This window comes from Phyllostomus discolor, chromosome 1, assembly GCF_004126475.2.
Source record: "Phyllostomus discolor isolate MPI-MPIP mPhyDis1 chromosome 1, mPhyDis1.pri.v3, whole genome shotgun sequence".
Taxonomy (NCBI): domain Eukaryota; kingdom Metazoa; phylum Chordata; class Mammalia; order Chiroptera; family Phyllostomidae; genus Phyllostomus; species Phyllostomus discolor.
In genome coordinates this window covers 60,521,035-60,764,827 of record NC_040903.2, presented here as the reverse complement: position 1 = coordinate 60,764,827, position 243,793 = coordinate 60,521,035, and the positions used below count along the sequence as shown (strand labels likewise).

General features: G+C 36.0%; 1 protein-coding gene and 2 pseudogenes across 1 annotated transcript; 1 reads left to right on the top strand and 2 right to left on the bottom strand.

Moving 5' to 3' along the window:
- Window positions 1–626: 626 nt before the first annotated feature.
- DNAJC1 (DnaJ heat shock protein family (Hsp40) member C1) lies at window positions 627–221,890 on the bottom strand. The gene is made up of 12 exons (XM_028505599.2): window positions 221,349–221,890; window positions 137,021–137,122; window positions 136,493–136,539; window positions 129,804–129,969; window positions 128,825–128,922; window positions 127,767–127,860; window positions 108,359–108,449; window positions 80,202–80,365; window positions 31,205–31,324; window positions 5,288–5,336; window positions 3,386–3,849; window positions 627–845 (listed from the first exon to the last, which is right to left on the bottom strand). Exons 1-12 carry the CDS (start codon window positions 221,550–221,552, stop codon window positions 777–779), a joined length of 1,668 nt encoding a protein of 555 aa, XP_028361400.1. The 5' UTR covers window positions 221,553–221,890; the 3' UTR covers window positions 627–776.
- LOC114491557 lies at window positions 18,570–19,415 on the top strand (annotated as a pseudogene).
- LOC114491427 lies at window positions 23,518–24,742 on the bottom strand (annotated as a pseudogene).
- Window positions 221,891–243,793: the final 21,903 nt, after the last annotated feature.

The following is a 243,793-nucleotide window of genomic DNA, read 5'->3' as shown; positions in this document are numbered from 1 at the left end:
CATATGTTCCTTCAAGATCATATATTTGACTGACCGTTAGCACTATTCAGCCCAACTGGCATGGCTCAGTTGGTGGGAGCACTGTCCCACAGCTGAAAAGGCTGTGTGTGTGTTTGGTTCCTGATCAGGGCACATGTCCGAGTGTATAGGAGGCAACCAACTGATGCTCTCTCTCATGCTGATGTTTGTTTGTTCTGTTTTTTAAAATTTTATTTACTTTTTTCAGAGGGGGAAGGAGGGAGAAAGTGAGAGAAACATTAATGTGTGAGAGAAACATGAATCAGTTGCTTCTCGCTCGCCCCCAAGTAGGAGCCTGGCCCAGCCCAGGCACATGCCCTGACTGGGAACAGAACCCCTTCGGCCTGCAGGCCGGCGCCCAATCCACTGAGCTACACCAGCCAGGGCTCACACATCAGTGTTTCTCTTTCTCCCTTCCTCTCTTTCCAAACAGCAATGAAAAAAGTCCTTGGGTGAGAATTTAAAAAAATAACAAAACATAAAGAGAAAGAAAGCACTATTAAGTTTGTTCCCCATGAAAGTAAACCTAGAAACCTCGTAGTAATGAGAGAATAACCCATAAAATACCCAAGTCCTTTTTTCTCCTTTATCTCAGTATTTGTTTAACATTAGAGCACAACATTTATTTTTTATTTATTTTATTTTTTACTAAGGCACATGACGTATAGAAATACTGAGGTACAAAATGCAAATTTCTGCATAAGAGTTTTAAAATAATCATTTTGGAAAGTGAAGGTGAATGTCGTCTTCCAGAATATTCAACTTTGAGCTTGCTTTTTCTTTTGGACCAGTTCCACCAACAACTTGTATCTAGCGATACAGTCCTCCTACAGGAAGATAAAAAAAAAAGGTGAAAACAATTATTTCCACAAATCAGAATGACCTTCTTGGGGTAAGCCTACAGGGCCTGCTTGGTGGCTGTGCCCAGTGATAAAACTAGGCCATCCCAGGTGCATTCACTTTGTATAGAGCCTGCCTAGAGTTTCCTGCGTGAGCCCAGCTGCTCAGACAGACAAGGTTGACAGGTTCAAAGAGGCCAAGCTGAACTTTGAGCCCAAGGTGCGGTGTTAACTCCTGGGGTGAGGGGCTACTGGCAGCTGTCTATGAGGCCTTCTATCATTATGACTATGACATTCAATTTGCTAACTATAATGATCGATTTTAACATTTTACTATTTCATCATAACACATCACCTCAGAGAAACAAAGAAGTTGAGGCCAGGTACCTGCACTATTCTCCCTTGGGTTTGCCTCTTGCAAAGTGCTGCTGGGACCTTCCTGGGGCCATCCACCAGCCCACAGGACACTGACAGGGCGTATGCTGAACGTCCTCGGGCTCATCCCAGCCCCACCTCACTCTTCCTGCCTGTCAGGTACAGAGCTACAAGCTTCAGATCCTAGCTTCCTGCGGCTGTCACCCCCTGGGGTGGGGCCTCATGACTGAAGGGGGGATGGGGGATGCTGGGGAGAGGCCTCAGGACTCCCCTATTTATCATAAGTACTTTCCAGAATCCATTTCTGTTTCTGTTCAAAAAATACTCTCCCCAGTGGCACTGTCAGCCTTCACTAACCTACAGTCTGGTGCAAGCTGATTTCTGCTCCATGGAGAAGACTTTATCAGCTGCCTGGGACAGAATGGATATTCATTCTCTTCCTAGGATTTTAGCTGCTTAGAGTAATGAGAGTATCTTATTTGTCCCTTATCTGCATCCGAAAAGATGCTTTGCCTAGGGTCTTTAAAACTATTAATCTTTTCTTGATCCTTTGCCTCCTATGGTCCCACCCAGCACATGACATCCAGTGGCCAGCCCTAGCACCTCACCTGGAAGACAGCGTGGGCCCTGAGCCCCCTGAGCAGCAGGCCTGCCACTGAGCCCAGTTCACTTACACGTCAGGCAAAGCCTCCTCATTTTGGCCCAGAATTTCCAGTGGCTCTCAGGCCACTTGCAGGGAGTCACTCCACAGCAGGTGAGCCCCAGGCAACCTTTCCTGGACCTGGTTCTAATGCCAAGGCTTAAGGGAACTTTTGCAGGACAGTAAAAGAGGTGCTCATTTCTGGTTGAAACAGGAAGTTTTCCAAACCCCAAGGCAATCAGTTTCTGAGTGTTCTAAGGAATCCGGTTCCACTTCCTTTCAAACCTATGTCGATTCATCACATATGCAAATGGCTGTCCTGACAGATGCTAGAGAAATTCAGGGAAAATAATGACTTCTGGCAAACCAGTTGGAGAGGCAGGGGAATCTGTGTTTCTCAAATAGATCAACTGCTAATGGTTTTATTTTTCTCCCCGGGAATTCTTGACTTCCTCATTTTAAAGTGGGTAATAGATAACTAGACCTATACACTTGGGGACATTCATGGCCACAAGCTAGGCTGTCCAACATCGAATTTCAATTAAAAAAAATAAGAATGTAAATGAACATCAATGTGCCCAGAGGCTACTGAGTGATAGGCACAGAAGGCAGAAGAGATTGGTTCTTTTGATTTCTCAGTGTTCCCGGTGCCTTGGAGAAGGGCACAGCTACAGGGAAAGAGGCCCTGGAGACTGCGCGTCAGGAAAGGGACCAAATGGAAAGATTCCACTGTCAGTGCGGTAGCTCCACACTGGCCGGGCCAAAGGCAAAGGCCAGGGGAGGGGCTGTCTTGTCACAGGAACGCCTATCTTCCTGCCTGTCTGAATTTTTATTTGAGACCTATCTATAGATACATTTAAGCAGGTACTAAGAGCTGTAAACAGGGGGAAAAGTCTGTTATAAAAAGTCAAGGCTGTAGAGGGTAAGCTGAATGCTATTGTTACTCTGAAATGTTATTCTCACATAGACCCCACATACAAATATGCCTCCGGGTTTCTGGTCTACCCTGTGTTGGGGCTGACTCCAGAGTCCTGCTGCAGGGCCGGTGATCACATGCACCACCGGCCACACACATCCCTGTGCCCGAAGGGACTTGCGATTATGAGAAACCTTCTCCTTATTCAGGTAAGAGGGACTGCACAGTGACCAGGACGCTGCTGGGCCACCCGGGCTTCTCTCAAACTGCTGCCTGAGCAGAGTGAATGCTCTAGTGAATGGCAGAGTGGTTGAGGGTGAAGTTTATATTCTATGGATGGAATTTTTCTCTGAGAAAAACTACCTGGTCTGCATAATGACCCAACTTAGACTGCTGACCTCATTTATACACACCAATCAACTGAGCACACAGATTTCCCAAGCTTACAGGGGAAATACGCCAGATGATGACTGTAAACCAGAGCTCATGTGAAATAGTTGGAGAGAGGCTATGAATAAGGCAAAAGAGCTGGCTGCAGCCACTTCAGTGGAATCTACAACCAGTGCAGAGGCCTCGTCCTCTCCCCGCCTCACCCACCTTACTCTTAGACGGGACACACTTGGCTATTTTGTCCCAGCGGTCAGAGGATCCTTTTGGGTATTGCTGTAATGCTAATTCCAGAAGTTTCTGTTGGTTCTGAGTCCATGGCTCCTCTGTAGCACGACTTCTCTCTTTCTTCTGGCTCTCCTCATCACTTGACACATTTTGTTCCGATATATCAAAGTCCTTCTGCCTCTTCCCACGGAGCTTCTCTGCTGGTTCTGCTTTTGGCGCCACCTCGGGCAGCCGGGCTGGCCTCCGTCTCCTCGGCTGGCTTCCCAGGACTACGGCCTCCTGTTCCTCTTCCTCCTCTGGTTCGTCGCTGTCCTCCCGCTCCTTGTCCCCCATGGCCTGTGCACCAGCTTCCCGCTGGGTGATGATGTCATCGGGCAAGGCCATCGTGGTCTTGATGGGCCTGGAATTCTGAGCTGTTGACTTCAGTTCAGAGAGTCTAACCATTCCTATGAGAAAGGGCACATCATACAGATGAAAGGCCTGGGTCAAGTCAGGTGATAAGAGTGACAACAACTGCCTCCCACCTCGAAGACAGTGTCCTATGCATTTTGCATGTATGATTTTACTTAATTTTCACATTACTCTAGGATAGGTGTCATTATCCTAATTTTACTGATGAGGAAAATAAGTCTTGGAAAGCAGCAGAGGTGAGTGGGATCTGAACCCAGTTCTGCCTGATCCCAAGTCTTTGCTTTCCCACGTTCTGAGGAGCCGTAGATGTATACAGAACTGGCTGTGATGAAAAAATGCAAAGATCTCTCTGAGAAGAAATAACCTGTTACTTTTTAGGTAAGGAAGTTTGTTCTTCACAGTCCAGAGTTGTGAGTGATCCATTAGCATAACTAAAAAGAGTCCGTCAGACCTGACACCACTCACCATGTGCAGGTGACCACGACCGCCTGTGGGGTCTGCTCCCTGCCCAGAGCTGCTTCTGCTGCCACTGTGACTCCTGCCCATTTGCTTCCCTCTGGACAGGATATGGGCAAGCCAACGCTGACTCCCAGGCACGGCAGTCGTCTCAGAGACACCCTTAAATACTGAACTACACAGTTCCTGTTCTCGCCGCACCTTCACCCCCTCCACCAATGCTCTAGGAAGGGCCATGTGTATCTGCTTACTTTGCTCCTCCACGCTGCCTTTTCAGAATACATTTTTGGAGAGTGTCTGGGAGGTCAACTTCTTTCACACAACATCTCACTGCCTAGTTCTGCCTCCATGCCCAGACGAATAATTTTATTGGTAGAATATGGATCTGGCCCACTTCCCTAGAGCCTGCAGAACCCCTTCCTGGGGATGACCCCTGGAGATCTCTGGGTCTGGGGCCTGTATTTAGGTTAAGTTGGAAGGTTTAGGAGGCATTTTATTACCTCCTGGTTCCAGGCAAACAGTATGGGGACTCTAACAAAATTCCAGTTAGTCTTGGAGGAAACAGATTTGGAGAAACAGATTCTTGGGGAGGCTGCTTGTTGTCTCTTCTAAAGGACCGCGTGTGGTGACCCGGGGGCGGGGTGGGGGGGCGACGCGGGGGGCACAGCAGGAAGACTGCACACTGTTTGTCCACAGTTGCGTGGTGCACGGACTGGCTTTCTCCCGCACCCCCTGCCCTGCCAACACTAGAGAAGAATAACGTTATTTATAGTTCTTTAAACTTATTACATACATCTTAGCACCCACTAAATGTTTAGGGCTGGATTGGCTTGTTGGTGCCTTTGAGAGGTTTAACTGTACATTACAGGAGGTGTAATTTGACGCCTTTTAGAGGTTTAACTGTATAGTTCCTTCGGCAAAGCTATTACACCATCGTATTTAAAGAAGTTGTTACAAAAAGGGATTTATTTTGAAGAAACTGCTTTAGATTACTGAGGTTAGGGAGCGCTAACTCACCGGGGGAGTAGGTCACTGAATCTTTCAGTTGTTTGGCTTTAGTTGTCACCTGGTTCAAAATATAAAAGCAAAGAAAGAAAATCTTACTTTCCACATACCAACAACAGGTCTGGTAACCTATTCTATACACAGTCTTGGTTCCAGCTCTTCTGAGCGGGGGAACCTTGAGCAATTTCCAATCCTTCCTCTGTTTCATGCATTACCTTCTGTAGCATATAGATGTGATACTAATACCATTTGTCTGTTAGGGATGTTTTACGTTTGAAATAAGCTCTTAGCAAGATATCTGGCAGATATTAAAGGCTCAGTAAATATTACCTATTACAATTGACACGGATCATTTGTTTTCTACTTCACACAAAGGGCAGAATTAGAGAAAATACTTAAAGCCACTTAGAAGCACACTTCACTGTTATTCCCCACCTTCTTCTCTCCAGATGACCTTGCTTCCTATGTTAATGAAAAAAAAAATGAAATGATCCATCATGAGCTTCCCTGATTTCCAACCTTTCACACTCAAAATCTGACTGTATCAACATACAGCCTTCTCTTCTTTTATTTCAATTCAATGAAAGAAATTATCTTCCTTCCTCTAAAACCCTCACAGAACTACACTGCATTAATTTCCTTTGCTTTCATGTTGAACTTCTCCCTGTCAATCAGGTATGCCCCATAAACCTTCAGATTTAGTCAGGTGCCCTCTACTCTACAAGACTGTCTTCACTGAGCTGTCTTTCTGTTCCAGCTGGCTGTCAGGACAGTCCCTCCTAGTTCTCCCTCTCTTCTCCGAACGTTCCTTCACTGGCCCCTCCCATATCCTCCTGCCTCTTGTCCTCGAATATAATATCCGTCAACATTCTGTCCTTGCTATTCATACATTCCTTCCATTTTCTCCTTTGGTACCACATGCCATCTGTTCAATGAGACCTAGACAAGAAATGATTAGCCTGTATCTTGGGTCCTTACCTTTACCTTGGAGTGCCAGGCTGGCAGAAGTTGACTATGTAACAATAGATCATCGGATCTGAAAAGGACTTCATTTTTATAACAATAAGTTTACTGTGTACCAGACACTGTGCTAAGTAAGATCTATGTGTACATACATATTCCTCACAGCAACTGCATTAGGTAGGTATATAATTATTATCCTCATTTTACATAATATGAGGCAAGTCAGGCTCCAAAACCTTTGCCTTCAATCTCTATAAATGCTGCCTTTAGAATCCAAACCTCTAACTTTACAGATGACGAAACAGGCTGAGCGCTCTGTCTGCTATACTCCATGGCTCTCCTTTAACTGTCAATAATCTTATTTGGAGGTCTCCTAGCTCTGCAAACTACAGAAATCCCACACTACACTCAACTCCTGGCTTTTCCTTCCTTCCCTTTTTTTGGTTTTTGAATTTGTATAAAAGTTCATTTGAGCCAAACTGACAACACATGCTGAGGAGCAAAATCTAAATGCAGAATAACAGCTATGTGGTTTTTTAAAAAAAATTATAAGTTAAAAAAATTTTAATTACAGTTGACAAACACCCTAATGATTAGACACTACCTAAATAAGTGATCATCTTGATAAATCTTGCACCCATCTGACATACATATTATTAGAATATTATTGACTATATTCCCTATGCTGTACTCTACATCCCCATGACTGTTCTGTAAAAACCAATTTGTACTTCTCAATCCTGTCACCTTTCTTACCCATCCCCCTACCCCCTTCCCATCTGGCAACTGTCAAGACGTTCTCTGTATGAGTCTGTTTCTGGTCTGCTTGGTTCATTTATTTTGTGATTCAGATTCAATTGTTGATAGATATGTATTTACTGCCATTTTATTGTTCATATATTTTATCTTTTGTTTTTCTTCTTTTTAAAGAAACCCTTAACATTTCATATAATACTGGCTTGGTGGTGATGAACTCCTTTAGCTTTTTCTTGTCTGGGAAGCTCTTTATCTGTCTTTTCATTGTAAATGATAGCTTTGCTGTACAGTAATACCAGTAGTACACCCTTGTTTTTCATCACTTTAAATATTTTTTGCCAATCCATTCTGGCCTGCAAAGTTTCTGTTGAGAAGTGAGCTGACAATTATATGGGAGCTCCCTTGTAGATAACTAGATGCTTTTCTTTTATTGCTTTTAAGATTCTTTGCCTTTAGACTTTAACAATTTATTTTCTTTATTTTTAGAGAAGGGAAGGGAGGGCAAAAGAGGAAGAGAAACATCAATGTGTAGTTGCCTCTCATGCGCCCCCCCCACCCCCTACTGGGGACCTGGCCTGCAACCCAGGCCCATGCCCTGACTGGGAATTGAACCAGCAACGCTTTGGTTCACAGGGCAGCACTCAGTCCAGTGAGTCACACCAGCCAGGGCTAAACTTTTACAATTTAATTATGATGTGTCTTGGTGTGGGCTTCTCTGGGCTCATCTTCTTTGGGACTTTCTGCACTTCTTGGACTTGTATGGCTATTTCCTTCACCAGGTTAGGGAAGTTTTCTGGCATTATTTTCTCAATTAGTTTTTTAATTTCTTGTGCTCTCTCTTCTCCTTTCGACACCCCCATGATGTGAATGTTGGTATACTTGAAGTTGTCCCACAGGATCCCTTCCCTATCTTCATGTTTTTGGATTTTTACTTTTTGCTCTTTTGATTGGGTATTTTTTTGCTTCCTTATATTCCAAATTGCTGACTTCTCAGCATCATCTACTTTACTATTGATTCCCTATAAATTATTCCTCATTTTAGTTAGTGTATCCTTCATTTTGGACTAATCCTATTTTATGCTGTTAGAATTCTAAGTTCATTTAGCATCCTTATAAACAGTGTTTTGAACTTTGCATCTGGTAGATTGCTTGTCTACATTTTGTTTATTTTTTTTCTGGCATTTTGTTCTGTTCTTTCATTTGGGACATGTTTCTATGTCTCCTCATTTTGGCTGCCTCTATGTGTTTGTTTCTATGTATTAGGTACAGCTGCTATGTCTCTTAGCCTTGGTAGAATGGCCTAATGTAGTAGGTGTTCTGCAGGGCCCAGTGGCACAGCTTCCATGATCACCCACACTGGGCACTGGAAGTGCACACCCCCGTGCAGGCTGTGTACACCCTTCTCTTGTAGTTGAGCCTTGATTGCTGTTGGCACATCAATGGGAGGGATTTAACACCAGGCAGATCAGACTATATATAGTTGGATCATGATATTTTTATTGTGACAGTCTCTTTTGATTGAATTGTTTAATTCTTCCATATATGGTATATATCTGGAAAAAGTACAGCCATTGTTAATATTATGAGAATGGTTTGTGCAACACTGATGTAACCTGCCAGCTAAGGAGAATGGACTGGAATGTGCATGCATGAACAATAATGACTTCACTGTATTAGTCAGTGGAGGCGGTAAATACCATTGAGTGAACATTGTTCTGTATGGCTGTTGTATTCAAAATGACTGAGAGAGTAGAGCAATGAGTGTATATCAAATTTTGCATTAAATATTCATCCATGGAAACTATTTGGATGTAATGAGTACAATACAAAGAAAAGCGTGGCACAAATGTTTCAAAGATGGTCAAGAATCTGTTGAAAGTGATCCACATTCTGGAAGGCCTGCAACAAGCAGAACACCTGAGAATGGTGAATGTGTATGGGCTGCAATCAACAAACATCAGTGACTGACAGTGCGAGAACTAGAAGCTGATCTGGAGATTCCAAAAGCTACTGGGTCCGAGATGTTGATGTAGGATCTTGACATGAAATGTGTCGTGGCAAAATCTGTTCTGTTGCTTCTGCTACCAGAGCAGAAGGAACATCGTGCCGCAGTTGCTAATGACTTGATTCAAACCGTTACCAATGAACCAGATTTCCTCATGGAGATGAATTGTGGGTTTATGGCTATGATCTAGAAATGAAGGCCCTGTTGGCCCAATGGAAGTCATTTGGTTCTCCATGCCCAAAAATGGCACGGCAAAGTCTCAGCAAGATACAAGACCATGTTAACTGTTTTTTTTTTTAAATTGGGGAGATGGTGTCCATCACAAATGCATCCCTCCAAGCCAAACAATTAATGAGGAGTACTACTTCAATGTTCTTCATCAGTTGAGAGATATATGACAAAAACAGCCACAGCTATGGGCAACCAGTGATTGGCAGCTTCATCACAACACTGCACCTCATGCATCACATCTCGTGCAGTTTTTTTGCAAAACATTTTCATGTTTTGAGTCACCCAGGTGACTCAGCCCTTCTATGGTCCAGATTTGGCACTCTGAGATTTCTGGCTTTTCCCAAAACTAAAATCACCTTTGAAAGGAAAGAAATTTCAGACCATTGATGAGATTCTGGAAAATATGACAGGGCAGCTGACAGCAATTCCAACAAAGGATTTTGCAGGGTGTTTTGAACAGTGGAAGAGACACTGGGGGACTGTGTGATGTTCCAAGGTGCCTACTTTGAAGGGGACTGAGGCATCATTATCCTATGTACAATGTTCCTTATACCTTGTATCTTCTTCAATACATGTCTCTATTTTTCATAGTACAGGACAGGCTGGATACTTTCTGGACAGCAATGTTATTACTGATATAGTTGGAATTATGTCTTTCATTTTATTTTTTGTTTTCTTATTTCTCTATGTCTCCATTACTGCTTTCTTTGGCATAAGTGAATATTTCCTAATGTAGCCTTTAATTTAAAGATTTTTTTAGTATACTTTAAAAATTTATTTTTCAATAACAGTTTACAGTCAATATTTTATATTAGTTTCATTGAGAATACTTTTATGAGCTTATTTTAGGGGTTGCTTTGGGGTTTACCACATACATCTTAACTTACAAGAGTCGATTAGCTTCAGATTTATATTAGTTTTATTCCAGTGATACACAGAAACATTCTACCTATATAGTTCTATCCCCTTTGTATGATTATTATACATATTATCTTCTTATATATTATAGGCCCAACAATACATTATATATCTTATTATTTTATACTTACTTTTTAAATCAGTTAAGTGAAGAAAATGTGTTTATATTGTCTTTTTTAATTACCTAATTACATTTACGGGTATCCTTCATTTTTCATGTGGGTTCACATAATCATCTGGGGTCATTTGGTTTTAGACTGCAAAACTTTAGGTTTTGTTCACCTTTAGCAGCTTTTATTTTGCATTCGTTTTTGAAAAATGGCTTTAAATGTATTATTCCATTGATTTCTGGAGTCCATGGTTTCTGCTGAGAAGCCAGCTGTTAATTTTATTGTGGGGCCCTTGTAAGGGATAAGTTATTTTTCTCTTGTTGCTTTCAAGAGTTTCTCCTTGTTTTTTGACTCTTAGCATTTTTAAAATTATGATGTATCTTTTGTGTATATCATTGAATTTATCCTACTCTGAATTCACCAAGCTTCTTGGTTGTGTAAATTAGTGGTTTTCAAAAAATTTGGGAAGTTTTCACCCATGGTTTCTTTGTATATTTATTTTTCTCCTTTTTCACACTTCTCTACTATTAGAACTCCCATTATGTGTATGTTGGGTTGCTTAATAGTGTCTCATGTTTCTTTAGGGCTCTGTTTCTCTTTCTTCATTTGTTTTCCTCTCTGTATTCAGCTTATATAATCTCTATTGGCCTATCTTCAAGCGCACTAATTCTTTCCTTTGCCAGTTCAAACCTACTGTGGCTTTGTAGTACATTTTTAATTTCAGTTATTGTACTTTATAGTCCAGAATTTTTATTTGTTCTTGTCTTAAAATTTTTTATTTATTTTTTTTAGAGAGAGAGAGCAAGGGAGAAAGGAGAAACATCAATTTGTTGTTCAACTTATCCATGCACTCATTGTTTGATTCTTGTACGTGCCCTGCCTGGGGATCAAACCCACAACTCTGGCGTATTAGGACAATGCTCTAAACAACTGAGCTACTCTGCCAGGGCTATTTGGTTCTTTTTAATAATTCAACTTTTTTTGTTAATATTCTCTATATGATGCAACACTCTCATCATACCTTCCATTGTATACTGCAGCAATTCTGGTTACTCTCTTCATGCTCACTACCCCAAATTAGACTTGTTATTCTTAGTTTCATGTTTACTTGTTTAGTGGATGGCTGGATTATTTTAGCCAGCCATCCTATTCCCCTTCGTCTGCCACAGTTTTAAGCTTCTGATGCTGCTTCTCAGTGAACAGCAGCTATGAATATATATATCCAGTCATCTTGGAATAAGAGAGGTATTTGTAGGTCTCTCTTCCTTTCTTTACCTGACCACACTGAGCTGTTAAACATCACTAATTATAAGGGAAATGCAAATCAAAACCACAAGGAGATACCACCTCACACCTTTTAGGGTGGTTATTATCAATAAGACAAGAAATAACAAGTGTTGGGGAGGATGGAGAAAAGGGAGCCCTAGCACACTGAAGGTGGAAATGTAAATTGGTGCAGCCGCTATGGGAGACAGTACGGTGGTTCCTCAAAAAATTAAGAACAGGGCTACCACCATATGACCCAGCAACCCCTCTTCTGGTTATCTTCTCCCCAAATATGAATATACATATCTGTAAAGATATATGTACCCCCTTGTTCACTGCAGCCTTATTTACAATAGCCAAGACATGGAAACAACCTAAGGGTCCTTTGATGGATGATTGGATAAAGAAGAAGTGAGACAGATTATATTTATAAATACTATGCACCCATTAAAATTATTAAATATTATCATTTGCGAGAACATGGATAGATCTTTAGAGCATCATGTTATACGAAGTCAATCACTGGAAAAAGGACAGGAACTATATGAGGAACACAAAACACTCATATGTTGAATATAAAACAAAAAGAACAAACTCACTCGTAGACACAGACAACAGTATGGTAGTTACCAGAGAGGGGTGCTGGGGGGCGGGTAGAATGAAGAAGGTTAAGGGAGTCAAGTCTATGGTGACAGAGGGAGACCAGACTTTGGGTGGCGAGCATACAATGGAGTATATAGGTGTTGTATTATAAAATTGTACACCTTAAACTTATATAATGGTATTAACCAGTTACCCCAATAAATTTAATTTAAAATTACACTAATTACTAGCTGATATGCTATTATTTACCAAATACCCTGGGCTGCAAATTGCTCTACAAACTAATCCAATCAAATTGTGGCTCTTTTGAAGAAACAGTTTCTGAGGTCAGTGTCTGATATTTGTTCTGATCTGAAGGCTCCTCCAGAGAACTTACTACCCATGAGCTGGTTTGAGGACACCTGGTTGGTGACTATCTGTACTGATAAAACATTCTGAGTAGTATATGTCACATTCTGGCCTGTCTACCACATACAATAGAGAGCTGCTACAATGTGGGGTCTTCAGATCCTCCGTGTCAAACAGTGAAACCCAATGGCATGCCACTACACTTACCTTTTAGCCATATTTTCTTCCACTTAAAGGCAATTTAAAACTTATTAGAAAGAAACAAAGCAAAGCTGGTCAATTTTCTACTTCTATGTGGCCCAACAATTACTTTAATAATCTAGCATGTTTTCCAAGTCCACATCTCCTGGTACTATAATATGGTGGTATAACAATGATAATTGCAAGTGATCATTTTTTCTTGAATTTCTCTTTTTTCACTTGTTTTTTTTCCCTCAGGGGGAGGCATGTATATGGTGATAATGGCAAAATATTTCTCTCCTGGGGGCAAGTTTGGCATCTTTAGCAAATCATTTGTGATTCTGAGCAGATTAAGAAGTTTCCAAAAAAAAAAAAAAAAAGAAGTTTCCAAATAAGCAATGGTCTGTAAAAGCTCAATGGCCAGGGTGTCTCTGAGTGTAATATTTGGGAAAGGAAAATCAGCTTTCAGTGAGCATGGTCATCATCAAATCTATGTCTCTCCTATAGATCTAGATGACTTCGATTAGATAGGTGCCAATTCACTCTTGAAATGTTTAGTGTTATTTTTCTCATATATTCTATAATAAAAATTTTAGTGACTTGTTCTGTTTTTTTTTTTATATCACATGCAATTGCAGAAGATACAGTCTTTGACTTAATGTAACTTCATGACAAGCTAAATTTGGGACTTTTTTTCTAGTGCTCTCTTCAAAGGGCATGTGTTCCTACATATGTCTCATAGCTGAGGCTTTTCTTCTTCTTTAGAGTCTGAACAAATAACAGCATGGGCTAGTTCTTCACCTACCATCTCTCCTCCATCTGTGTAGTTGCCATGGAAATGGAGAGAGTGGGTGACCTGGGTTCTGGAAGCCCAAGAGCTAAAGCTTGGAAGCTACCTCAGGCATAGGATGCTGAGTCTGAGTACCCAGCCCTAGCACACTACAAGTGTCTGGCTCACCAGCATGTCCTCACGTACATAGAGGATGCGGTGTGCCAGCTGCTACAAAATAAGGAAGATATTAGCCAATATGGCACTGCCAGGTTCCTCAATGAACATTTGAACAGTGTATGCCAGGGAACTCCATTCTCTTTCAGAAACTCAGCTTCATCCAAGCCACTCCTCAAAACAGGGCGTTATTCTTACTGGCCTGCTAGAGATGCATCTGAACTGTGGGCAAAAATGGTGCTCTCAGAATGCTGGCTGCCAAATGCCAAATGGGTACTCCCTTGACACAAGTCTATAATATTTTCTGGAGAAACTGAAATAGCCCTAGAAGAAGTCCCTACAAATGTGTGACATTTAGGACCAGATCTCAACTTATTTGCTGTACCATGAAGCTCAATGTCAGTAAGCTCCATACGTTCAGATAACCAGCTCTCTTGGTCATCTCCCTCTAAACATGAATAGACACATTCACGGATCACCAAACTTTGGGGAAAGTCTCTAACATGATGACCAGGAGCCAAGACAAAACAAATAGGATAGAAAGGGGGAATCTCAAAAGAAGCAGTGACAATACAAGGAGCAGAAGAAACCCTTAAGAAAGCTCTCATATCATATTATATCTTTAGGAAAAAACAGAAGATATTGGATCAATTAAGTAAGACAAGTTTGCTATAAAAATAAAACCAAGAAAGAGTTCTTGGATATTAAAAATGTAATAGCAGAAATAAAAAACAGAAATTTAAAAGCATAGTTGAGAAATTGCCCAGAAGAGACAAAGAAATAGAAAAAATAAGAGAAAAAAATACAAGAGAAGTACAGGCCCAGTCTAGGAATATAACATCTAAAACAAAAATTGGGCTTCCAGAAAGAGAGAACAAAGGAACTACAATGCCATAAAGCTTCTCAACAGCAACACTAGAAGCTAAGAGCTAAAAACAATAAAGCAATATTTTCAGAATTCTAAGAGGAAGTTATTTTCAATCTAGAATTCTGTACCAAACCAGACTATCAATCAACTATAAGAGTAGAATATAGATTTTAAATGGGTAAGAGCTTACATTTTAACTTCCATATAGCTTTTCTCATGAAACTACTGGGATGATGTATTTCATGCAGAAATGAGAATGAGCCCTGGCTGGTGTAGCTCAGTGGATTGAGTGTGGGCTGTGAACCAAAGGCTGCTGGTTCGATTCCCAGTCAGGGTACATGCCTTGGTTGCAAGCCAGGTGTCCAGTTGCGGGCACACGAGAGGCAACCACACATTGGTATTTCTCTCCCTCTCTTTCTCCTTCCCTTCCTCTCTCTCTAAAAATAAATAAGATCTTCAAAAAAATCAGCTAAAAAAGAAATAGAATACATCTAAGAATATGAAATTATGGGATGCAGAAACAAGGGATCCAACACAGAAGAGGGGTAAGATAGAAGTCTTAGGATGATAGTGAAGGATAGACCCAGGACAGCCATTTGTGCAGGAGAACTGGAAAGCAACTTGTTCAGATTGGAGCAGCAGGACAGTAAGCTCCAGGAGGAGCATGTGCAAGAAAATTAAAAAATAGAACTGATCAAACTATTGTATAAAATTATATTTAGCTGGATAATTAAAGATTAATACTTCAGTTGAAGCAGTAGTAATTAATTCTTAGAAACTCTAAGCAAACCAAGAAGAGGTAATTATTCCATGAAAAACAAAAGGTTGTATAAGAAGGAAAATTTAATAATAATACTCCTTGTGGCTTAGCTGTGAGCAATATTTACACACTCATAAAAATGTAAGTACTAAACATTTTAAGTTAAAATTGGTAGTATATCTATATTGGAAAGAAGGGGGTGGGCTGTATGTGTGGTGGTAAAACAGATAATTTCTTATCCTCAACGAAGAATCTAAAGACAATGTCTAAAATTTTAAAAATCTAGAAATAGCAGCATAAGCATATTATGAAAAATGCAAAATGAAAAAAATATTATGGGCCAGGAGCTAGGGCGGGTTTGGGATAACACTGGACCCATGTGTGTACTGACACTCACATGGACTGCAGGACTGCGGGGTAATCTGTTTCATGTTCTGATTCAAAGCAGAAAACACTTCACAATTCTTCCTCTTAACACAATTAAGCCTTATTTTATCTTTAAAACTCATAGGGACCCTATGATTTTGTCTGGGACATATGAGTTAGGGTTGAGTGAATGAAAAAAATTTAAAATAAGTTTTGTTCCTCTAGTGAAAATAATGATGAAATTATCAGAATATTAAATTAGAAAAATGGAAATGATATTTCATAGGGTAGAGTTATGACAAGTAGATAGTTGCATGGTGGCACATTTCTACTCAATGTACAGAAGAATCTCCCAATTTTGTGAGTGATATGAAATGCATGCTCATGTACCTGGCATCCTCAGAGAACTCAGGAAATAAATATTTCAAATTCTGAACTGACTTGATGATATAAGTGTTACTCCTATAATACAAATTATGTAACTGTGAAGTACATTATTTCCATTCATTTATGTTCAATTTTGGCCAATTTTCTGTTTGAATTTAACGCTCGTATTACCAACAACTACAGCAGGTTTCAAAAACAAGGCACTCTGTTACCTGACCATTCAATAAACCACCTGGAAAATGTTTCCAACTGGTAGAAAGCATTGTTCATTTTTTAGTATTTCTTTAATGCCTTAAAAATTTTCTCTGGATTCTCTCTGTATAGAAAAATACAAGAATACTGTTTATCTTGACATTAAAAAAGATGGGCTTCCATTAATCTCCTGATTACCTCTCTCAGTGATTCAGACAGCCACTTACTAAATGAATGTACTTTTGCAGATAACAGTGTAGTTCTGCAGGTATTGTTAGTCCGCCAGGGAGACAGTTTAAAAACGTAACAGTATATTCACCTGTCTTCCTTTTTAAAAAGTAGCTTACCAAAATTTTTAGTACAAGAAAGCAATTTTAAATTACATTAACAATTATTAGCATCTACTCAAGAGTCACCAGTCTATTGGCTTGCTGCCACTCTAAGTGATACACAAAAAGGTGTCAAGGAAATCCTAACTATAAAGTATGATGCTACTAACAGACTACAGACTATAATGTGAGTTAAACCAGTTCATTCATTCATAAAGTTATCCCTAGTATTCAAAGTGCATATGACTGTAACTAGTAAAGTCGATCTAGCCTTTAAAGCAGGTACCATCTTCTTGTAGTAAGTTACAGGGTTCTGATGAATGTGTACATAATACAAACTCAGTATATTAGCAATGCATGACACTAAGTAGGGTCCAGAAAAAGATATATAACAATGTTTTTTTGTTTTGTTAAATGGGAGATAAATAGTAAAGATCTTTCATGTAGTCTGTAAATATGCTTTCCTCAAATGAGTCACTAAAAAGATGAACAAATGTTCAGTTAAGAGTTTAAGCAGACCTTGAATATTTGTGGTTCAAATATTCAAAGGGTATATGGGAAGGGAACTGCTTACAGAGGTACTCAGGAATACAGCCATATTAGCGGCCAGTTTCCTGGCACACTAAAGAAATACTTTGCTCTCCAACTCATCCCCCTTTTGCCCACCAGCACCTCAAGAAACCAAATATTTCACTTTGAAGATATTATTTGATCACGGTAGGCAAACAAATATGCTGCCTCAAAATATGCCTTTAATAAGAGTTGTAAGATCTGGGTCCTAGTCTCTGCCTGCCACTAATTAGCTTGTACCCTTGAATAAATCCTTGATGTCTTCTAGAACTCACATGTGCAATAAAAGTGATTATTAGAGTGATTTACAATTGTGTGATGATTCACATTAAGAAAGTGTTTGCATACGGCCATCACATTCCACCCCTTGACCACCCTGTGAAATTGCTAATACAGATGAAGAAACTGATGTTTGCTCCTTTTTAAAAAAAACTGGGACTTCTGGCCAAGATGGAGGCATAGGTGGACGCACCGTACCTCCATGCACAACCAAGATTAGAACAACAATTTAGAGGCAGAATAACACCCAGAACTGATAGGGAATTTATCTGAATGGAAGTCGGACAGCCAAGAAGTTGAAGTAGACCCGTTCATCCAGACCAGTAGGAGGGGTGGAGAGGAGCAGCCGGGCACGGGTCCCGGCATGCGAAGAACAGGGAGAACTGGGCGCATAAGGCAACCGGGAGTGCATAAGGCATCTGGGGCGCACAAGATCGCAGCAGGTGGACCCTGAGTTCACAAGCAGCAGCTGGCAGACCCAGTGAGACGGCAATTGTGGACCAGGGCAGAGCACGCAACCCAGGATCCCAGAGAAGGGACTGAGGTCCCAGGGGAAGGGAGCTACCGCCATTGTTCCCTCCTGCCCCCGCCCCCACATACAACATCACAATCTAGTGACTGGGGTGCCCAGCCCTGGTGAACACCTAAGGCTCCACCGCCCCCCCCCCCCCCCCCGTAACAGGAGAGACCAGACCAAAAAAAAAAAAAAAGAGAGAGAGAAGAGAGAGAAGAGAGAGACAGAGAGAGAGAGAGAGAGGGAGAGAGATACGTCTCAAACAGAAGAACAGATCAATGCCCCAGGACTCGACCGAGGCAATCTCCATCCAAAAAATCTTCTGTAGAAACTGATAAACTGATCCTAACATTTCTATGGACCTGCAAAGGATCCAGACAACAAAATTAATTTGTGAAAGAACAAAGTTGGAAGGATTTGTACTGTCCAGTTTCAAAATTTACCACAAGGCTACGGTAATCTGGACAGTACCATGTTTTCAGGATAGGCATACAGATCAAAAGAATTCTAGAATTGAAGGTACATAAATAAACCTTTATGTTATGGCCAATTGATTTTTGTTAAAAGTACCAGGATAATTCAATGGCAGAAAGAACAGTCTATTGACAAATGGTTTTAAGGCAACTGGATATACATGTGCGCCAAAAAAAAAAACACCCCAAAACCCACAAAAAACAGCTTGACCTTAACAAGAAAAAAAATCAAGTGTTAGTGAGGATACAGAGAAACTGGAACCCTCATGTATTATGTGAGAATATAAAATGGTACTGCTACTTTGAAAAACTTTTTGGGCTCTTCCGCTGGAAGCATGGAGGGTGCACAAGAGAAGAAGAAGGTTCCTGCAGTGCCAGAAATCCTTAAGAAAAGTGAAGGGATTTCATGGAGTTGAAGATCAAGCACCTAAGAAAGATGTTTGCCCAAAAGATGCTTTGAAAGACAAGAAGAAATCTTATCTATAAAAAAAAGGTAAGCACTAACAAGGAACTTAGGCAGATGTACAGAACTGAGATTTGAATGGCTAGAATTGCAAGAAAAGCTGACAACTCTTATGTACCTGCGGAACCCAAACTGGCATCTGTCATCAGGACCGGAGGTATCGATGGTGTGGGCTCACAAGTCTGAAAGGTGCTGCAGCTTCTTGGCCTTCTCCAGCTTTTCAGTGGTGCCTTTGTTAAGCTCAACAAGGCTTCAATTAACATGCTGAGAATTGTGGAACCACACATTGCATGGGAGTACCCAAACCTGAAGTCAGTAAATGAACTGATCTGTAAGTGTGGTTATGGTAAAAATCAATAAGAAGTGAATCACCCTGACAGACAACACATTGCTTGCTCGATCTCTTGGTAAATATGGTGTCATCTGCATGGTTCATGAGATCTATGCTATTGCAAAATGCTTTCCAGAAGCAAACAACTTCCCGTGACCCTTCAAATGATCTCCATGAGGCAGAATGAGGAAAAGACAGCCCATTTTGTAGAGGGTTGAGTTAGGTATTCATTCTGGTTATTTTGTTATATAGTCATTTAATAAAGAGTAACTGCTTTAAAATTAAAAAAAAAGTTTGGTGGTTTCTTAAGTTGAATATAAACTTATTGTATAATCTAGCAGTTCCACTTTTAGGAATCTAACTAAAAGAAAAACATACATTTATACAAAGAATTGTATGTTAATATTCATTGTAGCATTACTCAGGATAGCCAAAAAGTAGAAATAATCCCAATGACCAACTACTCTAGTACTTGGGTAAAGGAAATTTGGTATTATCCATACAACTGAACGATAAAAAGAAATGGCCCATTGATACATGCTACAATATGGATGAACTTCAAACCCATTTTGCTGACTGGAAAAAGCCAGATACAAATAATAAATACTATACAATTCCATTTATATGTAATTTCCAGAGAGGATAAATATATACATATACTAAGTAGTTGCCTGAGCTAGAGAATGGGAATGGGGAATGACTGCATATTGGATTGAGGAAAATTTGTGTGATGAAAATGTCTAAAACTGAATTGTGGTGATTGCATACTACAAATTTACTAAAAGTCATTTAATTGTACACTAACAATGGTAAGTTTTATGCCATGAAAAGTATATCTTAGTGGTTTTTTTTTAATAAAAGGAGATTAACATGAGATCTACTCAACAAATTTAAAGTGTACCACATGGTATTTTTTTTTAAAGATTTTTATTTATTTATTTATTTTTAGGGAGGGAGGGGGAGAGAGAGAGAGAGAGAGAGAGAGAGAGAGAGATCAATGTGCGGTTGCTGGGGGTTATGGCCTGCAATCCAAGAATGTACCCTGGCTGGGAATCGAACCTGGGACACTTTTGGTTCCCAGCCTGCATTCAATCCACTGAGCTATGCCAGCCAGGGCAGTATTTTTAACTATAAGTACAAAATTGCACAGCACATCTCTAGAACTTATTCATCTTGCATAACTGAAATTTTGTACTCTTTGAACAGCAGCTCTCCATCCTTACTCTCAGCCCGTGGCACCTGGCAACCACAATTCTACTTTCTGCTTCTATAATTTTGACTATTTTGGGCACCTCATGTAAGCGGAATCGTGGTATTATGTCCTCCTGTAATTGGCTTATTTATCTTACGATCTTAAGGTTCATCTATGGTGTTGTATATTGCATAATTCCCTTCCTTTTATGGCTGAATAACATTCCATTATACATACATGTATACATATTCACATGTACATGTCATATTTCCATTATCCACTCATCTGTCAATGTACAAGTGGGGTACATCCACATCTTGACTACTGTGAATAATGCTGTACTGAAAATGAGGATGCCCGTATCCTGTTTAGAGATCCTGATTTCACTTCTTTTGGTTATATACCCAGAAGTGGGATTACTGGGTTATATAGTAATTCTACTTCTAATTTTTTGAGGAATCTTCATATTATTTTCCATAATGACTGGATCATTTTACATTCCTGCCAACAGTGTGCAAGGGTTCCAATATGTCCACATCCTTGGCAACACCTGTCATCTTTTTTTTTTTTGATAATGGCCATCCTGACAGGTGTGAGATGATATCTCATTGTGGTTTTGATTTGCATTTCCCTGATGACTAATGATTTGAGCATCTTTTCATATACCTGTTGGCCATTTTCAATATTTTTTTGGGGGGGGCTGAGTTGTAGGAGGTCCTTATACAATATATTTTGGAGATGAATTCTTGGTCAGACATATGGTTTGCAAGTATTTTCTCCCATTCCTTATGGTTACCTTTTCATTTTGCTCACTCTTTCCTTTGCTGTGGCAGACGCTTTGTAGCTTGATATGTTCCCACTCGGTGGGTTTTTTTTTGTTGTTGTTGTTGCTTATGTTTCTGGTGTCATATCAAAGAAGTCACTGGCCCAGATCAGTGTCATGAAGCTTTCCGTTTATTTCTTTCTAGGAGTTTTACAGTCTCAGGTGTTATAAAATTTTGAGTTAATTTTTTGTATGATGCAAGATAAGGTCCAATTGCATTCTTTTGCACGTGGGTACCCAGTTTCCCAACGTCATTTGTTGAGGAGACTATCCTTTCCTCACTGTGTGTTTTTGGCACCCTTGTTAAGATCAGTTGACTGTATATGTGTGGATTTATTTCTGGGCTCTCTATTTTGTTCCATTGTCTATTTGTCTTCTTTATGGCAGTATGATACTGTTTTTATCACTGTAGCTTTGTAATAGATTTTGAAATCAGGAAATGGGATGGCTCTAGTCTTTTCTTTCTTAAATTGTTTTGGCTATTTGGCCTCCTTTATGGTTCCATACAAATTTTATATATTTTTTTAATTTCTGTAAATTAATGAAGATTTTATAATAAATTTTAAAAGAATGAAGTAGGCCTATGTACTGACATGGAAATATATTAAAAGTAAAAATGTTTTGTTTCTTTAACTTTTTAAACATAGTTTTAAAAATCAAGGTACTATATGTACATAGCTGAGAAAATAAAGAGGCAGTACACAACAAGGGCTTATGATGAAAAGCAATGTACCCACTCCCAGATGTACTCATTTCTGTTCATAGTTCTTCTGATGGTTACAAGTACTACATATGATAACATGCTTTTGATATATTATATCCTGAATACAACCTCATTTTCCCACTTCTACCAGTAATCCCCAGTCAAACTACCATTGTCTTTTGCATGGACAACTAAAAGAACCTCTTACTTGGCCTGTCTTTTTGTGTCGACATTTTGCCTGCCACAGCACCTTCTCCACAAAACAGTAAGAATGATTCTTTTAGATCTTGCATTGCTTTGCTCAAAATCTTCCAATACTTGCCCATCTCACTCAGAATAAAATCCAACATCTTCACCTGGGCCAACAAGGTTCTATATGGTCTGTCCCTTCACTACCTTTGGTCTCATCTGCAATGTCCTCCTATGCACTCCTTGTCAGTCATATTGACCTCTTTGCTGGACTTTGCACATCTCAAGCATGCTCCTAACCTCAACACCTTAGTAAGTGCTGTTTCCTCTACCTGTAATGCTCTTTCTCAAACTTGCTCCCTCACTTGCTTTGTGTCCCTGCTCAAATACTACCTCTTACAGAAGACTCTTTAGAATGCTTTTTAACACTGCAACTCCCTTCAGTTTCTAACCTCATAATCTGCTTTATTTTTCTTCATAGCATTTGTCACTACCTACAGTTTTTCCTTCACTCCATGCATTCAGGTTCTCTCCGTCGTGCTTCTCCACCATCCCTTAGGACAACTGTTTTTGCCTGCATGGTTGTAGCTTAGTTGCAGTTGGCATTCCAGCTTAGTGGAAGACAAAAGTAAGGAAGAGCTCCATGAACACACATTGCTTCAATTATGTTCTTTTGAAAAGAAATTAGTACCCTAGGCAGACCAGAGCTTGTGGGGTGGGCAGTGCTTGGAAAGTGCAGTGTTGTTGGGCAGATATGTGCTTGACTACAAATCTAGTATTGGACAAGGGAGGAACATATTGTGGTGAACAGTTTATCTTAGTTTTCCATAATTTGATTTTTAAAAATTGAAAAACAAGAAAGCAAGCAAAACAGAACCAGAGACATGGAAATAAAGAATAAGTGGACAGTGACCAGAGGGGTGGGGGGGGAGGGATAATGTGGAAAAGAAGGGAAGGGTAATCAAGGAACAGGTATAAAGACACATGGACAAAGGCAATGGGGTGGGGGTGGGTAGGGTGGAGGAGAGTAAGGGGGAAAATGGGACAACTGTAATTCCAGCAACAATTAAAAAAAAGAGAAAAATCTCCTGTAAAATATATAAAATGTATAAAATATGAAAAGTTGTTACGGCTTTGGCCAGCGTGGCTCAGCTGGTTGGAGTGTCATCCAGTAAACCAAATGGTTGTGGCTTTGATTCCCAGTCAGGGAACACACCTACATTGTTGGTTCAGTCCCCAGTTGTGGCGTGTGAGAGGCAACTGATGGATGTTTCTCTCTCCCTCCTTTATCCTCTCTCTAAAATCAATAAGCACGTCCTTGGGTGAGGATTAAAAAAAATCTTATTCTGTACAGTCTTATATAATTATGATTTGATCAATATTATTTACCGTGCAATAAGTACAATGCTATAACATTTATTTCCTTCCTTCCTTCCTTCCTTCCTCCCCTCCCCTCCTCCCTCTTTCGTTCTTTCTTAAATTAACCCATTTATTATAGGCTAGCAATGTTTCAAATTACGGAACTTCTACTGGTCTTTCAATTCCTTCAGTCTGCTGATGGCAGATTTTACGGTGAGGACAGAAGTGTGCTGTAGGTACAGGCACCACCGGCGACTGTTTTCCTGCAGGGGCCACAGTGCCAGAACCCCACAACTTGTCTCCCCATCTTGGTTTTGCCACAGAAGGATAAAGTGTACTTGGTGTGCTGATCTCAAATTTCTTCATCATTTTGCTAAGGGAGGCCCTATAATGGGTGCCATATTTACCAACAATTTCAAACTTCTTCGTGCATTTAGCTACGTGTCACATACTAGTTCAGAACCCAAGAGGCGTGATCACATTTCTGGTGCCATTCAAAGGAGAATGTTCTCACTATCAAATTCTTTTGTTTGCCCTGGCTGGTGTAGCTCAGTGGATTGAGCTGGGCTGGGAACCAAGGCATCTCAGGGTTCGATTCCAAGTCAGGGCACATGCCTGGGTTGCAGGCCACAGCCCCCAGCAACCTCACACTGATGTTTTTCTCTCTCTCTCTTTCTCCCTCCCTTCCCTCTCTAAAAATAAATAAATAAAATCTAAAAAAAAGTTGCTTAAAAAATATGTAGTTTAAAAAAATTCTTTTGCTCTATCACTCCATTTTTTAGTATACTTAAATTTGGACTAAGACTTTTTTGGTATGGTTTTCTGTTGTTTGTAGAGTTTCTGGTTGCCTTTTTTTCATATACATAACTTTCTACAAGTTCTTAACCATACCATCTAGTTTGGCTGTGTCCAGCCTTTTGGTCTGCTTGGGCCACACATTAAATACACAAACACTAATGAAAACTGATGAAGGAAAAAAAAAAGGTTTTAATTAAACTTATGATTTTGTGTTGGGCTGCATTCAAAACCATCCTGACCTGCATGCAGCCCATGGGTTGGACACCCCTGAATCTCCCTGTCTCCCAGGGTTGCTCTCTCATAGTCCTTCATTCTTGTATTCCAACATGGACTTGTGCCCTAGGTCAGCTATGTCACCGCGGGGTCTTGGGGTTTCTGTTCATTGGGCCAGATGCATTATTCCTTGGTATCTATTATCATCTCCTTTTTAAATTTATTCCTCTTTTCTGCTGGAGTACAATCTCAGGAAACTTTCTAAGAAATACTCTGAATTCTTGCCTCATGTATTTACCATCACACTTGGTCTGTTCAAAGTTCAGAACCATTTCCCCTCAGAACTGTAAAGGCATTGTTCCTTTGTCTCCTAGAATTGAGGGTCACTAAGCAATCTGATGTCACTGTAGTTTGCCTTTGTAGGCTTCTTCTCTCTAGAAGCTTTAAAGATCTAAGTAGTCTCAGTGTTCATACATTTCCCCAGCATCTTTTCCATGTATGCTACTTGGCTTTGGAAGGCTCTTACAAATTGTTCTCAGGTGTTCCCACCCAGAAAACTTCATTGCATTACTACTGATTAATGTTCTTGCATCTGTTTTCTCTCTCTCTCACTGGAACTCTTTTAAACAGATTTAGACCTCTTGGACTGATTCCCTATATTTCTTATCTTTTCTATAATATTTTAAAATTACTTGTCTTGTTTTTGGCTCTTCAGGAGATTTTCCTGATAACTTTCAATCATTGTACTTCATTTTAGTAGGAATGGTGTCCAACAGAGAAAACTACATAATTAATTGCTAGTCTGTTCATTGGCCTGGATAGAGTTTTACTATATGTTAATTGATTTCTGTGCCAGAGGTTTATAGATTTACATTCCATGTCACCATTTCTATCTTAGCATTGAACAAAACCACACAGGACATGATAAAATATCCAATTAATAAAACACCAAAAAACTGTAATATTTACTTGCAAAATCCTAATAAATTAACAAATCACATCTAACTACCTATTCAAAGAATAATATTATATGACCAAGCAAAGTTTATCCTGGAAGTATAAAGAAGGAACCTTGATAATGTACTTATCTTTACTAGGTCATAGGAGAAAAATCACACGAACATGTCAAGAGATGTTTAAAAAACCTTTGTTAAGCCCTGACTGGTATGGCTCAGTTAGATGGGCATCATTCCACAAAGCAAAAGGTCACCAGTTCAATTCCCAGTCAGGGCACATGCCTAGGTTGTGGGTTCGGTGCCTAGCTGGGGTGAGAGTGAGAGGTAGCCAATCAATGTTTCTCTCTCATGTTAATATTTCTCTCCCTCCCTTCCCCTCTCTTAAAATAAATAAATTTCCTAGTTTAATAATATAATGTATCAATGACTAATACTATTAAACCTAATGGCCAAACATTAGGTTTTCTTAAGATGTTGAACAAAAAAGTCCAAAGGTCTGCTCTACTATTACTATAATATAACAGTTCTCTGGAATTGCTAGCTAATGCAATACAATAAGATATACAGAAAATGGCAAAATAGTATTTGTAGATGATAAGACTGCTCTTAAATTCTAATGAATTAACATAAACTGTATTTAAAATAAGACTGGGCAGTAAGAAGGCAATTACAAAAATTGTCCCACAAATAAGTGAAAGGTAATTTTCACTTATTTGACAGGCAATGATGAAAAACAAATGATGTTTAGTGTTTATGAGACTGAGGAAGTGGCCTCTCTCACACACTCAGTGGCACTGCACTATGTTGTCACCACCCTTCTGGGGGCCAGTTTAGAGACATCAAAGGCTCTAAAAACATCCAATCCATATTCTCGAACCAAGCAGGTCTACTTCTAGGAATATAAGGTAAAAAAAGTTATAAATAGAAAGATGAAAAAAAAAACCCCGCAAAACACAGACATCCTAGCAAAAAAGGAAGCAGTTTAAAGGACAATCAGTAGGATGCTACTTAATTATGTCAAGACAACATGGAGAGTTATGTGAGGGTTTAGAAAAATGACGTGGATCTTACTTTCAGGGGAAGAAGCTGATGCTTCCTTGCAAAGTGAAAAGGGCAGGTTACAGATTAACACTGTTAAAATTAGGTATAGTCATATGCTTATACAGGAAGACTAAAGTCTAAAATGATATATAACAAAATGTTTCTAGAAGTAATTTTTTACTGTGGTTGATTAGAAAAAAATTTCCCTGAGTGCACTTTTTAAAATTTTCTCTACCAACATAGTTTTACCACAAAAGTTCTAATGATAAGTCTCTAGATACATTTAAAGTGTTTTTCAGACACACAGCAATAAAACAATATTAAATACTATGAGGAACATATTAGAGGAGAAATCAAAATATTGGGCGGTCCCAACTCAGCTAATAGTTGTGTTAATGTAATGTAAAATACATTACATTGTAAAATAATGTAAATTTAAATGTCTTTAAAAATGTAAAATACTATGAAAATGAATAATGGAATAATCAATATTATCACTTAAAGTAGTTAAGCATAAAAGTCTTGGCTTGACCTCTTCACTGAACTTTGTAGTGTTATTATTCTCATGTAGTAACTATACCTTTTATAATCCTATCCTATGTGATTTTGCTCAATGCTGAGACAAAACTAGTGCAGTGGAATGCAAATCTATAAACCTCTGGACCAGAAATCATGTAATAGCAAACTTTAAACAGGCCAATAGATGATTAAACAATTATGACGTTTCCCCCATGGACACCAAAAGTCTTACTTCCTCATAACAATGCTCTGCCTTCTCTTTCCTTCGACAGGGAATCAAGTTGCCTGAAATTCTTAAACCAATCATTCATATACTTGGGTTAAGAAACTGAAGGCTCCTATTAAAATACAAATGCGTGTGTGTAAGTATTTGGTAACACATTATCATTTTCTATTACTATCAGAAAATTGGTTATTAAATTAGCTAGTGACTTATCTGCCAATAAGAATGGAATAAAGGCCCCTGAGGTGAGAGGGTGAGGGAAGAATGGTCGGAGAGGAGCATGTGATCTGGCTGAGATTAGATCTGCTGGAGCAGGAAGCCTGGTTAAGAGGATGGCAAGGATGAAGACAGAAAACTAAAAGGACAATCCTTGTCATCCTTACAACTTGTGTAGGACTAGTCTGACTCTACAGAGTTACAGAAATAATATATTTGCCAAAATACTTACTCTGTATTTAGATCACTGATAAAAACATAAAGTTTATTTTGTATTGAATAATCCACTTATATATTTTTGAAACTGCCATAGCATATAAATCTTCCCCAAGAGGCATCTCCTTTAACTCCTTGTTATAGCTATAGAAAAAATTGAGAATTTTAGTTTTTTCCCCTCCTCCTTTTCACGCTAATATAGGGACACTTATCTACCTACGTACCTCCTACCTCTCACTATGGTACTGAGCTAAGTATAAAAGTCTGTTTAAATCTGTCCACCTGTCTTTTGTTTTGCTGCCTACCTGGGTCTTTTCCAAGCAGGCAGAAAATCTCCAATCAGTCTGTTACCACAACCAGAACGTAAGAGATTAGTGACCGAGGAGAGAGGCAGAATCAGTTTACACCCTTTCAGGCTAGAGAATGATACCACCTCACAAGCAAGAAATCTGAGGCTCCCTGACCTTAATTTAGAAAACCTGCAGTTAATAATCACATTAAAGTTGGTTTTACATGCCAGACAGCTTTTGTTTCCTCTGTTGTTTTTACAATTTGAGTGTTCTTTGTGGTTATCAAGTTATTTGCTGAAAGGCAAATACTAGTATTTAAAAAACAATCCATAATAAAATAGGTCTTACAGTTTAGGTATATCTGAGTTAAAATACACTTCGTATTAATTTTTTACAAAACTAACAACATTTCTTGTATTGGAGTAGAATTTAGCAATTTAACTCTTAAATTATGACAATTAATAGACTGAAAAATCCTTTCTTAACTGAGGAAGTAAATGCATTTTTCATTGTAACCTGTCAACCTAAATCAAGACTATAAAGATACCACAATGGCCACACTCCCACCCCTCCCAGAAAAAGGTCAATTGTTTCTCAAAGGAAAGAGAACTAACCCTGAAGCTACAAATTTAGTAAGGAAAACGGGTCAAAGAACAGATGTGCAGAGCCAGAGGGATTTGGTACAGGTGATCAGGTCAGTATGCAGTTTCTGATGACAGCAAAATGAACTTGCCTTCTCCTTTTTCATATGAAAAAAAAATCTAACACTGTAAGCCAAAAAGTGATCTTGTAATGTGTGATTAACTTTTACTTAACGTTCTAGAGAAGGAATTTGCATTAGCCAAACCCACTTCATCTGCTTCAATATAATTTACCGTGTTCACTAAAATGAGTTATCTGAGTCTCCACACACCTGTTCTCTTTTAGAGGGTAATTTACGGGGCGGGGGTGGGGGGGGTAGAGTTAGTGAAATGAAATGTATAGGCCAGCTATGGAGATGATGCTCACAGAATGAAAATACAGTGTGAGTCTATATATACACTGACATAGAAGAAAAGTTACAGTGGCATTTTTAGTGCCATAAAGTTCAGGTATACTAAATATTGATTTCCAAGGTACTGTCAGTATTATGAAAATAGAGCTAATATTTGGAGGAAAAAAATCTCAAAAAGTCATGTTTGCTATTTCCATGATAAGAGAAAAAAGTATCTATTACAGATATGAAATCAGTCTCTCTTTGGTTTTGGCAAAAAGAAAACTCTACGGCAGTTTTCTAGAGGAAAAAAATGGAACATATGGAATGAATTTGCAAAAGTTTGAAAAGGTGTCTTTGCATACACGGAGACTGCACTAAGATGACTCTTGTAAATTGTTGAGTATTTCTAGATGTATGATACTAACTGCCCATCTCAAGGCTCTGTTGGTTACATGATGTATATCCTTGGCATTTAAACTTCCACCTCTCTCCTCTTAAAAATATAGATTAAAAATTTCCCTGGCTGGTGTAGCTCAGTGGATTGAGCGCAGGCTGTGAACCAAAGTGTCACAGGTTCGATTCCCAGTCAGGGTACATGCCTGGGTTGCAGGTCATGACTCCCAGCAACCGCACATTGATGTTTCTCTCTCTCTCTCTCTCTCTCTCTCTCTCTCTCTCTCTCCTTCCCTTCTCTCTCTAAAAAAAAAAAATAAAATCTAAAAAAAAATTTAACTGGATTATAGTAACAAATTGATTTAAAATATTGCCCCACTCAATTTCCTATCTGCCTTTGGCATTATTCACTGTAAGTTTTCATAGAAATATTATTTAAAAAGGTAAAAGCAGTGCTGTCTTCAAAGGACACATTAAATTAGTGAACTATTATTTCTCATTAGGCAATTAAGTTAAAAAATTTTAGAGCCCTATTAAAGTGTTTGTTTTATAACTTAAAAATTATTTTAGTAATTTTTGTTAATCATTATATTAACAGTATATAATTGTATAATTGGAAGGTCATTGTACTTAAAACATAACCTTATGGTTCTTTCCTAGTCACCTAAGATAAGTGGTCTCCTCATGAAACATTGCAAAAAAAAAAAAGTTATAAGATACAAGAGCTCCCACCCCCCCACATGATCGGACTTTAACTCTGAAGCCAAAATAATACAAAACATCTGATAAAAATCCAAATAGTAATATTTTAAGTGTGATTTTAAAAAGACCTGTCATTAAAAGGCATTAAAAACATTCCTATATATAATTTAAAATTCTCAAAGAAGATCCTGTCCAAAAGAAAACAAAATGACAGTAATGTTTTACAAGTTTGTTTCTAAACTAAAAAGTGGTAGTTTACTACAAAAAAATAACATAGCATTTTATATAACAAACTTACTTTTTTTGGTAGTTGTGCTTATTATCCATTTTTGAGGGTTTTTAAATTGTTCATTATCAAAAAAGACCCAAAAGTATACTAACAGAATTGAGGACATTTGAATCTTTGCTTTCAGTTAAATATTTCCCTTAAATATTTTAGATCTATAGTATTTTTTAAAGTAAATGCTTAAGTAAATTCAGTAAACAATGAAAGAATATTTACTACCATTTGTGAGAATAAGGATCATACTGATGAAAATAAAAGTTTCTCTCAATTTCAAGTAAATGTTTACTGAGTATTTAGTATTTAGGTGCTGTGTTAGGTGCTTTTATAAGATCTTCTGCCTTAAATTTCCTAAATAAAAGCACCCAAAGTATTAAATCTAAAACTTTCCAGGCAAACACTTTGTTTTTTAAAAATGTTAGGTATGGCCAGTCATATTACATTTTTATATATATACTTGGGGGGGATATTAAACAACTTGTCAAAATAGGTGGTAGGCATCAACCTTGAAATAAAAACAAACATTATAGAAATATTACTCATTTAGTTAATGCAAACCACCTGTCTAAATACCTGTGGCAAGCAACCTGTATAACTCAACGTTAAAAAGATCCAGCTGAAATACAACTTCTCTCTCTTTTTTTTTAATCCGACTTTTGTAATTCTGATCAGCCTGGGAACTATTTTTTTCCACAGCTGAAGGGGTCACTCTAAACACAAAAAGTAGCATTGTTTTTCTGCGATTAGGTATTAGTAGCTTAAGTCTCTAAACACCAAATTCCTCAAACAGCTGTTAATTGTGGACCAGGGGACTGGATGACATCTGCTTCTTGCTTATTTCGTTAATGGTTCACTTCCAGGTCCTAAAAGGATTGTAGCCTTTCTCCAAAGATAATGTTGGAGGCATCTATGTCTGCCTTCTACATAGTTGGCTTGTTCTGGTTTACTCTCCATACAATGCAAATCTGAGTGAACTCACATCTGTCACCGATCGACCCAATTCGTGGGCAATCTTTTCCCATCGACCTGGGGTCCCTCCTGGGAACTTAACCATACTTCTTGTCAGCTGGCTGAGGTCCTCTTCTGTCCATTCAGGTGCCTGCAAAATGTTAAAGAAAAAGATAATTTAAAGAATGTTTGCTAATACATTTAATAAACCTGTGAAGCAAACTATTGGTAATATGCTTTCTGCAAAAACAATTAACATTATAATATATTTAATAGTTAAGATAGAGGTTTGAGTTGCATATTTAACATTAGAATGCAAAGCTCCAGCAGCCTTTTAAATTTTCCTAGAAGAAATAGAAAGCAGAAATATTGTGAAGCCAGGCTTTTGAAGATATTTTTTAAAAAAGACAAGTTTTGCATTAAAGAAACCACCCACAAGGCCTATGATGTGCATTGAGCAGCACTGCTGCTCACAAATGCCTCATACATGGTTACTATGAAAGGTCTTGAAGTTTTAAGGAAAATTATAAGGTTTTTTGCTTTCTTTAAAGTATAAGCATAAATGAAAATGTCAACAAGAACATGTAGACATCTAGAATCATAACTGTGATATATATCTATTTTTTGTTCATTGTAAGTACCAATATTCTAAAAATCATGTACTTTCAAAAAGTTTAACTTATCATATGCTAGCATTTTATCAAAGTTGGGAACAGAAATAAAATTAGAAACTCATGTGACCAAGACTTAAACCATTCAAAGCAACATTTCCACTCAAAGCAACATTTCATTTTTGAGAAGTAGCTTCTAAAAATTGATCAAATTATTAATTTGAATAATAAAATACCTGGAATAAAATTCTAAGACCAAGCTCATTCCCTGCATTTTACTCAGCACTACCACATGGTCAAAGGTGAGAAAGCAAAAGAAACGGTTAAGAAATAACAAATGAACATGTTACAATTATTTTACATTACATTTTAGCATAAAACTATTCCCAACCAGAGGCAGTAACTACTCTGGTATTAAACAGTACTCTAGGAGTCAGCAGAAAGATGGGAGGAAGCCCACCTTATTTTTCTTTAATTAAAAAGAAAGAAAGAAGGAAACCTTTGAGACAAATACCTTTTCTAATCAGCATTTCCGATAATGAACAGGCATACATCAGGCCGTTTGCATTACAGAACCATCAGCACAGAACAACAGTCAGAGGTGAGTGACCCCAGGGACTATCTCCACAGCTACAGCAAAGCTTCTCCCTGACACTAATCCTCCCTGTCATTCTCCCACTGTGCTCTAACCACACTGACATCCGCCTGCCTCACTGCAAGCTTAACGGGGCCCTTCCTGACTTTTTACTGTCTCCCCCAATCAATGGTTCAAGCGTGCTCTTTTCACCATGTCCAAATGGCAGCCTCACTCATAATCAAAGTGCACTGCCCCTGTTAAAGGGCTTTCCGAAAGGCTCTCCCATTTGCATTCATTTGCAAAGCAAACTACTTTTATTCACTTTGTTCTGCTATCAAGAATGTTCCCTGAAGCAGATAAATTGGCATAAATACAACCTGCCACTTAAGAGTCAGTAAATAATAGCCAATAGTAGGGAGGATTTTATCAATCATTCTATTTTGTATCCACTAAAAGCTGAAAGCCTCAAACATATTCATCAGTACAACCCTTAGTATCCATGCATAAATTCACATAAAAAGGTAGCCTGTACTAAGGTTGAAATTTCTTTGATATTTAAAGAATATCAGAAATCTAATTCCCCATATCAAGTAATTAAAAAATGTGAAGTTATTTTCTTTTTGCTTGTTTATACTTTGTTTAGGGGAAAGAAAAGTGTTATTCAGATATTATTTAGAGCGATGCAACTGGATTTTCAATGACAGTATATGCTTACTTTTATTGCTAAAAAAGCTGAAACTTCAATAACTATACCAGTTGGTTTCAGAACTGCTAAAAGTTAAGAATTTAAATATAAGCTTATAGTACAAAGTCACACCAAAATGTGAAAAGTTGACATTGTACCGAGATACAGCATTTAAACTAAATTGTGTATCAATGCAATTTCACACTAAGTCAAATCATCTTATTTCTGCATTAATTATAACAAACATTTCTGGAGCAAACAAAATTGTCTAACATGTCAATAATATAAAGGCACTGTTTCATACAGTAAACTCATTCATCAAAATAATTTCTATTTTTAATAGACTGGCTTTCCAAATAGGCTGCATATATGAGCAATGGACTTTAAAAATCAGTCTGATTTCATTACTTGTTAATAAAATGAGCATAAAAGCACAGTGCCACTTTTTCAAAGAAGGAAAAATTTTATTTATTTCTGGGAAGGAAAAATTTTAAATCAAATATTTGGACAGATATCCTGAAAAATTACTGACAGCTAGGACAACCTTTCTTTTTAGTTTCACAGTTATTTCATGACTGTGACTTTTATTATTAATATTAAAAGAAACTAGATCAATAATAATTAGGACCATGGCCTGAAATCTTTGAGAGGATCCTTTTAGCAAGTCATTATTCTCTCTCCTACAGCTGTAAGGCACTTTGGTGAGTGTGCAGTTCCTCAGCAATAGTTAGTTGTGTCTTTAGAGCAACAGAGCCTACTGTGATCCAGCTACTACAGCAGCCATGAGGGTGGCCATGGTGTGAATGTATTTTCCTTGTTCTAATCTGGAGCCAACTGTAGCTGTGAAAGTCAAATGAGTGCATAAGCATACTGCTTTGCCACGTAAAGCCATGTGTGTCCATTATTACCAAGACACTGGGCCAAAAATTCATCTCTATAGTAAAGTAATGGAAGATACCACATGGTGTGGGGACAGCTGTTGTGACTACACAAGCATTCCAATTTTGCATCAGAAAAGCCCCACTCTGGGAATAAATCTCCATACTGAATACAAAATAAAAAGTTTTCAAATTTCTCAATATTTTTATGTAATGACCCAAAAGTAAGAGCTGATATGAAATTTTAAATTATGTTCCTAAATAATATCCCTTTGGGATAGATTTTTGTCAGAAAACCAGCTATGTTAAAGATTTGGTGCCTTTGACAATTCTTACTATTCTTGGGAGGTAGGAGTTGGAGGCTATGGCAAAAAGTACATTACAGTTTTTAAGCACCCTCTATACATGTCCCCTCTCACAGCTTTAGCTCATGAAGTGTTAATTTAAAAAAAAAAAGGATTATGCAATTTACTTGGTACTGAAAATTTATGGCCAAATTAGAAGAAAAAAATTTAAATGTACTTATTATTTATTGAATTTCCTACTTGAATGACAAAAGGTTCATTTGTATTTAGTAAGTAGATACTAAAATTCCCTAATGAACAATACTTCTATTGAAATGACCTATTAATAATCACTATTCATATAATTAAAGATTTTATAATTTTGGACTCAGTAATTTTTAATAGGTTCAGCTCAACACCTAACTTCTCAGAAATGTTACCTAAGAAATAACCCAGTTAAAATATCAGATGCGTATCTAATAATGTGGTTGATATATCTAATAATTGAGTAATCTGCTATCTTCTAATTCTATGTTCTATACTGACTTTGTGTTTTAGAATGTGCATTTGACTTTCAGCTATACATTTTCCTTTCCAATTTCACTGTATATGGAAAAATGGTATAAAAAAAGCAAACAACACAATTAGAAACAAATCATTTTAAATGTCTTTTCATTATTAGGAAGAGAAACTCTTATTTGAAGAAAAGCTTGCCACTCATCCCGAACTATCATTCTAATGTTGCGATCCTCCAGCAGCAATCAGTATTTCGTGCTGTGTCCACAAAGGTCTCCTCATCTGTGGTTTAGTTGCCCTGCCAAAAAAGTGGTCCCATCTGGACCAGTGATCACAAAGTGTGTTCTCTGGGCTGGCAGCAGCCTGCACATTGTTACCCATCTGTGACAAAGTAAGTTTAGAAACATGGAGTAAAGGTTAGAAACAGCGCAATTTAATACTGCCACAACAACCAAGTGCACAATCAGCTCTTCTTTTGAACAGAATATACGCTGGTTGAGGTGTTGTTAAACTAGAATGGGGGGATCACCTGAAGTGTGAGCTGCACTTTTGTTATGCACAAAAGGACTACAGAGTGGCCAGCAACAATTGAAGATAAAAAATTTATAAACCTGGTCTTTCACTACAGATAGTTTGAGAAACACTGCTCAAGACAATGCAAACAGATCAAAATCTTTTTAACTCCTGTTTTGGGAGCAGGGGTAAATAAATCCCCCTTGAGAAGTGAATAAAAAAAGATGTTTAATTTATTCCTTTCAAAAATATTTTATGCCACCAAGGGTGATGGTGATTTTGACACACCGTAGAAGATAACTAATACAGAAAGATTAGTCTAGGGAGCATGTCCAGGATGTTTAAAGAACAGCAGGATGATCAGTGCAGCTGGAGCACCACAGGCAAAGAGGGCTGGGGGAGGAGATGAGGCCAGAGAGGGAAGGAAGTAAAATCAAAGGGCTGAGAGGCCACTGCAAGGCTCACTTACTTTGCATGATTCAGAAAACTATAGGAAGGATTTTAGTTTCATTAAGTTATCATTGACATGCAACATTATATTAGTTTCAGGTGTACAACATAATTTGATATTTGTACTGTATCATGAATGATCATCACAGTCTAGTTAACATCCATCACCATACATAGTTTTTTTCCTTGTGAAGAGAACTTTCAAGATTTACTCTCAGCAAGTTTCAAATATGAAACACAATATTACTTACTACAGTCACCATGCTGTGCTTTACATTTCCATGACTTATTTTATAACTGGAAGTTTGTACCTTTTGACTCCCTTCATCCATTTGACATACACCCCATGCCTTGCACGCCACTTCTGCAACTTATAGCAACTGTCAATCTGTGCTCTGTATATATGAGCTTGTTTTGTTAAAGATCCCACAGATAAGTGAGAACACAGGGCATTTTTCTTTCTCTTGATTTATTTCATGTAGCATAATGCCCTCAAGGTCCATCCATGTGTTGTGACAAGTGGCAGAATTTTCTTTTCTCAAGGGTGGGAGAAGGGATGGGTAGGGCAGTGGGGAGTGGTGGAGGGAAAATGGAGACAACTGTACTTGAACAACAATTAAAACAAAGAATTTGCATTTTTCATCAAATCTGAGTTTTCCTTTGTGTGTGCGCATGTGCATGTATTTACTACTGTTGAAATTGTTTTTCAACTAGTTGACAATATTATATTAGTTTCAGGAGTCAACATGGTGATTAGACATTTACATAACTTATGAAGTAACATGCCAACAAGTGTAACACACATCTGACAACACACGTACTTTTTATTGGGTTGGCCAAAATTTGTTTAGTTTTTTCCACACATGGCTCTAATAATGTTAGTTGTCTTTAACTTCATTCAAAACAATTTTGTTAGATTGTATTTCGAGAGAGGTAAAAAGGCAACTAAAACACAAAAAAGATTTATGCAGTGTATGGAGAAAGTGCTGTGACTGACTGAACTTTCAAAAGTGGTTTGTGAAGTTTCTTGGTACTATTAACATTTTGGCCAAATAATTCTTTGCTGCGGGTCTGACTTAGGCATCAGAAGATGTTTAGCAGCGCCCCCCCCCCCCCCGCCCCCGGCCTCCATGACTAGAAGCCAATAGCGGGAGATAGCTGGCATATTCAGAATATCCAAATCAATAAAGTTATTGGTGAAAATGAAAAATGTGTCCTTTATTTTATGGAAAAAACTAAACGGACTTTTTGGTCAACCCAGTATATACAATATTATTGACTGTATTCTCTATACTGAGCATCCCTGTGACTATTTTGTAACTACCAATTTGTACTTCTTAATCCTTTCACCTTTTTACCCAGTCCACAAACCCCTCTCCTTGGCAACCACCAGTCTGTTCTCTGTCTGTATGAGTCTGTTTCGGTTGTTCATATATTTTGCTTTTTAGATTCCACATATAAGTGAAATTACATGGTATTTACCTTCTGTCTTATTTCACTGAGCATAACAACCTCTAGGTCGATCCACGTTGTCTCAAATAATAAGATTTTATTATTTTTATGGCTGAATAATATTCCATTGTATATATGTACATTTGAGTTATCCATTCATCTATTGATGGATACTTGGGTTGTTTCCATGTCCTGGCTATTTTAAATAATGCTGCAATAAACATGGGAGTGCATATATCTTTTTGAGTTTCTGGGGTTTTGGGGGGGTGAGGGATAAACACCTAGGAGTGGAGTTGCTGGGTCATAAGGAAGGTCCATTTTTTATTTTTTTGAGGAAACTCCAATTGCTTTCCATAGTGGCTGCACCAAGGTGGATTCCCACCAGTAGTGCACAATCCACCTTTTTCTCCACATCCTTGCCAACACTTGTTCATTTATTGATGATAGTCATTCTGGCAGATGTGAGGTAGTACCTCATTTTGGGTTTAATTTGTGTTTATTTGATAATTAGTGACATTCAGCATCCTTCCATATGTCTGTTGACCACCAGTAATGTATGTCCTCTTTTGAGAAGAGTCTATTTAGTTCTTCCCATTTTTTTAAACTGAAGTATTTATTTTATTGGTGTTAAGTTCTATGAGTTCATTATAAATTTTAGATATTAACCCCTTATCAGATGTATCATTGCCAAATATCTTCTCCCATTCAGCAGGTTGTCTTTTTTTGTTGTTGATGGTGTCAACTGCTGCGCAAAAACTTTTTAGTTTGATGTAGTCCCATTTGTATATTTTTTCTCTTGTTTTCCTTGCCCAAGGAGATATGTCAAACAGTACTATTGCTAGGAGAAATGCCAGAGATTCTACTGCCTATGTATTCTTCTAGGAGTTTTACATTAAGTCTTTAATACATTTTAGGTTTATTCTTGTATGTGATGTAAGAAGGTGGTCTAGTTTCTTTTATTAGATGTATCTGTTCAATTTTCCCAATACCATTTATTGATTAGACTGTGTATTCCATTGTATGTACTTGCCTCCTTTGTCATATATTACCTGATCATATAAGCATGGATTTATTTTTGGGCTCCCTATTCTGTTTCATTGATCTATGTGTCTGTTTTCATTTCAGTACTATGCTGGTTTGATTACTATAGTCTTGTAGTATAGTTTGATCAGGTAATGTGATTATTTCTTTGTTCTTCCTTGTCAAGATTGCTCTAGCTATTAGGGGCCTTTTATGATCACATACATTTTTGGGATATTTGTTCTAGTTCTGTGAAAAACACAACTAGTATTTAAATAGGAACTGTGTTGAATGTATAGATTGCTTTGGGTAGTATGGATTTAATGATATGAATTCTTCCTATCCCCGAGCATGGTATTTGTTTCCATTTATTTTATCTTCTTCGATTGCTTTCTTCACTGTGTTATAATTTTCCAAATACAGGTCTTTTACTTCCTCAGATAAATTTATTCATAGGTATTTTATTTTATTTTGATGCATTTGTGACTGGCCTTTTTTAATTTCTCTTTCTGATAGTTCATTTTTTGTGTATAAAAAGGCAACCAATTTCTGAATATTAATTTTGTATCCTGCTACTTTACTGAATTCATTTATTAGTTTTAATAGGTTTTTGTGGATTCTTAAGGCTCTTAATATATAATATCATGTCAACTGCAAATAATGGAAGTTTTATTTCTTCCTTTTCAACTTGGATGCTTTCATTTACTTTTCTTGTCTAATTGCTGTGGCTAGAACTTCTAATACTACAATGACAAGTGGTGTGGAATCTTGTGTCATTCCTGATCTTAAAGAAAAAATCTTTCAGCTTGCCCTGGTTGGTGTAGATTGGTGGATTGAGTGTGGGCCTGCAAACCAAAGGGTTGCTGGTTCAATTCCGCGTCAGGGCACATGCCTGAATTATGGACCAGTCTCCAGTAGGGGGTGTGTGAGATGCAACCAAACATTGGTATTTCTCACCCTCTCTTTCTCCTTTGCTTCCCCACTCTCTAAAAATAAATAAATAAAATCTAAAGAAAAAAAAAAGCTTTCAGCTTTTCACCATTAGGACATCAGCTGTGGGTCTGTCATATATAGTCTTTTTTAAAAAAAATATATTTCACTGATTATGCTATTACAGTTGCCCCATTCCCCCCTTTATTCACCTCTGCCTTGCACACCCTCCCCCCAATCCCACCCTTTAGTTCATGTCCATGGGTCATATATATAAGTTCTTTGGCTTCTACATTTCCTATACTATTCTTAACCTCCCCTGTGTATCTTCTACCTACCATTGATGCTACTTATTCTCTGTACCCTTTCCCCCTCTATCCCCACCCACTCCCCCACTAATAACCCTCCATGTGATTTCCTTTTTCTGTGATTCTGTTCTTGTTCTAGTTGTGTGCTTAGTTTGTTTTTGTTTTAAGTTTGGTTGTTAATAGTTATGAGTTTGTTGTCATTTTACTGTTCACAGTTTTGATCATCTTTTTCTTAGATAAGTCCCTTTAACATTTCATATAATAAGGTCTGGGTGATGATGAACTCCTTTCACTTGACCTTATCTGGGAAGCACTTTATCTGCTCTTCCATTCTACATGATAGCTTTGCTGGGTAGAGTATTCTTGGATGTAGGTCATTGCCTTTCATGACTTCAAATACTTCTTTCCAGTCCCTTCTTGCCTGTAAGGTTTCTAAGCAGATAGTCTTATGGGCACTCCTTTGTAGGTAACTGTTTTCCTTTTCTCTTGCTGCTTTGAAGATTCTCTCCTTATCTTTCATCTTGGGTAATGTAATTATGATGTGCCTTGGTGTGTTCCTCCTTGGGTCCAACTTCTTTGGGACTCCCTGAGCTTCCTGGACTTCTTAGGAGTCTATTTCCTTTGCCAGATTGGGGAAGTTCTCATTATTTTTTCAAATAAGTTTTCAATTTCTTGCTCTTCCTCTTCTCCTTCTGGCACCCCTATGATTTGGACGTTGGAAGGGTTAAAGTTATCCTGGAGGTTCCTAAGCCTGTCCTCATTTTTTTGGACTCTGGTTTTGTTCATTCTGTCCTGGTTGAATGTTTCTTTCTTCCTTCTGCCCCAAACCATTGATTTAAGTCCTGGTTTCCTTCCCATCACTATTGGTTCCCTGTACATTCTCCTTTATTTCACTTTTCATAGCCTTCAGTTTTTCCTCTATTTTGTGACCATATTCAACCATTGCTGTGAGCATCCTGATAATCAGTGTTTGGAACTGTACATCTAATAGGTTGGCTATCTCTTCCATTACTTGGTTGTATTTTTTCTGGAGCTTTGATCTGTTGTTTCATTTAGGCCATTTTTTTTGTCTTAGCATGCCTGTTATGTAAGAAGTGGTAGAGCCTTAGGTTGCTTTCAGTTGCTTCCTCTGCTACCCACAAGCAAATTGGGCCTTTCTGGGGCTAATTCCTGGGTGGGTGGGTTTGTGTAGGTTCCAGGACCCTGTGGATTTCTCCAATGAACTCTCCTGTGAGGCTGGTAGTTTCTCTCACTGCCTCAACCCCCACAGGTTTTTTTTAAGATAGAGGCTTTTTGTCTCTATTTCCCTGCACTGGAACCCTGGGTTGCCTGGTCTGTCTCACTCCCTAGCTGTTTCTCCCCATTTATCTGCATGCAAGTGTGGGTCCACCAGCCGCCGCCTTGCCTGCCCTGGTCCTCTAGCCACTGCCTTTCCATGAGTCCTCTTCTGTCCCAGCTGCCTGTGTCTGCTCCTCCTACTGGTCTGGATGAATATTTCTTCTTTAACTCCTGGATTGTCAGACTTCCACACAGTTTGATTTTCTGTCAGTTCTTGTTGTTTCTCATTTTTAAATTTGTTGTTCTCCTTATTTTGGTTGTGTGAGGAGGCACAGTCTATCCACATACACCTCGATCTTGGCTGGAAGTCCTGATATTCAGCTGACAGTTTCATAGGAACTCCCTTGTTCAGAACTGCTTTTCTTTTTCTGCCTTTAAGATTCTCTCTGTATCTTTAAACTTTAGCATTTTAATTATAATGTGTCTTTGTGTGGACCTCTTTGGTTCATCTTATTTGGGACTCGGTGTGCTTCCTGGACTTGTATGTCTATATAATTATTTTGCCAGGTTAAGAAAGTTTTCCATCCCTATTTTTTCAAATAGGTTCCTTGTTCTCTCTTTTCTTTTGGTACCACTATGATGCAAGTGTTGTTACACTTGATGTTGTTCTATATGTGTCTTAAACTATCCTAATTTTTTTGCATTTTTTGATGTTTTAATTGGGTGTTTTCTGCTACCTTGTCTACCAGATTGCTGATTTGATCCTGTGCTTTCCTTTAATGTATTCTTTTTTAAAACCTTTTTATTTTAATTGTTGTTCAAGTACAGTTTTCTGTCTTTTACTCCCATCCCAGCCCACCCCTTCAGTCCTCCCCGCCCCCCGCTAGTTTTTGTTCCTGTAAACCCTTCCCCTTTGCCCCTGAAATTCCCTCCCCTCTCCCCTCTGGTCACTGTCTCCTTCATTTCAGTTATCATATTCTTCATTTCTGATTGGTCCTTTTTTTGTGTGCTTTCTACTTCCATTTTTGTTTCCTATCTCTTTGTTGAAGTTCTCAGAGTTTATTCTTTCCCTAAGTTCATTGAGCAACCTTATAACCAGCATTATAAACTCTTTATCAGTTCTCCCAAAGATGATTCATAAATCAGAAAGAAGTTAATTCATTACATACAATAGATTTTTAGGGCATTAGGATATAGTCCTTTTGTAAAACACTATGAAATGCTAGGTGAGAGAGTAGTTCCAAAAGGTTTGCATAATTGAAATCTTAGATTGATGTTATTCAGGATACTTACTTAATTACTGTGTAATGTGTAAGTTTTTAAAATATTATAATTGGCATTCAATATTATATTAGTTTCAGGTGTATAACACAGTGATTATACACACACATAACTTACAAAGTGATCACCTCAATAAGTCTAGCACCCAACTGACATACATAATTATCACAACTATTGACTATATTCCCTAACCTATACTGTACATCTCTGTAACTATTTTTATAACTGCCCATTTGTACTTCTTAACCCCTCTCACTTTTTTACCCTTTCCCCCAACCATTCTTCCATCTGGCTACCATCAATTTGTTCTCTGGATCTATGAGTGTTTGTTTTATTTATTCATTTATTTTGTTTTTTTGGATTCCACATGCAAGTGAAATCATATTCTATTTTTCTTAGTCTAATTTATTTCACTTAGCATAATACTCTCTAAGTCCATCCATGTCATTGCAAATGACAAAATTTCATCTTTTATGGCTTAGTAATATTCTATTATATACAGGGTGAAAAAAAAGTAGGTTTACAGTTGTGAGTACACGAAATAACTTATTCTTGTATTATTTATTATATTATTTTCCATACAAACAACTGTAAACCTACTTTTCCCTCTACTCTGTATATGGAATATATCCATTTATCTATTGATGGACCTTAGGCTGCCTCTGAATTTTGTCTATTATAAATAATGCTGCAATAATCATAGGGGCACATACATTTGTTTCAAAATAGTGTTTTGGGTTTCTTCAGATAAATACCCAGAAGTGGTATTGCTGAGTTGTATTGTAGTTCTCTTTTTATGGCTATACCAATATCCAATCCCACCAAGAGTACACAAGTGTCCCCTTTTCTCCACATTCTCACCAACAACTGTCCATCGATTTATTGACAATAGTTTTTCTGACAGGTGTGAGGTGATAGTTCATTGTGGTTTTAATTCATATTTCCCTTAAGATTACTGGTATTGAACTTACTTTTGATAAAACTTTATGTTCATTAAAAAAAATCCTTTACTTAAAACACTTAAATACAAATTCAGTTTGGAGTAAGTGATCTGGAGGGGGTATCTACCTATTCTTCGCACAGTCTTTTATCCAGCCCCCCTGGCCCATCCCACACCTTTAATTGCTGAGCTTTTCTGGGCTTCTGTGACATGAGTTGGCTCCTCCTTACTCCAATGATAGAGTAGAAAAAACTAAGACCTAAGTAGCTACTAAATATCCATTACATCCCATCTTCTAAAACTTCATTAACATTCCCTATCTAATATAATCATGTCTCTTCCATTCATGTTCATGTCTTTTGCTTCTATAGTAATTGGGTTATCTTTTTTATTATTCAGTTGTAACATCCTTATATTGTGTGAACACAAGATCTGTCAGATAAGTTTTATGAATACTTTCTTTCCACAACTTCTATTTTCACTTAAAATTCTTTAACTTTTATTTTGAAGTAATTTGACTTACAGAAAAGTTGTAAAAAGACTACAAAATTCATATATATATATATATACATATATACACATATATATCTTATCTAGCTACTATGATGTTAACATCTTTTTAAAAATTGTGGTACAGTTGACATATTAGTTTTAGTTGTACAAAATAATGACTCAATATTTATACATATTGCAACATAATCACAAGTCTAGTTAACATCCATTTTGATGCATAGGTAAAGAAATTTTTTTCTGGTGATGTGCAATTTTAAGATTTACTCTCTTAATAACTTTCAAATATATAATACAGTATTGTTAGCTACAGTCATTATTCTGTAAATTATATCCTCATAACTAATTTATTTTATAATTGGAAGTTTGTATCTTTTGATCCCCTTAACATATTTTGCCCAACTCCATTCAAGCCTCTTCAAACCACTAATCTCTTCTCTGTATCTGTTATATTGGTCTTAAATTTTTAAAAAAATTATTATAGATTCCTTATATAGGTGACATCATCTAATATTTGCATTTCTCTGGTATTTTTTACTTAGCATAATGCTCTCAAGGTCCATCCATGTTGTCACCAATGGCAATATTTCTTTATTGTTATAGTTTAATGATACTCCATTGTATATACATGCTAAATGTTCTTTATTCATTCATCCATTGATATGCACTTAGGTTGTTTCTATATCTTGGATAATGAAAATCATGCTGTAATGAGCATGGTGCATATATATCTTTCCCAGTTAGTGTTTTAATTCCTTGTATTTTGTAAAAATAAACACCCAGAAGTGTAATTGGTGGCTCATATGGTAGTGCCATTTTTAATTTTTTGAAAAACCTCTGTATTGATTTCCATACTGGCTAACTAATTTACATTTCCATCAATACTGCATAGTTTTCCTGATCTCTACATCCTTGGCAATACCATTCTGGCAGGTGTGAGGTAATATCTCATTGTGGCTTTGATTTGCATTTACCTGATGATTGGTGATGTTGAGCATCTTTTCATATATGTCATCTTTGGAAAAAAAATTTTTTTCCATATCTTTTGCCCATTCTTTTAACCTCTTCACATTCTTCACCTGGACACCAACCCCCTCCATATTAACAGCTATCAGTCGGTTTGCTGTATCTATGAGTCTGTTTCCACATATAAGTGAAATAATATGGTATTTGTCTTTCCCTAACTGGTTTATTTCACTTAGCATAATACTGTTTAGGTTCATTGATGCTATCTTGGAAGGTAAGATTTCCATCTTCTTTGTGATTCAATAGTTTTCCATTGTGTAAATATACCACAGCTTTTTATCCACTCTTCTACTGATAGGCTCTTGAGCTGCTTCCAAATCTTGGCTATTGTAAATAATGCTGCAATAAACACAGGTGTGCATATATTTGAATCTGTGTTTCTAGTTTTTTCCAGATATATACCTAGAAGTGAAATTGCTGGGTCATAAGATAGTTCCATTAATAATTTTTTTATGAAACTTCATACGGTTTTCCACAGTAGCTGCAACCAATCTGCATTCCCACAAACAGTCCTTGAAGGCTCCCTTTTCTCTATATCCTCACCAATACTTGCTGTTTGTTGATTTATTGATAATAGTGAATTCTGACAGGTGTGAGGTGAAATCTCATTGTGCTTTCAATTTGCATTTATCTGATGATTAGAGACATTAAACAACTTTTCATACAACAACTGGCCATCTGTATGTCCTCATGGGAGCAGTGACTATTCAGTTCCTTTTCTCATATTTTAATTGGATTGTCTTGTTTTTTGGTGTTGAGTTTGGAAGTTCTTTATACTTTTGGATATTAACACCTTATCTGGCATATCATTGGTGAATATGTTCAACATTGAGTTGTTCTGTTGATGTTTCCTTTGCTGCACAAAACCTTTTTGTTTTTGCACTCCCATTTATTTTTTTCTTTTGTTCCCTTGTCTGAGGAGATATATCAGAAAAAAAAAATATTGCTATGAGAAAATGTCCAAGATTTTACTGCTGAGTTTTCTCCTAGGATTTTTATTGTTTTGAGTCTACACTTAAGTCTTTATTCCATTTTGAGTTTATTTTTGTGTAGTGTAAGAAGCTGGTCTACTTTCATTTTTTTGCACATCTGTCCAATTTTCCCAACACCATTTATTGAGTAGACTATCTTGACTACATTGCATGTTCTTGCCTCCTTTGTTGAATGTAAATTCACCATAAAGGCTTGGGTTTATTTTGGGGTACTTTTTAAAATTATATTTCATTGATTATGTTATTACAGTTGTCCTAATTTTCCCTCCTTTGCCACTGTCCACCCAGCACCTCCCACTCCCTCAGGCAATCCCCACACCTTTGCTCTACCCAGCAAAGCTATCATTTAGAACAATCTTGGCTCTAGGTCCCTGCTTTTCATGACCTGGAATACATATTGCCAATCCCTCATAGCCTGAAAAATTTCTTTTGAGAAATCAGTTGAGAGTCTTATGTGAACTCCTTCGTAGGTAATTATCTGCTCTTCTCTTGCTGTTTTAAGATTCTTTCTTTAACCTTTGGCATTTTAATTATGTGTCTTGGGGTCATCAACTTTGTGTCCTTCTTGTTTGGGACTCTCTGTGCTTCCTGGACTTGCAAGTCTATTACCTTCACCAAATTATATAAGTGATCTTTTGTTGTTTTTTCCCCCAAATAAAATTCCAATTTCTTCCTCTTTCTCTTTTAATGGCATCCTTATGATGCAAATGTTGGAGCACTTGAAGTTGTTTCAGAGGCTGCTTACACTTTCCTTTTTTTTTTAATTTTCTTCTTCTTGTTCTGATTGGTTGTATTTTTTGTTCACTATGCTCCAAATAGCTGATTTGATTCTCGGCTTCATCCACTCTACTGCCGATTCATTGTAATTGGTTTTTATTTCTATTAGTGTATCTTTCATTTCTGACTTAATGTTTTTTTTTTTATACTGTTGAGGTCTTCACTAAGTTCTTTGAGCATTCTTACAGACAGTATCTGAACTCTGCATCAGATATATTGCTTATCTCAATTTTGTTTAGTTCTTTTTCTGGATTTTAGATTGCTTTGGTTACTATGGACATTTTAATGATGCTAATTCTACCTATCCATGAACACTATATGCTTATACTTATTCGTATTCTCTTGGATGTCTTTCTTTAGTTTTTTTTTTAAGTGTACTCATAATTTTCTGAGTACATGTCTTTTACCTCTTTAGTTGAAATTATTCCTAGGTATTTAATTAATTAATGTATTTTTGATGCAGTTCTAAATTGGGTAGTTTTCATAATTTCCCTTTATGATAGTTTATTATTGATGTAGAGAAATGCAACTGATTTCTGAATATGTTTGTATCCTGCTAATTTACTGAGTTCATTTATCAGTTCTAGTAGTTTTTGGCAGAATGTTTAGGGTTCTATATAAAGTATCATGTCTTTTGCAAATGTCAATTTTACTTCCTCCTGTCTAATTATTGTGGCTAACACATCCAGTACTATGTTGAATTAGAGTGATGGAAGCTGACATCATTGTCTTGCTCCTGATCTTAAGGGAAATGTTTTTTAATTTTAGCCCACTGGGTATGAGGTTAGCTTTGGGCTTGTCATACATGATATTTATTATGTTGGGGTGCATTCTTTTTATTCTGACTTTGCTGACAGTTATATGTATCATAAATGGGTGCTGGATTTTATAAAATTCTTTTCTGAATCTACTGATATAATGTGATTTTTATACTTCATTTTGTGGTGTTTAATGAAGTATAAGCATATACTTCATTATATGTTTATGTGTTGTTTCACACTTATTGATATACAGATAATGTAGCAACCTTGCATCTATGGAATAAATCCAACTTGATCATGGCTTGTGATCTTTTTAATATATTGCCAGATAGGGTTTGCTAATATTTTGTTGAGGACTCTAGCATCTATGTTCATCAGGGATATTGGCCTATAATTTTCTTTCTTTGTAGTTTCCTCATCTGGTTTTAAAATTACAATGATGCAGGCTTCATAAAATCAGCTTGGGAGTCTTCTCTTCACTTGAAAGTTTTAGAATAGTTTGGAAGGACAGGTGTTAGTCCTCCCGTGAATGTTCAGTAAAATTCACCTGTGAAACCATCCAGTATAGGACTTGTTGGGAGATTTTTTGATTACTGCTTCAATTTCATTAGTTGTCATGGATATATTTAGATTTTCTGATTCTTTTAGTTTCAGTACATATTCCTAGATTATATGTTTCTATGAATTTATCCATTTTGTCCAGATTGTCTAATAAGTTGGCATATAGTCATTCGTAATATTTTCTTATATTACTTTGCATTTCTGTGGAGTCAATTGTTACTTCTCCCTTTTAAGTCTAATTTTATTTATTTGGGTCATCTCTTATTTTTTTTTTTTTGCCTTGGTGAGGCTGGTTAAAATTTTGTCAATACTGTTTACCTTTTCAACAAATAAGCTCTTGGGTTCATTGATCTTTTGTATCGATTTTTTTAGATCTACTTCAATTATTTCTGCTCTAATCTTTATTATTTCCTTTCTTCTATTGACCTTGAGTTTTGTTATTCTTTTTCTGGTTCCCTTTAGTGTAATGTTAAAATTTTTATTTGAGATTTTCCATTTTCTTGAGGTAGGCCTATAATGCTATGAACTTCCCTAAAAGGACTGCTTTCTCTGTGTCCCCTAGTTTTGGGTTATTGTGTTTGCATTTTCATTTGTTTCAAGGTATCTTTTGATTTCTTCCTTGATCTCTTTGTTAAGCCATTCATTGTTCAGTAACATGATATTTAGTTTCTACATATTTGTGTACTTGTCAGATTATTTTTTGTGATTGATTTCTACTTTTCTACTGTTATGGTCAGAGATGCTTGATATGATTTCAAACTTCTTAAATTTATTAAGACTTGTTTGTGTCCTAACATGTGTTCTGCCCTAGAAAATGTTCCATATGTACTTGAAAAAAGTGATTATTTGGCTGCTTTGGAGTATAAATGCTTTGAATATATCAAATAAACCCAACTGATCTAGGGTGTCATTTAAGGTCAACATTTCCTTGCTGACTAACTTTCTGGAACATCTGTACATTGATGTCAATGGCGTGTTAAAACCCCTGACTGTGACTGTACTACTGTTGATATCTCCTTTTATATCTACAATGATTTGCTTTATATATTTAGGTACTACTATGTTGGGTACCTATTATATCCTTTTGTTGCAGTGCTCCCTTCATCATAATGTAGTGTTATCCTTTCTCTCTTATTATAGCATTTATTTTTTAATAGGAATTTAAATTTTATTTATTCTTTAGAGAGAGGGGAATGGAGGGGAAAGAGGGAGAGAACCATCAATGTGTGAGAGAAATATCGTTTGGTTGCCTCTTGTACATCCCCAATTGGGGACCTGGTCTGCAACCCAGGCATGTGCATGACTCAGAATTGAACCAGTGACATTTTGGTTCACAGGATGATGCCCAACCCACTGAGACAAACCAGCCAGCATAACCTTATGTGCCCATCACTCAGCTTCAATAATGAATATATGTTCAATCTTGTTTCATGGATATATCATTCACTTCCCCTCTCCTGTATTATTTGAATGCATATTTAAGGTTTTAGAAAATAACTTTTGACAACTCAGTATCATTTCTGAGATTTTAATATCTATATGCATATACATCATTAACCTCTACTTTCCCTTTTCCATTATACATATTTAATTATACAATTACAATTTACAGTAGCCTCACAAAAGAACTTTGAGATATTTTCCTCTCTACATGTATTAGAATAATCTACAGAAGAGTGAGGTTATCTATCTGATCCTTGAAGGCGTGGTAACTGTATATATATTTTGCCACCTGTAAATTTGGGTTATGTTGTTATATGCATAAATATTATGTATAGACAAGATTTCTTTTACATTCCTTTCCTTTTTTCCTCTGCTTTGAAGTTTTTTTTCTTTTAAACAAATTTTTTATATTTTTCCCCATTACCATTCAGTCCATTTACACCCCTTTCCTCCACAATGTTGTTCATGTCCATGAGTCCTTTTTCCTTTCTGCTCAATCCCTCTACCCTCTAATCTCCCCACTCCCTGCCTTAGATGTCATCCTATGAGTCTGTCTTGTTTTTTAGTTGTTTATTAGATTCCACATATGAATGCAATCATATGGTATTTGTCTTTCTCTGACTGGCTTATTTCACTTAGCATAATGTTCTCCAAGTCCATCCATACTGTTGCAAAGGGTAAATTTTATTTTTTATTGTTAAGTAGTGTTCCACTGTGTAAATGTCACATAGTTATTTTAGCCACTCATCTATTGATGGACACTTGGGCTGCTTCCATATCTTGGCAATTGTAAATAATGCTGCAATGAACACAGTATGCTTAAATTCTTTCAAATTAGTGTTTTGGGTTCCTTTGGATATATTCCCAGAAGTGGGATCACTGGATCAAAAGGCAGATCCAGTTTAAATTTTTTGAGGTATCTACATACTGCTTTCCACAGTGGCTGCACAAATTTGTTCTCCTTTCTCCATATTCTCGCCAGCACTTGTTTGTTGATTTATTGATGATGGTCATTCTGACAGGCGCGAAATGATATCTCATTGTGTTTTTTTTTAAAGATTTTATTTTATTTATTTTTAGAGAGGGAAGGGAGGGAGAAAGAGAGAGAAACATCAATGTGCGGTTGCTGGGGGCTGTGGCCCACAACCCAGGCATGTGCCCTTGTAACAGGGTGCAGCCAAGAGGGTAGCCTCAAATAGGGATCTGTAATAAGATCCAGAAGAGCCTGGAGATAATTGGCTCCACACCACAGGGCCACACCTGCCCGGAATCTGGCAGCTGTAGCCAATTGTGAGAGTGTAACAGGGTGCAGCCAAGAGGGGAGCCTCAAATAGGGATCTGTAATAAGATCCAGAAGAGCCTGGAGATAATTGGCTCCACAACACAGGGCCACACCTGCCCAGAATCTGGCAGCTGTAGCCAATTGTGAGAGGAGCGGGAAATGGGGCTTCGGAGGAAGATTGGCACCGGGATTTAAACCGAGACGCAGCAGCCATTGGAGGGGGGAGAGCCATGCGCAGCCCTGCAAGAGAGAACCCCACAGCTTTGGCAGAGTGAAGAATCCCTTGGCCCTGAGAGGAGAAGGAGAAGCACGCGGACTTGACGGAGTGTAGACTCCTGCAGCCCTGAGAAGAGAACCATGCAGCAGCCCTGAGGAGAGAACCACGCGGCCTGGCAGAGTGGGGCCCCCACAGCTTTAGAAGGGGGAACCACCACCTGGTTTTAGCAGAGATCCCGGTGACTCAGCCGAGGGTGCCGGGAACCCAGGGAGGTCTCCCAGTCGAGAGGGAGTACTAACTGAGAAGAACCAGAGGACTACCTAAGCCATGGACTTCTATTTCCTTCCCTGAGATACGGTACTCTGGACTGGGCAAAGGGGGAAGGAAGGAAGAACTGTGTGTTTGTGGGTGTTTTAAGGGACTTTGGGATTTTGGTGAAGACATTAGGTCACTACTTTAAGTTTGTATATAGCATTAAATAAACGTTTCCTTTCCTTTTCACAAATCTCTGGCATTGAGAGACGTCTTTCCTCTGGCGGCGGACATAACAGACCTGGGCCTTCTTTCAATAATAGTATATCATCCCAGGCCCCCCTTGTTGTGTTCTGTAACACCCTGACGTGGAATCGAACCTGCGATTCTTTGGTTCGCAGCCCACACTCAATCCACTGAGCTATGCCAACCAGGGCTTCTCATTGTGTTTTTAATTTGCATTTCTCTGATGATTAATGACTTGAGTACATTCATCTACAGCCTTAAAGAGTTCAGTAATTTTCTAAAGAAAGATCAGCTCCCAATAATAACAATAATGAAGAAAAAAATCACTAGGCACTTGAGACCTTGTAGGAAAAAACAGGAGAAAGAGACTCACAAAACATTAAATATTAGAATTATAATACAAAGATTATAAAAGACCATTTTTAGTATAAAGACCAGAGTGAAAAACAGGCATTATAAAACAATATATACCAAAAAAATTTTTTTAAAAGTACCAAGTAGAACTTTTAGTACTTAAAAAGTTTTGAACTGAAATATAAAATTCTGAATAGGTCAAATAGATTAGACAAAGCCATAAAGAAAATTAGTAAAATAGAAGATAGGCAATAAAAATCCATCTGGAATGAGGCCTAAGCAGAAAAGGTATAAAAAATTTGAGAGAGGTTATGAGATTTGTGATACAGAGAAAGTCTAACAAATACGTAATTCTGCCTGGGAATGAGGTAGCATTATGACATGGTAATATAAAGAGATGAAAACTGAGATTTTCCTATAACTGAAAAAGGTAGTTCTCTATTCAATAAGCCCAACAAATCCCAATAAGGATGAATAGACATTCAGCCTTAGAGAGTAGACATGTAATGGTGAAACTGGAAAACACTAAAGACAATGTTTTTAAAAAAAACTTAAAGAAGGTAAAAGAAACAATTAGACCCACAGTTGACAATAAAAGTGGAAGTTAAAAGACAATGACATGATATCAACATACTAGAATATAATTATCAACTCAGAGTTACCCAGCAAAAAAAAAATGTTTTAAGAATGATAGTAAAGACATATTCACACAAATGAAAACTAAGAGTTTTCCCATAGATAGTCCCTAATTAAAGCAAAGTCCACAGGATGAACTTTAGGGGGAAAAAATGGTTCCCAAAAGAAAATATGAGAAATAAGACAAAGCACAAATAAAGACATCATTATTATGTATATTTAACTTTTAAGTATTAAGAAAGACAATTAAAATACATTAATATAACAATCAAGATGGAGAAATAAAAAGTTTTATAGTATTTCAAGGTCTTCATATTGTTTAGGAAAACATTTAAGCTAACAAATATTGCAATCTCTATAGTAAGCACTAAAATAACAGAAAGAGAGTATGTCACTTAAAAACTATTAAAAGGAAAAAACTGGAATGAGAAATCAGTCAAAAAGCAAGATGGAAAGTAGAGAAAAAAGAGGCAAGTTAGGGGGACTTCCAGTCAAGATGGCAGCACAGGTAAACATGGATTGCCTCCTTGCACAAACACATCAAAATTACAACTAAATTATAGAACAACCATCACTCAGAACTGTCAGAAATTGAGTTGAATGGAAGTCTGATTTGAATGGAAGTCTGACAACTATGGAATTAAAGAAATCACATCCATGTGTGGTGGATAAAAATTTGGGAGGGATATCAATGGAACAAGGAGTCCCAGCCCCACACCAGACCCTACAGCCCAGGTATCCAGTGCCAGGAAGATTAAGTCCTCATAACTTCTGGCTGGAAGAGCTGGCTGCAAAAACTACTGGGGATTGAGTTGGTGGAAGATACTTCTGGAGTTCCAAGCAGTTCCTCTTGAAGAACCCACACAAATTTACTCAGATTCACTCCCTTTGAGCTCTAGAACCAGGGTAGTAGCTTGAAAGGCATACAGGGGGAAACTGAAGTGGTTGGCCTCAAGGCAAGAGCTGGAGACAGCGTTCTCCCAGAAAGAAAGTTAAGCAGAGCCACAGAGCTGGTCTACCTACCAGCTCTGTGGCTCTGCTTAACTTAGCAGATATCTAAGCTTGATATCTAAGACTTGATATCTAAGATAACTAAGCTTGATATCCAAGATAACTAAGCTTGATATCTAAGACTCCATCAACCTGGCTAACACTGTTTGCCCCACTCTGGAGGTCCCCTGAGGCTCCATCCCACCCAACTTATAGTTGTTAACAGTGTCACTTCCATATGAATGGGAGATCTTGGCTCATGCTTCACAACTTCCTAAATCCTTTGATAAAAGCAATAGCTGGCTTCAGTGAGCTCCCAAACCCTGTACCTCTTGCTAAGTGTTCACAAGGCACAGTACTAGCAGCAGCCAGTCTAGATTCACAGTGTAGCTTCTCCTGGAAACCTCCGAACTCAGCACAAGTAGCAACCATCTCAGATTGCTTTACAGCTCAGGCAGGGTGCCCCAGGCAAAACAAGGTGGGGGCTGACCTTGGTCTGCACCACCTGGGAAACCACAGAGCCTACGCACACAGTGGATAGTTACAAACCATGCTGCAGCACCATCATGCCTGTGCACAGTTGATCCTCTACAGTGGGTCGAGGCTGGTGGTCAGTGGTCATAGTCAATCCATGAAACTGCCTGGCCTGGGTAAATCTCTCCCATTGATCTGTCAATAGTCACCAAGGCTCAACTACATGAGTACAGTATACTAAGCCCACATGAAGGACACACCTCAAGTACTCAGCTTGGGTGATAGGGGCGGCTGTGCCACTGGACCCTACAGGATGCCTACTATATAAGGCCATGCTACCAAGACAGGGGAGTCATAGTAGCTCCACCTAATACACAGAAACAAACACAGGGAGGCTGCCAAAATGCGGAGACAAGGAAACATCTCAAATGAAAGAACAGATCAAAAATCCAGAAAAAGAACTAAAAAAAATGGAGACAAGCAATTTATCAGGTGCAGAGTTCAAAACACTGGTTGTAAGGCTGCTCAAGGAACTTAGTGAGGGCCTCAAACAGCATAAAAAAGATCCAGTCAGAAATGAAGGATACACTAATTGAAATAAAGAACAATTTACAGGGAAACAACAGTTGAGTGGGTGAAGCTGAGAATCAAATCAATGGTTTGGAACATAAGGAAGAGAAAAAACAGCCAATCAGAACAAGAAGAAGAAAAAAGAATCCAAAAAAATGAGGATGGTATCAGCAGTCTCTGGGACAGCATCAAGTGTTCCAACATTCACATAGGGGTGCCAGAAGAAAAAGAGAAAAAGCAAGACATTGGAAATCTATTTGAAAAAATAATGAAAGAAAACTTCCCTAATTTGGTAAAGGAAATAGACATGTAAGTCCAGGAAGCACAGATAGTCCCAAACAAGATGTATGCAAAGAGGCCCACTTCAAGGCACATTATAAATTAAAATGCCAAAGGTTAAAGATACAGAGAAAATCTTAAAAGCAGCAAGAGAGAAGCAGTTAGTTATCTACAGGGGAGTTTCCATAAGACTGTCAGCTGATTTCTCAAAAATAACTATGCAGGCTAGAACAGACTGGCAAGAAATATTCCAAGTCATGAAAAGCAGGAACCTACATCCAAGATTGCTCTACCCAGCAAAACTATCATCTAAAATCAAAGGGCAGATAAAGAGCTCTTCACAAACAACAACAAAAACAAAATACCCCCCCCCCAAACCTAACAGAGTTCATCATCGCCAAACCATTATTATATGAAATGTTAAAGGGACCTATTTAAGAAAAAGATGAGTAAAATTATGAAAAGTAACATCGCAATAAATATACATATCAACAACTGAATCTAAAAAACTAAGTAAAGAAGAAGAACAGAGACAGAATCATGGATACAGATAGTATTTTGATTGTTGCCAGATGGGAAGGGGGTGTAGGTGAATGGGTGAAGAGGTGAGGGGATTAAGAAGTACAAATAAGTAGTTACAGAATAGCCATGGGGATGTAAAGTATGGTATGGAGTAGCCAAAGAGCTTATATATGCACGACCCATGGACAACAATGGTGTGGGAATTGCCTGAAGGAATGGGGGATGCTGGGTGGAAGGGGGCAAATGGGGAAATATCAGAACAATTGTAATAGCATAATCAATAAAATGTCATTAAAAAAAGAAGCGAGTTAAATTGGAGATGCCTATTAAACAAAAGTAGAAATAAGCAAGCAGTTAAATACATAGGTTTGAAGTTCAGGGAAGATCCCATCTAGAGACATAAATTTCAGAGTCATCAGTATGAAGATGAGATATAAAGCCATGAGATTAATTGAGATCACTCTGGAAGTGAGTGCAGAAAGAAAAGCAGAGTCTAAAGATAAATTAAAGCTCTGGAACACTTCAACACTTGGAGATAAGAGAACAGTTAATAACTACGATTTTAAAAAATACATTTGAGCTATGAATTTGGTTATAATAAAAGTATTTAAAATGCAGTATAAAATATCAAAATCAAGTATTAGATCACAAATGAAAAATATTTTTTAAAAGATTTATTTATTTATTTATTTATTTATTTATTGAGAGGGAAAAGGAAGGAGAGAGGCAGAGAAACATCAATGTGTGGTTGCCTCTCACATGTCCCATACTGGGGACCTGGCCTACAGCCCAGGCATGTGCTCTAGACTGGGAATTGAACTAGCGACCCTTGGGTTCACAGGCTGGGCTCCATCCACTGAGCCACACGAGCCAGGGCACAAAAAGAAAATCTTGATATATTATTCTAAGGCCATCTGTATCACCCTGACTACACAGCAGTGATTTGCAACCTTTTTTTGGGTCTCACAGCATGTATAAACCAACTACTAAAATTCTGCAGCATACCAAAAATATATTTTTTGTCGATCTGAGAAAAAAAATAAGTATAATTTTGACTCAATCACATGGGATGGCTATTGTTGTGTTCACTGTTGTCATTTTTTAGTTTGACAATCTAAGGAAAAAGAGGTCAGTATGCTGGTTAAATAGTTAGGTATTACATGGTTTAAAAATTCTTGTGGCACACTGGTTGAAAATTGCTGTTATATAGCAATAAGAAAAAGTATTGACAACAAAAGAAGAGCCAAAAGCAATAGAATGAACAATTTTGAAATTTTATAAAACTCTCCAAAATAACAGAAAATAAAAATGTACAATTAAGGACTATGTAGAGAAAAAGATGAAGAAAACACTATAAAAATCTATAGATATAGCTAAAATAGTACTCAGAGGGTAATTTATGGTCTCAAATGTATAATTAGAATAATGAGATAAAAATACAACTGAAAACAAGCTGAAGATGGTCTAAAAAGGAATAAAGACAAAGGTAGAAGTTAATAAATATTTTAAAACAACAAATCATGGCTTGATAAATCAAATATTGAGCCAATTATTTGCCAAGCAAGAATCACAAAATGGTCAAACCCAGATCCACAGTAAATTATCATTAAGAATGATAAAGAGATGTAATCACAGATTCAGAGAATGTTAAGTAATATAAAATAAGAACCAATGTCGACATTTAATAATAATAAAATCACAAGCATTTGCCATTATTTCCTAAACTGAAACGAAGGACAAATCATTGTGGTTCTACAAATACTCTCCCTGATCTTCCTTAACAGGTGTTTCAAAATATCCAAACATAGGTGGAAATAATGAAAAAAAAAATCCTAATTCTCAAGCAAAAGGTTTGTTTAATGATGGTTTATGTCAAAGTTTTGTCATGGTCAAACTGAATTGCTTTGTCTACCATTCTGAAGCCTCCTAATCTCTGTGCAAAGGTTAGGATTAAATACTTACTACATGTCAAGTATCAAAGTGCATTAAAATATTAACTGATTTAATCCTCAAAATAACCCACAATTATTCCATTTTATAATAACAAAATAATAAAACTATTATTATGCCTCACTTTATTGATTGATTGATTGATTGATCCTCACCCAAGGACATTTTCCCATTGTTTTCAGAGAGAGAGGAAGGAAGAAAGAGAAAAACACTGACCAGTTGCCCCACGTAGCAGCCGGACCAGGGATTGAATATGTAAACTAGGTATGTGCCCTCATTGGGATCTAACCTGCAGCTTTTTGGTTATGGAATGATGCTCACGTCAACTGAGCCACACCAGCCAGGGATACCCCTTTTTACTTAAAAAAAAAATTAGTAGCTCTGACTGATGTGGCTCAGTGGGTTGGACATAGTCCCGCAAAGTGAAAGGTCATCAGCTGGATTCCTGGTCAGGGCACATGCTCGGGTCGCCGGCCAGGTCACTATTTGAGGGCGTGTGAGAGGCAACTGATGGATGTTTCTCTCCCTCCCTTGCCCTCTCTCTTAAAATAAATAAAATCTTAAAGATAATTTTCCATATTATAGACAATTGGATCATGATGGTTTTGCTCTGTCTTCAGCTCCAGTTTATCTAGCAGACTTGATACAAAGAAAGTGCTGCTTAGAGGTATCAAGTAAAAACAAGTAAGAGGCTCCTTTGACAAAGATAGCTTTTGCATAAAATAATTACCAGAAATAAATATGTACTATTTTTGTCTTTTCTAGATGTTTGGTTAACTCCTCATCCTTACTTATTGTTCAGCTCCTGTGTCATTCCTTTTATCTGAAAGTATCCCTTTGCACATGTGTATTATTTTGCTTTCCTACTGTGTTTTAAGTATTATCACTTCTAGTCTGTGGACTTCCATGCTACAACTAGCAAGGTAGTCAGAAAAATATCAAAGAGCTAGAAATCAGTAGTTGTTTACTAAATTAAACAGACAAACAACCCTGTGAATAAAGATTATGGCTCTTCTTTCCACCCATTCACCTAAAATTTCCTCTGACTCATTCTTTATCCTTTTCTTTTTTCTTTGGTTTTCCTCCAAAGCTAATGCCTCTTATCCCATGATTCTGACCCTATTTTCTATTGTTTCCTTTAAGGTCTTGGTCCTTTAATCATTCCTTTTTAGTAGCTTCAATTTATACTTATTCTTTTGTTTTTTCTTCTTGGAATTACAAAGTATTAATAAATTTCATTCAAGGGAGCGACGTGAGCCAAAATGATAGCACAGACAGGTCCTTCCAGACATTGAAACACTGAAAAAACCAGCAGAAACTGTCTGAACCAACTTTTTCAGAACTCTGGAAAAACTAAAGGCTTATAGAAATCAAGCAAATGCTGAATCAAGGAAAAGGTACCTAAAAAATGGCAGAAAAGCTTTGTAGTATTTTTACTGGCCTTTGTCCCACTTCTTGCCACTCTCAGTGGTAATCTTTAAGATAGCAGATTGTATTTTCAGTGTGGGACCCTGGGCCACTGGCTCCAGAGGGAGCAGAGCAGACTTTATTTGCAAATGGTTGTGCTTATCTATTCTACCCTGTCTGGGGCAACCTACAAAATTGAGGCAAAGAGCTTGTCTTCATCACAAGACACAAATAGCCTGAAAGTGAAAGGACAGAAAAAGATATTTCATGCAAATAGCCAGGAAAAAAGAGCTGAATGGCTATATTAATATTGGATAAAATAAACTTTAAGTCAAAAACTGTTTGAAGAGACAAAGAAGGCCATTATGTATTTATAAAAGAACAAATTCATCAGAGAGACATAACCCTTACAACATATATGCCCTCAAACAACAGAGCCTAAAATACATGGAACAAACAAAATGAATTGAAGGAAGAAACAGACAGTTCTATGATTAACAGTTGGAAACTTCACTATGGGTAGACCATATAGACATAAAAAATCAATAAGGAAATACAGAACCTGAACAACACTGTAAAATTACTAACCTAACAGACATCTATTGAACTTCACCTAACAAAACATACACATTCTTCTCAAGTGCACATGAAACATTCTCTAAGATAAACTACATGCTAGGCCACAAAACAAGTGTCAATACATTTTAAAATACTGAAAAATATAAAGTATCTTCTCCAATAACAAGGAATGAAACTAGAATCTATAATAGAAGGAAAAGTAGAAAACCCTCAAGTATGTGAAAATTAAACACAGTTTTATACAACCAATGTGTCAAAAATATAAGATTAGGAAATACTTGAAGATGAGTGAAAAATAGAACAAAACATACCAAAACTGCTGGGATGCAGTGAATGCTGTGCTCAGAAGAAAATTTATAGCAGTAAATGCCTAATTTAAGAAAGAAGAAATATCTGAAATCAATAATTTAAATTTTACATCTGACAGAATTATGAAAAGGCCAAACTGAACCCAAAGGCTAGTAAAAGAAAGGAAATCAATAAAAATGAAATAGAGAACAGAAAAATAATAAAATCAATGAAACAAAAGCTTTGTTCTTTAAAAGATCAACAAAACTGAAAAAACATTAGCTAGATTGACATAAGAGAGGAAATGCAAATAACTACAGTCAGAAATGAAAGTGGGGATGTTATATAACTTTTCAAAATTAAAATTTTTAGAGACTACTAAGATCAATTGTATGCCAAAATAATGGACAATTTCCTAGGCATAACCAGTTTCCAAAACTAACCCCCCCCCGCCAAAACAAAATTTAGACAGACATGTAACAAAGGTTGACTCAGTTAAAAGTAACAAAATGACTTCACTGGTGAATTCTACCATTTAAAGAAGAATTATCACCAGTCCTTCTCAAACTTTTCCAAAAAATTGAAGAAGAGAAAATACTTCCTAACATATTCTTTGAGGTCCGTATTACCCTGATTCCAAAGCCAGATGAAGACACCATAAGAAAACTAAAGACAAATACAAAGTTTGAATATTGATGGTAGAATCTCAATGAAATACTAGCAAACCAATTTCAGAAATATATTAAAACACTATACACTATGATGAAGTGGGATTTATGCCAAGAATGCAAGAGCTGTTCAACATAAGAAACTCACTCAACATAATACACCATACTAATAGAATTAAGGAGGAAAGAAACCACATGATCATCTCAATTGATGTAGAAAAAGCATTCCACAAATTCAATAGTCTTTCATGTTAAAACCATTTAAACTAGGCATAAAAAGAACACAATGAAGTTATATGTGGGAGAAACCACAGCTAGCAAGCATCACACACTATGATAAAAGTCCAAAAGCTTGCCTTCTGAGATAAAAAAAGAAGACAAGGATGCCCACTATAACCACTTATATTCAACCCAGTACTGGCAATTCTAGCCATTGCAATTAGATAAGAAAAAAAATCTAAATCATAAATGAAGAAGTACAACTATCTCTGTTTGCAGATGATATCATCTTACATGAAAAAACCACAAAGATCCCACAAAAAACCTCTTAGAATTAATAAATGAATTCAGCAATGTTGCAGTGTATAAAATCAACACACATACTTAGTTGCATTTCTCTACATAATTAACAATATGAAAAGGCAATTATGAAAACAATTCTTCCTACAATAATATAAGAATAAAATAACCAAAGAGGTGAAAGATTTCTACAATGAAAACTACAAAACGTTATTGAAAGAAATTAGAGAAGATATAAATAAAAAGACATCTCATGTTCATGGATTAGAAGACTTAATATTCTTACATGTGAATATTGCCAAAGGGATCTACAATTTAATGCCATCTCCATTAAATCGCAATGACATTTTATGCAAATAAAAAAATCCATCCTAAAATTCATAAGGAAATTCAAGGGAACCCAAATAGCCAAAACAATCTTGAAAAAGAAGCTGAAGAAGTCATGTTTCCTGATTTCAAAACTTACTACAGAGATATAGTAATCAAAACACTGTGGTACTGGCATAAACACAGATGCATATAGACTCTGGCCAAGATGGAGATGTAGGCAAACAACTTCACCTCCTCATACAACCAAAAGAAGGAATGCAACCAGTTTAAAAACATAGAACCAGAACTGCCAGAAAATCATTTGCATAGAAATCCAAAAACCAAGGAGTTAAAAACATTCACCCAGACTAGTAGGAGGGGCAGAGACAGGCAGCTGGGGCTGAGAGGACAGGGGGCAACACAAAGCAAGGCAGTGGACTGCACAGGCAATTCCAAATTCAAGGGCAGATAAGCCAGGAGGAAAGATGGTGGAGCAAGACACTGTGAAACCCACGGTCTCAGTGCAGGAAACTAAGGACTCAAAACCCCTGGCTGTAGAAAATCTGTGGGGGTTGTGGCTGCAGGAGGGACTCCCAGCCTCACAGGAGAGTTCTTTGGAGAGGACCACAGGGTCCTAAAACATAAACAAACCCACCGACCTGCAAATCAGCACCTGGAAAGGCACAATCTGCTAGTGGGAAGCAAAGGAAGTGACAGAAAGTGGGATGAGAGCGAAACAAGCAGCATTTGCTTCCTCTCTGACCCCTCTCCCACAGACAGCATCACAATGCAGCAACATGGGTTGCCTCCCCCTGGTGATCACCTAAGCCTCCACTCCTTACCATATAACAAGTGTACAGAGACAAATATGGCCCAAAGGAAAGAACAGATCAAAACTCCAGAAAAAGGACTTAAGTGACAAGGAGATAACCTATCTAATGCAGAGTTCAAAACAATGGTAATCAGGATACTCACAGAATTGAATGAGCTTGGTTGCAAAATGAAGGAAGAAATGTAGGCTACACAAAGTGAAATAAAGCAAAATATACAGGGAACAGTGAAGGGAAGGAAACTGGGACTCAACAATTTGGAACAAAAGGAAGAGATAAGCATACAACTGGAACAGAACCAAGAAACAAGAATGCAAAAAAAAAAAAAATGCGGACAGGCTTAGGAACCTCTGGAACAACCTTAAGTGTTCCAACATCAGAATCATGGGGGAGAGGGTGCAGGAAGGAGAACAGGAAGAGCAAGATATTGAAAACTTATTTGAACAAATAATGAAAGAAAACTTCCTCAATCTGGCAAAGGAAGTAAACTTCCAGCAAGTCCAGGAAGCCCAGAGTTCTAAAGAAATTGGACTCAAGGAGGAATACAACAAGACACATCATAATTAAGTTACCCATGATGAAAAATAAAGAGAATCTTCAAAGCAGCAAGAGAAAAAGAGACAGTTACCTACAAAGGAATTCCCATAAGACTAGCAGTTGATTTATTAACCATATAGGCAACAAGGGGCTGGAAAGAAATATTCCAAGTCATGACAGTCAAGGACTGACATCCAAGATTATTCTATCCAGCAAAACTATCATTTGAAATAGAAGGGCAGATAAAGTGCTTCCCAGATAATGTCAACTGAAAGGAGTTCATCATCACCAAGCCCTTATTTTATGATATGTTACAGGGATTATCTAAGAAAAAGAAGATCAAAACAGAACAGTAAAATGACAAACTTACAATTATCAACAACTGAACTTAAAAAAAACAAACAAACCAAACTAAGCCAACAACTAGAACAGGAACAGATTCACAGAAATGGAGATCACATGGAGGGTTATCAGCAGGGCAGTAGAGGGAGAGAATGGGGGAAAATGGAAGGAATAAGAAGCATAATTGGCAGGCACAAAATAGACAAGGGGAAGTTAAGAATAGTATAGGAAATGGAGAAGCTGAAGAACTTACATGTACAACTCATGGACATGAACTAAGGGGTGGGGGGAATGCTGGAGGGTGGGGGGCAATGCAAGGAGGAGGGGGATAAAGGGGAGAAAAAATTCAGACAACTGTAATAGCATAACCGATAAAATATATTTTTAAAAAGACACACATATGTGTATAGACTTGGAATTGGACAATGGATTCATAGCTATGGTATCTAAAGCCATAAATGCAAAACTAGAAAAATTGGACATTACCAAAACTAAAAAAATTATGTGCATAAAAGGACATTTTTAAAGAAAGTGAAAAAGAAAACCTATAGAATAGGAGAAAATATTTGTGAATCATTTATGTGATAAGAGTCCAGTATGCAGAATATATAATTAACTTAATAACAAAATGACAACCCATTTCAAAAAGGACATTTCCCCAAAGAAGATACATGAATGACCAACAAGCACATGAACATGAAAAAAAATGCACAATATTATTAGTCATGAGAGGAATGCATATCAAAACCACAATGAGATACCACTGCACACTCTAGGGGGGCTATAACAACAACAGTGGAAAATAACAAGTGTTGGTGAAGATGTGTGAAAATGGTTCAGCTGCTGAGAAAAACAGATTGGGCATTTGTCAAAAAATTAAACATAGAATTACCATATGTCCTAGCAATTCCACTTGAGTAAATACGCAAAAGAATTCAAAACAGGTTCTCAATAAATACTAGTAAATAAATGTTCATTATAGCACCATTCACATTATCCAAAATGTAGAATCAGCCCAAATGTCTATCAATTGAAGAACAGATAATTGTTTCATTTTATTCATATAATATGAATAAACATATTCAGACATAAAAAGTAGCAATACATGGCACAATGTGTGAGAAATATGATGCTTCATTGTGGATGAACATTGAAACATGCCAAGTGAAAGAAGCCAGAAACAAAAGGTTACATACTGCATGATTTCATTTAAAAGAAATATCCAGGCCCTGACTGGTGTGGCTCATTTGCTTGGGCACTGTCCAGAAAAGCAAAGGATCGCCAGTTTGATTCCTGCAGGGCACACACCTGGGTTGCGGGTCCCGTCGGGGAGTGTACAAGAGGCAACTAATTGATAATTTACTCTCACATCTTTGTTTTTCCTCCCCCTCTCTCTCCCTCCCTTCAACTCTCTCTAAAAATAAATAAATAAAATCTTTTTTAAAAAGAGAAACATCCAAAACAGGTAAATCCACAAAGATTGAGTGAAAATTGGTGGTTGCTATGGGCTGGTAGGGACAAAGGTAAGGAATGGGGAGCACCTGCTTAAAAGATACAGTTTCCTTTGGGGTGACGAAATGTTCTGGAGCTACACAGAAGTGGTGATTGTATAACATTGAATGTACTAAGTGCTACTGAATTATTCACTTTAAAAGGTTAACTTTATGTTGTGTGAATGTCACCTCGATTTTAAAAGACTGTTTCTAAAACAATGGGATAACAACAGAAGAGCTAAATGAAAAAAAAAAAAAAGGTCATATAATACCAAGTGTTGGCAGGTATATGGAGCAACAGGAACTTTCAAACTGGTGATAGATGTGTAAACTGATTATAATTACTTGGAAAAACTGGCAATATCTATTAGAGCTGAACCATATGCATATTCTAGCACAATGCCTAGTATGTGCTCGATAAATGTTTATTAATTGAACAAAGAAGTACCTACTATTTTTGTAGACACTGTGCTAAGACATTGGGATGTAAACATGAAAAGACATGGTTCTCTTTTCTAATACATAGACATATAAATAATTATAATACAATACATTTATGTTGTAGAGAATGGATATTATATTGGTTTTAGAGTCAGACCATTTGAGTACTGGCTCCACTATTTACTAGTTACTATAGAGGCAAATCTCAATTTAATTTCTGTATCATTTCTAAAATTTCTTTCTTTTCTACTCCACAGTTACAGTCTATCACTGCTACAGTCATCTATATAAAGTGCCATCAATACCCCGCTCCTATTGGTTCAAAATCCAAAGATTTCCCATGACATATAAAATTTAAATTTCTTAGTTTGACATTAAAATGCTTCTACATTTTGTTACCCACCTGGTTTCCACATTAAACTACCACTATGTTCTAGACACAGTGGCCTACCATCTCATCTTGAGCACGCTTTTGAAGTGTGTTAACTTTTTATTTTTATTCAACGTGTCTTTCTTTTAAGAAATCACTGAGTACCTTTGGGTTCACGGAAAAGTAACTTTTCAAAGTACATTGATAAAAGGTCTTCTACATGTAATTTAACTTTATATACAGATTAAGCATGTGGGAGAATGAACTGATCACATTTATGAAAATAGTCTGATCTACATGACAAGATAATAAATAGGCATTCAGGAACACATTTTGCCCTCATGGGCATTTTATTTAGCTAGAGGAAGTTATTGATTTTCTCAATAATAATCATATTATTGCATCAGAACATCTTTTAAAAGATTGACATTGGAAAACTACTTTTCTAGTCTAGTGAGTTGAATCTAATTCATTATCAAAATAAGTTAGGCCTGCCCTTGTGATTCCTAGTTGAGAGTATGGTAAGATATTCCCAGAAACTTTAAAATGATGGAAATAAAAAAATGGGCAAAAGACTTCAACAGACACTTGTCCAAGGAGGACATACAGAGGATCCAGAGACACATGAAAGGATGCTCATATCACTAGCTATCAGAGAGATGCAAATTAAAACCACAATGGGATACCACTTCACACCAGTCAGAATGGCCATCATAAACAAAGCAACAAACAAGTGCTGGAGAAGTTATGGAGAAAAGGGAACCCTAGTGCACTGTCAGTGGGATTGCAGACTGGTACAACCACTATGGAAAACAGTATGGAATTTTCTCAGAAAACTTAAATGGATCTGCCTTTTGATCCAGCAATTCCACTGCTAGGATTATATCCTAAGAACCCTGAAACACCAATCCAAAAGAACCTATGCACTCTAATGTTCATAGCAGCACAATTTATAATAGTCAAATGCTGGAAGCAACCTGGGTGCCCATCAGTAAATGAATGAATCCAAAAAACTATGGTACATTTACACAATGGAATGCTATGCAACAGTAACAAAGAAGGAGCTCCTACCCTTTGCAACAGCATGGATGGAGCTGGAAAGCATTATGCTAAGGGAAGTAAACCAGGCGGTGAAAGTCAAATACCATATGATCTCACTTTTAACAGAAACCTAATCAACAAAACAAAGAAACAAGCAAAATATAACCAAAGATACTGAACTTGAGAACAGGCTGAAAGTGACCAGAGGGGAGAGGGGAGGGAATTTCAGGGGAAAGGGGGAAGGGTTTGCAGGAACAAATATAAAGGACACATGGACAATAACTAGGGGGAGGGGGTGGAAACAGGAGGCATATGAGGAGGGCTGGGGGGGGTGGGCTGGGATGGGGGTAAAAGGCAGGAAACTGTACTTGAACAACAAAGTAAAATTTTAAAAAATGATGGAAATAAGATTTTCCTTTGAAAAAACAAACACATAAAGGATAAAATATGTAATGGGTATTGAGTAATGGAGTGAAGTAAATTAGTGGGATCAGTTTTATTCAACAACTGAGTTCAATTCAATTAACACCCTATAAATAGACACTGCAGTGTACATAAAGACAAAAGGGACATGAACGCAACCGTCAGGTGGTTTATAATGGAGGAGCAATACATATAAGTGACCAAGTAATCATCATACAAGAATTTTATATATCAGTTTTTTTTCTAAAAACAGTTATTTATATTAGTAAGACTGAATGCAAAAGATTTAATACAAAACACAAAAGTACGCTATAGAATACAGAAAAAACCTCTTACATTATAAAAGGAAGATCAAAAACAAATGCAGAGTTTTAAAAACTCTCTCTCCATAGGTAAACCTAGGTAGATTTTAAATATTATCAACATTTTACTTTTGGAAAGCATTTAGTACACTGTGATTCATATTTTCCATAATGACCTTCCCCTTGCAAAAAAGATCTAATTTATTTAAGTATCTGTTTTATATAACATCATAATCCTACTAAGGCATAAGTGGTTCATTTAGAGATACAGGAAAAAGAAACAGGAAATAGTATTCAGCTAATCAGAAATATGATGTAGCATATTGTCAGGAAGTGGAAAGCATTCTCAGATTTCAAAGCAACACTGATGTGATAAGATTCAAGGCAAAAGAGAGCAGGTGGTGTGGTAGCAATCTTAATTACACGATGCTCAGGCTTACCAAAAGACCTACTTTAAAGACTTAATTATTAACATTGTCTTGACATTCTTCAAATTTATTATAAACTGTTTCCATTGTAAAAAGTTTCTAAGAAGAAAATAAATTTCAAACTAAAAAGTTAAATAGCCATCATAAGAGATATGATTTTTAAGAACATTTCTCAATCTATTTATGAAATAGTCTTTGCAAGATATTATAAAACTAAAGATAGCATTAGAGTATGTCAATAAAATAAAACTTACCAATAAACACCCACCTTAATCACAAATCCAGCAAGAAAAATTTTTCAGAAAATTATCTAATTAAGAATATTTATTGAAGAGCTATGATGTGTCTACCCATTTTATATATTTATTTCATTTAATTCTCATGGTATTCTTTGTCTATTCATACACATCCTTTAATATATGCATAAATGTGATGTATACAAACATATACTAATCTCATGTACATATTTTAGTCCACACAAAGATTCAGCTTATTTTATTCTTTTGCTTTACTTTAGTCTATAATACTCTGAGTCAAGACTATGATTATAATCTTTCTTGCTCAGAGAAAACTTCTATAACACCATAGGTTACCAAATGTTTAATATGGCAGGATTTGAAAACCTGCTATATTGTGTATTTTTTACAGCTTAAAGAAGTTTCCTAGTTCAGAACAATCTAGTGCTTATTGAAGCCATTAGGTTCCATTTGTGTGTGAAAAGGGTGGAAAAAGAAAATTCCAGTGTAAATGGAAGAGACAAAATAAAAAACAAGACAATTTTGTGTGTGTGTCGGGGGTGAGAGTTCCTAAAATTGGGAAAGGTAGAAAGTTTTGTGGATTTTTTGGTTCTGCATGCAGCACAACAGGAAGTTCAACGGCTGTTCCTGGAGGCAAGCTTGAGAGTGGCAGCAAGAGAAAAGGCAGACGGCAGTGGATCAACTACAGACAGCACAATGGCCTGAGCAGAACAAGCAAGTGAGACCTGCTTCAAAGGAATTAAAGGGCGTTCTCAGATAACCAGCAATGCAACAACCCCAGAATGAGTGTCTCTTTGGAGAGATCATTGGGAAAGGGATCATGCCCTGAAGAATAGACTTCTCACAGAGCTGTAGGGAAAGGGCTTAAATTCAGAAAATTGGAAATATTGAGAGATTTGGTATTTTTTGTACACTAATGTTATCACACAAGTTGCGCCTCTAAAAGAATCTCACAAAATACAGCTTAATATTTGTAGAAAGTGATTTTGGCAGACTTCAAATAGGATTTTAATAAAGCAAGAATATCAAACACATAAATAGTGAACAAATATCTTAGTTTTTTGAGCTCCCAAATCACTGGCCCTTTCTGTCACATGACCAATAGATTCCTGCAATGTACTTTTAACAGCATCATATAAAAATCCATTAATCAGAGTGTCTTCTCTGTTATCCATTCTGTAATTATCAGAAACAGTATTTAGTAAGAGTTTTCCTTTTATCCTTGAAGCTTTGCTTATGTGATAAACATTTTTAATACAAAATGTTAGCTGAGCAAAATAAATGATTTTTTTAATAGGCAACATTCTAATTTTCCTTTTGGACAGCAGATATTCTAGACCTAAATGTATCATAGTCAAATTATTTTGAAAATATAAAAATGTTTCAGAAAAACATATGTAAAACAATTTTAAAAAGGGTAAACTACCATACTTGCTGTGTAGAATGCACTCCTGTGTAGAATGTGCACCCATGGTTTTTGGCCCAACCTTTCAGGCAATAAAAAAACTTTTATTTTAACTTTTTAATTCAATTTTTAACTTATTTATATTTAGAAACAAAACTGGTTATTGTATTCCAGAGTATTATGTTGCATACAGATATCATTATTGCTTTTCAGAGTTACACTTTTAATGCATAAGCATAAATAAAAGAATTAAAAACACTGATGTGGATATGGAATTAGTACTACCCATGTATAATGCACATCCTTATTTTTCCCTCAAATATTTGGGCAAAAAAGTGCACATTATACACAGCAAAAATACGGTAATGAATGATGAACTATTCAGTGAAAAGCTGATATTAATGATGTACAAATAGTTAATTGCTGGGTAATAGAGACAGTCACTGGAGTCTTCAGCTATTATCAATTAACTACATTAAAAAGCTTTAAAAAACAAAACCTGTTCTTAAAAATAAAACATGCATCTAGGCAGTTTTAGGGAATTAAAGATCAATCAACAAACAAGTTTTTAATACTAAATTAAATGCTAAAAAGGTAATACTCAAAACTCATCACTTCCTATTTTACTACATTGTATTATTATGCCTTTGGGGATATTCACATCTTTTGTAGCTAGAAGGTATACATATTATGTAATGGTAAGCTACTGAACTCTTTTCTGAACTCTTCTTTCACAGAATTCATGTTCATAATTTTAAATCATGACAGGAATAATTAGTGCTAAAATTGGCAAAGACTACAAATTGAGGACTTTTCCCTTCAAAAAGTCAATTTTTTAAAATTTACCAACCCATGGTGTATTCTAAAATTTTGATAAAGAGGGCTGGTTTAAGACGAGTAACACCAAAGTACTTGAAAAGCTACTCCCTGAAAAAAACATTGATGACATACAGGGAAGATTATCTTAAATGGCACTAAATTACATATTAGATCAATGCTGGAATACTCTATAATATAAATAAATGACCATTTTTATTTCATAAGGGAGGTTATACCATGCATCTTTAACTGATTGCTGTGACATTGGGGATTTAATTTTGGTTTGGGTCATCAGAAATGAAGTGGATTTGGAGTAAGAGCAGAATAAAAAACCAAGAGTCATTGCTGAACTTTTTGGATTCATGCGCATAGTTCAAAGTGCTATGATCAATATTTTTATACAGAAACAGCTTTATGGAAGTTGCTTTCCTGGTGGAAGATATATGTACTTCTTTCTCATTTAAATAATTCTCTCCCTTTTAGAGTTACATACTTACTATCTATATTCAAGTACTTGTTTTCTCAAAGTAACTGATTTTGTTTCTGTTCTGTTCATTGTTTACTCACTTTTCTTCAATCACCATTACTCTTTCAAAATTTTTATGTATATTGATGAATGTAAAACTGAGGAGGGTAAACAAGTTTTTGCCTCACAGGGTGAGAAAGAGTCCAAATAGATACGAATCCAGTCCCCCTGATTTTGAGCTTAATCAGAGAAACTCAGCTTTAAAAAAAATCTGTCTTGCATATAGTGAAGTTCTGTGTAAAATGTCATTAGTTATTTTTTTAAAAAGGTTCCTTAATAGGAAGGAAAAAGGACAAACCAGTCTGTTAAAGAACACAGGTGTGTGTGTGTGTGTGTGTGTGTGTGTGCAAGCATGCATATGTACCATCTGGTATTATGAAAGATGTGTTTGTGTTTGGGGAAGAGCAGATTTAGGTAGATTGGGTCTACTCATGGTTAAAATATCAGTGCATTTGGAACTCAATTATATACATTGTATATTATACGTATATATGCTAATTAAAACTGGTATTTGAGACTTTTAAATTAAAATTTAAAATTAGAATATATAGATAATTTAGGTTTTAAGGGTGACAAGAAAAGAATTCTAAGTTGTGAATCTTCACTCAATTATATTATATATATTTTAAAAGTAAGTTCAAGTGTTGTATAGCATTTGTAAAATGAGGGCAACACTATTCCTCAAACTGTAACAGGGAACACTCTGCAGGGGTAAATACAATGAGAAGTCCCTGAGAAAGTAAAATTTTAGACAATAAAGCATTGCTGGTTGGAATAGTCTCTTCAAGAATATAGCCAAATACCTTTCAAACTAAATAATCTTTCCAATTTGAAAAGGGAAAATAAATGCATTGATTTAAATTACTAGAAATGCATTTGCTTTTAAGAACTGTTTTTTTTTTTTCTTCCTACAGCAAAAAAATCAATCAAATAGTAAAGAGAAAAGTGCAACAGTGACTGTAGGAGAAGTGTTTAAAGAAGATGAAATACTGGCTGCACAGAAGATACATGTTACACATACTTTGTTTTCTTTGAGGTCTTCCAATCCCAATACTAACCAGGCCCATCTAGCTTATGAAATCTGACAAGGGAACAGCCTGTGGCAATAAGGATGCAGGATAGTGATTTTACTTCTTATTTTATTCATTGCAGCCCCAGGAGAGAAACAAGAACAGGAATAAAATCCAAGTCTCCAGTACACACTGTGGAATATTATCAGCAGTGGGGGTAGGGGAGAAGAGAAGGAACTATTTCATTTTAAAAGAGTTTCTTTGTTATAATATTTATGGTGGAAAATTACTTGTTTGAATTACCCAACAAGTCATTAAAACCCTACTTTCATCAATCACGTATTTGAATCACTATTTTTACAAACAATTTATTTGACCCAGCTTATTAGATTTAAAATATATAACTGTTGTTTCAGAAATCGAAAAAAAAAGAGACTATCACCACCTTATGTCAGGCAATTATAAAATAATCATAAATAACTTTTATTTTCACTTTTCATCTAATATTTCTACTATTTGTATATTTGTCATCCTCTATTTATTGCTAAAATGTGCTGTAAACACTGTCACTAATAAAAGTCCTGGAAAATTCTGGGAGAAATTATTTGGGTTTGACCATTCCAGCAATTTAAGGAGGTTAAGAAATCCCATTGGTGGATTAACGTCTAATTTACTTACACTGGTTGAACTATGTTAAATTTCTAACATTTGAATGTTTTTGCCCTAAAAAATGGCAGCTACATGTGATTTAACTAAATATATTACAAATGCTGATAATCAAACATCCTTTGTAAAATGAAGAAAATGTTATTAACTTAGGGTTCTTGTGAAGGTTAAGTAAGCTACCTGATGTATATAGCACATAAGACAATATCTGACACTCAGAAGAGGTTAAGAATGATGATGATAAAAATTTCTATTTCCCCTATTTGACATGGAAATATCAGTAAAATAAAAAACTAGCTTTCAACCATGATATTTTCCTTATGCAATTTATCCATATGAGCTATATACTCTATTTATGATCATTTACCACCATGTCATAAGCCTAGGGCACCATTTCCTAAAAGCTCATCTCTCCATTATATCATTTCACAGCAATATTTTATGAGAGGTTACACACATAGTACTTAAAATCTTTACAAATATATACAGGACAAACAAAAACTAGTTAGGGAGAATATTAGATAAGCTCTTGAAGAAAGAATCAACTTAATAGTAACAGCATCAAGGTTAACTGGGACATATACTTATCTTCATTTGGTGTCTACTTACAAAAGAACTAAAAAAGAATTTAAATGTAGACGAAAACTTTGAAAATGACAGGAAGTTCCCAAAGCAGGTTAGAATAAGACTAGAATTCTACTTTATTTTAGGATTTCTCAGTTTATGGAATGTTTTAACATACAGACTTTTATCTCTAAGGTACAAAAAGCATATAATTTCACTTTTTGTGTGAGTTAAATAATTAAAAAAATCCTGAAGCCTACATCATATATTTAATAGTGATGCTAAAACTAGAACTCAGGTCTCCTGACCTTAAGAGTTGAGTATTTGATCTCCATGACCCCTTCCATTAATAAGCTCTCTCAAGCAGGGAGAGAGCCAAGCAAGCGACATTGTTTCCTCACTGACCACTCACCAACATACAGAGCTGCAACACAAAGAAGTGGGTTCCCTGGCCTGGGGAATACCTAAGGTTCTACTCCTTACAACGTAATAGGTGAGCTGGTACAAAGAAATATGGCCCAAAGGGAAGAACAGATCATAAGTCCAAAAAAAGAACAAAGTGACAAGGAGATAGCCAATCTATCTGACACAGAGTTCAAAACACTGGTAAACAGGATGCTCATAGAATTGATTGAGTTCAGTCACAAAATGAAGGAATGAAAGCTATACAAAGTGAAATAAAGCAAAATATACAGGGACCAACAATAAAGGGAAGGAAATTGGGACTCAAATCAACAACTTGCAACAGAAGGAAGAAATAAACATTCAATCAGAACAGAATAAAGAATCAAGAATGCAAAAAAAAAATAAAAATAAAAATAAGGAGAGGCTTAGGAACCTCAGGAACAACTTTAAGTGATCCAACATCAGAATCATAGGGATGGCAGAAGGAGAAGAGCAAGAACAAGGTATTGAAAACTTATTTGGACAAATAATGAAGGAAAACTTCTCCGATTTGGCAAAGGAAATAGAATTCCAGGAAGTCCAGGAAGCTAAGAATCCCAAAGAAATTGGCCTCAAGGAGGAACACACCAAGATACATCATAATTAAGTCACCCAAGATTAAAGATAAGGAGAGAATATTAAAAGCAGCAAGAGAAAATGAGAGAGTTACCTACAAATTTGCTTTATTTCACTTTGTACAGCCTACCAAGGTAACTCTCTCCCCATAAGACTAGTAGCTGATCTCTCAAAAGAAACTTTGTAGGCAAGAAGGGGCTGGAAAGAAGTGTTTGAGGTAATAAAAGGTAAGGACCTACATCCAAGATTACTCTATCCAACAAAGCTACCTTTAGAATGGAAGGGCAGTTAAAAGTGCTTCCCATATAACGCCAGGTTAAAAGAATTAATCATTACCAAGCATTTATTATATGAAAAGTTAAAGAGACTTATCTAAGAAATAGAAAAAGATTGAAAACTCTGAACAGTGAAATGACAACAAACTCAAAACTATCAATACAACTGAACTTAAAAAACAGTAACAAAAACTAAGCAAAGAACTAGAACAGGAACATATTCACAGAAATGGAGATTACATGGAGGGTTATCAGAGGGGAGGGGGAGAATGGAAGAAAAGGTACAGGAAATAAAAAGCATAATTGTTAGGCATAAAATAGATGGTGGGGGGTTATGAATAGTCTAGGAAATAGAGAAGCCAAAGAACTTATATGTACAACCTATGGACATGAACTAAGTGGGGAGAGGGATGCTGGAGGGTGTGGTAGATCAGAGTGGAGGAGGGATAAATGGGAGAAAAAAAATGGGACAACTATAATAGCATAATCAATAAAATATACTAAAAAATAAAAATAAATAAAAGTTAATCAATTCAAAAAAAGTAAGAGTGGAAAGAGAAGAAAAAAGAACTATGAAGGACAAATAGAAAGCAAATGCTAAGTTCATAAATTTAAAACCAAAACTGTCAGTAATAATAAATAAAGTTAATTAAATGTTCTCCCAAATTCTCCAAAACTGTAAACTTAAGAAAACCCCACAAAACTATATATAAACAGAAGTCAATAACAGAAGATATGTAGAAAATTTAAATTTAAATATTTTTTTACATAATTAAGTTAAAATTTAATTTTCTTTGTGATTTTTAAAGAGAAATAAGGAAACAATCCCATTTGTGAATTGTATATAAAATACCTAGGGAAAAAATTAAGGAAGTAAAAGACCTCTACTCAGAAAGGTGTATGACATTGAAGAAAAACATTGAAGATACAAATAAACGAAGGGATATACTTTATTCACAGATAAGAAGAATTACATTGTTAAAATGTCCATAATACCCAAAACAATCTACAGATTCAATGCAATACCTATGAAAATACCAACAAACAAATAACCCTAAAATTTATGTAAAAACCCCACAAAAGACCTCTAACAGCCAAAGTAATTTTGAGAAAGAAAACAAAGTTGGAGGTATCATGCTACCTGATATCAAACTATACTGCAAGGCTACTGTAATCAAAACAGGATGGTGCTGGTGTCTAAACAAATACATAGATCAATGAAACAGACAGCCCAGAAATAAACCCACACCTATTTTTTTTTTTTTAGATATACCTTCCTGGGCAAGGGAAACAAATTAAAAATAAACCAATGGGACTACATTGAGCTAAAAAATTTTTGTACAGCAAAGAAAACCATCAACAAAACAAAAAGACAATCTGCTGCATGCGAGATGATATTCACCAATGATACATCAAATAAATAAGGGTTAATATTAAAAGTATATTACAAACTCACAACACTTAACACCAAAAACATAACCCAATTAAAAAATTGGGACAGGCCTCAAATAGACATTTACCAACAGATGAATAAAAGAATGCTCAATATGACTAATCATAAAGAAAATGCATATTGAAAACACAATGAGATATCACCTCACACCTGTCAAAATGGCTACCATCAACAAATCAACAAAGAAGTGTCAACAAGGATGTGGAGAAAGGGAATCCTCACATACTGTTGGTGGGATTGTAAACTGGTGCAGCCTTGTGGAAAACAGTATGGACGTCCCTCAAATAATAAAAAATAGAACTCTCATATGACCTTCAATCCCATTTCCAGTTATCTATTCAAAGAAAACAAAAACACAACTTGGAAAGGATATATGCACCTCCATGTTCACTGCAGCATTATTTATACTAGTTAAGGTATGGAAACAACCTAAATGTACATGGATGGATGAATGGATAAAGAAATTGTGCTATATCTAAACAATGGAATATTACTTAGGCATAAAAAAGCAAATCTTATCATTTGCCACTACATGGTTGGTCCTGATGGGTATTATATGAAGTAAAGTAAGTTAAACAGAGGAAGACAAATACTATATGATCTTATATAATACCTCACTTTTTTAGTGGAATCTAAAAATACAAAAACAAAAAAAGCCTAAGCTTAAAGATAAAGCAAACATATTGTGGCTAATCAGAGGTGGGGTATGAGGGTGCGTGAAATGACTGTTGGGGGTCAAAATGTACCAATTTCCAGTTACAAAATACACAACCCATAGGGATGTAATGTACACATTGGTGACTATAGTTAATAATACTGTATGGCATAGTTGAAAGTTCCTAGCAGAGTAAATCTTAAAGGGTCTTACAACATACAAATTTTTATAACTGTGGATGGTAACAGATGTCAATTAGACTTATTGTTGTGATCATTTCTCAACATATACAAATATTGAATTATTATGTTGTACATGAGACTAATACAATATAATCCTATATGTCTATTATACCTCAATTAAAAAATAAAAGATATAAAATAATTCAATCTCATGAGGTCACATAATGAATAATTCCATTCATATAACATTCTCAAAATGACAAAACTATAGAGACAGAATAACTTAGTAGTGGTCAGAGGTTAAAGGATTATGGGAAAGGGGTGTGTGTGAAGATAAATATGAGTGATATTCCTGTGTTCTGTATCTTGAATAGTTCTAATTGCAGTGGCTGTGACATAAATCTGCACGTGATAACATGGCATCCAACTACACACAGCCATTGTACTAATTTCAACCTCTTGGTTTTGAAATTGAATTGTAGGGACATAAGATATAACTATTTGGGAACTTGGGTGAGAAGTACATAAGACCTCTCTGTGTTGTCTTTGGAACTTCCCATGAAATCTAACATTATTTCAAAGTAAAAAGTTAAAAAAAAGAAGCAATCCATATTTTATAAGTCCAGCATGTGACTGATACCAATCCTGACAAATACATTACATGGAAAGAAAATCACAGGCCAATTTCTCTCATAAAGATAAAAGCAAATATCCTAATCAAAATATTAGCAAATAAAATAAAATGGATTTATTCCAGGAAAGCAAGGTAATTTATTATTCGAAAAAACAATAAATGTAATTCACCTCATTAAGGAAATAAAGGTGAAAGCATACAATCATCTTTTTTACAATCATCTTAATTGATATAGAAAAAAGTATTTGATAATATTTGACAATATTTTAAATAAATACAAATTATTAACAAGTCTGAGAAAAGAACTTAATTTGATTTAAAAAAAACTGGAGTAATGTCAATGAAAATGGGAGAGTAAGAAACTCCAAATTCCACCTTTGCATAAAAGAACCAAAAAACAAAATGAGCAAAATCAGAACTTTTTCAGAAGTCTGTAAATTAACCAGAGGTTTACCATACCATGGGGACATGTATTCAAGAAAAAGAACTGAATCTTCATAAGAACAGCAACCTTTGTGGTACTTGAACTTACCCCCATCCTATTCCTTGTTCCACAGATCACCACTACTTATAAAAATAACAGCTGTATTCTTAACACTGAAGAGAAAAGAATGAACTGATTTGCAAAGAATTTCAATTATATGCTCTAACCTGTCTGGCAGTTTCTTGGACTACCAGTTCAAAAGGTGTGTCTTTATTTTGCTTAACTCAACTAGTTTAATGCTAAAAGCTGCTTTCTTTGGAGGGATTCACTGGAAACTTTCACTGGCTAATATCTTAGCCACTGCTGCCAGGGGCAAACAACAGATTAAGTAAGCTTGGGGAAAAAGGCTGAGGAGTGAGATGCTCTGACATTCTTGAGAATCTAGGTCATGTTCAAGCTCAAGGCTGTGAGCATGCTTAGAAAAGACCTGAAAAGGACCTAAATTCTCATCTACTGATGACACTGAGGCTCTTTGGAAGTAGAAAGTAAATGCTAAGGCAGAGTTGTAAACTGCCTGCCTGAGTATGGGCCCATGGCAAAAGCTGGAAGAGTTATCGGCTCCACAGATTTCAGGAAATCTCTGTCCAATTGTTAGCTGATTGCTAAGCTAACAGAAGAGACTTCAATGGCCACACAGGACCCCCCTCCCCCAAAAAAAGGGAGTTTATACAGTTAGTTCAGAAAAGTCACTAAACACACAACTACAATAAGCCCAACATAACAACAAATCCTGGAAAGGGAAGAGAACCTGATTTCTAGAGTTATCAATTTATAATAGTCGCAAATCCAGTCTTCTACAATGATAAAGACTGAAACCAAACACTATACCAAAGCGTGTCTGAAAGTCCACCATTGTTAATACAGTGAGAACGGTTTGCATGACATCAATGTAACCTGGCAGCCAAGGAGAGTGGACTGGAATATGCATGTGTGAACAATGATGACTTCACTGTACTAGTCGGTGGAGACAGTACACATGATTGAGCATGTGTACTGTGTGGACATCACATTCAAAATGACTGACAGAGCAGAGTGACAAATCTGCATCAAATCTTGCATTAAGCTTAAACATTCCTCCATGGAAACTATTTGGATGACTCAGAAGGCTGCAGCAATGGGCAACTGGTGATCTGCAGCTTCATCATGACAATGTACCCACTCATGCATCATCTCTTCGGCAGAGTTTTTTTTGTGAAACATCAAATCACCCAGGTGACTCAGCCCCATTACAGCCCAGATTTGGTGCCCTGTGACTTCTGGCTTTTCCCAAAACTAAAGTTATCTTTGAAGGGGAAGAGATTTCAGACCATTGATGAGATTCGGGAATATACAACAAGGCAGTTTATGACAATTGGGAAAACTGTGTGAGGTCCCAAGGTGCCTCCTTTGAAGGGGACTGAGGTATCATTGTCTATACACAATGTTTCTTGTATCGTTCTCAAGAAATGTCTTCATTTTTTCTATCACATGGCTGGATACTTTCTGAGCAGATCTCATATTATGGATCAAAGAAAAGAATAAACAGAAACTGTGCCTGAGGAAAACCAGGCAATAGGCTTTCTAGACAAAAGCTTTAAATTAGCTATTTAAAATACATTCAACAAGATAAAGGAAATCATGTTTAAAGAACTGAAGGAAGTTATCAGAACAATGAAGTCACCTAAGTGATATCATTAAATGGATAAAAATTGTTAAAAGAGCAAAATAGAAATGATGAGGTTGAAAGTGCAGTAACAAATGAACAATTCACTATAGGGGTTCAACAGCATATTTGAAATGGCAAAAAAGAATCAGCAAACACAAAGGTAGCCCCAATAATTAAGATGGTCTGGTAGGAGAAACAAAAAATTGAAGAAAAATAAACAAAGCCTCAAAGGCCTGTGGGATACCAAGTGATAGAAAGGGGGAAAGGTACAGAATGCAAGATGGTGGTAGGAGAAAGAAACAGATGATATATATTTGGAGAATGGTAAAAAACTTTTAAAATGTGAAGGTTAATAACCTCCAAAAAGATAAACTCAAAGATATCAACACCTATATACATCACAATCAAATTGACAAGAGCTAAAGACGAAGAGAATTTTGATAAAAGCAGAAGGGAAATAACTCATCATTTACAGGGGATCCTAATAAGATTAACACCTTAATCTTTTTTAAAGAAGATTTTATTTCTTTATTTGTAGAGAGAGAAGAAGGGAGTGAAAAAGGGAGAGAAACATTGATGTGTGAGTATAACATCAATTGCCTGCCTCTCACATGTGCCCCTACTAGGGACTGGGTCTGCAACCCAGATACGTGCCCTGACCAAGAATCAAACCAGTGACCTTTCTTTTTGTGGGACTATGCTCAACCAAGTGAGCCACAGTGGTCAGGGATAACATCTTATTTCTAATATAAAACAATGGAGGCCAGAAGATCGTGGATGACATGTTCAAAGTACCAAAAGAAACAAACAAAAAACAAAACAAAACCCAAACTGTCAAATAAAAATTACTTGGCAAAATGATCCCTTAAAAATGAAGGAAAAACCAAAGTCTTTCCAGAAATACAAAAAGTGAATTTGTAACTAGCTATCTGTCCTACAAGTGCTAAAGGGAGTCTTTCAAAATGAAATAAAGGGACATTAGATGGCAACCCAACAGCACATGAAGAAATAAACACCGGGAAATGTAACTACATAGATAAATATAAAAGTTAGTTAGCATAAAGGTATATTTTGTTTGTAATTCCTTTTCTTTTTAATGTCATTAAAAGACAATTGCATGTTGCAATAATTATAAACCTAGGTTGATAGGCACAAAATAGATAAAGATTTAAGGCATGACAATAACAGATTATATGTGGAAAAGTTTTTGCATACTATTGAAAGTAAATTGGCATTAACCCTAATTAGAGTTATAAATTAAGATGTTAATTATAATTCCTAGAGAAATCACAAAACATATGTCTGCACAAAGCCTTGTATTTGAATGTTCCTATCATGATTTATCCCAGCTCCAAAGCAGAATCAAACCAAATTTCCATTGTTTGATGAATAAACAGTATGCTATATATCCATACAATGGAATATTATTCAGCCATAAGAAGAAATGAAGTACTGTTAAATATTACAAAATGAACCTTGAAAACATGTGTCTTGTTTATTTGTTGCTTTCAGTTTTATATCCCACATATTAGTGAAATCACACGGTACTTGACTTTTTGTAACTTATTTCACTTAACATGATGTTCTCAAGATCCATTCATGCTTTTGCAAATGGCAGTATTTCATCTTTTCTTATGGCTGAGTACTATTTCATTGCATACATATACCACGTCTTCTTCATTCAATCCTCTAGTGAAGGTCACTTTGGTTGTTTCCATGACTGGGCCACCATGAATAACAGCAATGTTCTATTTCTTGATCTGGGGAATGGTTAACCTGGTTTTCTTGTGATAGATCACTGAGCTCACTGAGCTACACAGCTATATATCTATATTTTATATTCTTTTATGTATTTTGCTCAATTAAAACAAATTTTCAGAAGTTTATTTACCTGTTTTTTCTGTGTTCGGTTCCTGTTTTCCAGCCAATCATCCATTTGTTCCTCAATTTCTTCTATAGAAGTTCCATGATCATATGATTGAATATATGCACTTTCTAAAGGCATATACACAGGAAATTCAGGTTTTGGTTTTTTTACTTTAACTTTCTTCTGTTCTAAAAAAAAGTAAAAAAAAAATAAAAGAATAAAAAGAATTTCTAACATTTTATTCAGAATGTATCTTGAAAGAATATATAAATGTAATTTTTATCAAAATGTTTAACTGCAAGTATTAGTGTGTACTGCATTGTTTTAAAATAAGACTCAGATGCTAATGATGAGATTATTATGCTATAACCACCATATTAATTTCTATACATCTTTAGTTTTCAAAGTACTTTCCATATGATTTCACTTCCATATTACATGTGGAATCTAAAGAATAAAATAGAAACAGACTCACAGACACAGAGAACAGACTGATGGATGCCAGACGGGAGTGGTATGGAGGGGCTAGGTGAAGCAAGTAAAGGGATTAAGAAGTACTAATTGGTAGTAACAATGGGGATGTAAAGTAAAGCATAGGGAATATGGTCAACAATACTGTAATAACTGTGTGTAGTGCCAGATGGAGACGTGGCAGATTGAGGGGACACTTTGTGAAGTATATGATTATCCAACTGCTATGCTGTACATCTGAAACTAATACAAAATAACATTAAATGCAAACCGTAATTGAAAAATAAATTTTTTTAAAATTGGGGAAAAAGTACTTCACATGGACATTTCATTTTGGCACAATTGAAAGAGCCTGGTCATTAGTGTTTTAATCCTACCTTTACCACCTAACAGCTACATAATATTGGGCAAGTAACTTCACCCTCTGAATAAGGGTCACTTTCTTATCTGTATAAGATAAATCAAACCAAATAAAGTTGATGTGAGAAAAATTATATATCCCCTAACATAATACCCGGCACAAAACTGACTCTTAAAAAATGGTATACATTCATCTTTTCAATAGTTTACAAGGCAAAACTAATCTGGTAGAATCAGAGGTAGTTACCAATAGATAGTTAGCAACTGGCCTCTTCATTAAATCCCATTTTGATTAGAGAGTCAACATTGAGAAGCAACTCCATTCTGAATTGCTACTGCCAAACTCACCCAGCTTTATAACTGTATCTTTACCATCCTGAGTGTGTATGTGTTTGCATGTACCATAATTTAATAAAATTAATATATTGACATAGGAATGGTCAAAATCCTGGAAGAGAACAGAGAATCTATAAATATTTAAATTTTGTGGGAAAAGGATTTAATAAATGATGGTAGCAAAACTGACTATTCATTTGAAAGAAAACTGGACACAGTTTTATACCATAGGCAAAAATAAATCCCAGGCGGACAAGAGAGTTGACTTAAAACCAAAACAATAGCCCTGGCTGGCGTAGCTCAGTGGATTGAGCACGGGCTGCGAACCAAAGTGTCGCAGGTTTGATTTCCAGTCAGGGTAAATGCTTGGGTTGCAGGCCATGACCCCCAGCAACCGCACATTGATGTTTCTCTCTCTCTCTCTCTCTCTCTTTCCCCCTCTCTTCCCTCTCTAAAAATAAATAAATAAAATCTTAAAAAAAACCAAAACAAAAAAAATCTTGCAATAAAAATATCTAAAACACTATCTGTACTATTTAAAGAAAGAGGAAATCTTAATTAGGACTGAAACTCCACATCTATCAGAAAGATAACAGGTAGAATAAAAAATCAACAAGAGAAATAATAGATTTGGAAAGAACTTTTATAAATCAAACTACAAACAGAAGACTGATAAAGAGACTATGTAAAGAAATCTTATAAACTGACAAGGGGATAAGCAGCCCCAAAGAATAAAATGACCAAAAATAATGTACATTAGGAGTACAGTGCAGTGGGAAACAGTTCTAGTTAAAAAAAGTTTACCTTAATTAGAAATTATGTTGAATCTATTACTGTATTTATTTTATGTTGGGTCAATACTTGCAGGCTTTTGAGTTGCTGATTAAAAAAAAAGAAAACAAACAGTCCCTGACACCATAACAGGAAATTAGTAATTTAAATAACATGTGAGTCTACTATAAAGGCATTAAAATTAGCATACAGTATCACCCAAGTACCATATAAGCCCCAAAAAAGAGCCAGGTTTTTGTTTTTAAAAATTTTTTTATAAACGAGGAAGAAGCCATAAAAGTTGACTCCTGACATATTACTCAGCTTCTCTCAATTTTTTTTTTATCTTGAACAAATTACTGCTAAAAGACATCACACATAAATAAACCATCTCAAGAGCACTAATTTTGGCTGCTTATAGAGAATCAATTACAAAAATGGAGTAAATAAATCTGGTTGTTTTTATTTATTTCCAGAGGGTTTCATCGCTATTACAGTGTCTGATGTCTTTTTAAATCAGTGTTTTAAAAATCACTTTAAACAAGTAATACAAAACTTCTGCTTCTGGAAAAGTAGAGAAGTATTTTTCCATAGTCATCCCACAAAGAAAAACTAAAACTCCTAAATTTTTATATGAAATAAATATATCATGATTCTGCATGTTGGACAGAAGACAGACCATCTAGGTATGACAGGACCCAATGAACACAAAAGTGGTGACTTTTCCCTTGGCCTCACATATCCTGGACTGCCATCCCCCCAAAAAACAAAACAAAACAAAACAAAACACAAAGAAGGTTTCTCTAGCCAGATGACCAGAAAAGCAACAGTATAGCAAAACAAAACTTTTAGATAGTAACCAATCTACTTTGGGCAAAGAGAGCAGAAAAAACTGACAAAACAGTTCTTCATGTCAGGAATCCTAATGGGAAGCCTAGACTTTTGCCATTCTGAGGCTGTAATGAGGCACCCCAGTCTCCCCACCAAGCTGACATGGGGGAAGGCTATGTAGGAAGCCAGACTTTCACCTCTGTTGAGAGGTAATCAGGATCCCCTTTCTCTGAAGAGTTGGTAGAGAGCAAGTGGGTAGCCTGGATTTCCACATCCATCCAGGTAATGATTGTCACTACTCTGCCCTACCAGGATGGTTTCAGATGAGGCAGAAAGAACACTCAAGGCTTTTGCAACTTCCCAGCAATATGAGGCATCCCCCTACAATGTCAGTAGAGGCCAGGTAGGGAGCAGAAAGTAAGCATTCTTGCCTATCCCAGCCAGGGTGTTATCAGTGGAGGTCTACTGGCAAGCAGGAACACCCACACCTGCCCAACCCTGAGATTACTCACAACAGCCCTCTCCCTCAGCTGTAATACAGGCCACGATGGAACCTGGATTTCCATCACTACCTGACCATAATAGGGCAGCAACCCTGCCCTTTCACTACTAGAGCTTTGTCAGAGTACATCAGGTAAAATAAAAGACTTAATAAGATCCAGAGTCTTATAATAACTTAAATGTATAAGTTTTAATAAAAAGTACTCACCATACTAAGAACCAAGAATATCTCAATTTGAATGAAAAGATAATCAACAGATGCCAACAACATGAAAGAGATACCCAAATGATTGACTAGGATTTTAAAGAAGCCACATAAAAATGTTTTGACATTCTGGCTGGTATAGCTCAGTTGGTTGGGTGTCGTCTTGCAAAACTAAAGGTTGCCAGTTTGATCCCTCGTCAGGACACACGCTTAGGTTACAGATTCAGCCTCAGTCAGAGCACATGCAAGAGACAACCAATCCTCTCTCACAGCAATGTTTCTCTCCCACTCTTTCTCCCTCCCTTCCCTCTCTCTAGAATCAATAAAAGAAAAAAAATTAATGTTTTAACAAGCAAAATAAACATCCTTAAAATAAATAAAACATCAATAGCAAAAACAACAGAAAAATAAAGACATATAGAAGAAACAAGTAGAAATATAAGAACAGAAAAATATTGGATTGGCCAAGAAGTTTATTTGTTTGTTTTTTTTGTAAGATAGTTCTAGTAGTGCTTAATTGTTTTTACTTCATTGGAAACAATTTTGTTAGACTGTATTGTGACAGCTGTCATTTTAGCATGAATTAAAAAAAAACTTAGCAAAATTGGTGACTTAGCAAAATTGGTGAATTTCTATGTAGCCATTTCAATATTGGAGATGGAAGAACATATATAACATTTTTGGTATATTATGCTTTATTATTTCAAGAAAGGTAAAAATGCAACTGAAAAGCAAAAAAAAAGATTTATCAGTGTGTGGAGAAGGTGCCAGGACTGATCAAAAGTGGTTTGTAAAGCGTTGCACTGGAGATTTTTCACTGGATGATGCTCCATGGTCGGGTATACCAGTTGAAGTTGATAGTGATCAAATTAAGACATTGAGAACAATCAATGTTATTCCACATGGGAGACAGCTGACATACTCAACATATTCAAATTAATAAAGTTACTGGTGAAAATGAAAAATCTGGCTTCTATTTTATGGAAATAACAAATTTTTGGCCAATCCAATATAGTAATTGGTGTTAAAAATAATGAATGGGCACTCAGCAGAAAAATGGAGCAGACAGAGAAAAGAATCAGTGAATTTCATGGTAGAATAATAGAAATTGTCCAATCTGAAGAGTAGAAAACAGATTTTAAATAATAGGTGATCAGAACCATGGGGACTTTTGGGAATATAACAAAAGATCTGATGTTCATGTTACAAAATTCCTGGAAGAGAAGGCAGGACTAAATGATTATTCAAAGAAATAATACCTGAAAGTTTGCCAAAGCTGGAAAAGACATAAACCTACAAATTCAAAAAGCCTGATGAACCTCAAACAAGAAAATGCAAAAAAATCTATACATAGATCACTATAATAAACTTTTGAGAAATACCTTACAAGTAGCAAGAGAGGAATGTGATCTTTCCTGTAGACAAAAAACAATTCAAATGACAATAGATTTTGCATTAAAAATCATGTAGCCCAGATGAAGTGGCACACTGAAACACTGAAAGTTAAAAACTGTCAATTCAAAATTCTATATCCAGACCTGTCTGGCAAGATGGAGGAATAGGTGGACGCACCGTACCTCCTCGCACAACCAAGATTAGAACAACAATAATTTATAGACAGAATAACGCCCAGATCTGGCAGAGGATTTATCTGAATGGAAGTCGGGCAGCCAAGATGATGAAGTAGATGTTCATCCGGACTGGTAGGAGAAGACGAGCCGGGGCTGGCGCAGGTTGGCAGCGCGGAGGTTGGGGAAAGTTTGGCACGAAATCAGTGTGACAGCCATCCGGGGCACAAGAAGGCAGCGGTGATCACTGAGTACGCAAGCTGCGGCTGGCAGACCCAGAGGGGTAGCGATTGTGGACCAGGGCAGAACTTGCAGCCCAGGATCCCACAGAAGGGTCTGAGCCCAGGAGAACGGAACTACCGCCATTGTTTTCTCCCGTCCCGCTCCTGCTCCTGCCCCCACCCCTACATATAACGTCACAATCTAGCGACTGGGGTGCCCAGCCCCCGTGAACACCTAAGGCTCCGCCCCCCACCGTAACAAGAGCTACCAGACCAGAAAAAAAAAGGAGAGACAGGAGAAAAATATGTTTTCAACAGAGCAGATCAGTCCCCCAGGACTCATCCTTTTGAGCGACCAAGAAATAGCCCATCTATCAGATGCACAGTTCAAAACACTGGTGATCAGAAAGCTCACGGAATTGGTTGACTTTGGGCACAATTTCGATGAAAGGATGCAGGCTACCATAAAAGAGATGCAGGAAGATACGCGGAGGAGAGCCAATAGGGAAAGGAAGGAATCTGAGTCTCAAACAATACAGTGGACCAGACGGAAGACAGAATCAACCAAGCAGGAAAGCATGATGAAGTAAGAATTCAAAAAATCGAGGAAAACCTTAAGAGCATCCAAGACACCTTTTAACGTTCCAATATCCGAATTATAGGGGTACTAGAATCTGAAGGGGAAAAGCAACAATTTGAGCATGTATTTGAACAAATAATAAAGGAGAACTTCCCCAATCTGGCAAAGGGAACAGTCTTCCAAGAAATCCAAGAAGCTCAGAGAGCCCCAAAGAAGTTGGACCCAAGAAGAAACACACCAAGGCACATCATAATTACATTAGCCAAGGTAAAAATGAAGGAGAGAATCCTAGAAGCAGCAAGAGATAAGGGGACAGTCACCTACAAAGGAGTTCCCATCAGACTGTCAGCTGATTTCTCCAAAGAGACCTTACAGGCAAGAAGGGGCTGGAAAGAAATATTCCAAGTCGTGAAAGACAAGGACCTACATCCCAGATTGCTCTATCCAGCAAAGCTCTCATTTAGAATGGAAGGGCAGATAAAGTGCTTCTCAGATAAGGTCAAGTTAAAGGAGTTCATCATCACCGAGCCCTTATTTTATGAGATGCTAAAGGCACTTATCTAAGAAAAGAAGATAAAGAAAAGACATGTATAGTAAAAGGACAGCAAACTCACAATTATTAACAACCACACCTAAAGCAAAACCAAAAGAAACTAAGTAAACAATTAGAACAGGAACAGAACCACAGAAATGGAGGGCACATGGAGGGTTAGCAGCAGGGGGATGGGAGGAGGAGAGAGGGGGAAAAGGTATAGAGAATAAGTAGCATAGAATGTAGGTTGAAAATAGATAGGGGGAGGGCAAGAATAGTACGGGAAATGTAGAAGCTAAAGAACTCATAAGTATGACACATGGACACGAACTAAAGGGGGGAAATGTGGGTGGGAGGGGGGTACAGGGTGGAGGGGAGAGAAGGGGGAAATGGGACAACTGTAATAGCATAATCAATAAAATAAAAATAAATAAAAAAAAGAAACCTTTGCCCTACCTCCTCCCCCCAAAATTCTATATCCAGTGAGAATAAAGAGAAAACCAAGATATGTAGATGAAGGAAAACAAAGAAAATCTGTTATCTTCAGACAGGTATAATAATAATAATAATGGCTGAAGAAATTTTCCAAACAGAAAGGAAATCAAGAAGAGAATTTTTTTTAAATAACAGGAAGGAAGAAAAAACTAAGAGAAAGAGTAAAAATATGGGTAAACACAAAAGATTTTCCTTCTTTTCAGTTTTCTAAGTTATAGCAGCTAGATTAAAATGACAACATTCAATGTATGTAAAGAAAATACTTAGGACAATTATAAGTGGGAAAGGTAAATAAATGTAAAGGGAGGAAATATATCTACACATCACCTGAGACAGTAAATTGTTGACATCAGTAGATTGTATAAATTATGTATAAATAACATAATACATAGAGCACCCAACTAAAAAAGCTACACAAAGTGAAATAATTAAAAAAAAACCCTATAAATAAATCCAAATGATATTATAAAAAGATATTCAAATAATCCACAGGAAATCAAAAAAGAAAACAGAAAACTGAAAAAGAGAACAAAGAGAAAACAAAAATTAAAATAGCAGACTTAAGCCATACCATATCAATAATTACATTAAATGCAAATAGTCTAAATATTCCAAATAAAACAGAGATTGGTACAGTGGATGAAAAATTGTGACCTATGTATATGCAATTTACAAGAAACTTTCCTCTTCCTTTTTCTTAAATTTATTCAGGTGACACTGGTTAACAAAATTATACATGTTTCAGGTGCACAGTTCTACAACACATCAGCTGTACACTGTACTGTGTGTTCATGCTCCCAAGTTAAGTCTCCGTCTATCACCATTTATCCCCTCTATACCCTCCTCTGCTTCCCCCCATACACTCCCACCAGCAGTCACCATACTGTTGTGTCCATGAGGTTTTTTTTCTTTCTTTTCTGCTCAATCCCTCTGCCCCTCCCCAATTAACCACGTCCCCCACAACCCCAGACAGCTGTCAGCTTATTCTGTATCTATGAGTTTGTCACAACTTTGCTTGTTAGTTCAGTTTGTTCATTAGATTCCATATGAGTAAAATAACATGGTACTTGTCTTTCTCTGAGTGGCTTAATTTCATTTGGCATCCATGCTGTCAAAAAAGGTAAACTTATTTCTTTCTTATGGCTGAGTTGTATTCTATAGTGTAATTGTACCATAGCTGTTTTATCCACTCATCTACTGATGGACACTTGGGGTGCTTCCAAATCTTGGTGATTATAAAGAATGCTGCAATGAAATAGGGATGCTTATGTTCTATCAAATTAGTAACTTAATTCAGGTATAACAGTATGGATGCTTGAAAATAAAAAGATTGAGAAAGATATACTATACAAACAATCAAAAGAAAGCAGAAGTGCCTATGTTAATATCAGGTAAGTAAACTACAACAAATAAAATAACAGGAACAGAGAGAAACATTATACAATGATTTTTTTAAAAAGTCAATCATCGAGAAGATATAGGAATCCTTAATATGTATGTATACACCAAACAACAGAGCAGCAAAATACATGACAATGCAAAATATGATGGAATTAAAAGAAATAAATTCACAATTATTGTCAAAGACTTCAACATTTCTCTCTCAACAATTGATAGTGTATCTAAACAGAAAATTAACAAGGATAGAATAACCAAAGTATACCATCAATCAAGTAGATCTAATTTATATTTATACTCCATTCAACAATAGCAGAATACACATTTCAAATGTCTATAAAATATGCTAAATAGACCATTATCTTAAAATAATAAAACACACCTCAACAAATTTAAAGGAACTAAAATTATACAGGGTGGGCTTTAAAAAAGATATTTTACTTATTTATTTATAGAGAGAAGGGAAGGGAGGGAGAAAGAGAAACACTGATTGGTTGCCTCTTGCACATGCCCCAACCAGGGACCAGCCTGCAACCCAAGGATGTGCCCTGACCAGGAACTGAACTGCTGACCTTTCACTTTTTGGGATGATGCTCAATGAACTGAGCCACAGTGGTCAGGGTGAGGGTGGGTTTTCTGGTAAAAATGGAATCAAAGTAGAATCAATTAACAGAAAAATAATAGGAAACTGCTCAAACATACAGAAATTAAACAACATATTTCCAAATAATTCATGTATCAATCAGGAAGTCTCAAGAAACAAAAAGATAGAGACTTCCGGCCAAGATGGAGGTATAGGTAGATACACAGTGCCCCCTCGCACAACCAAAACAAGAACAACAACAATTTAAAAACAAAAAACAACCAGAACTGACAGAAAATTGAACTGTATGGAAATCTGACAACCAAGGAGTTAAAGAAGGCACACTCATCCAGACCGGTAGGAGTGGTGGACCTAGTCTCAAAAGCGGCAGCTGGCAGAACCAACAAGGTGGCAGAATGTGGATGGGGTATGACTCACAAGGCAGCTGGCAGACCAGGTGGTCCCACATTCACACACAGATAAACCAGGCAAAAGTAGGTAGTGGAACAGACTGCTCAATTCAGGGCCCCAGAGTGGGGAAATAAAGCCTCAAACCACTGATTGAAAATACCTGTGGGGGTTGAGGTGATGGAAGAAACTCCCAGCCTCACAGGAGAGTTCATTGGAGAGACCCACAGGGTCCTAGAATGTACACAAGCCCACCCACCTGGGAATCAGCACCAGAACAACCCAATTTGCTTGTGAGAAGCGGGAGAAGTTACCGAAATCCAGCAGAGAGTGGAGCAAGCACCACTGTTCCCTCTCCGACCCCTCCCCCACATACAGCATCACAAACCAGCGATGTGGGTTATCCCACCTGGGTGAATACCTAAGGCTCCACCCCTCACTACATAGCAGGTGCATCAAGACAAAAAAAAAAGTGGCCCAAATGAAAGAACAGATCAAAGCTCCAGAAAAAATACAACTAAGCGACGAAGAGGTAGCCAACCTATTAGATGCACAGTTCAAAGCACTGGTAATCAGGATACTCACAGGATTGGTTGAGTGTGGTTGCAAAATAGAGGAAAAAGTGAAGGCTACGCTAAGTGAAATGAAGGAAAATGTACACAGAACCAATAATGATGGGAAGGAAACTGGGACTCAAATCAACAGTGTGGACCAGAAGGAAGAAAGAAATAACCACACAGGAAAGAATGAAGAAACAATTCAAACAAATGAGGAGAGGCTTAGGAACCTCCAGGACATCTTGGAGGTCCACACTAAACATTCCAACATCTGAATTATAGTGGTGCCAGAAGGAGAAGAGGAAGAAAAACAAGTGGAAAAGTTATTTGAACAAATAATGAAGGAGAACATCCCCAATCTGGCAAAGTAAATAGACTTCCAGGAAGTCCAGGAAGCTCAGAGAGTCCCAAAGAAGTTGGACCCAAGGAGGAACACACCAAGGCACATCATAATGACATTACCCAAGATGAAAGACAAAGAGAGAATCTTAAAAGCAGCAGGAGAAAAGGAGACAGTTACCTACAAAGGAGTTCCCATCAGACTGTCAGCTGATTTCTCAAAAGAGACCTTATAGGCAAGAAGGGGCTGGAAAGAAGTATTCCAAGTTATGAAAGGCAAGGACCTACATCCAAGATTGCTCTGTCCTGCAAATCTATCATTTAGGATGCAAGGGCAGATAAAGTACTTCCCAGATAAGGTCAAGTTAAAGGAGTTCATCATCACCCAGCCCTTATTATATGAAATATTAAAGGGAATTATTTAAGAAAAAGAAGATAAAAAACATGTACAGTAAAATGACAGCAAACTCACAATTATTAACAACCACACCTAAAACAAAAACAAAAACAAAAACAAAAACAAACTAAGCAATCAACTAGAACAGGAACAGAACCACAGAAATGGAGATCAAATGGAGGATTATCAACAGGGGAGTGGGAGGGGGAGAGAGGGCGAAAAGGTACAGAGAATAAGTAGCATAGATGGTAGGTACTGAATAGACAAGGGGAGGGCAAGAACAGTATAGGAAATGTAGAAGCCAAAGAACTTATAAGTATGATACATGGACATGAACTAAAGGGGGGGAATGTGTGTGGGAGGGGTTGCACAGGGCAGAGGGGAGTGAAGGGGGAAAATGGGACAACCGTGATACATAATCAATAAAATATATTTAAAAAAGAAATAAAAACAACAAAAAGAAACAAAAAAGACAGACTGAATCAAATAAAATACAGTATGTAAAAACATGTGGACACACGAACATGGCGCTAAGAGTGAAATTTATAGTGCTAAAAGCTTACATCAGTAAAGATAGCTTCAAATGAATAATCTAAGTTCCTACATCAAGAAACTAAAAAAATAAAACAAGATCAAAACTAGCAGAAGGAACAAAATAAAAATAAGAATAGAAATCAATGAAAAGAAAAACAAAAGTAATAGAGAAAAATCAATGAAACAAGGAAATAAATGGCTCTTTGAAAAGAGCAATAAAGGTAAGAAATATCTGGCAAAACTGACAGAAAAAACTGAGAAAACAAATGTTACCAATATTAGCATTGAAATGGGGATTGCTACAGGACACACAGATGCCAAAAAGATAATAATGGAACAATAGGAAAAACTCCACATACAAAAATTTGACAATTTAGATGAAATAGACCAATAGCTTGAAATAAAAAAGTACCCAAATCATCCATGAAATAGATACATGGAAGAGATATTTGAAAAGCCTTTTAACTATAAAGGATATTCAATATGTAATTTGCAAACTCCAAGGAAAGAAATATCCAGGCTTGGCTTATTTCACTAGGGAATTATACCAAATGTTTAAAATGTTAATACTAATTCCACAATTTCAGAAAAAAAGAGAATTTTCCCCCAATTCATTATATAATGCTAATACTATTACTTTAATACCAAAATCATATGAAGACAGTACAAAAAAGAGAAAATTGCAGACCAATATCTCCCATGAGTATAGAGGTAAAATCCCCCAAATGTTAACAGGTGAAATAGAGCAACATGGTTTTTCTAATGAAAAACTATACAACATGACCACATGGTATTTACTGCAGGAATGCATGTCTGATTCAATATTCAAAATTCAATCAATGTAATCCACCATATTAACAGGCCAAAGAAGAAATAGCAAATAAGCATATTAACTGATGCAAAAAATTAACAAAATTTAACACCAAGTCATTATTTTTAAAAAATTAGAAAACTAGGAATAAAGGGGATCTTTGTCAAGTTTATATAGAGCATCTATAAGAAACCTACAGCTAATATCATACTTAATGGTAAAACACTAAATTCTTTCCCCGTAAGATATGGAACAAAGGAAGGATGCCCTCTCTCCCAACTCTTGTTCAATACAGTTCTAGGAGTTCTAGCTAGTAAAATTAGGCACAAAAGGAAATAAAATGCAGACTGAGGTTACAGAGGACAGTGAAACTTGGACTCCAGACTGGGTTCACCAGCATGGAGTGTCAAGTTGGGATCAGCCATACACTTAGCATCCAGCAGTGAAAGGTAGCAGGGTTTCTATCTGTTAGGGAGAGACAGAGCCCACTGGAGACAAAGGCACTTTTATTTCCCCCAAGGGGCCAATGCATAGGTTTTATGTTCAAAGCCATTCATCTTGGGCTCCGGTGAAGGGAGGGAGGTTCAGACTGGAGTCATCTGAGGAGAGTCTGGAGTGGAAGGCATTGGGAAGAGATATAGAGTAATGGCTGCTGGGAGAAACCTGTGCCGGGTCATCCCCTGACATTACAGCAGCCATTTTTCTTAAGAAGAACAAGGCCTCCCAGGGAAATCAGCCTGGGGTAAAACAATTACCCCACCCTGTGGGATACTGCCTGCTTCCATCCTCTGGAATTCCACTAGCTCACCCTGCACTTTTCCTCCCCTCACCCCGCATCTTAACCTCTGCTGAGAAGACAGCAATATAAACAGACTAAGTAGGTGTCAAAGACTGGCTTTTGGGTGTGGCCATCCCCTACACTCTCCTGGGAATCAAAATGGCACTTCACTCCCATGGGAGAGCCAAAAGAAACACCCTCTTGCTTTTCCCACAGACCCAAACACTGGGCCCCAGAGGCCCCACCTGCTTGCCTATTAGGGGCTCTGCCCAGCTGAGTTCAGGGAAATAATCCAGGAGAGACTCAGATGTGTGGCTCTGGGGTAAGGGAACATACCTATCATGTACCCTGAAGTCTGAACAGCACCTCCCTCGCTACAGGAGATCCAGGGGCCCCATCCTGCCAATTCCACCAGAAGCCCTCTCAGAATCAGGGGGTTCGGTGACTAAGACTGACAGCAGGCCAGCAGACAGAGGCAGGTGACTTGGGACATTTGCTGACCCACATCATGGCCCTATGCTGGTAATGGCCTGCCTTGCAAGGCACCTTGACCTCTCTCATGTGCAGCCAAGCCCAGCAGAGGCAGACACAAATGGTGGTAGTTTCCAATAGGCTGCTGAAGGTCGGACATGGATAGCATCTGACATTGGCTTATACCAGCTTCAGACAATATTAGAGCAGTGTCCAAAGAAAGACCCACGCAGGCAGGCAATTAACTCTGCTGAGATGAATTCCATTTTGTTCTTTTTCATTATGTTTGTTACTTTTTCTTCTTCATAGCCTTTCTAGTGTTTTTTTTTTTTTTGGTTTTTGCTTCTATTTTTTCTTTCATATCTCTCATTTTACTCTTTCCTTCTTTTACTCTATATTTTCTTCCTTTTGTGCATTTTATTCTTTTTCTTTTTTAAAAAAGTATTTTATTTATTTATTTTTAGAGACAAGGAAGGGAAGGAGAAAGAGAGAGAGAGAGGAAGAGAAACATCAATATGTGGTTGCCTCTCGTGTGCTCCCTACTGGGGACCTGGACCAAAAACCAAGCATGTTCCGTAACTGGGAATTGAACTGGCGCCCCTTTGGTTCACAGCCCACACTCAATCCACTGAGCTACACCAGCCAGGGCTCTTTCTTTGTTCTTTTTTGCTGTTTTCCTCTTTCTATTCCATAATATTATTGTTTCTATTACTTTCCTTCTATCACAATCTTTTTCTTACCCCTGGTCTTCTCATATTCTTTTTTTTCCTTTTATTATTTTATTTCTCTTCTTCCATCTTTTGTTAATTTTGCTGTTGTAATTAGGGTATTTTTGCTTGTTTTATGTTTTGTTTTTTTGGTGTTGTTTTGTGTGTGTGTGTGTGTTTTCTGTCATCACCTGTACAACAGCTTGCAACATGTGGCTGGGGTTGAGCCTCTCAGTCAGCCAGCTGAAGGAGTGATCCCACCAACAAATAGGCCAACCACAATCAAGACCCAGTCACAACAGGAGAGTCCAATTAACCCATACAAGGGACATTCCTAGAGCATCCAGTTCAGGAGATCCCCGAGACTACACCACTGGGTCCCACAGGACTCTTACCAATTAAGGCCACCCCATGAAGACTGGAGTCAAAGCAGATCTATCTAGTATACACAAAAGAGACAGCTAAAATCAGGAGACAAAGAAATGACCAACAAATGAAAGAAAAGTAGGAATGCCCAGAAAAAGAGCTAAATAAAATTGAGACTAGCAATTTATCAGATATAGGGTTCAAAGTGAGGGTTATAAAGATGCTCAAGGAATTTAGTGAGAACTACAAGAAACTTTATGGGAACAACAAGGAACTTAGTGGGAACAACATCAGCATGAAAAAGGACATAAAAAAACTATGAAACTATGAATAAGAACTAGTTATAAATGAAGAATTCATTATCTGAAATTAAGAATACACTAGAAGGAATTAAAATCAGGCTAGATGAAGCAGATGATGAAATCCACCATTTGGAAGACAAAGCAGGAAAAAAACACACAATCAGTGCAACAAAAAGCAAAAAGACTTAAAAGGAACAAAGACAGTTTAAGGGAAGTTGGGACTATATCCTTATCATAGATGTACCAGAAGGAAAAGAGAGCAAGGGATAGAAAACATGTTTGAAGAAATAATGACTGAAAACTTCCTTAATCTGGTAAAGTAAAAAGTTACACAAGTTTAGGAAGCACAGAGAGTCCTAATTATGATGAACCCAAAGAGACACACACCAAATGGAAAATTTTAAAGACAAAGGGAGAATCTTAAAGGTAGCAATAGAAAAATAGTCAGTTACCTGCAAGCCCCCCCCCCCCCCCAAAGCTGTCAAGTGATTTACCAACAGAAACACTTCAGGCCAGAAGGGACTGGTATGAAGTATTCAAAGAAACAAAAAGCAAGGACCTGCAACTAAGACTACTCTATCAGCAATGCTATCATTTAAAACTGAACATAAAGAGCTTCCTAGACAAAAAAAAAAAAAAAGGCTTAAGGAGTTCATTACCAGCATTACAAGTAATGTTAAAGTGACTACTATAAGATGAGCTAGCGAGAGGAACATAGGAATAAAAGAAATGGGAATAAAGAAGTACCTATCAATAATAACCTTAAGTGTAAATGGATTAAACGCTCCAATCAAAAGTCATAGGGTATACTACATGATCCATATATATATATGCTGTCTATAGGAGACCAACTTCAGAACAAAAAATTTACACAGGTGGAAAGAGAAGAAATGGAAAAAATATTCAATGCAAATGAAGACAAAAAAAGAAAAACCTAGGGTGGCAATGCTTATATCTGACAAAATAGACTTCAAAATAAAGGCCATAACAAGAGACAAAGAAGGTCACTACATAATACTAAAGAAATGGATCCAACAAGAGGATGTAATCCTTGGGAACATATATGCACTCAAGAAAATCAGGGTGGACTTTGAGAAAGAGTTCAACAGCAATACAGTCATAGTAGGAGACAGTAACACCTCACTGCCACCACTGGATAGATCTTTTGGACAAAAAAAACATTAACAAAGAAACAGTGACCTTAAATGATACACTAGATCGAATGGATTTAATTAATATTTCAGAACATTTCATCCCAAAGCAGCAGTATATGCGTTCTTCTCAAGAGCACATAGATCACTGTCAAAGATAGAGCACAGGTTAAGACACAAAAAGTCTTAAAAAAATAAGATTTTATTTATTTATTTTTAGAGAGGGGAAGGGAGGAAGAAAGAGAGGGAGGGAAACATCTATCGTTTGTCTCTTGCACACCCCAAAACTGGGGGCATGGCCCACAACCCATGCACATGTCTTGATCAGAAAAAGAGCTGGCAACCTTTTGGTTTGAATGCTGGTGCTCAATCCACTGAGCCACAGCAGCCAGGGCTGGACAGTGTAAAGTATTCAAAGAAACAAAAAGTCCTAACAAATTCAAGAAAACTGAAATCATAGCAAACATTTTCTCATATCACCAGGGCATGAAACTAGAAATCAACCTCAGTTAAAAAACCTCAGTAACATTCAAACATATGAAGGCTAACAGCATGCTATTAAATAATGAATGGGTTATCAATTAGTTCAAGGACAAAATAAAAAATTACTTGGAAACAAATGAAAATGAACACACAACAACCCAAAACATATGGGACACAGTGAAAGCAGTCCTGAGAGGGAAGTTCATAGCATTACAAGCCTATCTCAAGAATCAAGAAAAATCTCAAATGAACAATCTAACCCTACACCTGAGAGAACTAGAAAAACAATAATAAAGAAAGCTCAGAGAGAGTGGATGGAGAGAAATAATCAAGATCAGAGCAGAAATAAATGACTTAAAATCTAAAAAAAAAATTCAAAAGATCAATGAACCCAGGAGCTGTTATTATAAAATGTTTTTAAAAAATCGAAGAACTTTTAACCAGACTGATCGAGAGTGGAATCAAGTAAATAAAATCAGAAATGAAAGAGACCTAACAACTGATATCACAGAAATACAAAGGATTGTAAGAAAATACTATGAATAACTATATGACAAGAAGTTGGACAACCTGGAAGAAATGGATAAATTTTGAGAAACATACAATCTTCCTGAATCAGGAAAAAGCAGGAAATCTGAATAGACCAATAACAACTAATGAATTGAAGTAGTAATCAAAAAATTCCCAGCAAACAAAAGTCCTAGACCAGGTGGCTTCACATGTGAAATTTACCAGACATTCAGAGAAGAACTAACACCTATCCTTCTCAAACTATTCCAATATATCCCAAGCTCTTTTATGAGGCCAATATTATCTTAATTTCAAAACCAGATAAAGACAGTACAAAGAAAGAAAAGTATAGGCCGGTATCCCTAATGAACAGAGATACTAAATCCTCAACAAAATATAAGCAAACCGGATACAGCAATACATTAAAAAGATCAGCGCTGGCTGGTGATAGTCAGTAGATTGAATGCTAGCCTGCAAACCAAAGGGTTGCTGGTTCAATTCCTGGTCATGGCACATGCCTCAGTTGTGGGCCAGGTCCCTGGTGAGGGGCCCACCTGAGGCAACCGCACATTGATGTTTCTCTCCCTTTCTTTCTCACTTCCTTCCCCTCTCTCTGAAAATAATTTTTTTTTTAAAAAAGATCATACACCATGATCAAGTAGGATTTATCCTGGGGGCGCAAGGTTGGTACAATATTTGTAAATCAATAAATGGGATACATCACAAACAAAATGAAGGATAAAAATCACATGATCATATCAATAAATGCAAAAAAAGCTGGATTCAATAAAATCCAGCACAAGTTTATGATAAAAACTCTCAGCAAAGTGGGAACAGGAAGAACATATTTAACTTAATAAAAGTCATATACGAAAAACCTAAGCCAACATTGTACTCAATAGGCAAAAACTAAAAGTGTTTCCCTCAAGATGAAGAATAAGATGGGCATGTCCACTTTCACCACTCTTATTCAACATAGTACTGGAAATCCTAGCCAAAAAACAATCTGATTAAAATTGGATCTGGGATGTGAATAAATATTTTCCCAAATAAACACTCATTCAGATGGCTACAATTTAAAAAACTCCAAAAATAGAAAATATGTATTGACGAGGATGTGGAGAAATTGGAAACTTTGTACAATATTATTGGGAATGTAAAATGGTACAGCACTGTGGAAAATGGTATGACAGATCCTCAATAAATTAAAGGTAGAATTACCATATGACCCAGCAATTCCACATTTGGAAACCCAAAAGAAATGAAACCAGGGTCCCCCACAGAGATATCTGTATACTCATGTACACAGCAGAATTACAATAAATTATTGACTACAAAGTGGAAGTAACCCAAGTGCCCACTGACAGATGAATAGATGAACAAAATGTAGTACACATATACAATGAAATATTATTCAGCATTAAAAAGGAAGGGAATTCTTACATATGCCACAGCATGAATGAACCTTCAGGACATTAGGCTAAGTGAGATAAAACAGTCAGAGAAAGACAGATATGTATGAGAGACTTATATGAGAAACACAATAGTCAAAATCATAGAGACAGAAAGTAAAATGGTGGTTACCATGGGGTGGGTAGAGTTGAGAATGGGGAGTTGTTGTTTACTGTATAAAGAGTTTCAGAGAAGTCCAAGATGGCAAAGGAGTAAGGGGAAGCTACACAAATCTCCTCCCAGGTCCAAACTGGAATTAAGACTAAATTGTAGAGAACTCATCCTGAATAACCAACTGAACACAGCTGGAGAGAAGCCTTATAATCAAGAACATACAGAGAAAAACACTTCACTACAACATGACTGGTAGGGAGCTCAGAGGAGGGAGAGGTCTGGCAGGGCTCCCATGAATGGCAGCTGAAGAGTCAGAGGGTTATTTCAGGAGCCAGGAGGTTCCTCCTGAGAAGTGTGGGGTCTAAACTCAAGCTGGGATCCCCAGCCTCCAGCATCAGAGCTGGGGAAGGAACCCAGATAACATCCAGCTGTGAAAAGATGCAGGCATTCTATCTGCTAGGGCAAGACCGCTGGAGACTCACAGAGCCCCTTAAAGGGCCAAAGCACAAAATTCCATTTGTAGCCACTTACTCTGGGCTCCAACAGAGTAGACTAGAGATGCATGAGGACAGTTTGGGGCTGGGAGACTAGAGAGAGAACTGAAGAAACTGCCACCAGGGAGTCCATGCTGAGTCATTCCCCATAATGCCAAGGCCATTTTTCTCAGGCAGGGCACTCCTCTCTGAAATGCATCCTCCTGAGGGGAAGCAATAACCATGCCCAAAAGAAACAATCTGCTCCACCCTGGAGCTTAAACCAGGATACTTAGGAGTTCAGCTGGAGATTATCTCAGTGATTAAGTTTAACAATGAAGGTGGATCCCCGGGAGCTCTGAGAGTACAGCTGACCCTCCACTGGGGCTGATGCTGATAAAAGCCAGCCTTGGAGTACACCTTGGTCCTCTCTGGATATACCCAGGCCAAGCAGAGTGAGCCACAAGCTGTGGATCACTGATAGCTCCAAACAGGTTGCTTAGGGCCAGTCACATGCAGTGTCTGACACAGGTCTGCAACAGAGTCTTTGCAGATCTACCTAATACATAGAAAGAAACACAAAGAGGCAGGCAAAAACAGGAAGACAAACAGGCCCTCATTAAAGGACATGAGAATCCTTCAGAAGAAGAACTAAATGAAAGAGAGGTATACAATTTATCAGATAGACAGTTTAGAATAATGACTATAAGGATATTCAACAATATGTAAAAAGACATAGAAACAATAAAAAAAGGACCAGTAAGAAATAAAGAATTCACTATCTAAAACAAATAATACTCTGGAAGGAATAAACAGTAGGTTAGGTAAAGCAGAAGATCAAATCAGTAATTTGGAACACAGGGTAGAAAAAAACACCCAAGCAGAACAGCAAAAAAGACAAAAAGAAAAACAGAGAGGGAGAGAATTCAAAAGAATGAGAAGAACTTAAACTTTTGGGACAACATGAAGTATAATAACATCCACAGCTTGGGAATATCAGAAGGAGAAGAGAGTAAGCAAGGGATTGAGAACCTATTTGAAGAAGTAATGACTGAAAATTTCCCCAGTTTGGTGAAAGAAAAAGACACACAAGTCCAGGAAGGCTAAGAGTGACAAGCAAGATGGACCCAAAGAGGCCTACACCAAGTACATCATAAATAAAATGGCAAAGGTTAAAGGGAAGGAGAGAATCCTAAAAGCTGCAAGAAAAAATCAGGTAGTCACCTACAAGGGAGCTCCAATCAGACTCTCATCTGATTTCTCAACAGAAACAATTTAGGCCAGCCCTGGTTGGTGGGGCTCAGTGGATTGAGTGATGGCTTGCAAACCAAGTGGAGGCTGGTTTGATTCCCAGTCAGGGCACATACCTGGGTTGCAGGCCAGGTCCCCAGTAGGGGGCACAGAAAACACATTAATGTTTCTTCCTCTTTCTCCCTCCTTTCCCCCTCTCTAAAAAAAAAAATAAAATCCTTAAATACAAGAAAACAAACATTTTAGGACAGACGGGAGTGACATGAAATATTCAAGGTGATGAAAAACAAGGACCTACAACCGAGGCTACTTTACCCGGCAAGGCTACCATGTAAAACTGAAGGAGAAAAAAAGAGCTTCCCAGAAAAAGAAAACACTAAAGGAGTTTGTTAATACCAAACAAGTACTGCAACAAATGTTAAAAGGCTTGCTTGAAGAATCAGAGAGTCCGAATAGACAGATTACACGTAGTGAAATTGAAGTAGTAACCAAAAAACTCCCAACAAAAATCCTGGAAAGGATGGCTTCACAGGTGAATTTTACCAAACATTGTGGGAAGAACAGACACCTCTCCTTCACAAACTATTTTTAAAAATTCAAGAGGAGGGAGAGCTCTCAAGCTCATTTTACAAAGCCAGCATTATCCTAATTCCAAAACCAGATAAAGACACTACAAAAAGAAAATTAAAGGCCAATATCCCTGATGAACATGGATGCTAAAATCCTCAACAAAATATTAACAAATCAAATACAGCAATACATCAAAAACATCATATACCATGATGAAGTGGGATTTATTCCAGAAATGCAATGTTGGTACAACATTAGGAAATGAATAAGTGTGACTCACCACATATATAATATGAAGGATAAAAACCACATGATCATATCAATAGATGCAGAGAAAGCATTTGAAAAATTCCAACACCAGTTTGTGATTAAAAACTCTCAGCAAAGTGAGAATAGAGGGAACACACCTAAACAGAATAAAGGCCATATATGACAAACCCACTGCCAGCATCATACTCAAGAGGCAAAAATAAGTGTTCCTTTTTGTATCAGGAACAAGACAGGGATGTTCACTCTTGGTACTCTTATTCATCATAGTATTGGAAGTCCTAGCCACAACAATCAGATAAGAAAAAGAAATAAAAGTCATCCAAATTGGAAAGGAAGTAGTAAAACTCTTTACTTGCAGGTGACATCATACTGTACATAGAGAACACCAAAGATTCTACCAAGAAACTACTACAACTGATAAATGAATTTAGCAAACTAGCAGGATCAAAATTAACCAGAAATCAGTTGTATTTTTATATGTTGATAATGAACTAAAAGAAAGGGAAATCAAGAAAACAATCCCATTCACAATTCCTCCAAAAAGAATAAAATACCTAGGAATAAATCTAGCCAAGGATGTAAAAGACCTGTACTCAGAAGATTGTAAGACAGTGAAGAAAGCAACTGAATAAGATACAAGTGGAAGCACATACTGTATTCATGGATAGGAAGAATTAACATCATTAAAATGTCCATACTACCCAAAGCAATCTATAGATACAATGTATTTCCTATCAAGATTCCAATGGTGTATTTCACAGAACTTGAATATTCAAAAATTTATAGGGAACCACAAAAGGCCCCACACAGCAACATCGATCCTGAGAAAGAAGAACAAAGTTGGAGGAATCACTCTACCTAATATCAAACTATACTACAATCTCACAGTAATCAAAACAGCATGGTACTGACCTAACAACAGACACATAGATCAATGGAACAGAACAGAGAGCCCAGAAATAAACCCACACCTTTATAGTCTATTAATATTCTACAGGGGAAGCAAGCACATACAATGGGCTAAAGATAGTTTACTCAATAAACGGTATTGGGGAAATTGGACAGATACATGCAGAAAAATAAAACTGGACCAACTTCTTATACCACACACAAGAATAAATACAAAATGGATCACTGACTTAAATGTTAGACCTAAAACCATAAGAACCCTAGAAGAAAATACAAGCAGCAAATCTTGGACATTGCTTATAGCAATGTTTTATTGGATGTATCTCCCCAGGCAAGGGAAACAAAAGAAAAAATAAACAAATGGGACTACATCAAACTAAAAAGCAAAGGAAATCATCAACAGCATAAAAAGACATCCCACAGAATAGGAGAACATATTCACCAATACATTAAAACTCAACACCAAAAAAAACAAACAACCTAACTAAAAAATGGGCAAAGGACCTGAATAGACACTTCTCCAAAGAGAGGATATACAGATGGCCAATAGACCTATGAAAAGATACTCAACGTCACTAAATTTTAGACAAATGCAAATTAAAACTACAGTGAGATACCATCTTACACCTGTCAGAATGGTTATCATCAATACATCAACAAACAACAAGTGCTGGTGAGGATGTGGAGAAAGGGAAATTTTTTTGAACTATTGGTGGAAATGAAGACTGGTGCAGTCACTGTGGAAAGCAGTATGGAGATGCCTCAAAAAATTAAAAATGGATCTGCCTTTTGACCCAATGATCCCAACCTGGGAATATATCAGAAGGAACCTGAAACATTAATTTGAAAGAACATAATCATCCCTATGTTCACTGCAGCATTATTTATAATCACTACGCTATGGAAGCAGCCCAAGTGTCCAACAGTAGATGAATGGATAAAACAATTATGAGACATTTACACGGTGGAACACTATTCAGCCATAAAAAAGAAAATTTTACCCTCTGCAACAGTACACATAAACCTGGAGAACATTATGCTAAGTGAAATAAGCTAGTCAGAGAAAGACAATACCATATGATTTCACTCATATGTGGAGTCTAATGAACAAATGAACTACCAAGTAAAATAGGCACAGACTCAGAGACAAAGAGCAAGCTGACAGCTAGTGGTGGTGAGTTTAGGGGGCGGAGGGATTGAGCAAAGAGGAAAAAGGACTCATGCCCATGAACAACAGTGTGGTGATATCTGGGGGCAGAGAGGTACAAAGGAACTACAAGGTAATGTAAAAAATATGCAATAAAGATTAAATTTTTAAAAATTAAGCAGAAAAGAGCAATACCGTGTTTCTAAATTCATTAATTCATTCAAGAAATATTTACTGAGTACATACCACATGTCTGAAGCATTCTATTCTTTGAGGTTACAGGTATAAACAAGTCAAACAAAAGCATCTGCCTGCATGGAACTTATAAACTGATATATTATTTTATATGAAGTATATTAAACAGGTACATTTCCAAATTGATAAGTAAAATTTTCGTTAAAATCTGACTAGCCATAAGTGTTTATATATTCTATTGATATAAACTTTTTTTAATTATTTCATTTGGAAAATTAAATGACTATTATATTTAGTGCACAGTGCACTATGATTTGAAATATTGAGGGAATTAATAAATTTATATTTTAGTTGATTTTAAAAATCCACACTCTGTTATTTTATAGCAAAGTACCTAGGATATAAACTATTTTTAGGATATTCTTTGCGCCTACATATAAACCCTTGTGACTAGGGTTCTTTTTAGGTTTTCTTATAAATATGGTCCACTAGGTATAGTGTTTCTATTTGGTCATGTTTCCAAATGTACTGGATGGAACTAGTGACTGGTTTATGCCTTTTCATAAGTTATCTCAGTACCTTCCCATCCAGGAGCATCCTATATTACCACAGGAAAAAAATATTCTCGCTTAAAATGGAGCTACCTCTGCCCTATGTCCTTTGTCCTTTCCCTCACCAACCCTTGCTTCAATCTAAATATCCACGCTTACATCTCACTTTTCTCAGGAACCTGAGTTTTCTAAGAAACCAGTCTTCCTTTGCCATAGAGAAGGTGAATGTTTCCCATCCCAAGACCCTAAAAAGGCATATTCTGTCCTCCACCTTTCTGTCGGTTTGGCGTCACTGGGCATGCAATGAGGACCACAAAACACATAAATATGTAATTCATTTTGAAAACTGTGATTTGTGCAGGTATAAAAGAAGTACTTGACAGTAGGATTTTGATTATTTGATTTTGTCTTTGTTCTTACATCATATAAGATACAGAGAAAAAAGTAAAGGGAATGTTAAGTTTTACTTCTATCCTTCCTCCGCCTTTTTATCTATTCAAATTTTTATCTATTTTAGTTTATACAATCAATTTCTTTATAAAATAATGGAAATGTATTTTTTCCATTAATGATATGGAATGTTTCATGATAGTACTTAGAATTAACAATTTTTGGCTTAGAATAAAACTCATTTAATTAGAAAGTATATAAAAGTATTATTAATACTGATAGTCTTATACTTATAAATATTCAACTTGTTTAAAGCAAAACAGAAAATATTAACTAAAATTTTGTAATAAAGGAATAAATGCTAAAAATTTTCCAAGTAGGTATCACTTTTTTCAAAAAGACTTCCCAAAAGAATATTTATTTTTAAGAAATTACCCTTTTCATATATCCCCCTCTAAAATACCATTTTAAATTGCCACACCCTACTCAATGACGTTCCAGGGGAGCTCTCAGAGGATATTGCACAATCTCAATAGTAACACAGACTTGAGGGCAGATTAGCAATTAAGTCTTGAAAAACAGGAAGCATAAAATAGCTATGGCTGATCTGCATGAGATACATTTACTCAATTAAGCAAATGGAAATGTTATTATGAAGTCAGTATTCCAATGATGCTCTTTAAAATGAAGAAAGATAGGGGCAAGTGAAATGCACACTGGGGGATTTGGGGCCTTTATGTATTAATTCTAAAGTATACAATTCAGCGCACTGATGAAGTTAAAATTGATTAAAAGATTCTTTGCATGTAATCATTAGAGACTATATTAAAAAATACATGACAGTTTGACATTATTAACAATAATGTGACTGTACTTTAACATTCTTAATGTTGACACCACTGTCTTTTCTAAATATACCACTAATACCAAAACATGAGTAACAGAAGTCTTATTACTCAGAGCCTAACATGAGTATTGTTTTTAACAGGCTTTCTAGTACTTAGTTTTTCTATTTTGAGTTTCAAGAAATGAAAAGTTAGTGGTGATTTTTCAAACTTTTTAGAAAACTATTACACATTTTTACTGGTACACAGACAGTGATCAGATTTTAAAATTTGTGTTTCTCTACATATTTTTTATTAAGCAATAATAAAAAATAAGAGAATCATTAAATCTGAGAATTGCTACCAAACTTATAGGCAAAACAAAAATATTTGAACAATTTGGAAAATGGTCACAAACTTCAAAAGGAAGTTTTTATATTATGATAAATACTTTAGCCCCTATTTTCAAAGTTGTTTTAGTGTGCATATTTAATCCATTATTATGAGAGAATTTATATATGCCAAAACAAGTGCTTACAAAAACTACATAAAAAAGCTGTGTGTGATAAAATAAATTAAGTTTTAGGGATATAATGTACAGATTGATCACTGTAGTTAATAATGTATTATATATTTGAAAGTTGCTAAGACAATAAATCTTAAAAGTTCTTATCACAAGAAATAACATTTGTAACTATGTGTTACAATATGATGGATGTTAACTAGACTTACTAACATAATGTTACATGTCAACTAAATCTCAGAGGGTTAATTTGATATTTTTCTCTTATAGTAAATGTGATTCCCCCCTTTCTTTTGAACCAGTTTTAAAAGGCTTAGAAAATTTTATGTAATGATTTTACTTAATAAAAATTATATAAAAATGACATTTAGTTTCATTTATTCATTAATTCAATTAATTTAAGTAAAATTATTTCAACAATTGCTATAACATCAGCTTCTATTTCAATCTTAGGTTTAATGTAACAATATTCATTGTTTGTCCACCCTTTCTCCCCAGCACACACATCAGTCAATCTTAATATTTAATCTTCTGTCATCCTAAGATTTCTCCTCTAAATGGAAGACTGCTTTAAATAATTATATGGTTGATCTGAACATTATTTGTATCTGTAGCTGTTACAACTTTTGAATTAAATTATATGCTCCTGAAACAGTGTTCTGTATAGGATAAGTGCACATGACACATTAATATTCACAGCATTACATTAATTCATATATTCATTCACTCATCCCTTTACTAAACATTCACTATGTGCCAGGACCCTGTTCAATTCTGCAGACACAAAGATTAAAAAGAAACATTCCTTGTTCTAAAGTTTCCCAGACATCTGAAGGATTCTAATAGGGAAAAAACAAAACAAAACAAAACAAAACAATACCTAAACATCACCATGTTCTAATCCTCAGAAGCTGGAAATACTTTACTTTACATGGGAAAAGGGACTTTGCAAATGTGATTAAGGCTGAACACCTTGAGATTATACCAAATTATCTGAGGTGGTCTGATCTAATCACCTGGGCCCTTACAAGCAGAGAACCTTTCCCAGTATGCTCAGACAGAGTTGTGACATCAGAAGAACAGTAAGAGAGATGAAACATTGTTGACTTCAAAGATGGAGCAAGGAGGCCGGGACCCAAGGAATGTGGGAGAACTCTAGAAGCTGGAAAAGGAATGCAGGCAGCTCTGCTTGATAAATCTTGACTTTAGCCCAGTGAGTTCCATGTTGGACTTCTGACCCACACAACTGTCAGATAATAAACTTATGTTTAAGCCAATTAATTTGTGGCCATTTGTTAGAGGAGCAACAGAAAACTAATACTGGGATTAACTAGTTGAACTTTTTATTTTTTAACAGGTCAGGAAACTAAAATTCTCAAAGGCACACATTAAGTAGTAGCAATGAACTTTTGGATTTGAATGGGACATAACTCATCTCTCTTTTTAAAATTAATTAATTAATTAATTAATTAATAGAGTAAGGAAGGAAGAAAGGGAGGGAAAGAAGCATTGATGCAAGAGAGAAACACTGACCAGTCTCCTGTTGCACATGGCCCAAGCAGGGACCAAACCTGCAACCCAGGCATGTACCCTGACTGGGGTCCAACCAATGACCTTTTGGTTTGAAGGACGATGCTGAACAATCTGAGCCACACTAGTCAGGGCTAATTCTTCTCTTTTCTTAAACCATGGTCTGGTGTCAGGGTGAAGGCAGAAAGCTAGGACTTTCAGTATATGAAGGGAAATAGCTACCACCATATTTCTATAAATTGAATGTGTGAATTGACTATGTGGTATACTAATACTACAGTTGCTCTACTGCAGTTTGATTGGGCCAAATTACCATTATATACTGCAGAATAGCTTTTACCATATACTCTCAAAAAGCACAAAAATTGTTTTGTAAAACTATGCATGCTGTCTTGTATATCCACTTACAGGTGTAAAGTGACCAAGTATTAATTATCTTTGCATTGTCTTGTGTGCCCGGATTGGTGCCATGTACACCATGCACTTCTCTAGGAATCTCAGTCTGTGGAGGGAATGAAGTCTGAACCAAAAACACTCATTTGGAATTTTTAAAAGATTAAAGATTTCATCTCTGTGAATTCAGTCGACAAGTACTTACTGAGTACCTACTATGTACCAGGGACTCTTTAAGGTACTTGGATAGAAACTATGTGCCTCATTAAACTTACATTCTATTGGGGGAACCAGATGGTAAACAAAATTAATAAATAAGTTAATGCTAAGTAGTATTAAATGCTCTGAACAAAAATAAAAGAATGTAAAGGGACAAAGTGTATATGTGTGAGAAAGATGGAGATATGGGAAATTAGATGAAAAGACCAGGGCTGGAAAAAATGCCTTTTATGTTCCACTTTTCCTAAAATCAGCAGTAACTGTCTTTAGCATTCAATGGAAGACTTTAACATACTGATAATTTAGTCAAGGTTTTTTATTTCTATAACAGTAATACAAATGAAACAAAGACTTTCAAAACAAAAAGTATTGATTTTCCAGGTTTGTCACTTACTACTGTAGACTTGGCACAAACTACCAATAACAATTACACCACTAGAGTATTTTAGGACTTTCTAGATTCTGGATGCTTCCTAGACTTAAGGAACATGTTGATTTTATCTTTCTGATATTAAACTGTGGGTGGCTCAGTAATTACTAATATAGTACTTTCCACATATAATACATTAAATACAAGTAACTCTATTTAGAGAGTGGCAAAGAAAGCACAGAAAATTTAATTACTACTGAATTTATGGGAAAATCCAAACTTAAAAATCAGTTTTATGATTTTGTTAACACATAAGATAATGTTTAAAACTCACTTTGAAGTGTTTCAAGTTCAGCGCTAGTCAATGCATCTTCCTTTTCCTTCATTCTTGTTTCTTTATATTTAGCATAAAACTGCCCAGCATCCTTAAAAAAGAAGTCACAAATAAATTAACATAAAAGTTAGTTTGCTTTGAGGAGTTTTCCACATAACTTCATTTTATAGCACTACATTATTTAAGAACTATTCTTCCTTTATGTTTATATTGTCAAATTTTATGATGAACAGAAGAAGCTACATAAATCCTTCTCTACAATTTTGCTCTCTTAGAGAGCTGATTAAAGCAAGACACTGCACGAGTGTAAATTTAAATATTTTCTCTCAGTCATGGAAGGGAAAGATCCTATTCCTGTTTTCTTCCATTGTGTACTTTCTCAATACTGTGTATTACATGGAAAGAGAGCAGAAAAAGACACTTGTTTAACTGAATTAAATTATTTGGTATAGTAAATTGTATTACTGTACTAACATTATTTTCATATTAGTCCTTTAGCTCTGAAAATTTTTCAAAATTATATGCAAATCTGATTATTGAACCTATATGATCATCTAGATAAAAGTGAAAGTTGTCATTCCTACTTCTACTACTCTTAGACACCAGTTCCTACCATGGAGGGTTGAGAACTGAGAACACAAGCTGTATACAGATGCTTAGGTATCAAGATATAGTGACTAAAGTCTCAAGAAGAGCAATATAGGAATGACTCAGCAGAGCAATGAAAAAAGGCGAGGCCTTCAGTAATCACAGACATGGACATAAACAAGGTGATAATCTAGGCATATGAAGCTCCTGACAATGAAGAAAACAAAAACATCATTTTCACCACCCCTTGACTCCAACTTCTTCTATTCTACAGCAATACTACCTGCAGCTGCCAGGCCACACTGTGCTGTGCTTCCACGTCTGTGTGTATGTTTTGCCCTCCAGCTATAATATTATGCTCCCCTGACATTATTCTGAAGAACTCGTATTCATCCTAAAAACCCTATTCAAGCATCACCTCTTTTGCAAAGCTTTCTGACCTTCCCTAACACATTAATCTCTCTTGTATATTGCTAATGATTAAAACTCACTTTTATGATTGCTTTAATCATACTATATTCTTTTCTAGAAAATGAGACATTTAAGAGAGGAGTACTTATATGCCCAGAGCAGAGTATCTGGCATAAAGCAGGCATTCAATAATGCTCATTGAACTAGATTTAATTAAAGAAAGAAATGAAGAGCTTGATCACTGACTGATGTGGAATAAGAAGAGATGTATCAAGGTTAACTCTAGAGTAAGGATTTTCAACCAGTGTGGTGCAAGACTTTTTAAAACATGCAATACCTGAGAATATATTGAGTCGGGGGGCTGACCTATTTTCCCTTAGACTATCAAATAAAAAAAGACAACAGCTGACACAATAGCTGCCCTGTGTGAATGAATCAAAATTATACCAGACTGGCAAAAAATACAGGTAATTTTACCAATTTATGTGTGCCATGAGATGAAAAAGGTTGAAAATTGTTCCTCTAGGGTAACTTCCTAGGTTTTAAGATTCCCCGAGTGGATAAATCATAGATCCACATGAGAGGGTTTTATTTCTGTAGAAAATAAAGGAACCTAATCAATCCTTAGCTCTACCTCCACCTGGATGTAAATGTATAAACACAAACTCTAGGATAAAATTATCTCTTTGCATCTAGACCATCCAACTTAAAGCTTTCTTCTGGGGTCTCTGTTACTAGGGGTTACAGCAGAACTCTTCACCTCATAATGAATTAGAGAAATAGGATATTTCTAATATCATTAAATCAATATATTAAGATGTATCTCTTATCTTTGCATTCCCACTCTTATGATCCTATCTCATTTCTACTAGGATTCCCACAAGGCTCACGCCAGCTGAATAATGGTGTTAATTTGAGGGCACAGAAAATCATGCACCCAATGAACTCGGTTTCCCATGCCCATATATACTTTAAATTTTAACACAGTTTTGGAGTAAGGTTTTATGGTTCCTTAACATTTCCTATGCCCCTAAAAAAATTCAACCCTAGAATGGTAGTATTTTATGTTAAACCATCAGTCATTTATTCCTTGGTGTAAATGAATCAATGAGCATATCAGCTTCTTTCCTGAGAGTAGTTTTTAATAGTAGGGAAAGAAAAGGTCAGAAGATATTGGCTCCATTAGGGGAGTAGGAAAGGTGACAACATGTAAGAAGAGAAGGGCACAGATAAGTAACTTATGAGATGTGAAAGACACTAGACTGAGTAAGAGGACAGATTTTGGAGCCAGACTATGTGGATTAGGATCACAGTTTTGGAGGATCTAAGATTGTGGCAGAATGAGTAGATGTTACACTCACCTCTTCCCAGGACCAAGCAGGAATTACAACAAATATATAGAATAATCACCCTGAGTAACCAACTGAAGACTAGCTGAAGAGAAGTCCTATAACCAAGGACTTTACAGAAGAAGCCATATCAAGACTGGTAGAAAGGGCAGAGAGGCAAGAAGGGCTGGCCACACTCTCACAAGCAGTAGCTGAGATTCTGGAGGGATTTTTCAGCTGCATAATTTTCACTGAGAAGTGAGGGGTCTCAACCCCAAGGTGGACTCCTCAGGCCAGAACACCAAGGCAAGGAACAGCCACCAATAAAACATCTGGCTGTGAAAATTACCTGGGATTCTGTCCACCAGGGAAAGAGAGAAGTCCACTAGAGTACCATCTTAACAGGCCAAAGCACAAAATCTCGATCACAGCCACTTACCCTCGGCTCTGGTGGAGAGAGGACAGAGTAGATCAGAGTCACATGAGAACAGACTGAACTTTGTGGCTCTGGAAAGTGAGGTGAAGAGACAGCTGCCAGGATCCCTGAACTGAGTTCTTCAACCATACCATAGACACCATCTTTCTTGGCTGGAGCACCTCCACCCATATGGCTTTGGCCTGGGAGAATGCAATAGCCCCACCCTATGGACTCCCTCTCACCCCACCCTGTGGAGTTGATGTCCTGCGGAGGAATCAGCTGCCTTGGCTGGGGTGTAGGGGTCTGAGCAGACTCAGGGGGTATCAGTGACCAGATTGTGCAGCAGTCATTCCACTTACTTTCCTGTCAACCTGATTGGTGTCTCCCCTTTTTGGGAGATCTGCTGGTCCCACCCTCCTGACTTCAGTGGCTCTGACCTGCCCCGGAGGTCTGGGCAGAAACCAGGACAGGCTGAGTTGCACTGTTCTGGAGCTGCAGCCACTCCCATGACTTGCCTCTGGGTCTGGCACCTTCCCATTTTGATATCCAATAATTCCACACTCCAAACTGCTGGTAGGCCACCCTGCTGAAATCAGGCTCCACGAAGAATCTAAGACAGACTGAGTTGTGTGCTGTAAAATGGGTGACATTTTCCCCTCACATGCCCAACCGGTGCACAGCCCTCCATTCACACAGCCAAATCTTGGTCCCTTTGAGCCTGATAAATTCTGCTGGGTTTGCCCTGACAACTCCCTGAGATCCCACCATACCACAAAGATGTGCAAGCACCCAGAAGGTGTCAGCTAGATATTCTACCCTGGGACATTTGCTGAGTGGCTCAGGCCAAGCATGGCACCAAGTTTGAATTTGTGTCAGTCTCATGAATACTACTCACGCATACCTGGTGACTCACTGAAAACATATTCCATGCAACTCAAGTACCATGAGAGGCTCCTTCTGTGACTGAGCCTAACAGGCAACTGGCAGGTGGAAGCAGATGGAAGCAGATCTCCCTTGGGACTTTTGCTGAACTGTTGCCAAGCCCATTACTATTAAAAGCCAGCTTTGGTGCAAAGCTTGGTCTTTTCTGGGTATACTCAGGAACAGCAGAGGTAGCCAGTAACTGTGGATCAGTCTGTGGCTCCAAAAAGATTGCCCAGGGTCAGTCATATGTAGTGTTGGATAGCAGTCTGCACCAGGAGACCCCAGAATCAGCACACTCAGAAGCCAGCTTCTGGAAATATCAGAGCAGAATCCCATTAGCTTCGCAAGCAGCATGTCCAAAGGAAGATCTTGGCAGGTACCAGACCCTGCTGAGGCAAATTCTGCTTCATGTGGTCAGCACCTGCACAGCACCTCATACATTGTGGTCACTGTTGATCCTCAAAGTCAGCCAACTTAAAGGTCAACATGATGAAAGAATGGACCAACAGCAATCAAGACTCATTTACAACAGGAGGGGCCATATAACCAACAAAATAGACATTCCTAGAGCACTCAGTTCAGTCAATCAAGGAGACTGAGCCACTGGGTCGCATAGTACACCTACTACATAAGGTTACCCTACCAAGAGTGGGAGTCATAGCAGATCTACCTAATACACACACACACACACACACACACACGACAGCCAAAATGAGACAAAGAAACATGACCGAAATGAAGAAACAGAACACTCCAGAAATATAGCAAAATGAAATGGAGGCAAGCAATTTAATAGCTATAGTGTTAAAAAAAAAAAGGTTATAAACATGGTCAAGGAATTTAGAACTACAAGGAACTTAGTGAGAACTATAACAGCATGAAAAAGGACACAGAAACCACACAAAAAAAGTCGCAAATGAAGAATACAATATCTGAAATAAAGAATACACTGTAAGGAATAAATGTAGGTTGGATGAACCACAGGACTGAATCAGAGATTTGGAAGACAAGGTAACAGAAAACAATCAGAGCAGCAAAAAGAAAAAGGAATTGAGAATAGTTTAAGGGAAATTTGGTTTTACAACATAGAGCATAATACCATCTACATCATAGGAGTATCAGAAGGAGGAGAGAGCGAGGAAGATATTGAGAACCTATTTGAAGAAACAATGACTAAAAACTTTCTTAACCTGGTGAAAGAAAAAGACATACATACAAGTCCAGGAAATGCTAAAATCCCAAACAAGATAAACTCAAAGAGGCTCTCACCAAGACACATCAAAATTAAAACCACAAAGCTTAAAGACGAGGAAAGAATCTTAAAAGTAGCAAGAGAAAAACAGTTACCTACCAAGTAGCTCCCATAAGACTGTCATCTGATTTCTCAACAGAAACATTTCAGGCCAGAAGGGACTGGCATTAAATATTCAAAGTGATGAAACACTAAAACCTAAAGCCAAGACTACATTGCTTGGCAAGACTATCATTTAGAACTGGAGGAGAAATAAAAAACTTCCCAGACAAGAAAAAGATAAATGAGTTCATTACAACCAAACCATTATTACAAGAAATGCTAAAAGGACTTTTTGAAAAAAAAAAAAAAAAAAAGGAAGATAGAAGGAGAAAGAGAAGGAGAAAAGAAGAGGAGGAGGGGGAAAATGTGAACAATAAAATGGTACCAAATATATTACATTTAAAAAATGAACAGAACATTTTGATGCTTGCCAGATGGGAGGGGACTTGGATAAAAAAGGTGAAGGGATTAAGAAGTATACATTTATAATAACAGAAAAATCATGTTGATGTAAAATACAGCATAAGGAATATAGTCAATAATATTCTAATAACTATTTACGGTAGCAGATGGGCATGAGGTTTATCAGGATGATCACTTAGTAAGTTATGCAATGTTTAATTACTGTGGTACACAACTAAAACTAATTTAATACTGTATATCAACTGTAATTGAAAAATAAAATAATTGAAAGAAGAAAATGGAGGAGGAGAAATATAGTTAAAAGAGTAAAATAGCAATAAATATGTATATATCAATAATCACTTTAAATGTCAATGGCTTAAATGTTCCAATCAAAAGACACAGGGCAGCTGAATAAATAAGAAAAGAAGACCCACATATATGCTATCTACAAGACCTACCTCAGAACAATACACACAAACTAAAAGTAAATGGATGGAAAAAATATTTCATGCAAATGGAAAGGAAAAACAAAAGGCTAAGGTAGCAATATTTATTTCTGACCAAATGACTTTAAAACAAAGACTATTATAAGAGACAAAGAAGGACACTACATCATGATAAAAAGAGTAATCCAACAAGAGGATATAATCCTTCTAAACATTTATACATACAATATAGGAGCACCTAAATATAAAGCAAATCTTGATGGACATAAAGGGAAAGATCGACAGTAAGGAGTCACTGCAGAAGGTTTTAGTACCCCTCTGACATCAATGGATAGATCTTTCAGACAGAAAATCAACAAATAAACAGGGGTCTTAAATTCCACACTAGATCAGGTAGATTTGATATCTTCAGAGCATTTCATCCTAAAGCCTACATTCTTTTCAAGTGCACATGGAACATTTTCTAGGGTAATCTACATGTTAGGATACAAAACAAGTCTCAATAAATTTAAAAAGATTGAAATCATTTCAAGTATGTTCTCTGAACATAATGTAAATGAAATTAGAAATCAATCACAAGAAACAAATAATGTGTAAAACAAACACATGGAAGCTCAATAACATGTTACTAAACAATGAAAGGGTTAACAATGACATCAAAGAAAAAATTAAAACATACCTTGAAGCAAGTGAATATGAGAATGCAATTATCCAAAATGCAGGGGACATAGTGAAAGCAGTCCTATGCAGGAAATTCATAGCATTACAGGCCTACCTCAAGAAACAAGAAAAATCTCAAAAAAAAAAAAATCTATGTTACACTTAAAGGAACTAGAAATATAAAAACAAAGTCCAAAGTGAGTTAAAGCAAGGAAATAATAAAGATCAGAGTAAAAATAAACAAAATAGAGTCTGAAATTAGTCTATACAAAAGATCAATGAAAGCAAGAGCTGGTTCATTGAAAAAATAAAGATTGACAAACCTTTAACCACACTAATCATAAACATAAGAGAGAGGATGCAAATAAATAAAATTAAAAATGAAACAGAAGTAACAACTGACACCAAAGAAATATATAAGGGATTATAAGAAAATATTACAAACTATGTGCCAACAAATTGAACAACCAGGATGAAATGCATATAAATTCCTAGACACATACAATCTTCTAAAACTGAACCAGGAGAAAGCAGAATATATGAATAGACAAACTACAACTAATGAAATTGAAGGAGTAGTCAAAAAACTGCTAAAAAACAAAAGCCCTAAACCAGATGGCTTCACAGGTAAATTTTATCAAACATTCAAAGCACACCTGTCCATTTCAAAATATTCCAAAAAATTCAAGAAGTGGGAAGACTCTCAAACTCACTGTACCGGGCCAATATCATCTTAATTTGAAATCAGATCAAGACACTTCAAAAAACGAAAATTACAGGCCAATATCCCTGATAAACATAAATGCTAAAATCCTAAACAATATATTAGCAAACTGGATTTAGCTATACATTAAAAAATTCATACACTGTGATCAAATGGGATTTATTCCAGGAGTGCAAGGTTGGTTCAATATCTACAAATCAATAAATGTGATACATCACACAAACAAAATGAAGGATAAAAAACACAGGATCATATTAATAGATGCAATAAAAGCATTTGATAAAATCTAGCACCTATTTAGGATAAAAAAATCTCAGCAAAGTGGGATAAGAAGGAAAATACCTTAATAGGATAAAGGCCATATACCACAAACCAAGTGCCAACATCGTACTATAGGCAAAAACTCAAAATGTTTTCCTTAAGATCAGGAACAATATAGGGATGTCTTCATTCACCACTCTTATTCAAGATAGTATTGGAAGTCCTATCCTCAGCAATCAGACAAGAAGAAATAAAAGGCATCCAAATTGAAAAGGAAGAAATAAAACTGTCATTATTTACAGATGACATTATACTGTATATAGAGAACCCCGAATATTTTACCACAAAACTACTAGAACTGATAAATGAATCCAGTAAAGTATTGGGATACAAAATAAATATCCAGAAATGAGTTGCATTTCCATACATCAATAATAAACTATCAGATAAGAAAACTAAAAAAACAATCCTGTTTACAATTGCATCAGAAAAAATACCACCTAGGAATAAATTTAACCAAGGATATGAAAGACCTCTACTCAGAAAATTATAAGACCAGAGAAATACATTGAAGAAGGTACAAGTAACTGGAAGAAGTATCATGATCATGGATGGGAAGAATTAACATTGTTGAAATGTCCACACTACCCAAAGGAATCTGTAGATTCGACACAATTCCTATCAAGATATCAAAGTCATATTTCACAGAACTAGAACAAATATTCCACACATCTATATGTAACAATAAATGATCCTGAATAGCCACAGCAATCCTGAGAAAAAAGAACAAAGTTGGAGGAATCACGCTACCTGATATCAAACTATACTATTAAGACCACTGTAATCAAAATAGCATGGTACTGGCATATAAACACTGAGGAGGCCTGAAATAAAGTTACACCTTTATGTAAATTTGACAAAGGAGGCAAGAACATACAATGGGGTAAAAACAGTCTATTCAATAAATGGTGTTGGGAAAGTTGGACAGCTTTGGTACAGAAAAATGAAACTAGACTACTTTCTTATACCACACACAAGAATAAACACAATATGGATTGAAGAGTTAAATATAAGATTCGAAATCATAAAAATTCTGGAAGAGAACACAGGCAGTAAAATCTTGGACACTTCTCATAACAATCTATTTTCTGCTGTGTCTCCTGAGGCAAGAGGAACAAAAGAAGAATAAACAAATGGGACTACATCAAACTAAAACATTTATGCACAGCAAAGGAAACCATCAACAAAATGTAAAGACAATCCACTCATAGTGGAACATACTCACCAATGAGATACACTGGATAAGGGGTTAACATCCAAAGTTTATAAAGAACTTTAAAACTCAATATCGAGAAAACATACAATCTAATTAAAAAATGGGCAAAGGACCTGAATAGATAATTCTCCAGAAAAAGGACATACGGATGGCCAATAGACATAGGAAAAGACGCTCAATGTCATTCATCATTAGAGAAGTGCAAAGAAAACCACAATGGGATATCACTTCACACTTATCAGAATGGCTATCATCAATATCAACAAATAACAAGCATTTGCCAGGATGTGAAGAAAAGGGAACCCTCGAGCACTGTTGGTGGGAATGCAGATGCTGCAGCCACTGTGGAATGCAATATGGAGATACCATAATAACTAAAAATGGAACTGCCTTTTGATCTAGGAATTCCACTTTTGAGGATAAATCTGAAGAAACCCAAAACACTAGGTCAAAAGAATATATGCTCCCTTATGTTCACTGCAGCATTATTTACAATAGCTAAGATCTGGAAGCAGCCCAAGTGTCCCTCAGTAGAGTGGATAAAAAAGCTGTAGTACATTTACACAACGGAATACTACTCAGCTGTAAAAAGAAGGAAATCCTGCCCAGGACAGTGTGGTTCAGTTGGAGAGTTGTCCTGTAAACCAAAAGATCGTGACTTTGATTCCTAGTCAGGGCACATGCCAGATTTGTGGATTCAGTACCCCTTCATGTGACATATGAGATGTTTCCTCACATCAATAATTTTCTCCCTCTCTCTCTCTCTCCCTCTGTCTAAAAATCAATAAGCATGTCACTTATTCATTTTGGGTGAGGATAAAAAAAAACTGAAGGAACTCTGACCCTTTGCAACAGCATGGATAGGCCTGGAGAGTATCATGCTAAGTGGAGTATGCCAGCCACAGAAAGACAAATACCACATGATTTCTCTTATATGTGGGATCTAATGAACAAAATAAACCAAGAAAACTGACTGCCAGCTGTCAGACAAGGGGTGGAGGATTCTAGGTGAAAATGTGAGGAGATTAAGCAAAAAGAGAAAAAAAAAAAACACCTCATAGAGGCAGACAACAGTACAGCTATCCTAGAGGGAAAGGAGGACAAGAGGTAAAGGGGGCTAAATGGCATTGGAAGGAAACTTGACTTTGGGAAGTAAACACACAATAGACAGATAATTTATTACAGAATTGTACACTTGAAACTTATATAATTTTATTAACCAATGTCACCACAACATATAAAAAATATCTGAGCTTTGTCATCTTATTAGCTGTGTGACACTCAGCAAATTAACTCACTTCTCTGTGGCTGAATTTTCTCATCCAATAAATTGGTATATTAAAAGTAATTAACTCGTAAAGTTTTTGTAATGGTTAAATGTGTTAACATATAGGAAATACCTTGAATAGATCTTGCATACAGTTAAGCCTTAAAGGTGTTAACTATTATTATTACTTCATCATTTTGCCCAGAATCTTACACTCCACCACAAAATACTACATCAAAATTCTGCTTCATACTACATCAAAATTCTTCCTGCCAAACCTTCTTGCTTTTATAACTTCCCTTCACCTGCACCCTCTTTACCTCAATGCAAAAAACCTTTTCCTGGGTAATAGAAATCTCTTTCTAGTGGTCCTACCAAATTTGAACATTTCTTTGCTAATGTTTCTTCTTCCTGCTATATCCAACACAAAATTCCACTAAAATTCCTCTTTGAGATATTCTTTAGGTCCAAAACAACACTTATCTGAAGATTGTAATATACCCAATCACCTACACCTATTCCATCTAATTCCAGGTGTTTTAATACATTCCCTAGTGTCACTCACTGTTGTAGACAAAGAATTCCATCTTCCTTTTATTCCATTTGTAAGCATTTACTTAAATGTTCCTCATGCTTTTTCTTTCCTTCATATCTTATTTGTTTTTCAAATTGTAATTATAATATGTCCATTCCAGGAAGCACTGCTCCTTTAATAAACCTATGATCTCAAATAACTCTACCGTACTCAACAAACTCTACATTGTCCCAACTATCTTTGTGTACAGTTTGCCATACCACACTTTAAGATACACTGACAAACTGGAAGACTTTAAAAAGAAAGTGATCAAATGGTGAGGCAGTTTGACACTCTATTTAATAGAGATGAGAAGATTAGAGGTAATCTGATTACTATCATAGCATATCTTTAGGGTCCTTACAGAAAAGAATAAATTACTACATATGGTTCCAGAGAGGAACACTTTGATTTTGGATAAATATAAAGAACTTTCTGATAATTAAAATTACCTGAAAGTGAAATAAATTGACTTAGGAAGTAATATTCAAGAGGAGACCAGGTAGCTATTCTTTAAGTAATATTCTAGGGGGGATTCATGGAATCAAAATGAGTTGAATAGGAGAAGTTGTTTTCAATTTTTTTCCCTCCCATTCTTCAGGAGGAGCTAATTCACATGAATACCATTGTTAAGTAGAGGTAACAAACACAAAGCACCATTCTGAGACCAGAATACAGCCCAGTACCTAGTTTACTTACACAGGGAATTGTACAGGGTGGAACAAAAGTAGGTTCACAGTTGTTCGTAAAAAATTTACAATAATTAATAAACAGTAACACGGGAATAAACTGTGTTTGTGTACTCACAACTATAGACCTACGTTTGACCCACCCTGTCGATTTCTTGCGAATGTAAACTTCTCATCCATCTTTGTAGACACTGCTTGACAAATAACAGAAGACTTAATAAATATTCAATGAATTAATGCTTATTTTAATATATCAGGGCTCTGGACTACCTAGTTTTATCTCCTTAATACTGTATTAAAACTATGAGTTTACATTGCTCCAAACAGAAGAGTTCCTGTCCTCAAGGAGCTATAATCATTATGGATGAAACATGAGCAAAATTTTTTATTAAATTTTAACACTTAACAAAATTTTTGAAGGGTTCAAAGCCTAGACAAGGAAACTGATTTTATAAGAACTATGGCTAACTTAAAGAACTTATTACGTTTTGGGTGTTCTTTGTATGTAATTATAGAGTATGGGTTCCTATACAAGAAGATATTAAACAGCTATATTTATTTTTTCTTATTTATTGAACCACTATTGTATGTATGGTACTTAGAATGTATGAGATTATATGATAAGACAAGCAGTTGTCCTTAAAGCATATGTAAAAGTAACTATGAATATTAACCAAAATATGGAATATACACTACATGAGAACAAGAATTTTTGGCTTTAAGATTAAAAAATTTCCTCCCCCCCAGGGCCTAGAAGAGTACCTGGCACATAGTAAGCACTCAATAAATATTTGTTGAATGCATTATTGGAAGAGAGAGTGGTGCTCACCAACATTCTATCTGTTTCCCCACATTTCTTGTCCTCTTGAGATTAGGTGGGGTCATGGGACTAGTTCTGGATGGGCTGTGGATGGAAATATCATGTGTCATTTCAAATTGAAGCATTGAAAAACTTGTGCAATCCTTCAGCTCTCTACTTGTGCCATAGTGAGCAAAGAGGCCACATGTTCCAGAGGGGTACAGCTAGAAGACGATGGAGACATCACTGTTTTGAGTCCCTGAATGGCTAGTGAGAACAGAATGTCATCTTTCCTACCAATTAGTGATAGATTAATGGCATAAACTAGACAAATATTTTAAGCCACTGGAATTTCAAGATGATCTCTCCCTTGCCATAGTCTTATCAGTCTATCCTGATTATAAAACAAATAGTTATGAAGTTAGTACAGAGAATATGCAGTGGAAGTTTTCAGTTGGCCAGGTCAGGGAAGGCTTCATAATGATGACAATTTAAGTCTTGAAGATGCAATATTTCCAAGGTTAGTGAGCTGTGAGATGAAGGATATCTATATCATAAACTTTTAACATTACTGACATAATTCATTTAAGTGATAAAATAATGTACCGAGCTGGCATTGTTTGTCATGTTTTGAACTGCTTTAACTTCTCCCTATAAACTTCAAAATATTAAACAATGCAAGGCAAATTTAGGAGGAAGGGGACTGATCTAGAATAGTAGGAGAAGGAAAATACTACTGCTTGCCCTAACGGCAATGAGAGGCATGAAAGAGCTCTAAGAAGTAGCTGCAAAAGCGATGGAGGATGCTCCATTTCTTTTCTTTTTTCTTTCTGACTGTTTGACAGCGCAAATCTCTTTTGTTTGGCTTTTACATATAACCTTCAACACAGGAAAATATCAAGTACATTTCTGAAAATTTGCCCATAAAAGTCATTTGCTCTGTATCAAATTGTGTTCTCCCACTGACTTATACAATAATCTCAAAATTACATCTACTGTATAATAAAATTATAGTGAGAACACAGGAAAACTTTAAAATTCTGTATTTTGACTAAGAATCCAATTTTTGTACAGAACTATAATAACACTAAATTTACAAGAAATAAACAAAAACAAAAAAAACAGAAAACCAGAAGTTACGCTTTCTTCTTCCTGGGACACTAAAATTTAAGAAAATGCAAGGCCTTAAACCTACTTTTTTCATTCTGTCAAGAGACAGAAAAGACTGTATTAGTTTTCTGTTCAGCCCAATCCAATGTAAGAATTCTTTTACAACTTCTGATAGGCAGTTTAAGATTGGACAGCTTATTCACTCACTATAAACCTAGTTACCCAACTAGTTATTTTGCTATTGGGAAATGTATTCTTACATGGCTTTTATTCTTTTAATACTTATTTTCATCTGCTTTATGTTTCTTTCTACCATTAACTAGTTATTTTACTTTGAGCAAATTGCCTCACCAATCTGAGTCCTAAGTACTCGCTACCTAACATTTTGTGTGTTTTTTACCTTTTTTATATTTAGCAATAATCTATAAAACTCTAGTTTATGTTCTGTTCTTGGGACTCTGAGTAATTGCTTCTTGTACCCTCACTGAAGAGGGTAGAAAGAATGAAATCTTTGCCTTAATGTTGCGAAGCCTTTTCAATTTTCCTGTATCCCTTTGTCTTTCTGCAGCAGTAGAGTTTCAGCCTTATAAAGCTTAAGGGCTTTTCCATCCTTTATCATTTGTTCACATATTTCCTACGTAGCATATGTTCAGCTGCAAAGTTAAAAAAATTTTTTTAGAGTACTAAAATTAAGCATCCTCATCCCATGGAAAATACGTGTTTAACTCTGAGTAGGGCAGGCAATTCAGCTTGCTACAAATGCCTACTAGCCTTTTAGAAGCCCTTTCCCCTGCTAATTAGCTGTGAATGTTTTGTTTATTTGGTTTCTGACAGGGTCTCAGGAAGCAGAAGCAAAGGAGCTGGAAAGGAAAGGCCCTGACTGTACAGAGGGTGACCCCCAGGCTTGTCCACATTTGTTTCTATGGAAGAAACTTCTGGGGAGGGAGGATGCTTCTTAAATATAGTATTCCCTTTGCTCTTAGGCAACTTTTACTTTATTTTTTAAGGTAAAAGCCATGGCACTACACAGAAGATTCCTCTACTTTCTCAGACACAGCTCCTTAGGCAACCTATAAATCCTGATGGGGGTGGGGCTACACATGCTGGAAATTTTCTGCAATAATTTTTATTTTAACTGTGTTCGTGTAAGATTAGCTTGGTAGTGAAAAAAGATGGGACTAGGATTCAACAATGGAAAAAATTTACAACTTTAGGTAAAGCACACCTAAAGGACATTTATATTTTATCGATTATGTTGCTGAGAAACAAAAAAGCACAGGTAGAGAGAAACATGAATGGTGAATTCCCAGAGAAACAAACTACAAAGTAAATAAATTCTGAATACTTACTTAAGACCTGTTTCATGTTAGAAAATGTAGAGAACTGAACAAACTATGATTTAGATTGGCAAATCACCTGGAACATTTGGCACTTACTGATTTTGTATGAGAAACTAATGGTATTAACAATCTAAATTATTATGGGCTCAAATATGTGAGACTCCAACTCAAATAGACAATGAAAAATAAACTAGGTTTTAAGAGTTAAATTGAAAATATGCACATAACATCGGTTACGGTTCCTAAATTGCTTGCTACTTTCATGGCTATGAATATGTTTCAGAACATATATGATCAATTTTAAAATATCCAAGGACAGTTTAGAAATTAGAAAAATTTCTTGGGGTTACAGGCTGAATACAGCCAACACAAAAGACTGATTTAATCAGATTCCAACAGAATGTGTACTCCCTTCAAAAACTACCATGAAAACAGAAACAGACTGGTAAGATAAGAAAGTGCCACTAGAGCTATATTTTTAATGTTGAAATTAAATTCTAGGTCCAAAGCACATAAGGCCTCTCTTTATATAGTCCAAGTTCCTTATTATATTCTAATTCATATTCTATGTCTTCTGTTAATCATTCCATTTGCTTTCTTAGCTATCTGAACACATTTCATTTCTTGAGGTTTCTCCACTCCTCTGCATAAAGTCACACATTTCAGTCCTCTGTAATGTCCTCACACCACCTCTGTGCACACACTAACCTTCCATCGATTCCTCAGTTTGTGAACACTCTCCACATTTTTTCTTTGGTTTCTAATTTGACTTTTACTTTTCTGCATATGAATGATATGGGGCATACATTTTTCTAAATATAATATCATCTATATATCTTTTCCTTGGAAGTTTTCCAATCTGGGAGGTGTTTGATATTAACATTATCAAATATTTAACATATATGAAGTATAATAACTTTCAGTTCTTTAGCCTCATTCTTCTAATCTACCATTTTTTATTATTCTTCCAATATCTTTTTCAGAGCAAAGGAACAAAACCCCTGTGTTGGAGGTAAAAAGAAACTTCTCAAAAAGCAGGCAACTATCAAAGATATACTTTTACCTCTACCCAGCCTGATCACGGAACCACTTTGAGTAAAATTCTGCCCACTATGTATTCTAACTCTTCTACTCCCTACAATATATACCCATCTTTGATGAATGTGTGTGGTGGAAACACTTTGCTGTCTTACCAATAAACTTCATGATGTCTAACTGTTCTGTATAGATTTGTCTTATCAGTTTTAGCTATTAGAACATAAATTCCTAAATGGCTATACACAGAGTCTGAAGACTGAGGATGTAGTCTTAGATGATAGTAACTGGCTGTGTGATATCTTTTGTGTGTGTGTTTTTTTAGAGGAATTGTACAATGTCTTCCTTAGGCTTCTTGCAGCCTTAACACAGTATGATTGTTATGGGAATTACTGTATCTATGAAATTATTTTTGTATACTACCTAATACACAAAGTGGGCAGGTTCATTGTCAGGGGTCTTACTTATCTTTCATGACTCAATTCATTTGGCGGCTCTTTTGTTTTCCTTTGCCATCCTAAATAGGGACAATCTTCTCTGAACATTTACAGAAGTCATTATTTATACTAAAGATGTGAAGCCTATATACCATACTGTATTACTATTTTAATTCATGTACTATAACCTCTATTTGACTCTAAAGTCCTAGAAGACAATCATCCCCATATATAGACCCTTACAGTGTCTTGTTCTGATGTTTAATACATTTTTATTGAATTGGCTAAACTGTTTTCCTAAACATATAACCAGAAGAAGCTTTACATATCAAATACTGACATAACAATTCTCATTTGTAATTTTATTGAGAAGTGCATAGAAAATACTTTAGGTAAACTACTCAGGCAATGAGTGTTCTTAGGAATCTTAGATGCTAAAATAGTGAATTTAGGAGCATAAGGTGAGCCAGAACTGTCACTTTTCCAAATCCTACTGGATAACCATATGTGTATGTGAAGTGTAACAAAGAATGAATAAAGAAAGAATAAGAGGAAAAAAGTTGAAGGTGAAGAGCTGTTGATATGACAAGGATAAAATTTGGGCAGAGATTCTGCTAGCATGAAGGCCATTTGCTGGAAGTCTCTAAATGTCTGCTTTTAGCTTGGACCCTTCTTATCCAAAGCTATATATGTACTTACACAATGCTCAGTTTTAATAAAATTAAATTCAAGGGGTGCACACAACCAGGAAAGTCAGTTGTGTTAGCTCTTAAACTTGTTTGGGTCAGTAGTACTTGTTATTGTAATTATATTAATTCAACTAAATATTACATAAAAAATGAAAAGTGAGTAAACAATGAGAATTGTTTCTATGAAAACCATGTAGATGCTTTGGAAAGCTCAATAAAAGAGTCGCTTAAAATGCTGCTAACTAGCTATAAGTCAATTATGAAAGACTAGGGGAACTAAAAAATCTCTAAGGATTATACAACTACATTGCTTCATTAAGTGTCTAGTTTAACTTTTCTTTAAAGAAGTCAAGTGAAAATTTGTCCCTAAAGCAACCAAGAAAGGAGTCTTTCTTACATAAAGAAAGTCTTACATAAAGAAAGACTCCTGCTTAAAAATAAAATAATGGCCCCATATCACAGGAGTGATGAACAAATATAAAGCACATGCTTGTAATGTTTAGGATTGTGTGTAACATTGTTTATATTTAGGCCTCTAGTAGGGCTCTTTTGTGGCCAGGTACCAATTAGCAATCCAGACTACTTCAGGTAAAGGGGCTTCTTTTAAATTTCGTAAGTATCTCTGAAGATCTCAGAGAAATGTCATATAAAAATTTCAATGTATAGGTGAGGCACATATATTCACATTATATAATTTTATATACGATAAATTAATGCAAAGGTCACAGCAGACTGAAAAAAGAGCAGACAAAAATCTAACCCTAGCAGCAACTATTCAATATTGCTTTGCCGGTATTTATGAAAACATAAGCAATGTTTCTCAATCTAAAATATTTTCATGATTATGACTACAACTTGTATCAGTCTTCTATATTACATTATGTTGTTAGCACCCATGAGAAAAATTGATCTTATGTCCTCAAAGTAGTTGCCTCAAGAAAAGAAAAACTGTCTCGTCTTTTCTGGAAATGCATTTTATCAGGAAATAATTAGACCAAAATTTAAAAATTAGTTCCAAAGGTTTTGAAAATCAATCATCTGCATTTCAAAACTGAAAGGCAACAGGTTCCACCAAATGAAAACTATAAAAGTCAAACTGCTATAACAGTTTAAGAAAGCAGAGTTTCTAAAGAGAGTAAAGCATTTTTTGTAAAATTTTTTATTTTTGTAAGTTTTCTACAAATTTACAACAAGGCAAAACAATCTGTTAGGTCTAGATACTATAGGCAAATAATTGAAAATAATAACTTGTAAATCTAAGCCATCTTAATATACATTGGTTCTATTTTAGCAAATCGCCCTTAATGCTAACAAGGAAATATGTTAATTTTACCAAATAAACTTTGTTTCAAATGAAATTAAAAGTGTTTCAGTTTAACATTTTATGTGATATTCTATTTATAGTGTCATTTGACTATATATTTAAATTCATCTACACTTTGGTTTTCCTTTACACAGACTGTAAAGCTGGCAAAAAATAAGCACTCAAAAAAAAATATATGTATGTCCTAAAATATTTTTGTTACATCTTCTCATAAAAAACTGTTAAGACAATTACACTTTCCCTCTCTTTTATTCACTATTACATATATACCATAAGAATTATGGATTTTTATTAAAATAAGCAATATCATATGCTAAACAACTTAAAAACAAAAGCTTTTAAATGGCCAAAACACTTCAATTTTCTCTAAACTGTAACGAAAATATATGATTCTATAAGCAATAAATATTAAGATAGACTATTTTGATGGAAGACTGGTAAATAATTTTTCAAAGGCTAGAAAAAAAACATTTTTGATCTTTAGTTCATTTTCAAATACAAAATTTTTGTTATGAAAGAATAAAAGAGAATAAAATGTGGAAGTTGGAGTCATTCCTTGTCTTAAACAATTAGGAAAAACAGCTCTGATATATGAAAAAATAATGTGGGTAGAGCTGGGTAAAAATTTTCTGCCTCTCTAGCTTTATCTAAACATTTATTTTCTGAAATGTAACATTTCATCCCAAAATTACAACTTCAAAGAACCTCAAAATGTATACATCAAAGTTATTATCTATACTTTCAAATATTATGTTTATGTATTGGGAATTTTCTAACCAGATGCAATAATTAAAATTAGCAACGCAATAATTTAATAAAATATGCTTTGGTATGCTAACTATAAAAAAATAATAGAAATTGCAATAGAAATATAACATGTACCTACATTCTATTGTTTGATCAAGACTAGTATAGAAACTTTGATTACCAATGTAAGACAGAACACCCTCACTTCACTTAAATTACAAATAAAATAGAAAACTATATTTTTGCATAATTAAATGCCCATATAAAGCTTTTTATACTATATATTTAAATACAATTAAAATAATGGGTGACAAGCTATTTGAGCCCATTCTTTTTTTACTTAATATGCCTTAAATGATAACAGCTGATTAAGTTTTTATTGCTTTTACATCTATTCTAAAGACAGTATTTTCCCCACTTCTTTTAGTGTCTTGGAATTCTAAGGTGTCCTAAAAGCAATGTAAGAATTATAGGACTAGATACGTAAATTATTTCAGGGCTATTCTAAATTAGGTTTACACTTACAAAAACACTATTCAGTTCAATCAGTAATATAAAGCTTCCACTGTATGTCAGCATTCAGAGAGCAGACATGGGCATGAATTATTTCATGAATAATGAAAGCGAAAGCATCTAAAATATATGAAAGAGGTACATTTTACCTGGATTAGATGAGGTAGTGCTTTTAGTGTAAGGCAAAACCAAATCCCCAGTTTGCATGGAAGCAAATCATGCCATTGTGGTTTCATCAGTAATCTAAAGGGAAAACAAAAGCAAAGAAGCAAAATTTCGAGAGACAGTTGGAAGACAAAATATTTTTATAAAGATCATGATTTCTGTTTTGAATGGCTCTTTCAACAACAAATTTTTTAATGATATATTTATGATGGTTATCATTTATTCTGACTTATTCTATCATGAAATACAAATACAATAGTTACAACAAATGCAATATGTATAGCAAGTAAGAGACGGCTAAGATTTTGGGAGACTCCTAATCAAGTTATAAAGAAACAAAAGATCTCTTTCCAACCTAAACTTTTCATCAGTTCTGCAAAATGAATTCTCAAATCTTATGATTACCTCAGCTATAAAAGACTAAACATTATCACAGCATTCCCAAGTGCTGACAAGCAAATATGAAGACCAGAGCATAAACAAACCAATACATTAAAATTAATGTCACTTGCAGTTCACTGAAGCATTACTCACTGATGTCATCAGAACAGAAGATAGGCAGAACAGTCTCTGATCTCCATCTCACATTGATCCAGTTCCTGTCCTGCTGTGTGAACTATTTAAACCCTTTATTTCTTTCTATGAATCAATAGAAGAAATTGTGGTATCTTTCTGAGTGTACTGCATATCACTGCCGCTGCACATATTGTCTGTCACTCCTGAGCTAAACACGAAATGATAGACTCATCTAGTAATACTTTGTTCCTAAAGTTCGGCATAAAAATTTTAAACTATAAGAATTGGGGGTATACTACAAAAATAATTACTTATATATATTAACACTACACAAGGGAAAAAACTTGTAGAACTTTTGCTTAATTTCAGGATTTGTCTCACAAACTAATAATGGCACATTATTAGTCTTTTATCTCTATTACTGCAGATGTAAATGTTAGCATACCTGAAATGAATATGAAATTGAATCACATTAAAGAAAGATTTTAAAAGTTTCAAATTATGAAATATTTATATATGCTCCCACCTTTCATTTTTTTCTGAAGCACCAAGTTTTGATAAATCCATACTCTTGCCGCCTGTCTTTTTCTTCTTTTCTCTCTTTTTTCTACTAAGCAGTTCATCCTTAATGTGGAAAGAATTATGGTTATAGGTTATCATTAACATGTAGTCTTCAAGTGTTTTTCAAGAATCTACTGTGAAGGGTAAACATTATAGAGGAACATTTATGCAAATGTATGTAGGGTCCAACATGATTAAGTAAAATCATCAATCTTTAACAATAACTGTTGCCATGGTATCCAGTACTTAAACACACATGAAGTTTAGCACTGTCAGTCATGTCTATCTCCATAGCAATCCAAGTTTTCTATGAAGAGAAAGCATTCCACTTACTTTCTCTCATTCATCCAACTTTAATAATGTCACTTCAAAAAGAATGAGTAAACAGATGCTAATTCATGAATACTGACAAATATGTTTGATTATCTTTAGCATACAAATAAATATCCATAGTAGAATAAACTATGTCATAGCTTATTAAAGAAAAATATAATAATTTTTTAACCAACTGATCTCTGATACCGTAAGATTATACTCATTTCAAGTCTTAGTTTAAAACTTTTAAAGTAAAAAAATTTATTTATATAAGAGCCTGTAACACAAAAATTTCTAAAATAATTTTTACATAAAATACTTCCATTTGGAAAGTGATAATGAATAAAACATGGCTCTAGGCTCTACCTTCTAATTTTCTGTTAGATATTGGAGTCTTCACAAAATTGTATAACATACTCAATGCCACGTTTTTAAAAGGGATATTTTCTTCTTATGTCTTAGGTTCTTCTTGACTTATAAACATATCAAACACTAAATACTGAGCACAAATCTATTATAATGAGCAGTATTTGTAGAAGCATTGAAATTTTCATCAGTTGAAAAATAAATGTTTGAAATTCCACTTAAATTAAGGAGGCTATATCATTTGATTTATTACCAACACTTACCAGTTGTTTTTCCAGGTAGATTGACCATACCACAGCATAATGACCCACCGTGAGAATAATGAACAACAGTAATGCCAGCTCAGCATTGCTCATTTTTCTCACCCGCCTGTAGTAGAATACCGGCTGTCGCCAATCTGGAAGTCCATTGATTAGAATATCATCATACCTACAGTAGCAAATACAACAGTTTTTCATGAAAAGTTTGAAATAAAAATAAAAAACTTACTTGTATCCGTATTTAAAAAGAGGAAAAAGAATTTCTCCAAATAGATAACACTTTTGTAAATTATTAGCATTACAATGGCCTATAAATTGAAAACACTGTAAGGATAGTCCAGTCACACACAGTCTTCAGAAAGAGTACACAGTACTTATCTTACTGCGGATACCAGCTTTTGTGCTTTATAGCACCCCAATGATGTGACTTCTGGAATGACACCTAAACTAAAGGAGCCATACAGTCTACCTCTATCACAGTCTGCTGCAAAGACCCCTCACAGAAGTCAGCAACAAAAGGCTCTCAATGGAAGGAAAATCAAGATAAGAGCTCTATTTACTACCGTGAGTTATACATTAATTGAATCAAATTCAGGATAAATTTTCTTGTCAATGTTTTTATTTCCACCTCTGTAGCATGGTTCAGAGTGGAAATGGTTACACATCTTATTTTATCAAAGCTTCTTAATGATGTAAAAGCCTATAAAATGAGTATCTTTTAATTTTGTATTGCTCACATTTCTTTAGAGAATTTAAAAAATTGCCAAATTAGAAACAGATGTGAAAGCAACCTACGCTTATATCAGATTTCTCAATAAAACTGTTTATTTGTAAACATTTAAACAATTTACTAATTTTTGGCATTGCTGGAAGGGAAGAACAAAAATAAAAGCTCTAGTAATGCATTTTAAATCAGCTTTCTTTAGAGTAAAACTTTAATTGAATTTAAATTTACCTGTCAGATAGTTATTGAGGCAAATATTGATTTTTAAGGTTAAAAATCAGGAGTAACATTTATGATTGTAAAACTCAAAATGGTCACAAACATACACTGTATGTTCAACATACACAACCTGTTAATCTTAGTTGAACACAACTCATTAAATATTCTAATCACACTATTCCAGAATTAAATCTTCACTGAAAGGTCTAATTTGGTGCAACACAGTGACCAAAATATTTTAATTAAAAATATTCTGAGTTAGTCGCAGGCCTAATTACAGGAATAGAAATAGGGCCTATATTGTCAGGCAGGTCAGCAGAACTCAGTAGTAGGTTTTTCTCAAGTAAATTGACCGATCTAAGAATAATAGCGCAGCTGCTAAACTGCCAGTCTTGACATGTAAATCAATTTAAATGCAACAACTGCAGTAGCTACTTTGATAGTTATTAAATTGATACCTTGGAGATATGCTAAAAAAAATAAAAGCAGAGGATTTATTACAGACAACTTACTTTTTCAGTAGGAAATACTGGTTTGAAATTCAAAAAAAATTTATTAGCAAATCTAAAAATCCTGACTTTTAGATCAGCTTATATTATTAACCATAGTGATATGTCAGAATAGCTAATGTTCAGAGCAAAGGACATTAATTAGTACGAAACTCTTAGAAGGCCAATAGTATAGTGTACAAGAGTCTGCAAATTAAAATATGGCTGTGTAGTGGTTGGATCATAAAAAATTCTATGTTTATTCTTTTTCAATATTGTAGCATTTCTTGAACATGAATATGAAAACATAATGATGATTTTTATCAAAAGATATTATTCCTTTCCTCAAAAATTTATATTTAAATCAATCTTTGTAAAAATGGACTTATTTTAAATTAGAAACACATTGGCAAAAAGGTTTCAAGGGGTATAACACAAGATTACAACATTTGAATGAAGTTCAATGAATGTTAAGTCTTGAATTTACTCAAAATCTACATTCTACTTCAGATTTGTTGAAAGGAACAAAAGATGACTATAAAAAATCATTTTCAGCTAACCTCTCTCATGAAATAACTTCATGTAAAAAGTGTGACTATTAATAAAGAACAAGTAAGAAAGCAGCAACTATTACCTAAGAGCATTTACTAAGTATTAACTTTGATCTGTATTGAAAGAAAACACAGTCGGACTCATAGATATGAATCTTACATAGACTATTTTATCACAATTGTTGAAATACTATGTGTCTGTTAACAGCTACTATTTTCTACCCACAATAAATTGTATTCAGTGTACAGCCCAATTCAAGACAGCAAAACTTCATGCACCGAACACACGAAACAGAACTAGATATTTATTAGGCTATGCCTGCCACTCTAAACAACAGTCTCCAGGGATTAAGCTTAGAATCAATGCTCTATTGATTTTACTATCAATGAACATTATGGCTCACACAACTGGCCATTTTAGGGGAAGATAGGGTCTATTATAGTTCACTTTTTAGACTATATGCTGTTAAAAGATAAATCACTGCTTTTCTGAAACACTGAAAAAATAAAGATATTGTAAAAATATACAGACACTATATTCGTAAGTTATTTCAGAAAAAATGCTGTGTTGACAACATATAACATTTAAAATATCACTATGGTATGTTTTTCTATATTTACCACATAACACTTAATATGGTCAGTAAGTGAACTCATACAAACTGCTGTTAACATTTTGTTAAGACCAGGTTAAGAATGTACATGTGTATTAATGTGTTCTAAGAAAACACAAAAGTAAATCTCTATGATGAAAATATCATTAACGCAAAAAATCACATGTAACATGTGATAAAGTCATTATCTTGAAAATTAAAACAATTGACCAATTCCACACATCCAACATATGGCCTAATATATGTTTACTTTGTCTGATTTTCTTAAAATATACATGATGGACCTAAAATAATGGTTACATAATCATTAGTGAGTTCCATTCTACAATCTGCAATTCATCATATTTTTTTAGCCTAATATAAACATTGGAAAGCAAATAAATCTAAAAATACTTAAATTACCAGTAGAAAAAAAATTACTGTAAATTTAAAACAGCATATTTTGAAATATAAAAGTCTATGACACTATAATAGAAAATAAATATATCATGAAAATAAATATGTAAATAATTCTAACATTGTCTAAAGGGTGAATTTTCTATCACACAAAGTTTAAACTATTAGCTTAAAACAATAGAGCAATATACAAAATTTGACTGAGGTCAAATTTTGAACTTTAGAGTAAAAATCAATTGCACAAAGATCATAAACATCAAACAATTCTAATTTAATTCATCTTACTCTCCTTTATAAAAAATATATATGCCAAAAACTGTGGTACATGGCTCTTTATATATTGTACATAGTAAATATCTTTTATCCCCTAATTGAGTAAAGTACTAAAATTTCTTATTCTCAGGTTAATGTTTATTTTTATTCAAATACTACTGTAATCAAATATACAATACTAGGTAATAGATTTGTAAAGGTTTGGCAGATTAAGTCTGAGATAACTATTATTTTCATCATTGGATTTGTAAATAAAACATAATTACATTTTGTACACTGAAAACATACATTTAACCTTTACAAATTTAGTACCATAAAGTAGACAAAAAAACTGAAATTGCACAACTACATTAGTAAAAGAAAACTGGTTAGAAGTATATAATGGACTGTAAACAAAAGTAAAGATGCTAATATACACATTCCAGTATATATGTGTAATAAATGATTGGGTCTACTTAGTACTTTCTTTATTTCAGCTAATGTTCAGGGCACTTGTATAGAAATTTATGTCAGAACATAGCTGAGCTGCTATTCCCCCAAATAAGCAAGTTAACTAAAGAATTTAAAGGGCTGCAATGTTAGGTTTCCTTACACTAATCAGGAAAATGTTATTTTCACACTGTAGTCTTTGCCTTTGGGAGGAAAAAAGGCTTCAAAGTTTACTCACAATTGCACTCCTAGGAATCTACTCAAGAGAACTGAAAACCATCTGTTCACACAAAGGCTTGTGTTTGAATGTTCATGGCAACATTGTTCATTATAGCCAAAAAGTGGAAACAAATGAAATGTCTACCAGTTGATGAATAAAGAAAAGTGGTGGGTGGAATACTATTCAGTAGTAAAAAAGAATGAACTATTGGTATATGCTACAATATAGATGTACTTCAAAACATTATGGTAACAGAAAGAAGCCAGCTGCAAAAGACCATATATTACATGATCTCATTAATGTGAAATGTCCAGAAAAAATAAATTTATAGATACAAAAAGATTAAGTGATTGCCTAGGGCTGGGGTCAGAGTGTGGACTGCTTGCAAATAAGCTTGAGGAAGTGTTTTGGGGTGATGAGGTGTTTTAAAACTGGATTGTGGTTGTTTGCACAACTCTGTAAAATTCACTAAAATTCACTGAATTATGCACTTAAGACATGTGACTTTCATAGTAAGCATATTCTATCTAAATAAGGCTATTTTAAAAATAAAATTTGTCTCTTTCTTAAAAAAGTAAAAATGTTATCCAGTTTGTTATTTATTTCATTGTTACCCCTTTTCTACCAAAATTTAAAGAATGCACCTGATTTTAGTGAAAACACAATTATTTGTAAGGGAAATAAAAAGGAAAACATGTCTATGACAATTTTCCAGATTGCAAATTCCTGGAAGGTCACAAATTTAAAAACATTTATTTAAAGAATATTTATAATAAATGTGATACCAAAGAGCATTTTTTTAAATACCAGTGTAAGACAATCTTGTAAAAGATAAAAACTGATTATGTTCATTTTTCTTCCCTCTAAAGGAATTATAAACATTAGGTAATTGTCTGTAGAGGTGATTTCTTCTATATGTTTAAATACTCATAGGTCACCTGCCCGGGGCACAAGCTTTAGAGGAGAGATTCTTAGCTTGATTAGTTAAGACTTTTGCCTCAGGGAAAACCAGCTACCAAAGAGTTACTTGTCCCTAAAGGGGTATAAATACTATAGCTGTTTGTGTAACTGTCAGATCCACTTTTTTCCTACTAACATACTCTAAAATAAATGCAAAGGGAACTAATCCTAAGAAGAAAATGTTAGATAGGTCTACATTAATTTATAAATAAGAAGTGATTTGTTCTGAAAATCGATAAATAATTTGAGTAACTGAAAGAAAGTTTACTAACTTTTAAGAAAACTGCAAGCAAGAAGACAAAATCTAATGCCAAAGATGTAGGAAGACTAAATAAAGCTATTTGTACAGACACATTCTTGATGTGTGAAACAAAACTTGGGGTTCAGTGAGAGAAACCAACTAGAAAATATGCACAGAGTGAGCAACACTTCTTTCAACATACTTCTAGGACTCTTTCAACACTATGGATTATCTCAAACCAGAGGAATGTTGGCTACGGTATCTGGACCAATGCCAGCCCTTGTTATACAGCAAAGAACACTTCAAGAGCATATCTTGAGTCCTTGCTTTGCAATCTGCCAAACTGAGGTATTCAAATTAAAGAGTTAGGATGAGAACCAAGAGTGGTAGCTAACATTTTAGGATATAGAATAATTCCACATAATATATTTGAAGATTCAAAATGTCACACAGAGTAATTTGGCGGGGGGAGTTGTCTTTAAGAATACTAGCTGGCCTTAGCCTAAAATCTCAAATATACTTTTTTCTTTAAAGGTACTATTTTACTGTAGAGCAATATTCAAACTGTGGATTGTGGCCCACTAGTGGCTCATGAAATCAATTTAATTGACCACACAAGCATTGTTTTACACAAAGAAAAATGACTTAGTCTAGCCTAGCCTAGAATAGAAAATATCAGTCTGTTTCACTCAAAAGTATTTTGTGAAATTTGTTTCATGTGTCTGTCTGTTTGTCCTTAGGCATGATATAAAATGTATTTCTTGCTGTAAGCCTGACTGAAAAAGCTTTGAAACCCATCACGATATTGTCTACATTCCACACAGTCTGAAGTAGAAAAAACGGGCCTCTCTGCTGTCTCCTCTTAAGTCACTGGTACTATAAACTGTTGTATAAATATATTACTACTCTTCTGAAGAGGGCACAGAGAAGTATCCAAGTGAAGGGCTGCCTCCACTAACTAACCCTAAAAGCAGAATCACTGGAGCAGAGGAAGGGAAGGGAAGGGAAAGGAAGGGAAGGGAAGGAGGCAAAACAAATAGGAGAAAGAGGCAAATATTTTTCTTTCACTCCTATCTTCTACACACTCATATAAGTCTCTTCTCTCACTCACAAATTGGGTTTATTATTTTGTGAGGAAACATCAAGAGATGGTAATAATTTGAATATCACCAACAGCCTAATTACAAAACATTTAAGGAACAGGAAAGAAGAAAAAGGACCACTACGCACAGATAGGAGCTATTACTGATATATCAAAAATGAACTGACATGTTTGAAATCAAGTGGTATTTGTCTTTCCCAAGGCTTAGACACTTGTTAAAAATCTTATTTAATGAAGTCATGACTTGCTAACATTCTGACTCATGATCCTAAAGTCTGTAAGTATTGAATCAACCTAGTAAACTTTCAATATAAATTAACTCTGCTCTAAACATACATTTTAAAAACATTGCATTTCTTGGAAGGAACAAAAATAAAAAACTTATAATAAACTGTTTAATATAATGATTTTTCCCTATACAAACTGAGACATCAAACTATAACATCTTAATTCAAAAGTAGAAATAAAGACTCACCTCCGCCTTCGTTCATCATCCTTTAAAACTTCATAAATGGCCACCAACTAAAATAGAAGCATTACTTTAAAATAAAAATACTCTGAACTATAAGAAATCACTTAGGAAGGTGAATAAGCTATAATGTACATGCAGAAAAAAGTGTTCATAAATACAACACATTGATAAAACCTTAATTATAAGTAATATTTTCTGTTTTTAGTAGCACCTTACAAGGTTAACAATGCTTATACCAAAGTAAATCTTTGTGAAAGATACAAAAATAATAATCTTAAAATGCGCTTTTAAAAAGCAAAAGTGCTAATTTGGACAAAAAATTATGACAATTGTGACTCTCCAAGAATTTAGAGATTCTAACATAAAAAATGTTGGTAAAAACATATTTTGTAAAAAACTGAATAACATATATACACTATATTTCTAAACTACAGCCTCATTTTCAAATGGAATTATTTTACATATAAGTTACTATTTCTACCATAAACCTTTATAAATTTGTCACAAAACACAACAGCATATTTCACTTACTTGTCTAAACTGAGTTTCTGCATTTTCATCTTTATTCTTGTCTGGATGCAAAGTTAATGAAAGCTTACGATATGCTTTTCTAATGTCTGCAGATGAAGCATCCTGGAGGTGGTGGGGGGGAGGTGAAAACACAAAGCAAACTTTGTCAGAAGAAGAAATTCCCAGAACCTTGTTAAGATCTGAGATGACAGCCAACCAAGTGCAGGACCCCAGGCAATGTAATTTGAGCAATCAGTCTAACAACCAGGCTATGCAACTGGTCTGCCCCACATGACTGAACAATTACTCAGTCTAATTTGGCTCTTCTCTTAACTTTTCATTACCATACAGTCATTTAGAGAAGACAGTATTTGGCAAAACTTTTCAAACACTTGCTTTCCTAAAATTAACCAATAAATCTTTTTCAGTAATTAGGAGATCAAAAAGAAACAAATTAAAAATTAATACATCTGTGTGCCTTAAATGTCTTTATTTGAGAATGTTAAGGCCAGTTTCTGAATTCCAGGCTTACCATATGTGGTTTCTTCATTGTTAATTACATTAAATTTACCACCAGACAACAACCTATGGAATGTCAACTTCACATGTCATAAGTATGTCTATATGAAGGTAGTTAAATTTGAACTTATCCAAAATAATAATAATTAAAAGTAGCTGTATATATTGTACTTAACACTTTTTTTTTCAGTACTTTAAAGATTGTCTTTAAAGGTGTCCAGTTTCCAAAGTCTGGTTTGCAGAAATAAATTTGCCCACTATGTATATATTACTATTATAGTTTAAATATATTTAAAAGGTCATTGATAGTTCAGTAAGAGTACTTTGGATTAAGTGGATATTGAAGTTAGATCTTATGTAATCCTATGTGTACCAGTAGATGCAGAGAACATCATTTTACATGGCCATTACAAAAGACAACAACAAATAATAATAAAATACAATAGTAAAGAACGCACTGTCAAGTTAGCTTTAAAACTATCTCCACTAAGTTTAAAATTTATTCCAATAACTAATATGTCCACAGTGGGACAAATGATAATAAAGTTGCGTATTAAATTTTTTATCATTTTATAGCTGAATATTTGTCCAATTAATTTCTAAAACTACCCAAAAGTTAAAATGACTAAAACACCAAAACAAACAAAATCTGTATACTTGGGACTAAATAAGTGTTAAAGAAATAAAGATGACAAGAGGCAAAATAAGACTATATATAATTAGTCTGTTAAGCTTTACTGTATAAACCATTATTTTCATTACTGTTCTGGAGCTTATTGCTACAGGCTATCAATCAACTTAACAGTTTTAACTTAGGTGTGAAAATTTTTGTGACTTGTGGAGAGGCGAGGAGCTATAAAATTAACAGAGTAAGTTCTGTGGGTAATATGGTTATATTTTCATTCTAATTTGTTAAATGGAATTGATGTATTTCCTATACCTAAATGATAGACAACAGGTAGTAGAAAATGATAATTATTTACTGAAAATCTGTGATGAAAATTTTGTTGAGCAAAGAGGTCATGTCAAATGAATTTGAGACTTCAACTTTATATTTTATTGAAAATTGTGACTGTATCATAGAGAAATTCCAAAAGTAGATTTCCTACAAAGTAGGAGCTTATGTATTTTCTTGAGTTACAAAATCAGTATATGCTCATTATGGAGCATCTATGACTTACTTAAAAATAAAAATGACTAATAGTCTTGTAAGGCATTTCCTTTATTTCAGTCTTGCTATGATGACCCCAATCCTCCAATTTTTTTTCCACAGTATGTACTCTATGTAACCAGATGGCTCTCCTATTTCAAATTCTGCAATAACTCCCAAGTGCCTTCATCATCTGTCTTTTCCAATCCTTTTAGCTTTATCTCCCACTATCTTGGCCCATCCTTTTAGTTGCCCAGATTATTACACATTAGAAGGCTGTTCCCATAAATGTGTAATGGTCTGTTTTGCACCCAGTTGTAGATATAGTTTTGTCCTAAGGAAATACAGACCAGTCTTGCCTGACTATTTTCCTCTTAAGAATTTGCTCAGTAAGGTGATTTCATCAATAAACTCCACCCTGCATGGATAGAACTGAAAACTTCAAAGATTTCCCTATAAAAACATGCTCTAGACAAGCTGCAACTCAAATTGCATTATGCATGTATTAATTTTAGTTAATTACTTAATGAATATTAACTTATTTTATTCTTTTAACAAAGCTATGCATAAGTATAGTTGTTATCAGGCCCATTTCACTGGTGAGGTAAGTGAGGCAAAAAGAGGTTAAGTAATTTGCTTAAGTTCATACTGCTGGTAAGTACATGAAAACAGAATTCAAACCCAGAAAATACTACATCATATTCAGAGCTCTCTATGTTGGCTCTTTAGACTCAATTAGTAGATTTGGGCTAGTCATTTCACAAGGGGCTACAGCTTTGGAAAGGCAATGAGAACAATGGCTACATTCTTATTGATCTGATAAACTATACGGAAAACCTCCACACAACTACAGTGTGAATATGGTCAATGGTATTTTTAAAAGTAAAGACCCCAACAACCAATCAGCTGCACCAAGACAAAGAAATATGGCCCAAATGAAAGAACAGAGAGCAAAACCTCAATAAGAGAACTAAGTGATGAGGATATTGCCAACCAATCTGATGGAGAATTTAAAGCCCTGGTAATCAAAATGCTCACAGAACTGACTGAGCTTGGTCAAAAAATAAAAGATACCCAAAATGAAATAAGGCAAAATATTCAGGGAATCAACAGTGACAAGAAGAAAACCAGGATTAAAAGCAATGATTTGTAACAAAAGGAAGAAATAAACATCCAACTGCATCAGAATGAAGAAACAAGAATCCAAAAAATATGAAGAGAGGCTGAGGATCTTCTGGGACAACCTGAAACGTTCCAATATCCAAATTATAGGGGTGCCAGAAGGAGAAGAACAGCAGCAAGAAATTGAAAACTTGTTTGAACAAATAACGAAGGAAAACTTCCCCAATCTGGTGAAGGAAATAGATTTCCAGGAAGCCCAGAGAGTCCCAAAGAAGTTGGATCCAAAGAGGAACACACTAAGGCACATCATCATGAAGTTACCCAAGATTAAAGACAAAGAGAAAATCCTAAAAGCAGCAAGAGATAAGGAGACAGTTACCTACAAAGGAGTTCCCATAAGGCTATCAGCTGATTTCTCAAAATAAACCTTACAGGCAAGAAGAGGCTGGAAAGAAGTATTTGAAGTCATGAAAGGCAAGGACCTACATCCAAGATTGCTCTATCCAGCAAAGCTTTCATTTAGAATGGAAGGGCAGATAAAGTGCTTCCCAGATAAGGTCAAGTTAAAGGAGTTCATCATCACAAAGCCATTACTATAGGAAATGTTAAAGGGACTTATCTAAGAAAAAGAGGTTCACAAATATGAACAATAAAATAACAACACACTCACAACTATCAACAAATGAACCTAAAAGAAGAGCAATGAAAACAAAAACTAAGCAAACAACCAGAACAGGACAGAATCAGAGAAATGGACATCACACAGAGGGAGTTCAGTGGAGGGGGGATGGGAGGAATAGGGGGGAAAAGGTACAGGGAGGAAGAAGCATAATTAGTAGGCATAAAATAGATGAGGAGAGATAAAAAATGGTACAGGAAACAAAGGACTCAACTTATATGTACATCCTATAGACATGAACTAAGGGGGGGAATGCTACAGGGTTGGGGGGCAGGGTTGAGGGGGGATAAAAGGGGGAAAAATGGGAAAACTGTAATAGCATAATCAATAAAAAATACTTTAAAAAGCCATAAAAAATAAACAAACAAACAAAAGTAAAGACCCCGATGTGTGTTAGGTTTTCTAACACATTTTACATCATATTTCTACTAGAAACCTGGCTGTTAGAACATATATCTCCTATACTCAATAGATTAGATCTTTTATCTCTCTGGCTTGCAGAGAAATAATTTTGAAAGGATTACAGGTGGACTAGCCATCTTTAATACTGTAGATATCAGGAGATCTACTGAGTTTAATTGCCAGAATTATTTTCCTTCTAAACTAGATAAGGTTCTTTGACAAGAAGACATGAATTGTCTTAATACTTGGATAACTTCTGTAAAGAAGAGACATATGGTCATTCATTCATTCTTTAAAAAAACATCTATGACAGCAGTGTGTTTGTCAAAATTGTAACAATGCAATGGGTCATTAGCAAAAATGGAAGAGTAGGGAACTCCAAGGAACTTGCCCTGAAAACAAACAAACAAATAATCTGGTAAAAACTGTCCAAAGTAACTTTATCTGAACCGCACAAACAAGTCCAAGTATTACAGCAATCAGGCAGGCACTCAATCAAGAAAAAGGTAGCTCGTTATCAGGTAGGGTCTTGAAGATGACAATCTGAATTCTTGGTGTGGGTTCCTAGTGCTGGAGGATCAAAGCAGACCTTGTCCTTAAAAAACAAAACTGTTTTTTTTTTTTGTTTGGTCTGTCATTGGCTCCCTGACAAATTGTGTAAGGGCCTACCCTTACTTTACCAAACACAGAACTCTTCCAGGGCAGAGGCAACTAACCAGGACATCTGTCAAAAACATTCAAAGGTAAATTTGTAAGCTGGTGCCAAACAGGCAAGAGATAGCTATTGGAGCATACAACAGACACAACAAAAAGCCTGGAAAAAAGATCGGAGTAAGATGCTTTGGAAATATGGGCTTTGAAAAGCTCCACATATTCCTTGGAAACCACTAGATTACATGCATACCCAAGGCGGCATATATATGCAGAAAGAGTATTTCGAACCTTCTGAGAAGACCCTAAATTCTCACTACTGGCTGTTCCTTAGGCTGTGCTCAAGCAGGGAATGAGAACCCTGAAAGGGGGATTCCTGAAGGGAATCTTTCCATGAGAGAATCCTGAAAGCAGTGAGAAACAACTCATAATGTGTAAGTGATCCTCAATAATACTATCAGCTAATTTCACATAAAAAACAAGGAAACTAGAAGGTACTAAAATGACATATATACAGTGCTAAAAAATATGTATTAATCAAGAATTCTATATCCAACAAAACTGTCTCTCAAAAATATAAAGAAATCAAGATATTTCAATTAAAAATTGAGAATACACTGCTAGTACACTTGTTCTACAAGAAATGCTCCAGGGAATCCCTTCAGGATAAAAGGAAAAAATACTAAAAAGTGACTCAAATCCATATGAAAAATAAAGAACACTGGTAAAGATCACCAAATAAATACTAAAGCAATAATTATAAATCTGTGTCATAAGTAAAATAATAACAAATCTTTTTCCACAGGCACAGATGTATAAAGATGTAATGTGTGACATTAGTTACATAAGGAAGTGAAACAGCTATGTAGAAAATGCAATATTTATGACTGAAACTAAACTGGTATTAATTTAAATTAGATTGCTGTAACTTAAGATGTTAATTGTTAACCCCATGGCAAACACTTTAAAAAATCTATTATAGTAAGAGAAACAAAAATAATAATAAAATGATACTCTAGAAAATGAGACCTGAGACAAAAGAAATAAGTAAAGAAGGAATTGAGGAACACAGAAGATATAAAACATATGGAAAAAAGCAAGTGCCAAAAGTAAGTCTATCCATATCCATGATTATTTTAAATGTCACTGGATTAAGCTCTCCAATTAAAAGTCAGAGAGTACTAGAATGGATTAGGTACAAACACAATTCAACAACATAGTTTCTACAAGAGATACATTTTAGAACAAAAAAATCGTTGAAAGTGAGTGGATAGAAAAAATATTAAATGCAAACAGTAACCAAAAGAGAGTGGAATGGCTATAGTAACAAAGCAAAAAGCTTAATGGACTTCAGATAATTGTTAAGAGACAAAGACATTGTATAATGACAAAAAGGTCAATCCATCAAAAAGATATAACTGCCCCAAACAGTGCAACTCGGTTGGGCATCATCCCATAAACCAAAATGATTCCAGTATGATTCCCTGTTAGGGTACATTCTTAGAGTGTGGGTTCCATCTCTGGTAGGGGCATGTGTGAGAGGCAACTGATCAATGTTTTTCTCTTACATCCATGTTTTTCTCCATTTCTCTGTCTCTCTCTTCCCCTCTCTCTAAAAGTAAATAAAATATTTTTTTAAATAAAGATGATATAATAGTTATAAAAATATGAGTTATATGTACCTAACAACCTACACCTAAATAAAGCAAAGACTTAAATGAATTAAAAGGGAGAAACAGAGTATTTGTACAGCAACAGTTGGAAATTTGAACATCCCACTTTCAAAAATGACTAAAGAAATTAGACAGAATATTAGACAGAAAACAGAAGACTCGACAACAATATAAACCAACTGAAGCTACCTAATAGATATCTAATAGATATCCAATAGACACTACCTAATAGATACACAGCAAATATCTATAACATTCCATCCAACAGCAGAATACACTTGAAACATTCTCTATGACAGACCAGATATAGACCACAATCTGAGTATAAATAAATTTTAAAAGATTTGAATCATACAAAGTAAGCTCTCCAACCACAATGGGATAAAATTAGAAATCAATGACAGAAAGAAATTGGAAAAATTCACAAATATGTGGAAATTAAACAGTACACTTGTAAGCAACCAATGAGTCAAAAAACAAATTTTAAAAATGTTAAAACATATTTTGGCAAGTATGAAAAGTGCCACTGTCCACTGTATTGTCTCCCTAAAAGATACCTGTGTACTTGTTAAAAGAACATATTCAACAACAAGCCAAAAACTGTACTCTTGAAGCATAAAACTTGAAAAGATCTACAGAACTTTTTTCCATTGACATTAAGACTGTTTGAGACTGAAACTGGAAATGTCATGAAATTTCAGGATTAAATCATTTCTTTTTTTATCACTTAAAATTTTATTTTAAATTTGTAGTAATACATTTTTATTGTAATTTTTCCATTACTACTGATCCTCCCTAAACCCTTTTGCACCTCTGCCCAACTCTCTTCCCTCTTATTCGTCACACTGTTGTCCATGTCCATGAATACTTTTTCTTTTTTGCTTAATCTTTCTACCACCAACGCCCACCCCTGAGCTGTCAGACTGCTCTCTCTATTTATGAGTCTGTCTGTCTTTTGCTTGTTAGTTCAGTTTGTTCATTAGATTCTGTATATGAGTGAAAGCATCAGTAGTTCTCTTTCTCTGACTGGCTAATTTCACTTAACATAATGTTCTCCAGGTCCATTCATGCTGTAGCAAAGGGTGAAACTGTCTTCCTTTTTACAGCTGAAAGTATTCCATTGGATAAATATATCATAGGTGCTTTATATGTTCAACCACTGATGGGCATGGCTATTGTTAAATAATGCTGCAATGAACACAGAGGTGCATATATTCTTTTGAATTACTGTTAAGGGATTCCTCAGATATATTCCCAGAATGGGATTGCTGGGTCATAAGGCAGTTACATTTAAATTTTTTTGAGTTAACTTGGTAGTGCTTTCCACAGTGGCTGCACCAATCGGCATTCCTACCAACAATGCAGAATGGTTCCCTTTTCTCCATATCCTCTCCATCACTTGTTTGTTGATTCACTGAAGACAGCTATTCTAACAGTGTGAGGTGATATCTCATCATGGTTCTACTTTTCATTTCTCTGATATGATTAGTGATGTTCAGCATCTTTTCATATATATATATATATATATATATATATATATATATATATATATACATTGGTCATCTGTATGTTCTCTTCAGAGAACTGTCTATTCAGTCCCTTATTAAATTTTTCAATTGGATTTTTTTTGGTGCTATGTTGTATGACTTTTTCATACATTTTGGATATTAATCCCTTAGCAAATGTATCAGTAACTATGTTCTCCCATTAAGTGGACTGTCTTTTTATTTTGTTGATGGTTTCCTTTGCTGTGCAAAAGCTTGTTAGTTTGCTGTAATCGTATTTGCTTATTTTTTCTTTTATTTCCCTTGCCTGGGAAGATATGTCAGAAAAAATATTGCTAGGAGCAACATCTGAGATTTCACTGCCTGTTTTCTTCTAGGATGTTTTGGTTTGGGGTCTTATATTTAAGTCTTTAATCCATGTTCAATTTATTCTTGTATGAGGCACTAAGAGGGTGGTGTAGTTTCTTTTTTCTGCATTTATCTGTCTGGTTTCATAACAGGACTTACTGAATAAACTATCCGTAGCCCATTGTATGTTTTTGCCTCCTCTATTAAATACTGACTATAAAGGTGTAGGTTTATTTCTGGGTCCTCTTTTCTGGTTCATTGATTTTTGTGCCTGTTTTTATGCCAATATGATGCTGTTTTGATTAGTGTGACCTTAGAGTATAGTTTAATACAGATAGCATGATTCCTTCAACTTTGTTGTTCTTTCTCAAGATCGCTGTCACTATTTGGGATCTTTTGGTTTTCATATAAATTTTTTCAAATATTAGTACTAGTGCTGTAAAATATGTTATTGGTATCTTGATAGGAATTGCATTAAATCTATATATTGCTTTGGTTAGTATGGACATTTTAATGATATAGCAGGGATACAAGATTAACATAAAAATATTAGTTGTATTTCTATACACTAGTGATTACAGAACATGAAAATAAAATTAAGACAAGTCCTTTACAATAGCATCAAAAAGAATAAAATACTCAAGAATAAGTTTAACAAAAGAAGTGCAATATTTGTACACTGTAAACTATACAGCATTGCTGAAATGAAAGAAAATCTAAATAAATGGAGATACATCCACATTCTTTGGCTGAAAGACTTAATATTAGCATGGCAATACTTCCCAGGTTCATCAACAGATTTAATGCAAATGCTGTCAAAATCCTACCTAGCATTTTGCAGAAATCTGAATAATTATCCTAACATTCATGTTGAAACACCAGAGACCCAGAATAGCTATAACACATTGAAAACACAGTTGGAGGATTTATACATCCTGATTTCAAAACCCACAATAAAGCTATAATAATTGAACAGTGTGGTCATGGCATACGGTTAAACATATAACTCAACAAAAGAATTCAAGGTCCAAAAATAAACCAATTCATCTATAGTCAACAAGGGTGCCAAGATCATTCAACAGAGGAATTATAGTCTTTTTAACAAATGATGTTATGACAACTAGATATCCACATACAAAAAATGAAGCTGGACCCTTAGCTCATTCAATATTAAAAAAATTAACTCAAAATTAACCAAAATCCTAAATGTAAGGGCCAAAACTATATGCCTTAGAGGAAAACATAGAGGTAAATCTACAGGACATTAGATTTTATAATGGATTCTTAGCTATGACATCAAAAGAATAGGCAAAGAAAACACAGACACTGTACTTTATCAAAACTTAAAACTTTACAGCCACTGTGCAAAACTTTAGTAATTCCTTTAAAAAATAAATGTAGAATTACCACATGATATAGTAATTACACTCTGTGGTATTTATTAAACAGAATGAAATCAGGTGTTTAAACAAAGACTTGTACACAAATTGTTCAAAGAAGTATTATTCGCAACACACAAAAAGTGGAAACAACCCAAATATCCACCAACTAATAAATGGACAAACGAAACGTGGTATAGGTATGTTATCCATACAATGAATATTATCAGACATGAAAACAAATGAGTACCGATACATGCTACTATAACCTGAATTATCTCTGATCTGATGCAGCTCAACACAGAGATGCTTAAAATGTGTGGGTTTAAACATAAATAAGCCACTTACTAGCCATGTGATTTTGGACAAATTAACTGGTCTAAGTCTCAATTTCTCATCTGTAAAATGGGGATGATACTGCTATAACACCTAAAAGATTGCTGTGGTGTTTAAATTATGAATAATGTGCTTATCATATAGTTAGTGCTATGTGAATAAAACTATTATTTTAAATATAGGCTTTTAGAAAGTCACAATTTCTCCTCCATTTTAACACTTGGCAAATCTGACTTGTTTATTTGGATTCATGCATTAGCCCATGAGAACTAGAGAACTGAGGAGAGTAAAATAGATTGAAGTTTTCTTAAATTTATTGATTTGGCAATGTATATTGAGTACCTACTACATGCAAGCATTGAGGATATAATAGTAAATAAATACAATCTCTAATCTCAAAGAGTTCTGCAAAGTAAGAGCACTGAAAACTTTGCCTTAAGTAACCCAAGAGAAATTTCTCATTTTACTTTATGTCAGAGAATGGCAAAGTTTTTCTGTAAAGGTCAGAGAGTGAATATTCAATATTTTAGGCTTTGCAGGCCAAAGTCTCTGTTGTAACTATTCAACTCTGCCATTGTAGTGAGAAAGCAGCCACAGGCAATATATAAACAAATGGGTGTGACAGTTTCCCAATAATATTTTATTTTGAAAAATAGGTAGTAGCTCATTTTAAGCCATGGACTGTAGTTTGTTGACCCCTGATTTATAACAATGGACTGCCAATCTAAAATTCATTATATTTACAGTGGATTGGTAAATATCAGTAAATGTGCGATTCACCTTTTTTTTTTCCTGTAAGGTTTTCCAGATGGTAGAAAATACATGACTAATTAACCAAAGCAAAAATCAGAAGACCTTATCCAGGATCTGACCAAAGAAAACTCTTAATTAATCTTCCTGTTGCCTTGAAAAAACTCAAGGATATTAAATCCAAGAGAACATGTTATTGGCTATCAGATTCAGTAAGGAAGGAAAACTATAGTTCTACAAACTATATATTTAGGTATATATTAGATATATAGTTGAAGGATTTCAAACTCTAACATCTCGAATCTTGAGTTACTACTCAAGACTAACTGCCTCAACGTAAGTAGTTCTACGTAATCTTTCTAACATGGCCCTTGAGTCATTTTCCTATCTGATATTACTAATTAAAAGCTCAAGATAAACTCTTAAGAATGACTATGTTCCTTTTATCCTGGCCTTTCCACTTAAATGTATCAGTCACCAGAGTCCACTCTCCTCTGCCCCTCCCAAAAAGCCAACAAAAAATAAACAATAAACCCTGTGCCTATGTACAAGTGCATTTACCAACAGAAAAACTAAATAGTATAGATATTTAAAGGAAGTTGTCTGTTGAGTGGACCAGGAGGATAAGGCAGGACACTTGTATTCATCATACCTTCAGGACTATGGGATTTTATACCAGGTAATATAAAATTCAACATAAATTGAAAAAGGACAATGTTTTTAAAAAATACTTATTTTCCATAGTAACAATAAATAGAATGAAGTAGTTTACTTCATGATAAATTTTAAGGCTTGGCTTCTATGGCTAATCTGCTGAAAAAGAAGCAAGGAAAGCTCTGAGTTCTTCCACACAGATCACTGCTAAAGTCAACTGCCTTTGGAGAAATCTTTTCAGATTTATGTAAGATTATCGCTTTCATTTATTCGTAGCCTTAAAAATACACACACACACACACACACACACACACACCCCAATGATAGGTTAGCATACATCAAAATTCTGGTTACTGATGCTCATATAAAATACTTATTCTTATTAGTCTTTGAAAGTCAAGGTCAGTAAGAATGATTTGGTGACAAATCAGATCATTTCCAGTGCAGTAAAAGAGGAATGGCCCTAGTAGATGTGGCTCAGCTGGTTGAAGTGTAATCCTGTAAACTGAAAGGTCACAAGTTTGTTTCCCAGTTAGGGCATGTGCCAGGGTTGCAGGTTTGGTCCCTGGTTGGGGCATAAATAAGAAACAATTGATCAATATTTCTCTCTCACACAGATGCTTCTCTCCTCTTTCTCCCTTCTTTCCTCTCTCTCTAAAATCAGTAGGCAAGTTCTTGGGTGAGGATAAAAAAAGAAAAGAGAGAAATGTATTCTACTTTCTTACTTTCAACTTGTATCTAAATAAATTTGGCTTAATAACATGTTAATTTAAGTTGGACACAACTCTGCCCTCCCCTTAAGATTAAAAAGGTAAACATTCTCCAAAATGTAGATAAACAGAGTTTGCAGTCTCAAGAGACAGCTGCTTCTGGTGTCTAATTACTGGGGTACAAAGTTGGCAGGAACCTCAGATCAACCATTCACAAGACATAATCATTATTTCTGGTAATCAGATTAGTTATCTTAGACTATATTTTGCAACTAATTTATCTTGAAATGAGGTCTCTTTATCAACTCAATGGCAGGGGGGAAAAGTGAGAGGGACAGTTCTATATCAAAGAGATTTGGAGAGACAGAACCACCAAATGTAATATATGAACCTAGGGTGGTCTCTGATTCAAACAAAACCAAGATAAAAAGACATTTTGAGACAACTGGGAATATCTGAATAAAGACTAGTAGATGCTATTAAGGAATTATTATTAATTTTATTGGGTGGGGTCATTTGTATTATGGTTAATTAGAAAATGTCTTTAAGAGATGCATAATGTCATATGTCTGATATTCATGTTGAAATATTCAGGAAAAAAGGATAATATGGCAAAATGCTGACATCTTAAATATGGGGAATTGTTAAACTACTCACTGTGTGTTTTTATACATTAATTAAAAAAAGCAAAAAATACAGTGGTACAATGGTGAATAATAAGTCACACAACATATAATCTAAATACATTTCAACTGGTTATTTGCTAAGTGTGTTTAGTTAGTGTTCTTGAAACATAAGAGATATGCCATAAGAAACAACCAAATAATAGCTTAGAATTTAAAAAAAGGACAGAGAATTCCAAGATGGCTGCAGAGTAGGTGGAAGTTGTACCCACCTGCTCCAGGCCCCAAACTGGATTTACAGCTAAATTACAGGGCAATCAACCTGGACAACCAAAGGAAGGCTAGCTGAACTAAAATGTCATAACCAAGGATTACAAAAGAAGCCACACAGAGACTTGTAAGAAGGGTGGAAATTTGGAAAGGGATAGCCTCTGCACTCAGGTGTTGAGCTCAAAGGAACACTGCAGCTGCAAAACTAGTTCCCCCTAGAAGTGAGAGGTCTAAGCTCCAATACAGGGATCCCCAACCCAGAGCAACAGATGTAGGAATAAGAGCCCATGTAGCATCTAGCAGTGAAATCAGTGGGGATTCAGTCCTCCTGGGAGACTCAGACTGCACTTCCCCTCCTCTGCCAAGAAGAGCACTCCTGCTGTTAGAGCACTGGCTTGAGGAGATCACAGTCCAGACTCCGGCTGCCTTACCCAGGTCCTACAAAGGGGTATGCTGGCTACACCCAGGAGGGACTTGAAAGGCCCCCCTCTTTTTTTCTGGGGAGCTTTTGGTGAAGACTCAGACAGTGACTAAACTGTGTGGCTTGGGAAAGAAATCCTGTCTCCCTTACCTCAAACGAGTTCCCCTCCCCCAACCTGTTGAGTCACTCAGCCTGCCCCATTGTGGAGAGCAGGACCAATAAAGTGGCATTGGTCTGATCAAGATAGCATAAAGTATATAAAACACAGTGGAACCACTCATGGCAACCAAAATGGCTGTCAGTCAGCCATGACACTTTGATTCAAGAGGGAAACTACCTAAGTCAGAGTAGACACATCTGGCCAAGGAGACACACCTAAGATATCTGCACAGGTAGTCAGAATAGCCACATCTACAGAGCAGGACCACCCATAGATAGGCTCCTGGGGAAATTCCCACTTGCCAGTAGGGGTGTCAAGCAAAACAGCCATGCACCACCCATCGGCTCCTGGACAAATTCCCCACTTGGCATCAAGGGTGCCAAGACATTTATTAAAAAGACTCAGAAGGGTGGAGTATACCACTTTCAAGGCATAAATGAGGCAGGCTTCAGACCACTGCTGAGACAGCTGAGCTCCACATACCAGAGAGCTGCTCCATGCCATGCTGATCACACTTGGCATTGGCCACCAGGGGCTCTGCCCAGCTGGACTGGAAACTTTGTCTGCCCTGCTGCCCAGTTGGCTCTGGAGATCATTCCCTGCAAGATGCCAATGACTACCTTGCCCACCATGCTATCTCCTGGGCCTGTGCCCCTCCTGGGACTCAGGTTTGTTATCCCCCATTGACTGGTGCACGTGTGCAATCCTCTTAGATTGTCAGAGTGTGAGTAGGATATTAATGTAGTTGATGTTCTTCTACTTTGAGTGAACCTGCATTCAATAAAAGCTGAGTGAATAGCATAGTTACTGTGTGTAACTCTTGTCTATTCTTTGGTGCCAGGCTGCTCAGCAGGCAGCTAGTTGAGCAGTTGCCTGGCTGACTTATAGGAAAGACTATATCACAAACTTACACTCAGGACATCCATCCTGCTGAGTTCCATGATGCAGAGGAGCCGCACAAGTTGGGACTTTTGGCCCATCTTGCTGGGTTTGGCAGTGCAGGGGAGCTGTGAAAAGCAGGGACTTTCTACCCTGTCCTACAGAGACCAGCCACGTGGAGAGATTGGAGTTCCATGCAGAACTGAGACCATCAGCCCCATCCTGCTTGGTTCAGCAGTGCAAGAGGGCCTGGGGAGCCATGCAGAGCTGGGATTTTCAAACTGTCTCCTGGGGAGGCGCTTGTCCGGGAATCAGATGAATGAGTTCTGGGCTATGTGGATACACTATGTAAGGAGGCAAATCCAATCTCCCCTGCAAGTTCAGTCTCAGCTACCCCAGGAAGAAGTGTCCATCCCCTTCCAAAAAATCTTTTGGGTACCACCTAGTATGGGAGACTGTTTGGATCAGTTCTGCCAAGTCCTGAAACCCCTGCTGGGTACAGTTCCATGGGGGGAAATGAGAGAGGCTCAGTGGTGGACATTCAAAGTCGGAGACCCTTAGATGCTACTGTTTGGGACCAGGACAAGCGCTTAGTCCCTCCTGTGGGCTGGGCTGGCATAATCCTCAAAGGGAGAATTTTTTGATCTATACTCCTGAGCAGCTGAGCTTGCTACTGCAGAAGTAATGGCTGGCTGCACCCTGGGTGAACCTGCAGCAAGCTCCCTTAGGGGGAATTACAGTTGCAGACTCCCGTAGAGACTGAGGGGTTTGCCTCTGAAGCGGGGTCCACTTTCTTCTCACTGAGTGCTTGACTGTGTGATGCTCAAGTAGTGGACCCACTAGCCCTGTCCTCTGACCCTGGTTGCCCCCCACTACCAAGCTCTCAACCTGTGGAAGGGGCTGTGGACCCAGGCTAGCCTGGGCTCATCCATTCTTTGGAATTGTCTGCAGAAGACCAGGCAACCTCAGGGGGAGGCAAAATAACTGACAGGTAGAAGCGAACCTCAGGGAGCCTCAGTACTTTTGAAGATCTGACTCCAGCCCTATAAAGCTGACACTTTTACACAGACTGGCCCCTCCCGTGCACACTCAGGTTCAGTAGAAGCAGACACAAACAGTGAACAGTGAGGTAGCTACAGACAGGTAGCCCAAAGCTGATTACATACAACGTCTGACCTTGACCTGTACCTGAATCCCACCCAAGTGGACCCAGACCCAATACAACCAGTGGTAGGCTCAGACCACACAAGACCTTGATCCAGCTAGTTACACAAGAGGCACACCCAAAGAGGGATTCCAACAGGCACCACACCCTGTTGGAAACAACTCTTCCTTGGGGGATAGCTCCTGTACAGTGTCTCATACATGGTAATTGAGGTTTACCCTTACAGTCACCCAGCCTGAAGATATAACTCTATCCATGAAAGGGCTAAGAGCATTCAAGATTCATCTACAACAAGGGGTACACATAACCCACAAGAAGCATTCCTGGAGCATGGAGCTCAGGTAATCTGGAAGATTGTACCACTGAGCCCAACAACACAAGTTCATCATAAAACCATCATTAAAAATTTGAGAGTCATAGCAGATCTACGTAATACACAGAGACAAAGAAAATGCCCAAATGAAAAATCCCCAGAAAAAGAATTAAATGAAACAGATAAAAAAAAAAGCAACCAAAAATACCAGATGCAGAGTTTTAAAAAATGGTTATAAGAATGCTCAAGGGCCTTAAAAGAAGGATGGGTGATCTCAGTGAGAACTTAAACAAAGAGACAGCAAGAAATAAAATGGATATAGAAAGCATTAAAAAAACCCCGAGTCAGATGAAGAATACAATATCTGAAATTTAGAATATACTAGAAGGAATCAACAGCAGGTTAGATGAATCAAAGGATCAACTCAACAAATTAGAGACAAGATAACAAAAAGCACCCAGAGTATTAAAACAAAAGAGAATTAAAGGAAACAAGGTCATAGAAACTAAAAAAATAACACAAAAGATTAATGCAACCAAAAACTGGTTCTTTGAAAAGATAAACAAGATTGATGAACCTTTAACTAGACTCATAAAAAGAGAAAGAGAAACAGAGAACCCAAATAAATAAAATCAGAAATGAAATGAAAAAGGAGAAGTAACAACAGACATTACAGAAAACCAAAGGATTGTAAGAAAATACTATGAACAACTATATTCCAACAAATTGGATAACTTGGTGAAATATGTAAGTTCCTAGAAACATACAATTGTCCAAAACTGAATCAGGAAGAAGCAGAAAACCTGAATAGACTGAATAGACCAATAGCAACTAATGAATTTGAAGCAGTAATCAAAAAACTCCCAACAAACACCAAGCATGGTCAACCCACTACCTGCAGGCCCTATGAGGCCCAGGATGGTTGTGAATGTGGCCCAACACAAAATTGTAAATTCACATAAAACTTTTTTTTTTGCTCATCAGTTTATGTTAGTGTTTGTGTATTTAATGTGTGGCCCAAGACAACTCTTCTTCCACTGTGGGCCCAGGGACGCCAAAAGTTTGGACATCCCAAATAAACATTTAAAAGCTAACAGCTACCCATCTCAAACTTTTAAGTTTTATCCCAAAAAATTCAAGAAAAGGGAAGATTTCCAAGCTCTTTTATGAGGCCAGCATTATCCTACTTCCAAAACCAGATAAAGACACTACAAAGAAAGAAAATTATAGGCCAATATCCCTGATGAACATAGATCCTAAATTCTTCAACAATATATTAGCAAACTGGACCCAGAAATACATTAGAAAGATAATAGACCATGATCAAGTGGGATTTATTCCACAGATACAATGCTTGTATAATACTCACAAATCTATAAATATGATACATCATATAAACAAAATGAAAGATAAAAATCACATGACCATATCAGAAAATGCAGAAAAAGAATTGGATAAATCTAGCACCCATTATGATAAAAAGTCTAGCAAAGTGGGAATGGAGGGATAATACCTCAACACAATAAAGGACATACATGAAAAACTTAGAGCAAACATCACACTCAATGGGCAAAAATGAAAACCATTTCAGAGTTCCAGCCAAGGTGGTGGGACAGAGAGATACACTTCACTTCCTCATACAAACAAAAGAAGGATAACAACCAATTTTAAAAACAAAAAAACAACCAGAACTCTCAGAAATCAAACTGTATTGAAGTCCAACAACTGAGGAGTTAAAGAAGAAACATTCATTCAGACTGGTAGGAGGGGTAGAGATGGGAAGCCAGGGTAGAGACAACAGGTGGCAAGGCAGCTGGTAGACTGAGGGAGTGGGGAAGGGAGGTGCCAGGTGGCGACAGGCAGACCAGTTGGTGCACACTCATGTGAATTTAAGCCAGGAGGAACAACTGTGGAGCAAGACAAAACAGGCTCCCAGTGCAAAGAACTAAAGCCTCAAAACCTCTGGCTATAAAAATCTGTGGGGTCTGCAGCAGCAGGAGAAACTCCCAGTCTCACAGGAGAGTCCATTGGAGAGGTCCATGGTGTCTGAGAATATACACAAGCCCACCTAACTGGGACTCAGCACCTGAGAGGGCACAATCCATTTGTGGGAAGCAAGGGAAGTGACAGAAAATGGGGTGAGAGCCAAGCAAGCTACCAAGTAGCATTGTTCCCTCTCTGACTCCTTCCCCGCATACAGCGCCACAACACAGTGAAGTGGGTTGCCCCGTCCTGATGAATACCTAAGGCTCCACCCCTTACAAAATAACAGGAGACAAAGAAATATGGCCCAAATAAGAGAACATATCAAAATTCCAGAAAAAGAACTAAGCAACGAGGAGATAAACAATCTATCAGATACAGAGTTCAAAACACTGGTAGTCTGGATGCTCACAGAAATGATTGAGCATCGTTGTAGAATAAAGGAAGAAATGAAGGCTATACAAAGTGAAATAAAGGAAAATATACAGGGAGTCAACAGTGAAGGGAAGGAAACTGGGACTCAAATCAACGATTTGGAACATGAGGAAGAAATAAACATCCAACCAGAACAGAATGAAGAAACAAGCATTCGAAAAGATGAGGAAAGGCTTGGGAACCTCTGGGGCAACTTTAAATGTTCCAATATCTGAATCATAGGGGTGCCAGAAGGAGAAAAATGAAAGCAAGAAATTGAACTTATTTGAACAAATAATTAAGGAGAACTTCCCCAGTCTGGTGAAGGATCTAGACATGCAAGTACAGGACACTCAAAGAATCCCAAAGAAGTTGGATCCAAGAGGAAACATACCGAGACACATCATAATTAAGTTACCCAAAATCAAAGAAGAGAATCTTAAAAGCAGCAAGAGAAAAGGAGAGAGTTACCTACATAGGAATGTCCATAAAGCTGTCAGCTGATTTCTCAAAAGAAACCTTGCAGGCAAGAAGGGGCTGGAAAGAAGTATTCTAAGTCATGAAAGGCAAAGACCTATATCCAAGATTACTCTATCCAGCAAAGCTTTCATTTAGAATGGAAGGGCAGAAAAAGTGTTTCCCAGACAAGGTAAAGCTAAAGGAGTTCATCATCACCAAGCCTTTATTATATGAAATGTTAAAGGGACTTATCTAAGAAGAAGAGGATCAATAACTCTGAACAGCAAAATGACAACGAACTCACAACTATGAACAACTAAACCTAAAAATCAAAAACAAAAAATTAAGCAAACAACTAGAACAGGAACAGAATCACAGAAATGGAGATCATATGGAGGGTTATCAGTGGGGAAGGGGAGGGGGAAACTAGGGGGAAAAGGTACAGGGAATAAGAAGCCTAACTGGTAGGCACAAAAATAGACAGGAGGAGGTTAAAAACAGTATGGGAAAATGAGAAGCCAAAGAACTTATATGTACAACCCATGGACATGAACTAAGGGTGGGGGAAGAATGATATAGGGAGGGGGTTGCAGGGCAGAAGGGGATAAAAGAGAGAAAAATTGGGACAACTGTAATAGCATAATCAACAAAATATACTTAAAAATTAATGCCATTTCCCTTAAGATCAGGAAAAAGACAGGGATGTTCACTTTCACCACTCTTATTCAACATAGTAGTGGAAGTCCTAGTCACAGCAATTGGACAAGAAAAGAAGAAATAAAAGGCATCCAAATCAAAAAAGAGGAAGTGAAAACTGTCATTATTTGCAGATGACATATTGTAAATAGAAAACCATAAAGACTCCACCAAAAAACTACTAGACCTAATGAATGTAACTGTGTCAACAAGAAAAAAAGTTAAAAAACTAAAAAATAAATTAAAAAATCAAGAAAGATGAAAATTTTTAAATGGAGAAGGAGGCAAAGAAGGATATGATGTGCAGCAATAGCCATTATTTGATTTTGATCCACTTATAGATAAATATATGTTGTATTATCATCTTTGAATATGAGAAGGTAGCCACTGTTTAACATAAAAGCACACCAAAATTTCCAAATTAACAACAAAAAAAGAAATTTTGTTAAGCTAACAGCAGCAAGTAAAAAAGAAGTATCATGAATATCATAGAAAAAATAAGAGAGAGTAAAATCAAACATTATTTTTCAATAAGTATAAAAATATATTGAATTTCCTTATCAAAATATAAATGATCATCAAATTGGATTAAAAATAAAACCCAAAAGACTGAAAACAAAGGGATGAGTAAAGATAAAAGTAAACAAACAAAAAAAGCAAGAGTGTTGACATTAACATCAGAAAAGGGGAAATTTAAAATCAAAAGCATGTAACAGGACAGTGGTAATAGGTAATAATAAAAGGTATAACTCTTGAAAAGTTAAAATAATCATAAACCTTTATGCCCCAAACAAACCAACATCCATACATATACCACAACAACTCCTAAATATGAGGACTTCATAAAAACAATCATGGTAGAGAATATTAATGTATCTTTTATAGAATTTAACATATCAAGTAAACTAAAAATAAGCACAGCTACAGAGAAATAAAAGTTGAAATTACATACTACCTAGAAATTAATGAAAAAATATTTAACACCAAAATGTCTGAGAGCTAAGGCTCTACTTACAGGGAAATACATGCAACTTTAAATGATATTAATAATGAGACAAACTAAAAATGAATACATGAAGTGCCCATACTAAGAAAGGAGAAAAAGAACAAAACACACAAAAGAGGAGGAAAGAATGTGTAAACAAACATGAAAGCTGAAAGTGATGAAACAGAAAAGAAAAAAGCCAGTTCTTTGGAAAGATGAAAAAAGAAACTCACAGACACAGAGAGACAACAGTATGGTGGTTACTGGAGGGGAGAGGGAGCAGTAAAAGGCAAAGGCGGGCAAAAGAATAGTGATAGAAGATGATGGGACTTTGGGTGGTGGGCATACAATGCAATACTCAGATCATGAATCATAGAAAAATGTGCACCTGAAACTTGTATGACTCTGTTAACCAATATCACCCCAGTGAATTTAATCAAATTGAAGAAGACCTAAGGGGGAAAAAAATGTACCAGACAGAGAGGGCTTCAGTAGTCACTTAAAACCTCAGTTTCATTTCTTGAAAATGGTCACATGTCAACTTTACCTTCTCTGCCTCTGCCTGCTTGCACTTTGCAATAGTAGAGCCAAATGATCTCATCTGAAAGCTCAGTCCAGACAAGTTCTAGATGTAACATAGAAAACATTTAAAATCTGTTGTTCATCTAATCCAGTTTCCTTTACAGGGCTTTCTTCTACTGTGGTTCCTGCCTTGGGCTTGTCAGTTTTTTAAAGACAGGTACCCTGCCCTTGAATGTCAGCTCAAAGGATAGTCCACAAAGCTCACAGCTGAACTTCGCAGATGAAGTTAACTGACTTACTGCTGAATGGTCCAGTTTCTCACTGGTATGTCTCTAGTAAGTGACAATGCAGTGAGAAAACACTATAGTAAGAAAAGTGTTAAAGGCGGCTACAGTCAATGAAAGTACTGGTTTCAAATCCATACCATAACAATGAAAAAAAATGGATAAGCACCCATGGCTACAAAGAGAAAAGGCAAAAGCAGAAAGTACAGCCTTCATTTGATTTCCATCTTCCAAAACTGCCAAAGCTATATTATATACAGAATACTTTCTGTAGTACAAGTGAGTATGTGAAATGTAGTTATTAGCTCTCCACACTATGTGCAGTAAAATACATTGGAAGGAATAAATGTTAAAACCAATCCACTACATTTACCAGATAGGTTTGTTTTCTCATATTATCCTCCAATTTTAATAAACAAATTCTTATAGCATTTTTAAAAATGGGCAATTTGCAAAATAAAAGTGCAAACCAGGAAGTACAATGGAATGATATTGGATGCTTTTCTTTAGTTCTCTGAAACTGATTTTTCAGGGCAAACTCTTTATCTTAATATAAAGAGACATGTAATAACTAGCAATGTTTTTCCTTTTTTTTCAAGGATTGTCAGGATGAGTTTCTAAATTATTCACAGTATGGAATTTAAATCCTTTGAAGACAGAAACCAATTCTTTCAATTTATGTTTTTTTTTTTTAAATTTCCCACTGAAAAGCTTAGTAACACCCTTCCCCAAATTTGATCCTTCTCACTCTTTCTTTCTAGAAAAATGGCACAATTATCTCCTGAGTAACCTAACCTAAAAATCGAAGAGTAAACATCAATTATTTTCTTTCCTTCACCATTCCTATATAATTTGCCAGCAATCCAAACACTCCCATGATCCCAGTACAAGCCACTTATTCTTTGCTGTCTATGGGACTCTGGTCAAAGTATGCCCCATCCATTTCATGACTCCTCCACGGACAAAGTAGATATTTAGTCCAACTTCTGTCTAGTCCAGCATCGTCCAAAAGAACTTTATGCAATGATGGAAATGTTCTGGATCTGCACTGTCCAATTTGGCAGCCAATACCTCTATGTGGCTACTGAGCACTTGAGAGGTGGACAGCATGATGAAATAACTAAATTTTTATTTAATTTTAGCTCATTTAAATTTAAATACCCACATGTGGCTAGTGGCTACTATATTCGACAATGCATTTCTAGAGCACATTCCCATATTATAGGAGCTACAAAGCAAGAACCTACAAGTGATTTGGATTTGGCCAGTAAGATGCACAATAATAGAGAATGCATAAATGAGGCAAAGGCCACATCTGTTGGCAAACAAGGTTTTTCTGTGGCAGTGTTAGAGGAAGTCCTAGTATTCAACCATTAGCTTCATGGCTGTTGGGCACTCCTTTCAATGGGGACGTGTAGTTCTGAAGCTGGCAGCAGTTGCAGTGACTAAATGATCATGATAGTTTCCTGATTATGGTGACTTCCTAATTGCCGCAATCAAAGCATGGTTCAAGTAAGAGATATTAGGTAAGTCTAGGATAACCACAGGGGAGAATTACAGTATTGCAGGAAAGTAGCAACAAGTTTATTTAAGAAATGTCATTAGGAGAATTTCTCTTGATACATTAGATTGCTGGGAAGGGTATAAATGATAGATGAAATATAGGTGTCAGACTAGCACAAGGATGGAGACTGGTACCATTAGTAGAAACAGGGAACACTGGAAGAGAATTAGAAGGGCAGAAAAGACCATGAGTTTGCCAAGCAGAAGGTACCTTTGAAATAATCAAGTGGATTGTCAGTTAAGCATCTGGATACATAGCTCTGAATCTCAAAATAATTTGTGCTAGATGTGTAAATTTAGAAGCTATTGGTACACGAAGAAAAAAAAATCAACCATAGGCACAAATAAGATGGCTTAAAAAAGAAGTATGGAGTGGTATGATATGAAAACCTAAATGAGTGTGAGGAATGTAAATAATTAATGGCAGAGAACCAGAGGTAGGTAGAAAATTAGAGAGTATAGTTTTATTCCAACAATAAAAGAATCATCAGCAGTATCAATACTGTCACTGTTAGGTAAAATAAGCACTGAAATGTATGGACTAGATTTGCTATTTATAGGTAAGAATATTATACAGAAACACGTAATACTTTAAAAAACATATAGTTAATATCTAAATGGCCAACAAACATGAAAAAATATTCAATTTCATTAATCATTGCGGAAAAACAAAGTCACAGTGAGATTCCATTTCATACATACCAGAATTGTCAAAATAAAAAAATACTGTTTTTAATCTATGTAAAGTGAAGATTTTTAAATGTTCTCTTTATAAAAAAGATAACACCAAGTGTTTACAAGGATATGGAGTAGCTATACCACCAATGCACTGCTAGGAGTATAAACCTAGCACAGCCATTTGAAAACCCAGCAGTATCTCCTTAAGCTGAATTTTATGTATATAAAATTTTATTTAAATGAAATTGCTGTATCATAGGATATACATACAGCAATTTCATTCCTAGGTACATACCCCACAGAAATGCACACATATGCCCAAGAATGTTTACAGAAGCACTGTTCATTATAGCTCCAAACTGGAAACAGCCTAAATATCCATCAACAGTAGGATGGATAAATAAATTGAGATACATTCGTACAAACATAGTGATGAATGCGAGTGAACTTTTACTCTATTCAATATGGATGAATTCCAGGAACATAATGCTGAGCAATAAGGAGTGAAGCAACAAGGGTATATACTCTATGATTCTGCATATATGATTTTTTTTTAAGAAAAAGTAATTCATGATATTAGAAGACAGAATAACAGTTGTCCTTGAGGCGAGATAATCAAGAGGAAGCACAACTGAGGTGGGATTATGGAATGCTGGTAACACAGTATTTCTTGACCTTGGCAATGATACAGACAGATTCAGTTGTGAAAATTCATCCAACTCTATACCTAAGATTTTTGCATTTTTCTTTTTTTCCCTTTTATTGAATTTTTCAGGGTGACACTGGTTAACAAAATTATAGAGGTTTCAGGTGCACAATTCCACAACACATCACCTGTACACTATATTGTGTGTTTACCACCGCAAGTCAAGTCTCCTTCCATCACCATTTATCCCCTCATACCCTCCTCCACTTCCCCCCACCCCTCCCACAAGCAGTCATCACACTGCTGTCCACGTCCATGAGTTTTTTCTTTTATTCTCAATACCTCCTCCCACCCCATACCTGCAAATAGCTGTCGGCCTACAGCTGTCAGCTTGCTCTCTAGCTCTGAGTCTGTCTCTATTTTGCCTGTTAGTTCAGTTTGTTCATTAGATTCCACATATGAGTGAAATCATATGGTACTTCTCTTTCTCTAACTGGCTTATTTCACTTAGCATAATGCTCTCAAGGTCCACCCACATGGTTGCAAAGGGTGGTAAAATTTCCTTTTTATGGTCAAGTAGTATTCCATTTGGTAAATGTGCCACACTTTTTTATTTATTCATCTGCTGATGGACACTTGGGCTGCTTTCAACTCTTGGCTATTGTAAATGATGCTGCAATGAACATGGGGGTGCATATGTTCTTTCAAATTAGTGTTTTGGGTTCCTTCAGATATATTCCCAGAAGTAGAAAACTGGGTCATAAAGCAATTCCATTTTTAATTTTTTGAGGAACCTCCATAGTGCTTTCCACAGAGGCTACACTAGTCTGCACTCCCACCTACAGTGCACAAGGGTTCCCTTCCCTCCACATCCTCGCCAACACTTGCTGTTCGTTGATTTATCGCTGATAGCCATTCTGACAGGTATGAGGTGATATCGTATTGTCGTTTAATCTGCATTTATCTGATCAGAGACATTGAACATCTCTTCATATGTCTATTGGCCATCTGTATGTCCTCTTTGGAGAAGTGTCTATTCAGGTCCTTCGCTCGTTTTTTAATTGGATTGTTTGGGGCTTTTTGGTGTTGAGTTTTATAAGTTCTTGATAAATTTTGGATATTAACCCCTTATCAGATGTACCATTGTGCATATGTTTTCCCATTCAGTGGGTTGTCTTTTCATTTTGTTGATGATTTGCTTTACTATGTAAAAACTTTTCAGTTTGATGTAGTCCTATCTATTTTTTCTTGTTTCCCTTGACAGAGGCAATATATCAGTAAAAAAAAAAAAATTTCTATGAGTGTTTTTCTGAATGTATGAATTTCTACATTTCAATAAAAATGTTACTTCAGAAAACTATCTCTTAAAATACACTAGTGGATTAGAAAATAAAATACATAACCTCAAAATTAAAGCAACTCTCTTCCAAAGAAGAAACTAAAATACAAAAAACATTACATGCAAATTGAACAAAAACTTCTTGTCAACCAGCTTCTGTCCACAGGATCATGTGGTCTTCCTCCCTTTGCTTATCCTGAATAAACAAAAAAGACATGAAACCTCATTTATAGCCTTCCAAGAGAGAAACTATGTGGCATGATAAAGGCCTGATTTATTCCTCCTCTTTGCTCTGTGGTTAGTTTTAGACCATAAGCAGAGAGAACATTTGCAGTAATTTCACTCCCCTGTTACAGGGTAGGTCTAATTTCTGTGATTTAAGAAGCAAATCAGCAATTAATAAAATAAGATCAATATCAGAATATACACTTTGACACTGCATATCTTTTCAATGCATTTTAGTATCTCGGGAAGACACGAATTTTAGAAGATTCTTATTTCCGCGGAGGAGTTTTATTATGCAATAGCTGCTTATGGATTATTTCATGATTATTATTGCTCTAGGAAGTATTTGATAGTGCTTATTTCTGAAAAATAATTTGAAGTATTTTCCTTTATATTTGTCACACTTGACCAAATTTTTCATCAATTTTAAGTCATAATTTATGAGTCCACCTTAGCAGAGATCACAAAAAAACAAGGCAAATATAGGTTTTTTAAATTCTAAATTCTGTATCATCTGTGTTTCAAAGAATTGGTACATAGCCAGAATAGGTTGGAGAAATTATGGCAATAGTCGAAGTACAATAGAAAATGATTGTCAAAGACAAGAAGGAAGTTCTTCAGTGTTATGTAGACAGAGGAGAGTTTAACTGGGAGTCTGATGTGACCTGGAAATCAAGGTAAAAACAACTGGATGCTAGAAGTCTCTACACGATTGAAGAATTTAGTAATGCTGGTTACCAAACAAATGTTCATTGCAATGAACAATTTAAAAGTCATTATATAATAAAGCCTTACAAAGATGGCATAACAGAATGGTACTGAACATTTTTGAGCATGCTTCACCAATAATATGTTTGTTTATTTATAAGTAATATAGTTGTACAGCAGTACAAATATAAGATTTGGAACACAGGTAGTTCCAGGAAAAATCTTAAAGAGGTTATGAAAGGAATATATGATCAGGTTATTATCCTATCTATGTGATTATAAATCAATATATGATAGTTAGCAAACAAGTTAAATAAGCATAATGTTACCACCATCCTACCTAATAAATACACAATCATCTAAATTCAGTGTTCTGGAGTAAAAATAACTTAGAACAAGGAGCACAAAATTACCAAGTCTGAAGTTCAGTTAAAAATTTTTCTTGTGGATCAATATGTACTTTTACCTTTGTAGACTACCATGGAAAAAACTGTATGACATGGAAAGTTGGACTAAAAACATTTGTAGCACAGACTACTTACTTAAGCAAAACCAAAGGCAAATTTGAATAAAATCAACCTAGTCTTTTAACACTGATCTTCAAGCAAACTAACACAAAAATATGCAACCAGGTTAAAAGTGTACTATGTATTATTCCATAAAACTCCATTTCTCCTTAACACTCCCAATTACCAAGGTAATCCTAAAGGTTTACAGGACTGATTAACCTAATTTTGTGTTAGAAAGCAATCACTTGTGGAAACAAGGATATTCAAAACAGAATAGGACATAATGCTTGTGAATCTGGAAATGATTTTAGTCACTTACCAAATCAGTTAAAAGTAGAGAAAGAAAAAAATCCATGCTCAAATATATATGGAGATTATTTCAACAATTTATTCCTGGTTCTAACACATCAGTATCAAAAGGGAAAATATTTGCACCTTCATTCTTAAACTGGTTAGGGTTATTTTACTTCCCTTTTTAGAATCTTACTTATTTCTGGGTTTTTTTTTTGTTAGTTTTGTTTTGAAGCAGTAGACAGAAAAGATAGGTAAGAAAAACCCAAATATATACCCAAATTTAAAAACATTTAAGGTGAGCAGAAGATTTACAGATGTAACTGGTAGAATCTGACCTCACACAGGGACAGAAACAATTTCTTTGAGCTATTCTTCTGAATTAGTTAAATGTGTTTTAGGGACATCACTCTCCTAGAATATCTCCAACTGGAAGGGAGTGGAGAATAAAGCTGAGATAAGTGGCAATTATTTTGAAAAAGAGGTGCTCTTAACTTGTCCTAAGCTTCTTTTGAACTTTAATTCCTAATGTATACTACACATCACCAAACACAATTTGCCTGGAGTTAGAATTTTCCATATTAATTCCATCAATACTGATTTAAAGATCATTGTGATATTATATCTAAGTGCTTCTTATATTCAACATTTTGCCATTTATGTTGTTTCTAAAACTATTTTCTGACATTTTTGAAATGTAGTAAATATGCAGAACTTCAAATGTTCATAGTTACAGGCTTGAACATTAAAGACTGTAAGTTGGTAAGGAAATAAGGACTGTTTAACACTATTATTTTTATTACATCCTATTTCTTTGAATCATAACATTAGAGATAACTGAGAAATCAAACTAGTTCTTCAAAAGTTAAACACACTTTTACCCCAACACAGATCTATTTTTAAATTCATACTTAAAACAACAAAGCAAACCTGTGGATATTATTGATTAAAATAACAATTAGATCACTAGGAACCAATTTAATTGATAAGCTAACAAAACTATAAATGATCATAATTAGTTACATTTACAGTTCCTTATTTGAATAATTTAGGCTCATTTTGCTAACTGTAACATACAGTTCTGTGAGGCTACACTGTTTTGTAAAAAACTGTATTAAAACAATCTAAAAATTTTTAGGTCAAATTAATTTTTAAAAGATAAACAAGAACTTACATTGATAACAAAATACTCTCCTTCAAAAACCGCAAGGTAATTTTAAGTACATATATAGTAATCACGTGCACATAAAAATCAGAAAGGTAAACTAGTATATGCAAAGAAAAGCACCCATGATCAAGAAGTTAGGAATTCAGATGAGAAAGCTTCCTTAATCCTCTACTCTGAAGTCTCTGAACTCATGACTATTTTAAATGCAAAAGAGCAAACCAAGCAAGCATTTTAAACAGTAAATATTAATTAAAGTAAGAAATGTGCTAGGAGGTCTACCTTAATGAAAGGATATCTAAGTTTAAATGTCCCACCCCACAACTCTTAAGTCCATTAACAAAAACTTAGGGTCAGAATTTACACACAAGGACTCAAAATTCTTAAATTTACTGGCCAGTTTAAGTTTCACCGTGTCTTTCAATTCTTATTATTCTGGAACTACATCATTAAATGTGTTACAAAGTATTTAAATACTTTGTATGTAAGTGATTATTTAAGTGTACTCTTAATTTATAGAATATATCTTAACATATCAAGATTTTTCTGTTATAAAAAAGTTAAGTTATGCCTTTTCATATCAAAACATCAGACCCATTAGTTTTAAATGCAGTGTTTGTGCTAGCCTGTAAGAAAATCAACTTTATGAAATAATCCTAAAAGTTATTTCATTAGGTTCTTTAAATATACAGAACACATGTTTATTTTGCGTAACTAACAAAGTCTAAGGGCAATACTTACATTAAATATTTCAATTTCAGTATTTTATTAAACCAACCTATGTATCAGGTCTAGGATGAAAGTTTAAATCATAAAATATAGGTTAAAATAACATTAAATTGTGGATTTAATTCATTTACATTTATTTCCATAATACAACAGTGTAATACATATATATCACAGTATCTATTAAAGTTTTCTGTTCACAAGTCATCCTCAGTTATGGGAATTTGCTTAGCTATTAGTTATACTTTTATGCTACATTTCCTAATGCTTACATTGCCACTATTTCTTACTGATAATCATCCTCAATGTGTCATAAAATATACATTACAGACATATGTAATATAATGATATTCAGATAATATATAATTCCCTTTACAGTTTTATGTACACTTTGCCTCACTAAATGGCTTTATTACTTAGTCAACCTTAATTAATAAGCTACTAATTCATATTGAAGTTTCTTTTTAAAATATCAATTATTTTTTAAGTATCAATGATTTTGAAGATGCATGTACAACTACAATTTTTGCAGACTCACACATATTTGGCTATAAATAAATTTGCTTCATAAATGAAAGCTACTTCACTTAAAAGTGTTCACACATTTTATATTTGAAAGTAAATCAAAATAAACCTTTACAGTAATGATTATATCTACGTTACTTACACTAATATGACCTTTCACTTAGTGTAATTTACCTTCATAAAAATTTAAAGGATATGGGAGACTAAATTCAGAGGGTTTGGTCATTGGTACATTTTGCTCTTTAGTTTAAAAAGTCATAGTGTTATCAGAGAAGTTATCATATTTCTTCCTGCTTAATAATGAAAATTTTAGGAAAAGGGGATGCATCTAGGGTCAGGGACAACCCCAAGAAATCATTTGTGTAGTACAGCTTCGTAAAAAGACTTCTTTTCAAAAAATTGTGAGCTTTGGTAAAGTATTAGTATTTCAATAGCTACTTAGGTGGTCTGATGATATAAGATAAAATGAAGCAAATTATTTTACTAAATATAATTTATTTTCAAGTAAAATAGGAATTCTTCAACACTACAATAAATTAAAATAATAAAGACTTTATTGAAACAAAATAACTAGAGAGCCAAATCATTTTTCTACCTACTGTATAATCAGATTTTAGATAGTATTGAACACTATTCAATGTTAATGTAAAATCAAATCATGAACACAAGTGAAAATACCATATTCAAACACATATTTAACTAATAGGATACAGAGCTGTCCAGCTCCATTGTAAAACTTGACAAATGTAATCTGTATTGTTCAGAATCTGTATTAACAGCAGTAGGAGTGTCAGTGCTTTTTCTGGTATATTCATAAAATATTTTGACAAATCCAAAGGTTTTTATTAAGTACTATAACAAATGCTACAGATTTCCTTGAGCTTATTTTATTTCCAACATACAGTTTAATAAAAATCTGTTAGCTAGGCTACATTTCAGGAAAATCTATCTTACAAAAAGAAAGAAGAGAAACTTAGCTGTCCTTTTCTACTTGATTGAATTATTTTTGTCTTATTGATAAATAATGACTTTTACTATTAATGATATTTATAGTATTAATGCCAAACTTGAGTAAAATAAATAAAACTGTGCTAAGCCAATAGAAATGCATTATTGCAAATTTCAGTGCTCATACCAATGAAGTAATCTAAATAAACTTTAAGTACTAGAGATGATATTACCCAATGCCAACTGAATAAAAAGAAGAAAATGCAAGTCAGCAACCTCAGGTAAAACAGAAGATTTTCCCCCCATCAAATTAAATATAGTTTTGGACTTCTTTGTAGTTAATAACAGCTGCATGCTTTATTCCCTTTCCCTACAAGAAAAGTTTAACATGTAAAATTAACTAGATATATAACCAATTTCTTCATAGGGCAAATGCGTCAGACAAATGGAGAATGTTTCAGTTTCCCTTTGTCAAGAGAGATTTCTCAAATTACAACTGAAGTTGAAACTTAATCATAATAATGATTGATTAATTATTTGAGAGGTTTTACTTATATATTTTTAGAGAGAGAGGAAAGGAGGAAGAGAGGGTGAGAAGCAGCGATCTGTTGCCTCTCACACACCCCCACCTAGGGATGTGGCCCGCAACACAGGCATGTACCCTGATGGGGGATCAAACAGGTGACCTTTCTGTTTGCCCAACCCACTGAGCCACCCCAGTCAGGGCATTACCATAATAATTTTAAATAAATTTATTTAATTAGTAAATATTACTACAAAGTTACTATTTATAGATATTCATAGAAGCATGATATTTTGATTTTCGGTATGCTTATCCCTGAGAAACAGAGTGTATCCAAGTCCATTTCATTATGAAATGAAAGCGAATTTAATGCAATTATATTGGTTTAGGAGGATTTAGTAATAAAAGGAGTCACTTGAAAAATTATGAGGTGCTACAAAAAGAGAAAATAAAATGTACACATGGAACGTAAAAACAGAAACAAAACAAAACAAAACAAAACCAAAGAGATGCTGCAATGTGTTTCCTTCTTACCGGAGTCCCAAAGCTTACTGAAGTAAAAAAAAAAAAAAAATAAAGCAAAACATAACTTTTTGGGAGATTGTGACTCCTGAGGTGGATTAACAATCAAATTATGCTGCAAAATAGCTGACTTCATATATACAACATGAAATGAATTTGCTTAGCCAAAAAGAACGTCAGCTGTGGCTAACACTATCATTAAATGTAATTATAAAAAGTTACCGGGAATTGCTCTGTTTCAGGGAGCTTTATGTCTCAATAGAGAATAAGTAAAAATTTTATTCAAGAAGCTAAAAAAAAGTAAAACCACTCACTGTAAACCATTTTTCATGCTTCTGATATTATTCTTCAGTTATACATTCTCTTTCAACATAACACAATTACCACCTCATGTCAATACAAAAGCAAATATAACTGATGGTTTCTAACATTTTGAGTGATAAAAAAATACCAATTATAAACTAATAGCACATACTTATTAAAATGCTTTATAAAACCCAAAATTAATCCAGGTAATGTTGTACAAGTAGAAAGGTAAAAAAAACTTCTTGTTTTGAGTTTTCTTATTATTCTAAAAGAGTAGAAACTAAAAGCAACAGTATACCGAAAACATTAACATCTGTTTTTTTTTCCCCCTAATAAAATGACAACCTCACTTTGATAGGGAGTAATAATGGACTCTAATTGACTATAAAAGAAGAGCATTTCTGATGAGAGTACAAGTGCTACTTAAAGAATGTCTGTGTTGTTTAAAAGAATGTTTGGTGTAAATTTTTCTAAATATTGGTTAATTTAAAAAAATATTGGGGAATTGAACTGGAAAAATATTTGTACTCTTAAGAACTCAAATGTTAAATGAAAAGAGGCATAACAATATTACCAATATAGAATGTCATGTTTAAAAAAGGCGCAATATTGATTTTATGTACTTGGTTTCTTATTAATAAAATGTCTTTTACTAGCTTGTTAGAGATGCAAGTTCATTGTAATTCTAATACTGGTTAGAAACGTTTGGCTAAAACTTTTAACATAGTTTCAACAAATGTTAAGAATGAAATACGAATTTAAGTTACTGAATAACCAGTTTTCAAATTATTGGTGGACTTGGTGAATTAATCTCCCTAACTACAACTGGCATAAATTAATCCTTAAATATCATTTTTAAAATACCCATTTTGGGTTCAATACATTATGTAAAACAATATAAAGCATATATTTGGGGAGATACAGCAAATGTTCTCCCTTAAAAAGTACTGAAGCTCCATCTAGAGGCTTTCCCCCCATTACTGTCACTTGCAATATAAGTAATGTCATCTAGAAATGTGAATAATATTAAAATGTCAGAGATTTCTTTTGTATCTACCTTTTTGTTATTCATAATGAGTTCTTCCCCTAACCTTCTTTGGGTAGCTCCAGCTCCATCACTGCCATCATGTGGTAAAAAACTAAAACTGAACTTAAAAAAAAAAAAAGGCAGGAAGAATGCAAAGACAGAAAAAGAAATTGATGTACTCTATACCACTTAGACACCGTTTTTGCTTTTTTTTTGTTAAAAGTAATGGGTTTTTTCTTGTGCCATTTATTATGTCAAATTATAGAGAAATAAATCTGCCCACTGTTTCTAGAAAACAGCAACACCACTGTAAATCTGTTTTTCTGAATATTTTTATATTTGCAAGGTATATAAAATACTTTGAATTAAATCATTATTTAGTTTAATTATACATTTAATATAAGGACAGTACATTAATTACTTCACTGCTAAGGACAGCAGTAAGAAACACAAATAATTACTTTAAGATCAATTTTATAGTACATTAAACAGTTATTAAAAGAAGAAACAAAACCATGATATGACTAAAATAAGTATCTTCTGTTACCTCTAAAAATAACCTTAATTTTAATAAACTGAACACTCATTATACACCCAGGTGTAGTCAAAGCAATGCTGCTCCAAAATGTCTTCATCAGCCTATGAATGAAGAAAGGTCAGAATAAGAATTTTTAATGCTGAGGAAAGCAAAAGAAAAATAACAATGAGGAAACAAATCTGGAATTCAATTCAAATCAAAATTACTTAATGTCTTTCCTTTTGTTAGCAACACATACTTCCTCAATTGTGTTCCAAGAGTTATAGCTTCCAAGGAAACAAAACTCCAACTACAGAACCTAGGGTAGAAGACAGATGAAAGAATGTCTCAGTTCAAGGGATGCTGCTCTGGGAGATGCATCATCATTCACAACTTATATTTTAAATAAGTAATTGATATATGAAATAGTATGTAGGAATATAGTTAACATAGTAAGTCTCATAATCTTAATTTAGTAAATCACATAATTTGGGGGAAATTCAAATTATGGGACTAATGAGAATTTTAGGATGCTCTGAATTTATTCTTTTGATCAGTTTTTAATTTAACTGAGATATCTGTTTATCTGAAAAATTTGTAACTTTGTGGTATGAAGTCCATGTTAAATTAACAACAACAAAATAGCCAGCACTTACTGAGTTTCTAACTTAGGTGCCAAGCACTATTCATTTTGAATGTTTAAATAAATAGTCTCTCAATAACTCTATAACAAAGGTACTATTAATATTATATAGATAAGGAAACTGAAGCACAAAGAGATTAAATAACCACCCACAGTCACACATTAAGTGATAGGGCTGAAATGTCAACATAAGCAATCGCCTGGGTAGTCCTCCCTCTGAACCACTCTCGTATCAGGCAGATTTTCTCAACCTTGGAGCATTTTGGACCAGATAATCTTTTACTGGGGATAGGGTGTGGGGGGAGTGCTACTCCATTCATGGTAGGATGTTTAGCATTACCCCTGACCTCTGCACAGATACCCTTAGCATCACCCCACCCTGCCCCAAGCAGTAATAACCAAAAAATATCTCCAGACATTCCTGAATTTGTTATAATATTTCAGAAACAAATGATGATTAACTTATCTGAAATTATTTTCCCAATTTTAAGTATTTACCACAATTCAGAAACTTAATGAGTATTATAAAATATTCAGGGGATGGCAGTTATAGAATTAAAAAACATAATATGAAGGGCAAACTTCATAATGCAAGGTTGTGTAGGCAAGGATGAAAACAGTAGGCAATCATGAAAATATAAAAGAGATATGTAAATTTCAACCAAATTTATAAAATTAGTTACCTCTGGCAAATGTGGCTTAGGGAAAAAGGATGAGAATATCACCTTTTACTTTTTTATTTTTGTATTGTATTATTTTTTTTTCAAACAACATATTGGTTTTTTAGAATCCAAATTTGAGGGAAAATTTTTTCTTTCTGACATTAGTATTTCAGTTATGCTTATTCAGTAAGCTGTTCTCACTGGTTTCCCCACATTTTCCTGATATATGCTATTATAGGAGATATATCAAGTTCATGATAAAAATAATTGCCCAATTAGACAAAAATATTAATTAGCTAGTTAATCATGAGTTTGAAAGCTAGCAAACTGAATAATAATTAAGTGGATGCTAGAGGTACATATATTTTCAAGAGCGGCTTAAAGAAGTATATAAAGCGGGTGTAAAATTTTTTTTCAAACAATTCTTATTACTTCAATTCTCTGCAATAACTTTAACCACATACATCCTGCCAATGCCCAATTATAGAAGATTTCTTTTCAATTACACTGAGTATTCAGAAATCCTTTAAAGCAGAGTGAAAAGAGCTCCTCTATTAACTTTAAATACTCTCATTGTCATCTTTATTTCTTTCCCTCCATTTTCCTACTTGTTTTTACATTGTAAATTAAATTGTATATATTACATTGTATCCTCTTTTTTCAGTCAGTATATGTAACAATTTTCAACTTTGTTTCATACATTTAATGGACTGATGTGTATGTTTGTCCAGTGTTCATGTTAATAGTTTCATTTAGTTAATTTAGTGCAATCTACTTATTCTCTGTTGATTCTTGCAGTGATTTTATGCTGTATCAACTTGGAGGTTAAGTAATTTTTTACATTTTTACCTTCTCTATTCTCACTGCCTTAATTTACAATCTGATTTTTTTTTAGTTGTTTAGTCTCTTAATACTTTTACTTTCTATTAGCTATATAAGTAACATATAAATAAATATACACATCTCCTCATAAAAATTTAAAAACAGGGGTAAAACATTCCCTCTCAAGCCCGCTCCCCCAATAGAAATAACTCTAGTTATCAGTTTGGTGTATACACTTCTAGACCTCCTTTTTCTTAATCCATCTACCTTCATATATGCATATATAAAAATGTTCCACTTTATGTTATAGCATCATTAAATAAAGTACATTCCTTGTATCATCAAATAATGACTGCAGAATTAGTGCCTGCTTCTGTACATTCACATATTTCTTTACCAGGCTTTATTGTAATATTTTCATATAAGATATGCTACTTAACACTAGTTTTACCAAGAATTTGGCTTATTATGGGAAGCAATTAGTTGCCACTAACATTGTGTAAAACACTATTTTAACATATAAATTATAAAAGTAGGGACCTAAAACTAAAACTATAATTGGATTTAAAAGTTTAACCAAAATATTCTACATTTAATATTAAAACATTAATCAGATTGATAAACAAGGGTTTTATTTTCTCTTTGCTGTATTCTTTATAATACCTTTACTGAAGTATAATTTACAAACCATAAAAATCAGCTATTTCAAGTGTAAATGGTTTTTTAATACATTTATAAGGTAGTATACAATATTATCAAAATCCAATTTTAGACTAGTTCCAACACTCCAGAAAGGTCTCTCAAGCCCCTCTCTGTAGGTGTGCTTTTTCTAGACACTTCGTAATAATAAAAAATAAGGTTTTCTGATATATTTAAGTGTCAGATTTAAGAGCGAAAAATCTGGATTTTTTTTGCACAAAGATTTTGCTGTTGAAGTTCTTTCTAAAAGTTATTAACATGCTTTGCTCATTTGGTAAGGACACTATGAATATATCTGAACTCCTTCTTCCTTCTTTCCCTCCCTCCTTTCTTCCCTTCCTTTCCTCCTTTTGCAGATTTTCACTTTCGTATTTACTGATCATCACTCTCACCAGGCCACAGTTTTTTCAGTATAGTAGACTTGGAGGGTATAAGAAATGGGACTTTCTATACTGACTCCATTACATTACTAATAGGTTAATGAAAAACGAAACAGAAATCTAACATATGAATGTATCATCCTTGAGATGTTTTGGTTTCTCCTAAAAGTAAAATGCATTCTGAACAAGTAATGAGGAATCCATTTAACAAAGGTTTTCTAATACCCATTTCTACCTCCAAATGGAATTCTATCTTCGAAAATAATTCAATCTTCCAAAAACTTCTATTATTACTCTTCACTATACTTTCACTCACAGCTCACATCCAATTCACTAGAAAATCCTGAAAGTTCTATTATCAAAAGTATACTCAGAATCTGAATACTAACACCTCCACCATTACCACAGTGGTCCAAGCCATCACCCTTTTTTGCCTGGATCATTACAAAGTCTCCTAACACATCTCCTGACTTCAGCCCCTGCCTTCTTCCCTCAAAGATCTGTTTCAGCACAGCAGGCAGACTAAACAAAAACCAGGTCCAGTCAAAAACCTCCAACAGCTTTCCATTTTACTCAGGTCAAAAGTCAGAGAGACATTATTGGTTATCTAAGAATTACAATTAACATCTTAAGCCAATAACCTAATTTAACTTATAACAACCTACATAAGCACTGAGAAATAACCAAAAAAGAAATGAAAAAAAACAGGGAATAAAATGGGATGCTACAAAGCAGTCAATTAAATACAGAAACAGGCAGTAATGGAGAAATTCAGAAACAAAAACCGAATTTCTGTAAGATACAGAAAACAAATAGTACAAAGGATAATCACAGAATGGGGGAAATATTTGCAAATTACATATTTGATAAGGGGTTAATAATACCCAAAAATACATAAGCAACTAATACAACAATAAAAAGACAAATAATCCTGTTAAAAAATGAGCAAAAGACTTGAACAGACATTTCTCCAAAGAAGATATACTAATGACCAATAAGTACAAAAAATGCTCAGCATCACTAATAATTAGAGAAATGTAAATTAAAACCATAATAGATACTACTTCTGAATTACTCAAGTGGCTATAATTTTAAAAATGAAAAATAGTTCATGGACAACAGTGTGGTGATTGCTGGGGGGAAGAGGGGTATGAAGGGACTAAAAGGTAATGTGAGAAAAATACAATAAAGATTAAATTAGAAAGAAAAAATAAAAATAGTAAGTGTGAGCAAGGATATAGAGAAATTAAAATCCTTATACATTGCTGGTGAGAAAGTAAAATGGTACAGTCACTGTGGAAAACAGTGTGACAGTTCCTTAAAAGTTAAACTCTATTGTGATATGATCAGAAATTCCACTTCTAGTATATACTTTAAAAAATTAAGCTGCTTTTGGTTAGGGCCATCCCCAACCTAAGGCAGGAAGATGGTGGCTACAAAGATGACAAAAAAAGGCACTGGAGTCAATCAACTCTAGGCTCCAACTTGTCATGAAAAGTGGAAAGCATGTGCTGGGGAACAAGGAGACTCTGAAGATGATCAGGCAAAGCAAAACCAGTCATCCTCACCAGCAACTGTCCAGCCTTAGAGAATTCTGAAATACAGTATCATGCCATGTTAGCCAAGACTGGGGTCCATCACTACATTAATTCTGAATTGAACACAGAGTGTGGAAAATACTATAGAGTACGCATACTGGCTGTCATTGATCCAGGTGATTCTTCTTCTTTTTTTAATTTTAAAGATTTTATTTATTTTTAGAGAAAGAGGGGAAGGGAGGGAGAAATACGGGGGGGGAACATCCATTGGTTGCCTCTGACACACCTCCCACTGTGGATCTGGCTCACAATCCAGGCATGTGCCCTGATCGGGAATCAAACCAGTGACTTTTGGTTTGTGAAATGACACCAGTCCACTGAGCCACACCAGCCATGACTGATTTACATGATTCTGATATCATTAGAAGCATGCCAAAACCCCAAATTTTGCATGGTGAAAAGTAAACCATGCAAAATTTTTATTTAATAAAACTGGCCAGAGCTTGGTGATGCAGACACCGGTGTCTGAGTCATTATGGATGAAATGAGACATTCACACAGACTACTGAGTCTGGTGGAGGAAAAGGGACAGCATGGCTTTTCTCTCAAGAGGAGCAAAAGCCTTGGCTCTTGCCGTGACTGGCCTTTATTGGGTTTCTCGGCACTTTATGTGATGGTCCTCATTCACTATTCAGAGGTTCGCTTTAGGTAGTTACCTTTTACAGAAAAACAAAGGAGCCAATGCTGCTAATCACATCACAGAAGAGAGATATTTGCAAAAGAAAAGGCAAAAGTGGTTGAACTGGTTACATTCATTCTTGGAAGGTTTAGCATGGATTTTTAGAAGTTACTTTGCAGTAAATGTCCTCAATTGAGGGTGAGGGAGTTTTTTAGCAAGAGCAAGACTCAAAGCAGCCTTTGCAGGCCTGATTCCCCATGGGAGAACCTATCCGTGGGCGTGGGTCCTCTGCATCTCCGAGTGGGAACTGGGCCCACGCCACGCAGAACAGTCTCTTATGCTTGGTTTTAAAAAAAAAAAGTGAAAGCAGGAACTCAAACAAATATTTACAATTTGGCTATTATTCACAATAGCTAAAAGGTAGAAACAACCCAAGTTCACCAACAGATGCAATGTGATATACATATGAGGTCTACCTGGAAAAAGTCCAACCATTGTTAATATAATGAGAACGGTTTATAAGACACGATATAACCTGGCAGCCAAGGAAAGTGGACTGGAATGTGCACTATTTAACAATGTGTGCACATGTGTGAACAATGATGACTTCATTGTACTAGTCAGTGGGAATGATAGACACGGTTGAGTCAGCGTGTGTACTGTGTGGCCGTCACAACAAAATGACTGAATGAGTAGAGCAATGAATCTGCATCAAATTTTGCATTAAGCTTGAACATTCCTCTGTGGAAACTATTTGGATGATTCAGAAGGTCACAGCTATGGGCAACAGGTGATTGGAAGCTTCAACACCAAAACGTGCCTGCTTGTACATCATGAATTATACAGAGTTCTTAGAAAAATATCAAATCACCCAGGTGACTCAGCCCCACTACAGCCCAAATTTGGTGCCCTGTGACTTCTGGATTTTTCCAAAACTAAAGTCACCTTTGAAAGGGACAAGATTTCAGACCTTTGATGACAAGCAGGAAAATACGACAGGACAGCTGATAGTGATTGGGAGAACTGTGTGAGGTCCGAAAAAGCCTACTTTGAAGGGGACTGAGGCATCATTGTCCTGTGTACAATGTTTCTTATATCTTGTATCTTTTCAATAAATGTTTAAATTTTTCATATTACATGGCTGGATACATTCTGGACAGACCTCATATACAATGAAATTATTGAGACTTAAAAAAGAAAGAAATTCTGACACATGTTAAAGCATGGATGAACCTTAAAACCATTAGGCTAAGTATGATTCTATTTGTATGAGTTACCTGGAATAGGCAAATCCGTACAGACAGAAAATAGATTAGAGGTTACCAGGGACTGGGGGAAGGAGAGATGAGAAGTTATGGTTTAATGGTACAGAGTTTCAGTTTGAGATGATGAAATAATTTTGGAAATAGATGGTTGTACAACATTGTGAGTATACCTAATTGCCACTGACTTGTACACTTACAAATGGTTTAAATAGTAAACTTTTTGTTATACATATTTTGCCACAATCTTTTAAAAAGCCAAAGTCCTTATAATTACATTAAAATCTCCAAAGTCCTGAATATGGCCAACATAGTCTCTCTCTCTCTCTCTCTCTCTGATCTTATCTCCAGCCACTTTTCCTCTGGCTTTGCCCATGTTCAGGGCCCCTTGATCTTCCTTAACACCTGGGGCAAGTCCTGCTCAGAGTATTTGCATTTGTTAATCTCTTTGCCTGAAACCATCTTTCCCCTCCTCTTCAGGGCTCGCATCCTTCCTCCTCTGGGTCTATTTCAAAAATCACCTTTCAGTAAGGGGCTTCCTGACTACCTGACGTAAAACTAGAACCTCTCCTCCAAAACTTCCTACCCATCTTCTCTGCTTTGTTTTTCTCCAGGGCTTTTAAACTATCTGGGATAATACATATTTCACTTATTTACTATCACTCTTTTTCACCAGAAGGTAAATACCCTAAGGGCAGGAATTTTGCCTGTTTTGTTCAATGCTGTCTCTAAAATAGTGGCAGGCACAGTAAGCAGTCAATAAATCAGTGCTGGATAAATGAATAGTGAATTATTATAATGACCAATATAAGGCTATTGATCAATTACAACTTGCCACTTCATAAACCTTCCTCAAAATTGAAGAGGGCTCTAATTTTACTCTTAAGTGTATTCTATCCATCTAGGCTGCAATTAAAGCCTGCTACTTTTTTTTTTATTTGCTATGTTTAAATTAGGTTTTGCCATGGCATTATTTTTACAGTATCTCTCAGATATACTTCAGCCTTCCTGAAGTATAATTTACATATAATTTACTTATTTTGATTATAAAATTTAATAAATTCAATAAAATTCAAAATTAAATATAAAATTCAATAAATTTCAATGTAAAATTCAATGAATAAATGTGCAACCATTACCAGAATGTAGTTTTAGAAAACTCACCCCAAAAGTTCTCTCACTCATTGGCAGTCAACCCCCGCACTCTGAACCCCCAACTCAAGGCAAGCACCAATTTATTTTGTCTCTTTAGTTTTACATTTTTTAGAGATTTCCTATAATAGAATCATTCAATATGTAGTCTTATGTGTCTAGCTTCATTCACTTAATATGATGTTTTGAAGTTAAGCCATGTTGTTACATGTATCATTCATATTCTCATTCTCTCATTCTCTCTCTCTCTCTCTCTCTCCTCCCTCACCACCCCTGCTGAGCAGTATTCCAGCTTTATCATATTGAAAACACTTTCTCACTTTCTTCTGCCAGTGTCCCAGCCCTGGAATTCACCATTTCTCCAGGTAGCCCTGGTTTTTTCATTTACTCATTTAGTTTTTATTTCAATTTTATTTTTCATTTATAGAAGAACTAAAATTAGTCTTTTCAAATCTGTCTATTCTTTAAAAGGCATTAGTTAGGATACAGGCTAAACTCCTGTAACAAAGAGATCCTAAAATACAGTTGCTTCAATAAGATGGACGATTGTTTCCTTCTCATGTAACAGTCTAGAAATTAGCAGTGTATAGCTGCAGGCGCAGCTCAACACAAACTTCAATCTCTGTGTCTAATTTCTGCTGTCTGGAGATTTCATCAACAATCAGTACACAAGAAAGTAGTAGTCAGGTGGAACCACACAGGCATTCCTTCTTAAGGGAAGCCACAGAAGTGCCACACATAATTTCCCTTAATAATCTATTACCTGAACATCAGTACAGGCAACACAAGCTTCAAGGGAAGTTGGTAATGTAATTTACGGTTGGTAGCCATATAGCATGGTATCCATCTGTGACCTAGGAAGTCTTAGAGAATCACTATCACACCAAATTGCTGTGCCAATTACAGACCAGTTTAAATTAAATTCTCCACTTGACGTTTTGTTCTATATGGGTAACATAACTTAGAACCACAAACTTTCATGAAGATTCACTTATCATTACAAATCTCAGGGCAGATGGTTTTGTCTCTAGTGAGCACCAGATTGGGATATATTGCCATTATGAGCAATGCTAACTTTTATGGCAGCTGAGCAAGGTATTTAATTTTTTCTTGATATTTTACTCAGTATTTTAGTTGTTTCAATCAGAGGATCATTCAGAATCATTCCCCCAGACTATAAACCATAGAGACTACACACTCTTTTAAACTGTGCCAGGTGTCAATAACTTATTGAATGATCAAAAACCAAAACAAAGGTTACAAAATATGCCAATAGTTTTAAACTTTTATTCTTATAATGGTTGCAAAATGTATCATTTCAAAATCTACAACTTAAAACCATTAATTACCTTCTAAACAATAAAAAGGTTAAAAATAATTTAGTCTTATGTTTCCAAATAACTCATACTCATACTAGGTGATAAAAATGAAGCAGTCACTCCCTGTGCAAACACAACCCAAAACTTGCAGAATTTGAGTTGGAAGAAAATCCTAAAGATGATAATGGAGCATTCTTTAAATACCTAAGAACAGAAAATTATGAGAGGATGAGAGTGGGGGAAATCAGATATATTCAGCAACATTTCCAAAGTGGGTATGAATAACAGTTTAGCTCCACATAATTGCAAATTCTTGATTCTCTGTAGAAATGCTGCACAGAGAAAAGACTCCATGTGGAAAAACTGAACATTAGTCATAATGTGATTCAAAAGAGTTGGATTCTGAACATAAAGAAATCCCTTAACCAATTTATCTTCCATATATTTTCATTTTCAGGTATGTGCAAAAGTTATAAATAATAAACTCTTTGTCTTATGAATTCTGATACAGTTATTTTGATAAATATAAACATTCTAAATAGTAAAAAGCTTCGGGAGCATGTTTTCCATTTAAGCATTATATAAACTAATGGTGCAACATGCTATGATAGCAAAAGTAGTGTTTACTATATAATTCACTACAGTATACCTTAATATTGAGCTGTAGATATGACATCAGAGAAATCATACACCTTCCCTCAAATCCCCCTTCTGACTAAAAGCTTATGCATTATGTAGGACAAAAATCTCAAGATTAACTGCCATCATAGCATTGGCACTTTCCCAATTTTTGCAGCTTCATAAAATGCAATGTTTTTATGCTGAGTTTCCAATAAACTCAGTTCCTGATTTTCTTTATGTCCTAACCTATATATTCAACATAATTTGTAAGACTCCGTGTAAGAAGTAAAAGCATGTTGGGTAATTAAGTTACTTCCTTAAATTATCACTGTTATTGTGGATATTTAAAACAATTTCTTTAATAATATTATATTGATTATGCTATATCAGTTGTACTGATTTTTCTCCCTTTGCCACCTTCTACCCAGCAACCTCACTCCCTCAGGCAATCCCTCCACCATTGTTCATGTCCATGGGTCATACATGTAAGTTCTTTGGCTACTCCATTTCCTATATTGCACTTTACATCCCCATGGCTATTCTGTAACTATTTTTACTTCTTAAACCCCTCACCTCTTTACCCAATGCCCCATACCCCCTTCCCATTTATCAACAATCAAAATGCTCTCTGTATCCATGATCTGTTTCTCTTCTTCTTGTTTGCTTAGTTTGATTTTTAGATTCAACTGTTGATAGATATGTATTTTTGCCATTTTATTGTTCATAGTTTTCATCTTCTTTTTCTTAAATAAGTTGATTTAACATGAAATGTTTCTGATCTGATCTGTATTTAATAATGGTTTGGTGCTGATAAACTCCTTTAGTTTTTTCTTGTCTGGGGAGCTCTTTATCTGCCCTTCCATTCTACATGAGATGTTTGCTGGGTAGAGCTATCTTGGTGGTAGGTCCCTGCTTTTCATGACTTTGAATATTTCTTGCCAGTCCTTTCTAGCCTACATAGTTTCTTTTGAGAAATCAGATGACAGTCTTATGGAAACTCCCCTGTAGGTAGCTAGCTTCTTTTCTCTTGCTGCTTTTAAGATTCTCTCTTTATCTTTAACCTCTGGCATGTTCATTATGTTATGTCTTAAAGTGGGCCTCTTTGCATCCATCTTGTTTGGGACTCCCTGTGCTTCCTGGACTTGCACATCTATTTCCTTCACCAAATTAGGGAAGTTTCTTTCATTTTTTTTTTCAAAGAGATTTCCAATTTCTTGCTCTTTCTCTTTTCTTTGTAGCACCCCTGTGATACAAATGTTGGACATCTTGAAGTTGTTCTTGGCTGCTCACACTATCATTTTTGGGGGGATTCTTTTTCCTTTTTGTTGTTCTGATTGGTTGTTTTTTGCTTCCTTATGTTCCATATCATTGATTTGGTTCTTGGCTTCATCGACTGTACTGTTGTTTGCCTATAAATTGTTCTTTTTTTTCAATTAGCATATCCTTTGTATATGACTGGATCTTTTATATGCTGTTGAGGTCCTAAATTCCTTGAGCATCCTTATAACCAGTGATTTGAACTGTACATCTGATAGATTGCTTATTCTCCATTTCATTTAGCTCTGTTTCTAGAGTTTTGATCTATTCTTTCATTTGGACTTTGTTTCTTTATCTTCTCATTTTGGTATCCTCTGTATGTTTGTTGCTATGTATTAGGTAAAGCTTCTTTGACTCTGTATCTTGGTACTGTGGCCTAATGTAGTAGGTGTCCTGTAGGGTCCAGTGGAACAGCCTCCCCTATCACCACCCAAGCTAGGTACCTGAAGTACACCCTCCTCTTGTAGTTTAGCCTTGGTTGTTGTTGGCAGATTAATGGAAGGGATTGTCCCAGGCCAGTCAGCTGCAATGATTGGCTGTGACCACTTACCACAAACCTCTGCCCTCCATGGAAGATCAGCTGTGCAGGGGCAGGGGTAGTGGTGCTCCAACATGGTCTGTTAGCTGTCCATTAGGTGCACCAGCCCTGGTGTTTCTTGGGTGGTGCAGGCGAAGGTCAGCCCCTACCTGTGTTTTGCCCAGGACTACCCTGCCTGAGCTGTAAAGTAATCTGACATGAATGCTACTTGTGCTGGGTTTAGAGATTCCCAGGCAAAGCCTAGCTATGAATCTAGCCTGGGTGCTGCTATTGCCAGGCCTGGGGCTCACTGAGGCCAGTTGTTGCTTGTTTGATAGGATTTAGGAAGTTGTGAAACATGAGCCAAGACCAGCCATTCATAAGGAAAAGCAGCTTGGGTATGCCTGTAAGTTCGGTGGGGCAGAGTCTCAGGGGATCTCTAAGGCAGATCAAGCAGTGTTAGCCAGGTTGACAGAATCTTGGATATGGCACCACCTTCCTGGCTCTGTGGGGGGAGTGTTTAGATAAGGGACAATGACCTCTGGTTGCCTTGATGTCAGACACTTCAGTTCCTCCCTGTATACACTGGTGCCTTTCAAGCTGCTATACTGGTGCTAGAGCTCAGAGAGAGTGAGTCTGAATAGGTGAGTCCATGAGTCTGGGTGTGCATTCTTTAAGAGGAACTGTGTGGGGCTCCAGGAGTTTCTTCCACCAACCCAATTCTCACTGGTTTTTGCAGCCAGAAGTTGTGGGGACAGATCTTCCCAGCCTTGGAACTCTGGGCTCAGACTTCTCAGTCCCAAAATATTCCTCCGGAATTTTTATCTATCACATGTGGGTGAGGGACCAGACTGTTCCATGTCTACACCCCTCCCACCAGTTTGGATGGATGTGGTTTCTTTAATTCTGTAGTTGTCAGGCTTCTATTCAACTCAATTTCTGATGGTTCTGAGTGGTGATCATTCTATATTTTAGTCGTAATTTTGATGTGTTTGTGCAAAGAGGTGAGCCTTGTCTGCCTATGCCGCCCTCTTGACCGGAAGTTTAAACAATTTCATTGATTTCTACTAGCATTTCTTGCTATTCAATGTTTTGGTGTTTTTAATTTTTTTGATTGGATATGATTATTACAAACACAAAGTAAAAATATATACAGTTCAAAGTTATGTTAATATAATTTTGTACTATCAAATAAAACTGAAACAAAATCTATGCATTAGGTAAATTCTATTTTTCTTGCCCCTCCAAATTGTATTATTCTGATATTATCTAATAAATTAATAGGCTCCTCTGATGCTAAGTTATTTAAAGGATGTCAGGAGAAAACAAAAAAATCCACATTTCAATAGGTATTAATACGTAAGTTTTTTTTAAAAGCAAAAATGCAAAAATAGCACTACCGCTAGAAAGCAAATAGAAGCAGGAAATTCTCAGTTATAACACAGGCTAATAAACATTTTTAAATAAAGGATTTGAAATTTATCAAGACAGAGAAAGTACTTGCAATCCTCTTCAAATATTTGTTCTTCCTGTCCTTCCATAATGAATGTTTTGTTTTGTTTTTTATAGATCTTGACAGACTCCTTCCTATGTCAGCATCTCTATCTAAAGTTGACAGACCAAAGATGTATTTTCAAACATGAACAACAATGGAATACAGGCTTAATTTGATATCTATTATGCTGCTTCTACAAAAAGATTCCTTAAATTATTTTCTCAGGTATAGTTAGTATGGCCATTGATTAGAGTAGAAAGAAAAGAAGAAATCATTGTCTAAGAGTTTGGAATCTTATACTTAATATTTTTAGAGAGTTTTTCCTAGTCATACTCTCATTTTTCTATGTTGCTAACCTCTCATATACATTTTATATCATAAGAAAGTTCTGAAATATAGCTCAAACCTTTTATTCTTAATAGTATTTCAAACTAATTAGGATAAGTAATTCAGTTTACCCTGTTATGACTTTGGCCACAGAAGTATATGTACTATCTGTCCAAATATACATGTGGCATAATACTTCTTATTTTGTAATTTAGAGATATTTAGAAAATTAAGAATGTCTAGTGAATGTTTTCCTTTAAAGATTAGCTTTGGCTAATCAACAATTCAATATAACCAGGAGTGAAAAAACTAATTCATTTGCATTATTTTCTTTGTCAAACAATGATTTATTTTAACAATATATTTCACCTATAGGAGTCTAAACCATTTCAAATCTTGTCCTTCTCATTCCTATATATTTATAACAAACAAATTACTTAAGAGACATTTTGAAGGCCTATGAGAAATTAAAAAAAAAGACAACTGGAAATAGAATTTGAACTTTTGCATAAGAACTATTATGCTAAAAAATTAAAATAAGAAAAACACAGAAAAATTTTTAAGAGCTCCTTCCTTCAAAAATTAAGATAATTGTGTACTTTCAAAAAAATTTTTGGTTAATTTGTCATAATTGATTTCTGTCCATGTCAGAAACTCTTCTGAAACTTTTTTGCAAAATATCTTAAACTAGCATTTTGACAGCATAATTCAAAAGACTTTTGTTGTAATGAACCATTAAAACTGAAGAGTAAATGCTACAAGTCAATGTGTGCTCACCAACTCCTTTTCCTTTATCTCTTTTATATATGTGTGTGTGTGTATATATATATGCATAAAATTGAGCGCTCCGCTCTACTAGAGTTGTTTACTGAATCAAAATATGACACTGCTTTGCTTTCAAGAAAATTCTTGTAATATATAATATCAATGAATTACTGGAAAATGAATTTATAAATCAGGACATAAAATATAACCTCAAATTTTCTTATTATTAAATAGGTACAATCTCTCCCTGCCAAACTGCTATAAATATTTCTAAATGCTTTTAATTACTATATTTTTATACCACTGCAAACAAGTAAACAATTTGAAATCCAACACCAGTTTGCAGACCACACAGTGAGTAGTAGCACTATATCAGACCAACAAAGAATTAACAAAAAATTAATTAGAAATTAGTACGTAAAGCATTATTCAAGTGTTAAGTATTCCCTAAATTTGCTGTTTAAGAGTTTATATTTATCTTTCTGTACAACCTCAGGCTCAGCAGAGAAAACCACAAGCTGTGGATTGCTGATAGCTCCAAACAGGTTGCTCAGGGCCAGTCACAAGCAGGGTTTGACTTAGGTCTGCACAGGAGTCTTGCAGATCTATCTATAAAATAAAAACAAAGAGGCAGCCAGAATGGGAAAACAAAGAAACAGGCCCCAAATGAAATAAGAGGATTCTCTAAAAGAAGTAGATAAAGTGGGGGCAAGCAATTTAATCACATAGAGAGTTTAGAGTAATGATTATAAGGATACTCAACAACATGAAAAAAGACAAATACCATAAAAAGGGACCAGTCAAAAATAAATAATGCAATATCTGAAATAAATGATACACTGGAAGGAATAAACAGTAGGTTAGATGAAACATGGGGGCAAATAAGTGATTTGGAAGACAAAGCAGAAAAAACCACCAAGCAGAGCAGCAAAGAGAAGAAAATAATTTTTAAAAAATGAGGAGAGCTTAAGAAACCTTTGGAACATGAAGCATAATACATCTGGATCATGGAAATACCAGAATGAGAAGAGAGTGAGCAAGGGATTGAGAACCCATTTGAAAAAAAAATGAATGAAAACTTCCCGAATCTGAGGAAAAGAGACACACAGTCCAAGAAGCTCAGAGAGTTCCAAACAAGTTGGACCCAAAGAAGCCTACATTGAGACACATCTTAATTAAAATGACAAGGCTTAAAGACAAGGAGATAATCCTAAAATCTGCAAGAGAAAACTAGATAGTTACCTACAAGAGAGCACCAATTTGACTGTCATCTGATTTCTCAACAAATATTTTAGGCCAGAAGGGAGTGGCATGAAGTATTCAAGGAGATGAAAAGCAAGGACCTACAACCAAGGCTATTTTACCCAGCAAGGCTATATTTAAAATTGAAGGCAATCAGCAAACTGAATACAGCAATGCATCAAAAAGATCATACACAATGATAAAGTGGGATTTTCCAGCATTTCTGAACATTTGCAGATCAATAAATGTGATCCACTGCATAAACAAAATGAAAGATAAAAACCACATGATCAATAGATGCACAAAAAGCATTTGATAAAATCCAACACCAATTTATTTTTTCTTGTCTTTTTAAAAAAAAGTTTTCTTGAATTTCATTTTTCCTCATTTTCTTTAATTGTTTTTCAAGTACAGTTGTCTCCATTTTCACCCCACCATGCTCCCTCCTGCTCCAACCATCCCTGCCTCCCACTCTCGAACCCACCTCCTTTGGCTTTCTCCATGTGTCCTTTATATATGTCCCTTGATGGCCCTTCCCCTGTTTTCCCCCATTATCCCTTTTCCCTTTCCCATCCAGTTACTATCAGTTTGTTCTTCATTTCAATGGCCCTGGTTATATTTTCCTTGCTTGTTTGTTTTGTTGATTAGGTTTCACTTATAGGTGAGAACGTATGGTATTTGTCTTTCAACACCTGGCTTATTTCACTAAGCATAATGCTCTCCAGTTCCATCCATGCTGTCACAAAGGGTAGGAGCTCCTTCTTTCTTTCTGCTGCACAGTATTCCATTGTGCAAATGTACCATAGTTTTTTTATCCACTCATTTACTGGATGGGCACTTAGGTTTCTTCCAGCACTTGGTTGTTGTAAATTGTGCTGCTATGAACATTGGGGTATAGGTTCTTTTGGATTGGTGTTTCAAGATTCTTAGGGTATAATCCCAGCAGTGGAATTGCTGGGTCAAAAGGCAGTTCCATTTTTAGTTTTCTGAGGAAATGCCATACTGTTTTCCACAGTGGCTGCACCAGTCTGCATTTCTACCAACAGTGCACCAGGGTTCCCTTTTCTCCACAACCTCTCTAGCACTTGTTGTTTGTATATTGTTTATAATGGCCATTCTGACTGGTCCAACACTGATTATGATAAAAACTCTCAGCAAAGTGGGAATAGAGGGAACATACTTAAATATAATGAAGGCCATACAAGGCTAACCCACTGCCAGCATCATACTCAATGGACAAAAACTGCAAGTGCTCTCCTTAAGATCAGGAACAGGACAGGGATGTCTGCTTTCATCTCTCATATTCAATGTAGTACTGGAAGTCCTAGCCACAACAATCAGACAAGAAAAAGAAATAAAAGGCATCCAAATTGGAAAGGATGAAGTAAAACTGTCTTTATTTGCAGATGACTGTACACAGAGAATCCCAAAGATTCCACCAAGAAACTACTAAGACTGATAAATGAATTCAGCAAAGTAGCAGGATACAAAATTAGTAACCAGAAATCAGTTGCATTTTTAAAAATTTTATTTTAATTGTTGTTCAAGTACAGTTTTCTGTCTTTTACTTCCATCCTAGCCCACCCCCCAGCCCTTCCCACCTCCCTCCCATCACCCCCCCAGTTTTTGTCCATGTGTCCTTTATACTTGTTCCTGTCAGTTGCATTTTGATATGCCAAAAACAAAGTAACGGAAAGGGAAATTAAGAAAACAATCCCATTCGCAATTGCTTCAAAAAGAATAAAATACCTAGGAATAAAGTCAACAAAGGATGCAAAAGATCTGTACTCAGAAAATGATAAGACACTGATAAAAGAAACTGAAGAAGACACAAATAGGTGGAAGCACATACCGTGCTGATGGATAGGAAGAATTAACATCATTAAAATGTCCACACTACCCAAAGCAATCTATAGATTCGATGCAATTCCTATCAAGAGCCCAATGATGTATTTTACAGAACTAGAACAAATACTTCAAAAATTTATAAGGAACCACAAAAAACCCCCATATAGCAACAGTAATCCTAAGAAAGAACAAAGTTGGAGGAATCACACTACCTAAATTTAAACTATATTATAAGAAAATAGTAATAAAAACAGCATGGTACAGACATTAAAATATACACACAGATCAACGGTACAAAACAGAGAGCCCAGAAATACACCCACACCTTTAACATTCAACAGAGGAAGTAAGCAAATACAATGGACTGAAGATCGTTTATTCAATAAATGGTGCTGGGAAAATTGGACAGATGTTTCCAGAAAAATGAAACTAAAACACCTTCCTACATCACACTCAAGAATAAATTCAAAATGGATTAAAGAATTAAATATTATATGTGAAACGATAAAAATCCTAGAAGAAAACATAGGTGGCAAAAATCTCTGACAGAGCTTGTATGAATATTTTATCAGATATATCTCCCCAGGCAAGGAAACAAAAGAAAAACTAAAGAAATGAGACTATATCTTATAAGGGATTAATATCCAAAATTTATAAAGAACCTACAAAACTCAACACCAAAAACAAACAATCCAATTAAAAAATGGGCAAAGGACCTGAACAGGCACTTCTCCAAAGAGGACATAACGATGACCAACAGACATATAAAAAGATGCTCAATATCACTAATCATAAGAGAAATGCAAATTAAAGCTTCAATGAAATATCACATACCTGTAGAATTGCTATTATCAATAAATTTATAAACAACAAGCGCTGGTAAGGATGTGGAGACCCACTTGCATTGTTGGTGGGAATGTAGATTGGTGCAGCCACTGTGGAAAGCAGTATGTAGATACCTCAAAAAATTAAAAGTGGATCTGCTTTTTCACCCAGTGATCCCACCTCTGGGAATATATCCCAAGGAACCCAAAACACTAATTTGAAAGAACATACGTACCCCTGTGTTCATTGCAGCATTATTTACAATGGCCAAGATATGGAAGCTGCCCACATATCCATTAGTAGATGAGTGGATATAACAACTATGGAATACCACTTAGCTATAAAAAAGGAGGAAGTTTTACCCTTTGAAAGTATGGATGGACCTGGACATTATGCTAAGTGAAATATGCCTATCAGAGAAAGACAAATGCCATATGATTTCACTCATGTGTGGAATCTAGTGAACAAATTAAACTAAAAAGCAAAATAGAAATGGACTTGTAGATAGAGGGCAGGATGACAGATCAAGAAGGGGAAGGATAGGAAGTGGAGGGATTGACCAAAAAAAGTAAAAGGACTCATGGACATGGACAACTGTGATGTGACTCCAGGCATGGGGGGAAAGGAATATAAGGAGACTGAATGGTAATGGGGAAAAAATACAATAAAAATAAATAAATAAATTTTTTAAAAGAGTATATATTTAAATAAAAAATAAATCCTTAGAATATAACTTCCTTAAAATTAAAAAGCTTTATCCCACCTGAAGCCAATTACTGAATTTGAATGCTATTTGAGCATGAAAGTAGTTTGAGAAAAACAGTGGGTCTTGAAAAAAATACAAGTTTAATCTTATTTGTGTTTTCCCTCAAGTAATATTCATTGTCAAAGTAGTTCTACAGACAATTCCTGCTTATCCAGTACAAAACACTACTTGCTTTCAATAAGTAGGAAAAAGGCTACAGCCATGGGCAGCTTAAATAGACTGATGATCATCCACTGGTTTTAATCCAAAACTACTGCTGCCCTATCTCTACTGCATAAGAATAGTTACTGGCATATTTCACATTCTACATCAAGAAAACAAAAATAGAGTAATTGCAGGTTGAAAACATAAAACAGAACCAGAGCACATAAATATCATGATACATACCAGTAAAAAGTCTTTTCTTAAAAAAAATAAGAAGCTGAAAGCCTCTTCAAAATGACACCATATTTTAAACTAGCTTCCAAGCTTGTTTACAGCTTTACGGATCTCACAGTTAACTGAAAAAGTATTAAAAACTGGCATCTTATGCAATTAGCCTTACCAAGTAATAAATCCAGAAATGATACTGGGGTACTTGGGACTATACACACCCGCCCCTAAATAACAAGGCTACTTGTTACTGGTTGTGTGTTCTGATTTCTCAATTCTCTAAAAATCAAAGTTCCGAAACAAAGAAGAAATGTTGTTACTTCCAATTCTTGAACTGTCATAATTAAAGAAGTATAGTCTTTCCTATGTGACTCCTGAAGACAAGTGTAACACCAATAAATGAAAACAAGAGGTTAAATTTTAATAACCAACACTAAATGAAAAACACTGTCTAGGAATAAAGTAAGTATATATTAACAGAAAAAATCAAACGGTAGATAACCAATAATTAAAATTATAATCAAATATTCTGTTCAGCCCTGGCAGGTGTAGCTCATTGGACTCAATGCTGGCCTGCAAACCACAGTGTCGCCTATTCCGATTCCCAGTCAGGGCACATGCCTGGGTTGCAGGACAGGTCCCCAGTAGGGGGCACCTGAGAGGCAACCACACATTAATGTTTCTCTCCCTCTCCTCCTCCCTTCCCCTCTCTCTAAAAATAAATTTAAAAAATATTTTAAAATGATCTATTCAATACCAGATTCTATTAGTTCACAGTGGTCCTAACAAAGGATGAAATATTTCCTAGAATTTAGCTAGAAGTCCTCTTCTAAAACAGAAGAAATAGGCATGAGAGGTGGGATTTTGCTGAAATGAATCAAAATACATACACTGAGGGTATCAGTATTCCTTCAATATGTTATTGTGCCCAAGATTACTTACATTTGGGTACAAGAATTGTGTTTCAAAACAAATTTGAGACAAACCTGAATATAATATAATGTGGCATGGTTACTTAACAAAATTATTTTTAGTAATTACTTACTAAGGCCATGCAGTTGTATGCTCACTATGTGAAAATAAAGAAAAAGAAAAAGAAGAGTGTTGCACAGATTGTAGAGATGACAGTTTCTCTAGTTTGAAATAAGAATAGCAATGGGTCTACCAAGCACATGGGTCTTAATGAGGTACAGATGAGTAGAACCAGGTTTATATATCCTTACACTTGAATCAATGAATTGAGGAGAAAAACAAGAAGCTGGGTAAAACAAAAACAAAAACAAAAACAAAAACAAAAAAAAACAAAAAAAAAACCAAGGACCCAAATCTTAAGGACCAGGGGAAGATAAGGAAGGTATGTAGCAACAGCTGGGGGTGGGGTGGGAGGTATGCAGGAAGTGGGCTAAAAAGGTGGTTCAACTGTATAAATAAAAGGGTTGCAGCTTAGTGGTAAAGTACTTAGCAACTCTGTTTCCACAGAGAACAGAAAGTGCCACTAGAGTGGCAAATTGAACTGTGCAAGACCAATTAACCCTCTCACCTTAGTGTTTTATACTACTTATCTTACCCCAGCTCTGTGAGATCTACATTGATATGTGTTAGAATCAAGTGCAATTTAAATCACTGTTACATGTATTGATGAATTCTGCAAATTCCATGAAGCATATCCATTTTACTTAGTGTTCAGAATACCTTCTTTGCTACTCTCATCTGGTTTTAATTAAAGAACACTTTCAAAGGGAGGGAGGTTATCCATAAACTCAAATTACACATGTTGTTATTAAGCTATAAACTGATTACTACTCAAGTTTTTTGGCCTGAAGAATTTTTTTAAAAGTTAGATTCATCTTAAATTTATTCTAGAGAAATTAGGGAAGAGTAACATATTTAAACTGGCAAAATGTAATAGGAAAATCCTAATATACACTGAAGATCTCTGTATATCAACTAACTGCTGAATAAGGAGCTATTCCTATCATTATAATGTACTACTTATAAAAGAAACTGCATCTTGAAGGGCTATATATTAAGATTTTTAAAAAGACAATAATAGGTTCATTGCTAGAAATTATATTCATATTCATGATTCCACTTTCTATGTTTGACAGCAAGGACCATATCTTCTACACATTCTATAAAACCTAGAAAAGTAATACTCTGCACATGCAAATATTTGGAAATGACCAATGTTGTGAAATGTTGGTATATGTGAAAGCCTTGCTTCTATGAAGGAGGAGGGTCAATAAATGTATGCAACTGTTTAACAGTAAATTAAAGCAAGCCAAATAAATGTTTATTCCTTAATCCTAATACTCTGTTTTCCCTCCTACACACAGCTTCTGAAGGTACCAGTATCATCCCACTATCAGCTAAATTCCATGTCAAATTTCCTCCTGGCCATGGTATTTATCACTGAATATTAATAACAGTAATTTTTAAAATGCTAATCAAATACTGCGAAAATGCCAACAGATATTTTTGAAGTGGGGTTTAAAGGAATACACACTGTGTTTCCTAAACTAATGAAGATCAATACCAATTTGAAAAGGTTACACTTGCATATTAGGAGCAATGGACACCCCACTGCTAGCTTTTCTGGGTTCTTCCCAGTAAGTAACAAAATGCAAAAGAGCTGGAGAATTCTGTCTTCATCATGGCACAGAGACTATGTTTATAGACTTCTATGACTATGCTAAAATCAGTGGACAGAAGAGAAGGATAGCAGTTTTGATCTTTCTCTAAGTCTTTTCTTGAATGCAGGTTACCCACTAGGTTCTCCCACTTGCCTTTTCTTCTGTAACAACGCCAGCACAACCAATACAAAAGCAAAATTTTGAAAAAGAAATTTCTAATAATAGTCATTAATTAACCCAAGCAAGAATTTTTTGAGGTCTGAAAAAGTAAAGATTAAAGAGAGGGGGAAAAAAAGCAGATAACTTCTGTTTGCTTCTGAACACTAATCTCTGCAGCCAATTTTGGATTTGAGTTTAGAATTGGTCCCCACTGCAACATATCAAAATACACACACCTCTGAGTTAAGAGTCAATTATCATAAATAATTTACATTAAAACAAATACATTTTAATACATTTTAATACATCCAATATAACATTTAAGTTAAGAGTCAGGAGGCTTATGTTCAAGAGCTAACCCTACACATGATCATTATATCACTCTGGATCTTCACTTCCCCACCTGGATAATTAGGGTTGATAATTTGCCTTTTCTCTCTTTGGAAGGCTGATAATATTGTCTGACATAAAAATTCTTTGACAATTCTACAGAAAAATAAAATATATACAAAAAAATTTTTCAAAGTGACAAGGGAAAAAAATCCATGCCTAAGTTATTTTTCTACATTCTCTACATCAAACCAACATTTAAATGATATTTAACAGCAAAAGTTTTTGTTTAATTTAAATAAAGATATCTACTTTCTATGTAGGGACATCTGGCTTATTTTGTAACTTAGATAAGCTTCAATATTTTTCTTCTGACAGCTCTTCTACTCTTTTTTTATAAGTCCTCTTTTCTCATTTCTCACAAATCGAGTACATATAGACAGATATTTTTCTTAACTCTTTTTAATAAGTAATATAATTTTAAACAAGTACTAAAGAAAATAAAATATAAAAGGTCACTAACCACCATCATGAAAGGAAAATTTTTAAAGGGAGGGAGAGAGGGAGAAAGAAAAACACAACATACAATTTCTACAAGATTTTGTTATTTTTTATTTTTATTTAATCCTCACCCAATGATATGTTTACTGATTTTAGAGAGAGAGGGAGAAGGATGGGGGGCATGGAGAGAGAGAAGCATTGATATGAATGGAAACATCCATTGGCTGCCTCCCATACAGGCCCCAACTGGGTATTGAACCCACAACCCAGGTCTGTACCCTAACAGGGATCAAACCCAAAATCTTTTGGTGGGTGACATTCCAACCAACTGAGTCATCTGGCCAAGGCTCTGTTTATTTCTTGAAGCAAGATTCTGTAGTACTTATAAACTGATAAAGTAATTTATAGAATTCAGATAGCTTCTTCTTTTAGTAAACTGGGAAAGTCAACTAGCAACTGAAAAGATAGGCTCAGAACCTGGTAAGACAGAAATCAGCAACTTCTTAAGCTTGAAGTACTTTCAGTAGAACTAGGCAATGCTAGGATAGAGCACAACTCTCTTCATACAGGTAAGAACAGTGTATTAGAAATAGGCTGCTTGTAACAGAAACCCAAAATATAATACCAATGGCTTAAAAGTGATATGAGTCTATTTTTTTCTTCTATTAAAGAAGTACAGAGGTGGGCATCCAAAGCAGTTATGATGGCTCCATAGTCACAAGGACCCAGGCCCATACTATCACTCCACTCTTGGTTTCTCAAGGTTACCTCAATTAGACATCTACATTTCAACAAGCAGAAACAAGGAAGACACAAGGGCAAAACGGTGTATCGCCCTTTAAAGGCTTGACCAGAATCACAACCCTATGTCTTCTGTTCATTGGCCACCATTATCTGCAAAGGAGACAGGAAATGTTGATTTTTAACCTCAATATGCAATAATAGAGTTCTGCTAGTAGTGATTAGTAGTCTGCCACAGATACTTTAAATCATTTTTCATCTAACTAAAATATCAGCTTGCATCTTTAGTATTTGGAGTCTTTTCTAAAAATATAAAACCTAATGAGAGATATATACACATTAAAAAGCCTTTAAGACATTTTACACTAAAGAAATTCTACTTTAATGAATGTCAAAACTAACAGCATAGTGAGACCAAGGTCTGACAGCAAAAGTCCAACAGCAGAAATAACCTTGTGCATTCAATTTGCATTGGCGTGTGTGTATTTATATGAAAGAAGCCAAAATATAAAAACTTTAAAATGCTCAGACAATATAAGTTACAATTTAGGTTTACTTACCAAGGGATCTGTTAAAAAAAACTAGAAAACTGAAAACTTCCCATAAAATAACATCTTTTTTCTAACAGTTTTGTTGAAGCATAATTTACATAATAGGAAATTCACTCATTGCAAGTGTACAAAATTTTAATAAATTTATCAAGTTGTGCAACCATCACTAAAATCCTACCTTAGAGCATTTCTATCACTCTAAAAAGATCTGTCATGCCATCTTCAATCAACCCTCATTCCCAGTCCGTGACAACCACTATTCTTCTGTTCTGTGTTTTTATATTTGCCTTTTCTGGACATTTCATATAAATGATATCATACAACCTGTAGTCTTTTTGACTGGCTTCTTACCATGTTTTTGAGGTTCATCCATGTTGTAGTTTATACCAGAAGTTCTTTCTTTTTATACCAAATATTAAATAGCATTCCATTACATAGATACAGCAAATTTTGTTTATCCATTTATTGGTTGCTGGGTATTTGGATTGTTTCCCATTTTTTACCTGTTATAAACAATGCCCGGTGAGTGACCTTTTATGTACAAGTTTGTGTGAGGTCTGTCCAGAAAATATCCAGTCATCTACTATGAAAAATAGAAACATTTGTAGAAGATACAAGAAACATCGTACTTAGGACAATGATGCCTCAGTCCCCTTCAAAGCAGGCACCTTGGGACCTCACATAGTTCTCCCAGCGTCTCATCCACTGATCAAAAAACAATGCAAAATCTTTTGTTGGAAATGCCATCAGGGACCTGATCAAATTTTCCTAAACCTCACTGATGGTCTGAAATCTGTTCCCTTTCAAAGGCAATTTTAGTTTTGGGAAAAGCCAGAAGTCACAGGGCACTAACCTGGGCTGCAGTGGTGTTGAATCACCTGGGTTGCTGATCTTTGTTGATTCAGTCTGTACATGTTCAACATTCTCTGCTTGTTCTGCCTGTTGCAGGCCTTCCAGAATCTGGATCACTTTCAACAGATTCTCAACCATCTTTGAAATGTTTGTACCACACTTCTACTTGTGCTGTACTCATTGCATCATCCCTAAAAACCTTTTGAATCATCCAAATAGTTTTCACAGGGGAATGTACAAGCTTAATGCAAAATATGATGCAGATTCATTACTCACTCAGTCGTTTTAAATGCAATGGCCACACAGTACACACGCTCACTCAACAGCATCTACTGCTCCCAATGAGTAGTACAGTTAAGTGGTCATTGTTCACACATGCACATTCCAGTCCACTCTCCTTGGCTGCCAGGTTACATCAATGTTGCACAAACTGCTCTGGTTCTAGACACACCTTCGTATATTTTCACTTTTGCCTTAAGACACTACATTCAGCAAGGAGGAATTGCTTAAGGTTATTTATTTGAATTCTTTCTTCTTTGCAAATTCAGGTTTTCAAGGGATAAATTCCACCTAAGTACTGCTTTAATTGTATCCCATAATAGTGATATGCTCTGTTTTCATGTTCATTTGATTCAAAATATTTTCTAATTGTCCTTGTAAATTTTTTCTTGGACCGTGTGTATTGTAGAAAAGTATTAAGTCCCATATCTAAGAAAATGAAGATTAAAAACTATGAACAGGAAAATGACAACAAACTCACAACTATCAACAAATGAACCTAAAAAAAAGAAAAACAATGAAAACAGAAACTAAGCAAACAACTAGAACAGAAACAGAATCAGAAAAATGGACGTTACGTGGAGGGTTTTCAGTGGGGAGGGGAGGGGAGGAATGGGGGAAGGTACAGGGAAGAAGAAGCATAATTGGTAGGCATAAAATAGACAACGAAAGGTAAAAAATGGTAGAGGAAACAGAGAACTCAAAGAACTTATATGTACAACCCATGGACATGAACTAGGCGGGGTAGGGGGGAATGCCGGAGGGTTGGGGGGGTACAGGGCGGAGGGAGGATAAAGAAGAAAAAATTGGAAAGACTGTAATAGCATAGTCAATAAAATATACTTTTAAAACAAAGAAAAAAGAAAAAAAGTATTAAGTCCCAAATTTGTTTTTGCTGTTGATTCCTAATTCATGTGGTTTGAGAACATAAATGTATTCCATATGATTTTAATCCTTTTAAATTTACTGAGGCTTGTTTTAGGGCCTCACATATTAACTATCCTGAGAATGTGCTGTGTGAACTTGAAAAGAAAAAAGTACTCTATTATTGTAGTATGCTGAGTGGTGTGTGCTATGTCAGTACCCATTTGGCACCATACACTACCACAATATTACTGACGATATTTCCTATACTTACTTTATATCCCCATGACTATTTTGTAACTATTGAGTCATTGCTTTCCTTGGAAATCTTTAATAAAAGGTGAACGATTTATATAATACAAAGAGAAACCAGAGTATTGCTTCATGTATCTTAAAGTCCTGTTGTTAGATGTGCATGCTTCTAATTGTTACATATATTCCCAATAAACGTCCTTTTTAATCAATCTGAAATGTCCCTCACTATATATAATAATACTTTTTGTTTTCAAGTTTATTTTGCCTAATATGAGTATAGGCATTCCAGCTCTCTTGAGGTTACTACCAGCATGGCACATCCTTTTCCATCCTTTTACATTCAATTTATTTGTGTCTTTGAATCTAAAGTATGTCTCTTGTAGAAAGCATAGACTTGAATCTTGTTTTTTAATACAGCCTGACATTCTCTGCCTTTTTATTGGAATATTTATCCACTCATATTTAATTTAGTTGTTGATATAGCCAGATTTATATCTGCCATTTGCTATTTATCTTCTGTATATCCCATGTATTTTCCCCACTCTGTTCCTCCTTTACTGTCTCCCTTTTCAGTTGAATAGATATGTCATAGAGTTCCATTTTACTTCCTTTATTAGAATTTTTACCATATAAAATTTTAGTGATTTTCTTAGTGGTTGTTCTAAAAATTACAATATATATCCAAACACAGCAAGATCTACTTCAGCTTAATACTAATCTTATATAGAAAAACACAGAAACATCGCTCCATTATAGTTCCATTTCTACTCTTTTACTTGTACTATCATTATCATATATGGTACTCATATGTTATAAGCACATCAATACAGTTTTAAGTTGTTTTATATAGCTGTTATTAATAAGTTAAGAGAAGAAAAGAGAAAAAGTATTTTACTCCCCTGATTGGTGTGGCTCAGTGCATTGGGCATTGTCCTGCAAAACGAAAGGTTGCTAGTTCAATTCCCACTCAGGGTATATGCCTGGGTTGCTGGCCAGGTCCTGGTAGGGGGAGTGTGAGAAGCAACCAATCAATGTTTCACATACAAATGTTTCTCTCCTCTCTTTCTTCCTCCCTTTCCCTCTCCATAGAAATAAATAAAATCTTTAAATATGTATGTCCACATGCATACATTTGCCTATTTATATTTTCTGTTTTTATTTTTCCTCATGTACATACTCATTACTCCCTAGTTTCATTTCTTTCAGCCTAAAGAATTTCTTGTAAGGCAAGTCTACTAGCAATGAATTCATGTTATGTTTGTTTATCTGGAAATGTCTTTCTTTTGACAATTTTGAAAGATATAGACTATTTCGTTAAGTTTTTCTTCTTCAGTACTTTGAATATGCCATCCTACTGTATTCTGGCTGCTACTGTTTCCAATGAGAAGTCACAGTTGTTGAACATATTGTCATCCTATATGTGACTTTATAAACTCTATTTTCAAGATTTTCTCTTTATTTTTATATGTTTAGGTATGGATATCTTTAGGTTGATTGTACTAGGAAGTTACTGAGCTTGTTTGCTTAATTTTTTTCACCAAATTTGGTAGCATTGAAGACATTATTTCTTCAACTACTTTGCCTATATTTCTCTCTCCTCCTTTGGGATTTTTATTACACATTAGTTCATATGTCTGATACTATCCCACAAGTCTCTGAGTCTCTGTTTATTTTTTTATTCTTTTTTAATTTATGCTTTACAAACTGAGTAATTTCTAATAAGTTATCTTCAAGTTCACTCATTCCCTTGTCATTTTAAATCTATTGATTCATTTCATCTAGTGAACTTTTTATCTCAGTTATTTTATTTTCAACTCCAGAATTTCTATTTGGTTTTATTTTTCAAATTTATAGCTCTTTATAGATATTTTCTATTTGCCAAATCAGTTGTCATTCTATTCCTTAAATCAGGCTTCTTTTATTTCTTGAACATATTTATAACATCATCTTTGAAGTTTTGTCTGCTAAATACGACATCTAGGCCCACTTACTGACAGTTTCTATTGATCACCTTTCCCCCCGAGTATGGGTCACAATTTATTCTTCCTTTTTATGTGTCATAATTTCTGTTGAAAACTGGAATATTTTGATATTATATGGATTCCCTGTTGCATTGGGACTTTTTACTGCTGGTTTTATTTTGTGTGTGTGTGTGTGTGTGTAAGACTTGCCTGGGATTATTCTATGGAGTCTTCTGTGTGGTGTACGGCTGCTGAAATCTGTGGTCACAGTGTTTTGTTTTGTTTTTTTAAAGATTTTATTTATTTATTTTTAGAGAGGGAAGGGAGGGAGGGAGAGAGAAAGACAGACAGACAGACACAGACATCAATGTGTGGTTGCTGGGGATTATGGCCTGCAACCCAGGAATGTACCCTGGCTGGGAATCGAACCTGGGACACTTTGGTTCCCAGCCCGCGCTCAATCCACTGAGCTATGCCAGCCAGGGCTACAGTGTTTTTTTTTCCCCCTTCTTTTATTTGTAAGACTGATTTCTAGATATTGCCCCTGTGTCAGTACAGCTTAGTGATTAGCCAATCATTGGTCAGAGGTTTTGCTCAAACATCTTGGGCCAGTAAAGCTTCCACTTTTTGATAATGGGCCTGGGTGTCAGTTGGGGAATACATTCAAAATTTAGGTATTTTATAAATCTTGAGGCTCTTATTTCCTGTTGAACCCTCTTGTGTCTCACCTGCACATGCCCAAGGCCTCATTTCAGCCAGGAATGTATGATAGCTAGAGCCCCCTCCATTACCTCCTGAGTGTGAATGAGCCTTGTGACTATATGTAGCCTTGCAGATCATAACGAATATGTGGAGATCTTATCAAGGCCCACAATGACTGTCATATTCTCTGCATCTCTGTGAATTTTTCTCAGTATCTGCTAGGTTATTGCTTTCCCTATCCAGCATCACAACTGCAGGCAGGCTATGATCTTGGCCTTCCCCATTTGTTTGCCACCATACTTCATTCAAAATCAAGTCAGCCCTATTCAGCAGTGAAGCTGCTGCTCCTCATAGCTTGTCCTGCTTTGATAAAACTACCTCACAAATGGAGTTGAAAGAAGAAATGGGTACAACACCAGGCAAAAATGCCACAGAGGCCTACTTATCTTGCTAAAGTTCACTAGCTCATTTTTTAAATAAATGCTTCTCAATTTACCTATGCCTTTGTTCAATTTTCAGTCCTAAAACAATTATTTTTGACAATTTTGTCACATTTTATCACTATGTTTTAGAGAATAGATTGGGTGAAAACTTGCTCTATCATTCCAAAAGTCCTGCCTCCTCTCTTTATATCTTCTAAAACACTGGTCTCCAAATATTTTTAAAATCATTTTCATTTTTTAATTACTGTTTACATACACTATTACATTAGTTTCAGGTCTACACCCCAGGGATCAGACATTACATAACTTACTAAGTGATTATCCCAATGAATCTAGCACCCATCTGACACCATGTATATTTACTAGAATATTACTGACTCTGTTCCCTATAATGTACTTTACATCCCCATGATTATTCTGTAACAACCAATTTGTACTTCTTAATCCCTTCACCTTTTCCACCCATCCCTCTAAAACCCCTCCCATCTGCAACTGTCAAAATTTTCTCTGTATCTATGAGTCTGTTTCTGCTCTGCTTGGATCATTTCCTTTTTTTTTTTAGATCCAATTGTCCATAGATTATGTACTTATTGCATTTTACTGTTCATATTTTTTATTTTTTTTTTTCTTCTAAAGGAAGACCCTTTAACATTTCATATAACACTGGTTTGTTGATGATGAACTTGTTCAGCTTTTTCTTGTCTGGGAAGCTCTTTATCTGTCCTTCAATTCTAAATGATAGTGTTCCTGGGTAGAGCAATCTTGATCGTAGGTCCCTGCTTTTCATCACGTTTTGAGTATTTCTTTCTATTCCATTCTGGCCTGCAAAGTTTCTCTTGAGAAATCAGCTAACAGCATTATGGGAGTTCCCTTGTAGGTAACTGACGGCTTTTCTCCTGCAGCTTTTAAGAATCTCTTTGTTTTTAGCCTTTGGCATTTTAATTATGATGTGTCTTGGTGTGGGCCTCTTTGCAGCTATCTTGTTTGGCACTCTGCACTTCTTGGATTTGTACATTTCCTTCACCAAGTTAAGGAAGTTTTGTCATTTTCTCAAATAGGTTTCAGTTCCTTGCTCTTTCTCTTCTTCTGGCAGCCCCATGATGCAAATGTTGGTATGCTGAAGTTGTTCCAGAGGGTCCTTATACTATCCTAATTTTGGGGGGGTCCTTTTTCATTTAGCTGTTCTGATTTCAAATAGTTAATTTGAATTTTGGCTTTATCTACTCTACTGTTAATTCCCTGTAAACTATTCCTCATTGCAGTTAGTGTATCCTGCATTTCTGACTGGTCCTTTTTTCTGTTGTTGTTCTCAATAAGTTCATTGAGTTTCCTTATAACCAGTGTTTTGAACTCAGCACCTAATAGATTGCTTCTCTTCATTCTGTTTAGTTCTTTTTCTGGTATTTTGCTCTGTTCTTTCATTTGGGACATATTTCTTTGTCTCCTCATTTTGGCAGCCTCCCTGTGTTTGTTTCTATATAATAGATAGAGCTGCTACATCTCCCAGGCTTGGTAGAGTGGCCTATTATAGTAGGTGTTTTAGAGGGTCCAGTGGCACAGCCTCCCTGATCTCCCAAGCTGGGCACTTGAGATGTATCCCCCATATGAACTGTGTATTCCCCCATCTTGTATTTGAGCTTTGATTGCTACTGGCATGTCAATAGGGGGGATTTATCCTCCAAGCTCATCAGCTGAACCACTGAACAATGATCTCTAACCACTGTGGAGGATCAGCTGTGCAGGGGTCCACCCCACAAAGCAGGACTTACTTAAGCAAGGTTCCGGTGCCCACTGAGTACACCCCTTGAGTGTGTCGCTTGGGAGGTGATTAGGTGGTGATATTTCAATGTGGTCTGAAGTTGTCTATTGGGTGTGTAAGCTCTGGGGCTTTTTGGGAGGTGCAGGCTACGGTCAGCCACCACCTGTGTTCTGCCTCGAGGACACCCAGAATAAGCTGCAAAGTGATCTGCAGAACTGCAAACCATGGCAGCCGGCTGCTGCTAGTGCTGGATCTGGGACCACTTAGTAAGAGGTAAGGAGCATACTGAGGCAGACGCTGCTTGTTTGAGTTTCAAAAAATCTGAAGCATGAGCAAAAGCAAGCCATTTGTATGGAATGGCTCCTAGAAACAGCTTGGGTAGGCCTGAAAGTTGGGTAGGGTGGGGCCTCAATGAATCACCAGCGTGGGGCAAACAGTGAACCAGGTTGACAGGGTCTCAGATGTGGTGCCCAACTCCCTGCTCTCTAGGAGGAGGGCTCATCAAAGGAACAATGGCCTGTACCAGTACTTCTGTCTTGGAGAAAGTGCCCCCCACCCTACCTCTTACCCAGATGCCAGACAATTCATTTCCTCCCCATATACCTCTGGTGCCTTTCAAGCTGCTGCCCCAGCACTGGAGCTCAGAGGAAGTGAGTCCAAGTAAGTCCATGATGAGCCCTTTAAGAGGAACTTCCTCTGTCTCCCTCAGTCTCAATGCCCACGGGGTTTTACAACCAGAAGTTATAGGGACTTTTCTTCCTGGACACCTGGGTTGGGGGGCCTGGCATGGGGCTGGGACCTCTTGCTCCTCAGGGGGTACCTCTGCAGCTGAGAGTGACCTCCCAATTTTTATCTGCCACATGTGAGTGTGAGACCAGACCATTCTGCATCTATACCCCTCCTACCAGTCACAATAAGGCTTCTTCTCTAATACCCTAGTTGTAGGACTTCCTTTGGCCAGATTTCGGGTGGTTCTGAATGACAGTGGTTCTGTAGTGTAGTAGTAATTTTGATGTGGTCATGGGAGAAGGCAAGTACTGTGTTTACCTATGTTGCCATCTCGACCAGAAGTCCAGTCTCCAAATATTTTTGATCATATGAGCTATCAGTAAAAATATTTTAACTTATATTTAATTTTTACATATTTATTTGTTAACTTACATATAGTCTATTACTGTATAAGATATATGAAAATATAAAATTTTAAAGAAAATAAATATAAGTGAATAGAAGCTTTAGCATTTTCTTCCTAAATCCAACAATTATCTTTTCAATCCTTGGACAACATAAATACCTGCTTCACTACTTTGGAATTCAGTGCTTTACCTCAGAAGTCTAAACTGTGGACAGGTCACAGATCACAGTTTGCCAACTCCTGCAGTAAACCAGTGCTGTCCATTGAAAATATAATGGGAGCCACATGTATGACTTTACATTTTCTTGTAGCCACATTAAAAAAGGGAAAAAGAAACATGTAAAATTAATTTTAATAATGTATTTCATTTAAATGAATATACATCAAAATCTTTTCAACATGTAATAAATATTAAGTATTAATATATTTTACACTATTTTTAAATATTAAATCTGCAAAATCTAGCATATATTTTATGCTTATAGCACATCTCAATTCATAAGCTAGATTTTTGATGGTTAAATGAAATGTAGTCATGCCCAAACAATAAAGCTGTATTTAATGGGAAAATATTTTATACTAATTCAGCTTTAAAACTTTAATTTTAAGTTAATTAAAATGAAATAAAATGTAACATTCATATGCTTAATCTAACTAACCACATTTCAAGAAGTCTAACATCATTTGTGGACAGTGGCTAGAGTGCTGGACAGCATACCTCTACACTATAACAACTGTGAGGATTTAGAGTATTCGCCGCTATTGTTGCTGTTGTTCAGTAGTATCTACAATATTGAATTAAAAATACACAATATATATAAAAGAATTCAGAGGAGTAATACAAAGGTCAGAGGTTCAAGCTAAGGTCTTATGGTTGGTTTTCTTGGCTGGGATACTCTGGTGTTTGTTTACCAGAATGTAGAACTATATCCACAACTGAATGAAAGTATATTTACAACCACTTTTATTCAACATAGACCATAAAAGCTGTTTCATTTGATCCAGGCTATTACTTTTTCAAGTGATTAACAGTCTGAAATTATGATGAATTCTGATTCTTTGAAATAATTATGAGAAATTATTTGGTAGTATTGTTTAAATAACAAAATAAAGTTGTTAAGTATTTTTTAAATAATAGTCTAAAGTTGTTTGTTTTATTTAATTTCCCACTTACACTTCTAAATAGGTTATGGGTTTAAAGCAACTTAAAAATATACATACAATTTATCTCATAAGTACAAAGATATGTTGTTAATTTAGTTTATTTAGTAGTGGTTTAATTATATAACATTCTTTATTCCAGAGAGAATTTACATGAGTTTATATCAGTAATATTAACAGAACTCTAAATAAAATAGTCACTCCTAAATAAAATTATACTAATTGTATACTAAAATTATACAATTCAAATGGTTCTCATTAGCCCATGTTGCTATCTTACCTGTCTGCATATATACAGCTCCTATAAAATTACAATCATTGTGATTACTAGTTGATATTTGGCTTTTTACCTACATTATAAGTATTTTTTCATGTTGCTATGCACTTTTCACAAATATTGTTAATGATTACATATCATACCAAGAATATGTCATAGCTTACTCAAATATTCCTTTACAATTTGATTCCAATTCTTTACTATTATTAGTAATGTTATAAAAAGAGTAAGTTAACAAATATAAAAACACTATGTTATCATAACTTCATAACATAATCTAGACACCTGTGCATATTCTATTCTGTTGCAAAACAAAGGTTAGAAACATTACAGCAAAGAATTGCTGCAGATACAAAGTTATCCACGTTAGAAAAGCATCAATGATTATAAGTGAAATATCTTCTCAAAGATCATTATACCACTGTTCTCTTCTAGGTTAGGATCTTTAAAGGCTTCCCTTACATTAACAATTTAATATTAAAGGTATATAGAATTACAAAATAAGTGTGCTCCTCATATTGACTGTAAACTGCTTACTTTAAATCCTGTTAATCCAAAATGAAAAGACCCTTTATCTTGTGAATCTGAATTGTATACTTCTTTCCTTAAAATAAATCACTTCAAGTACATTCCAAAAAGGACTATAAACTGCTTAAAGCTTTTTTCACTCTATTTCATGAAGCTAATACTCACTGAAATTCTACAATTTTCCATCAAATAGCGTATTGAAATGGTTTTCAGGGCAGTTAACCCCCACTGTCCTATGTTTTGTTTTATGAATCTTTGAAGACTGAATATACCAGAACATAATATTATTTAAACCCGGAAAGAGAAAGTCTAAGAGGTTTCTAAATGGTATATAATTTAACTTTAGAACCATTCATCTCTGCTAGCAATGGTTTTTTTTCCAACATATATCTGAGTTTTCACATCTATCTCCCCACCTGGCATATCTTTCTAACTAGGCTGGGGACTCTCTTCTGGGCATCTCCAATAGCAGGGCCATATATGTCACTCTGTGATCATGGATCTACTTATTACCATATTAAAAACCTTGTGAGATCTGATTATTTTAGAAATGTTACTTTCTTGTTTTAGCACCCAGACTGGGATAAGTTTCAGAATAATAGACAGATATAACATGGACCAAATGGTTTATTGTCCCTTTCAATGCCTAAGTAAGCCTCTTATATTGCTGTGAATAATAGGCCTGACTATACTTCTGGGTAATAAGTGGCAAAGGGTTCTTAGATAACAGGAAAACAGGCATTAAAAATAATTAGTACTACAAAAAAATGCAGCTCTAAAAAATATTCTAGAGTCAAAGTAGCACTGCAAATACTTGAGGGACTTTCTCCAAAACCCTCACTCCATATATGTACCAATAATAAAATTTAAAAAGAGAGAATTCTAAACATATAGCCATGATCAAAAACTAGTTAAGTATTTCTGTAGACAAAAACAAACGTAAACCTGAAGCCACAAATAAAGCTTAAGTTATAAGTCTGTTGAGTTCCACACCTACAAGTAGGCAAAAGAAAAAAAAAATGAAGTTTGACACAGTAATGAAGAATAAAAGTAGTCTACAAAAGGCCTGGCCTCAGAGCCAGGCTCTATGCTTATAATCAAGGACTACAGTGGGACTCTTCCACCTGTGGGGGGGCAAAAATGTAAAAAGTGAGAAGGCCATTGCCTGAGGCTACAACTTATACAAATACTATGGATCTGAGATGTTAAGAGGCCATGGTTTCAGCCCCACAGCTGAGACCAGGCCAAAGGATGGATAGCAGGGATCCCAAACTCCCAAGTGGCCACACAGCAGGAAGTGAGCAAAGGGTGACTGAGCAAAGCTTCACCTGTATTTGTACTGTTCCCTATCACTTGCATTACTTGTCTCCTGTCAGATGAGCAGCAGCCTTAGATTCTCATAGGAGTGTGAGCCCTACTGCCAACTGCGCATGTGAGGGGTCTAGGTTGTGTACTCCTTATGAGAATCTAATGCCTGATGATCTGAGGTAGAGCTGAGGCAGTGATGCTAGTGCTGGGGAGCAGCTGCAAACACAGTTTATCATTGGCAGAGAGGTTCAACTGCACAGAGATGATAATAAATCAATTGCTTGCAGACTCATATCAAAACCCTATCAGTGAGTGGCAAGTGACAATTAAGCTGCATCTAGTGGAAGGCTTTAAGTCAGAATCTGACACTTATCTTAGTCCAAGTGTGGTCCACCTGTTATTTTATTTACCACTTCTGTCCGTGCCTCTTTCCTGCATTGCATAGTTATCTCAGACACAGTTCTGGTAAGCCCACGTGCTAACCCCCAGCCAAAATGAGTTAAAAACACAGGTAGCTGGGGAACTTCTTTGAAAAGGGGGAAAGACCCAATAATGAGACAGCAGACGACTCTAAGACTGCCAACAAAAAGATTCATTTAAAAGAAAATACCAAGAGGCCTACTGAAATTACAGGTTCATTGCACCAGGTGATTCACATTTCCCAAGCCCACTTTGTATAATATGTGATGACCAGCTAGCCAACAAAGCCATGAAACCTTCAAAACTGCTTTACCACATGGTGACCAGGCACCCTGCATTAAAAGACAAGCCTTTGGAGCTTTTCAAAAGAAAAAACAATGAACACAAAGAACAGAAGCAGTTATTGAAGGCCACCACTTCATCAAATGTGTCTGCACTGAGAGGATCATTCTTAGTGGCTAACTGCATTGCTAAAGCTAAGAAGCCCTTTATTATTGGTGAAGAGTTCATCCTGCCTGCTGCCAAGGACATGTCATGAACTTTTAGGAGAGGTTACAATTTAAAGGTGGCATGTGTTCCTTTCAGCTAGTACCCTAACTAGATGAATTGATGAAATTGCAGAGGATATTGAGGCACAATTGTTAGAGAGGATTAATAAATCACCGGTACTCATTAATCCAGGTACTTCAACAATCCAGATTGACAAGTCTACGGATGTTGACAACACGGCAACAATGCTTGTTCTCATGATACATTTTTCAGGAGAATGTACACAAGGATATGCTATGTGCATTTTTGTTGTCAACCAACACCGCAGCTGCTGAAGTATTCAAGTCTTTGAATGATTACATATCAGGAAAACTGAACTGGTCATCTTGTGTTGGTGTGTGCATGGATGGAGCGGCTGCCATGACTGGACGGCTTTCTGGTTTCACTACTCGAGTCAAAGAGGTTGCTTCTGAATGTAAGTCTACGCACTGTGTCACCCATAGAGAAATGCTGGCTAGCCAAAAAATATCACCTGAACTTAACAATGTTTTGCAGGATGTGATTAAAATTATCAACCACACTAAAGTACATGCATTTAACTCAAATCTGTTTGCACAGCTCTGTGAAGAGATGGGCACAGGGCACACATGTCTTCTCTTACACACAGAAGTGAGACAGCTTTCTAAAGGTGCATCACTGGCCAGAGTTTCTGAGTTATGAGAGCCACTCCACAGATTTCTTTCAGGAAAACTGTTACCACTGGTAGCACATTGCAGTGACACAGAATGGGCCGCAAAACTTGTTTACTTGTGTAACATAATCAACCTGCTTAATGAGCTCAATCTGTCACTTCAGGGGAGAACAACTGTGTTCAAGTCAGAAGATAAAAGTGGCTGCATTCAAAGCCGAACTGGAACTATGAGGGTGATGAGTGAACACTGGGATTTCTGACATGTTTCAAATATTAACATTGATTTTGAAAGACACTGAGCCAGGGCCTGCTTTCTCCCAGTTGGTGCATGACCACCTGTCTCAGCTTCAATAGAGTTTGAGCATTACTTCCCAACCATACAAGACCCCTGAACTGGGAAAGAATGGATCCCAGTTCCATTCGTGAATAAGCCAGGCAAATTGACTTTGTCTGTGCATGAAGAGGATCAACTGCCTGTGATCACAAATGACGGTGGCCTTAGAATCATGTCTGAGGCAACTTCAGACCTCCATATGTTCTGGATTAAAGTCAAGGCAGAGAATATCCTGAGATTGTCACAAAAGCACTCAAAAGCCTGCCTCCATGTCCAACATCCTATCTTTGTGATGTAGGGTTCTCTGCTGTGACAACAACCAAAACAAGATTACGGAATAGACTGGACATAAGCAACACACTTTGGGTGTCACTGTCTCCTGTCACCCCCAGATGGGACCGTCCAGCTGCAGGAAAACTACCTCAGGGCTCCCACTGATTCTGCATTATGGTGATTTGTATAATTATTTTATTATATATTACAGTGTAATAATAATAACATGCACAATAAATTTAATGTTCTTGAATCATCCTGAACCATTCCCTACCCCCAACCATGAAAAAACTGTCTTCCACGAAACAGGTTCCTGGTGCCAAAAAGGCTGGGGACCACTGATCTAAGGCTTAGTATCTGGATCTGCAGTGGCCTCAATATAACCTCAGGAGGGAGCCCTAAGCTGCCTGTAGAAGACATAGTTCTTGTCCTGATATCTCAGGGAAAGGAGTAAAATCACTATAAAGCCCCTAGGGAGGGGTGAATAAAAAAGAGAAACTCCCACCAAAGGTAAACTAGAATTGTAGTTTTACAATTCTAAGTAAAGAAATATGATGGCTTAATTATGAAAGAAAAATGATTCTCTTCACAGTTTTACCCACCTATGTACAATTTCTCAAAGTCTAAAACATTTTACATCACAATGATAGGTTTAAAGCAAACATACAAACTGCAAAATTGTCCGCAGGGGTGCTGCTTTAAGAGTTGATAACAACTTCTGGGTATATTTTTAATCAAATTAATCCTGTGTTCCACATTATGAAAGCTGGCATACCCCAAGTCATCTTAAGCTTTCAACTTCCAGAAATTTCCTTATATTGACTTTGATGAGCCCAGGGCATCATTTGTAGTAACCTAGAAACATGCTTAGTGTAGTTCCAAGACAACCAGAACTATGGTGGCTTGGGTCTTCTCTTGGGTCTTCTCTCGGGTCTTTTTTCATGTAAAGACCATGAAACCATGTAGGCCCCTTAGCTTGCCTGTATTTTTTTATATCAATTTCTTGTTTATAAAATTCAAAGTGGGGAAAATGATCATGCAACAGATATATTGTCATTTTTTCAACAAGTATCAAAGGCCTGCTGTATGACGGGCATTGCTCTAGATGAGGGGACAACAGTTGCTTGTATTTTTTTAAACAGCTTTATTGAGCTGTGATGGTTAAACAAGGAACTGTGGTTATTCTTAAATAACCCCACTGTTATGCTGAGAATCAACAAGTAATTATTTCCCTTGTGCATGTATTTTAAGACATTTCAGAAAAATAATTTAAAGTGAATATATATCCAGGGGTATTTCAAAATAAGACTGCAAATGAAGTTGAAAGTAGGTGTAAGAATTATGATTTTGATCTTACATAAGAATAAAATTTCGACTGAGTACTACTATCCAAAAACTTAACAAGTTAGTTCCTAATCCCATTAGACATAAATAAACAAGGCTGGATGACCATCTGCTGGAAGGACACAGAAGAGATTCCTCTTAAAAGGAAACAGGTTACATATTGGTCTGGTCTATCCCAACTTTAGGACTCTATTTTCAGTTCTTTAACTTTTGTTTCTGTTGTTTTTTCCCTTAGCACTGAATTGTTAACATCTCTGACCCCAGTGAAATTTCTTTCTTATATGAGGACTACTTAAAACAACAGTAGCTAGGATAAGAACTATCACTATTAAGATCTATTTTTTTTTTTGCCTCAGTTGCTTATAAAACTACAAAAGTTAAAGGCAAAAAGTCTGGCAACTACTCAGTCCAAAGGAAAGCAGTAGGTGCTTATCAGGGGCTGTGTGAAGGTGGCAGAGGTGGTTTAACAGGATGACTGAAATCCCTGACCGATAATATAAAAAGTTAAAAGAATGGCATACAAATAGAAGTGAACCTGGGAATCTCTTTTTAAAATAACTTAAAGATATTATAATAATCAAAATAGATGGCAGTAGAGAATATAGTGAATATTTCATAGCTAGCAATATATTTGATGGATGAATTTCAAACTAAATAGGGAGAATGTACAACCTCAAAGTTAAAATTACAAAGTAGGAACACTGATTTCTTGGACAAAGTATCTCTAAAAACCTAATATATTAAGTTAACAACGTAAGAATTATAAAATACAACAGGCAAATCAGCAAAAGTGAATGACCAATTTGAATTAAACTTATTGTCTGAAACACCCTTAGCAGACATGCCTGTACACACAAATGTTCAGAACGTGCTACTGTTCTTAGCAGAGCAGTATGGTCTATATCAACACTTTATAGGCCAAAAAAAAAAAAAAAAGGACAAAATGTATAGATAACTAAAACTAGAAAGATGATATCTAGAACAATCAGAACAATCTAAAAAGAAAACAACAAAAACCACACTGGGTTAAAATACAAAAAAAAAGAAGAAGAAGAAAACTGCAAACTGACAAAAAAGACTAATCAGTGATTTGATTTAAAATATTTAAAAATATCTACACAACACAGAAATGTTAATTCTCTAACACCATGCTATCCAGTGTGGTGGCCAATAGCCACATTTGAGCACTCTAAATGTGCTGTGCAAGTCATTTGGTACATTTACACTCAAATTTAAAAATAATACTTGATTCAGTTACTGCAAAGTATGGAGTTTGATTCTTCAGTTTGGAAGAATTTGGGTACATTAACCTACTTATTAGCTGCACATTCTATAAAATCTCAACACACATGAAGTATTTTCAATCAAAACTTGGTATCTAAAACAAAGTATACTATAAGTATAAATGTAAACCACATATTAAATTTTGAAAGCTTAGTAAAAAAGCTATTGTACAACCCCTGGCTGCTGTGGCTCAGTGGATTGAGTGCTGGCCTGCAAACCAAAAAGCTATTGTACAATATAAAATGTTTCAATAATATTTTTAAAATGTGACATGTTGAAATAACATTTTGATATAGTAAATAAAATAGTAAAGTTAACTTCATCTGTTTCTTTTTACATTTTTAAATGTGGCTTTTGGAAAATTTAGAATTATGTATGTGGCTTGTATTACATATCTATTGCACAGTGCTGCTCTAGGAAGATCTGAAATATATGTCAGTCATGACTGAGAAGTTACATATTCCCTTATCTCTTAGTGTCACAAAATAATACTTTAGGCTACTAAGAATTTATATATTTATATATTCCAAAGTCATTTGTATCCTCTTTACACAGATTATTATATGTCATTGAAGTATTCCTTTATATTATTGCAAACTACAGTAATGTGTAATGGTCATTCCACCATCCAGAGTATGTAACCAAGTAACTTAAGGATGCTAATTCCTCAAAGACTTCTTCATTCCTTTTATATCCAGATTCTTTTGCTTCTTTGAGCTAGTAGGGATCTTTAATATAGTAGAAATTTTGATAAGACTAATTTTATAACTAGTGTACACACACACACACACACACACACACACAGAGTTATAAATTGTGCCCCTCAAAAAAAAAAATCAGAGCTGCATGCCTTCCCAGGGCTATTCCAACTTTTTCACAGCACGGCATTTCATAGAAAATTATAAGACACAGAGGAGTAAACTGCTAAGACCACTCAAGGGAGGGCATCACTGTATCAACACAGTTGCTTATAGCACACCAGATAAGAAGCTTGGTCTATAAGATCCTTCCAATACACTGCAAAAAAACTCTGATCCATATTTTATTTTCACCTAATATTTTATTCTTACTTATGCCTACAGTTGTGAAAATACAACCCCTTGATATTTTTAATAATATCCAAAGCATGCCACAAGATGGAGATATTACTCCATTACCATTTATATTTGTATTTATGTTTTTTCTGTGTATATTTCTCTCTCCATGTGTATTGCCCATTTTCTCCCTCAGTGGTATATTCAGCTACTGCTTCTACCCCTAACATTTATTCTGGTTCCTCTGCCACTCTGTTCTAACTACCTTTATTATGGAAATATTGTAAAATGAATACTTTTGAGATACCTGTTTTTAATATTAAAGGTAAGCAGATAATTAGAATCATTTCCCCCCACCTATCTAAAATTAAGATAATTTTTATTTGTATATTTTTTCTTGTGGGTAAAGTTGCTACAAGAAAAGTCTTAAGTACTCCAAAAGCCATTAAGTAACTGAAATACATTCGGTTACTTTGTAAAACTATAGATTTACTTCATGTTGATATCCCTCCAAACTTTTCTGGAACTCTTCTCTGAGAATACTCTTGAAACCAGTTTATGAGTCTTATGTGAAATTTAAATTCAGATCCCTTTATTAATCCAAATTGTATTTACCCAAGCTTGCTAACCCAGTTTGGTGACCAAATTTAGTTTTTAAATGACTATCAGTAATAGACAATACCAAATCCATCTTAAAGACTTATTATTAATGAGAATAATCTGCCAAATATGCTTTGAAGGCAATTTAAAATAAAAAGTTTCAACACTTTGAGAGATGGCAGCATTGTTGAAAACCTGTGAAGCTTTCCACAACAACTAATTTCAAGATCAATCTCATTTACTCTAAATTAAGCCTCATTATACTTCCAAAGGTGTAACACAAAAAGTCACACATTAATTCTGTATATCTAGTATGGAACAGCACAGCATGGCAATTATTTGAACTTTATAAAATGTCTCAACTAAAACATTTCAAACACAGGAAGTCTACTTCCTACTACAGGCAATAGATCCACACAAAAATACTATAAGATACGATATACTTAACTGTAAGTAAAGTCACCATTTCCAATCATCCTACATTATACACACGTTAACTTTCTTAAATCAATTTGAATCACCAACTATTAACACAAACACACTACTTAAAAGTTAAAAAAGAACCTATACACTACTCTTTCATCTGTGACTAAGAGCAGTAACTGAAAATAATTGCTAATTAGATGTGCAACTTTTAAAAAATCCAGAAAGTCAGAGGCTTCTTGGTTATATATCAATTCAACCAGTCATGGGTTAGCTTCCTTAACCTAATCTGTTTTAATGGTGCAAAAGTTTTAAGTACTGGCTAGAAATAAGATGGCTTTGCCTTTCTTAGAGGGCATGTATGTGGACAGTGGGATTTTTCTACTGTCTGTTCAGACTATTCCAGAAAATGATAAAAAGGCTTTTTCTGGTGTTAATTTATTTGATTACTGCTCATTATACATCCCACAGTAGGGTCTCATGTAGCTTTTTAGAATTCTTGAACCTTCCGTAGCCAGTTGTATTATAGGGGTAGGCAAAAGGTTTATATACATTTGTGAGTACATGAAACACAGTGTTTATTCTTGTATTATTATTTATTGTTTTATTTGTATTACAACTGTAAACCTACTTTTACCCAACCCTGTATAACTAAGGAATTTATTCCTTTTTAGAATTCTAGTGTTTGTTCTCAGTGGCATTCTAACCCTGTTTATTTCCCATTTTAATACTGCTGTTTATACTATGATATGCCCTGTACTGAATTCATGATTTTAAACTCTTACCTTTAATATATAAGTCAAAGTCTATTAGCTAACTGTGCTTGTGCACAGAGCTTTATGCTTACTATGCACCAGCACTACAACAGGCAGCCGTCTAATAATGAAGCATGTTGTTTTATACACACATTCTAACATGAGGGAATCAGAGAGCACGTAGGGTCACCTGTGAGACTTCAGTTGCAGGATGATAGTAATCAGAAACACTTACTGAATAAGTGAATTAATCCTAATCTTAATTTAGTATTAAGGAGGATGGGAATGAGACAAATTCTTAACTAAATTTCTAATGAAATCCTAATGACATTCTTATACATAAATTTCAACAAATATAAAAATCCAAATATTTAGTCCTTAAAATGGAATACTAAGATGTTACTTAAAACACAGTAATCATATTTTTACATTCATTAGTACAGGACTGATCTTTCGAAATTAAGTGTTTTGATGAAAATAAAGACTTTTGAAAATATAAGACTATAGCTTCACTACAAAATGGTCTATGGTCCTGCTTCATCCAATCAGAAGTCTCCTTTTCACTGCAATTCCTTTCATCTCTGCACATCTTGTGTAAGAATGGTTTTGGAAATGCTTTTAACCTGGATGAAATTAACTGATGTCATCACTGTCCAAATAGACCCAATAACGCCTAACTTAGAAATGCATTCCCAGGACCGTATAGCAGCAGTTTGTGGAATAAGTAGTTAGTTCACTGACAGAAAACGTAAAGCCAATAAAGAAACCATCAGCAAGATGAATAGGGAACTCACTTTTTGGGAGAACATTTTCGCCAATGATACATCTGACAAGGGCTTAATCTCCAAAATATACAAAGAGCTAATATAACTCAATGCCAAGTAGACAAATAACCTAATTAAGAAATGGGCAAAAGACCTAAATAGACATTTTGCCAGTGAGAACATACAGAAGGACCCGTGGACACATGAAAAAATGCTCAACATTATTAATCATCAGAGAAATGCAAATTAAAACCTCAATGAAATATCACCTTAGACCTGTCAGAATTGCTACCATCAATAAATCAACACAGCAAGTGTTGGCAAGGATGCGGAGAAAAGGGAACCCCAGTACACTGCTGGTGGAAATGCAGATTGGTGCAGCCACTGTGAAAAACAGTAAGGTGTAGCCTTAAAAAATCAAAGGTGGATCTCCCTTTTGACCCAGTGATTCCACTTCCAGGAATATACCGTAAGGATCCTGAAACACCAATACAACAGAATAGAAGCACTCCTATGTTTAAAGCAGCCCTATTTACAATGGCCAAGATTTGGAAATAGCCTAAGTTCCCATTAGTGATGAGTGGATTAAAAAGCTGTGGTACATTTACATTATGGAATACTACACAGCAATTAAATAAATAAATAAATAAATAAGCAAGCAGATGCTCTTATATTTTGCAACAGCATGGTTGGACCTGGAGAAAATTATGCTAAATGAATTTAGTCAGTGAAAGAAAAATACCACATGATCCCATTTATATGTGGAATCTGATGAACACAAATTAATGAACAAGATAGTAACAGAAGCACAGATACAGAGAACAACTGGCAGCTGCCCGAAAGGTGGGGGAGCAGGGGAGCAGTGGGGAGGAGGGAGAGGATAAAAGATGGTGAAGGGATTAACCGAAGAACATTTATGCACAACCCATGGACATGGCCAACAATGTTGGAATAGGCTTGGGGTAGGGAGAGGTGGGACTGGGAGAGGGAGGGAAAGGGGAGAAAAGTAGGAACAAGTATAATAGCTTAAACAATAATAATAATAGAAAAGAAAACAAAGCTGAGAACAGGCTTAATACAGATACTAACCATTTCAACAAATTATTTGCATTGGTATCACTTATAACTGCTATATGTTCTCTTCTTGGCAATCATCAAGTCAAATATCTACCCTCACCTCCATCCAACCTTTTGTTTTATTCTGAACACTGAGTAAAACATATGAATTTTAAATTTACATTATACCAATCACTGGGTAAAATGGTGACCTATATAAAAAGAATAATAACAGAGGCAAACCCAAATTCCCCATTTCAATTTAGGATGTATTTAAAGTAATAAAAGACAAAATATTCTAGGAGTGTTCTCATAATTAGTGTAAAAAATAAAACTCAGAGTAACATAAAGAAAAAAAACCTTATAACTAAAAGATTTCTGTTCTATCATCTCTAGATTATGTGGCAAAATTTTCACAATAAACTTGCTTTTATCCATAAAATATGCCCAGGCAACATCCACTAAACATTATGTACATAAGAAAGGTAAACAAATTTTATGATTATCCAATCTGATACAAAGATATGTACAATTAAGCAAGTATTTACTCAGCTCTAACTCTATGCATGATATGCCTACATTGGCAATATAAATGACTGAAACAGTATCTACTATTCCAGATTTTGTATATCTCCCTTGCTCCAAATTAACAAATAAGTTCAGACTCCACAATGAAAATGGGGAAGCTGTTCTTACACAACATGGGTTTACAAGGGAATACACTCACTGAGGACTGGACTATATTCAACTAATTATCACAAGTTCAGGGGGATCCACCATACAAATCATTGTAGGTAACTGATATTCACAGTACAGGTTCATCAATAAATTATGAAAGACATCTTCATTTTTATTTTTAAAAAAGACTATGACTGGCTTTGTGAAGGCCCTATTAATGACTTCATGGTTTTTCCCATCCAAAACAAAACTAAGATGGAAGTCAAGCAGACAGAAATCAAATATCACCTTTACTGCTGAAAAGCTACCACTGAATTTAGATTAGGCATAGGGGCCAAATGGGCTTGCTGGCAATGTCTGACCTCCCCTTTCCAGTCCATGCTTTGAGATAGCACATTCAAAAGTCTGTCCAGGATTACTGCCTTACTGATTTGGGGCACAGAATGAGACTAACTACCATGGTTTCTCGCTTTTTCACTGACTAGCTCTCCCCATTCAGACAAAAGAGACCAAAGGCAATCACCTTCCAACAAGTAACTCACACCTCCTTGGAGATATGACATGTGTCAAGAGATAGCACTGTTTCTTCAGGAAAAGTCCTCCCCATCTGGATATGGGATAACTGTGATCCCATAACAATAGTGATTGTTCCTCCTCTATACAGGCTGCTCATCTGTACATTCATACATTCTGTACTTCTGAAATATGGATTGGAAAAGCTTTAAGCTCTTATTAAGCTTTATTAATTCCAATGAAAAATTAAAATCCAATATTGTATAAGCACATGACAACAAGCTTTCTTTTTTAATGAAATTTCAGCATTCATTTAAGTGTAAAGATGCAGTTATAGAAACATTAATAAGAGAAAGGAGTACATTTCCTAGCTCTATGAATAGGGATCTACAACAGCTGACTGGCACTAGAAAGGCTACTCTGCCTTCATCAGAAAGTAAATACTGCAAAATTTAAAATAACTTAGCTTGTCACAATTTTAATTCACAGATTTTAAAAAATGAATCTGACATATTTATTGTTGGGCAGAATAAAGACAAAGTATACAAAGTATACTTTGTATACAAAGTATAAAGACAGTCATGGCCCCAACAGACAATGGAAAAAAAAACAAACAGAATTGCCACTGACCCCACAAGAAGTACAGGTGTCCAAGAAATAGCTGTTAGAGGAAGTACAACTATTGTGTGGGGACTTGGAATATGAGTTACTTATGAAAGATATTTTGTAACTCACATCTTTTTCCCTACACTTCTCTAATCTTTGACCCTATCTCCTCTGAAAAGATACAATATCCAAATTGAAATGACCTATAACTAATCTGAAATCTAGGAACACATGGAAAGGGATTCCTTCACTGTATGAGGGCTATGAAAGGCCATGTAAAAATATTACCTAATGGGTAAAAACTATTACACTGTTAAACTACTCCTCTGGGGAATTACTTTTAGTATTAGTTATTATGTTTATATTTTATCACTCAATAAAAATTTAAGTGTCTACTATGTTGCCTAACTATGAAGTGCATAGATAAAGAAGATACCATTTGTCCAAAAAACAGGGCAACTAGCTTGCCCAACATTGTGAGTCAGAAATGGCCTGGTCCAAGTTCCTAAAGTAAACAATTTTTCCAATTACAGAGTTTAGGGAGTAACTAAGTAAACTATCTTAAACCTGCAGGAAAGATGATAAAATGGATGTCACATTCAGTCACTATCACCCCTGGCTTCTAGTTTTGGGGCATGACTATTTCAAAAAAAATTTATATTAATTGTCTCCCTCCCCTTCCTTCTCTCCTGAACCCACTCTAATCACACATTGACCTCGCCATTCCAATGACACAGGTTTTGCCAATGACCACCACAACTGGTAAATTTTACAGCTCATTCTCAGAACTCTCTTATTTGAATTATCATCAGCATTTAACCCAGCTGATCACTTTCTCTTCTTTGAAATACTTCTTGACTTGAAAGAGAGCATCTTTTCTTGGTTTGCCTCCTATTTCACTGGCTGTTAACCTTTTCCATTTTCGTTTTTGGTTCTTCTTTATCTCCAAGGCTTAGCTCCCAGACCTCTCTTTTCTCTTTTATAGTCACTCCCCTGGTGAACATACCCAGTTTTGTGGCTTCAAATTGCCATCTAAGTGCCAGGGACTCCAAATTTGTATCTATAGACCTAACCTTTCTCCTTGTAACTGCAGGCTTAAATAATGACCTAAATGTTGGACAGACAACACAAATTCAGCATGACCTCAAACCAAATTCCTGATTTCCCCCCTAACCAAACCTGCTTCTATCCCAGGCTTCTCTACCTTAATAAGTGGCAACTGTAATTACACGAGTATTTATTCAGTTACTGATGCCCAATGCTTTAGAATTATCCTCAACCTCTTTTTTTTTCTCACATCCCACATTCAGAAATGAGTAAAATCCTGCCAGCTGCATGTTCCAGTTAAACTCAGAATCTGACTACTTTATTTGACCACCCAGGCACAATCTACATTCTACACCACAATTATCCCTCTAAGTAGCCAACGACATACATACAGATGATCCTTAACACAAGACAATCCTTAACACAACTGTTATTTTGGAATTTAAGTCAAATCATATACCTCTTACATTCAGCACCCCCCATGAGATCCCCAACTTATTTACAGCCAAAGTCCTTATAATGTCTTATGAAGCCCTACAATATCTTCCCCTAACTCCATGACTCTGATCTCATCTATTACTGTCCTCTTTGTTTGCTCTGCTCCAGACAGACTGGCTGCCTTGCTACTCCTCAAATGCATGCAAACTCTTGCCTCAAGGCCTTTGCACTCAACATCCAAAGCTCTTCCTCTGCTTTCCCACTTGGGTCACTCCCTTACGTCCTTCAGAGGCCTTCTCTGACCACCTGACACATTTACTTGTTTAGTTATTTACTATCTGTTTCCCCCTACTAAATTGTAAGTTTCATGAGGCTACAGGTTTTATTTTATAAACCAGTCAACTCCCCGTGCTGCAAATTTAGTAAGTATCAAATAAATATCTAGTGAATGAACAACAAAACTGTTGGGTATATAGGGTCAGGTCACCACTCTGAGTAAACTACCTACTTTGTCCTGGTCCCTCGTGTCTGGCTAGTCACCAAAAGATCGGTTGGCTCTGGCCTGAAAACTACACATTAAGGACTTCAGACAGGCTGCATTTGTCTCTACCAAATTTCTGGTTCTCTGAAAGTCTTCCAAAAAAGTAAAGATTTAGTGTCATATAAAGAACCTGTTCCAATCAGTTTCTTTGCTTAGGTAGAATAAAATTTCTTCTGATGTGGCTGGTACAGAAACACAGATTAAAACAATTTTTGCATCCTTTTCAAATTCTGCCTTGACATAGAATTTTCTCGATTATCTATGCTTCTTTATTTTCCCATCTTTGCCCATATAGTTAAGTGCTTTGGTTGTTTATACTGCCTAATTAACTCTGTAAATTAAATTGCATGAAATTATAAATGAAAAATCTGAGAGTTCACATACAAGCTAAATTACATAATCTAAAATTTAAACTAATGCTACTAAATTTCTGTGTTCTCTTAAAGGGGCTTAATTTTCCATGAATAACTGGAAAATTTTCAGGATGCATCTGAAAGGATGCTTTCCAAGCATCTTCAGGATGTTTGGATAGTTATGTATAAGACTCTCTAGCTATAGAATTTAATCAGTTATGATAAATTCTAACAAATATTATCAATAATAAAGGCATTCCTTAAAGCCTTTAGAGCAGGGTTGTCAAACTCATTTTCACCAGGGCTACATCAGTCTCAAGGTTGCCTTCTAAGGGCTGAATGTAATTTTAACTCCTTAACAGTTAAGGAGTAGTAACATTTATACAGTGCTAAAATTATTTCAGCGCTTCGAAGGTAACAGCAAGGCTGATGTGGCACCAGGTGAAAATGAGCTTGACACCCCTGCTTTAGAGTTACTTTCACTAATTTTTACACAAGTTGCATAATCATCTACTTTGTAATGAGATAAGATATACTTGTCTCTATGAGCAGAAAATGGCTCAGGTGTAGATAATGAATAGTTTGCACCTAAAAACTTGAAGTGTGAATTCTTATACTCTAATAACTCTTACAAAAAAATAGAATGTTAAAATCATAGTGCAACAGAAATTTTATGTTTAATTATACTTAACTGAAAAGTAAATTTCCATTTAGGGTTAAGCTCAATAGTTCACATCCACAGGGGAGCAATACACATTTCATTTCTAGTTCTGTGAAGTGTGCCTAGAATGACAATTGTTGGTAAACCTTATTTTTTACCCCATAATTATTCAAAACATTTTATGAAGGGCTCAATCAGTGTGACATCCTAAGTCTCTCACCCCATATGCCATCTTCTTAGCAATAGATTCAGATAGCGACTAGTTATCTCCCCTCAGTGACTACTCACAGGCAGAAGTACAGAGCAACAAACGGACTTAACAGGTTACAGTCCCAAGCTAAAAAAAAAAAAAAGGAAACAAAAGGAAAAGAAAATGACAATGATCCTGCGTTACTGGATGAGCATCTTCCTGCAGCAGCTCAAGTGCCTCTACTGCCCAGAAAACTTCATGGTTCCTTGTATGAGTTCCAGGACCGACACGGTAGAGGCTTTAAGTTCCTACAGATTTCTAAACTGAGATACCAACCCCTATCCAACAGGCTAAGCAGATTCCAAAGCACAACGCAAGAAAAACTTCTGCAACACCGACGCCAACCAAAACGCATTCCTACCTTTCCGGAAAGGCAAAGGAAAGGAGGCAGCTAAAAACAAGCATAAGGATAAGTGTAACTAGGAAAGGGAAATTTTACAGTCGGGCACGACTACTCTTTCCCTCACACCGTTCCTCCAGTATAGCTGGGTGGAATGATCTCTCTCAGACATCAGAGGAAAGGCGGGGTATCACCACCCCAGCTGCTGGTGGCACCGTCCAGCCTGAAACTTCGACCGCAACTTGAGAAGGGGAGCAGGGCAGCGAGGACCGGGGGAGGCGAACAATTCCTTCTGAGCCTGGCTTAACGAGGAGACCCTGGTGGACCGGGCTGAGGAGGGCAGCCAGAGCCCAGAACCACCAAGTCCTGACCGCAGTGCCGGCTCCCTGGGAGGAAACCAGATCAGAGCCCGCCCCAGCCCCTCCTTTCCGCCCAACCCGCACGTTTTTCTGCCCCGCAGGCGCAGCCCTCCGGCGGGCGGGCGGCCCCGCTTACCTGCTGGACCCCGAGGAACTGGTAGAAGTTGAGCTGCACCTCCTCCACCAAGTCGAACAACTCGAGGTCTCCGCTCTCCCAGCAGTGCGCCGGCCCTACCGCCGCCAGCAGCAGCAGTAGCAACAGTAGCGGCGGCGAGAACCGCAAGAGCCGGAGCCCGCTGCGCCTAGGAAGCAGGGCCAGCCCGGAGCAGGGAGCCGTCATGGCTCTGAGCGCAGAAAGGTCACCCGCCACGCTGTCCTGTCTGCCGAGAACGGGGACGTGGCGGGCAGCGCGGGCGCTGGGAACTGTGCCCGCCAGTCAAGAGCACGGGCAGCTGTAGCGGAGTCGCCCGCCCGGCGGCCCGCCCCAGCGACAGGGAAGGGTCGGCTGGAGCCCGCGGACACAGCGGCAGGTGGCGGACGGGGTTGTGGCGGGCTCTCCCCAGCGCAGACCCTAACCCCCGGGCCTACAAACAGCTGGTGAGCCAGCACCAGGCTCTGAGGTTGCTGAGGGGGAGAGGCTTCCTCACGCTTTAGCCTATTCCACGCCTCGCTTCCTGTGACATCACGTCTCCTAGCAACCACGGGAGAGGGGGCGGGGCCGGAAGTAGGGAAGCCGGGTGACCCAGATCTAGGCCTCTGAAGAAAGCCTTTCAGCGGCTGGAGCTCACTGTGGAGCCGACGTGTGTTTTCACAGATTGAGACGCGCACATCGCACATGTACCAGGAATATTCCAAGTATGATTTCCTCTGGAACAGCTACCTTCTTATCCTCCCCCAGATACTGAAAACTAAAAGCATATATGAAAACTGACTTATTGATTATGTCCTCTCTTCCAAACATTACATTATTCCATCAGGAAAGCTATAGGAGGAATTGTACCCGTGGCCTTAAAGGGACAAATCTAAGAAGTATCCTGGAGTGAGAGAGATGAAGCAGAAATGGAATTCGGACCAAGACAAAAGAAGTATACATCTATTTCTGAATTAAGATTTATAAGTATACCATAAAATAGGCAACCTGGCAGAATTAATAATGGTGACTCAATCATAGTCTTAGGGAAAGTGTGGCTTATCCACCCATAGCCCACTTTCTGTATTGAGGTCTGTTTTTAAAGAAAAAAGCCTCTTTCCCACCAGTGTCTTACCACCTAGTCCTGTATAGCTTCTGTTCAGTCTCTTTTAACTTTTTTTTTCTTCCACCACTATTGCTTCTCTTGGGTGAACCTTATTTATTTTTAGCCCTCTCACATTTCTCCTTCCTGACTCCCTAGTCTTGTTGAGGAAGTAGAAAGGAACAAAAAAAAAAAATGCCTGTATAACTCAAGATACTTGCTGGGTTTTGAAAATTTGACATTATGTTTTTCCCATTTGGATCTGACCAGTTAAAGGAAACTCAGTAGGGGAAGATAAAGCTATTTTTACTCTCATAGTAAGAATATATTATGTTTGATAAAGGTTAGAAAAACAGTAGGAAATAAATCTTACTGAAGGAATTCTATTCTTGCAGAGCTTAAAAATATTTTTAGTCATAAATGAATGCAAATATATCTTACTATATATATACATATATACGTACATACTTGAATTAATCAACTTAAGTTCATCATGAGGTACCTCTCAAAGATACAAGAATAGGGTGTCTTAGTCTGCTAGGGTTGCTATAACAAAAGACTGTAGACTGGGTGGCTTACACAACAGACATTTATTTCTCACAGTTCTGGAGGATGGGAAGTCTGAGATCAGGGTACCAGCATGGTCAGGCTCTGGTGAGAGTCCTCTTCCAAGTTGCAGATGGTCTGCTTGCTGTTCCCTCACATGGTGGCAGTGTGGGTAAGGGGAGAGCGATCTTGTGTTTTATGAGTACTAATCCTACAGTGGAGGTTCCCCCTTCATGGACCTAATTATCTTTCAAAGGCTCCAACCTAAGTACTATCCCATGAAGATTAGGGCTTCGACATATGAATTTGGGGCACGGGGTGGACACAAATATTCAGTCCAGAGCAAGGACTTATCATCTCTTCTGTGCATCCCAGTCCCAAGTACAATACTTAGCACATGCTAGGTTTCAGTTAGTTGAATTGAACTCTGTGAATACTTCTCAACACCATTTCTCACACTCCAATTTTTTAAATTTGCTTTTAAAAAATGTTTTAAAGATTTTATTTATTTTTAGAGAGAGGGAAAGGGAGGGAGAGAAACACCAGTGTGCGGTTGCCTCTTATGTGCCCCCTCACTGGGGACCTGGCCCACAACCCAGGCATGTGACCTGACCGGGAATCAAACTGGCCACCCTTTGGTTCACAAGCTGGTGCTCAACCCATTGAGCCACACCAGCCAGGGCTAAAATTTGTTTTTCTTTTTTTATTGATTGTAGAGAGAGGGGAAGAGAGGGAGAGAAACATTGATCGGTTGCCTCTTGCACATGCCCTGACTGGGGACTGAATCCACAACCCAGGCATGTGCCCTGACCCAGAATCGAACTCACAAATTTTCAGTTTGCAGGACAATGCCAAACCAGCTGAGCCATACCAGCCAGGGCTTTAGATTGCTTTTTGATATATCAATTTTCTTAAGATGAAAGGCATCTTTATCAAGTCTCTAAATTAGCTTACTCTTTATGAGTAAAACATCAAAATAAGATGAAAGTAATAAGCATTATTTTACATAGTACCCCAACATTCATTTTTTTCTCTTAATATGATCATTGGATTAAATATAATGTAACATTTGAAACTGGTGTTATATTGCCACAAATCTGGGATTTTTGCCTGATCTTTCTGCAGACAGTCTATTATTTCCCTCTTGAACTCTACTCTTACGTTGTCCAAGAACCCAGGCACTCACTTCATCAAGTGAATCAGTTCTCTCTTCAAGGCTAAGCTGAAACAGAACTGGAGTCCATTCAGTACAATACTACTATGCTTTTCATTGGTATAAGGTATTGCTCATGAAACTTCATCTTGTTCAGTTTCAATGATACTTGTCTACCCCAAAATGATGTTCTTGCTTGTTCTGGTCCAGGTCTCTGCAAAGTCCAGTGATATTTGCATGTAGACTTCTAGTTTGGCATCTTCACACGTTCAGTCATTGTCCCCCAAAAGACAATGTAATTGAATAAATATTTTGCTGAGGCCTGAACTAAGTGAGTTGACAATCACCAGTTGTTTTCTTTTCTGGTGACACTTACTGATTCTAGACATGGAATGTTCAAGCTTTGTCTGGGCAGAGGGACATTACACAGGAACAGAGAAATCTGTGAAATGTTTAACAGTCATGAGAGTTGTGTAATGGACTGGAAATGTAGAGGAGCTCCTAACATACAGCCAGCTTTCCGACCAGACATTTGTTGAATTCTGCAATAGTAGAAGAGGCTGAAGGACTGGGACTGATAGGGAGAGTAAAATCTCCCCACGTTCTATCAGTGCATTCAAAACAAACTCTATCTAGGAGTCATTTTGCAGTCTACCCCTTCAAGACATTTTTGAAGTTGTTTGATTAAGGGGCTAAAGATCCAAGTTTAAAACCTGTCAAAGGCAGAACTGAATCTCCATGGGTGAGGAGATAGAAACCATCCCAGCTCTCTTATCAAAAAACCCAGAGGAATCACAACCAAGGAACAAAGAGAAAGATAGGTGAAATGAAACTGCAACCCAATCCCAATCCAGTTCAGTCTCAGATCCTTACCCTACTTTCTATTCTCACCTCTAGAGGAAAATAACAGCAGTTGTACTCTATGTTAGCTTTTGACATAAAAGTCTGGCATATGATAAAAAAAATATAGGTGGAAGAACAAGAAACATTGATCAATAATCAAGAAAAAACAGGGAGATCCAAGATGTCGAAGGAGTAAGTGAAAGATACACTAACATTTTCCCAGAACCAATCTGGAATGACAGCTAAATTATAGGGAAATCATCCTGAATAACCAACTGAATACTAGCTGGAGAGAAACTTTTTAACCAAGGACAGACAGAAGAAACCACTCACCACGATGAAATTGGTAGGGGGTGTGCAAGGGAGTCATGTCTAGAGGAGGCACAAGAGGACTGGCTGGGATCCCACAGGTGGCAGCTGAAGTTCTGGAGGGATATTTAAGTGGCTGGGGTCAGGGGCATTCATTCCCCCTGAGAAGTGTGAAGTCTAAATTCAAAGCTGGACTCCTCAGCCTACACACCAGAGTGAGAAAGGAACCCAGACAACATCCAGCTGTGAAAAGCAGCAAGATTTATCTCTGCCAGGGAGAGATGGCTAGAGAATCAGAGAGCCTCTTGAAGAGCCAATACACAAAAATTTATTTGTAGCCACTTACCTAGGGCTCTGGCAAAGGGAGGGCAGAGTTGACTAGAGAGGCTTGAGGAGAGTCTGGGGTTCGTGGCTCTGGGGAGACAACTGAAGGAATAGCCACCAGGAGCCCTGTGCTTAGTCATTCCCCATTCTGCAGAGGCCATCTTTCTCAGGCAGAGCACTCCTCTCTGAATGGCATCATCCTGAGTGGAAGCAATAGCCCTGCTACCAGGAGTTACTCTGCCACACCCTGTGGAGTTTCAGTCAATGATGCTGATTATAGCTTGAGGCTATATCATTGATTAGTTTAACAACTAAGATGGATCTATGGGAGCTCTATGAGAATTCAGCTGTCCCTCCCAGGGCCTGGTACTGTTAAAAGCCAGCCTTGGTGTTGCAGTCTGGTCCTTTCTGCACACAAACAGACTCATCAGAGGGAGCCACGCACTGTGTATCACTGATAGTTCCAAACGAATTGACCAGGGCCAGTCACAAGCAGTGTGTGACAAAGGCCTACACCAGAGTCTTTGCAGATCTACCTAATACATAGGAAAACAAAAAACAAGCAACAAAAATGGGAAGGAAAGAAACAGACTCCAAATGAAAGAACAAGAGAATTCTCCAGAAAAAAAGAGCTAGATGAAATGAAGGAGAGAAATTTAACAAATATGGAATTTAGAGTAATGATTATGAAGACACTCAACAAAATGAAAAAAGACATAGAACCCATAAAAAAAGGAATCAATCAGAAATAAAGAGCACAATATCTGAAATAAATATTATACTGGAAAGAATAAGCAGTAGGTTAGATGGACTAGAGGATCAAATCAGTGATTTTGAAGAGAAGGTGGAAAAAACAACCAGGTAGAGCAGCTAAAAGGAAAAAGAATTTAAAAAAGATGAGAAGAGCTTGAGAAACATTTTGGACAACAGGAAGCATGACAACATCTGTATTATGGGAATACCCATGAAGGAGAAGAAAGCGAGAAAGAGATTGATAACCTGTTTGAGGAAATAATGGCTGAAAAGTTCCCTAATATGGTGAAGGAAAAAGACACACAAGTCCAGGAAGCTCAGAGAGTCCCAAACACATTGCCCAAAGAGGCCTAAACCGAGAAACATCATAACTGAAATAAGGCTTAAAGACATGGAGAGAATCCTAAAGCCACAGAGAAAAGCAGGTATTGCATATAAGGGAGTGCCAATTAGACTATATGATTTCTCAACAGAAACATTTCAGGCCAGACGGGAGTGGCATGAAATATTCATAGTGATACAAAGCAAGGACATACAACAAGGCTACTTTACCCAGCAAGGACATCATTTAAAATCGGAGAAATAAGGAGCTTCCTAGACAAGAAAAAGCTAAAGGAGTTTGTTAACACCAAACTAGTATTGCAACAAATGTTAAAGAGCTTGCTTTAAGAAGAAGAAAAAGAGAAAGAAAAAGTAGAGGGAAATAGTCTAACAACAAAATGGTACTAAATATGTATCAATAATCACCTTAAATGTAAATGGCTTAAATGCACCAACTGAAAGACATAGGGTAGATGAATGGATAAGAACACAAGACCCATGTATATACTGTCTCCAAGATACCTTCCTCAGATTGAAAGATACACACAGACAAAAAGTAAAGGGATGAAAAAAGATATTTCATGCAAATGGAAAGGAAAAAAAGCTGGTGTAGCAGTACTTATGTCCAACAAAAAGACACTTTCAACCCAAGGCTATCTATAGTAAGAGGCAAACAAGGACACTACATAATGATAAAGGGAACAATCCAACAAGAGGATATAACCCTAGTTAACATTTATGCTCCCATTACAGGAGCACTGGAATATATAAAGCAAATCTTGATGGACATAAAGCAAGAGATCACCAGAAATATAATCATAGTTGGGGATTTTATCACCTCATTGACTTCAATGGATAGATCTTCCAAACAAAATAAACAAGGAGGCAGTGGCCTTAAAGATATACTACATCAAATGGATTTAACTGATATCTTCAAAGCATTTCACGCCAAAGCAGTAGACTATACATACTTTTCAATTACACACGGAATGTTTTGTAGGATAGACTATATGTTAGAATACAAAACAAGACTCAAAAATTTAAGATGAGATCATATCAAGCATCTTCTGTACCCACTGTGCTATGAAACTAAAAATCAATCACATGAAGAGCACTGAAAAACACAAAGAAATGGAAGCTAAATAACATGCTATTAAACAATGAATGGGTCAACATGAGGTCAAGGAAGAAATTAGAAGATTCCTGGAAACAAATGAAAATGAGAACAAAACAATCCAAAATCTGTGGGGCACAGGGAAAGCAATCCTAAGAGGGAAATTCATATTTTTACAGACCTGTTTCAAAAAAAAAAAAAAAACAAGAAAAAGCTCAAATAAACTATACAACTTTACATTTAGAGGAACTTGAAAAAGAACAACAAACAGGTTGGACTCCTGGCCAAGATAGAGGTGTAGGCAGATACACTTTGCCTCCTGATACAACCAAAAGAAAGACAACAAGTTTAAAAACTAAAAACAACCAGAACTACCAGAAAAAAAAAATCATACTGTATGGAAGTCCAACAACCAATGAGTTAAAGAAGAAACATTCATCCAGACTGGTAGAAGGGGCAGAGATAGGCACCCAGGGCAGAGAGGATGAATTGTAGGAGGGCAGTTGGAGGACTCACATTTGGGTGTGGATAAACTTGGAGGAACAACTGGGGAGCAAGACAGACCACACAACCCCAGATTCCAGTGTGGGAGACAAAAGCCTCAAAACCTCAGGCAATAAAAATCTGTGGGGGTTGCAGTGGTGGGAGAAATGCCAAGCCTAGTAGAAGAATTTGTTGGAGAGACCTATGGGGTCCTAGATCATACACAAACCCACCCACCTGGGAATCAGCACCAGAAGGGTCCAATTTGCTTGTGAGTAGTGGGGGAAGTGACTGAAAGCCTGCCTGCCAAGAGCCAAGCAAGTGGCATTATTCCCTCTCTGACCCCTCCCCCACATACAGGGCCACAATACAACAATGTGGGTTGTTGCCCTGCCCTGGTGAATACCAAAGGCTCTACCCCTTACACCACAACAGGTGTGCTGAGACAGAAATATGGCCCAAACAAAAAAACAGATCAAAACTCCAGAAAAAGAACTAAGCATTGAAGAGAGAGCCAACCTATCAGATGCAGAGTTCAAAACACTGGTAATCAGGATGCTCAGAGAAATGAGTGAGTTTGGTCACAAAATAGAGGAAAAAGTGAAGGCTATGCAAAGTGAAATAAAGAAAAATATACAGGGAACCAACAGTGATGGGAAGTAAATCAGGACTCAAATCAATGATTTGGAGAAGGAAGAAATAAACATTCAATCAGAACAGAATGAAGAAACAAGAATTCAAAAAAAATGAGGAGAGGCTTAGAAACTCCCGGGACAACTTTAAACATTCCAACATCCAAATTATAGGGGTGCCAGAAGAAGAGGAAGAAATGGAAAACTTACTTGAAAACATAATGAGGGAGATCTTCCCTAATCTGGCAAAGGAATAGACTTCCAGGAAGTCCAGGAAGCTCAGAGAGTCCCAAAGAAGTTGAACCCAAGGAAGTACACACCAAGGCACATCATAATAACATTACCCAAGATTAAAGATAAGGAGAGAATCTTCAAAGCAGCAAGAGAAAAGGAGACAGTTACCTACAAAGTAGTTCCCATAACCCTGTGAGCTGATTTCCCAAAAGAAACCTTGCAGGCAAGAAGGGGGTGGAAAGAAGTAAAAGAAGTCATGAAAGGCAAGGACCTACATCCAAGATTACTCTAGCCAGCAAAGCTATCCTTTAGAATGGAAGGGTAGATAAATTTCTACCCAGATAAGATCAAGTTGAAGGAGTTCATCATCAGCAAGCTCTTATTACATGAAATGTTAAAAGGGCTTACCTGAGGAAAAGAAGGAGATCAAAAACTATGAACAGTAAAATGACAACAAACTCACAACTATCAACAACTGAATCTAAAAAACAAAAACAAAAACAAACTAAGCAAACAACTAGAATAGGAACAGAGCCACAGAAATGGAGACCACATTGAGAGTTACCAGTGAGGAGAGGGAGGAGGGAGAATGGGAGAAAATGCACAGGGAATAAAAATCATAAATGGTGGGTACAAAATAGATGGGGGGAGGTTAAGAATAGGAAATGGAGAAGCCAGATAACTTATGTGCATGACTCATGGACATGTGCTAAGGAAGGAGGAGGGGAATGCTGGTGGATGAGGGCATGCAGGGCAGAGGGGAATAAAGGGAAGAGAAAAATGGAACAACTACAGTAACACAATCAATAAAATATACTTAAAGAACAACAACAAAGACCTGGCTGGCATAGCTCAGTGGATTGAGTGTGGGCTATGAACCAAAGTGTCGCAGGTTTGATTCCCAGTCAGGGTACATGCCTGGGTTGCAGGCCATGATTCCCAGCAACTGCAAATGGATGTTTCTCTCTCTCTCTCTATCTCCCTCCCTTCCCTCTCCAAAAATAAATAAATAAAATCTTTTTTAAAAAAAGAACAACAAACCAAGGACAAAATAGTAGAAGAAAGGAAATAATAAAGATCAGAGCAGAGATAAACAAAATAGTCTAAAAAATGACACAAAAGATCAATGAATCTAAGAGCTGGTTCTTTGAAAGGATAAACATGATTGACAAAACTTGAGCCAGATTCATCAAGAAAATAAGAGAGGAAGCAAATAAATGAATTCAGAAATTAAAGAGGAAAAATAACAACTGACAGCAAAGAAATACAAAGGAGTACAAGTGAACATTATGAACAAGTATATGCAACAAACTGGACAACCAGGTGAAATGAATACATTTCTAGGAACATACAATCTTCCAAAACTAAATCAGGAAAAATTGGAGAATCAGAATAGACAGATTACAGCTAGTAAAATTGAAGCAGTAATCCAAAACCTTCCAACAAGCAATAGCCCTGAACTGGATGGCTTCACAGGTGAATTTTACCAAACATTCCAAGCAGAACTAACAGCTCTCCTTCCCAAAGTATTTTTAAAAATCCAAGAGGAGGGAAGACGCCCAAACTCATTTTATGAGGCCTGCATTATCCTAATTCCAAAGCCAGATAAAGACACTACAAAATAAGAAAATTATAAGCCAGTATCTCTGATGGACATAGATGCTAAAATCATCAAAAAAAAATTTAGCAAACCAAATACAACAATGCATCAAAAAGATCATACACCACGATCAAGGAGGATTTATTCCAGGAATGCAAGGATGGTACAACATTCACAAATCAATAAATATGATTCACCTCATAAACAAAATGAAAGACAAAAACCACACAATCATATCAATAGATGCAGAAAAAGCATTGGATAAATCCAGCATTCATTTATGATAAAAACTCTCAGCAAAGTGGGAACAGAGTGAACATACCTAAACATAATAAAAGCTACATATGACAAACCCACTGCCAGCATCATACTCAGTTGGCAAAAACTACAAACATTCCCCGTAATATTGGGAACAAGACAAGGATGTCCACTTTCATAGTACTAGGAGTCCTAGCCACAGCAGTCAGAGAAGAAGAAGAAATGAAAGGCATCCAATTGCAGAGTAAGAAGTAAAACTGTTGTTATTTGCAGATAACACAATAGTATACACAGAGACCCCCAAAGACTCCACCAATAAACTACTAGATAAATGAATTAGGCAAATTAGCAGGATACAAAATTAATATCCAGAAATCAGTTGCATTTTTATATGTTAATAATGAACTAGCAGAAAGGGAAATTAAGAAAACAATCCCATTCACAACTGCTTCAAAAAGAATAAAATACCTAGGAATAAACCTAGCCAAGAATGTAAAGGATCTGTACTCAGAAAATTATAAGAATGCTTAATAAAGAAATAAAGAAATTGAAGAAGATACAAATATGTGGAAGCACATACCATGTTCCTGGATAGGAAGAATTAACATCATTAAAATGTCCATACTACTCAAAGCAATCTATAGATTCAGTGCAATTCCTATCAAGATTCCAATAATGTATTTCACAGAATTAGAACAAATATAGCAAAAACTTATATGGAACTACAAAAGACTGCAAATAGCAACAGCAATCCTGTGAAAAAAGAACAAAGTTGGAGAAATCACACTACCTAATATGAAACTATACTATAAGGCAATAGTAATCGAAACGGCATGGTACTGACATTAAAAAACAGACACATAGACCAATGTGACAGAATAGAGAGCCCAGAAGTAGACCCACACTTTTATAGTCCACTAATATCTGACAGTGGAGCAAGTATATCAAATGGGCTAATGATAGTTTATTCTATAAGTGGTATTGGGAAAACTGGATAGATATGTGCAGAAAAATGAAACTAGACCACCTACTCACATGACACACAGTAATAAATTAAAAATGAATCAAAGTTAAATGTTAGACCAGAAACCATTAGAATCCTAGAAGAAAACATAGGCAGCAAAATCTTGGACATTGCTCATAGCAATGTTATCACATATATCTCCCCAGGAAAGGGAAACAAAAGAAAAAATAAATGGGACTACATGAAACTAAAAAGTTTTTGCACAGCAAAGGAAATCATCAGCAAAATAAAAAGACAACTCACAGATTGGGAGAACATATTCACCGATACATCTGATAAGGGGTTAATATCCAACATTTTTAAAGAACTCACAAAATTCAACACCAAAAAAAAAATAACCCAATTAAAAAATGGGCAAAGGAGCTAAATATACACTTCTTCAAAGAGGACACATAGACAGCCAACAGACATATGAAACAATACTCAAAGTCACTAATCATTGGAGAAATGCAAATTAACACCACAATGAGATACCATCTCACACCTGTCAGAATGGTTATCATTAATAAATCAACAAAAAATGCTGGTGAGAATGTGGAGAAAAGGAAACACTCATGCACTTTTGGTGAGAATGCAGATTGTCGCAGCCACTGTGGAAAGCAATATGGCCATACCTCAAAAAATTAAAAATGGATTTGCCTTTTGACCTAGCAATCCCACTTCTAGGAGTATAACCAAAGGAACCAAAAACACTAATTCAAAAGAACATAAGAACCTCTATGTTTATTGCAGCATTACTTATTTACAATGGCCAAGATATGGAAGCAGCCCAAGTGACCACCAGTAGATGAGTGTATAAAACAACTATAGGACTTTTACACAATGGAATAATACTTGGTCATAAAAGGAAGAAAATGTTACTTTTTGTGACAGTATGGATGGACCTGGTGAACACTATGCTAACCAAAATAAACCAGTCAGGTAAAGACAAATACCATATGAATTCACTCATATGTGGAATCTAACAAACAAAGTGAGCTAACAAAGAAAATGGAGACAGGCTCACAGGTGGAGAGCAGGGTGACAGCTGAAGTTGGGAGGTTAGGGTTTGGAGGTATAAGCAAAAAGGACTCATGGACATGGACAACAGTGTAATGACTATGGGCGGTGCAGTGGGAGGTGTAAGGGGACTAAATAGTAATTGCCAAAAAAATAGATAATAGAAGACCCACAGATAAGCCATATATTGGAGTCCAGATAAAAACTTTAAGATAACTATTATAAAATAGAGTCTTGTATACAAAGTGAAAGAAAAAGTGGACAAATAGATTAAAAGATGCAGAATTTTAACAGAGACTTGAATCCATTAAAAAATCAATGGAAAATCTCAAATTGAAAAAGATACATAATATCTAAAATCAAGACTTAATGGGTGGTTTAGTAGCACAAGAGATGGTTGGTGAATTTGAGGATAGGTCAAGAAAAATACACAAACTGAAGCAACAGAGCTTAAAAGGTATGTTGGACACAGTGAATAAATCAAGCATACTTGTAACTGGAGTCCTAGAAAAAGAGAGAGGCAGAAACAATATTTGTAGGCATATTGGCCAATAATTTTGCAAAGCTAATGAAAGACATAAAACCACAGCTGAGAAATAGTAACTCAAAATACATCATAGACTTAAATGTAAGCACTAAAACTATAAAATTCTTATGCGAATAATAGGAATAGCTCTGGCTGGTGTGGCTTAGTGTATTGAGGGCCGGCCTGCAAACCAAAGGGTCACTGGTTTGATTCCCAGTCAGGGCACATGCCTGAGTTGTGGACCAGGTCTCCAGTAGGGGCATGCAAGAGACAACCACACATTGATGTTTTCCTCCTTCTCTTTCTCCTTCCCTTCCCCTCTCTCTGAAAATAAATAAAATCTTTAAAAAAGAGAGATAAGAAAAGTAGGAGTAAGTCTTAGTGATCTGGGATTAGACAATGGTTCCTTAGATATGGTACCATATGCATGTGAAAATGAAAACAATAGATAAGCTGGTCTATGTAGAGATTTGAAACTTTTGTATCACAAACAATAACATGGGTCTTTAAGTCATATATAATTAAATTTCAGCTGTGATTGCTCCCTTCACCAGAAATTTACCCAATCATTTGTTTGCACAAGATGGTGGGAGATAAGGTTGTCTTTACAAAATAATGACTGGTTCTAAAAGCCGGTTTAATATTTTTGTCCCAACTCCATAAAACATTTTATTCATAATTTTCCTGTTAAACTTGGCATAATGCTATACACTATATACCTAATTAAAAGTAACATGATTGAATAAAAGGAATAGAAAATATTCACATTTAATGACTTAGTCATTAGAACTCATTGGTTGTTGTCTTACCCTGAAGTAACTCTGTATTTTTAGAGACTGATGTTCTGTGCCTTACATAAATTTCAATATGTCAAATAGAACTCATGTAAAAATTCCTTTCTTCTAATAGCTTCTGCAATTCCAAGATTATTATTAGTATAATAATAGTTTCTAGTACTTGAATCACTTTTTAAAATTTGAAAATTAGTTTTTCTTCTTTAACCAAACAAGGAGGACATTATCTTGTACTGACCCCTCAATTCAGCTTGAGCACAGCAATCATATTTTCCTCATATACAAAGGCTCCAATTAGTCTGCAAAAGAAAATTTTAACAGACCTCTACATCATCTATTCTTTCATTCTGAACAGGCTGATTTGGGTATTCTGCCATTGACCATGATATTGTTTGTGATATCAAGTTGCTATTTTCCTCAGTCAACAGGTCATAGCTAAGGCATTAGCTTATGCATAGGCATGCAATTCCATGCCTCATAAATGTCTGCTATGAAGTTTCTTAAAGGAAGCAGCATTAAGGAAGCAGCATTTTAAAATAATACTGAATTAGCAATAAGACCAACATGGAAACAATAAGAAAAACTTAGTTCTAAATAGTAAGATGTGGGAAGTTTTCATTCTTTACAACACATACAGAGTAGCTTCATCTCTCTCCAATTCTAACATATGATTCTCTAATAATTTTCTCACCACTGAATGATTTTTAATGCCAAGATTCCATAATTATAGTCTTTTAACTTTTAAAAAATTAAATAATAATTTCACCACCAGGGGGCAAAGACATTTTTACAAGCAAAGGTTACTTACTGTATCATAAAGGAGTTACCTTGTGTGAACATAGTTCTTGTTGTCCTGGTTGTTGTTAGAATTTCAATGCCTTCAAATTAAGAGATATAGGTTCTAACCCAAACCTTTAAATTTAAGAAAGCATCATGTTTATAAAGGAGAAAATTGTGCGTTACCATTAACCAGGTGCTCTTTCATTTTACTACCATTTGTATTTGCTAAAAAGACATTTTTCTGCCTCCCTTTTCCCTACACCTTCATACTCTTGCTCAAAAGGAAGAAAGACAGAATTTGAACAATTTAAATAATAATCTAGCCTTCGTCTATAGTGTTCTTTAAATGACTGAGAAAATGTTGCCCCCCCAAAAATGCTTAAAAAACCAGCATTTCTCAATTACAGTTTACATTCAATATTATTTTGTATTCATTTCAGATGTACAGCATAGTGGTTAGACAATCACATACTTTACATAGCATTCCCCACCCCACCCCCCAATATTTCCAAAATGCACCTGGCCCCATACATTGTTCCTATAATATTGATTATATTCCCTATGCTAAATTTTATATCCCCATGATTATTTTGTAACTATCAATTTGTACTTCTTAATTCCTTCACATTTTCACCCAGTTACTCAATACTCATCCCTTCTAACAACCATCAGTCTCTTCTCTGTATCTATGAATTTGTTTCAATTTTTTTGTTTTTCTTTTGTTCTTTAGATTTTATATATAAGTGAAATCATGTGGTATTTGTCTTTCTCTGACTGATTTCCCTTAGCATAATACATTCTAGATCCATTCATACTTTTGCAAATGGTAATATTTCATTCTTTTTATGGCCAAGTAATATTATATTTCATTATATATGTGCCACTTCTTTATTTGCTAGTCCACAGGTGGTGAACACAAGGCCCACTGGCTGAATCCAGCCCTCCATCTTGTTTTATCCAGCCCTGCACCTTGTTTCTACCCAGTGGCAGCTGAGCTCTCGCTTAACTGTTAAGGAGTAGTTACATTTCTACAGTCCTAAAATTACATTCGGCCCTTTGAAGGCAACCACAAGGCTGATGTGGCCACTGGTGAAAATGAGTTTGACACCCTGATGGTAGTCTATTGATGGACATTTGGGTTGTTTTCATACCCTGGCTATTTTAAATAATGCCACAATGAACACAGAAGTACATATATTCTTTTGAATTAGTGTTTTGGGTTTCTTTGGGTATATTCCCAGAGGTGGAATACTAGGTCATAAGGCAGATCCATTTTTCAGTTTTTGAGGGAACTCCATACTGTTTTCCATAGTGGCTATACCAATCAGCATTCTCACCAACAGTGCATGAGTGTTTCCTTTTCTCCACATCCTCACTAATACTTTTTGTTGGTTGGTTTATTGATAATACTCATTCTGACAGGTATGAGGTAGTCCCTTGTGGTTTAAATTAGCATTCCTCTGATGACATTGAGCATCTTTTCATACTGTCTATTGGCCATCTCTCTGTCCTCTTTGGCGAAGTGTCTATTCAGGTCCTCTATCCATTCTTTAATTGGATTGTTAGGGGTTTTTGGTGTTGGGTTATATGAGTTCTTTATACATTTTGGATATTACCCCTTTATCAGATGTATCATTGGCAAATATGTTCTCCTATTCAGTAGGTTGTCTTTTTCTTTTGTTGATAGTTTCTTTGCTGTGTAAAAACTTTTTAGTTTGATGTAGTCCCATTTATTTGTTTTTTATTTTGTTTTCCTTGCCAGAGGAAATATATTAGAAAAAACTATTTCTAAGAGAAATGTCAGGGATTTAATTGCCTATGTTTCCTTCTAGGAGGTTTATGGTCTCTAGTCTTACATTTAAGTCTTTAATCCATTTTGACTTTACTCTTGTATACAGTGTAAGAAGGTGGTCCATTTTCATTTTTTTGGCAGGTATCTGTCCAATTTTGCCAACACCATTAATTGAATAGACTGTCTTTACTCCATTGTATGTACTTGCTTACTTTGTCATATATCAATTGACCATACAAGTGTGGGTTTATTTTTGGGTTCTCTATCCAGTTCCATTGATCTATGTGTATATTTCTGTATCGGTACTACTCTGGTTTGATTACTATAGCCTTGTAGTATAGCTTGATACCAGGTAGTGTGATATCTCTGACCTTGTTCTTTTTTTGTCAAGACTGCTTTGGTTATTAGGAGTCTTTTGTGGTTTCATATACATTTTTGGATTATTTGTTGTAGTAATATGAAAGAAATGCCATTGGTATTTTTTAAAGATTTTATTTATTTAATTTTATTTTTTTAGAGGGAAAGGGGAAGAGAGGGAGAGAGAGAGGAAGAGAAACATTGATGTGTGCAAGAAACATCAATCTGTTGCCCCTCACATGCACCACAACCACAGACAATCCCAGGTATGTGTCCTGACCAGGAATTAAACCAGCATCCTTTCTGTCCACAGGATGTCACTCAACCAACTGAGCCACACCAGTCAGGGTGAAAAACACCATTGGTATTTTGATAGGAATGACATTGAGTCTATAGTTTGCTTTGGGTAGTATGGACATTTTAATAATGTAATTCTTCCTATCCATGAGCACGGTATTTGCTTCCACTTATTTGTACCTTCTTCAATTTTTTTTCTTCAGTGTCCTATAATTTTCTGAGCACAGGTCTTTTACATCCTTGGATAAATTTATTCCTAGGTGTTTTATTTTATTTTTGATGAAATTGCAAGTGAAACTGTTTTCTTAGTTTCCCTTTTTGATAGTTCATTTTTGGTGTATAAAAATGCAACCAATTTTTGAATGTTAATTTTATATCCTGCTCCTCTACTGAATTCATTGATCACTTCTAGTAGTTTCTTGGTGGGATCTTTAGGGTTCTCTGTGTACAATATCACGTCATCTGCAAATAATGACAGTTTTTCTTCTTTCTTTCCACTTTGGATGCTGTTATTTCCTTTTCTTGTCTGATGGTTGTGGCTAGAACTTCCAATATTATGTTGAATAAAAGTGGTGTAGCCATCTTGTTTTGTTCCTGATCTTAAAGAAAAAAGAAAAAAGTTTTAGCTTTTCACCCTTATGATATTAGCTATGGGCTTGTCATATATCACCTTATTATGTTGAGGTATGTTCCCTATATCCCACTTTGCGAGAGTTTTTATTATAAATGGGTGTTGGATTTTGTCAAATGCCCCTTTCTTTTTCTTGCCCCTATTGATATGAACATATGAGTTTTATCCTTCATTTTCCGGTGTATCATGTTAATTGATTTTCAGATATTGTATCAACCTTGCATCCCAAGAATAAATCCCAATTGATTATGGTGTATGATCTATTTAATGTATTGCTGGATTTGGTTTGCTAATATTTTTTTAAAGATTTTATTTATTTATTTTTAGAGAGGGAAGGGAGGGAGGTGGGGAGAGAGAGAGAGAGAGAGAGAGAGAGAGAGAGAGAGAGAGAAACATCAATGTGCGGTTGCTGGGGGTTATGGCCTTATGGCCTGCAACCCAGGAATGTACCCTGGCTGGGAATCGAACCTGGGACACTTTGGTTCCCAGCCCACGCTCAATCCACTGAGCTACGCCAGCCAGGGCTTGGTTTGCTAATATTTTGCTGAGGATTTTTGAATCCATGTTCTTCAAAGATATTGGCCTATAATCTTTTTTATAATGTCTTTATATGACTTTGGAATTAGGATAACGCTGGCTTCATAAAATAAGATTAGGAGTCTTCCCTTCTCTTGAATTTTTGGGAGTAGTTTGAGAATGGCAGGCATTATTTTTCTTTGAATGTTTGGTAAAATTCGCTTGTGGAACTATCAGGTCCTGGACTTTTATTTGTTGGGGGATTTTTTAAATTACTGTTTCAATTTTGTTGGTTGTAATCAATCTGTTCAGATTTTCCACTTATTCCTGAATATGTTTTGGAAGATTGTATGGTTCTAGGAATTTATCCATCTCTTCCAATTGTCTGATTTGATGGCTTTTGTAATATTTTTAAAATTATTTGTATTTCTATATATAGTTTTTATAATATTTTTAAAATTATTTATATTTCTGTGGTGTATTTCATTTCTGATTTTATTTGAGTACTCTCTATTTTTTCCTCTTTATAAATCATTGACACTATTACAGATGTCCCCCATTTTCTGCCCCATTGCTCCCATCCACCCAGCCCCTACCCCAGTACCTTTACCACATTGCTGTTTGTGTCTGTGGATTATGCATATATGTATATATGTATATATGTTCTTCGGCTAATCTCTTCCAGTCCCCCCTCCCCGGCCCCCACAGCTCTGAGATCTGCCAGTCTGTTCCATGTGTCCATGCCTCTGGCTTTATTTTGTTCACCAGTTTATTTTGTTCATTAGATTTCACATATGAGTGAGATCATATGGTATTTGTTTTCTATGACTGGCTTATTTCTTTTTCTTTTTTTCTTAATGAGTTTGGTTACAGGTTTATAAAACTTGTTTTGTTTTTTTAAAGAAAACAGCTCTTGGTTTCAGTGATGGTTTGTACTGTTTTTAAGACTCTTGTTTATTTCCACTCTGATCTTTATTATGTCCTTCTTTCTACTTAATGTAGGCTTTGTTTGTTGTTGTTCTTTTTTATTTTTAGTTCCTTTAGGTGTAAGGTTAGATTGTTCAACAAATTTTGTCTTAGACAAATGGTTTCCTAAGCATGTATTTCAGTGCTGCTCTTTTGTTAACTCATATACTCAGTTCTTCACCTCCTTCTAAAATCAAGTTCATTGACTCTTGGTTTGAGTAATGGTTTGCTATTTGTTAATTTTATAACTGTGACATGATATTAATAAATGATAAGCACATCAATTTACAAATTATCTCTTTGGGACCTTGATATCACTAAAGTTACTGGTGAAATACCGGAGTTGTGATTAACTAACAGATAATAGACAAAATTATTGGTATAAGAAATTATTGGTATGAGGTGAAAAAATTGGCCCAACATGTGTAAGTCCTATATTCTGAAGTTTCAAGATATTTGACTATTTATGACTTGTAAATGGGAAAAAAAATTCTGGTAACAGAAGCAAAACTGAGAGTTTTAAAATCAAGGTCTCTGTGGTACAGGAGAAACAACCACATTTTATCCTCTTGGCTTATTTTCTTTCCCTTTTCCTGCTCATAAGTACCTGCTGAGACCACATTCCCCTGAATCAATTATGATGCCACTGTTTCAAATTAGGCCTGGAGAAGAATGAAGACACCACTGTGGTCTGGCAAAATGTTCTACTTGGCTTTTACTCTGTGCTCAGCCCAAGCCTGGTCAGTATCCCCAGCCTCAGTCCCTACTACCGAAGCTGACTCCAGGGGATGCTGAATTGGGCCCAACACTACCATGTGTTCACTTGAGAAGCATTTTTGTTCTGATGAAAGTATATCAAAATAAATATAGAAAGCACGCTTAAGGAGGAAAAGAAGCTGCAAAAGATCAGCATTAAAGGTTTATTTAAGTAGCATACTGAAGAATATTTTATGACCCACCACTCCCTTTTATATTAGTGATAAAGAGAAATTTAGAGAGAAAGTGATTTTTTATGTCCATTTTCTTTTTAAAAAATAATTTGTTTTAGTGTGAATTGACAGAATTAGCTTCTTTATTTTCACTGAGTGTGTCCTTCAACTATTGCCCAGCCACTAAATGTTCAAAGCTAAGCTTTTCTTTCTGATATATTACATCCTGTTTCGAACACATTGGTCTTTTTCTTCCAATCTTCTCTACCTCACTTGTAAATTAACCTCATCCAAGTGACCAGTCTACACTAGCTTCATTCAACATCTAAAACTTTCTGAAAAAATTAAAACATATAGAATATTTTAAAGGTAAATACAGTATTTTAACAACAACTGAGAAAGCAGCTCATACTATAGAGGAAGCATGAAAATGGTGCTTGGAAATATTTCCATCATTATGTGAATATGATGTTTTACTTTTGTCAAAAATGTTATGTATCACTAATAAAAACTCTCCTATTTGGACTCCTAAAAACTTGTCTTATGTCTTCCAAATGAAGATTTTCAGTGGATTTATAATCTCTGTGTTAAAAATATAAAAACTTTATTTTCAAGTCTATTGGCAAAAACAATTATTGGGCATCAGGGAGGATGGAAAATTACTAAGCTAAATTTTAGCAAGAACCTTTGGGCAATTGCTGGATGGGACCGAAAAACAAGTCTATGATGTAGTGGCGGAGCCAACCATACACTTTTTCCATTGGGATTCATGTCTCTGTCAGGAATCTTTCTTTCCTATGACATTCATTAAAGCTAAGCATCTATATTGGGGGGGAACCCCCCAAAACAACAATTATCTTCTCAAGGGTGGGCCCCTTGTAGTACAGGCATCCCTGGCTAGGTGAGTGTTCTAGGAACCCATCTGTATCAGTGTGTACTACATAGTGTTGTTGTGAGATGCTGCATTCAGCTTCAGTGAATCTTTTTTGAAGACTGTTTCAATGTATTTGCTCATTTCATCATGAGTGATTTATGAGAGCACCTGCTCACACCATGCTGAATGTTCGGCAGTTTTTGACCCAAAATGGCATGACCCCTATGCCCCATCCTTCCTATTCACCTGATCGCTCCCCAGAAAAATTTTTTTTGTTTTCCCTGGATGAAAAAGTCCTCAAAGGGAAACGTTCTGCCAATGGAAAAGGTAAAACAAAAAATAGCAGAAGCTCTAAAGGACATCAAAATTGATGAGTTCAAAAACTGTTTTGAGCAGTAGAAAAAAACGTCTTTATAGGTATGTTGCATCAAATGGAGGGTACTTTGAAGGTGACTGAAGTTTAAAGATGTAAAAATAAATACACATTTTTTAAATAAATAAGTTCTCTTTTGGGGGGGTTCCCGTTATATAAATTGAAAGAATCACATTGTCACTTTACCACAAAATATTTAACCACATTTCTAAATTAACAGATAATTTAATGATAGTTCCTTCAGTAAAAAGAGTGATAATATTCTTTTGACTTTTTGGAAAAACCTTGGTTTAATAAATACTTCATGATGCAATAAACAGAAAGTCAGTTTTAAGTTTGATGTATTAAAATATTTTATCCTTGCTGTGGCTGGTGTAGCTCAGTTGGTTGGAGTGTCGTCTTGTATACCAAAAGGTAGGTGTTCAATTTCTGGTCAGGACACCTGCCTAGTTTGTGGGTTCGGTCGCTGGTCAGGGTGCATGGGAGAGGAAATTGATCGATGTTTTTCTCCCTCTCTCTTTCCCTCCCTTCTCCTCTCTCTGAAATCAATAAGCATGTCCTGGAGTAAGGATTTTATCCATTCTGTAACTTTCAAAATATTTACTTTTTTTCATTGTTAAATACTACCTTCACTTCAAAAAATATATTAAACATGTTTATTTATTTACTTTTTGATAGAAAAGTCCCATGCCTTTGGATCACACTTAGAATAAATTCCTGTTCTTTAAAGTCTTCCATAATCTTTGCCTACTTACAGTCTCAGCTCGTATCATTCTCCCTCTTACCACACTGGTCTTCCTTGAGAGCACAACAAGCTCATCTCATCTTAGGGCCTTTATTCCCTGTGCTCCAAGGCTCTTCTTTCAGATCCTTGCATGTCCGCTTTCTTTCCTTCGTTGGGCCTGCATTGAAATTCTGCCACCTCCAATAGGCTTATCTTAACCCCCTAACTTAGGAAACCCAGTGGCTCTCTTTTACATCACCACCCTACGCAACTCTGTAAAACTTACCATTCTCAGTTATTTTCCTTGTTTATTCATTATTTGTTTACTGTGTGACTTTACTCACTAGGATGCAAACTCCATGAGAGCAAGACTTTATCTTGTTCATTCCTCCAAATAGTGCCTAGCGCATATTAGTTTTTCAATAAATTATTGTTAAATTTATGAAAAAAAAACATTCCCTCTCAGAAGGTATTGACATACTGTGCTGTGGACCACATTCCTAAGACAAAACAATCAGGTAAACAGGAGAATTGCCCCATTTCAAGCCATAGGAGACTATTCTGCTCTCAGGGTAAACTGCTATTTACATGACAAGTTCCACATTTCACTTTGTAAAACTGAGTAGTTTGTGGTACAGGACACAATGTATTAACCTATATGCTGTATTGATACAAATCACTGGTTGCACTATTTGGTTGTATAATAAGTCTGAGATTACTCCCCAGGAGCTGCTACGTTTACTCATTTTGACTTACAAGGTATGTCCAGAATATATCCAGCTATCTAATATGATAACTAAAGACATTTACTGAAGGACATATAAGATACAAGAAACATTGTACACAGGACAATGAATGACACCTCAGTCACCTTCAAAGTAGGTACCTTGGAACCTCACACAGTTCTCTCAATATCTATCAGTTGCTCCATCATATTTTCCTGAACCTCATCAATGGTCTTAAATTTCCTCTCTTTCAAAGGTGATTTTAGTTTGGAGAAAAGCCAGAAGTCACAGGGCACCAAATCTAGGCTGTAAGGGACATGAGTCGCCTGGATGATTTGATATTTTGCAAAAAAGCTCTGCGTGAGATGTGGTGCATGAGCAGGTGCATTGTCATTAACAAGGCTTCTAATCACTAGTTGCCCATAGCTGCAGCCTCCTGAATCATCTAAATAGTTTCCATGGAGAAATGTTC

What these genes read in the sequence shown, in the direction of transcription:
- DNAJC1 (XM_028505599.2), bottom strand. Translation starts at nt 221,552, where the DNA reads ATGACGGCTCCCTGCTCCGGGCTGGCCCTGCTTCCTAGGCGCAGCGGG. An exon ending in GCTTCAGAAAAAAATGAAAG is followed by an intron (nt 127,861 to 128,824) that starts GTGGGAGCATAT and finishes TTTTCCCTTTAG; the next exon opens with ATTACTGATGAAACCACAAT. An exon ending in TGAACTTGAAACACTTCAAA is followed by an intron (nt 80,366 to 108,358) that starts GTGAGTTTTAAA and finishes ACTTTTTTTTAG; the next exon opens with AACAGAAGAAAGTTAAAGTA.